The 288,358-nt window shown below is 43.4% G+C and overlaps 7 protein-coding genes across 13 annotated transcripts; 4 read left to right on the forward strand and 3 right to left on the reverse strand.

Moving 5' to 3' along the window:
• Positions 1-55,215: 55,215 nt before the first annotated feature.
• LOC306793728 (MAM domain-containing glycosylphosphatidylinositol anchor protein 2) lies at positions 55,216-198,998 on the forward strand (the record flags this gene model as incomplete). Its single annotated transcript, XM_079291464.1, has 18 exons — positions 55,216-55,288; positions 104,971-105,110; positions 112,474-112,648; positions 127,347-127,543; positions 130,931-131,063; positions 131,326-131,595; positions 144,615-144,706; positions 144,816-145,053; positions 154,285-154,578; positions 165,497-165,769; positions 174,377-174,525; positions 180,536-180,713; positions 186,438-186,458; positions 188,593-188,748; positions 191,256-191,417; positions 197,048-197,178; positions 197,678-197,774; positions 198,863-198,998. 18 exons carry the CDS (start codon positions 55,216-55,218, stop codon positions 198,949-198,951), a joined length of 2,868 nt encoding a protein of 955 aa, XP_079147590.1. The 3' UTR covers positions 198,952-198,998.
• LOC306793455 (low choriolytic enzyme-like) lies at positions 86,135-88,616 on the reverse strand (the record flags this gene model as incomplete). The annotated part of the gene is made up of 6 exons (XM_079291102.1): positions 86,135-86,276; positions 86,392-86,473; positions 86,560-86,738; positions 88,097-88,214; positions 88,300-88,446; positions 88,607-88,616. 6 exons carry the CDS (start codon positions 88,614-88,616, stop codon positions 86,135-86,137), a joined length of 678 nt encoding a protein of 225 aa, XP_079147228.1.
• Positions 198,999-252,728: 53,730 nt separating the features above from the next.
• On the forward strand, positions 252,729-254,758 carry fkbp3 (FKBP prolyl isomerase 3). The gene is made up of 7 exons (XM_079291474.1): positions 252,729-252,860; positions 253,231-253,332; positions 253,424-253,522; positions 253,635-253,770; positions 253,884-253,951; positions 254,058-254,155; positions 254,409-254,758. The coding sequence occupies exons 1-7, from the start codon at positions 252,756-252,758 to the stop codon at positions 254,461-254,463; spliced, it is 663 nt and encodes a 220-aa protein (XP_079147600.1). The 5' UTR covers positions 252,729-252,755; the 3' UTR covers positions 254,464-254,758.
• Positions 254,759-255,759: 1,001 nt separating this feature from the next.
• On the reverse strand, positions 255,760-257,790 carry faua (FAU ubiquitin like and ribosomal protein S30 fusion a). The gene is made up of 5 exons (XM_079291476.1): positions 257,728-257,790; positions 257,205-257,286; positions 256,526-256,670; positions 256,168-256,223; positions 255,760-255,992 (listed from the first exon to the last, which is right to left on the reverse strand). Exons 2-5 carry the CDS (start codon positions 257,277-257,279, stop codon positions 255,867-255,869), a joined length of 402 nt encoding a protein of 133 aa, XP_079147602.1. The 5' UTR covers positions 257,280-257,286; positions 257,728-257,790; the 3' UTR covers positions 255,760-255,866.
• Positions 257,791-258,429: 639 nt separating this feature from the next.
• On the reverse strand, positions 258,430-265,522 carry prpf39 (PRP39 pre-mRNA processing factor 39 homolog (yeast)). Of its 4 annotated transcripts, none has more exons than XM_079291468.1 (15): positions 265,399-265,522; positions 264,205-264,654; positions 263,782-263,972; positions 263,537-263,662; positions 263,214-263,332; positions 262,838-263,005; positions 262,485-262,665; positions 261,962-262,069; positions 261,707-261,871; positions 261,147-261,273; positions 260,735-261,003; positions 260,200-260,384; positions 260,030-260,104; positions 259,106-259,217; positions 258,430-258,894 (listed from the first exon to the last, which is right to left on the reverse strand). In XM_079291468.1, exons 1-15 carry the CDS (start codon positions 265,409-265,411, stop codon positions 258,808-258,810), a joined length of 2,376 nt encoding a protein of 791 aa, XP_079147594.1. In that variant the 5' UTR covers positions 265,412-265,522; the 3' UTR covers positions 258,430-258,807. The 4 variants fall into 4 exon arrangements, with proteins under 4 accessions (XP_079147594.1, XP_079147593.1, XP_079147592.1 ...); XM_079291467.1 differs by having other exon boundaries at positions 258,430-258,897; XM_079291466.1 differs by having other exon boundaries at positions 260,021-260,104.
• Positions 265,523-267,663: 2,141 nt separating this feature from the next.
• Positions 267,664-270,309, forward strand: arf6a (ADP-ribosylation factor 6a). The gene is made up of 2 exons (XM_079291475.1): positions 267,664-267,807; positions 267,933-270,309. Exon 2 carries the CDS (start codon positions 268,633-268,635, stop codon positions 269,158-269,160), a length of 528 nt encoding a protein of 175 aa, XP_079147601.1. The 5' UTR covers positions 267,664-267,807; positions 267,933-268,632; the 3' UTR covers positions 269,161-270,309.
• Positions 270,310-279,184: 8,875 nt separating this feature from the next.
• On the forward strand, positions 279,185-287,795 carry LOC306793730 (E3 ubiquitin-protein ligase pellino homolog 2). Of its 4 annotated transcripts, none has more exons than XM_079291471.1 (7): positions 279,185-279,443; positions 283,769-283,898; positions 284,357-284,458; positions 284,910-285,107; positions 285,189-285,374; positions 285,460-285,671; positions 285,808-287,795. In XM_079291471.1, the coding sequence occupies exons 1-7, from the start codon at positions 279,364-279,366 to the stop codon at positions 286,190-286,192; spliced, it is 1,293 nt and encodes a 430-aa protein (XP_079147597.1). In that variant the 5' UTR covers positions 279,185-279,363; the 3' UTR covers positions 286,193-287,795. The 4 variants fall into 4 exon arrangements, with proteins under 4 accessions (XP_079147597.1, XP_079147598.1, XP_079147595.1 ...); XM_079291472.1 differs by having other exon boundaries at positions 285,460-285,665; XM_079291469.1 differs by having other exon boundaries at positions 284,910-285,374.
• Positions 287,796-288,358: the final 563 nt, after the last annotated feature.

Raw genomic sequence — 288,358 nt, forward strand, 5'->3', positions numbered from 1 at the left:
GAGTAGGCTGAACATGTACTTGGTATTCCTGATGGGACGGAGCTGGCTAACCGAGCTTTCCTGGCAGTCTGGCAGCTCTGTGGTGGCACAAAATAGAATAGCGGTACAAAAATCCAGCAGCAGCTATGCATAGGCTCTGAGTCAACTGAATGCGCTGTGTGTTCATGACAGCAGGAGAATAATTGGTCCAATTCATGCCGTGTGGATTTATGGCAAGCTGTCACACATTTGGTACATGTTTCTCTTTTTGTTTCTTCCTCGATTTGTCATTGATGTGTCAGAGTTGAAATAAATGGGAGCGCATTAACATGTGTGACGCTTTTAATGTTGGTAATGTTGCCTGAAGAAAAATAGAAAGATCTGCGTTTGTCTGCAAACAAACAAATTAAAGTAATACGAATATATATCAATTTTTTTTTTTTTTTTGCCAATAAACTCAGTTAAACAGCCCAAATGGAAAATTGGAAATGGGTTTCTGGCGGCTGCAACAGAAATCAGGAAATGTCATCACCATCACGGTGCATGCGCTCCCACTCACATCATTTCAACGTAACCCGAGACAGGTTCCACGTAGCTGTACTGTGATCTTGTCTCTTGGATATTTGTTGTTTCTTAGGTCTTTCTGTCCTGCAACGTTCTATGACTGTTACCCTGAGAGATCAATGAAATCCACTCTAGTGGAAGCAAGAGTGACACAGCAATCCATGTACCCATTACTGTCGGACATGAAGCATAATGTATTGTTCCTGCAGACTTAGGTGCACTGATACCAATCAACATATCTGTTCAGTTCCAGGCTGCTGATTTAAAGAACTGAAGTGAAGAATATTTATGTTGTTGTACGTTAGTCATGGAAATGCAGGAATACTGCAAGCCCGATAAGCTCTAGATCCCAACCAGGTACATCCATAGTTCGGCTTATGTTTACATTTCGGGTTGGTTTTTGCACTTCATAATGGGGATGTCCCATTCCAATCCAAATGGTCACAATTAGGGCCAATCCAGATATGCTTTGGTGGATCATGTATGTTTCCTCCACACATGTCACTTTTCAAAAATGCCCCATCTCGCTCTGTTATTGCACACTGGAACCATACAGCTCTCTGAAGGCGTGTATCGCACACAAGCGGCGCTGCCGGTTGAAAACTGTACTTGATGGAGATGAGAGAAGCAAACCTTTCTACCACAACTGATCCATATTGTTCAGTGATAAATCACCATGTTTTGGTGATTATTATTCCTTTTGATAAAATATTGCTCATGAAATGAAATGCATCATTTCACTTCAATCTAAATGTACAGCTGTTTCATTGCTGAAACTCTGGGAGCCGGTCAAAACAATCTTATAATCTTAAAGAGTGGCCTCAGCCTGTAGTTTGTTTGCCATCTGTATTTTTACTGTGACGCTGACCCGGGGCTGTACAGTCCGTGCACTTTTTGATGGTTTGTTTATCGGATCAACTCCAAAGTGGCAGAAATGAGGAGCCAGGAGACCACCAATGCCGAAAGGAGATCGGTCTGCACTCGGCAGCTCCGAAAGACGGACGCCCGGAAGCAAATGCATTCCAACCAGCAGAAACCCCCGGCGCCGAAGTCGAGGACGTCTCCCGAAACAGCTGCATGCTCTACTCCCGGCGAAGCAGAGGAAGAGGCGAGAGTGCCAGTCATTTTCTTGTTTCTGCCATTTTGGATTTAGTCTAAACAAACGGATCAAAACGCACAAGGACCGTGTGTAAGCCCTCTGTGCAGCTCTACTTCTTTATTCTCTAGACTAAAAGTAGCTGGGTGTTAAAGTCACTCTCTATCGCCTCTTTGGTAACAAGTGGTATTACAAGACAGGACGGCCCGGACCTTGCTGGTGGGCAGTAGATCTCTCTGCAGCACAATACATCAAAACTGTTACTACTTTACGCTGTTTTGATTCTCATAGTCTTCTAAATTAACTTTTTATTATGCACCTATGGCTACATTGCTGCTTGCAGCTGTAATTGTATTGCTTCTCATGTGGGCTCCAGTTCTGCTGCAGTGTCCTTAAGCAAGGCACTTGAAAATCAGCTCCAGAGACACTTATAATTTCCCAAATGGATTGTTTCATTACAATTACAAGAGAATTACAATTCTCTGTTGCAAAATAGATGAACTTAAATGTTTATAAAGCTAATAAAGTAATATCCTTTTTATTTCAAATATCATTAAGACTAAACTCTCAAAAATACTGAATGTATTTTACGCTATGCAAATGAAAGAGTTTAAAGAAATTACAGTGGCTTACATTTCTTGATGTCTGCATGTGTGCTCATTGACCTGGACACGCTTCAGTGTCACCTGACACACCTCACCATCCTGTGACAGCTGCAAGAAGATACAGCGGTGTGAGACAGCCTTGTGAGCTATTGATCGCTGCTCGTGTGGAACTTTCCCTCTGTTCTCTGCAGCCTGAACAGGATAAATTGTAGGATTCATACCGAGAGTCTCACCTTCGCCCACATCACCGGGGCCTGCTGCTGCTTCCTGTACAGAAGCTCCTCGCATCGATTGCTCTGATATCCCTGTGCACCCGGCGCTCAGTTGAAACAGATTTTTTTTTTTTTTCCCATGGAAGATTAATAAGAGGCACAGCGGTGAGTTGCTGGAAATGGCAGATGAAAAGAAATGCGGTTCAGAGAGGTCTGTAAAACCTGCACACCTTTTAACCTCTTTCACCCCCAATATTTGTAGGCTTCTGCTCGAAAATAGCATACCCATACTAAAGAGACCACAGTTCTGTACTACAAGGTCTATTTTAATAATTTGAGGATATAATCAGATCACAACACTGGTGATTGTTCAGTGGGTAATATTGTGTATATGTTGCTGGTTAATATAGTAAATGAAGACATTACACAGCTCAAATTGAAAATATTCAGGTTCGCCTGGGAAAAAAAAGCACTTTTATTGATATTGTGTTGTTGAAATACTGCAGCAGCCCCCTAAAACTCTCCCAAATCATTGCACAACTGATCAGTAGTTGCTGAATAAAGGTTAAAGTGGGATAAAGTGAAGAATAAGAGGTTTTAGTACAGAGGTCACGTGAGGTCATCATTTTCGAACCAGCTGTTGCAGCTCTTTTATATACTATAACTATATATTTCACTTTTTAGCACTCATATTATTCAATACATCCAAATACAGATGCTAGGAATCATTTTGAGATTCCTAACATCATCAGAGTATGTTTCTGGCTGTCATTTATAGGATTTTCTCAGTTCATGTGTGTATGGGGCTCCAGGTCAGCCTATGATTGGTCGATCTCAGTCATTGAACCCGCCTTCGAAGCGTCAGTCTCAGCAAGGCGGGTGCCGAATCGGGTGTTGTTTGACACATTTTTGGAGTGAAGTTGGAAGAAGTGCCGCGTCTCCCAGAGTGTAAATTTCTGCTTGCAGGAAGTCTGACCGCGCGCCCATGCTGGATTGACCGCTCTTATTCTGGAAACAGCGCTGAAGTAAACCGGATGCAGTTGGCATCAATGATTCGAGCTTTGAAACGGCTCATCTGCGACGATATTTTACAAATTTTTCATAAAACTGGACCAAAAACCCACGATTTTTTTCGCCGAAGGGCAGTGGTCCCACGGAGAGCAAAACCGGAGGTATGTACACGTTCGGCCACGGATGCTAGTGCTATTAAATGCATTGGTTAGCTCGGTAGCTGCTAGCATCAGGGTGCAAATCATGATTTGCGTACACATAACGCCGATTTCTGCCCATGATTTCATGCTGTTATGACAGGTTTTCTAGATGCTTATGTTTGTAGTCTATAGTTGTTTGGAGTGTGTAAGAAGTGACTTAGATGATAGTGTTGCCCATACGTTGCTGTTTAATCCGGTAAAAGAAATTTACAAATCCACAACATTTAGCAAACAATAAATCCATTTTCACCACAACATTTTCAGGGGGGCTGAACCCCACGAGGTCGCCGGCGGCCTCGCGGAGTGGAGGAGGATCGCTGCATCACATGGGCAAACTGCAATCTCTGTGTGGGGAGATACCAATACATCTGGTCTCCCTCTTCCCAAGACGCACTAACTTGATGGTTGCTGTTTTTCCATGAGTTTCTTTCTGGTCTCAGTAGGAAAGCATGTCTGCTCATTACCCAATGTAACGCACACAGCACTCTGACTTCCTTCCCTCGGCCCAACACGCCGCCCATTTCTCATGTCTGTCGGTGACCTTTCCTTCTCTGGGTGCATAATGGTTATTTTAGTAATAACTGCATCATCCAAAGCTACACTCTCCACAAACAGGTCGAGACTGCTTTCAAGTTGTTTGGTGTAGATTCAGGAATCTTTTGTTGTCACGCATGCAGTTTTGTTTTGCTGAAGTTCAAGAATGTTGCGATTTAAAGGCTGTGAGGTTGTTAGTGGGGTGTAGCAGATGGATAAGGACTGTGTATCGAGTGTCTCCAGGAAATGAAACTGTCTTTATTACCTCTCATCCTCTACCCCCCCCCCCCCCACACACACACACACACCCATGCACAACATTTTCACTATTACCACTACAATACAGCCAAGCGTGGAAGCTCCCAAAGCCCAGACACCGAGAGAGAGAGAGAGGAAATGTCAGAATTATATGAAAGCGTGAGCTGACGAGCTGACAGAAGGATGAACAGGCTTCTGGGACGTTGCTGTCAATAACCTGCTGAAGCTGATGAACTGGCATTACAGTCAATTAGCTCTTGAGTTTGCATGGATGCATCCTGTAGCATCTCATTCGGAAACGCAACACTTGAACCCCCACATATCAAAAGCTCGCAAATGCTCGTAGAGTCATGTTAGTTTTCTTTAATGAAAATCACCAACGCCTCCCGCTTCACTTTTACTCAGCTTTCAGACGTTACAATGCACAAACTGTTCTGGTTCCGACAATGCATACAGTAATGCATACAGACACCTTGAAGAGAAAAAGAAAAACGCTGGCTTAAAAAAAATAAGTCTCATATATTTTTTTTTTACCCAAAGTGTAGAGTCTGTTTCATCTTCGTAAACTCACCTCCACTCCTCTCTACTCCCCTTTCCCTTTCAGTGCGCCTCTCGCTCCCTCCATGCGCTCAAATCACCATCTGGGAAAGCCTGATAAGCTCAGAGGCAGACACCAGCATTTGTGCGTTGAGTTGAAGAGCTGCCTTGAGAAAGCCAGTAGGTTAACCCGACCAATGCACCGCCTTCCAAGTGTGCAGGTTACACAGTGGCACACAGTTCATTCTCTGTTTGTTTCTGTCCGTTTTGTTTATGTGTCCCTTTGTCTACATATATTTGTCCCCGTCTTTAATCCACCTTTATTTAGACCCTGGGAAACTGTGCGGCCTGCACCCTATTTAAAGGGAAGGGAAGAGTTTTAGGTTAGACATACTTGTTAAAGGGACTTAGAGTAGGTGTGGGATTATCCCCCTTCTGACAGTTTATGTCCTCGCAATCGAAGGAATTTGACCCTACTGAAGGCCATAATTAAACAAAGCTCATGTTTATTCATTTGATCCCTAAACCGAGAAATAATTAACACCGGTGCTCAGTTGTCACAAGCTGGAGTACATGTGTCCAAACTATTAGTCACAACCCTCTTCGTTGAAATCCGACGTGGAATGGATTTCGGTGTAGTTCCCTGTAGGTCTCCGAAAAGCTGCGTTTCTGACGTGCATAAATACACTTGCAAACTAGAAAGGTGCACTCATCATTAGAGTGCAGATCTCCCCCAGGTGTGTCGGCAACTTTCCTTGCTGTAATGTTTTGTTGAATGAATAGAAACCATGATTTCCCCCCGTCTATATCAGACGTGCTTTTCACTTGCACGTCTCTCGCAACAGATGCGCTCATTTGAATCCATGCAGCTCTCTGCACCGGCTCAGCCAAACACACTCTGCTGGCTATCGGATGCTAACAGCTAACTAGCTCTCCGCCCGTGGACATGAGACGTCGAGCTCTGTTGTAGTCGGTGCTCAGTTGAGTTTGTCATTTGATTGGCGGTATTCATACATGCATCCAATTGATTTTACCTTGGCCTGCAAATCAAGAGAGGAACAATTCCTGGTCTGTCGTGCAGACAGGAGTTCAAACTGGAGAAGTTGTTGAGCAGCAGTCAATGACACACTTCATTTTGTCAATGAAGTGTTTTTTCAGAAAGTTAGAATTGCTGCAACCACAAGAGGTCCTTGAGCGGTCAGATAAAATGAGAACAAACAAATATATATCAAAGTTTGGCTGGAATTTCTCTGTGGTGCTGTCCATGGTCCTGATGGCAATTACCATTAAACCCCATTAACTCAACATGCTCTTTCCATTACTCTCCACTGCTTTTGTTCTTTGGATCTCTGACTCTCTCATGCACATGTGTAAACACAAAGAACACATTCCAACAAATTAAAGAGATTTTAGTTGTGTCTAAATACAATTTTAAAGCTGCCATCTGAATGTGGCAGCTGGGGGAACAGTCAGGGAGGACCCCAGGGGCCAAGTGTGTCCATGGGTCACCTTAAAGGTGTTTTTCTGCTCCTCTAACTCCGTGCTGCTCCTTGGCCTCATACTGGACTACTTGCACTGTGATTTCATGACAAATAGTATTATTGTTTTAACCTCCCTCATAACTTTGCTGCATAGAACAAAAACATTAAATTCATCATTGAATTCATAAATAGGTGCCAGAAATTGAATTTAAATAAAACTACGATGACTATGTAACTTCTAGAAGAAAAATAGATACGTTTTCCACCTTTAAAAATTCAAAGTTGAATGCATAAAACGCCTAGTTCAGTACATTAAAGGGTTTCACCGCTGCAAGAGTTGGTCTATGAGCAGCAGCTTATGGTGGCTAATGTTAACAAACGTTGTATAGCTAGTGCTGTATGATGGGTATTACTGAGTAAGTTCAACAACTTAATTTCTTCCCTTGTTCCACTCTATTTCGAGGTTTTTGCACCTCGTACTATCCCATAATTGTAGTTTCTGGAGCTCTGTTCAATACATTTGGTCATAATTTAATGTTAGAATGATTAATCAGACAGAATCATGCATGTTCACCAGATATTCCTTCAGCTCACATCAAGCGAGGCTTCCTGCAGCAACCAGCCCGCCGTGGACGGACCCAAGTCCGCTGCCACCTTTTTAAAACTACTGTCAGAACTCCGGCGGGAGGTGAAGAGCTCCGCTCCTGGCAGCAGCGGCTTCTCCTGCGTCCAAGAGCGTCTCCTCACTGCCCGGCCGGTTCCTGCACAGGTTACTTATGCAGGATACTTTTTTATTTTTATTTGCCGGAACTTGTCATAATGACAAATGCCGGATCAGCCGGTATGTATAAAATAAAAGCGGTTTAAGCTTCTACACCGACCCAACTACTATTGTACAATTGTGTTTCCAGGCTGGTCAGGTGGGTTGCCGACATTGCCACAGACACTGAGGACAGTCCGCCCTGTCTAAAAGTTAACCGAAATCATGCAGGTTCACCAGAGAGTCCTTCAGCTCAGACTCCAGCGGGGCCTCCGGCAGTGACCAGATCCGGCTTCGCTCCACTGCACACTGTGCCTCCATGAGGACACATGTTTCCCAGTACTTGTCCTGTCAGCATGTTCCTTTCACTGCCCTCGGTCATCGTGCTAACAGCTGCTCAGTAATGGCAGCTCTTAATGCATCCAGGCCTTTTACATGATTGCTGCTACATAATGGGTTTGTCAATACATTTACGTGCTGCAGTACTGCCTCCCATTCAAAGTATTGGCTAAAAAGTCATATCTAGTGATCCATAACATCACCAATTGAGGCTGTGACCTTAATTTTGAAGAATATGAATGTTTTGAAGGATCTTAATGGCCGCTCTCCACAGAAGTATCTTTGTTGTCGGGCCTTTCATGGATGTCTTTGAAACGCCTGCCTTTGTGGTGCTAGCAGCATCAAAACCTGTCGAGGAGTTCCCCATGAGGACTTATTTTACATTTATTTTCTGTTTATTGACACACTGAAACCTCATCCACATTGCAGCCTGGCGTCCCTTGGCAGCAATAAACGCATCAGAAGCCATTTTATTCTGAACATTTTAAATCACCGTCCTTTGCTTCAACTCACAAATTCAAGCCCCTGTGCCTTTTAACTCCATTCCTGTGTTTCAGTGTCTCGGCATATTTCTTGAACCATAGACAAACTGATTAAATATGTTGTCGAATCTGCATGACGTTTTCCATACGAATCCATTGCAATGAGAATCTTGCCTTTGCTAGCATCCCTAAATGGACTGTTCCACAAGGCAAGAACAGGAATCCCGGAGGAAATCTAAAGAGATCTAGACAACCCTTCCTGGACACTCACTTATTCATGTGGGAGGAAGGAGGTAAGGAAGGTCCCCAGTAAGCCCAAGGCTATATGGTCTAATGCAATGCTGGATGAGTGTGCTGAAAGGCTTGCCGGACAGATAACGGATAAGGTCAGGGGAAAAAGAGATTTGCCATCCATTCCTGGGGATTTGATAAGGAGACCATTGCCAACATGTCCCCTGTAACACTGGCACCTCAGGCTTAGTATGAGGAAAGCAAAGATCCGATGGGCAGCAGAAATGAGTTTGGTGGACTCTGCAGCGGGGGATGATCTTGCGCACAGACGACTTCACTGATGGCTCATTTGAAAGACTTGTTCTGAATTCAAATGCTAGAAAGTTGTTAAAGAAATGCAATTTCAGAAAACAAAATGTCGTCCCTCACATTATTACACGGGGTCATGTGAGGGACATGGCCGAGATGATGCTGAATATCTTTCACAGTGTAAGCTACACAGTCGGGTGAAGACCCCCCCCCCCCCCCAAAAAAATTGTGTGGATATTGAAAATGAAAATCAGAATACCATGATCAAAGGTCTAATGTCCTCGCATTATAAACCAAGTTTCATTTGGACTCTTTCCATCAACTTAACAGCTGCTCTGGCAGCTGTTTCTGAAGTCCCATAACCTCTGATAATAATTATATAGAGAGGGGAATTTATTCAAATTACTCATGTCATTATCCCCAAGATCACTCCACTGAATATTACTTACTGATGTCTAGTCAGTGACAAAATGTCCTACTCTGCACCGCCTGACTGTGTCACTGCAAAGCCCGGGGAAAGTTAAGCTGAATGTAATATGCAAGCAGGAGGAAGATGCATCATTCAAAATATTGGCAGACATCACCAAATCTGCTCAATGTCTGCATCTTTTGTAGAAATGGCCATGAGAAAAAGTAAGGAAAGACGGCAAATCTGATGTATAATTTCCATTTTCTTCACCATCCACCACATGCCAAAGAAGCTAGAAGGGATCCTGCATCACACTGAAGCGGTGTTTAATGGCAGATGCCTTACAGGACTGTAAGAAGTACTGCAGTGTCCTTGTGCAACTGACTGGCACGGAGTGCGGGACTAGATAAGGGGGGTTACAGTGTGAATATAGAATAATGAACATAGACAAAAGGAAGATGGATCACATTCATCTGAGCAGCAGATCTCCCCCCCCAAGTTCTTTTAAAAAAAAATTTTTTTTTGTACTTTGGATACTGCAGTTGTGTAGCTGACACCGCAGCCTTACCATTTGATGAGCAATTAGCATACCCTTGCCCGAGTTTGTATCGTGATGATCCATTCATTTCCGTGGTGTAATTATGTGTATAAGGCTGCTCATTTGGAAAACATTGAACTCATCAATCTTTTTGCACCCATTTTCTAATTCGGCCCATTGAGAGAATCCTGGGGGACACCAAAACCACACTTAATTGTCCTCGTTCCAGACGGCTCCTAATTACACCCAGTGCTTTAGATCTCGTTAGAAAAAGTTCAAGATCCTCGCCTTTTTTTCCCATTTTTTTTCCCCTTAACTGATCTCAATGTGTAGGGAGCGGGAGACAGTCCCTCGTCACTTGCCCTCTGGCAGCTGCGCCCTGGATAAACAAACAAGCGTCGCTGCACATGAGTTTACTGAACTGCTGTCTGTAATCTGTATTGATTTTGACTGTGTTGTTATTGTTGGTGATTTTAATATCCATGTTGATAATCCCCAGGACAGATAGTCAATAGAACTATGTGGTGTCCTTGATAACTATGATCTGACTCAGCATGTGGCAGGACCCACCCACAACAGGGGGTACACTCTGGACCTAATCATCACCAAAGGTGTAAACATTTCCAAGGTCGCTGTGACTGATGTTGCACTCTCTGACCATTTCTGTGTTTTCTTTGAGAGTGCAATCTCCTTGCACACAAATGTCCAAACCAAGGTTGTGACAAAGCGTAACATCTCTGAAAACACCAGTGAACTATTTATTCAGACGTTCTCCTCCACACCAGCCCTCTCTTGCCTCTCAGTCAATGAGCTTGTAGATGGCTAAAGTAAAAAATATTATTGATGCCATTGCACCCACTAAAGTGAAGGTTGGCTCGGGTAAGCAAAGATCTCCTTGGAGAAATGCTACGTTGGTCAAAATGGAGAAACGAGAGTGTCTGAATGCTGAGCGCAGATGGCAAAAAACGAATCTCCAGGTTCACTGTGACATCTATAAAGAGAGACTTCGCAATTATAATTTGGAACTTAGAAATGCAAGGCAGCTGATCTGCTGCTACCTTATGAACCATCCCGACCCCTCAGGTCGTCTGGGACCGGTCTACTTTCTGTTCCCAGAGTCAGAACTAAACATGGAGAAGCAGCGTTCAGTTTTTCTGCTCCACATATCTGGAACAAAGTCCCAGAAAGCTGCAGGTCTGCTGAGACCCTCAGCTCATTTAAATCAAGAGTGAAGACTTTTCTGTTTGCTGCTGCCTTTAATTGAACCACGTTCAATTAATATATTAATCAATTTCCTGCATTTCTGCATTTTACTACTGCATTTTATTTCTTACACTGTTTTTTAATGTTTTAATGAATGTTCTTAATTGTTTTTAAATCTCCTTTTCTTTTGCCTTATGTTTTGATGCTTTTAATGTTTTTTTGTGAAGAACTTTGAATTACCTTGTTGTTGAAATGTGCTGTACAAATAAACTTGCCTTGCCACAGTACCAAGCATAATTAGTGAAATGTCTGCTGTGAGCATCCATTTCGTCCATGTTCATCTAAATCATGCTTCAGAAGCACACGACAAACAAAACAAAAATAAATGAATGAATGAATGAATTATTTTCTGGTGCTATCGTGAACACATGAGCGCACTACTTCTGTCACTGAGCTGAAGAGCTCAGAGTCGCTGCTATGGCAACAGTGCAGAGCTCTGACAGGCAGGTGAGCCCTTGGATTTTAAGGTGGAATCACAATAAATGAAGATTCATGCATGGCAATTCTACTCTCAAACTGCCTTAGTGTTCCCTTTTTTAAATGTATTTTAACCCTTTATATAGCGTGTGTGAGTGTGCAATTGTACAAACATATTTAGTACTTCCTGCTCATTGCTTGGTTGTACACATCAGATGTGGAACAATGTTTGTTGGATATGTTCAGGCTGGACACATTTTGTTGCTCTCTCCTGTAGAGAACCAATCACAGACCTGTGAAACACGTAAACACACACACAGACTGGTGCCTGCTAAACATCGAGGTCAAACCCGATCCGTGCGTACCTGAGCCACATCACGCAGCTGGACCACTGTACACATTCACACGCTGACGTACGGGAGAGTGTAACAGTGCGCACACACAAACGCACACCAAATGCATTATTCAGGAGGCTACGCAGATGTTAACATCTGTCCAAGTCCAAGTCCAAGTGGTTTTTATTTTGAATGGGACACTGCGTAAACTTCAAGCTGTGTGCTGAGCCAGAAAACGGGTGACACGCCGCAGCACCGACATGGAAGTAAGACGTGGAAATGGCTTTTTAGAAAATGACCAGCTGCTGAGCGACCTGCACAGTGGGATGCATGTCCAGCTGTGGAAAGTCTCGGCAGAGCAGACTTCAGCAGCAGTCTGTGCCTGAGGGACAAGCCACTTCATCATTGTATTGATCCGTACCGGTGCTTAACTGACTGGATCGTAGCATGGAGTTTCATGATTGATTATTGATGTCGCAGAGTGTCATCAACCCGCAGCATTAATGAAGCCGTGTCTTCTGCGAGTGACTCAACACACACACTTCCCATTTGAATTGGAAACAAGGCTGGCAAGGCGTGCGTGTGTGTGTGTGTGTGTGTGTGGAGCAGAGAGAAGCACTTTAATCCTAATCACATTTGTTGTTGCAATGGAAAGCACACAAGCTGATTTCATAGAATATTTAACGACAAAACAACTGGCTGTAAAGAATAACTTTTCTGCAGAGAGGCGGGGGGGGCAAAAACAACTCTGCAACACATTCTCTTCTCTCCTAACAAATAACACAGGAAGGACAATCTTTCCCCAGCCTCAAAATAATAACCCGACTCGAAAATTGGGGCTGTTAATTGACCTTTTCCTGCTGTGAAACCGTTCATATGAAGGAAACCCCGGTGTGTTTCTGTGGGTGTTAGTGTGCACTTCTCACACTAAACGAAGAAGCTCTGAAACCAGAATGAAAAACAGTTATAACCAATGATATAACAAGCACGAAGGTCATGTGGGTTATACACCTCAGCTGTTTTTGATTCATATTTCATTCACTTTATTATTTATTATATCATCTAAACGGACCATGCTGGTTTATTTGTGCCAAATTGGTGTCCATGGAGGAAGTCTATACTTTGTTTTTCTTCCAAAGTAAGTTATATTTTAATTCTGTTGTTGGCAGAAAACCAGCAGCAGGTTTCTTCCTCGTGTGGCAGAGTGATAAGTAATAAACTCGGGATCAGAAGATGAATTGGGCTTTATCTGCCGGCTACAGTGGAGCCCAGGATCCTGGCTCCACTGTAGTGCGTGGTGCTAAAAGCAGAGTCGCTTTCCAAAATATTATACAGCAACTGAGTGGGTTTCTAATGCAGTTATTAACTCGCACTTCAATTATTCCAAGTCATTAATCTGCAGCTGTGTCTTTGAGAGGCCTTTCTATGATCTGTACCCACTAAAGACAATGTTAATGAACACTGATCTGTAACAATAAGGTTGTAACATCACATCCTCCTCAGTGGTTTTGTTTCTTCCTTTTGCTAATATTTGTTGTTGTCTATAAGAGGATGATTCGCAGCGAGTCTCTTACATCAAATATCTCAGCAAAACGGTTAACAGATATTTTTCAATGTTGGCCTTAAAAGGAGCTGGAATTAACACTAGCAGTAAACAACTATTTGCTACGTGACGATATAGCAAAGTAATGTCTACCTGAGCAGAGAATGAAGTCTCCCTCTGTTACAGCTGATGATGCTGCCGCTTTCCTCTTCCCCCTCAGGTAAACTACGTTCGCTCTGTCAATACTTTACCGTAGTTTGCTCTGTTTGCACCTTTATGCTGCTGTTGTTGCCTCAACATAAGGTCTTCAGTGAGCCAGTTGTTGTGTTTTGCTTTTTTTGTAGAGAGGTTTATGTGAAAATGTGTTGTTGTGGAATATAATTCGATGCTTTGGGGGATCAAGTCGCTGACATTTTCTCGATGTTTTCACCACTTGTTCATTAAGTTGAGCGTTATTGATTTCAATTCGCAGAGAGGTATACGTTTCTAGCGTTGAGGCCTTTTAGTCGTTGTGCGTCTCTATTCTTGCTGAAGGAATATCGATGTCATACAATCGATTTCCTCAAGGAGAAGCACAGCCTCGTACAAACCCAGTGGCAGAATACACACAGGCCACAATAACAGCTTCTTTCTACAGCCGACATACATTAATATGCTGTTGTCTTAAATTATATTGTATTTTTTTAATATTGAATACACTGTCACTATAGTAATGTAACGGTGATTAAATAAAGAATTCTGTATCCTGTGCTGACAGTTTCCCTATTAATAAAATGTCAAAATCAGGTTATCTAATCATATTAAAAGTCAGGAGGCTGCATCCTGGCTCACTGGCTCAATGCTCATCTCAGGTGGTAATTTGCGGCCTATTTTCCATATAAAAGAGACAGATTCTAGTGAAGTCATCCAGATGGAAAACCATGAGTGTCTCTCTTTCGGATGGAGTAGTTCACCACTGTACCCTGTAATAACTCGACTAGTTCTCAGTTTGTTCTTGTTTGGCTTGGTTCCTGTCAACTGTCTCTATTTCAGCATTGACCTCCCAACATCCACACAAACACTCACACTCACTTATTCTCCTCTAGTCACTTCCCGAGGGACAGGAAGCGCTGCCAGAGACAGCGTTGTATGTTGACGTGTGCACATAAGACTGTGGGGATTGCATCAGGCGGCATTCACAACACTGTGAACCTCAACCTGCCTTCTCTCTCTCCTCTCTCCTCTCTCCTCTTCTCTCTCTCCTCTCATATAAAGTTTGCAGTTGTATAAACGAAAGAAAAGTCTGATGGACTTGGAGTCTCCGGGAATATATACTCGTGGGTCTGCGCGTCATGACTCAGAGGTGATGATGATGGGCAAAATTACAGCAGCAGAACATTTTATAGGATTACAATATTAGATAGACGAAGCATTAAATTAATGCTAGTGGACTGGAGGGAGGGAGGGAGTGCAGGGGGGGGGGGCTTTGCCTGTCTCACATTTCCATTCAATCTCCATTACCAGACCACAAGAATGTGGAATTATATTATCAGAAAAAAAGAATTGCTGCCAGCTTGCAATTGTTTTTATGCTCTAGTCACTCTGTGGACTCAAAAATACAAATGTGTCTTTCCATTACACGCGCAAGAAAATACGCATGTGAACATGAACATTAGTATTATTGCTGGTGCAACACACAGTCATATAAACAGTGCATGAATGTGCTGATTATTTTTAGGCTGTTACTGGTGCGAAGTAGCTCATTATGAAGAGCTGTAAAGTTTTGCCTAAACAACTAATTCACCGCTTTAAATACAAAGGTTTCAAGGTAGGCATGATTGAGGGCGTGGCCTCTTTGAGTGACAGGTGGGTGTGGTGTCAGCGCTCTCTTCTGCTGCGTCACCTGGGCTCGCCACAGCTCCACCGACGATCCAACTCTTTACCCATTTTTGGATTAGCCGCGAGTTGGGTTCGCTGCATTCGACGTTCCCGATAGAACGGCTGTGAAGAATTGGAAAATAATAGAGGTCATTCGCTGCAGGGCCGAGTGATATAATCTGATATCAACATCATGATTGATTTCCTAATTTACCTCGTTAACGATTGATGAGCGATGTCTTATTGAAAACACGTGTTCACAAGATTGTCTTTCGTCACGGTGGACCTCTTATTAATCATTCCTACCGATCAATAAACACAAAATCATCATGAATTATGACTCTGAGTAACATTCATATTTAGTGATTAAGAGCACTTTTAGCCATGGCTCGTACACTCACTGCTGCTATCCGACTGCGCCTCCCTGGACATCTTTCTATCTCCCTCCAGCACACATGCCACACACACACACACACACACACACACAGCGCACTGCTTCTCCGCTTATCCGACAACCGCTCCACTATTTTCTGACAGTGTTTCCATTTGCTGTTGTGTCTGTATTGTGTGCCCACATGACAGACGAGTCATCTTTTTTTTGTGTTTTGTTTTGCACCTGTGCGTTCTCATCTGCACCTGCCCCCGGCTGCATTTCTCTTTGAGTGGCTTTGTGTATCCGTGTTAGCCTGGAACATGCATCATTTCATGGCTTGAAACAGCCGGGCAGAACAATACTGACTCAACTGATGAAATGAACCCAACCGGCTGAAGACCTGAGGGGTTGTGTTCTTCAACCCGGAGGATTTCATTGGTTAGAGAGTCTCGATCACAAAAAAATGAAAATAATCTTTAATGCAGTGTCAAACATTCTCAAACCGCGTGCGCACAGTAGTCCCGCCCACTTCGTTCACATGGCCAGGAGCTGCACATGTGGTTTCTTATGGGAGACTCAATGAAGCCGCTTACTGTAGCTTAGGCTACACAACAGTTTATCTCAGAGAGACTGTCAGACCTGCTCCGGTAGTTGGGCCTCTGCCTGCACAAATCTATTGGAACCTTTTCTTGAATATTGAATATTGGCAGTCGTTGTTTATTCTTCATGTTCAGGTCGAGGTTGAGTGTTCACTTCAGCCTGACTGTCAACCATTTAAATATCACAAAACCAGAACTGTAATATATTATTAATTCAAAGTTACTTTATTATTATTATCATTATGCCTTAATAACTACACAGACAGTTATTATGATGGCTTTTTCCCGACCAAATGCTTCTCACTCTACTTACTTTGTCATTACAGGTGAGCAATGATTTGCAAGAGATAATCAGCAGTAAATTAAAAATGCATGTGATAAACGACGTGTTTTTAACCACATTAAAAATGATTTGATTTAATTTAATTGAATCATCAGTCAACCAGCAAACAATTATCATGAAATGGAAAAACGGTATTATATTCTGTGTTAAACACGCACTTACTAATAACTCTTGATGCAGTTGGAGCACATTCAAAAAGATTTCACACGATTGTTAGCGGTTATTAGAAAGATTCCCTTTTATTATCGAACATAATGCAGAGTTCAGTCAACAGTCTCTACAAATGTGCCTGGAAGCACACGTGAACCTCTCCATAAGTCAGAGCAGCGAGCTTTAGAAACACAAGAGACAGCCTTCAGGTGCTTCTCATTTAGATGTCTCATTCTTTGTGGCAGGGAGATTTCACTGGTTCTGGAGTTTTACATGTGTAAGAATGGTTGCAATGAAGAAGACAAACATTCCATCCCAAAAGTGAGGAATTCAGGCTATAAAGCTCCTAAACCGGGAGCTTTATAGCAGTAACACTGAAAGCCATCATGAGTGGTCTGACTAACTGTACTTTCAGAAACGGTTCAGCACAATCACACTTTGGACAAATCAAAGACGGAGCCTATATCCAGAGCCGACGTGTGTTGAACCGCAGGCGGCTTACTGGAGAATGCCACTTTAAAGTCTGATAGGTATTTATAAATCGTGTCATAATCTCAGTGACTCGATTGCCATTTCACTCTAGTCTCTCATACTCTTATACTGTCCAGTAACCAAAACACGGAGACGGAAAGCTTGGATACTTTCAATGAGAACTCTCTGCCCAAAAGAGAAAATAGGAAGTGACTGGCCCAGCTAAGGCCAGTCCATGGAGCAAGCTTCTCATTTGTACCTAAGGCACATCGTAAGTGGCAGTCTTTACCCTGACGATCTGGCTCTTTGACTTCAAAGGGTGGCGTGAAGAAAGATCCTGTTATTCTGCAGCAGAAATCACAAGACTCCAAATCTCTGATGTGGCCGTTGAGGAAAGTAAGCGGTGAATTAATACTTAGCTACTGTGCTCTATATATATATATATATATAGCAATGGATTATATGATGTGTGTATATGTATAAGTATATGCATAAATCAAAGGGCTGGATGTGTACATGAAAGCTAATGCTTTTTATATATATATTTGCCACTCAAGTCCAGAGTGCTTTTGAAATCAACACTTTACAGGTTGTTTTTCTCCTGAATCGTTGTGGGCCCAGCACAAGCTTGTGTGTCGGGGAACTGAGCTGGTAAAGTGTCTGTCAAACAAGACACAAAATCTCTACCTGATGTAAGGATACTGTTGTCTTGCCGACTGTAACCTCAGACCGCCATGTTGGGGTGGGGGGGGGAAGGAATACAATTTAAATTTAAGACAACTTGAAACTAGCGATTGAGACGATAAACTCATGTTTACAATGTTTACTGAGGGACTCATGTGAGAGGTACGGACATTTTCTCATCGACTTCTATAGAGCTGACTTCTTTTTGCAACCGGAGGAGTTGCTCCCTCTTAAACCAGAAGCTGCAGATCCAAGGCACTTCAGCATTGGCTTCACTTTTCAGACCCAGGGGTTGCCGCCTGGGGATGATCCTCTCCTCGACACTGGCAGGCCCTCGCCGGACGCATTTACTCCACGTGCGTGATTTTGTACCTGCATATTAGTCAACCGTGTATCGGATGTCTTTCCTTTCCTCTTCTATATGTAATAAGTGACATATTGTTCTGCTCTGGGCATGAATAACTGAACATCAATGTATATTTCACTCGCACTCACGCTAAGACCAAAGCTGTACAGAACATCTTGTTGAAGGCAATGGCCTCATTTAAAAAATATATAAGAAAACTTAATATATATATATATGTGATCACTGCTCACATCCCTGCAGTGTAGCCAGTATAATTGGGAGCTCGTCATGATGCGTAGGGCTAGTTATTGCATCAAAAAATGACGATGCCAGTACCAATGCTACTCTTAAAGTGATAACGATGCCAAGAGAGTACTTCATTCGATACCCATCATATCAATGGAAGCCGTGTGTGTGTGTGTCCAAGTCTAGCTCATCCCTGCAGCACTGCACAGTGCTCATAGTGGTTACTGCTGATTATGCAGTCCGTCAACCCCCATAGCTGTTAAGGTAATCGGCCAATTAAACCCTGCATTAAACCAAAGACTGCTTGTGGTGATTATCTGCGAGCAAAACCGCATACAAATAGTTTTTAAAAAAAATAAAAAATTTAAGCTCTGTGCTCAAAAAGGGTCAATTACTGGTATTATTTTGATTCTTCAAGGTACTCGATACCTCTTAAAGGTATCGAGTACTGAAGCGATATCCAGCCCAGAATATGTGGTATGTGTAGTTTTGCATATATATTACATGGAAAATGTTATTCTCATGTTATAGCATTCCTTTATATGATTAAAAGATGAGGCTGGTAACATTCTTTACTTTTCTTCCGATCAACAAATCCCATGAAAACACCAAAACCAACAATGAATGTATTCTGTCGCTGAAGCTTAATACAGTTTATTTATCCCAGCCTTCAATTGTTGTCCAAAAACTTTTAAAGTGAGGAAGAAGATGGATGAAGAGTGCAGGTGCTTATTGCAGCTTCGAGCGGATGCCCTGAACTTACAACAGCATTTCGGAAGAATTGGATTTTCTGTTGTTGCTGCAGAGGAAGAGCAAATTAAAAGCAACACAATATTCACCTTTAGCCGAGCATATATAATCCATTTGTTCGTGAGCAGTCAGGACTTTGGGTTGAATCTAATTGTGTTGATTAACGTTGAAGAAGCAGCCACCCGCTGATTAAAACAGGCATTCGGAAACAAACTGGAGCGCTCCGGTCAAATGAATTTAGCTCCTTTGTCTTTTACTGGAGAGGATGCAAAACTATTCAGTGCCATTAAATGTACCCAGCCGCTGTGTAACAACGGCGTGTTGCATGATAATGTGCTAGTCATCAAGGTGACAGCAAGCAGAATTTCAGCATCTCATTCATATTTCAAAATATACTTCTAATTTCACTGCCAAACTACGTACGTACAAGCAGCATTCAGCTGCGACAACAAAACTGAAATCATAACTCCGCACTCTTACCTTTAAGTAATCCCGTGAGTTTTCTGTCTGAACTAGATGGCAGGCTTCACGTCATTAATATTCAGTGGTCAACACTCGAACGGTATCATTTTAGAAGATAAGGTACATTAATCGAATCGTGGAGACCATGTTTAGGGTGTAAATACCAAAATACTAGCATTAAGTGTGACACTGTAAGACATATTGTGGGCAGTATATATATATATATATATATATATATATATATATATATATATATATATATATATATATATATATATATATATATATATATATATATATATATATTCTGCTCTTTTCCTTCCTGAATCTGCTGTTGATATTCTTTCCAGGCAACAGCAAAACCACCAAGCACCTCCAAAGCCTTTTGAAAAATGTATGACTGAAACATCATTCGCTTCGATCCTCAATTCCCAGCCTACACTACATACCTCCTTTCTGGTAAGTGCACACATACATCATAAGACTGCATAAAACAGCCAAAGACCCATAAATCATGCAGTAGGACACATTTTCAATGCTGCAGTCAAAAGGCTTTTGGCCTCCATATATTTCAAGCCACTTTTCGTGAGCACCACTCTAATGTATGTGCAAAAGTAATATCCATAATATAGTCATATACTGTTTCTACATTTAGGGGTTTAATGTATTTATCAGAGCAGGAATGGCTGTGGGTCACTACTTTGACTTGTGAGCAGAGTTGTATGGTGTCATGGAGTGATCCTGCATGTATGACTGAAGCTTAGGATTGTTTCAGTTTCCACAGATGCGGCGTTAAATATTAAATTTGGCTGAATTTCAAAATGTTCAAATCAATCGGGATTGCCTCTCTATCGGAAGCAAGTTGACTGCAAACTGTTGTGCTCGATTCATTAGCGGAATGAAGACGGAGCAACTCTGCCGCAGTCTTTTTCAAAAGCAAATTCACGAGTATACATATTGGATGCAGGCGACTGAGAGATTGTTGGTAACTTGTTTTGCGGATGAAATGGGCAAGTGACGGGAAGAAACAGAGCGTATCACCGGCGTACATCTCATTCTCGGAGCACCTTCCTATTGCCCTTCTATCTGATAGGAGCTCTCTCCTTCCACTTCACTGACTGTCCCCGCAAGAGGAGAGCTCCCAGCTCCAGCTCCAACCACTTTCCCATTATGCAAATAATTTCCCTGCAGAAAAGCTCCACGCCTGGTGCCCATCAATTCAGCGAGACCTCCAGTTTCAATACATGTTTTTTTTCCCCCTCCTCCACTTCCTCCCTCCATACTTATGAATAGAAGGTCTATTTCTGATGCATAGCGTTGGTGTTCGTATTGCTATGGTGGGGGAATATAAAGAGCTCTTACCCAATCAATTTATACATCCGCCTTTGAAGAGTATGCCTTTTTATACGGCGAGTAGTGAAATTATCCAAATGTATACCATGCTGTAAAAAGTAAGTTGAACTCAAACAGCCATGGGTTGTTTCGAGTGACGGCATTGCCATTCCAAATGCATACATCACACCAGGACGCATAAATAAACTTCCCCAACACATTTGATTGACTTCGTAGAGGCCCCGGAGGTATATGGCCTGAAAGCCTCACCATCGTTTAATCCTCTCTTCCTCAGAAAATTCCTGGAGTAAGACCATCAAAAATATCTTAATTCTCTCCATTGCCACTGGCACCGAATCCGTCTGCAAACTCAATCCATAGTGAGCAGTATTGAGGTTATTTTGTCTATTTTCCCCCATACTAGTCTGAATATGTATGCAGTAGTAATTTAACCAATAGATGAAAGAAAGATGTCACATCATGTATCAATAAAAGTTGACCTATGAGGTAGAAATGCAATTCTATTGTTAAGCTCTTTATCCATTTGTTTTTTCTGTTGAGGATTTAGAATTAATAATAATACAAAAATCATACCAATTTTACATCACTGTCAAAATAACCTCCTCAAATTCCGATGTTAAAGGTGCAATATATACGGGATTCAGAGCATTTCTATTGTAGAAGCTAACAAAAATAAAGATATAGTGAAGTATTCAGTCTCCCGGAGCACAGAATCAAATCGAAGAAACTCGAGTGTCTGCAGGAAGGGGCAACGCTCGTCATTACAGGAGCTATTCATTGTTTTTTAATTGGCTGCTTCCCATATACATACTGGTTTGACGGCAGCGCGGTGTCAGTTATGTGTGACAATCAAAATACAAAGAACTTAAAACCTTCCTCATGAAACCCCACCAGACAATTACTAAAATGCACAACACCAAAAACTCCACACAATATATATAACAGTCAGGATTTCAGTGTGTTTTTCTCCAGCAAAACAGCTCGGTTCATCAAGGTAAGACGGAAATAATCCTCTCCTCTGGAGTTTTGACAAGGTTGTTAAGGTCAGGCCAGATAGCTGCTCCTGAGTCAGCAGTTAGGTGTCGGGCAGGAAGTAGCCACTCTGGCGTTTCTCCATCCAGATGGTGAGAATGGCGATGGTTGAGGATGTTCCCGAGGCTTCGGGCCGTGCGACGGCTCCATGGGGCGCGGTTTGATCGCAGACTGTTGTGACTTTGCCAGAGGCAGGCTCAGAGCCCGAGCCTCGGACACTCTGATGGACCACCTTCACGGGACGGACTCTTTCTGTGCCATACTTCTGAAGTAAAATGGCTTAAACCATGTCAATGTGGAAGTTGCTCAGTGGATTCATGAAAACACATGTATTGGAGGAAAACCCTCAAGCAGGAAATACTATTGGTGGTAGATTGTGACAAGGGACATGAAACAGGTGTGAGTTCTTTCTATCGGCTGGCCTTAACATGAGGCGTTTTGCATCAGTGCTCTGCATTGCTTTCACCTACTCTGGTTGATTGGAGCGCTATGCAGGGTCATACACATGATGTCCTACGTGCTAATAAATGTGACAGAAGAGTATCGCGAATAGAATAAGAGGTTAACGGACATTCCCATTCAAATCAACATAGCAGGATGGTTAGAGTTTTTGTTTATGTGCCGTCGCATCGATCCAACTTTGTCAGTCCCGATGCTGGTAGCGATATCTGGCCTTTGGGCGTCGGCCGATACAGAGCACCGATCCGATACCGGTGTTTATTCAATACGCTGTATGCCTCGAGGTGTGGAAGAGGCTGAGATCATTCTTTCATACGTTGGACAACATCAGGCTCGACTAACATAGCCTTTCTAACAAAATGCTACAAATGCATAGAAATAAATGGACTGAATATGTATTATAGGTACATTATTAAGATAATAAATCGTACACCGCCAACTTATAATATATGTAGTGTATATAAACATTAAATAGATGTCGGTGCATAACACCTTACAACAATCGCTATTTTCTTTTGAAGTAGTTAAATGACCACTACAAACTGATCAAAGTTTACTCTCCATCAATCCCTAAGGTGCCACCCTACCGTGCTCAAACGCAGGAACAGCAAAGTGAGATGTTTTCTGGGACAACAGTGCGTGCATACCAACAGTCCACAGAAGAGGTTGAATCAAGAAACATAACTGAAAACATCTGTGTGGGTGACTATGGGTGTGTGGTTGGGTTTTTTAAAGCCGTAATAATATTTTTCCAATTAATTTCATTCTGGGACATCAGACCGTTAGTGATCCGTCATTTTATACTGAAGCATATGACGGCAAACTTTCATTTTTTATAGCCTCTCCTTTGAACTTGTCACATCAGCTGGCATTTCATCAATGCGACTTGACAGCCCTCGCCTCTCATGCGAAGTCTCTCAGCCATCAAAAAGTGGACTCAGCCATCAAAAAGTGGGTTGAGCGCTAACTCAACCTGACCACAGGTTAATGCTGCAGATTAACAATCCCCAGCAGGACGTTTTGCACAGAACTGCTGATCCCGACGCGAACATTAGGTTTTGATCCATGGATGATCTCGCACAAGCTGTCACTGGCGGTGGTTGTTTACTTCTACGTCTTTGCAGATTGATACAGATTTATTTTCTTCTTTTTTTTTCCGTCCCATCGCAGACAAGCGGATGATCTCTCCAGGTTTATGAAAGCGACACATGGCCGATAAGGAGCAGACGTGCCTCTTAATGAGTGAGTGGCCCATGCTATTTGCCTGTGATTCAGCACAGATTAGTGTGATTACAGTGTGACAGCTGTGTAATTACATGCGAAGCGTCCAACAAGAGAGTAGATGACATGTTTGAACAGCTGCAAACTGTGACTTTGTCACGCCGTCACTTCCCTGTGCATCACTCGGTGGGTGTGCACATGAATCTGCGTTCACCATTTAGTGCACAGGGGATGTTTGACCTTGATGAGACCTTGTTCCATGAGAGGTACCGGTGTCGAAAGGGAGGGTAAATCGTGCACCTCCCATTACAGATGTTTTGTCAGATTACCGTTCACGACGTCTCCGAAAATCTCATCAGCTAACATCTCACGAACAACATTCGACTTGTGATAGTTTACATCTTCAGAAATGCTCACAGTTTAGGGTTTGCTGTTCTACAGATGTAGATTTTAAATACAGCTGCCCAAAAGTGAGTCAAAGAAGTGATGAAATGCAAAGCAATACAAGGTGAAAGCAGACCGTTCGCTTCAGCTCAGCCAGCAAAGTAACGCGGGGCCTCCCTCCATCTACCTCGCTCCTGTAGTTATGAATATGATTATTTCTGTTTGGGGGTTATTTTATCGATTATTTTCACATGAAACGAGGTGTCTCAATAAAAAAGAATTGAAATGGAAAGCCGACTCGACTGCGATATGATACATTAATGATTCACTGAATTTGCGATTCATTGGGATTGCTCGGTCTAAATTTCCCCCGTTTCTTCCCCCCGTCCTGCGCCTCCTGCATGTCAAGCAGGAGGCGCTGACAGCAGCCCACCTCTTTTCGTTTAATGCAGTCACGCTACGAGGGCATCCCTTTTGGATTCGCAGCGCTCGTGCTGAATGTAACAAACAGCGGCAATAAACAAGAACATGAAAATATGCGACTGGTTTTTCGAGGTGAAAGCGAGATGTGTAAACTTAATAATCACCTCCTGTGAACTCATTTTAAAAACGATCACAGCCCCACAGTCAGAATGATTTAGCAAGAGTTAATTAATTGAAGAAGAAAATGAGTTCCTTGCAGCATGTTTTAGGCTGGTAGGAATTCAGATGCTACCCGAGGAAACGGAGCTCGAACAGGCCTTAAACGGTTGAACCAATCTTCTGCTGCCTCTTCCATTTAAGGAGCCATTAAAACAGCATCTTAACCAAAGATGAAAATTATGTTGTACTTCCTGCAACAACTAGCAGGAAGCCACTTCGTTGGCGGCTCGGAACAGTTGTGGTGTCTGTGTTCACAGCATTTTGTGGCCAGCCTGTCTGATCCAGGTCAACAGGTCAACGCGTGTGTGTTCTGTGCTCTTTTTCTTCACTTTCATAGGCGGAAACAAACCATCCAACGCAACAAAAACTCTTTCTACTTGTAATTAGCTTGTCAGTTTCATTTTCACGATACATTGATCAGCCGGTAGACGCATGTAAATATACAGCAAAAATACAATTCCGTAGCGATTATGCCAATAATACCAGCAAGGCAGAGTAAATATTCCCGTCCGTTCTTATCAGCATCTCACATCCACGATCGTGTTCCGATGATGAAGTCCCGTTACAGCTTCCTGACGGTGACGAGCATGTTTCCATCTACGGTCTCTAATTTGAGTGGCGCACATTGTCACCGTCTAGTTATGAATGCCAGATCCACTGTGGTGGTTAAGTTGATTAAATCATGCACAAGCGCACCAGGCTGCTGCGGAAGAAAGACGCCAACACCTGTGCTCTTGCGTACGTCAAACCAGCCGTGATGTTTTCTGAGTTGTCTGTCCAACCGATCCATTCTCGTGATATCTCGCGAATTTCCTCAAATTTGGCACAAACAACCACTTGCAATCCAGGTTTATTTTTGATGGTCAACGGTCACTATTATCTCAAAAACATGTTTTTGACCATAACACAAGGATTGGTATGCTAATTATGAGAATTTCACACAAATATCGAATATGATGAAGTGGTGACATTTATTTTTTGGACAGACATGGATGTTTACCGCAACATGACTGCTAGTTTCTTGTAATGTTAAAATTGAAAAACTGTGGAAAACACAAATAAGCTCTCAGGTTAAAGAAGTTAAGCCAAACCGGGTGAATTTATAACGAGATTGTTTGTACAAGTTTGTTGTAGCGATTAAGTGTGTATTCAAGACCCTTTTGTCTTTTCAACTAACACTTGGCGCTAGTGTTTGCTTAATTAGCTGGCTAGCTAGCTATAGCTGATTAAATCGTAGATAAATTGTCATTTCTAACGGCAAAATGGACGGTTTACGTGCTAAAACATATCTACCCGTGTCTGAAATCAAGGACCCATTGCTTCAAAATGTACTGAGAACTTTGAGTGTGGAATCTTCCTGCTCCTGTCTTTGTAAACTGTAATGTGTTGACAGGCGTAGCAGCGGTAATTAAAAGTGACGGTGCTTAGCGGCGGTCGATCAAAAATCCTCTCTTGCCTTTGTGTCACTTAAAAACTCTCAACTCCATCATGACCGTTCAGGTGACTGTCAGTTAGTGTGACTGCGAACAGGAGTTTGTCGTGGGGGAAAATCATCAGTCAGCGGAATCATCACACATTTTAAAGTATTACAATCTGGAATGAAGCGGAAGACGAACCGACAGACATTGCCAAACATGCTCCTGGTAGAATATTGTGCTGTCATGTATATTCGGGAAGCTGTGACTCTGAATGTCCTCAAACCTCCAAGGAGATGCTGGTCCGGACTTTTTGTTCCAGTGAAAGATGTCAACGCTGTTTATTTCTCCCTTTTATCCACAGTTAACATTTTTCTCACTTGTTTTGAACCATCTGTCTTTATTTATCGCACAAATTGTGACCGACTTCTCCGCCTGGATGTGGCATCTTGCAGACTGTGATCATTTTATGCCCACAATCTGTCCGGCCAAGTTGTGACGCGCATGATGGCTGATGTCTACTGTCTGTTTGGTGTGGATAAGCATATGATAAATGCAAACACGGTTGTTCTTATTTGCCTCCATAATGGTGACGCATGGCTAGATGTGAAAATCTGTCAACACAACAGCAGAAAAAGATCCCTTCTTCGCTGCATACGGTCTTTGCCAATCCCCCTCTGCCACATCAGTGCTTTGTTGTCTCTTGTTAACCTCCTCACACGGCGCACATCCCCCGCTCTCGCTTCTCTTTGGCAATCATTTCCTTTATTTTGGGCAGGAGATGGGCAATTGCCATGATGAACCTGTTGTAATCCGGAGGGGTTTTTTTTCTCGCTCTGGGGCTTTCTATGATAAACATCCTGTTGTCCTCACACTGTCTTGGGTCACAGAAAGCAAACAAATTATCATTTCACAAAAAAATAAAAGGTGTTGATGTAAAACGGATGCAATCATACCCGGCTGTGTCTGGCTCCGTCTTTGTACTCAAACTTTGGAAGGAAAAAAAAAAGGTTTACTGAATTTGTTTTTATAAATTAATACACAGTGGCCATGTTGGTTGATACTTTGACAATATGTGGTTGATGGCCTTAAAGGGGACATATGCTTATTTCCAGGTGCATACTTGTATTTTGGGTTTAAACTATAACATAATTAGATGCTTTATGTTGACAAAAAACATAATTTTCCTCATATTGTCTGTCTGATTATACCTGTAATCACCCTCTGTCTGAACCGCTCCATTTTAGCGCCCGTCTCTTTAAACCCTCCTCCCAAAAAACGTCCGATCTGATTGGCTTGGGAGAAACATATGGTGCACCTTTCCAGGAGAGATTGAGAGGGGGCGGTATATTGTAATGAGCCTGCACGTGACATGCCCCTTGATACCCGGTTCTAAACGGGAACCGTAGTAAATACCCGGAGTATTGATAAGGAACCAAACCGATACGTATCGATAATGGTAGTGTTGATCAAATCCTAATGATACCCATCCCTAGTTTTCACAGAGTCAATCCGACATCAGTAAAAAGTGACAGCCAGCACGGCGGAACAGGTGTGATATTTGAATGACGTAGTGCGCCCAAACCTCGGGGAGATAAAAAAAACAAAACGACAGCAGCATTTAGCGGCTAACCTACAGCAACAGTGGATGGCAGCGCATTTGGGAGTCAAGTAGCGAGCAAAAGCACACACTCAAAAACCAACACTCATTATACGTCGCACTAGACGTCGATGTTGTTGTGTTAAACGTCATGCTTCTCTTGCTCCCATGACGCTATCCGAAATCGCACGCTGGGACAGCATCATGGTGTATGGGTCCATGTGGGAAAGCAAAGCCGGCATAACAGCGGGTCTTCGTTATGGCAGTATTGCAGAATCTCAGTGTGAGATGCGCTGTAGGAAGCTCGTTGATTCACATGTTCTTTGATCAAAACTGCCGGTGGGGAGCCACTCCAGAAACCACAATTCATGTGCACAGAAGAAGAGAGATTTTGATGATCCGTCTCCTTTTAAAGGGTCTCTAAAACACCACTTTTCAAACAAAAACATTTGTCTTCTTGCTTGTGGGAGAAATATTTTCCAAGTAGATGAAATAAAAAAATCTCCAAAAGAATGCTTTAAATACAAGTGAGGTGCTGCTGTCTGGTAGGTTGTTGTATGACGCAACTACAGTTCAATTCAGTGTTTCTGCTGAGGCAATGGATGGAACCAGAAGTGTGACTAGATGAGAAGCCATCACTAACCACTAGAGCAGGGCAGAACAACTTGAGAACACTGATATGCCCTAATATCAAGAAGCCATCGTTCCTGGGATGAATTTCAAATATCTCACGAACACAAAAGGTGTTTTTTTTGTGTGTTGTCCTCAGATGACCTAACTCTGTTCAGCCTCATTGAAAATGTGTTTTGATGTTTTCTGAAAACGGTGTAATTCCTTTTGTTGAGACCCAGGGTATCATCCACAGCTCTCAGCATCAAATATAAATCGTATGCGTGTTTGAAGTCAACATTGGGATGATGTTTGTGCGCTTTAGATCTTTTTTTTAGCGCCCATTTGTATCCGAGCGAATGGAATCCAGCTTTAGCGCTCCAGGAATCACGGTCCACTCATCTACATAAAGGTGTAATGTGCAGTTTTAATAATGAATAGGACAGGTGCTGCTTGTAAAAGGTGTGTGTGTGTGTGTGTGTGCCGAGCAGGACCGCTGCGCTGCAACAGTAGTAACGAGCTGCCTGGTGCCTCAGTCTTTCTGATGAAATCTTCCCTGTGATCACTTCTCTATCTAATCCCTGTCGGCCAGGTTCCTAGCAGCCGGCCTCCCATTAGTACAGCAGCTATCTAATGCATGCCGAGGAACTCTCACATTAACTCTCTCCTGACCGGATTAATAAAAGCTTCTCTCCCGCAGTGGGGCTTTGCATGCATTTCCATGCTAACAAACCTCTTGTAAAACACGATGCACATTTCTCGCTGCCTAATGAGGCCCAGACACAATACAGAGTGCAAACAAGAGGTTACAAAGGGAGATGTCATGGGTGTGTAAGGTCAGATCGTACGGCGATGTGGATTAACTTGTGCTCCTTCCTGCAGCGTTAAGTCTCTCGGGGTACGCCACCCCTTTTGCCTTGATATTATTGTCAAAGCCATGAATTTATATATATATATATATATATATATATATATATATATATATATATATATATATATATATATATATATATATATATATATATATATATATATATATATAAATTCATGGCTTTGACAATAATATCAAGGCAATAAAGTCTTCATTGTGATAAACAACCTGTCGCAAACTATTTCCTGTGACATGCTGAAAATAACAACTGGACAATTTATATTTACTGGACTAACGCATGTAAAGGGGACACATTTGTTACTGATTGGCCCAGACAGGCTTGTTATCATTCATAGGGACCAACATGTGAACTATTTCTCCTTTTTCCTACCAACTTGCGACTGATTCAAGCCATTACTTTATCGTAAATAAAATTTCATCAACTGTCTGTATTTTTAGCATTCAAAGCATCCTGTGTATATACAGCAAAACCCAAATGAAAATGCAGTGAAGAGGCGAAATCAAGTCATGCAATAGATTCATCGACGCATATTAGATATGAAAACTCTTGTATGAATAATAGAAGGGGGGAAAAACAATGCTCTCTTTTTTTGGGAGCTGAAAACAAATTGAGTTAAGTAGTTAAACTGGTTTGAGTTTCAAGCCACACCCCGAATTTTCATTCAGCAGTCGCTCCACCAAAACTCCAAAGTTACCTTAAAGGTCAGCCCACCTTAAATGAGCCTGGGCTGAAGTCGGCGCTAACACCCTTCACTTTAATCAGCAGGTGGCGAGCAACACACGGGAACTTGGCTTGGGCCATGAAGAGTTGAAGCATTTATTCACCGACAAATAGCCTAAACCTCTGAACTTGTTTTGAAGATGTAACCCAACAAATTGGGCATATTTCAAGCATATATCGAGAAATAAAATCACTGACCACTTATAAAGTGATCCGCACATACTCTAGTGTACGCCAAATTCCATTCCTTTATATCTCGAGAGATGCGTGACAGCCATTTCTCGCGACGTCGCTTGGATAGTTCCTTCGTGTCATTTCCTTGATGTGTAATGACCGCTGGCAAACGAAAGAATGATTTCTTGTCTATCAGCTCTGCTGCCACAACCAAAGACAGCACAAAAGTTCACCACCGATAGGTTATGCGACTCAGCCGTGCATGCCAGTGGCTTTGTGTGTACTCCAACATGGCCGACAGCTAAAACTGTGACGTCACACGAGACCACTCTATAGCTGCGAGGAATATGAAACCGCCTGTGATCGGTCTGCAGAGAACAGCCTCGTGGAAGAGATATTTGACTATTTTTCATTTGGACCACACACTCGATAACGTCGCTGGCTGCCGGGCTTGCAGTAGCTGGCAGAAACCCGTTTGTCTTGTCACCCCAATGGACACATGAACTTCCTAGTAAACAAACACAATGTGCGACTCTTCCCACTTCCCACCTCCACTGAAACCTGATCCGTCTCATGTCGCCGCCCTCGGCACGGCCTGCAGAGGCTCCGTTAGTCCGTCTGTGAACAAACACGGTATATTGTGTTCGTCACGTTGTCATATCACTGTATTATCAACGCCTGAATTAGAAATGATCATACACACATTTATCTCCTCTCGCATTGACTACTGCAACTCACTTTTCACATCACTCAGTGCATCTGCTCTTAACCGTCTGCAGGTCATCCAAAATGCTGCCGCCAGATTACTCACCAGGACAAACCGACGGTCTCACATCACCCCCGTACTCCGATCTCTCCACTGGCTTCCTGTAGCATCTCGGATACACTTCAAAATTCTCACCATCACTTACAGAGCACTTCACGGTCAGGCTCCGACTTATGTAGCTGATCTACTTCGCCCCTATTCACCCGCCCGCACTCTCAGGTCAAACGCTCTCGGTCTTCTGTCCCACGCACACGATGTAAGAGCCGTGGTGACCGAGCCTTTGAGGCAGTGGCCCCGAGGCTCTGGAATGCTCTGCCTGCAACTCTACGCCTCGCAGATACTGTGGATACTTTTAAAAGCCAGCTAAAACCCACCTGTTTAGGCTGGCGTTTGTGTAAAAGTAAACCCATGTCCTAGACCTGCTCTTAAAATTTGTTTTACATTTTTATTTTATTTTTATTTTATTCTTTAAAATTTTTTATTCACTCTGTGTAGATAATTTATTGACCCTAGGGTCACATTGTGTTTTTTATGCTTTTAAATGTCTGCTCTGTTAAGCACTTTGTGATAGTACTGTCTGTGAAAAGCGCTGTATGAATAAAATCCATTCATTCATTCATTCATATCACCCGTTACCAATGCAGTACAAGCTGGATTTAGCGGGACCAGATTCCCGCAGTTACAGCTTCCCAAAACAACCACAGTCCGCTGGCCACTGAGCAGCTCCACTGGAGCAGTTGAGGTTAAGGGCACCTCAGTGGTGGTAACGAGGGAGGAACCGGGGAACTGAACCGAAGACCCTCCGGTCACAAGCTCACGTCTCGAACCTTTGGACACCACTGCCACAACAGGCCTATGAAATAAAATACTAAATGCTCCTTTATGTCATGTTTTTATTAAGCCAATACAAAAGGATATGAATTGATATATAAGAGTACAGGGAGAAAATACTGGAAGATGTCTTCATTCCAGTGTTTGGGCCTTTAGCATTCCTGTGTAAGCTCTGCTGCCCGTCTATCTGTAGCTTGGTTTTAATGTGACTGTGTATTAGCTCTGTGGGCTTTCACAAGTCACAGAAATGTCTCCACTCCATTTCCCAAATTGTCACACACAGAGCAAGGGGTCCTCCAGAAACAATTAGTTTGTTACATGCTGTCAGGGGCAGTAATGCAAATCAAGGTCCGACATCTTGTTCTGTGATAATTTATCGATCCAGTCGGAGGAGATAACATCTAATTTACTAATGGAGGCTGATTGAACAGTACACCTCAGAGGAGAGAGAGAGACGGAGAGCAGGAGAAAGAGACTGGCGCTCCGCTCGCCCAGCTGGACGAGGTCTTTTTTGGTTTTTCTTTACGACGTTATCACAGCCTGCTTGTAGCATCCCGGCTGAATAATGGTCTGTAGTCTTCAATGAATCACTCCTTGAACACTCCTTGAACACACCGTAAGAACTTGTGCCTATATCGGCCAGGTGCTAAAACAATAAAACCGTATCCATCTTCCTTGTTAAATCACTTTTTCCGTCCCTTCAGTGACTTTTTTAACGGCTTTCTAACGGCTTCCTAGCGGCCTCTTACTTGCTTTTGAGACTGCTCAGAATCCTTTGTTTTCTTGTCTTTTTCCTTAAGAGCTTATAAAACAGAACTGCCTCAACGCTGACTATACGGTGTTCTCCATTTGTAGTAATAGTACTGCTAGCTGCTAGCTTTATTGTACCAGGACACAGTGTTATCAGGAGAAACCAGTTTATCGACGGCATGTGTTTCCATCACGATGAATTGAGTCTTAATCCTTCTGTAGTTGGGGAAGATGGTGGTTGTATGTTTGCATCTGAGTGAGAGCTGGTGCATCTTACTGGGTTCATAAAGAACATGCTAATTGGTAATTGCCTCCCATGTGGGTAAGGGGCGTAGCATTAGCATATTCTCGATAAGAATAGCGTGAACCAGGAGGGAGTTGCCTATCAGCTTTTAATCTGATAGGATAATAGAGGGAAGTAGGAACATGAAATGGAAAGGTTTGGCTTCAGCTTTCTTGAGCAAAAAATGACTGAAGAGGAACTAAGTATTCTTACAGATTTTTAGTTTCTAAATTCATTTTTATTGTTTTTGATTCCTTCATTTAACAGAGAAAACACTTGTATGCTATTTGTATGATTTTCCGTTTCTGCCCCACATGCTACACACTGTTCTTTTATTCAAACACAAATAATAATTCTGTTACGTTTCATTAGCTGATGTTAATTACTTATATGTAAAATGTTTATCTGCAAAGTAACTAACTTGTGGCTGTAAAAAGCACAATATTTACCTCTGAAATGTCGTGCAATGCTGTAGCAGATCTAATCACTGTCACTCACTGTTGGTGTAGATAACATCACAAACCTCTTGGTAAGTTTGACTTATTCATCCGTATCCAGTGATGTCTGGGCGTTATTCGTCCTCACAGCTGTAGTTTGACTGGGATATTTCAGATGCTATCTTCATTCCATCACAGCAGAAATTCATTTTCATCCTGAATTAAACTGTAAAAAGTTAAAAGACAAATTGCTTCTCTCACACAGTGTAACGAAATTAGACTTTCCTCACAAGAGACACAACGGTATTCGTGGTTCATTCAACTCTCTACTACGACACATTTGTTTACCTGAAAAGGACCTCTAGTGTCTGTGTGAATTATTACCGGTCTCTGTCAGCAGCAAAGGCATCTGCATTTTTTATTTTTATCAGTCTTGACGTGGATGATGGATGCTTTTTTTCCTGTGTCCTACAGAAAGTCAATGTTTTCTTTTCACCATATCCGGGAGTCTTCCATGTCTGTAACCTTAAGTCATTTTTTACATTCAAACCACATGTTTTCCTAAACAATAAACCTGACATAATAAATATTTTGATGTTAAAATGAGGAGTTATCTCTCAGATTCGTCCTAATTTTTCAACATAAAAAACCTGAATAAGGTGGCATCTGGCTGGAGGGAGATCGGCAGGGAGCTGAAAGTTTCTTACTTGCTGTTGGCTCTATTGTATGTCATATCCAGTGAATATTAAACGTGAGGCTGTTGCCTCCACAGGTGGCGTGTGAGCTACGAGCACGCACAAAGGCGTTTACGCTCAAAACACTGTTCAATGCAGTATTCTCCGAAACGCCAGAGGGCATCCAAACAATGTATTCTGTGAAGAAGCAAGAAGTCAAACAGTGTTTCTGGTAAAACGCCATAAAACAACGGAGGCAGAATTGTAATGAACTGTAAACGCATAGCTCATATTCATGGCCTACGTAATTGCCTTTTATACAATCTTTGTAAAGTAGATGTAAAGTAATAAATGTCTTATAATGAAACAAAGGTTGAATATCATGTCATGTCATCTCAATCTCATTTGGCTGGCAAAATATTTACTAAAACGTAATCGTTTAAGACCCGTTAATGTGTCGTGTTCATATCTTGTTGTGCTGGCTGAAAAATCAAATAGTGCATAAACCAACCAGACCGAATCTTGACCCCCCCCCCCCCCCCCCCCCCCCCCCCAACCATTGCATGCGACTTCTAGCTGCTTTAATCTGCGAACATTCTCCAACCAAAGCCCCCGAGTAACGCTCTTCCCTTTCATGTCCACCGGAGCTTCATCTTCTCTTCTCCTCGCTCCGTTTCTTCCTCTGTCTGTATCTGGCTTTGCAGGGGCGCCCTGACACCCTGACCCTCCTCACGACGACGCGGCACGGCTCTCCCCGTTGCCTCGTCGACAAAATGCCAGAATAGTTCTGTGCCTTGGGGGAGTATGCAGAGATCAAATGTCAAATCAAGTGATCAAATTCAGTCTCGTGAACCGCAAAAGAGGCGGTGTGTCACCAGAGGTCTCCCCAGGGCACACTGTGTGCCAGGATGAAGAGGCTCGCTCATCACTGACTGATGAAGGCCTCAAGGATGACACCTGTGCATGTCTCATTGACATCAGCTGTCCCACCGACAGCTTTGGTGGGAACGTGCTGTTTGTGATTTCCCCATCCTGTTCAGGCGTCTGTAAGAAGGATGCTGCAGTATGAAGTTGTTGCGGGGGTTGTGCGAATACAGGACCTTGAATTACCTCATATCCTTTGAAACAATGTCTGGCATGTTTGGGAATAATAGCAGAAAAGTTACTTCGTTGATGGAGGTTCATCCCAATGTTTTATACCGCTCTCACAAAAAAAAAAAGAAGATCATTCATGATGAGTCATGTGTAGTGTGCATGCATGGCGGGTAGTTGAAGAATGAATTTGCATTTAATTAGCCCTGGATACACATGAGCCAAGGAAGAACAAAGAGCCGCCACATATGTTTTGGAATCTAGCCCCTGATGGGTCGGTGCCTGTTTTGAAGCACTGGGAATGTAATCATTGCATAATAACACTTAGAGCGCCGCGCTCGCAGAGACGAATATTACCTCTCACTTCCAAATCATTGGCGTTGCCATGGGAATTGAAGCTTTTTGCACTCTTCAGTAAGAATGGCCGTGCTAAATGCTTACACAAGGTACTGCTGTTGTTACATGAGAAGCACAGCCACTTTGCTAGTCTGTTTTAGGAGTTGACATGCCATCGTGTGTGTGTGTGTGTGTGTGTGTGTGTGTGTGCGTGTGTGTGTGTGTGCATCGGTACGTGGGCGGCCTGCAAACCAATCCTGTGCAGGGGCCGCTCCAATCTGCACTGTCGGCAGAGATGGGACTTCCTGGACAGGCAGAGCTGCTTCCCTGATTGGCTGTCACTCTGCGTCAGTCACTCTGAGCCCGACTATCAGTCTTACAGAACACACACACACGCGTGCACATAGAAATAAATGAATTGGGCTTTGGAGAAGTCAAAATGATTTGCAGTTTAATTGCAAAACTTTCATTCAGAGAGTTACCCCAGAGAACGCATCGTGAACGGTTGCCTGAGCCCACAACTGTTCCGTAGCAGCAGTTTACTTGTTGAAATGTGAGAGGCTCATTAGGCCGAGGCTTCCCTGATGAGACAGTTTAATTACATGCCATTGGGACTTGTGCAAGTGGTAGAGCTGCCATTACAACTTGTATTAGCACTGTGACGCAGCAAAACACAACATAAGTTCTTCATAATGTAATTGTGTCCGTGGCCTTGCAATAGTCTGTTCAACACTATAGGTCTCTCTCTCACACACACGCGCACACACACACACACACACACACATATAGATATATGGGGGTTTTATTTTGTGAAGCTCGGGCTTTTATTTAAGTTGTATTTTTTTATTTAGGAAAGAAAGGGGAACAGATTCAATTCAACACCACAGGGCAGAGAGAAGGTGAGGATTTGTGGATATAAAGTGTACTATTCACTGTTTGTCAATTCAAAGAAATTTGCGAGCGGGCGTCTTCAGCAAAAAGAGGCAGTGTGGCGTGCCTCGCGTTTTCAATAGCCAATGACTCCAGTAGGCCCTTATCAGAGAAACACCTCACAAGTGTTTGCAAGCTGATCTCCGGTGCCACAGGCAGTTTGACAAGCAGCCTCCCAGACTGCTCTGTGCTGCCCCCATTTGTAGCAGATTGTCCCCCTGCCTTGTCTCTCACACCCTTCAGTGCAGACCTCGTGTGGTTGAACCGTGAGCCGTACCTCAGAGCCCGCTGGTTTCCCCCACAGATGAGCTCCTTGAGAAAAGCTTTCTCATTTCCTACCTCGGTGGAGCCTTTTGTTTCCCTGCGGCCTCTTTAGCATGCAGATGCAATTAGCTAATGTCACCGCGCAGGAGGGCTGATTCAGACCCCTTCCTCTCAGCTGGAGTCGCTTAGACATTGCAATCCCAAGAAAATCTAATTATAGAGCCATTAATTTGTCTAGGTAATCCCACCTGTCTGCTGCTCAGGAGAAGTAATCTCCCAGGACTGCGTTCATCAAGTGTGTGATGCCAGCACTAGTGAAGCATTATCTAATTAACACGAGAGGGCGGAGCGGCTATAGGGATTACATCTGGCCTCAATCACCTGCCAACTGTGGTGACATGTAGACAAAGTTGTGTATATTTGATTCTGAAATGTCATCTAAACAGATGAACCGCGAATGAAAGGTGCTGAAATTTAAATTTTGAATTAGCACTGACTTGATACTCTGCACAACTGATGTTTCCACTGAAGGACTTCACACACACATCCATGAATGTCTTTTATAAACACAATTGGTCAATAGTGCAGAGTCGGCAAGACGGGAAGAGAAGTTTTTTTGGGTGTGTCGTGTATATTCAAGACTTGTACCTATTGGAAATGACGCAAACCCTCACAATGTTACCGCCCAGTATTTGTCCATTTAGATCATCTGTACTGTTGTAAGTGCACCGACAGCAGTTCATGCATGTTCTTGTTCTGCTCTAGAGGGGAAATTGAAAGCTTGAACTACTTCATTCATTGTTTGAGTGAAATTGAACATAGTTCGTAGGTGGAATAAAGTCTGTGTTCCTCTTATTTAAAACAAAGTTAATTATATAAAAGCAGGTAAATTATAATCACTCTGAGCAACGATAATCAGATAAGATACTTTTTTTTGGCCGGGCTGTCGTCGAGGGCACATTCCAGTTGTATTTCTATGTGGCTATCATTGTTACCTGTCAATTATACATTTGTAATAACACGAGTTAATTGCTGAGATCTGGGAAGTTGGAGCAAGAAACACGAGCAGTCAGATACAGGTTCAAATAAACCCCCAGGTCAGCAAAAATAATTTAGAGAGAGAATGAAGGCAAACTGAAATGACGCAACAAACTGCGTGTTGTAGCCGACCATACTTTTGTAAATAAAAGTGCTTTAGATAATCTGAGTAAAACTCTGATCGTCCACACATTGTGTGCTTGTTTTTCACATAAATTAAAATAAAGTTTAGTATTTCACACAAAGCTAAATTGCAATGACTCGTCATGTTTGCATCTTGACACATCATCGGGTATACAGAAGCGTGTTTTGCCACCGTTAGCGAGCTAATGTCCCCTCCAATGCAGTGACACCAAAATGGATCGGTTCTGGAAAGGAAAAAGTGATGTGGGAGACAAGCCTGCACCCGTAAAAAGCTCCAAAGTGTGTGAAGAGGAAATATGATCCGGAATACATTACATTTGGATTCATCATGACAGGCTGTGACGGATGAGGGTGAGCAGGATATTTATTTCAGTCATTACGGCTGACAGTTGCATAACACATATTTACAGCCCTGTTCATGTTTTTTGTCATTTATTTTGGGAACGTTGTCCTCGGAAATTTTGTAACAATTAGAAGTGGGCCTTCAGTGACAGAAGGTTCAGAACTCCTGCTGTCATCTACAAAAATAAGAATTTCACATCGCAGCTCTGAAGCAGGGCACTCTCTGAATGCCAATGGTATTGTACACTGCAGGACTTAGTCTAGCGGCTAACGTTAGCGGACTTTAGTTCGTTCGTTACTCTTTCTTAGTCATAGCTCATCTACTCGTACTTGGTTTGAATCTGAATCTCCTGAGAGAACACCACGGTTGAATTCCAGCCTATGCTCCGCCCTCATACATATACTGTGTAAATATATAACTTACTATGTCTTTGAGCCTCATGTCCTGAGCCTATGTGTTAGCATCACTAAAGGATGATCAGAACCTTGATCTAACTGCGTAAACACATCTTGATTATATCCAACTTCCTAGTGATGCTACAGGCCTTCTGCCTTTTAACTGTACACATGCATTATTAACAACTCCCTGACACCACCTGACACAACAGGCTGCTTTTTTTTACTTCAGTATTAGATGCCAACATTTGATCCTTCTTTTCTTTCTCGTCTAGTTCAACCAGACAGTTTAGTATCAGATTTTTTTTGAGCAGCACATAATACACGCTTTGATTGGACTCTAATATAAAAAGAATATGGCCAAGGACATATGACAAAAAATACATATTATGGTCTCATCTAGTACTTGAGTGAAAACGGAAACGAACTGGGCATGTAAGAAATTTGAGCAAAAAACGGTATGTTCAGTAGATATAATAAAAGTGTTTAATAATTCATAATTAAGAATTCATAAGTAGTCATAAATATAAGGGTTTTGGGAATGCATAATTAAGATAAACATAAAGTGATGTAGGATTAGTAGCTAATAAGACATGAAGCTTCTGCCAAGGTTGCAGAAGTGTAACATTTATACTGAAGGATTATCATAGAAGGGATTAAATTTGAAGGATTTGAATGTGTTAGCTGCTCAGGGAGAGAGAGAGATGTGGAGATCGGCGGTTAGAGAAGTTAGCCAATAGAAATTGAGATAGACGGGAGGGGAGGAGTCGCGAACGAATATGTGGGCGGAGTTAGAAGTGTTTTTTCTGCCTCTTTTTAGCGTGCGTTGCCCTGCGACGGCTGTGTCTCATGGGACCAGAGGTAGTTTTTTTCCAAAGTGGGTTAATATTGTAATATTTCATAGGAGTATGTACTCCAATGTTTAACTGTAATCGTACTTGCATCAGTGGAATTAAATTCCTTTTAATTGTAAACCAGTCTTGGTAGATTTCTTATTGCAGCGTGTCGACTGTACAAAGCAGCCGGACACACGTGCTCTGGCCTCCTTCTCTGGGGGGTGAGTTTTAGCCTCCACAGGCACCATGCTGTGGTCAAGCAGAGAAATGACCATGAGTAATGTAGAGAGAAGCCAAAGAGGGGATAATTAAAGAGTGCATTGGCCTGTCTCCTGTATACGCCTCTCTCATTAGCAGATATGAATAGAGTTGAGAATTGCTCTGAAATATGATTTTGAAATATAAATTTTCTCCTTGATTAGATTTGGAACTGATGACTGAAAGTGTACGGTAATCAGGCATTGATAAGATCAGCCTTTACAGTAGGATTGCAGTGGGACTGGGATCAGAGAGAGGAAGAGGATCAGAGAGAGGAAGAGGATGAGAGAGAGAGGAAGAGATGTCTCTCCTATGATTACTTTGTCGGGGTTTTAAAGCAAGCGATGGCGTTAACAAATCACTCGGCACTGAAATCCGTTTGTTCTCACCCCGCTCTCAATTGTGGGTTTTTTTCGCCGTGTCAAAGCTTTTTGCCAAACATCATCCCACTTTGGAAAACAAAAATGAAAAAATCAAGAAACTCCTCGCTTTCTTCCTTTTGCCGTTCACGTCGAGCACTCTGTACTGTGTGTTACTCTGTAATCACATTAGCAGATCATTTGTGACGGCTCTTTCACCACATGCAAAGTGTTTAAAGGATCTTTCCTCTTCCAGCGATGTGCCGGGAGGAGTCTTGAAGCAGACATTTTGCCAAAATACAGGAGGAGGGAGGGATACAAATAGAATAGGCTTTTGTTATTGTGAATGTAATCATCGGCGGTGTTTGTTTGCATGCAGTCGAATGCAAACTGCGCGTTCCAGAGTGAACAAATAAAACGAGGCATCATTACCGCCAATCCGCTTCCTTTTGTGTGAAACGTGGCCCCGGTCCCGTGAGAGAGTATATTCCACCATCTTTAACACATGAGAGCTCCTGCTGAAGAAAAACAGCTCGCTGCACACTGAGGACGTAACCCAAACCTTTGCAAATGCCATCCTCCCTGTGACTAAGTTTGCTGCTGCTATTTGTGTCACAACAAACAACCCCTGGGTGTGGATGACTGACAGGCTGTGAGTGATAATTTGTCACATTCTGTCATTATTCCTTTATGCTGACTCACTGTGCATTCTGAAGGGCGCGGCGACACTGTCAACCAGAAGCGTGATAACACCTGACAGCGACAACATAAGAGAAGACGCCTTCAACGGGGTTTAAACTTCAGATTTAAGTGTTTCACACTGAGAGAAGTAAAAAAAAAACAATACTGTTGCTCTTGGGTTGATGTGGCTTTGATTCACAGTGTCAACTCATGTGCTTTTTTTTGCCAAACGCCACATGTCGGCTGAAGACGACACGTATGATGGGAGAAAAGCCCCTTGGAATGCTAACGGGCCAGAAAAGTGCCTCGCATCGACCACAGCCGCCGTCCCGGCAGTCAGCTCTGCGCGGAGCTGTTTAGCAACTCGCCCCATTGATCGCCTAAAGTGAGCACCCGCCACAATCGGCATCCTATGACACGGGGGGGGGGGGGGGGGGGGGAGTGCAAGAGGTGCAATTAGCTGCAGGAGTGACAGACAACATGGAGGGAGGGAAAGAAAGGAGTGAGGTGCAGGGGGGGGGGACAGAAATACAAAAGAGGGGAGGAGATGAAGGTGTATACAAGGAGAGGGAAAAGATGGTCATTACCCAAATGGGCCGTTATGCCCCATCTATCCATCCCTTGCTGCCATACCCCTTCGCCCACGCCACAGGAGTTTTAATTGGCCCAGTACACAGTGTTTGCTCAAGCACTCTGCAAGTTTGGAGAAGGGCTCTGTAGGGGAATGTGGTGAGCTCAGTCATGCTGGAAATATATAAGATGGAATAGAGTGGGTGGAGGAATGAGGTCTATCTGTGTGTATGCGCGTGTGTGCATTTCTGTGCCTGTTCCACCGCACCTAAAACTCATATCAACGTCGAGAATTTCATACCCAGCCACGTGGATAACGAGCAGCTAGAGTTTTGGTGATTTCCTGTGAGGGAAACATAAAGAGGAATCAGCAATCTTCAGGACTCATTATATCGCTGCTGTCACTGCATTAAAAGTACTGGTCACTAAACCTAAGCTCACCGCCAAGATGAAGCCTTGCTTATTGTAGAGCTCCATATGACTGGGATTTCGATACTATATCTGAGAGCTGATGAAATTTTCACAATAGTGTATAATGGCTCCTGCAGCGATAGCTTCACGGCGCGCTGTGTTAATCATAAACCCAGACTCGGATCCATACGGCTTGCACCTCACGCAGCAATGTTAATTTAGATCCCTTTAGAAGTTAAAAGTTAACTTAAAAGTTGAACAGACTTTTACGGCCCCCCCCCCCCCCCCCCAGCAGAGGGTAGAACTGAAGCTTCCAGTTCGAGATGCCGTGATGGGAAGACGGAGTGAAGTCTTGTCTTTTTCTATCAGATGAATACCCTCCATGGGATTATCTCACCTGGCAAAGATGGAGAGTTCTTGGCTACGGGGAAAGTCTTTGCTTGTGTCTGTGACACTATTATATCCTCAGGATGTGAATCGGAACACTTCCAGTTGCATGTGAATTTTCTTTTCTTTTTTAAATGCAACAAATGGGACAAAAGCACCATTATGTCATTTACAGAATTAATGAATTAAATTGATTCATTTAAACTCTCACTATCGTTTTATTTGATCAAAAGAACAGCAGCTCTAACATCTCCCCAGCACAGTGGACTACAGAGCTGCAGTACACTGCAACAAACATCTTCATATCTTAGTCAAGACTTGTAAAATATGTTGGAAATTAACCAAGAAAACCTTTGTATTTTTGGCAAAATACTTTTTTTTTTCTGATGAACTCTTGTATTTGCCCAAACACGTTTTCTTTATAATGCTTTATTGATATTACAAAGCACATCAAACGTGTAAGATCACACTTTCAATATGTATTTGATAAGGTCTTAGGATTCTTTAAGTTTTTATACATGAAGTAAAAACGTCGTTTTACTCCTCGATCGATTTGTGCTTTGACCCAGCGGATAAAAAGAAAAGGGCAGAACCTTAGTCGCTGAAAAACATTTGACTGAAGCGGTGCGATGGCAGAAACTAGGGAAATAACCCACAGAGTGAAAACACACCCTGAATGATGCTCATGTGACTGCGAGCATCCAAGTCAGTCACCCCGAGTGTGAGAACTCATCTGTCTGCCGCTCTACAGCACATTGCCTTTGATCGCTCTGAAATGTCTGCGTCTGGCGATACATTTTCATCGTATGAGTGCAACGTAAATGGCCGATCTAGATGTCTCAGTTGCACCGAAAAACACCATCAACATCGCTAATGTACCTTTACAAGGGTGAGACGACATTGTGCTAAGAGCAACTATGAAGTTAAATTATGCGAGCAGAATATCACCTCCTGGATGCTTTCTGCTCCAAGGCCGGTTATGAGCTGGTGTGATATGTGACCCTGCAGTGGAAGACGGGACGTTTGTGGTACTGATGTTAAGAATAAAGAAAATAACCGAACAGACACGACTTTTCCGAAGAGACTAAGGCTTATCTCATAACGGGTTCAGATGTACTGCAGAGGAACCATGTGCGGGTCGAAGTTGTTCATGGTCCGACTGTTTCTCTGTCCCTTCCTCTCCGTCCCGCCGTACACCTCCTCTCTCTCCGCCTGCCTCTCCCTAACTCTGTTCCGCTCCAGCGGACGCTCTCCTTTAATCCGATCTGATGAGGACCCCGGCTGTCCCCTTCTCACTACCGCATGGAGAAATGTATGCTAATGTGGCCCGACTGCAAGAAATGGAAATTGGACTCCTCAGCGCTCCTGCAGCAGCCTGAGACAATGCAGCCGCGAAAGAGAGGCGCCGTTGTTCCACGACAAACCCCAAACGGGGAGATAAGAACTTGTCAAATTTGATCAGCTATGAATTATGCATCACTGACCACTGAGTTGAAGCGTCGTGCTTTTTTTGATGAAGCCCCTTTGTCTCTTCATCTGTTTCAGCAGGTCTTCATGTATGCTTGTGTGCATATGCAGTGACTCCTGCATGTGTGTACAGTAAGTGTGTGTAGATGAGATAAAGCCTCCAACACTGATAAAGACACAGAGACAACAACTTATTTTTTGCTTTTCTGATCTTCAGAAAAAAAGAAGAAAGGAGTAGCACATTGTGAATTCAGATCCAGGATGAACAAAGGCAACTTGTAAAGGGCTCTACCGGGTAAACCTTAGATGTGAGCAGATAGAAGCCCTTATCACAGATACCCCTCCATCTGGGCGAGTGGTTGGGGAAAGAGCTGCTAACAGGATTATGTCTGCCGTGTTCGCCTTTACCAAGCAGACGGAGGGGCACGATCGATATGTGACTAATGTGATCGGGGAGGGCTATCACCCTTCGTCTCCTGCTTTCAATGAAACCCCATCAACCATGCGGCCGTGTAGCTCTCCGAGCCCTAGTACAGTAAGCTAACTCTGAGGGCAGAATATCTTCCTGAAATGGGATACGTCTGATATCATCCGATGTCTCTCAATTTGATCATTTGAATCCACAGTGGAGCAGATCGGCGAATCGGCCGCGTTGCTAACAGATCAAGGGTCTTGTTGGTGACAATTGAGCGTGCCATCCGAGTGCAATTTAATTTACGCACAGCCCAGGACTGCAGGTAGCATGAGCCGAGCATATCTCATTAAAATAGAGCAGAATGGCTCTGCCTGAGTCTATTGTGCTCAGTTATTCCTTGGTGATGTATTCCTCCCCCATCCTGCTAATGTAACCCAAACGTCTCAGATCCCGAAGCCCCATTCGCCCCTCTCCATTCTCTCCCCCGGGAAAGAGAGAGCGTGATCTCCCATAAGTTAATGCAATTGTCACAGCACCTGATGAAATCGCCACCGTGTAAGCAATAACATCTGGCAAATAGATGGCGCATGTAATGTCCGCTGAGCGTCACTGCACACAACCCTGTTAATGAGTGGAGAGACAGCCCGACGGAGACGCAGACAGTCGGGAGCCGATTGATGACGAACAGACAGGATGATGCCGAAGTGCGAACTAAAAGATGGAGAACAAAAAAGAAATGATGTGAAAATGATCAAGAATCTTTTTTTTATTATTTCAACATTGCGTGATAATTGATAAAAATGTAACAAAAGACAACCTTTAATCTGGAGCAACAGGTTAAAGGTTGAAGTGCCATCAAGGTTCGTGTGAGAAGGCCTTGCAATGAATCGATTTTATAGAATGATGTCTGACATTTTGTGCCTGTTTGTGTGTTTTGGGACGGCTGTGGCTCAGGTCATCCAGGAAGATCGGAAGTTGGAACCCCGGCTCTTCCGGACCTCGTGTCGACGTGTGTGAATGGGTAAATGTTGACATGTAGTGTAAATGCGATTTACCATGTTTATCTGTCAACTTGAGAAATTCATGTCTTCCTAAAATGAATAACTTTTGTGATTCCCTGGTAAAATAAATTGAGCGCCTTTTCTGTCATTTTTGTTTCTTTGCGTTCTCTGTGTGTATCCCTCCCCCAACGCTCCACACACACATTAATGTTCATTTTCCAAAAGAGAGAAAAAATTACATATTTTATCGATGTCATACTGATATTGTTATCATGAATTCTTTTGGCCAGAATACTCGTGTAGTGCAAATCTGATATTGTGACCGCCTTATTCATAACCACATTTATTTTGGTATTTACTAAACAAGCGATTCTACTGGTCATGGGAATTCAATTTAAATGGTTTTAGTCCAACTTCGTTTTTCCTGGTACTAGAGTGGGCACGTAGTGAAGAGGCTTATGCGAGAAGGTTATGCGACAGGGAATCACTGAAGATTCTCCAATCCACCGTATAATGATACAAATCTGCTGTGTGTGCATGTGTGCATGTGTTCCCAGTTAATGCATCATGCTGAGCAGAGCGGACAGCGCCTCAGCTTCCCTGGCAGGCCTCTGACAGTCGGTGCTGTCTTCCCAACCTGCCCTTCCAACGGGACGCCAGCTGTGCCCACCGCCGCCGCCGCCGCCGCTCCACCGTCATCACCAGGGAGGCCGGCTGAGTGAAGACAGGGCGTAGAAGGAGAGCCAGAGAAGATGGGAGCTGCCAGCTCACGCCATCCTCACCCGCTCACTGAGATGTTAAATCTGTCGTCGGCCTCGCTGTCTCCCGTCGCCGGTTTGCAGATTTGTATGCAGCCGGTGAGTGTAACTCATTGCCGACTGCCCCCTTTACCCATTCCCTCATCCGGGGGCGCACTCAGCCTGCCGAGGCATCTCCAGCACCACACTGTTTCGAGAATCATTTAAGACAACAACAAAACATTCGGCGAAAAACCTTGAAGGAGCACAAAACATTCAAGTGTCAACGCGGTCAGCTTCCTACAGCGAGAGTCACGCTGCTCCCGCTCTTTAATGAAGCCCCGTCTGAGCAGGCTTTAATCAGCCAGAGGAGGAGGAACTGTTGTGATTGTCTATTTATTAAGCAGCCCTCCTTGCGGTTCCCCATGTTCTCTGTCACCTGCGTGTCCCATTGGAAGTGTTCGGTCAGCAGTGCTGAGGGCAGCACATCGAACCTGCATCGCGGTGTAATTAGGCCCTCCACATATCACAGTTCTGCTTAGCTCTGCTCTCCTGAGACGTACTATCATGCCGACACACACATACTCCCGGAAACCCGACCCCCAGACCCTCTGAGACACACACACACAGACAAATACACTCCCAAACAAGCTCATGTGTCTGTGCACGCCTGAACACATATAGTATAATGTGTATATATTCATATATATATGAAGAAAGTTGGCTGGGATTACGTGGTACAGGCGTTCACTACAAGGCAATGATGCGCTGCTATTTCTGATTCATTTTCATGACCTCTGCCTCAGCTACGTCTCTTCTTACAGGTGGAGCAATGGCACACGCCGTCCTATTAGCAATCCTCGTGTCAAAAAAGTGATTTAAGGATGAAAGTCATCCGTTTTTGAACACACTTGATTATGGTACAGCCTGTCAGACTACCAAATCCTTTACTGTAGCAACTTTTGCATTTGTATTCCGTTTACGCAGCCACGGGTGTCTGCTCTCATTTTACATCTATTGGCAACATATAAGTCTACCGTGTTGGATGCCTGCCCAGCAATTAAATGACAGCTGGGAAATGTGATGAATGATGATCAGAAATAAGTACACACTAATAGAGAAAAGACAGATGAGTGAAATCTTCCACTTATCCGCCCACAGTTTCAGTTAATGTACTCTAAACATCCATGTTGTGTGGTACATCTGCATTCATACAACAACGTGCATCCAAATCGACTGATGTGAGAAACAACGCTACCTCGGATGCAATTCGCATTCGCGTCTCACAAAAGATTAAATCTAATTCCGTGATGAGCTGTGCATGATGATTTAGGGGTTTCAGAGCTCACCCACTGCTCACACAGACATCTATGAGCCTCAGCCATCATAAAAACCATGTCTCGGTTGCTTGGACACAGTAGCGAGACACACAAGAGTGTATCCGGGGAGTTAAAGCTGAGCGAACAGAGTTTGTTGCTGAATGAAACGCGACTCTCCCTTTTTTGTTCAGCTTTGCACCAAAAGCCGATCACATCCCAGGTGTTGCTTTGGGTGAGGATTAAAATGTTCAGACTGAGGTGTGATGAGGTTTCAACAACCTTGGTAAAATGCTTCTCTGACATACTCCGCCAACATTTCAAATATTCATGATGTTGTAAGCTCCACGGTAAAAAGAAAAGTCGGCTCATATCACTCACCCAAAAAACCCACTGAACTGACCGGTTGAATGAGACACAAACTCTACCGGGTATTCAGATGGTACATGAAAAAGCGTGAATATCTCTGTAATTGTTATCTATTACTGATGCATGAATTGTATCGGGTCTATACGTGGTATTTATGTGAATTTATCGTGATTCCTCATCTATTGGAAGTTACCCAAAGTCAAATTGATGTAACAACCGCATCATTGAGCTGCTGAGCGCTGTGATATTCCCGATGGCAGCTTGCGCAGTGAACAAAGGTTTAGCTCAACCATTGACTTCACAGCCAAAGTCCACCGACAGCGAGGCTTTTCATGCAGCAAAAAAAAAGAAGCAATCTGGTCGAATACATATCCGTCACCTGCCACGAAGTAAGCAGTAGCTCACTTCTAACATTTCCTGACACATCGCAACGAGATCATTCCCCCCCCCAGGCTCGGTCGTCCTGGATTTATTTTGGCTGCTGCTGTCACGCCATTCCTGCAGCAATGTTTGACGATGGGAAGTCCAGACAAGCTAAGTACGTTTAGTTTATATCAGTTCCTATTGATCCCAAACACTATCTCTTTGTTCAGAGTGACATAGGAGGAAAATAGCAGTTTAGTTTTTTTTTGTGATAAACCTTTACTTTCTGTTGCGAAATTTTAAAGATTAAAGCAAATTAATTAAAGAAATTTGTTGGAATATTGGACAAAACTGTCGCCATAGCACCTTTTAAAATGTGATTACTTCAGTGTTGTGTTCACAGCTTGTTGTGCTGCCCCTATAGCTAAGAAACAACGAATAATGTGGGTTTAAGAATTCATGAAATTAGTATTTCTGAACTACCCCGCAGAGCTAGAGCTACCAGGAGAAAATGTCCAATTGGATCTATAACTCTGTGCCTCCATCAAATGAGCATTAAATGATGGGATACTCGGTGGCCCTGACTTCAAACCTTTGTGGCATCTGTCACCAGGTCTCTGTGTGGGTTTTTTCTCTGTGCGCTCAATTTTCCTCCCACAGTTCTGACACATTCAGGTGAGGTGAAGTAGAAAATGTAATATTGTCTGAAGCTGTGAATGTGGTGGTGTTTCTATCTGTGACCGGTGACCTGTTCAGGATGGACCTTGCCTTTTGTCAAATATACGCTGCTGCCCCCCCCCCCTACACAACCCTGAACAAGAAACAGAAAGGGATGGATGGAGAGATAAACATGTCTGTAGTGCAGTACACACTGAATAAAAGAGTTTTATTTGCACGAAGAAAATTATTGCTAATTTGTAATTGTATTGAAAGTTGCATGTTATGGATGTATTTTTCATTTAAAAAAGATAAATGGTTTGAATCGGTATAACCTGCTCCTCTGAATGTTTACAAACAGGCAAATCAGCCTCTAAACCCTCAATGTTTTCTCATACTTTCATGATTATCTGTTGGCGGTGGTACTTTTCTTTTGGTGCCAGAATGAATGCGTGCCAGGCATAAACAGCAGTGCGCAGTCAGTTTTCTTTTTCTTTTTTAAGCCAATAGAAAAAGACAATTTAAAGGACAATCGGGTGAGCAGATGGCAGAGCCATTATTATCCCACACCTGAACCACGGTGCAAAATAGAAAAGCCAATGGTTACACAGCCGCTGTTTCCAGCTTTATTTGACCACTCGATTACGTTTTAAAGTGGGCAATGAGAAGGCGATGCTGGGTGGAAATAAGAGACACAACATGATGCGACGCTGCCGCCGGAACATTGTTTATCGGCCACGGAAACGTAAACATGACTGGGTTCAAGGTAAAAGCTCCTTTACAACGCAGGAACCATGTTCACGTTGGGTGTCAAGAAAATGAAATGCAAATTATTCAACTTGGGTAACTTTTTTAAAATTCTTTTAATATATGTATTCTACATTTTATTTTATGGTTCAGAGTCACAAATATCGACAGCATGCTGGTTGCTTCTCCCTCCTCCGTGTGCTGACTGAGAAAAAGTGATTAGAATTCAGCTTCCATAGAAGTGAATATCCAGCCCTGTAAATCAAATCTGCTGGCTTATGAAGGAGAGGCCACAACAATTTTGAGAGCAATATGCAATATTCATTGTTCATAAATAATGAATTAGTTTGCTCGCAACTCAGCCTAAAGTGATTGTGGCCCTTTTTCATTTGGGTGTATATCTATGGCAAATACGGTCCTGCTGAATGGAGTGGCATTTGTATTTCATTCACACGCACACCACTTTGCCCATACTTCATTGCTTTCTGCTGTTGCTCCTGGCCCTGCTATGTTTTCAGAAAGAGCTCTGATTCACAAAGAGGCTGTCATGCAGAATCGGGCACAGGATCTGCCGCAGATAAAGAAAATCATCACACTGTAATGGTTTCTTTCACGTAATTATCCGCATCTGTTTGTACACACGGGGATTACTAATAATGGCCTCTCGGTGGAGGTGGGACTAGTGTGCAGTTCAGCGCTGATCCGAGGCCTGCCGAGATACAAAACAATTCTCCAAGTTTTCTCTTCAACGAGGGGTTTCCTCCCTGTCTCTGTACCTGCAATTTTAAGTGGAGTTGGTAATGTAATTGACTGTCTGTCGAGTGCAGTGTAATGATTTAACTTCTGAAGATTTATTTTCCCGCCCCGGTGCAGCCGAGAACACGAAGGCTAACACGGGCCTCACTTTACCTTCTTTACAGAGAGATAATTACAATCTCAGACACTGAGCCAAGTAGCGCCGCACACGAAACCGGGAGTCACGTTTTCTATATGCAGCTGAAGGGGTTTAAATCGGGGAAACTGATTGCACTTGCTTGGATCACACTATTTGTGATTTGCACAGCACTGGGAGTACACAGCATTGTGCTGCAGACCGCCATGAGGAAAACAAATCGTCTCCGTTTCTCATTATCATGAGAATGTTTTTCTCTTTCAAGATATTTTTCTCATTACACAAAAATATCAAATGCAGTGTGTCTGTGTGTAACGTTGTTCTGGGTGTAAGCGCACTACTTCACTACTTATATACATGTTACATTTATGCAATGTATTCATGTATTCATTGTAATCACCACATTACATACATCTGTATATGTATGTAATGTATTACATGCAGCTAGAAAGAATTCTGTTTTACCATTGAATCACTGATTCCATACGTATAAATTAATAAATATGCTGTAAGGATTTGTTCATGTTTCATGTAAATATGATTACAGCGTGTTATGCTTTGTTATCAGTGATGTTACAGATGCTCAGGAGTTATAGTTGTTACATAAATACATTATTAACACTTTAATGTCCTTGTATTTCACGTAACTACAATAATCTTTCATAAACATTGATTTTTAATCAATGGTAAATAGGAGGGTTTAGATAGTGTTTCCAAAATACATTTTCAGAACAATGAACTGATATTATCATGACCTGAGCAGATTCTTCATTTGAGCGATTCGCTGCCATTTCAATGCAAAGAAAATGTGCAGCAAGTTACGTCACAAATCCTCTACAAGTTATCCTCGGATCATCTCCAGACTGTATTCATTTGATGTATTGCGTTCTACCCTTCTGCAGTGATACTGCTCTCAGTTGTCAGTGTATGATGCCAACGTAGAAGACCATCTAATTGTGAGGTTCATGCAGTTAACTCTTAAATCAATCGGAGTTGGGACGAATCACAGGGGGCGCGGCTGATCAATAGGCCAGGAGTTAGTTCTCCCATGCTGAAGTGGACAGCTGCAGTGTGGTTATCTTAGAGGAGACGTAAAAGGTTTCCTCAATCACAGTATAGACAGATGAATGGATTGGTTTGTGGAGATTAGTCAGATTGCATTGTTGAAGGGTGTCATGAAATATCCCCTTTTTGAGGAAAGCAAATTGAAAGAGTGAAACTTTTTTCTGTATTTGTAAATGTGTTTAGGATGCAGTTTGAGTGAGACCCTCTTCACACATTGGTGGCACGTTTTACAAAGCTTGAAATGTGCAGGTATGTGCAGGTCGGAGTGCTGCTAGCCGGGGAAAACGGGGGTGTCTGAGGGAACATTTGTAGAATAGAAACGCACGTCATGCCCGTCAGAACTGCCTTTTGTCTTTGTAGTCGGGCTAAGGCCTGCCTCTCGGCATGAGATCTTACACTAGTCTAGAGTGTACTGATGCTTTCCCCGACAGGAAACACTAAATCTAAATGGCGTCCGCTCTCTTCATGTGGAAGAGCGTGCAAGAGCATTAAGAACAGATGGGGTCTAATTCCCATTAACATAAAAGAAAGTTATTTGTTTCCTTCTTAGAGAATCGACAGAGCAAGTATGCATTAACTCATCAGTGCTTTATGAAGCCCAAAAGATTTTTTTATTGTAATGAGGTTTGCACTTTGGCATCTTTTTTTTTGATACCGCAGCCTGGAAGAGAGTCGCACGTGTTCTCGTCGAATGCACTTTTACTCGCCGCCTCCTTCCCTCCGGCCGGACTCGGAGGAGCCACATGCAAGTCATTATCCGCGCCGTAAACGAATTATGACACGGAAAAACTGAAAACATTTCGGCCCTTATAAAATAGTCCTGCCAGCTTGAATGTGACCTATTGTTTTTTTAGGGGAAACATTTGTCAGCAGTGGCAGAGGGGACGCTTGGTTGTGTCCTTCTGCGAGTGTACACACTGTAGCTACCATGCATGAAGTCAGGTATGGGCAATTTTTGAGTGACGGACAAAAATGTACATCCCATATCCCCCACGGGTACTTATCCCCAAGATGTTGGAGCATGCGCTTAACGGCGCTTCCGGTTGTTCAGAGGTGAAGGTAATTGCAGTTTGTTGGAACCGTTAAAAGTCTCTTTGAATCCAAATGCTCAGGGTCATGCATGGCTTTACTATCTCACTATTTCCTCAGGGTGTGCCAAATGACATCGCTCTTGTTCACCAGATAGGAATTTAAAGTAATCATTCGCTTCAAATGTCACATTGGAAAGGTGCCGCTGACAATGTAAATGAAGCAAAAGCAACCCGACAGCCAACTAGACGAGCCTTGAGCTACAGTTGTCAATGGAACCGTTTCCACAGGTGGCTACCGGCTGTTATATGACTTTTAAGGCAGCGAGATGGAAAAATACATGTTGTTCCATTTGAGATTTGCTCATGTGTGATGCCAACCAGAGCAGAATATTGTCAGGAGTACCAAAGCCATAACCCTCTCATGTTCTTTCTCACACACTCGCAGATACACACAAGCACAGATACACACTCTTCTGGCTGACCCTGGCTTCATGACATCACAGGTCTGCTGTGTTTGAAGATGAATGGGAAGCCCATAGACATAGAGGCTCCCTCAAATGCCAAATTGTCTTGTTTCATACCGTATCCAACACCTCATGCACTGCATTTAGTCAAATGATGTCATACAGCTCGAACTACAATACTAGTGAGGGCCTTTTATATTTATAGCCCCCCCCCATGATGCTGCACGGAGACACTGTACCCACAATGGGCTTCATAATCGCATTTCCTCCAATGCCAGTGTACTTTAGCAGCATCAGACATCTTGCTTGAAATAAGGTTGCATTATATTCCTCCAGGGAAGCAGAAGATGGAAAAAGAGAGAGCGCGAGAGAGAGAGAGAGGGGGGGGGCAGAGCAGCTTTATCCACAACAGACAGATGGAGGGTTGAAGTCCAAGCTTCCCCGGTGGTCTGCCGGTCTAGTCCATATTGGATGGGTGATGCAAACGTACAGTAATACACATGATTAGCAACAAGCAGGTGGGGGGGGGGGGGTTAAGCGACTACACGCACCACAACAGCAGACGACAAAACACACACTTGTCAAAATGCTATCCGTGGAGACTGGATGTTAAATGACTTGTTGTAAGCACTTTTCTAACACAAAAGCAGGCACGTACGTATGCTCAGAGAGAGCAAGAGATGGTTCAACATCCTGCATTAAAGCGACGGTAAAAGTGATGGAGCTCTCTGCTCCACACGCCATTTGAGATGAAAACAAAGCCAGTTATTGGCAGAAAATAAGATCTGAAATTTCTTTTCAAATTACGGTTTGCTATCGACACTGCTTCACCACCCCGACGGTCGAGGGCACTGCACTGATGACGGCATAAAACGGATGGGAAAGATCAATCATTTCGATTTCAAAAATGAAATCAGCCTATATCAAATATTAACTCCACTAAATGAATCTTACTCCTCGTGTCAGGATCAGATATTGTCAGCTCAGCTGAATTACAATGATGGAAGCCTCATGAGGCAATGAAATAATCAAATCATATTTATTTATATTTTAAATGGTGAGAATGTGCGATCACAACGATAGCTTGGTGAGAAATTGGGTATACAACCCCAATGACTGCATGATTATTGATTTATTTAATGGAGTCCTGTAGAGGGCGCCAAAACCACACACTGGTGCTCCACCAGTCACTTCCACAGTGTATCCCCAGCTGGGTGTAAAAATACCAATCTGGATTTATTGTTACTCGTACATTTTGATGCCTTTTAAACGCTACAAGGCCTTAAAAGACAATTATAGACATCACAGGGAAACCGAATCTAAAATGTATCAAACTGATCAGGAATCAACCTGTGGCTCTTGACGTTCATCCCTTGTCCCAAAAGTCTAACATTCGGGGAACTATTTAACGAATTAATACGATTCAATCAAAATTGTGTTGCTAGGAAACAGCTATCGTCAAACTTTTAGATCTGACCAGTGTTTCTATTACAGACCAATTCCAACAGGAAATACAAAGAAGTGGAAGCATTTACAGTGTACTGAAATGGTCAATATGACCATCAGTTCGCACTGAAGGACAATGGGGAGGTGAAACATGGAGTCAGAATGGGCCACATTTTAATTGGGATATTTCCAGCCATTAGATATGGCAAAATGTTCTATAATGAAACAGGTTTTGCAGGTGCCACTTGGTACCCTTTTTAAAACTTTAAAAGTTATGTTATTGCTAAAGTTGCCAAACACATTAGAGACCTGTAGCAGCAGCAGTGTGTGCTTGGATAGAGTAACCGACATCTCACTGTTTCAAGCCAAAATAGATCTTCTGGAGCAGATGAACGCTACATGGCAGACAGCATCGCATCCTCCCTGTCTGATAAAGGAGGCCTGGTGAAACACGAGCAGACAGGAGTATAGACTGGCTGCTTGGTGTTGATTGCAAAAGGTCTGTCAAAGCTAGATCTCCTGAATTCCAATGGCCTCTTCTCCCTCTCTCTCTCTCTCTCCCCCTCTCTCTCGCTCAGCTTCCAGCAGCTGCGCCTCTCATGCCTTTCCTGACGCTGAGCGAAGCCTCCCATACAGATGAGCGCTGGAAGCCACGTACCTCTTGACGTAGCCACAGACCGGCTGCGGTGCCACTCGGTCTCCGTAGCACGTATTGCGCAACGTGACTGATGCTCAACTGACTTCGCGACGGGCACATCCGGCTCCCCACCGTCGCGTGAATTCATTAAGAAAGTGGTCTCAAAACGCCGAGGCAACAGCGGGCATCGCCGAGGCGCTGTGGAGGAAGCCATCCGCCGCTCCTCGCCGTACTGGACCCTCCCCTTGCCATTGCCACCGGGAGAGATGGAGCAGAGCGCGCGGCGTCGGGGTGCAGTCGTGATGTGACTGTGTGAGCGCACGAGCCTCCAACTGTGGTATCGGCTGCCTGACGGCCGCCTTACTAGGTGGAAACTAAAATTTGACAGTGTGCGCGTGTGTGTTTTTTTTTGTGTGAATCATGAGGTGATGGCTTCGTTTGACAACACGCAGTCAACGCAGCAGCTGCATCCGCGGAGCGAGCCTTGACCACAGCTGGATTCTGAGGAGCTATGTCCGTGGGCACCGAGCCTCCGTCTGCCTGTAGTCGACAGCACCAGTGTGCCCCCTCGGTTTGGTGCCTCGGGGGTCTCCGCTAAAGTCCGGGGGAAACACAGCGCACCTGGAGACGCGGCTGTCTGTTTTAAGGCCGGGCTTTCTGCAGCCCACTCCCCCGCGAGTGCTCGCCTTTCCCCGCAGCCTCCGCGGCGTCTCTGCGCCGCGAGCGCTTCCGCGTCCCGACTACATGGCAGCGGACATCAAAACAATCACAGCCTGAGTGTGTTCGCCGCCTGCGGACCTTCGCAGCTAATACCGAGACTAAATTAATCGACGTGTGGGGATCGCAGCGGCGCCGTTGTCTACGCGCCTCAGTTACACCGCCCCGGAAAGGACTTCTTGCCATTTAGAGGAGGATATGCAGAGATTAACGTGAGAGGATGGATCTAATTATCTGTGTTTTGGGGCTGCTGGCGCTGGTCGTGGAGGGCATCCGTTGCCAAGGAGTGTACGGTGAGTGTATGCAATTTGCTTCTGCTGAAACCAAATACGACCATGACCTTGTAAAAGCAGTGGTCGCTCATACATCGCCACCCTTTAGACTCACCATGTCCCGTAATAGTAATGAACCCCCCCAAAACGCAGCATCACCTGGTGTAAGGGGCGCCAAACCAGGGCTGAATGTCATGATGGAGTGAGAGGCTCCAACTGTTTTCAGCAACCCTGAGGTTATACAGCAGATCGCGTGGGCAGCCAATCGTGCACAGCCCCCCTTTCCCCGTCCAACCCATCACTCATGATGGTAGGTGGGCTAAATTCAGTGGGCTGCATTCATACATTATGACAGTGGAACCTGGTCGACTTTTCTTCAAGCCTCTCAGACTGGTCACCATACACATACATGGGGTTTGGTAATCAGCACTCAATTGGTCTTCGTGGCACTTTTATATTTGAATGTCACCGTGAGCATCATCTGTTGAGCAGTGGCATTTAGTACGCTCAGTCATGAATTATTTCCATGTGAGTTGGCTCAGTCTGCCAACCTCTTCCTTATGTCTGAATGACTCTACCCCCCCCCCCCCACACACACACACACACACACTCAACAATGAGCACACATTTTGGTGTCTCTCCCTCTGTCTGCTTGTGCAACCGGTGACAGAGACGATGTGTCAAATGAATCATCATCCTCGCAGCAGCAGCAGCAGCAGCACTGTGAGGAAATAATGATTCCTGTGCAGTAACGTTGGGACGTGGAGGAAGCCTTGAGGTGCGCGGCGGCCCTGACCTGTCGGTGGAGACGGAAGGCTCTTTCCGAAGCCGAGGCTGTGCGGGGAGAGCGCGAGGTCAAGTAGAGACGTGGGGTGGTGCGTTTCAGAGGCCGTTGCCAAGCACTAAAAAAGATCTTTGTCTCCAGGGCTGTCTGTGTGCGCACAGATGAGGTAGCAATGAAAGGTTACCGTGAGCATGACAGGAGCAGTCATGCTGCTGCACCTGACCAATACTGCGCCAGGATTTGATCTCTTCTCTTGCTGGAGACAGAGGAGGGGAATGAGATAATAAATCACAGCACACGTCAGGGCAGCTGTTGCATGGCTGCTCATACATGTGCACTCATATTCCCACATTTCTTTGAACACCTGTTGCGGAGATATACATCTTTTTGACCTGATCTTTAAACCTCTAAGCACTCATTAGGCGGAGGAAGATTTCTACGTGGGTGTTGTTGTTTGGAGTTGGTGGATTCCTCCAGTTACCCATTTAAGCCCGAGGGCAATAACCTCATCAAACATTGATGTCTCAAGAAATCATTGCCTTTGCTGGATTCGATATCTGTATCTTCGAAATCTAAATTGATATACTCACATGGGGAGACAGGCATGACGCCAACCATCAAAACTGATCACATGAGTCTCAGATCAAAGCTGCAGGATTGTTGGTGTGAGCGAGCTGTCCACGCTGCAGCGTGTGCATGCAAGATGAAGATGCAAGCTCATTAAGGAATCATATCCCATAGTGCTCGATGTGGCGTTGCCATAGAGGTGTGTGTGTGTGGACCAGTGAGAAGAGACAGGGAGATGTAGCACATGGAGTTATCTGAGCATGCATCTGTTCCTGTGTGTTTTGCAGCCTGGAAATTCTTTTGAGCACAACCCCCCCCCCCTTTTCCCATCAGTCTGTGTTTCACTTCTTCTACAGTAAGTGTGCTTCAGTCAGGATTTCCATATGTTCTGGTGCCGCAAAAGGAAGAGGGCTTGTACAGAGAGGTAGATAGAGAAGCTTGGTACATCGCATTCCTTTGAATGGTGAGGAGCCAATGGCTAGGTCCTGTGTATGCCTCGTGTTTAAGGTGCACTGCACATCTTTAGGGAGGTTGTCAAAGGTCAGCGTTTGTTATTGATAGTGCCAAACATTAGCATGCACGCTGTGTTGGAGGTTTTGACACCTGAAGGTTTTGACACCTGAAGGAGCGGTGGAGGTGGGGGGTGTCAGTGAAATGGGAGTATTGTGCACCACAGGTGAAAGGCAGTGGGTGTGTGGTTGACTGAAACGAGGGCTGTGAGAAAATAATGCATAATGGTGCCAGTGACTTTGAAGTGGTAGAGTTCCAAATCAGGTCTTTATAGAGGGCAAGAGCTGAGTTCTTTGCTCTGATCATATCTTTGAAATCGAGGTATTTAAAGTGCTATATGTCTTTCTTTTTTTTCACAGTCAAATCTATTTCAATAATAGCTTTTTCAGACTTTTTTTTTCTTTCTACCACCCGATTCCATCTCTTACTTTTTGCATTCAAAGCCTCAGCTATCACTTTTCTCCCCAGATTGCCAAATTGACTCAAGGGCAGATGAATGGGACAGTTTTGCGGGGGAAATTTGTTTTCGCCGATTCATTTTTTTTATCCCCGAGCATCGACAAACGTCATCGCGGCCGACTAAATGGTGGAATCATGATGTGGTAATGAAGAAAACACATACTAATGCGTTAAGTGGTGCTGCCAGAGTCATTAAAGAGGATTGATGAAGGCTAGTCATCCCTCCATGACTCCAGGCCACAGAGTGGAAAAAGAGAGACACGACTAAAGTACATCTGCTCCACTCTTTATCTCCTTGTTTTTTTTTACCACCCTCCTTCCCTCTTTTCTCATCACTTTCACCAAACACACAAACAGCCTCCACCAGGAGATTGCTCTATTATCTCAATCTCCGTGTTGCTCTTTAGAGCTCCAATAAGCCAGTGGCTGCTCGTATCAAATGGAAGTACCTAACACTGCTAAATATCCTCAATTTGGCAATTATCTGTAATGTTGCTGACAGCCAAGCTGCCCTAAATAATAATACAATGGAGCATGACACTTCAGATAGCACGGACATGTTTTTTTCCCCCAGCCGGTTACCTAATCTGGAGATGTACCGCCTTCAGTATGTTCTCTTTGCATCAAAGTCAGTCGGCGAAAACCTCCACGGGAAGTGCACATGTTCCTGATCTCGTTTTGTGTTATTCCACTAAAGAGAAAAAGTTCAGACTCTTTCTCCCATCCCACTTCTCCCGCTCTGTCTCTCTCTTTCTGTCTCTCGCTCCCTCTCGTTTGCATTGAAGTCCAAGCAATTGCTGGGGTTTCTTTTCATGAGCCCCGGTTCAGTCGCTTTGGCTTCTAAGCTATGCAAATGCATTCTGCCAGTGAAACTAAAGCCGTCTTTGTTGCTTCTCAGAGGCCTCCTCCACAGAGTCCTTCATCATTCCCTTGGATCGGGACCCTCACACTTCCCACCGTAATGAGACCACGGATAACTCTATCTCTTCTCCTCCCTGCCCGTCTCTCTCTCCTCTGCCTGTCTCTCTCTCTCTGTCCCCCCCCCCCCCCCAAGGGTAGCGGAGGGATGTCTACAGTATATGTGCTTCTATCAGAGGCAAATAAGGACATACAGCTGGGTACGTCGTAGAGGAAGTCATTCGTTGCAGTAGAAGAAAAGAAGGGGCTTCAGACAGCACCAACTTAATATTCATGAATATACACTGCAGAGACAATGTTTTAACTTGAAGTCTGAAGCAGTCCTGCTGTGCTCAGTGTTCACTGGATAATCTGTCACACTTTTACTTTAACACTCTCAATACAATGCGATTAAGGTGAAACAGCTGTTTTTCACTGTGGTCAATTTTGGAAAGCGAACATCAGGTTGGCTCGAAGTTCAAATTTAAGGGTACTACACCAAATGAGGACAGGAATTTAAGTGGTGAAAATGAGGCAACAGAGGCTATCCTGATGTTTGGGCAACGGTTTGAGTCAAAAAACACTGGATCCTACATTACCCATAATGCAGCCAAGAGCATCATTTCATTTGACCCTCCCTGCCTGCAATCTCCAAGTCACTATGACAACCTCAGGGTTATTTTCTCAGGCTTTACAAAGCCACCGAAGAAATGACAGAACTACTTTCACGAGCTGAGTCATATTCTCATCTGTGTAACGTCAGTGAAGTGCCCTTTGAGTTTGAGCGCTGCGACTCCCTGTTTAGCTGCGAAGCAGAGGTTTATGCCAGGTTTGTGTCTTTGTTGCAAGGGGGACACTCTCCACTGAAGGATGCCGCTCGCAGTTCTGCCCTCTCTCTGCTCCCCTTTAGCTACTGTGGGAGATGGAGCTCTATTTTGGCAGTAGGCAAAATGGAGCAGTGGGCTTAATGGTTGAAGCAGGGATTTTAACAGCATTGTCAACTACTACGATGTCCTCTGCAAGGAAACGAAGCAATTTCATTCCTGTTTCCTTTTGCATAGTTCAAAGCAGAGATAGAGTCGTGCGCAGCTGTGATAAATGGAATACATTTGTCTTGATGGTTTGTGTTCCAAAAAAGAAAAAAAGGTATAATGTAGCTTTTGCTACTTTGCACACATCATGAACAGCTGTAGTACTTTTCCTCCTTCTGCTGTGAGGATTTGGATGATTTAAGGAACCCAATTTACCTCTGGATCATTCAAGGCCAAACCCCCACCGTGGACCAAAGAAGCTTATTGTAACCTGGCCGGCTGCTTCAACTGTTACGCCCACATCCCCAAACCCTGAGCTACTTGTCCCGCTCCGTACAGTGCTGCGGACAGAAAGCTGCTGCTAATGATCTCGTAATCATTCATTCATGAAATCCTGTCCTGGTGCACGACTAGGCCGCCCTTATGCCCCCGTTTATTTAGAATCAAAAGCAATTCTGTACTCGAAATTAAGTCTCGTAACCCGATATTTTCTCCTCTGTCTTCAGACATTCTGATGACGCGGCAATTCATCATCTGGGTCATTAGAAACATGATTTAAATCTTAAATGTCAACCGTGGTCCCGCTGATATTACCTCGTACAGCAGCAAGACTTTTATCTGTCGCGATTTCATTTCATGTGATAGTGTTAATTTCCTCAGGTTGCCAGACACGAGGTCCAACCTGAATGAATTAAAGCTACAACATCTTGCTTTAAAGGAACAGTGTGTAGCATTTAAGGGGATCTATTGGCTATAATATAATATTAATAAGTACTTTTAAATTTAGTGTAGAATGAGCTGACTGAGCCCGGCATGTTGCACCGCCATGTTTCTACAGTAGCCCAGAATGGTCAAACCAAGCATCTCACCCTCTCCATCACTTCCTGTCTGCTCTTGACTGCATAAATACGATCCTAATGAATAAAAGACAACCAAGAAAATATGTCTTTAAAAAGTGGCAGTAGCATAAGCTGCTCACAAAAGACTGTAATTCATAGCCAGAACACGCATAATGGCATGTAGCCTGTACTCAACAGGAGCTGATCTACATCCACTCAATCTGGACTCTTGACCTGCATGAATCATATTTTTCAAATTAGTTTCAGTTTGTAGTTTGGAACTGACAAAAAAGAGTTTGCTTAAGAGCAAAGGAGGAAGTGCTGCTGTTTAGTTTCATTAACAATAATGCATCTTATTTTATGAAGTCATGCATTATCTTAAAGCCTCCAGCCATGGTCCACCCACACAGGTGTGTTTGCTTATGTTCCCTAATTAGCACTCTGCCCAGGACAGAGAAGTGAGTTTGAGTGACACCTCCCTTACCCGGTAGTTGATTCTGTTGTGTTGTTTAGGGCGGAGCAAGTTACCCTGTTATGATCCCTGTTAGTGCACAGAGTTGGGTGGAATGATGTTGCTCCCGGCATAGCTCCACCCAAAGCACCTGCTGAGCTCTAATTAGTCTGAGCAGCCTAATTGAAAACACCTGTTTGAGTGTGCGGAGCCTTTAGATTGGCAGACTGACTTGTGGCTACAGCTGTCAGATAATTGTAGTGGCGTAACAAGTACAATATTTCCCTATTGTGAAGTAGATGGCAATACTGCAATGGAAATACTCAAGTAGTACCTGAAAACTGTACTTAAGTAGAGTACTTGATTAAATGTACAGGAAACAAAAACTAACCAGGAGAGAGACGGCAAAGAGGAAAGAACGGGTCAAAACAAAATGTAATACCTCATGATAGCGCCACCACATGGTCGATCAGTGCACATTTAGTTGCATAGATGGGCCTGTTTGGGGAGATCAAAAACCAACTCAGAGAGTTACAGTTTCAGAGGTAAAGACTTCGGTGAAACAATTAGAATTGTAATTAAAACAATAGAGTATAAACCGAGGCTTAAGTATTAATCCCTTAGCGGAGCCGGAGTTCTCCTTTTGTGTTTCAGTTTTACATTTTCTGCTCAATTTCGAACCATTAACCCGCAGTTAAGTCATAAATTCATTAAAATCTCATCATATATACGCTGTGTTGCAGAAATGCGACTACCTGGATGTTTTTTGGTTGATACCACCGCCCCATGACCCTCCATTTCTTCCAGCATTCATGCTTTCTTTATGTCACGCCTATTACATGCATGAAAGTCTGGCCCGCTGGTAAATACTGTATATGACTGTATGTGATTGGACGGACAAGACCTGGACGCAGAGAGCGAGGCATGCAGCTGTATGCTGTGTGCTGCATGCTGATAAGAGCAGCAGACCCAAATCCCTTCAGCCAGCTTTTTAATTTGTGCACAAAGAGAAGAAAGCGGTACATTGATGCTTTTAGAGGGCCTAGAGAGACTGAGGCTTACGTCCTTTTACCTGCTTTATAGCTGATTTAATGACACGTTAATTAATGTAAGACTTAACTGTGTGTTAAAATTCATTCTGTTCAGTGATTATTCATGAAGTGTTAAATCATGGCATAAACGTGATCATTTATTGATATTAAGCTACTCTCTCTTATTGATGAGTCATGCATACATTTTGCATTTAAAAAGCATCAATTGTATACCTCCATAGAGTGCTGCAGATTATTCTTAATGAACGGCAGGATTAGCGGCTAAAATAGATCCTTTTAAGTGTCTGTGGTGCGTTTCCGTACGTGGAGTTATCATTTCCATGATTGGCATCACTTCAAATCACAGAGAATTATACATGCTAGCCAGCTTCAAAGTGACGCAAGTGATGAAAGGCGGGCTCGTTGAATATGAATGTCTCCGCCTGTCTCCCTTACGCATTTCAGTCAATTGAATTGTCTTCGTTAAACCAAACTGGCAGGACCTGCATTTACACACATAAAGTACAAATTACACGGCGATCCCAATAGGTAGCTGACAAGAGCATCAGGGTGTGCCTTTCAGCGGAACTGTGGAGGGAATAAAGGGACAGGATTGGGACGTTTGGCACCCACAAGAGGCTAATGCCAACCTTCAACTATGTCACTTCAGCCCACACAGGCATCCTAAGTGCTGCTCCTGTGAAGTGATGTCTGTTGTCATGGTGACAGTATGTGAGCCTCGCATTGCACGTCCTCCGACTTCCCTGTTCCCTCCCTCGCCCCCTCCCTCCCTTCCCTTCACTGCCTACCCACTCGCTCATTCTCTCCTTCCCCTCACATGCCAGGAAATCAATCGCTGAAACAAATGTGAAGTGATTGCAGAAACAAAAGCTCCTCGCAGCCGCCTTACAATTGTGCACGAGAGCAGATGAGATTGCTGTGAAAGGGGGAGGAGGGAGGGGAGGGGATGCATGTAGAGCAGGGGAGTCAAACTCATCTCACTCTGGGCCACATCAGCATCACGGTCGCCCTCAAAGGGCCGGTTGTAACTGTAAGACTGTATAACTAACTTCTCCTAACATATTGTTAAATAACTGTCTCTGCATTTGATTATTGTTTGCTCAAGTGTAAACATATTGTACATGCAGTTATATAAATGAAAAATTATATTTAAACACATTTCTGTTATTATAACAAATCATTTTAATTGAGGGTTAAGAAACCCACATTACTCTGTCAAAGATCAAACTATTGAAGAAAATAACAAAGACAAATATCAAACACGAGTTATGACATTAACTTTGTTCAAAGCTGTTTGTGTCACCTCTCTGCATCACTAATGTTCCTCCCTGTCGTCGTCCTGCATGGCAGCTTCATCCAAGAGCTGCTCACTGAGAGTCAGGTCTGATGAACATGATAGATGATGTATCCGTGTTGTCTGTGCTTTCATCAGCAGTTCATTAGAAACACAAGTACCTGCTCGTCTCTTAGCTTGCTGTGTTGTTAGATTGCTGTGTAAATATATTCTGCTGTGATTGCACTCTGCCTTTTAATTCTTGGACAGTTTGATGTTTTTCTTGGAGGCTAAATTTAGCTCCATGTTTGGTGTCAAAATGCCGTCGTGAATTGTGTCCTTCATCACCGACACGCCTCATAAGACAGAAGACAGACCCGTTGTTCTCCTTGAAGCACAAACATATTCACTTTCACATCTTTCATTACATTTTCTTCCCTCTGCATCAATTTTTCTCTTCGTGGACATTTTGGGATTATTTGTCGATCTTTTCGGGCTGTTGCCTCTCTTGTCCACCTGTTGTGATAATTTTAATGTCGGTACACAGACAACATGCTATCACATTATTTCAACTTTCTATCTCATAATTTCGACCATGGGGATACTTTTATTTTCAAGTCTAACTTTTAATTATTTTTCCAAAAAAAATAAATATATATATCTTTTTTTATTTAAATTTTTTTTTTGCTGGCGGCGCGGGCCTTGAGTTTGACACATGTGATGTAGAGTGTTCGGGGGGGGGGGGGGGGGCTCTGAATGTGTCTCTTCACAAATCACCACCATTTCACTGCGATGAGGCAACTGCAGGAAGGAAGCCTACTTATCTTCGTAGCGAATAATGGTTGAGCTTCTCCGACAAGCAGGGACAGTGGCGAAGTAAGTGTGTTGACAGTGATGCCCTCAGTAGACCCCGGCTCCAAAACCCAATGCTGAACAGGCAGCCAGCAGGGGAGCCTCACATTGGCCCCTGGATAAGACTACCGTCACATCAACAACTTCCACCTTGGCAGTGACCCACACCAATGCTACTAAAAAAAACACACACACACACAAATCCATGCTGTATCCCCCCCCCCCCGCCCCCATCTCTCACATCTAGTCATTCATCCCCCTGCTGGCATAAGGAAAACCGAATCTCTTGAGTTGTGCTGTGGCTCTGCAGAGGCACTGACATTTCAACACAGTTGTACATGCAGTTTGTGTGTGTGTGTGTGTGTGTGCGCGCGCGTGTGTTTGGAAGCATGCTAACTCCTTTTTTGTGTGTGCGTCTGTGCTTTTTCATGTATCTAGGGCAATTCTTTGCTGAGATATTAATTTAGCAATGCGCATTCACACACCAGCCGGGCTGAATGAGACGCATCGTGCAGAACGCGCCTCAAAGTGCCTTTCGAACATGTGATGCAGTCATTACGTGCATCTTTACACTCACTAAACCTCCTACCCTTTCTAAAGGGTCCGTGTAGCCCTCAATAGTCTCTAAAAACCTTTCTTCTAACAGAAATTCACATTGTAATAGTTAATCTCTTTAGCGTCATGCTCTCTTCATCTCTCCGCCAGACACGGTATATCCCAGAGGCTGCTACACCCATGGGGATAACCTCAAGCCGTGTACTGTCAGTTAATGGCTTCCTTTGGCAAAGTAAGCAGTTATCTAGGCGAAGCACTTCTCCACTGAGAGTTCAGTAAGCGGGAAAGAAATCTAAGGGCGAGATTTAATGCAGATGTCGGCGTTCCCGCCTCGTTCTGATTGTCTGCCGTCTCCCTTGTTGTCTTCATTCAGGCTGCTGCAGCAAAAGCTTTGGAGTTCAGAGTACCTGGAGTTATATTTGCGCACTGTAGGTGTTCAGGAATGTCTTTACGGCACAGTCCAGAATCCGGCAAAAAGCTGTTCAGCAGTGATTGCTCAAGGGTGCAACGCCTTCGAAAATCAAGCTTTGGCCTTCAGTTATTAACAGTCCAATCTGACCCATGACCCCCGTCTGTATGTGTCTGCACAGCGTGAGGTTTGCTTCCTGTTGGAGGTCTTCTCCCTCGCCACAAGCAGCGGACGTCTCAACCCACGCTTTTTTTTTCTCTCTCACTTGATTTGCTTCAGTCTCCCCTCGCCTCAACAAAGGCTGCCGTCCACCACTCGTGGCACTCGTTGAGCAAACAGCCACTTTCATTTTATTTTCATTCAGACGTTTTATTTTTAAGAGACAAATGAAATCATTACAATGACACGCGTAACCTGAGCTTCACCAAATGAAGACTTTACATCTTGACACAAGTGCAATTGCTGATTGATTCAAAAATTGCTGTTGCGTAAGCAAATCGTATTATATGCAGCATGCGATCTGGTAGGAAATCTGATGCTTTTCCCGTAATGAATTTTTCATATCTTGTACTCTGTGAGATGCAGTGAGTTAACACATGAGTTAAGACCATTTATGTCAGCACAAGAAAGGTGTGATCATTATATATATATATATATATATATATATATATATATATATATATATATATATATATATATATATATATATATATATATATATATATCAAAAGCATTGATGCAACACTGTTTTTAAATGTTCCCAGACTGTAAGAACAACAAACTCATGCGCATATACACACATGTACAAACAGAGAGACACTTGGCATGTCCTTTTTTCCCGTCTTTCATGTCACTGAGATGTATTTCATCTGAAGATGAGTGAAGCCGAAAGCAGGCCTCCCGAAATGCCACGTTCTAAGCTCCAGATGACCTCCCGTCCCCTTTGCTCTTCATTTCCCTCCATTTTATTTCCATGAGCCCTTACATTGCCTTTACCCTTGCACGCAATATTATTATTCCTTCCGTTCTGGGTGTATACCAAATGCCTCTAAGAGTCTGCACAGTTAAGGCATCTTAATATGAAGGAATTGGCTGGTTTGGCCTTTTTGTTTACCTTTCATTGGCGTGATTACCTTAAAAAGATTGGTAAAATATTTGTTGCAGCAGAGTTTGTATACGTCCTCTCTTGGGTTGTAATCAAAGGTCTGTGCTGAACAGCCAGACTCCCTATTTTATCATCCAAGCTCATTTGGGGGAAAGGTTACAGACATATAGCGTCTATGTTTTAGGGCTGTATTCTGGTGTGACTCAGGAGAAAGAAGAAAATGATCTGTAAGCTTCCCAAATGATTTTGAACAAAGTGACTAAAACATTACCGGAGACCACCGTGGCGTTCCTCAAGATGCGAAATTGACCAAAAGCTTTGATCAAAATTCATTGAAATACCCACCTTGAGGTTTGAATTTGTCATATTGTGGGTGTGTTTACCAAATGTGGAGTAACTTCCTCTGCAGTGGCACAGGTGATTTACAGATACGCAGCTCTTTTCAATAAAAGAGAAGTGTTGCTCCGAGCCATTTCACCACGTTATTAAAAGAAATGACAAATCTCGTATCATTAAAAATATATCGCAAAATCGATTTCCTACTAGCGGCTGGTGAAGTATGATTTCCCATTGGCCTTCGGGCCGCCCGTTTTAAGGAGAGAGGAAATATTAAAGTTATTAACCTGTGTAGAAGTAAAAAAAAAAACGAATGCATTAATTCCAGGATGTTGTATTTTAAATGAGTTTGGTTTGGTGGGTCTACGTGTTCGGTGTGCTGATGTGGGACCATGTAGTTATTAAAGTTTGTTGGCGGGGATATTAAACAGCTAGAAACCCCAGCTTCTGCCACAGAACAGAGGACTTCAAAACAGCTTTGAAATGCACCAATAAACCTCAACATATTAGTGGATCCTCAGGTTCTCTGGGCTCATCAGAAGAGCCCATGCAAATCCAGTAATAGCTTCACTGAATGCATTAATAATCCTCCCCAAAGAGGTGGAACCTGGGTGGTGTTTCCATATTGCTGTCCATATTTATATCATAAGCCACCTATCAGCACATGCTGATAATATTCATGAATTCTGGAACAGCCGATCCAGCAGAAGCCGAGCAGTGACATTCGGCCGGGCCCCCTCTGCGGCGAGAGCATCCTGCGGTGGGTGTCTTACATGTTGTGTGTGTGTGTGTGCGTGGGCGCCCACGTGCGCATGTGTGACGGTGTGTATCTGTCCGTTTGTGTGCGCGTTCCCCCGCGGCTTTCTGTGATGCTACCGTGGTAATTGGATGTGTGGCGCCCACCAAAAAGCCCCTTTAGCCGTGGGCAAGCGCTCTTTCAATCCCAGCATGCCTCTGTGGAAAGCACAACCCAAAGTAAGGCGTATTCTTTCAACTGGCAAACATCAAATGGTTCCCTGTTCTCTCCATCACAGCCTCCGTCTCTCCCTCTCTGCACCGCTGTAGCATCAGAGGAAAGTCCATTAACATGTAATGACATGACCGTACACATGGCGCGGCAGTCGCAGGGAAAAACATCCAGCTGCTCGCCACAGTTTTCCCACTTAATAACTGTTGATTTTTCGGCCATAATTATTTTTGGGAGAACCACGAGAAACTGATTGTTGTCTGGCGGAGCAGATACAGCTCGAGGGCAGGTGCTCGAATGTGTCAAGAGTGTTAAATTACCCCCCGATGTGTGGAGATGTACCTAAAGCCTGGCACAGTGTTGAGTTTTCTGCACTCTGAATTTAATTAACGTTGGCTTGGCTCTTTGGGAATCACGAGCGGCTACAGCAAACTTTCATCACGGAAAAAAGAATGTCTGCAAGCTGACACGACAACATTAGCATGTACATTAACAGAAGAATCAGCAATTAACTGATTTGTATCGTGTCACATTACCATACCTAATATCCATTCTGGCAATGACCTCCTGTGATTGTGAAGTGGTGGCATGGCTCGTGAAGCCTTCATAGTTGCTATAGTCCAGGGGTCTTCAACTAAAATTCCAAAAGGTCCAGATTGAGAAAATCTCCACGAGGAAAAGGTCCGAAACATATAGTGCCATATATATATATATATATATATATATATATATATATATATATATATATATATATATATATATATATATATATATAACATGTTGTATCATGGTTCGCATCATAGCGGCTTTGTGAGCATGTTAGCTGTCTAATGTTACTGATGTGACTATTAGTCCTGTTACTTGAGAAAGGACTTAAATAATAAAACAATTCCCATAATTGTTTTTTGGATTAATTTCTCACTGAGCATTACAATAATCTTCTGCTCCAACAGTCATTTATTCCCTAAAAAGCACCACGGCTGCTTTTAAGTCACACGTCTTCTTTCTTCTTCGCTGCAGTTGCTATTGTTAATCCCCAGTGCGACGCAGGAGTAATGTGTGACATCTCTAGACATCGCGCGGGCTAGTTTTTATTTTATTTCAACTAGAAGCCTCATTAATAATGCATGATGCAAAGAGAGGGTCAGAATAAGGTTTCTTACTTAAGAGGATGCCTTCTGAGCTTAACCGTGGGTGAGTATTAAGTCTTCACAGTGATATACCTCAAAGCATGCAGCCGGAATATGAGCACAAACACAGGGACTCGCTGCGGACCACGTCTTCTTGAAACTATCATCTCTCTCATTCCAGTGGCCTTACCTCCCGCTGAATGCAACAGGCAGAAAGAGAGGCAGGAGGAAGAAGACTTTCCTTCCCTTCCTCTCCTGTTTATCTCCTTTGATTCCTCACTGGATATTTCCGTGACCTTGTTTTCTGAAGCTGCTGGAGGTCTGGGTGGAGGGCAACGGGGTGTGGAGGCAGCGGGGCTGGAGGCAGGACACTGATCTAAACTGTGATGACAGCTTCAGCTCTCTCCCTCTCACCTCCTCCGCGCTCTTGAGGCGAGGTGAGAGTGTGGAGACAGAGAGAGGAACCTGAAAGACAGCGGGGGATTTCGCCATCGCCACAAACACGGTTTACGGGGACGCGAGTGAATAAAAGAGCACTCTCTGAACCGTGCTGTTCATTCACACGTGGAAAGAACGGGTCACACTTGCATGGGTTTGCTTTCTGTTCCTGTATCTTTTACTCCCCTGCTTTCTCTCTCTCACACACACTCACACTCACACACACACACACACACACACACACACACATGCAGTGTGCACAAGAGGAAGAAGGCCTCTGACTCATTTATTTCACCATTAAGTGGCTTGTTGTGCATGTTACTAGGCTATTTTTGCTGCAGCGGAAGTGGGAGGCAGCCGTGATGATAACGTCATTAAAACGCCAAAAGGTGAACAGCAGTGGGAGTCACTCACTGCCTTGTCTGATGACATAATATGCTAACAATAGTAATCGTAATCAATTGCATGGTCACACAAAGCTCTGCTGCAATAGAGAGCGCTGTTGTAGGCTTGATATTGGATGCTTTATGGAAGCAATAGTAATAAAACTCTCTGTCAAGTAATTCGTAACACTTATTAGCATGCATATTAGTGGAATACTGGCTCTTTATTCGTCATTATAAAGCACTTATTAATGCCTTTTTCTGCATGACCAAATTCTACAACTACAAGGCCATTTAATAAAAGTTTTCCACTGAATAATATCCTAATTACTGCTTATTAATGGTAAGTAAAGACGCTCTCCGCAGTCAGACTAAGAATTGGTTTCCCTTGTCGATTTAAAGCATTTTCAACCCACTCTGCTCAGCCCGCCTTGTCCACTGGTGTCAGTTCATTCACACAACTGTCGTTGGTAAGACCCCTCCATACCTCTGATTACTGCTCAACAGCAACATTCCTCTGGTTCATTTTGTCTGATGTTGTTTCATTGCACCAGCCGTGTCTACCTCTTCACTGTCTTGTATCGACTTTCCTTCTGTCGCTGCCTCTTGGCCACGTCCTCACTGTAAATGAGAATTGGTTCTCAATTGACTTATCTAGTTAAAGTTAAATAGAGGTCAAATAAAATAGATGACGATCTATAAAAAATAACATGCTTTGCCCACTGTGGGCCTTATAAGTGGAAGTACCACAAGAATAGTCGTTCTCCATTAAAAACATTCAACGCATAGTATTTTCTTATGTGTAATTACAAGTGGTAATAGAGACCAAATAAGTCTAAATGAAGTATTTCTAACTCTGAGTATGTTCCCCATTCTAAAGTGGTCTTGCTCATAACAGGTTCTCCTTACTCAAGTTGATGTACAGTTTATATTCCCATTCAGTGGTAGAAGAACCGAATCAGCACGAGTAGAAGCCTTGAATATGCTTTAAAACGTCTTTCCATAGATGTGTTCTGAAGTGGTCCGTTAATAACCAAGTTATTTTTACTTGTTCTTCTACCGCTGAATTGGAATCGGACCTGTGCCTCTTAATAAACCTCCATCACTTGAGAAAAAAACCCCAAATGCTGTAAGAAAAGATAAAGAAGCAAATTGAACGGACCGTATTCTCAACTTGAAAAAGTAAGCAGCTGTTGGTACTCACTGGTACAAAAGGCTGTTGTTGCACATGTTGCCCTGCAAAGATTTTAAAGTGTATTTAAGTCAAACCAACACCCGTTGAGACCAAGAGATCAAGCTCTTGTGTTAATATGCCAAGTGACCTTTGCTACATTTGAATGGAATCAGCACACATGTGCATTCCCGATTGTGTGCCATGTTGTATATGGTGTTATGATGTGTTTTCTCTGGATGAACGCTCCCTAGATGACCCATTAATGGTTCTTTCACAGGTTTACGAGTCCTCTTCATGCACTCGCATCATCGGCTGACATGTCATCATGTGTCATCATGCGTGCTAATACGTGGCTGCTGTGGACTCTGCATGTTTTATTGGTATACAGGGAATACGTTGTTGGATCTATTCACATAATGGAAGGTCTTTGACGGCGGGTTTCATTGGAGGCAGCTCCCCTCGAACAGAGGTCAACCAGTTCTCTGCCTCCACCGCCTCGTCTACGACAATGAAACAGGAGGGCATTTAAGGTTATTACGTATCAACTTTGATTTTTACATCCAATCATTAGATCTCGTTTGTGTGTTAAAAGGGACACGTCGTTGTTGAGTTTTACCGAGCTTGGCAGCGTTTGGTGTGCTGTCACTGAGTAATGAGATTCGGCTCTCGCCCTGACGATGCTCGCCATGGCGTCCCATAAGCAAAGTCCAGGATCCAACAATGCTCTCCTCATTTGTTGGTTCCACCGCAGGGTGCCAGCTCTTTAAAGAGAATGAAATCTTTCTGCGAGATAAAGGGCACATGGAGCTCACTTAAGAGTATACCCTGCCTTGTTCTTTTGCTTGTTTGCAGGCGTACGGTGCAAACAAATAGGGACAGAAGGAGAAAGAGCACCACAGGATGGTCATTTTTAATGAGGGGATTTTTTTTCAGTGGCTGCACATGATTCTCAGCAGTGGATATATTACGCAGAAGGGTAAAAAGTCAATTTCCTCAACAACTAGCTCCTTGGTGACATTATATGACTGCTCAACATACGTAAAGAGAAGAAAGGAGATTCTCCATCAGCTCTGTGTTTATCTTCCTCAGCGGTGTGCTGAATCTGGGGCTTATTTCCTCCTCCTGGTTGGCTTTACTTCCTCTATCATTTCCTGTTTCTTCATTTTTTTTTTATCATCCTAAAGCCAAAGTGCTCAATGTAAGCAACGGCTCCTTTGACTGGGATTCTGATCGAAAGCATTAGCAAGCGTGGAGAGGAGAGGAGGCTCGGCAGGGAGAAGATTAAATTATCTCCTTTGAAGGTGTGCTGGTGCTTTCATGAGACAGAGGCCATTATTAATATGCAGTGACACATGCATACATCCAAAATGAGCCTGGGTGCTTCGTCATGGATCATAAAATTCCCCAAGGTGCCTTTCGCTCATCGCGTACTGAGACACGCCACCACATCTCGTATGAATCATAGCGGCTCCGCCAGGATATATGGAAAGATGGCAGGAGAGACAGACAAGAGGGGAAATGGCTCTTATGTCTTATTAGATTGCCCAGACAGAATTATATTAGTTTTCAGCGGTTTGACTCCGTCGCAGGCTGCTATGCCGTCCACGGGTGACAGGAGGGCCAACGAACAGATTGTGGGGTTTGCATGGCTGGCAAAAGGTTAAATGGGTCACGTAAGCTCCATGTCGGTCTGCAGCGCGGTGAGTTCATCGTTTGATTTGTTGCTGGCACTTAAAGGTGAACTTTTGTCTCAAGCACTGAGTGCTCAAATGGACTTCATACGATTCATTGCTTTCGACATGTGTACGACGGTATGGCATGCTGTTCTCTAGTTATTCTAATGAGCTACAGGCAGCCAGGTTCAACCAGCTCGATGGGATAATTTGCCTCTCGCAGCGTGACAGCCAGATAATACCTGTCTGGGTTCTCGACTCCTACCCTCATGATGGCTCCCTGGAAGCACCTTTACAATGCAGTGCTCGCTTCATTCGTCTGATGTTTAACTCCATTGAATAAGTTTCGCCCACCTCATGCTCATTATACGAATGGATGGAGGCGTCAACAACGGCAGGCAGAGGTTACACATATCTACGGAGCAAACGGTCATCGACTGTGTAATTGGAATATTTCTACCCTTTTATTCCCTCCCCTCTGGTAGATAGCGTTTCACATTTCAAGGAAAGCCTACTTTGACTAAGCGCTGGCTGTTGGAGGAGTTCTGTCATGCCTGTGGCATGGAGTGGGCCGTTAAGCACGGAGCAGGAAACAGTTCGGCGTGGGCGCTCTCAAGCATAACATGTAATGTACATGCAAATAGGAACACATTCCGTTTGGCGCATGGGCAATAAACTGTAATGCATAAGGCCGTAACAGCCTTTATGATCTGCAAACTTAGCTGACTGCAACATTCTCCTGCTGGTGTTATGATGGCAGCTTTGAATGGTTCACAGCTGTGTTGAAGACATCTTTACATGGTTGACTTTTATGTGTTCATGTCGCAGCGTGTAAGTCTGTGTGATGGCCCACTGCAGTGTAAGAAATAATAAGTAATCTGCTGACAACATATAGCTACAAGCCTCTAATTGTGTGGCAAAGTTACAAGTCCTTTGGCTTAGTGTTAGAGTTTGTTTGGAGCACATGAAATATATACCAACAGTGCATTAAACTTCATTTTGAAAGTCTCATTTGTCTGGTTTAGTTTCACTTCAGTTTCCTAATGATTTTAGCGGCATACAGAAGCTTTCTGGTACTTTACTTAGTTGGTCTTTCAGTTCCAAAAACTTCAAAACCATTTGTTATGCATGTGGCATTGTTGGCCACATGCCTAATTGGTGAAACAGAGGTTGCCTTTTGGGGTAGTAGGACTGTTTTGTAATTGGACTGGTTCACCTGTGAACTGGTGGCAAGCCATCGGCACTTGTGCAAAATGATTATTGTCTCTAATGAGAAGCTGGTCAGTGGGTTCGGGTGTGATGGCTTCCTCTTCATCTCATATCCTCTACTGTTCACCAGAGATCCTGAATGATAATTCCAAATTAGTCAATTTAACGCAATGATGGTTGGAGATAATCAAGAATTATGTGTATAAATTGCGTAATTCTTGAGTATTTTCTCTCTGCTGGGCTTGACCGAAGGCGGCAGATAATGCAGCCATCTCATTCACTGTTCAATTAATACATCTGTCTCGCCATCTGATGTGTCTGGTAGCAGCTATAGGTGCTTGGCCTTGCATGGAAATTCCAAACGTTGACCAGCACTGTACAACACCAGACCTCCCGTTCGACCCTTTAGGTCTCACGACTGGACATTGATTTGCTCCCTCTGTGTTTTCCGGCTGGACGATAAGGGCAAAGGCTCTTATTTCAATTACAGCGTGAAATGGAGTGAATCCAAAAATGTGATTCTCCACGGCGGATCCTCTCATGCCTTCACATACCGCCCACGCACGTGCCCAGGTATATGCACGTGCAGCAGACACAGATTTAGAGCCACGGGGTGGCACAGTCGGGCACAGTTTACTGTGCGTGAAATGAACAAAACGGACATATGCTCCTCCTGCAGCGGGTGTAGCGTGGTTTAGTTTGCTCAAGCCTATAACATGCGATGGCCTTTTCAATGCGAATGCTCTACAGCCCCACGCACAACATTCTTCGCAACAATTTTCTCCTCTCTCCGTCGAGGTTAACCATCTCCTTAGCTGGCACCTTCCCGGATCAGTCTGTCCACTGAACGGTGAGAGCCAAACTGAGATTGTCCCACCATCTAACTCCTGGTGAGACAATGAGGAAGCCGAACCCGGAATGTCAAAGAAACTCCCGTACACTTTTTGTTCCTGAAGAAGTCATCCATTACTGTAACGTGTTAGTACGTCATGCGCTACTGCCGAACACAGGGAATTTAAAAAAATGAGTGAGTGGATATCTAGTACTCCTAGTACATGTCCTTTTATACCTAAAGAGAGCGAGAGAGAAGTATTCATATCTTCCCTGCTCCAGGCTACTTGCTTCCAGAGGCCCTTTAGGTGTCTGTCATGCCCTGCGGGGCAAAGTCCTGCATTATAAATGCACGAGTGTGGAGGTCAGGGACAACGAATCAGAATGTTTTTTGCCAGCAGGAAACTGAGGGTCTGCTTTAATGACCCAGCACTGTTTATAAGTAGAGCGCGATACAATGGTGCAGAGATTAGTGGGTGAAAGAGTTTTGCATGTGGATGACATAAGACTTAATTGATTTAAAGACTCTGTATATCGATCAGTTGTATTATTAATGGTTTAGGATACAGGAGAAAAGCACATGATTTTTTTCCGCCTTTACTTAGAGCTGAAAATAACACCTTAGATAGAATGAGCATGAATCAAAGGCTCTAAATTGGCGCTCAAGTAATTCAGCTTCACCTCTTTGTTCTTATTTCAATGATTTAAGTGTCCCGGATGTTCTTTGCCAAAAATAAAATGTACCTGCTGAAATGAAATGTACCTGCTGAAGGATATCATTTCCTGGGTGTGATCTTATGTCCCAGCGAGGCCTGCTGTCATTTGTAATATAGAAAGTTGCAGACTTGCCAGGTGTTTTACACTTATCTCATCTGTAATACCGCCGTACCCACTGACAGACAGGAAAGCGAAGGGACAGGCAAAGCGCTGTAAACTGCTTTTTCTTCACGCGTCCCCCTGCTGATTTTAAGTGTTTATTGTGAATGCTCTGATTAATAAATGAAAACCGCTTCTTTTTTTTTTCAACCTTTTATTTTAGGATTTTCAAAATGATGCAAAGACTCCCATCATTACATAATCAGTACATAATTTCAACAAATCTGCCATGATTACCTTCACAGATACAGAGAGAAATAAAACAAAAACAAATCATAGGACTTCAACAGTACGTATACACAAATACACAGCAAGAGTACACACTACACTCCGGTACACTTGAGGTACACTAGTACAGGGCTCCAAATTCTGACAAATACATCGTTTTTATTAGGGAACCTCAAGCATCCTAAATTCACATTCACAACTCCCTTATCCACATATCATATGTTGGTAGAATAGGTTTTCTTGATACAGCCATACCAAAGGGCTTTGATATTAGTTGCCATATGTAACACACTCATGACACCTAAGACGGGGTCCAGTCCTTCCCAAGGGCTTGATATAAACTTTTAAATCCACTCTTCCAATCACTAAACACTTCCAGACTTGTCCAAAAAAGAACAATGTCCCATCTGTCTCGGGTTACAGAGGAAGGACCGCTCAGGGAAAATCTAATAATCTGTCTCTGGAGCAGCTAGTGTAGCCCATGCACCGTTTTGAATTGTGTTACATTGTGCCTGGAGTTAATTTAACATTTATGTACAATTCCAAGGCTTTCCTCTCAACTCTCCTCATCAATCCCTCACCCAGATCTGTCTCCTAGTTCTGCTTAAGTGCACTTGTGTTAACGTCAATACGTCGTAAGAGACTGCCCTCTTTTCCACGTGGATCAAAGTGGTCGATACTCTCAAAGGCGTCAAGGGAACACTTATTGTGAATATTTGACATATTTTTCCTTACATAGTCGAGGCTGGGATATTACATGCTAACTGTAGCTGCTCAAGTGACAAAAAGTGCCCACCGAGGTATAAAGCGCTTATTTCCTTGACACCCTTTGAGATTGTGAAGACTGAGTCATTCAAGGAGCGAATGCATGGGGTTCCACATATTTGATGATACATATTGGTTTTTGGTGCCTTCATGTGTAATTTGATTTCAAGAGTTATTGATACAACTGTTGTTGTAATGTAATTTGCCTGTTTTTGATGGGATGGTTGAGAAGGGCAAGAAGAAAGGTCTCATACGCTCTAATGATAGCCAGGCCAGGCGGTCACTTGATGCATCGACTGGGCCCTTTTCAGGCTGAAACCACCGATGTCTTTGGATTTAATGAGGTGTTTTTTGGTGATTTTGTGCAGTTTTGTAGCTCCGTATGAATGGCATAATGATTAAGTCTAGGTATTTAAAATGAGAAAGAGGGATGAGAGATGGAAAAGGTAAAGAGATCATGGAAGAATAACCATTGTGATAGCATTGGTTCTCCCAGCCGTATGGATATGAATAATGATATCTAGATTTCCATATTTAGCTTTACTTCTGCTTTTTTTTGATGTTGTAATTCCAAGACATGTGAAGCCGCTGTGTGTTTTCTTTTGAAAGGACTGGTCTGCAGAAATTGTTCATTGACATTTGTGGCGAAAGAAAATAAAATAAATGTCTTTTCCCAGTTAATTGAAAATCCTGAAACCTATGAAACTGTAAATGAGTGTGAACAGTGCAGGTATTGATGTCTCTGGGCTTGATGGATACAAGGAGGATATTTGTGGATTTCTGGTGCAACTTCTTCTCTCTCTCTGACTCAGCACCGTCTCTGTGTTCCAAGACCTCCTAATTTACAAATGAAGCACTAAATATCACACTCGAGAGCGACCAATCTCACACAGGAAGACCATTGCGTGTGAGAATTCACACATTCTAGTGGGACTGCTGGGCCTGCTTATTTAATCAAAGCAACGTTATTCTTGGTTTTATGATGGAGACACACGAAGATCCTCTTCAACTCTGCTGAGCCGTGATCTTTTTTTTTGTTCTTGATGAATAAATGTGCGGAAAAAAAGGCCTTTTCACGTTAATATGTAAATCCAAAAAGGAATAAATATTTGCATTGCAGCTTTCCCAAGTTCTGAGTATTCAGCAGCCACTGACAGACGTAATTCTTGCAGTTTGCAGTGGCTGCTGGGTAGATGAGGCTCTCAGCAGTGTGGGGCTTTTCACTTGAGCCACCAGATATGCCACTTCATATGAAGCTGCCAGGGCTTGAGCAGAGACTGTAGCGTGCACACTCGCCTCCTGGAAAATAACGTGACAAAGGGATGTGACAGGTGTGTTTCTTTTGCAAACGTCTCTGGAGTTTAACTGGTTTTACGCTTTCATGAGCAAGCGCTTCAGAACAAATAACACTGTGGAAATTCCACATTGTTTTTTGGCGACACATGTAAATCCGTGTTGCGGAATGTCAGGCCGTTGGCTCGAGACTTGAGCTGGAATACTTTTTTTTCTGAGAAGCCATCGCTCCATAGTCATCCCATGTGATAGCTAGCAAAATTGTCTGGAGCTGCTTGGCTAAGCACGACACTGTGAAACTCCAAAACAAATTGTTTTCAATCTGGAAGTCACGCAAGCACACCTTGACTCACAATCACAATCAATAACATCTACTCTAAGGCAAATAATATCAGTATTACAGGTGAAATATGTCATTTTATTTTATAGATGCCATTGAGTTTGAATTAAAGTGGGGGGTGCGGGGTGATCAATCATAGAAGTGCACTCCGGACACAGCTACTGCAGTGTGATGCATGGGCTTCCCTCCCCGGGCTTCACGACAATGCACTGCGATCAGAGCTGAATCACCCCAGCGACCGGCTCTCCCTCTCCCCCGCTGTCCTCCCTTTCTGCTCACTGCCAAACCCTCCCACTATACACTCAATGGAGCAACACTGTGTTTTTGTTACCTTGCTACAATACCCCTCACACAAGCACTTCCAAAATGTTGCACTTTTTACTCTGCAGTATGTTAAAGGTGCAGTAGACGTCCATGGAAGTCTATTGCTCCGCTCAGGTAGTATGCTGGTGTGTACCGAACACCCCCCCTCATGGTCAGATTGAAAGGGCTGCCAGTGTATCTGACACAAGCCTTGCATACTGTTGCTATGCTTGTGCGTGTAGCTGTTAGACTGGCAGAGTGGCGGTTATGAAATCAGTTTGAAGGCTGCCGATGAATGTGATTGACGGACAAGGCTAATGTTTTTTTTGCACATTAATCACATCCAATCACACATATTTTGCATTTTAACATTTTAACTACTTCTATACATAGTGCATTGGTTTTAATAGTTTGTTCTGATTGAGACAAACTCGACAGTTGTTTTACTGATGAGAGTGAAATAATGTTGCTGGTTGAGTATTTAATCCTTTACATCGTTTATTAAAGCTAAAGATTAAAAAATGGTGCAGTGAGGAGTAGTGATGGAGAAGTGCTGCTGGGAGTAAAAGTCCAAAACTGTTTTGCAAGAGGTAATGTTAGGTGATGAGTAGGTCATCGCAGTTGGTCATTAGCCAGTTCATCTGCATGACTGATGCATGTTCATGTTCAAGTGAAAAAGTAGGAATAAGGACTCTTGACCATGTTTTCATTTTGGGAAAAGCAAACAACACCTTTCTCTTTCCTCCTTTCTCTCCCTCAATTTTTTACAAGCCAAGGTAACATTGGTCAATTTCATGGTCTAATAAGCCTCTCATTGCATGGGCTATCATACGGGCACACATGTCATGCTAGTTATGTGAAGGGGGAACAAAACTTCAATTAGATTCTCGTACTAATGGGTGTGGAAGGCTGCCCACTCAAAACAACTACCTGAGAACAAGAGACACTGGAGCTTCTCAGAAAAACAGCTTTTTGTTGTGCTGCATGCTGGAAACTGAACCCAAACGTCAACCGCTAATGTGCTCATTATGGTCAGGTGTCAAAACTTTAAGCCCATTTTAACAGTGAGGCACAAGAAGCGTGACGGCCTAAACAACGAATTAGCACATATGCACAACTCTCACTGCAAACACACACACACACACACACACACTGGAAAAAATGATGAAAGAATTCATAATCAGAACTGGTGAACTGAAGAAAAGGCTAATGAGCCTCGGCACTGTTGTAATGCTCCAGCGCTATCGTCACCGTTTTTCAGCGGCCATGGAAAATGATCAACTGTATGCCCGAGTTATGTGTAGACTACAGGCCAACGCGCCTGCCTGCTTCCATCTACCGCATCATGATGGAAACACTAATGCAGCATCTGAATCCTGGTGTTAAGGGTTGCTGGCAGAACAATGGCATCCTTTGTTCCAGTTTGTGTCAGATGCGATGAACCAAGAGAGCATAGGGGCATTCCCCCAACACTGCACACTGTTGTCGTCTCCTTTGCTGCAGCAGAGAGGTTCTTCTTATTTGAGATGTATTGGTGGTTTGTCAACAACTCTTAGCCGTATTACTGCCAACCGCTTGGCAACTTCCCATTTGGAGTTTCAAAAAGCAGCTTAAATGGATTTTTTGCTTTTTGAGAAGTAGACCGTTTCTCCGGTTGCTATAACGGTACAATGAGGAGAGAGGAAGAGGCCAGGCATGAGAGGCGTACTTAGGTTTTCTCCTGAATCGGAACATGTTCAAGTGGAAGGAGAATTCAGGCTGGGGCCGTGTATGCAATGCAAACTAAAACAGGCGCACGCTGTTCACATGAAAGGAAACAATCTCATTTCTCCTGACTGTGAAAATGTTCTTGCTTCAATGGCCTGTAGTACCCTGAAGCACTGACTGGACACCCACAAAGGAACTGCTCAAACGTTCCGATAAAGTTCTCCCTCTCTACTGCAAACAGGTTGACCTTTCTGCTGATTTAGCATGTCCTTGTGGACAGTGTGTTTTGCAGAGACATACATCGCCTGAGCTCTGCAACCCATTCATTCAACGAGACGAAATTACATTTTCCAATTGTCTGCGGCAACATGATGGGTGTACATTGGGGGCCAGAGGATGTGTGGAGGAACACAATAAGCACATAGAGCCCACAAACATGCCATCACATTTCACAGAACAGCATTTTTCCAACACAATTGGAGACGTTTGACCTTTGATCCCAGCTGTTTGTTTGTCATACGCGTTACGTTTCACTTTGTCCTGGAAGCACAACGCTGCTGCATTAATTACGGCTTTAATTGGGCAATATACAAGTGTACTAAGTTAAAAATATCTTAAATGTGCAACACATCTCTGCAGGGATAGTATGTCCTCTAGGAACATTATGTTGTAAACAAAGAAAAAAGAAACATTTTTTAAAAGAACATAATTTCCCCTTATCGGCTATATCTGGGAGCGCTGGAATTCTAAAAGCACATTTGTTGTCGTTCAACACTTAAAACAAGTAAACATCTTGGCTTTGGGGATCGCTCACCAATATTCTCGGGATTTGCTTCATCGTTTTGTCATCTCATCAATGTCTGTTTGCCCATTTTGTTCGATTTTTCATCAACACTCACCACCGCACAGCGGTGCTATGATTAAACCACAGCTTGGTTGCAAATGGCGATCCAATTTATTGGCTTAAAAGTGATGAGGGAGCCATCAGCAAAAACTAAATTAATGAAGAGAAAAAAAACGGGGGATGAATGATAAGGTGAAAATCAGAAACAGCTGTCAACGACCACGATTCTCATGGCTTTTTGTGGCGAGTCTACAAGGACAAAGAGAGCGAGCTATAGCCAAATGCCACCATGATTAGCTGAAGCATTAAGAGTCGGCGTCCTGCCTGTGGAAGCAGGAGAGGCGCTATTAATATAACGTGGAATAAATGGCCTTGTGAGATTTCATGGAGATCGGAGGCTGTCATCCACTCTGCTGCTCATACAAGTCAGACTCATACAACCTGTGTAATTGCCACATATAATTGCTACATTTGAAGTTGTAATTATATTTCTATAGCAGTAATTATACAATCCCACGTTTCGTATGCACATTCGCCGTGATCCACTGCTCACAGCACGGCTTAATGCTCACGAGCGCGTGTGCACAGAAGCACTTGTTCAGTTGCTTTTAGCCTTCAATACTTAGAGAAGATGTGCATGACACGCAAACACACACACACGGCATGCTAGCGTCATCTCTGGTGATTCACAGAAAAGAGCTGAAATGAAGCATGCAAGCACTTCTGTGAAAGCATTATCGCTCTTTTATTCAGTTTATTTTTTTAGCTGCGTTTCCACCCTAGAACTGCTGTAAACGCGTTCTCTTCATCAATACTATCTAATGTTGTATTGGCCCTGTATGGATTCCCTGATGCTTGAATGAATAGGGATTTTATTGCAATTAACCAAAACAAAAGCAGCTGTTAGGGTTTCTTTTGTTTGTCTTTTTCTGTGTGAGAGAAGAGAAACTAGAGTTTGGTTTGTACTATGCCTAACCGAGGCACTTGAATCTATCGTAGAGGACAATTATGCACGACAACCATACTGTTGTGATAGACGCTCTGTGAACTAAATGTTGACCAGAACAAAGTGTTCACTGATTGGTTTAGAAATGTGGGCTGATTCATTACCGTGTGCGCTGTCCTTGGTGCTGAAGTGATTTCACTGGAATCAAAGTATTTCTTGTTTGACTGTGTGAATGCGATTGTGTTTCTGTTGTTATTTCCATCCTACCAGTGCTGTTTGGCAGAATAATCTGGGGATTATTTCCCTTGGGGTGGCAACGTGACTGAGAATAGATTTTTGACTTTTTCTCAATCTCAACTATCTTGAACGCCACAATATGGGCCTATTCCAACAGCTTACGCAGCAGTTTGAATCGGCAGAAAAAGGTGTTTAAGAGAGCTCTGCTCCCCTCTTTCAGTATACCTGTGAGGCAGCTTCCTGGTTCTATTAGGAAGGAATTGATTACTAACCAGACAAAGTGGGCAACTGACCCTCAACGGCCCCAAAGGCCCCAAGTTGTCTGTTGCAACATTGATGTAATTTATTAGGGTTATATTAACATTGACCTTTAAATTACATCGGGTATTCTATTATCACATTGCTATTTAATTAATGTCCTCGTGTTAGCACCTATATAGTAGTTTAGCTCCCTGCATTCGTTAGAGTGATTTCTTTGGTGCGAGGCTAACCGTCTGTAGAAATATACTTTTTAAACCTGTTGATTGTCAAGATGGCCAGCTAGCAGTAATGTAATGCTGCGGCCTCTTCTGTAGTGTGACGTCACAGACGGCTTTACTCAAATCTGTTGCATCGAGCGAAGCGGTCTTTACTTTGCGGCAGCTGTTGGGTTTCTGCATCGTCCTCCCGCGATCGTGCACACGGCTCAGCTCAGCGGTGAACCGATCCGCGGGATGAGAGATCAGCATCTCCCTGTGAGTAAACCTGCCAATTTGTCAGGGCTCCGGCGATTGGGCTCTCTCCGTCTCTCGTCGACACACTTGCCGCAGTCACCGCTTTGATTCATCTGTTTCAGTGTTGCCTTCCCCTGATTACTGTCCCACTCACTCCCTTTTACTCCCCAGTCTCATTGTCCCCCGCTCTATTTGTCTCGTCTTATCTCCACCATCCTTTTTTTTCTCCCTTAACCACTTCTCCTCTCTTTCTCATTCTCCACGCCGTCTCTCTCTGTCTTTATCTGAACCCCTCCTCCCCCCCATCTCTTCCCCTAACCCCCCTTCTCATCAGACGCACACAGAGAGTGATGCACAAACACCATCCCTCACATCTTCAATGAGTACCTTGTTATCATCTTGTCCCCACAGCGGCTTTCTGTCTGGCTTCGTCTCAGCTTGGATTCCGTCACTAATGGGGCCGCATCATTTCCGACAGCTGCAATTCCTCCGCGCTGACAAACAGAGATGTGGTGCAGTTCTTGCGAGCACCGCTCAGAGGGATTATAGAATAATGCCTCAGTCTGATTCACACATTTACAAAGGCCTTTTTAAAACATTATTTCTCTTTGACACAGACACACACACACTGGGGTTGTATAGAAATGCCACAGCATACAGTACGTATACACCAGACCTCAGTCGAACATATTTTCCTTTCGTCAGAATCTCCCAACTCACTGTCTTCTGAAATGTCTTTTTTTCTTAATTTAAGTAACATCAGCTTCAATCCAGTCTGGGAACACAATGCATGGATGTATGAGATTTGAGAATTCAGTGACAACAGACAGTAACTTGTCAGCATGCTATTCTAGGTTCAGACTTAGAACTCGTAGAAGTTCGTTGTATGACTCCCCAGGCTCCTCAGATCTGCAGCTCAGTGAAATCTTCGTGAAAGCTTCAACAACAGCACATGTTACAGTCTGCCTGCCTTCGATCTCTCAGCCTGCTAATCGTTTCCACTGGTTCCTGCAGGGCAACAACAAAGACTCCCAGATTTTTTATGCTAATCTGTTATTTCTTTTGATGGCGTCCTCAACTAAATTGACTTGTTGTTTTTTTGCAGCGCTGCTTTCATCTCCCTCAAAAGGGGGCACTTAGCAGCTGACTCGCGCGTGACCCAGGACAGGCTTTGAAAGCACACCACAGATTGCACAAATCAAATGTTCCGCGCAAACAACTGTTTCTGTTGTTTTTATGAATTCCCATTGTCATCGTGTTATGTTCAGGATGAAGCTACCGTATGTTATTTATGCAGCTTAATACCCATTCTGTAATCAGGCAGCTTGTCTGTCGTAAACAATACTCCCGTACTTTTAATTTACTGTTTGCGGTTATCCTTTCTTGAAGAGATCCCTTTTCTAATACGATAATAATGTATGAAAGTGTGGATAGAATCCACAGCTCTTGTTTTGTTGCTCAATTCAATTAATATCAGCAGTCTGAAGTCGACAAATCAAGTGTTTTCATTTTCCCCCTCAGTGTTTCTTTGCTGAGCTGATGCAAAAGGAACAGCAACAAAAATGGGGATTTCTTTTACGAAACACTGTAACTCCGCTAACTTTCCTTCTCTTTATTTCAAACAGCCCACCATGTTAACAGAAAACTATGACACTAGTGGACTAGTAGAGATGGTAGCACCGCTCACAGAGAACATTTTAAGCGAACCGAGGCGAGCTGTGTGTTAAAGCTTATCGTGTTTGAAGAGAGGCAGGTACCCTGATCTGTGTTCATAACATGCCAGCCAGCCAGGCGGTTATATGGCCCGCCAGCATATTACCAGTGACATCACAGATCAGAGTGTCTTTGGCCTGCGCTCGGCCTTCTCTCATTAGACCAGACAACCTACAGGAGACCCCGCTGGTCATATACACGTGCGGTCAAAAAGCATCCGCAAGAGCATTACGGACAGTGCTTTAAAGCTGTACTATCAAATAACAGTAAAGTCAGCTAATATACTGTAGATCAGGCTTTCATTTCATGTTTTCATGTTTTATAAGGCTTCAGTCAACGCAGAAACCAAGGACGGCGCACTAGCAATCAAAGCAAAGATATTCCATTCGATGTTTTTCAGTTTACATCAGCCTCACAGTCCAGAGAGATGACTCTCATTAGACTCCAGTTTCATTGACCGTACAGTGTGTTTTTGTTGTGGCCTGTTTGTAAGTCAATCAAGGGATCTCCGGCTCATTGGTAATCTTCTTTTAATCAGGATTTGAAGAAATACTCTTAAATTATAGCATGGCCGAAAGTCTCTCAGAGCTTCTTGGAGCGTGAACAGAGCCGGAGCGTTAAATATTTCAATAAACAAGTATATTTTAAACATTTCATGTGCAGAGCGATTGATAGGAACTGAAACTACTTTATGACACATTAAAGGCCCGGTGTCCATCTGAACCATACACATTCACTGGCTTTCTGCCATGGCCTCTTCAGCTGCATTCAAGCCGCAACACTGGAGGAATACATGCGATGCTGTCGTGGCTGTTCGTGCAGTCATGCATCATGGAAATTAGCGTAATAGGAATCTGTTCTCTCTCACTGGCGTTCTCCTCTCTTATCTCACGCTGACACTCCCCCGCCACTCCTTTCTCACCCGACGCTGCGATCTCTCACTGGGGTGGAGTACAGAAGGATAACATTACGTAGGATTTCAAAGGGAGAAGGAAAAAAAACAAAAACACATTCAAGAGTGTGGGATGTGGCCAAGTTGAAAACCCCCAGAAAGTCTCTGTAGGGAGCAGGAGCGGGGTTTATGTTGTGTCCTACCACATCCAATACTTCCTGCAAAGACTGGCTCGCTGAATATACTGCAGCACTGATTCTTCACTTGTGTACGAATCCAAAACTTAATTACCATGAGCCGAAATGGAAATGAACTCAATTATCACGATATTGCCACATATTTGCCCTCCGGTCTGTTTTTGTCTCTAATTGAATTAATCTCTGTGGTTTTGACATTTCCCAACTTTGTTTTCACAAAAAGTAATATGGACTAATTGGAAAAATGTAGCAATAATAAAAAGGATTTTTATTTGCAACAGGATTTTACTGCATACGAAGTTCAATCTAGTTAAATGGATTGTTTTGTAACTTCTTCATGTCATCCATCCTGTTTTTGTCGAATCAAAATGAATATTTTGGGGTTTTATTTGAGCATCACAACATGTAACTTGCAAATAAGTTCAAGAAATAAAATGAAACAAAGACTTCGCACTTCATGCAGCATGAAAGTGTCTTTCGTTGGTTGGGTGGGGGTCGATGAAGGAGAGGGTCGGTTCAAGGTTTGATTTTGGTTTATATATCCTGTCTGTCACGTCAGAGACCAGTTCTTTCAGACATTTTAGATTTGTCACTGTTCATTGTTCACAGTACTGGAATCAATAAGAAGACTTGAGAAGACCTGTTAAACTTCATACCTTCGGTGTGTAACGCTGCCTTCAATTTTACATTTCTTCTCTCCGCACTAGTTCATTTTCTTTGACACCTATAATTGGTAGACTGCCCCTTTAAATGTACACAGCATTTCTTCATATACTGTACTGGTGAGTAAATGCAAAAAGACAAGAGCTGAATTAAATCCTTTTATTGTTAAACTGTCACATGAATGTCAAGTATCATGTCAGAATGTAAACACACTGCAGTAACCGTCTACCACATGTGATCCCTGCAACTGTAGAGCCGGTTGATCCTCAGAATGTCGATTTTGGACATTTCGTCTCTCTGCCCGATGGCAACAGATGAGTCGGGGATGGGAGTTATGGTCTCTTTTCCGTTCTTTCCAAAAGCAGTTCTACAGATTTGGACAATGGGAATCATCAAAAAATATCATTCGAATCTTAGTTTCTATAGGTATATTGTAGAATTAGGTTCTCCATTGACACATTTGATTAAGTAACATGCTTTACCTCCCATAGTGCATCACAGAGTTGTAATCATACGGAGTGTTGAGATTGTTTGTGTTCTTCTTTTGGAAGTTCAATTTAAAATCTGGTCCCAAAAAAAAAGAGATGAGTAAATAACTACCAGACTCAGAGATGTATCAATCAATCATAAACAGCGCTAGAGATTCTTACATTCATGGAGGTTATCCCAGTTGATTCTGACATAACCGTCACGGTCACTGCGGGTTTGTTCGTGGTAGAACCCCAGCGAGTGCAGCAGTTCGTGCTGAATGATGCCACGTTTTATGCAGCCAAACCTCTGCAGTGACACGACCTGCTTGTCTCCAATATGACCCAGTAAAGAGAAACAACTAATGACAGAGATGGTTAATATGCAACTTGATATCTGATTAATTCATGTAATTTACATCATCAGCGCCCCTGTGTGTCCATGCTTAACTGATTCGCGTTAGAACAACAGACAGAAATAGCTCTTGTGACGCTAAACTTGTCGTTTACTGTTCTTGTGTTTCGTTTTTGCTTCTAAAGCTCTTGTTGCGCACAAATGACAAACATTTGGTAGAATTTAGAGTGCTGGATTAAATAAACACTTCCTGTCGTAGTTAAAAGCAAGAATGATGCTGCCAGATGACCATTGCGGCTCCAACTTGTGTCCATAGAATGATTACAGTCATAACCTAAGTTGATTATTTAAATTTTAGTTGCGGCCATTTTGTGTCTCTTTGTAGTTGTTTTGTATCTCTTTGTAGCTGTTTTGCATCTCTTTGTAGCTGTTTTGCATCTCTTTGTAGCTGTGTTGTGTCTCTTTGTAGCTGTTATGTGTCTCTTTGTAGCTGTTTTGCATCTCTTCATAGTTGTTTTGTGTATATTTGTAGCTGTTATGTGTCTCTTTGTAGCTGGTATGGATCTCTTTGTACCTGTTTTGCATCTCTTCGTAGTTGTTTTGTGTATCTTTGTAGCTGTTATGTGTCTCTTTGTAGCTGTTATGTGTCTCTTTGTAGCTGGTATGTGTCTCTTTGTAGCTGTTATGTGTCTCTTTGTAGCTGTTATGCGTCTCTTTGTAGCTGTTATGGATCTCTTTGTACCTGTTTTGCATCTCTTCGTAGTTGTTTTGTGTCTCTTTGTAGCTGTTATGTGTCTCTTTGTAGCTGTTATGTGTCTCTTTGTAGCTGTTATGTGTCTCTTTGTAGCTGTTATGGATCTCTTTGTACCTGTTTTGCATCTCTTCGTAGTTGTTTTGTGTCTCTTTGTAGCTGTTATGTGTCTCTTTGTAGCTGTTATGTGTCTCTTTGTAGCTGTTTTGCATCTCTTTGTGGTTGTTTTGTGTCTGCAGTTGTTTTGTGTTTTTAAGCAGTTTTGCATCTCTTTGTGGTTGTTTTGTGTCTTTTTGTAGTTGTTTTGCATCTCTTTGTAGCTGTAATGCATCTCTTACTGACACTTCTCTGCAAAGATATATTGAATACTAGAACGCGCTACACAAAGTATTATAGGAAACCACCAAAAAAAGCCTGAGATACCGCTGCCAAACTGGTTTAAATGACTTTACGAATGTTACTGTATTTTAATTAATTGTTGATGTAGCGTCAGTATGCTGTGCAGCTGGGATATGTGTAGATATGTATTCTTACTGTTCACCTTACCCGTAACGGATGTCTCGACTTTTGTATTTTTCCCTTCACATACAGGAGTGCTTTAGTCATTGACTCACCCAAATCTTGGTTCAATGCTTATGTACGCCTTCTGAGCGGCATGTGGAATGAAGCGAATGCAGGTTTTGTCTTCAAAGTCCTTTATGGCGCTTACAATCTCATTCCGCTCGGCCTTGTCTAAAATTGTGAATAAAAGTAGCTAATTAGATTCTGTGTGTGAAAGAAACACCGGTGTGCAAAATCCGTAATATCTTAAACTTACCATATTTGGTGCTTATGACGAACGGGATATCCACCATCCCGTTAGCAGACTTCTGCCACAGACAGCTATATACTTCATTAATGCACTTCATAGCATTCCTGGTTTTTGGAATCAACACGTCTCCTTCCAGCAGAGTATCCCTGGATCCTATTGGAAGAAAAATAAATGAATCATTTTTAAACTAACTGGCAGAAAAATCTGTAAAATCCAGTATGTATGTTTTCTATGACTGAATTTAGAAATTGTGCACCAATATTGGGAGAAACTAATGTTCCCACCCTTTCCTTGTAGTATCATGGAAACTCACCATTGTTCATCCTCAAAATAGTTTGGGTTAGGTCCTCCTCTAAGATCTCTAAATGGAAGCAAAACAGAAGTCATACAACTCATAACCCTCAGTGTTTTACCTGATCGATTTTGTCTTTTAGTGATGTTTGGTTACCATTATCAGGACCATGATCCTGTGGGAAAAAACACACCATTTTACTTAATTTCACAGTATTTAAACTCCGTCTAATGCATTGATATAGACAAAGATAGACACAGATGTTATGGGAAATATGTCACTATTACATACAGTGCATACAAGCTGCTCTAGATTTAGTGAGTTATATCTTACAATGCCCTGCTGAGCACAACAGAGGCCCGAAAGCAGCAGCAGAAAAAGAGAAAACGTTGCTTTGAGATCCATTTTTGTCTGAAGGTGCTGCTTAAGATGTCGCTTCGGAGAAATCGTCTCACCAGGGGCCCGATGCTGAAGCCCACTCAGGGCTGAGTTTATATGCAGGCTGTCAGCGAGTGTCTGTGTACAGAGATTAGTGGGTAGGTGTTCAATGGGCTCTGTCTTAAACACACAGCTGATGGGAGTGCCCTGCCCACTGTTGCCTCACAGGGATAATCTTATTCTGGGGGGGGGGGGGCGGGGGGGATTACAGTACAATGACCAAAGGCTGCTGTCGGCTCGCTCAGCATCAGATTTCAGATGGCCTTTTTAACCAGCGGGGAATCCGCGCATGAGATCTGGGCCTGTCCTTAAGTTTTATTCAAAAAATAACAGATACGCAGTTTGAAAAATTCCTACTAAGTATTTGCAGGCACTGAGGTGAAGTGGTAATGTAGCTAAATAAATAAATAGAAGACTTTTTCAGTCCTAAAAAATAGTTATTTTTCAAGGAAAAATAGTATTTGCTAGTTAGAACTTCTCAGTTGTGAGTGTTTGCTGCCTTGCTTTATCATAAAAGCTTGTGTGTTCAACATCTTTGGGCTTTGGACCGATTGTCGAACAAAACAAGCGATTCGATGACGTCATCTTGGGCCGTGGGACTATTTTATGACAGTTATTTTGGTTAATCGAGAAAGTTAGATCTAAAATAAAAGGAGGTTTTCACAAAGTTTTCAGAAGAATTGCAAAAACTCATGCTTAGCTTGACCAAAATATGCACCGAAAACTATGAATCCTCAATGAAATCACAGAAGGAATGATTATTACAGTAATGATAATAAGAAGCTGTAGAAAATGGAGTTTTTAAGCAGAGAAAGAGAGATAAAAAGATACGACACTGATAAACATCCTCTGCAGTGTAGTTTTTAATTTGTTGATTACATAATGATTAGCTGGCTCTGTAGTTTCTGTTTTACCCCAACACTGTTAATCACTCCATATTTCAATGTCAACATCTTTTTAATTAATTGTGTCAATTTTTAAAAGATGAAAAAAACACAAAAAAAACTTTGAATTGAAGGTTTTGAATATGTTTAAGTACTTCATTTCTGATTGCTGAAGGAGCCGCTCCACCATTCTGAGCGTCTCCTTTGTTGGGAGCTGCTGTGAAGCGACTCCCCACACTGCTGCTGTGTTTCTCATCCAGCCAGAACATTTTTATATTTCATTCTGCCAAAGAGCATATTTATTTCTCTATTGGTATCAGAACAAACTTTCTTTTTGATCCAAGTATATGAGCCCTTAAGAGCTTGATCACCAGTGCTGCAGAAACCATCCGTGCATCTCATCAACAAAAACATGATTTCCTATTAAACCAAATGGCCACTGTGGCCTTTACAACCCTTTAGATTGCACAAAGAGCTTTGCAGATTGCACAGGGTGTGCCCTACTGTTATGAGGCCCCATTTAAATTGTGTTGTTTAAATAATAAAAATAATGGCTCAATTAGTGGCCGGCGGTAAAGTCCTGGATTCATTATTAAAGTGCTTCTGCTGCTGCTGCTGCTGCAGCAGTGATGAGCTCAGCTGGAAAGGCCGGGCCACCTTGGCCACCAGACTGTGATCAACAAAAAAAACCTCCAAATCCAGACACGGGTTGTTTAGAAAGACGAGTATTCCGATTTATTGAAGGCCTCGCGAATAAATCATCCGCTTCCAGTGGACTGTCTCCTAGAGAAGAGGGATGCTGTCTGGTTTCATAGCGCCATAAACAGCTTTAGGATCTGATTCTGCATGTCAAGGCCAGCAGCTTCAAATGGAGATTCCATCACGGCAACCTTCATATGATGCGGCCCTCCACTGTACATCAGAGTAATGTGGCATTTATTATGTGTGTGTGTTCGTGTGTGTATCTTAAAGAGAGATGAACTGCAGGTGCTGCCTGTGTGAACTCCCTTCACTGCAAGCTCGAAAAGTCCTACGGATTTGTGAATTTAACAATGTTTGCATCATGCATTTTGCACATTCATGTGTGTGTGTGTGTGTGTGTGTCCAGTCTGCCTGTGTCTATCCACCTCGGGGTGATTCGTGTTAGTGCACAGGTAATCCAATTTGTGTTTTAGAGACACAAGCACAGCACGAGTAATGCTCAATGATGTATGACCCATCCTTTCAGTTGAGCTTCATTCCTAATGCCCCTCCAACTGCAGGGGGAAGTAGATCTCATTCAATTGGCTGTCAGTCTAATGCTATCATTTGTCTTCAAACATCTGCACTTTAAGCGGAGGATAAGCTCCAGAAGAAGGAAAGAAAACATCACTTGTCAGAGTAGTGTAAGACTTTTCCAGTTATGCTTTGTTTTAGTTTTCCCCTTTGGCTGCCAATATTTTTCATTTTGACAAGTTCAATGGACTTGAACCTCAACTATGATCCTGCTCGTTTCAACCACACTTCAAAGTCAACAGGGAGCTGCATGAGGGGAAGCACTGTTCACCTGGATTTGTAACCACAACTAACAGTAGAAATGTCTTTGTATGAAGCACAGCAAGTCTGGATTTTTTTAAAGTTTAACATTTGTCTCTTGTGGCAAACTGAACAGAGCTGAAAACAAATAGTCCATCATTGATTAGTCCATCAAAAATGCTTTCAGTCAAGCAGAGAAACAACATTCTCTGGTTCCAGCTTCTTTAATGTGTAAAATATTTTGGTTTTAGCTGCTTGGCTGGTTAAATGACAGTTAAATGACATCACATTGGGCTCTGCAAAATCCTAAAGGCCATTTCTCACTGTTCTATAGACATTAAAGGAAAGATGACTCTCACTTCTCATTTCACTGTGCCTTAGAGCATTAGCAGGTAGATCTGTGTGGTGGGGGGGAAGCATGACGTTGTGACGTTTTGGCTCTGTGTTCCCGATCACCAAACAACAGTGATGACGTATCCAATCACCCTCCATTGCGCTAGAGTACATCTCTGTCTTTTTCTCTGACTCTACGTGGGCAGCCAAGGACAACAGTCAATGAGCGATATCAATTTACGTAATGGACTATTAAACAATGTGCTTAACATTTAGAATGGCTGCACTGGTGTTCGGTGGGAGTGTGCGCCAGGAAAGCCCGCTGCCATGATAACCGCCCTGTGAAATGACACGCGTTATTGTGCTCCGCTGCCTCTCGCTCACTCTACCTCCTTCTCCTCCTACAGTTGGTTGGCTCGTCCGACACAGGTGTCCTACTTACTCTCCCTGCCCTCGCCTTCAACTCTGCATGTCAAAGTAACAATCGAGTTATAAGTCTTCAAATGAGCCATATAATTCCGCTGTCATTTCCTCTCTGGCTGGCTAATTTCTCATCTAATCTGCTTATTTCTTTTTTTTTACAGCGTTAGTAACTCGGAGTAATGACAAAATCTTTAGCGGCTTTCTAAAGAGTATCTCTTCGTCCCTCTTTGTCCCTCTCTCTCTCTCTCTCTCTCTCTCTCTCTCTCTCTCTCTCTCTCTCTCTCTCTCTCTCTCTCTTCTCCATGCTGAAGTCAATCAGTGAAGGTAAACAGCTTGTTCACACTGATTGACATTCAGACAAACCGGGACAAATATATTGAATATGAACACCGTCTTAATTGGTGTGAATTACCAGACTTGTAAGAGCCACGCAAATAGCTAATTAAATCAGGTGTGTTATTGTCGTAATGCAATTGATTAAAGCCACAATGCAGCTGAACAGTCCATTCAGGGAATGAATGTATTTGATGGAATAGGTGTCAAGTGCTTTAGAAGGCAGATTTGAAAATGATACCATAAAAGGTCTTTATGAGAGAAATGGCAGTTAAGAGAACTTCTGGTCCAGTTGAACAGATAGTATATTCGACATAATGATTCCAAAGAGTTGTTGTTTTTTAGATTTTTTTGTTTTTCAGATTTTAATTCACAGAACTCCATGTCATCACACTTAAGCATCCCGCCCAGGTCAGTCTTTAGATTGGTTGCCACGAACCCAATATATGACTTGCTCAAGAGCACCTCAGAAATGTTTCGTTATTTGAGGGCAGAGTGGGACTCATCACTTTGCCCTCTCGCGTTTCCTCAGCCCTGTATAGAAGTGATGATGTTAGAGAAGAGGTTGCACGGCCATTTCCCCACCTCCAGGCCACAGCCACCGACATACAACTCTTCTGTCTGCAGAACAATATCAATTATATCATTATTTCAATATGTAGAACACTTAAATAAATACAAAAGGCATCTGCAAACAGTGTTGATTTTAAAGTCAACTGCCTTTTGTGTTGTGAGGAATTTGGTATTGTAACTAATATAACATTACCATATATAAGCCCTCTGTTTCTATTTGCAAAGGCCTACAATAGGTTAACTGTGATTAGTGTGTTGCTGTTTATATGGCTTCTCTTTTCGCCGGTCACACCCAGGCTAATGGGTGGCTACTGTTAGCGCACAGCTTATTGTATCAGAATAGACAGCACTGGGCTCTTATCTGTCGAGTCAGGTTTAACCCGCTTCTGGTTTCGCTTTTTGACATTTTCCGCACGTTATGTGGCGAGTGAAGCACCGGAGGTAACGGGGAAACACCAGCACGGTATGAAAGACATTCTTTGAATATAAGATCAAGAGGTCTGTTCTAGTAAGAAGCACCACGGCACGCTTTAATGGATCGGCACTTCAAGTCATGAGTTGCTTTAAGTGAAACTGCACTTGATAGTGTCGTAGCGAAAATGACGAGGAGAGGCGACGAACTGGAGTTGCAAACCAGCGGGAATCGTTTAATGCACATTCGTTAACAACACACGAACTTGGCATATGGAAACAGATTCAAAATCTTACTGTCCGAGGACCACTTTTATAGTCTAAATGCACGCCTCTTCTGCTGTGTTGCATCACTCAAACCTGTCTGTTCAATCAAAACAGGACACATCTGGACTCCTAATTTGGGCAGGTTCCTATTTTGTTCTGGGCACACAGAACACAACTCCATGTACGGAGTTGTTTTGGTGCTCTTGAGAGATTAATCATTCTTTATCTGGCCCTGAGAATCATTTCCCAAAAACTCTGCTGCGAATCAGAATAACACGTTATGTAACTGTTTACGTGTGAGCCCAGATGCGTTCAGTTCAATTCAAGTTCAGTTCACAGTTATAATGCTGATTTTCTTCTACAATAGCAGCTTCAACTGATCATTCAAGACTGATTACAGTCATTTTGACCGAAATTATTATACCTAGTTTTGAACCTTGTGTAACATTTTTATTTGAATGTCTAAAATACGGGATGGGACAAAATAGCTGTAATGACAGGAACTCAATTCAATCTTCAATGCATACATGTCAGTAGTGGAAGAATAATTTCACACTGTCATTTTAATTTTTATATCTTTTTTTTTTCTTTCTCTTAATCTTCTTCTCCTTCTCTGCTTCCGTCACCTCCTTTTTTAATTCCCTAGTCAGTGCATACGAGCTAACTTACTTACATTTTTCACCCAAATGTAGAAAATCCCCGAATGAGGCTTTAGGCACTGCTGTTCTTCATCTTCGTCGTTCCGCTGAGCTGTATTCAACAGCACATGGAATATTCAATTTCATTAAATCTCAAAAACTCAGACCAAAATTTATTTGCACAAGACTACAACAGTTTGTATTTTTTTGTTTAAGTAACAGTACGTGCCCGGCCAATTGGTTTAGATTTTTGGTGAAGTGCTGCAGTGGAGCTAACTTCAATTAAACATTTCCGAGGTCTGTGCTGCTGATGTAGGAAGACCTGTAGCCCTCGCTTCCAAGAGCGCAGCGCGGCGAGAGATCTCTAAAAGAATAATGAGGTGTTAGAGCCTGCTGGCAGGACTTAGCCGCACACCTTCCCAATGGAGAAGTTATGGACTGTATACACACACACACACACACTCGCTCACTCCCTCGCTCACTCAAAGACATGGACATATGCCCCCTGGAGGTGTTACGGATAGCTGCATTTTGCAAAGCCAGCCAGCAGGCAGCAGTGTCAGCCACCCTGCACTGTGGGCTTTGATAGGACAATCAGTTCACTCTGGAGTTGCCGCAGCCAATCATCAGACAGTTTCTTGGCGCAAGCACCCAATCTTCAGAGGGTTGCCAGATACTCTATCCTCAGTGAGCTCTTGCTGGCTCGCTGCTAGCCAACCATAAAGAAAGCTGGTGCCTTGCATCAGCCAATCGTGAGTGTTGGCCAGAGTGAAGCCTATCGACAGAGAACTGCTGCATGTTCGCAGCCAACATGGACTTTATCCTTCCCTACAGATGTTCGATAAGTGTTGTTTCGGGAAATGGAACTGCCACAACAGGCCCACGATGCCAATGTGGCAGCATGAATGGGCAGACCGGTAGAACGGGATAGGAGAAACCCACAAAGGCTTACTTAACTGTAACACTGTGATACTCTGTCAGTGGGTGTTTTCTAGAGGGTTGCAGGAAGGTTGGGTAGGCAAAGTATAGATTCACACCTCTGCTTGACGACCTTTCTGAACAGTACCATGAGCTAGCAGGCACTGCTTAGCTGTGGAGGTCTTTCTTTAACGAGGTTCTAAATTTACCAGCATGTACTCGTAACGGCCTGCAGCTTTAGTCCTCATAAACCTGCACTGGCGAGGACGTGTTCAATGATCTCTGGTCACGGTCAGTTTCATGGGCTTACAACACATGTTTGCGCCTTAAATTGACATAAGCATTAGAGTACAGAGGCTTTAGCACTGCTCAAGCTTTCTGTTTCCACCGGAGAATGCAGTCAGCATTTTTATGTTGCAGCGCTCATCACTTGCAGCAGCAAAAAGTGCGAACTGCACCTGACATCTCTGCGCATTCCAGAGGTAAATAAGCAATTTCCAATTATGCAGACTTTACATTCCCTGCTCTTCCCTGCTTTTACGACACACTTTAAGGCAAACTTGGCAGATATTTTTTCCTGTAGCTCTTTGTAGCTGCATACATTTTTTTCCTGCACAGTATTCGATTGTATTATCTTTGATGTACAAAGCTGTGAAAATATGATGCTAGTTCAAGCCAGAGAATGTTTAAAATTATACTTGTTTTACTCCATGATATTATGGTGCAAAATCATAAGGATTAAAGCTAATACACACCATTTTCACAGGAGACACACATTATCCTTCTCTTTTTTGGCAGTGCTGGTGGTTGAAGTGAATAATATTCTATAAAATCATGATTATTCCTTTCTAGTGTTGGAGAAATAGTGTTTCAAACACTTGTTTGCTTCCTTGCAGTGCTGAGAAGTCGTACAGTATGCATGCCAGCAAACTCCATATGAAGATGACTGTACATAAGTGATAAGTAGGTGAATGACAGGTGGCTATACCCATAACTATTACTAAATAAAATCAAATACTTTTCTCTGATAGTAAATGCATTATTTAGTATTCAGAATGTAAGAAAAAGTGTGAACTGTCAAAACTGCCAAATTGCTTGTTTTGTCTGAGTAAAAGTTCAAGCTATTTAATATCTCAGGAGATCAAGAGAAACACCAAATATTCAAACTGAGACGCTGGAAACAGCAAATGTTTGGCATTTTTGCCTGATTATCAAATTTTCTTGCTGATTAATTTCCTGTTAATTGACAATCACTACTTTAAATCTTGAGTAGTACAACTAATGTCGTATAAAAAATGTTGGGAATTAAATCGTAAAAAGGTTACAAGCTCAAAGTCCTGGTCGCATTTGAAGTAACCCAGAAACAGTGAAACCAAGATGGTGGATTTAATACACTGCCTTACATGTATGCATTTGCTAAGGTGCAATAAGCCTTCAGTGTTACTTCAGGTAATGTATGCCTGTCTGGTTCTTGGTGGTGTGCTGCCTACACACAATGTTTTTTGCATTCTACTCCCCCTGCATGGCAACCGCTGTATGTTTCAGCACCATGGACAGCGACAGCACCGTCACAGCACTGGTGCGGAACCAAGCGATACATCAGATGAAACCGGGTGCTCGTTTGTGTCATTTCCTCAAGATGGTTTGCGTGACATGAAGCTTGCATGAACATAATGGATGCAGCTGTATGCAGTCAAGCTCCATAACCCCCTGCTGTAGAGCGCCGTAATGTGGGAGCTAAGATGAATCTGTCCTCTAAATCTCCCCACCTTCACCCACCACAGTCATCTCTCCTCTCTCTCCGTCTCAGCAGGGCTTTGGCAGTTTCACACTGGCCTACTTTTAGACGAACTGTGTGTGTGTGTGTGTGTGTGTGCAGGAGTATGTGTTTGTATGATTGTGTGTGCATGTCTGTTTCCTATAAATAGCCCCTCTGAGCACCACAGCTGTGCACGGTTTGTTGTTTTGTGCTCTTACAGTGTCCCGTGTCCGTCGAGTGATGGAACAAACGAGCTGGTCTGCTGTGTTATTGAGCTCTCAACCACCCAATTCACAGTAGGCTTCAGTGTGTCCCTTTGTGTCGCACCGAGACCACCTGATGTCTCTCTTGATTGTAATAGTGACCGTCTCTCTTTTCTGCTGTGCTGGACAGACATGTTGTGTTTTTCTGCGATGCTGCAGTCTCGTATGAACGTGTGTGTTTATTTTCCAGCCCGTGTATATCCGGCTTCGCACTATCAGCACTAGGGGTGTCACGGATCACAAACCTCACGGTTCGGTTCGGATCACGGTTCAGGAGTCACGGTTCGGATCATTTTTCGGATCAACAAAGAAAAGGGGAGGAGACAAATATAACTTTGCTTTCCATTTATTAATTAAAGAACCTCAAGAACACAAATATTGAATATATATATATTGAAAACAAAAATATTGAAGACGTCCAATTTGAAATGAAATAAATAAATGAAAAAAAAACATTCAAGACTACTCAATTCTGATATCCTCGTCCTTTCATCAATACTGAAAGAAGAAACAGCCAGTGAGCTAGCTTCCACTGTTTACACTGAACTGAACTGCTCGGCTTTAAATAACGCCTACATACCGTAACGGTTTGTCCACCACCCTCATCCGTCATTATACGTTACAGGGAAGACAAAATGTTCCCAAACTTGCGACTTAAATGACGCCGCGGCTTCTGACGTTCCTCCGCTCGCCATGACGTCACCGTTCAATGCTTCTAAGCTGCTCCGTTCACGTGAACACACTACTGCTTCATATCTGCTCACTGACACGCTGCATTGATATTCGGGGACTTGTTACTTGAAAAGGAACAGCAGCAGTAGAACTTTATTACACACTATGACGATTACACTGTAAAAAAAAAGAAAAAAATACTCTATTGATCCGCGTGATCCGAACCGTGAGGGCTGATCCGAACGGATCACGGATCGATCCGTGATCCGTGACACCACTAATCAGCACAGATGATCTATCGCACCGTGTGTACTGTGGTGGGCTGGAAAATAAACACACACACACACACACACACACACACACACACGGTGCGATAGATCATCTGTGCTGATAGTGCGAAGCCGGATATACACAGACTCTCATCTGCAACAACAGTGTAGGCCGAGGAGTGCATGCGAGTGCATTACAGCGTGTAATCAATACGCCCTGACAACCCCTGATGTAATAGTATGCATGCGCTGCTGGCACACCGTTTCTAGCTCTTCCACACGTGGATGACCCCGTGGATGAGTTGCTTCTCAATTATACAGCAGGATGTAAGCTTACGCTGTCCAAAGTGTAAGGAATGAGGAAAAGCATACAAATTAATTTATCGTGTGACAACTTTGCCAATGGACCATGTTTACGAAATCTCAAGGTTACAAAAATCCATTCACACTGATACAACCAATGCTCTTCATCAGCACCGAGAAGATACAGCCAATACTGTTTTTAACCATAAAATAGTGATTCAGTATAAGTGGGTCTGCTCAGCTGGGGTACAAAAGGGGGAAAAAAGATCGAAGCTCTCTGCCAACTATATGACAAGGACGCAACGAGCTGACTTTGCCAGTCACGATACAGATATCGATATCTGTGCCAATACCGAGTACCGATCCGATGCCAGTGTTTCGTTAATAAGCTCTATGCCTCACTGTGTGTGAGGGACTGAGATCATTCTTTTATGAGATCGGCAACATCAGGCTTGACATTGCTGTCTGAGCTTTGGAAAACAGAAAGTAACAAATAAAAACATAGATATGAATGTTTGAATTGTTATTTATTGAAATAATGGTATCAGATGACAGATTGGCCCGTAGTCACTGACCGCTGATCCAGCTATTTGAGTCGGTATCGGACTGATATCTGATATCAGTATCTGTATTGATGCATCGCTGCTATATGTTCTCTATAGATTTATCATAGGATCGACATAACGTGAGAGTACATTTTGGTTGGGTCGTGCGCTATGCTACTTTCTTAAAGCTGCACAAATCAATACTTTTACATAAGCTATGGATCAAATTATGTCTAATGTGAAAGGATCCCTTCAGGCGTTGGTGGAGACCAAAACGGAGCTTAAAGGACAGTTAACTACCAACTATATCCTAATATTACAATGGCGTGTTTAAAACGTGTTCCACTGCCTCAAGGTGGCCAAAAATACAAATATTGCTGATTTGAAGATAAAGAAATAACATGATATTTTTCTTACAATTAAAAAAACTGACATTGTTGAGTCAATCAGCTTCCTCTGTGCTCTGGCTACTGTTAACATTACGTTTCCGTACGTACAGTCTGAATATGAATAGAGAATAAGTCTTAGTGAGTCAGCTGTTATGTTTGTCATAATCCTTTGATTAAGCCGTGATGTGTATGCAAATGTCGTGTCTTGTGTTAACTGCGATGGCCTGAAACAGAAATATGAGTCGATGTGTGTTCATTATCGCTCATCAAAAAGAGAGCTTGTGACAGTGGCGTTTATTAACAACGGGTGACCAGTTAGACCAACATTTTTTTTCAAAACTCATCATTTTTTTGCAATATCTAATATGGCTGTGTTGTCCTTATTTAAGCAGCTCAATGAAGCTTGTTTTAGTGTTATCTCTAAGCGTTTTTATGTTGGCATTGTGCGGCTTTATCGTTCAGCTGAAATGAACTTTTCCCCCCCAGTCCCTTTATTCCAGAAGTTTATTTTCAGTGCTCCTGCTGAATCGATAATGAGTCTGGTTTGATAACGAAAACAATTATTTTTTAAATTGTAACGGTATGCATATTGCATGTCTTTTTCTCCTTCTGTTGCTCTCTCTCTGGCTCTCCCACTCTGAGAAGGTGATTACGGAGCCAGAGAACTAGCAGGCGATGGATAGTGGTCCTGAGGGGTTGGTCTGAGGACATTAAGCCCACAGCGACAACGAGCCCCAGCTGTTGGCATTTCTTTTTTCACATCCATTTGTTTGTCAAATTTAGAGTCTCTACTAATGCCAAGAACCTCCTCTGCCACTCGGGCACTCCAGAACCGTGGTGACAAGGCTGCTTTTAGCCAAATCCAATTTAATCTCCATTGGCGGTAGTGGATAAAGCTGTCTCAATTTCCCCCAACTGAGGCCAAGGAAGGCTAGTCACTCCAGTGGGAGCTGCACATTCAACACGCACAATGCCCACACACACACACACACACACACACACACACATGCAGACTGGAGATGAAGAGAGAGCACTAAAGTAACAATCTAAAATGCACAACTATATGTGCAGAGGCAGTCTCTTGTTCTCCTCCCCTCTCTTACCTTTTCTCTCCCCGTCGTGTGTTTCTGCAGAGGGGAGGGGGGGGGGGGGGGGATGATGTCACTGTTATGTAAATGAGATAATGAAATGAAAAAGAGAGGCACATCTGAGACTCCAGCTCCCAGCCTGCAGCTCTTCCTCGTTCCCTTAAAAAAAAGCTGTATAGTTATCAGGACACGTGTGTGTGTGTGTGTGTGTGTGTGTGTGTGTGTGTGTGTGTGTGTGTGTGTGTGTGTGTGCCTGCAGATTGTTGGGTGGGAGGGGTGCAGGCGGGGGGTGACACTACAGCCTGAAATGCACATTTATGCAAATGCCATAACTTAACCCACAGGTTTGTGGCAACATTTACTCGACATTTGCAACAACGCTGTTTAATCACAAGTGCTGCTTGTAGAGCAAACAAACGAGTGATTTCAGAATAACTCTGCATTCGTTTGACTGCGAGGATCCACTCAATATTTAGCATTGATTTTCCCCTGCACTGTGTTGCACTTCACACATCAGTGTGAGTGCAGATGTGCTTCGTATGCCGATGCCAATTCCCCAACTGGCAGAAAAAAAAAGAAAAAAAGTGTCTAATTAACATCCAAATGTGCAGAAATTCGCTCCCAAGTTACATTTGCTTTGCTTCTTAACACACATGACCACTCACTCTTTCAACATATTGTTTTGCTCCGGAGGGATATGAGGAGTAGAAGAAGCTGCTTCAGAAAAGTTTGTGATCGATTAAACATTTACTCGTAGCTCTTTAATGGAGTGTTGAAGGATGTCTGTGACTATCCAAACAGATGTTTTAGAGGACTGCTGGGAGTTGATGTACTTTTCACTCCTAACTTTAAGTACATTACGCTGATTATACTTCTGTGCTTTGGCTTAGAGGCACCCTGTGGAGGTCTGGAGCGACGTTTTGAAGTGTGGGTTTTGTTTGTGTCGTGTAAGTGCATTTTATAGCGCGTCGTATTGTTGATTGAACGTCGGTGAGCGGAAAAGCGCGAAGAAACGTCGAATAGAAGAACAATGCCAGCAAGCAAACATCGATGTTAACAATGTACAATTTCAAATGAATGTAAACGCAACCTTTGTTTGGTTTCAAGAAAACTCCACATGGTACCCATTGAGTATAATTGCAGGATGTTTGCTTGTAGCAGTTTGTGGAGTATTTCTACTTTCATGTATGTAAAAGATCTGAATGCCCTTCCACCACTGAGAAAACATTTGAAACCCAGTCTGGAGCATCATATCTATTATTACATGCAGTAAAAAATATGTTGCATTGGAAAAAAGGCTACTTGCATACAGTGAATAGGAGGTGTTTTTGCCTGTAATATGTTTTTAAAAAAGCTGCCAATGCAACAAGTGATAATTGGCTTGGTAAGAGTTCTTGAAATAAGATGTAATATGTCGGCCTTTAAAGATAAAAAGAGGTCTTGAAAGTAGCTGGGTAAACTTATTTTGAGCTATATTCCACTGGTATTAGGAAGTGTTAGTACGTTCTTATTGGCCCACACACAGACTGAACATTTAGAAGACGTCACACCGTCGCACCATAACGTTTCCAGCGAATAAGACTTCAGTGAATCAGCTTGTATGTGATGTAGTTCAGAGACTAAGGGCTATATGGCCGCTGTGTCGGGCCTGCTCTGACGCATTCAAAGCTCTCTCTGTCGCCCACATCTCCTCCACCAGGACATCTTTTATCTCAAACCTGTCAGCGCGTCGACGTCTCACTTTGTGCTACCCCAAGTCCCAGTGCGTTACTGTCTCATTATCCATCGTTAGATGTCCTTTCTGAAAGCACGATGAGTAGTTACTGCCAGTATATCAAGTGGCTTTCATGAAAAGTAAACCAACAGAAAATGATGTGGTAATGACAGTGATCGTGGCTCATGCTTTGGGCCAAGTGAGCTGAGGTCTTAGCCGATATGTGCGACTCTCCGAGAACATTATGGCGCTCATTATGTATGCTTAAAGAGACTGTTATTTGCTTTCGTCGCTGTGAGCTTAGTGTTGTCTGCATAAAGAACAAGTGTGTGTTTATGTGTGTGCAGCCGCGGCAGTAGCTGCTATATAGCAGTTAAAGATCATTAATTACGGGTGTTTCCCAGCTTTCCTCCAGGGCTGATGGTGTGCTGCGGAGATACTGGCTCATTGGAGTAAATGGCATGAGTACTTTGTTCGGTGCGTGCCCTGGGGCCTTGTTTCCGAGCCCTTTTTTTGTTTCAAGTGGCAGCCTTGCGTGAAGCTCCCTTCCACTGAGCCTATTTCCTCGAGCCCTTATCCGCCCCTATGGAGTTCACCACCAGTGTATTCATCTCTGAATGGAGTGAGGGAAGACAAGGAGGGGTGAGAGCAGGAGCGGTCCAACGCGGCTTTATGAGTAGCCAGTTAGCATTTCGTATCGGTGTTCATCACTCTGCCTGCAGCGGCGAGGCAATAAGCTGAGTGAGACAAACAGCGCGGTTGGTAACGGGGGAGGGATGGGTGGTTAGGACACACTCCGGCTGAGACTCCCAATGCAGCGGTAGGGAGGAGTGTCGCCGCGCTCATTAGCATCGCAGCCTGGATGGAGGTAGAAGTGAGTCTGCTGAGAGAGGCCCACACAGGAAGCTGCTCCTCCAACATGAAAGGCACACTGCAGTCAGTAACTCGTGATTTGTGATTTCAGCTTGATTTCTTTTTTTCTTTTTTCACCAATTTGTAGTCCTCCTCCTAATCATATCCCGTATCCGCTCTCTGAATCATCTCATCCCAAACCTCTTCACTAATCATGCGAGTTGAAGAGGACTAAATGCTTAACAGATGCTAATATTGTCAGGGGTCGGTTACATGCGACTGCGCTTCCACAGCTCATTGGAACTGAGTTTTTTTGGCGGCGCTTTACCTCAGATGCCTCGTTTCTCCGTTCTGTTTTAACCCCCGCCGCTTGTGCCCCGCTGCATGTCGGGCTGTGGAGGGATTGCAATGTCCTTACAGTCTCTCAAGGGTCAGCTATTAGGGAGAGAAACACCAGTGCAGTAACTACAGCTGGGGGTTCTTCTGCCCTGATCGTGTGCTGCAGTGTGTGCTGCTGGATACTGAGCTGTTATTGTCCACGTCACAGATTCTGACATTTTGATATCCTTGATTGTATTACAAAAGGAAATGATGTGCTCAAATAAACGTGCTAAATCACGAGTTCCGTTCCAAAATAAGCTTATTTAAACATAGACGCCTAACTCTCCAGATGTTCCAATGACAGTTGAGAATATAATATGTTGATATTGAAATCTTATATTGAAATGATATTAAAGTCACGTGAAGACATTTATATGAGATGATCAAGTTTTTGAGTCATGGCTGATTCATTTGAGAGAATGTTCTTCGTGTGTAAGGTTTTGTAATGAAACCTCTGGCGTGTAATTAGACGGAGTCCGTCCTGATACGTATCTCCCCACAGCGAGGGAGTGGGGAGGATGAAGAATGAGATAAATTCGTTGTTTTGCAGCCAACCATCAATCGTTCACAGTTGGTCATCAACTTGACACTGCATTTGAATCATTTCTGATTACGCGGGGTAATTTGGTTAAGATGCAAAGTGAGTGTCACTTTGCATCAGAGTGGAGTGATACTGATTGGTTCCTGCTTTTGTCATAACTACTGAATCTATTTCCTCCAAACTGTAATGGAGATGGCGGGGCTGGGGCCAAGGTGCTCCAGAGAAGGTCTGCAAGTATCGCAGAGGGTCACAAGGTCAAATATTGATTTTGAGATACTTTTCTGGTGTCGTTAAAAGTGCAACATTCGTCAGAAATGTAAAACCCAAAACGACTTAAAGACTTTCGATTACATGACAGTAAGTTGTGTGAGCAGCGCAGCGATCGAATGGCTTTGAAAGTGTAGTGGGAACTCAGTCCAACTGATCACACTTGACGGATGTAGGACTTGCTCAAGATTAAAAAAAAGAGAAATGGAACATCATTGTTAAAACATGTTTGAGAGCACGAGCGCCATCAGCACGTGTCTGTGAAAGTGCGACTCTCACAACTTACTTCAAATGAAAACTAAGCAGGCAGTGAATCATTTTCCCACAAGTAGCTTCCCTCGACTTTGTGTTTGACGTTCTAGCGATATTTGAAAAGCTAAACCAAACTGAATGCTATAAAACAAAAAAAATGGCAATTCTTTTCCTATTTTTTCTTGTGCAAACATCTCTGGTTTGTTGTTCGCTGTACAAACGTGGCCACGACGCTTTGAAGTCTTTTCCCCGAGTGGGACGACCTCTTCATCAATAGACAACCTGTTGTGCTAAACCGCTCATTCCTTCAGAGAGGCTCAGAACGCTAACACGCTTTGTTCTTTTTTCCCTCCACAGCGCCTCCGACCGTCCGCATCATACACTCGGGGCATGCCTGTAATGTTGAAGAGGAGAGGCACACGGAGAGGGTCTACACCATCAGAGAGGGAGAGACCCTGGAGCTCACCTGTCTGGTGACGGGGCATCCTCGACCACAGGTGAGGAGCAGGACTAAAGTAGCCACACGAGGGACTCATGGGACAAGACGCTGATTGTGCAGCCTGCCTATCCTTCCTGTCCGTTTCTCCTCTCCTCACTCACCTTCATCAGCGTTCTTTTCACTCTGTATTAGAGCCATTGCGTGGCACACCAGGTACCTCTGCGCGGAAACCAGCTGAGGAGTTCAATCCTTTAATTATTGATTGTTTGGGGTGCATTGTGCACCTGCGTGTTGATAATGAAAGCTTCCGAGTCTAATTAGAATGCAGAAACAAAACAGCCGGAACATCTGCCAAAACAAAAAGTCTAACGAGTGAAAGCAGGCCACAGTGAAAAGACGCTCGGTCATGCGAATGCACACGGGTCCTCGACATCTGAGAGAGCGCTTTTATCTTTCTTTTCAAGTTCTTTTATTTACTGTCGAGATCTGAACTAAATAAAAAAAAGTCTTCCACCTTTCTCTAAAGAAAATGGGCCGTTGATTTGCTCTTTTAGTTACTCCTTTCTCATCCACATCTTAGAAGCAAGTGCATGAAAAATATGTTGAGAAAAGTAAGACAAAGGCAGAAACAAGAGTTCATCTACTTGCTTCGACTAAATACCAACTAACGCAGGTATAAATGTCAGCTCTGCCACAAATGACCCCACCATCACATTTTGTTCTCGCATTAATCTGGACAGGATTTGCACACGCTAACCTTTCCAACATTTATCGAATGTTGTTTCCAATTTGCTCGATAAACAATGAACGCAGCCGGAATTCAGCGCTATCTCCGGGCCGAACTGAGCTCATTTACATTAATTACTATAATCCCCCTTTTGATCAATGGACGGGGCCTTTTGTTTGTACACTCCCCCCCCCCCCCCCCCCCCCCTCTGGATGCCAAAGCAGAAGAGCGTATTGATTTTTATATTTCACTTGAAAAGGTGAGGCCTCTTAAATTAGCGAGACGTTCAGGCACACCGTTCACCTCCCCTATACTCGTCAGTGGGGACGACAACTTTGCAACTCCTCATCTCTGTCTTTTCCTCTTAATTAGAATTTCTGAAAACCAGAGCAGGGGGAGGGGGGAGGGGGCGGGAGATCAAAAGCCCCGCACGGCTGTAGCAGGAGAGGCAGGATCTCCTTTGAAACGGAGTCATTATGAGACTCGCACAGTTCCCCTGGCACAGCGGGTCTCGGCTGTGTCTCCCCGGACTGTGGGATGTGTCAGCTTTCCCCCCCTCTGGTAGTGGCATGGGACCGGGGGGGAGGCGCACACTCATACTGAGTAGTTTCGGAAGCAGGCGAGGTTATCTGGGGTGGCGGTGGACCCACGGCTGGTTTTGTGACGTTGGTCGGAGAACACGAGGGCTTTGCGACCTCGTCGGAAACACACTGGCGAGTTAACAACGGCTCGTATTTTCATTCGAGTTAAGTATTAATTCTCAGACCTTGTTCTGAGGCTTTCTTTGCCCCACAGTTCCACATTTAATTGAGTTGAGTTTCCTCATCTTTCGAGAGCATATGTGGGGGGGGGGGGGGGAGTAATCAGTGCTCTTTGCAAAGGTTATTTCATGTCCTGTCTTGATTAATGACACGGGCACATGTTTGGTTTTGCCTTCGGCAGGGACTCTTTTGTCAGACTGTATAAACAATTGTGTGTGTCTCTCTATTTGTTGTTGTAAGTCATGTGCATGCATGAACAGACACATACTGTATGTACAGTCACATGGGCCTTGATAAAGCAAACTCTTTGCAAGATGTTTTTATTTGTAAACTTCCTCAAAGCAGGACTCGCATCATACTGTGCACATTTTAGTTTCTGATTCTCTTATGCCAACGATCATTCTTATTGGCTAAGATGTTACAGACACTTTTGTTCCTCTGAAAAAAACGACACATGATGTCCTCCATCTTTTGCTTTTGGCATAAAACTATAAGAATGAACATGAATTCTCTCATGCATACATTTTGGGCTCTGTTTATCAGCTTCGCTCTCACCACGCTCTTCAAAACACATTTGTTCCTACGCGGCCGTGATCTCGGTTGAGTAGAGAAAATGCCACGCGTGATGAACAGTAAGAGATTCTGGGCCCTAGAACCCCCCCCCCCCCCCCCAGAGACGCCTCAGATTGATGGGAAAGTATAGTTTCTCTGGTCTGTGAAATCATTTTCAATTTTGTTTTCTTAAAGAACTTCCATACCAACAATAACGTAAACCACTCTCTCCATCTGCACCACGATATCACAGGGGGCCAAGTCACACTACTCGATCACTGTAAGTGGCTTCAATTAGTTCTGCATTAGCAAATCAGAAAATTGCTTTCTCCATCATTACTGTCCAGTTTCCCGTCTCTTTCCCTGACTTAGACGGAGGGCTGTTGTGCCAAGTACAACATCAGCACCACAAAGGACCAACCACAGAGTAAATGGGGCCACACTTGGCAATTTCGCCACTGTTTAATTCTCCGCGTGTCTATCAATATGCACACTTCTTAAATTGCATAGACGCCCCTCAGGCCTTCCCGCTGATGGAGTCTCTGGATTGTGTCCAACCAGGCAGCAGCAGCAGCTTCCTCACAGTGGGCCTCGCTTGTCAGCCCCGTGCACATCTGCCCACTCACCTCGGAGGAAAAAAAACAACACAGAGGCTTTCTAATAATAAAAGCATACATGCATGCACACAATGGCAGACGCACACACTCGACGCTTGTCTGCCTTCCCATTTAATTGTCAAATAAATGTATGTTCCTGTCAGTCACCGGCACACCGTATAATGTGTGCTTTTCTTCCGCTGTGCCTCGTGGGTTTGGCATTTCAAGGTGTTACTGAAGGCTGTGCAGGAAGACTGGGACTGCTGGCATCTGGCAGGCTCAAGGGGCAATGAAGTTAAAGTGTCATGGATGTCTGGTGCAGAGGTCACTGGAAGGATTTGTGGAACTTGACTCTCTGAGGAGAATAATAAGACAGAAAATCGTAGATGTGGCCAGTGCTTTTCCTGCTCGCACTCGCACAGAGCAAGTCCATGTTCTTGATCTGCCGCTTCCTTCTGTGTGTAAAAAAAGAAGTACATCAACAGAGAATTAATCCACAACAGTATTGATAATCAATGAACTGTTTATCAAACCCGTCTGTTTCTCTACCATCGCCCTCCGTCTGGTGCTGTAACGATTCAGCGGTTAATCAATTGGTCGATGAACATGAAGTTAATCTCCTGCAATTTTGATATCCGAGTCGCTCACTGAGCAGAATTGCCGAGCTGTAGCCGACTACGGCTTCTCACATGTGAAGATCTGCCGTTTTTTCTCTGTTTCACATCAATAGAAATTGAATCAATGCAACTTGAAGATGTCCCCTGAGGTTTCTGCAAACATAATGAGGATGTTTCACTGTGTTCTTGACATTGAATGGATGTTAGGATTAAACAATTAATCAGACAATTAATGAATCATCAACACTGAAAATATGTATTACACTCAGCCCTGCCTCCATTGAACATACGTATGAAGATAAACCCTCTCCCCACGGAATGTCTTTATCACCATCTCACTCTCTTTGTCTCTGTATCAGAACACATACAGTATACAGCTTCATCTGTTCATACTTTCATGGTCACCGTCCTCCAGCTTCTTTCATTGTCTTCGATGGCGTCCCATGATGACGAAGCCATCTGCCCCCTCGCTCCCCCGGCCCTGACCTCCATCCATTGTGTCCACACTACTTTGTTTGAGTACCAGGCTCCCTCCAATAGCCAGCAACACCACACTGCAAACACCTTCTTTTTTCTTTTTTTTTCAATTGTTGGCTGGCCAGATTCACCTCGCAGCGCCACGGGTCAGCGATTGCAAATACGCTGACCTCGGGCCCTGGGACATTTCGCTGTACACAGACCAATTGGAGTGTGTGATCTGTTTTGGATGCTCCCATGACAGTTAGCCTACAGTGCCGGTGTCTTTAGCAGATGGTGCTTTTTTTTTTAACTTTCTATTTTTTGCCATGCAAACTGCAGTATCGTAGGGGGCACCGTAGAGCTTCCCCTTGAACTACACCCTGTCCAATGCACCCGCAGTCATACTCTGTTGTCTGTAAAGTGACGTGAACCGCAGCACTCAAACATACCGTAAGTAGTTCAACACCAAAGCAAACGTTGATGATTTTTATTTTGACGTCAAAGACCATTGCAGTTTGTTTCATATTGTTTTTTTTACAAGGTCCAGTACTTTCTAATTTAGACCTGCAGAGTCTTTGCACTCACAATATGTGATTTGGACCCCCTGTTGCTTCCACTGATCGCTTGATTGTCATGCTCAGCCACACTTGGCTTCACCACTGAGCGGCACAGTCCGCCATCAGCGCCGGAAAACAAAAGATGGCAACCAATTACAAAGCAGTCTGTTGTTAGGGAGAGGGAAGCGTCACAGCAGGCATTATGGGAGATTCACCGAATACGCGTGCTCCAGCATATGATCCCTGCATAACAACAGACACTGGGCGCATTTTAATTAGCTCTCGCCGTGACATCGCAGCATGTGTGGTCTCGAACACTGCTGGGATTTTCAGTTGGATACTGATCGAGACGAGCTTCTGCTTTCCTTGTAAGCAAATGTTGATCTTCTATTGGGATGTCTAGTTTAAGAGGGAATGACGTGATTAGTGCGTAGACTCTGCTGTTCCCCTGTGGAACTAAGTGCTGTCATGTATTTTATGCTTTCATTTTTTAAGAGAATATGCTAAATATGCACGACTCCTTTTTTCTAAACTATGTGAGGTGAACATGAATACCAGACACCATTTACATTTCATGGTAATAATATATGCACACAGTTGCAAGGGGCCGACAGGAATAACATATTACTTCTATAAAACAGTGGCTGGGCGGTACATCTTTGGCAGTTTGACTCACTCCCCAGTGTATACTAAAGAGCACCTTATTAGGTTCAGCTGAGGAAACTCAGCAAGGCAGTCGGCGGACCAGGAGCAGCAATTATCATATTGCTCAAATCCACCAGGTCCTCTCAGATCAAGAGTATTTGCATTGCACGGAGGAGAGTGAAGAGGGTCAAACTGTTCTCGCCAGGCATACTTCAGGACTCCCCCTGTGAGCAGACGTGCTCGGAAGAGAAAAGTCAAAGGGAGTGGAGGAATGAAAATAGCTGCAGGTTACAGGGGGAGTTTAAAGCTCACCAATAATGTGGTCTGCTGCCCTCGTCAAACAAACAGCAGCACTTTCCTTTTGAGAATACGGAGCGTCGTTTGAATACCCACTTCTTAGCGTCGCTCCAACAATGCACTTATTGATACCGCGCTTTCCTAAAACTCAAAGCTCTTTACACAAAAGGCAAAGGAAATGACTGGTGGTATAAGCTGGGAGAATACTGAATTCTGCTGAGGTCGCCATAAACCAGCTTGCTTTGTATTTACATGAGGGGATCCAGAGCACCGGGGGGAGAGTGACACAGAATTCAAAGACTTTTCTCCATCTAATTTATAATCATAACTTATTTAACTTTGGGGCTGGATTTGCTGAACTCACGATGTCCCTAACTGTTATAAAAGGGCTCCAGGTTTCCTAACAGTGGGGCTTTAGCATCGATCAATTGCTGAGTTTGGGCTTTTTCACGGAGTGTCTCTTGATGCATTCGAAACAGGCCAAGTGAAGCCATTTCAGTGAAGTGTATTCATTTACAGGCATTTATTTTTAATGACAATACATCCACTTAAAGGCAGTATAAATGGATGGCACAGAAGCTCACTCTGGCTACAGACTTGTTTCCAGCGAGAGAGGTCTGTGAAAGGGAGAACTACAGCACACACACACGCGGCCTTTGAGTTTCAGGGTAGCTCATTTATTTCTGCCACTCTGAACAGTAAACACTCCGAGCACGACAGAGAATCTGAAACTCCTCTGATAAACGTTTGCTGCATGTGAATTCCTCTCCTTGTCGTCCTCTAGCGCTGAGCGCTCGCACACACACAAAAGAAACAGCGTTTGAATAGGGCACCATTATCAGGGTTTGGGCCGGCCGTCCTTTCATTTCCTTTCTGTTGTCTGTTAGGAAAATTACCAAACTTCAAGCTGTCGTATCCTCGGGCTGGAGCCGCCATGGTTACAACCCCACAGCACCAGCAGCACAATCTCCCAAGAGAGCACCCTATCTTCATCCCTCCATGTAGCGATATCCCTGTTCCATCTGATGCCATCTCTGTAAAATGGGATGTTATCAGTATCCAAAATGATGCTATCGCCATACAGTGTGGAGATATTGGATTCTAATTCCTCCCCCCCTGCCAACGCAGAGATATGTAAGGTTCTGGAGGCAAAGCCAGTCCATCTGTGGCTTATAGGTTGAGGGATCAAATGGAGCTTTATGCTCCGTAGTTCTGGCTGCGTGGCCCCCAGGCCAGAGTTGTCACAGTACCTGTTCATGCTGTATGCTTTAATGAGGACAGGAGATGGAGATGATTGAGAGTCAATTACAACCCCATGTAGGAGACTGACACTATTTCACCTTTCATTACACCTCGATGCCATGGGCTAACTGGATCTCATCAGTTCGTGAAAGGTGCTCATGCTGAGAATGCCACGCTGGTGTCGCCTTGTGTGGAATGGAGGGAAAACGGAGGTTAGAGGAAGACTTTTAGCGCTCAAGTCCTCCTTTGTACGAAGGCATCTCACAGAAGAACATCTTTTAAACGGGCATCTGTGCATTTCATTAAATACAGAATCTAGTCAACAACACAAGAACATATAACAAACGTAAATGCAATGACTTCATTTGAATCTTCTGCAACTTCTCAAATAGTGGCCTTTATTTATCTCAACTACAGAGACAAACAAACCCTTATTTGGAACAGGCTCATATTGGAAATTCCTTTAGTTCCAATTTCCTTTGTTATATATCTCATTGCGTGTCCATAAGAAGCCTGTGTTCTGATCTGCTCCTGTTTTAAATGAATAGTTTGTTTTTTTGGGGACCACAAAGCGTATTAACTTTCTTGCTGAGGGTTTGATGTGAAGATTGATATCACTCTCGTATATGTTCGACAATAATAATAAGCTGGAAATAGCTACGCTGACTCTCGCCAAAGGTAACAAAATCCACCTCCTAACACCTCTAAAGCTCACTTATCAACACATTGTATCTTGTTTGTTTAATCCTTCGAAAAAAACTAATTTCATGAAGGCTTATGGCAAAATAAAAACAATATTTATTTTAAAAAGAAGTGAAACTGGCTGCACTGGAATACTGATGATATTAGTGCATCCTGTCTTGGTGCCAGCTTGATTTAACCTGTATATCTACTTTCTACCTGAAGCTGCGTTGGACCCCTCACTCTAAATCAGACCTGAAGTAATTCCCGGCCTTTGTTCTTCACAGATCCGATGGACCAAGACAGCAGGCAGCGTGTCGGACCGCTTCCAGGACTCCAGTGTGTTCAACGAGACGTTGCACATCACAAAGATCCTGAGGACCCAGGGAGGTCGCTACTACTGCAAGGCTGAGAACGGCCTCGGATCCCCGGCTATCAAGTCCATCAGGGTGGACGTCTACTGTAAGCGCAATGACATACATGACTGAACAAATGTTATCACGTGTTTCTTCCTGGTTTACAAAGACATCCAAGTGAGGCAGACTGAAGATGGTAAGTTGCCCAAAGGTGTGACTGTCAAGAGTCTGTGTCTTTACTATTGAAGGACCGGCCGCGGTGTCTCTTTGTCTACTTCCTAATTCACTACTAGGACACATTCCGGACAAACATGACCCTGAAAAGGTTTCTATTCACAGTTCTGATATGCAACAAAGTCAGTTAGCAGTGCAGCAAAACGTAGTGTATTGCAGCTTCTAGCACAGTTAGCTTTTAAACTGTAACCAGCGCGTATATGCTTTATTAAATCAATGCAAAGTGCCAGGAAATATATCATGATGTGAAATGAACTATTACTGCTGATCAGTGTGAAACAACATGAAAGCTTACGGCCCAATATAGCAGCGTTCCATACTTTTGCTTTGAATGAAAATGTACTTGTTATTCGGAGGTAGAGCATCCAAAGAGACCCCCCTGCGCTCTCCTGAGAATGGCAATTAAGCTAAAACGCTTTTGTTATCCTGACAAAGCCATCGACTGTAAGTGCAACCGCTCTGTTTTCAGAGTATCTGTACGACAAACGGTAAAAGGCTCATTAGCATTCATCAAAGAACACCGTGATTCATTATTATTGTTTTTCTTGACTGGGAATTGATCGTCGGATTTCACCTTGTGAGTTGTCGAAAGCGCGGCGAGAGACGAGGGAGTCGCTGCCGGACCCTCAGAAATGGAGGGAGGTGGGAGTTTACATCCAGTGAATAAAATGTAGTTGTATTGTAATCAGATGTATCAAGGGAGGAACTCTAGTCTTACTGTTTCAGCTTAAAAAACTGCCAAGATACATTTAAGATGTAGTGTTTGGTGCCTTTGAAAGATGTGTAAGCCGCCTCCTTAAATTTACACTTCTGCTGGAGTCTCCGCTCCCTCGGTAGCACTCAATCGCTGCTTTGTTTTTCATGCCACGCTGCAAAGTCAAAACATGCTTTGTCTCATCTAATATAAGTCTAATATATAATCGATGACCTCGCTCTTAATTCGTTGCCAAACATCCACTTTTCAGGCACAGAGGAAAGGAGGAGGTGGTGGAGCAGAGCATTCGCACTAAATAAGATGTACTTGATCTCCTTCCAGTCCGTGACTGGTTTCTAGCCTACGTTCATTTGAAGCATCGCAGAGTGGCAACGCTGGCCTCTCTGTCTGTTATGGGCCTCTCCTCTGCCCATGTTTTCTTTCCCGTCTCTGTCTTTTTCTTTCCTTCGCTGTGTGTGAGCCAACATCCTTGTATCTGTTTATGTGGACTGACACGGGCAAAGGTTGTGGAATTGAAAGTTGTTTAGAAAGCTGGTGGAAGGTCTTAGTGGAGCAGCAGAGGCGGGGCTGAGCGTATCTCAGGAGTCAGTGACCTCGTTCCCTCCGTGCACCATTTCACCTCGAATGCACTAAAGAGCCGGAGGAGCAGCAGACGTGGAAATGAAGCCAGATAGCACGTCAGGGAATAGAACTGAGGGCGAATCGGAGGGCGTGGATCCTCAACAAGCTTCATTTTGAGCTCAACCTTTCCGTACTGTTGATGCAAATTCATATTTGAGGTATCGTGAAGAAAATAAGAATTTATCAAAACAGAAAACCGATAAATAACGATTTAAATCGAACAAATTAAGATACAAATGAGAAGCTGAAGATAGATGCCCTTAAAAACAATTACAATATATACAGTAGAACATAAATATTTTGTGAAAGAAAGTCAGATAATTGTGCTGCTCCAGCAGCGATGATGTGTGGAGTATATGTATGTAGTAGTACATATAGAAGTACAAAACAATATAAAACACAATAACAACAATATATTTGTAATAAAGGCTATTATTATGCTGATATAAGTCCTACACATCAACAAAAGGGGAGTGATGAAAACATGAAGAAAAAAGCTTCATATGTTGAATAAAATGAAGGTTATCTTTACACGGTAGCGTTTTAAATTGCTATCCTGATAATGTCCTTGCATCTGGCCTTGTAACACAGTATGCGTGTACTTCATTAGCTGGCATTTTGTGCTATGTTGCACAACCAGCGGAACACATCATTGCTCTTGAGCAATGTTATAACTGTTCCCCGGGGCTGCATTTAAATGATGGGCCTCTGCAGTACATGCTATTTTTAGTGGTTTGCAGCTACGGTTTTTAATTAGTATTAAAATTGGTGTTTTTGGAGCTGGACCTCCCAACAACAACACCTTGAATTGAGTTTGCTGTCTCTTTCAGATTTATCCTGCATGTGTTTCTTTGTTCACATCACATGTTTGTGTCTGAGAAACAACACGGGCAGTTCTAATGGGCTGCACCATTACGGCAAAGGGAAAATACTCTCTGTAACCAGACACAGGGCCCCGTGTTTTACAATAAGAGGCGTAGAACTCGAATGATCTTTCTACAGTCGAATCCTTGGTTTTCTGTCGAGACCGTTTATTTGCTTCTGCTTCTTGGAATCAAAGGTTTTTTTTTTCAATTTTCAAAATATACACCAGAGTTTTTATTCACGTGTGCACCTTTTATTAGATCAAAGTGTGCTGAGCACCCCATTCTTCATGAAGGCAGCCGCAAACCTGCTTGACTCACTTTCAGGGAAATGAAATGAGGGAAATACGAGGCTAAATCTAGACAGACGGACAGCAGAGGTTTTCTGCTGAGTTGAGAGTCAGTAATAAGTGACCTCTGCAGCCCGGAGGAGCTGGTATTAGTTACACAGCCAGCTCAAAGCTAACATATTTACAGAGCTCTGAAGTCCATCTAAGCACATTTTATACCTGCTGACACTTCAGCTGTGTTTGTCTGCATTCAGGTCTGCAGGGAAAGTCCTTCGCAAGGTTCATAAAGAACCTTTCCCAACTCCTACACAAATCGATTTTAAGCTTAAGATGCTCACTTATTTTTCCTACAGGGGGGGGGGGGGTCTTTTCAATGTTTTCATTTAATTTCAGCATTCATTTTGCAGGAGCATCTACTGTGTCATTGAGTGACTGATTGTGGAGGGCTTAAGAGTTCTGCAGGGCCGGCTTATGGCAGGCTCAGAGTGTCCATTGACCATCGACAGCACAATAAACCGAAGAGAGATTTGGAGAGGACGTGGCCAGGAGGAAATGTCACAGAAGTGACTGACCACCCAAGTCCAGGGGCATGGAATATTGCTATTTACAGCATGTTGTAATTGAATTTACTCTGCTAATGTCTCATTTTAGTAATCACCAGTTTTCAAAATACATCCTACTGATATTAATATATTTAAATGGTGCTGAAATGGAAGTTGATTACTCAATTTGTAAAGCATTGATCAACAATTTAGATTGCGTGTTTTATATTGTTTGTTGGTCTAAACAAGCAATTTCAACACGCCTCTGTGGAGCTGTGATTTTTAAGTTAATATTGAATTTATTCAAACTATTTAATCCAAAAAAAATGTCATTGGTTGCAAAGCCTAACAGTAATCTGCTGAATGAATAACTCCACTTCCTACTGATGAACAACATGACCTTTAGGTCAATTATTTGTGGGCAAACACAGAGGTTGTGCAATTAACTTGTAGAGAGCGAAGCAGAATGATTTCACCTGATGGACAAATGGAGAACAAATTGCTTTGCCTTAAACCTGCTCAGTCCAGGTCAGCATTTACTGTGCAGGTTGTGATAAAGGACCACTTTAAAACTCACTTTAAAATGGTCGGAACAACGCTGGCAAAAACGGAATAAATTGGGAACACAGAGATGCATTGCGGAAAAAGTAAAAGAAAAAGAGAAAGTAAAAATGCTGCCAAGTCTTCCGGAGTTTACAGGAAAGGAGAAAAAAAAACCACGCTGTTGGTCCGTATGCTGATGTTGTGCAGATGATATTAATGTGGTCTGCCGAGTCAGCAAGTGGCAGTTTGTCAGTGGCTGTGAAACAGTAAGAATCAGGTGATGCATAATACTGTATTGTGAGAAACAACCCACCGAACTGTAGATATCAGTTTACTGAAGCTTTCACACTCATCCTCACTCCTCCCTGATATTTCTCACTACATTCCCTCAAAGGATTAGAATAAGACAATAGCCTGCTTTCTCTGTGCTATCTGTGGCAGGACTTACTCCACACTGCTGTTGCAGAAGCCAGAGCATTTGAATGAGGATACTGTGTGTTTGGCAGCGCAAGGGGGCTCCAGTCTGAGCTTGAATCATAAATTTGGCAACGGCAGCGTTCAGCTAGATTCGAGACGTGTGAATGTGTGTGTCCATTTCTTTGTCTGCTCATGCGTGCGAGAGGAAACAAAAATAGAGGTTGCCCAATGGGTTCAAGCACATGCTTATGCATGAACACACTCTCCACCAGTGAGGTCCTGAGTCACACACACATGTCAAAGGCTTAACTTGTCTTGGCATATACGCCTCCTCAGCTGTGCAGCAGCATGCGGTGTGCGGCCGACTTGGGGAAGTGTGTCCGCTTCATGTTTGCCTTCCATCGCTGGAGTTCATAGAGGAGCTCGGAGACCAAACAGCGGCTGATGGTGTTTGTTTAGCGGCCACGCTGGCTTTCTTTTATCCAGTCGGTCAGTATAACTGGCGCTTTCTATCTCATCAGGTGTCCAATTCGCGGCGCCCTGCTGCAAGGAGCCTGAGTAAATGTGTGTGCAGAGCAAGAGAGGACAGAGGGTTTTGGAGAAACACTGAGTCACAGAAACACGGAAAACATGCTGATGAAAATCGAGTTTTGACTGTGGCTGATGCAGTTAATGGTAACTCCTTTATCCCGTCATTCCTGGCATTTGCACCCTGTGCTTGAATTTATATAGCAAGGAGAGGCTCTTTTAAAGTGACTTAGTAATACATTTGGGTGTACGGTGTACAGAAGGTAGTGTGTGGGATGGTGATCTCAAGAGAGCCTATCGATTAGTGTGTTCAATTGGATGAAGCAGTCTGTGCTGCAGGCTCAATAGGATGAGTTATGACTCAGATTGAAGAAGGATATAATTGTTAACTGGTGGACTAGCTCCTAGTTATATACAATAAAGCTTGTATTTTGACAGTTTCATGGATAAAAGAATAGATCGATCCATCCCTCCAGTAGTCCACCCACTATACCTTCCTATCCTGTTCAGGGTCAGGGGGATTTAAAGCCTATCCCAACATGCGCTGGGTAAAAACCAGGTACACCCTGGGCAACACTATCATTCACAACCAAAGGTACTTTAGATTGAGTTCATCCCCGCTGCTACTCCGTTAAGCTGTCAGACTTGCCATGGAGCCCACACTGTCACTAACTGCACTCCCTGAAGAAATATTGAATTTATGGAAAAAAGAAATCAGAAAGAAGCAGACAGAAGGGTGTATACACCATGTCAAACTGATTCAGCAGTTTAAACAGGTTGGAAAGATAAAGATAGAAACTAAAGCCTGCAGATCACAGTGCAAAAGTGAAACGCCACATCATGATAATCGAGACATTAAGGAAACATTATTAAGGAGCAACACTGTTGATGTTTGGTATATATTCAATACCTAGCATAGCATAGAAGTGCTAATGCTAATTCATGATGTGCTAACGTACTCTGCTAATGTTAGCGTCACAGGTTTTTACGTAGAAACGTAATGTTTTAGAAACGTATCTCTTCTTCCAACCTTCCAGGGTGACGAGTATCACTTTAACCATGACTGTGACTCAAAATCAACACCGGCCTGAAAATGAAGAAAATCGTTCGCCCTGCTATGTTGCTGATGCTACTTCTGTCAAGAAAAACACACAGTTTAATCCATTTATTACGGTTAAGACCCTGTGTTTTTGGTTTTAGAAAGGCTGAAAAGAAACTCACTATGGCCCCTATTACTGCTGTGACATGTTGAGGAATTCAAAGCTTAACAGACCTCGGATCATTGTGGTTTGAGGGAGAGGTTAAGCAAACGATCAATTCCCCTAACTTGCCTGTTCTTGGACTATAAAAACATTCTTGAGAAGAAGAAATAAAACAAAATGGGTCTGAAATATTTCATAATTCTTATACCATCAATTTGGAGCGTATGTTTTGTGTATATAATACATTCGATGCTCTTCAAAATTCAACAAAACAAAACCACACATGACATCTTTATCCATTTTGGGATAAAAAAACGGGTATTGTGCGAGAAATGGCTGAGGAACTCAATCTTGATTCCTCAAAAATGATGTGATCTCATGATACGAGGTGATGTATTGTACAATCTTCTGAAAAGATCCCATAATGTATGTAGACAAAGATATATGTGCAGCAGCTCTTAAGTGCTTTTGGATGTAAATGACCTGCTGTGATGAATGGTGTGATACAGCCACGGTGAGTTATCTGAGCCTTGTTTGAATCAGGACAGAATGAATCAGCACATTATGTGTACATTATGTAAATGTTTGCAGGTTTGGTTAATGGAGGTAAAGCCAGCTCACGACTGCCCATTACTCTTTCAATGACTTGCTCTGGGGAGGGGCCCTTAATCAGAGTAGTGGAGTCAACCTCATCTCTTGCCTCAGTTTTTCTCCCCATCAGGAGCTGAAAACACACGAGTGTGTTTGTGTGGTGTCTGCTAATGTGATTATCTTGTGCAGGTTTTCATTCTTATCTGCTTTTTGTTTTTGAACGTTTTCTCTCCGGGAGATGAAAGGCCATGGATGACGCACTGACTGCGTTATTATTCATCTTTTGGCCAGTATGTTTGGATAAGGACCACAATATCCAAATTACAAGATCAGTCTATGCAGTGGGAATCATGGGAAATAATGATGATATTGATCTTGAGTTCTACTACTATTTATATCACAGAACTTTATTGAGCAAAATAAGTATTTCATGACTGCCTGTAAATTATAAGATGTTATTTGAATCCTCATAATAGTCTCATGAGGATAGAGGGCAAACATGTGTGAATAATATTGTTAAAACTAATTAAAATCATGCAGAGCTTTGGTTTTGTGTCAATACCAAAGAAGTCCAATGAGACAAGAAATGAAATACTTGTTTACTGAGTCGTGAGAATGACACGAGGTGATGGAAAAGATAAAGAGAATCAGTAATGATTGAATGAATTGTAACATCATACAGAACACTGCATTAAAGACACAATCAGAGTATCTTTATATGATGTAATGTCTGGACACAAACAGGACGTTGTGGCAGGAAATAACGCAGTAAGAGATCATCAAGATCAAGGAGTATCAGTTCAAGAAAGAAAGTATCTCGTTTGATGTCCAGAGAAGAGCAGGACTCTTTACATATGTAAAGTGTCACACCTGCTGCTATAGTACAAGGTCACTGTTGGAGATTCATTGTGTGCTAACGTTTTAATGCCAATTTTATTGTGTCTTTAAAGAATCACAGTGTGCCCTAGTACAACAGACATTACAGTTAGTAGTCAAACATGCCTCAGCGCCTTGGAAGCAGACCTGCTATCGAGAACAAATAACGGATGAAGTAGCTTGCTGTGTCCTTGCTGTTTCTTTTAAATCAGTACATTTTCACATTCTGCAATATACCTACACACATAGAAGACATGAACCTATCACGTGTCCAAAATTGCACCAAACATGGCACTCACCGTCCTTGGGTCCCCAGCAACCGCAAGTGTGAAGTAGATCGGATGGACGGTTCTCGAGATAGGCGTAGGACACGCACACATCCAGAGATTCCTGTAGTTGGAGTCGTTCACTGCCCTTTTGCGAAAGACATACCTCCATACAAACTGAGATTCCTTGCTTCATCGGTAGATGCTTTCACATCATCATTCAGGAAAGGTCTCCTATCCTCGGTTGGTCTTTGTCCAAACCAAACAAAGGAGAAGGTCATTAGGCCGAAACCAGAAAAGAAGTCCGTCATGTCGCTGGCGCTTTGCCTCCAACTCTGATGGTTGGTTTCTAGGTGGTTGTGTTTAGATCAGTGGTCTGTGGCTTGCTTGTTTTCTAGGGAGATGAATTAGAGAGGAGATGAGCTGAGGCAGACACCACTGTCTAAGGGCGAGGATGAAGAAGAGATTTCATTACTCCTCACCCTCTAATACACACACACACACACACACACACACACACACACACACAGAGACACAGAGTAGAACTGGGCCTCATTATTTCCTCATCTCCATCACCGGGAGGAAGTGAGGGGCTGCAAGCTCTGCTGTGAGGCTGCTGACGTCTGCCCCTCCATTTATCACATATATTGTCCATGTGTTCACACACACACACACACACACACATTGGTCTCGTACACACCCCCACAGACACCCAGTGTTCCTCCAAAGACAGCATAATTGGAAAATCACTGTCACTGAAGAAGATGGAGGTGAACCAGTCATAAGTGGGCTGTAGCTTCCTGAACACAGCTCCAGCTCTTAAAGCAACAGCTTCAACGGCACAGTAAAAGTGAAAGACGACTCCATCTGGTTGGAGAAACATGGTTAAACATCATCGATTTGCATAGTTTTGACTTTAAGGGAAAAAAGAGGATTGAAAAGTCTATATTCAAGCTCTGGAGGTTTGTTTATAGCCCAAATGAAATGTTTGTGTTTTTACATCCACACTGCACATTGTCTAAATCTGTTTTTTATCTACACATTAGCAGTCAGTAACTTGAGGGGACAAGCCCACTTTACTATACATTAGGAGTTTCCGATTCTAACAAGACCATTGTCCTCTATACAGTCTATCTGTTTAGGCTCCTCTGCCACCAACAGTGTATAGCAAGCTGCATCGTTGGCGATCGCTCCATTGACTCCATTGTGCATTGCCACTTTAATTGGCAGTAATTACACTTAGCCGGGCCTGATGACTGTAGCCCCCGAGAGGGAGTTAGTTACCATTACCTTTAATGCTCAACGCATATCCTGAGAGAGAGAGATAGAGAATCAAGAAAATGTGATTTGTTTTATAGTCCAAGTTAACGCTGGAATGAGGAAATACTTAATAAATAATTCAAGACGTGTTACACAGCACCACAGAGGCATGCCAAACAGCAGCCATAGCAGGGGTGGTCTGTTGCCCTTTACAAACCTTAACCCGAGTTGTACAAACTCCCCCTCACTGTGTTCCTGGCAGAGACAGAAGAGCCGCCTTTATAAACCCCCTTTACAGTGTATTAAAACAGTAGTTTCGACCCCTGGCAACCTGGCACTGATTCAATTTCAATACCAAACTTCAAATATTAAAGCGTGGATGGGGAGTTGTGTAACTCATTGCTCCCTAAGACACACACACACACACACACACACTCACAAACGCATACAGCCACCTAACCCTGTAAACCCCCAATGTCCTATTATTGTGCCACAAGGATTTGGGTATTCACTCTTGTTCTACTGATGCAGCCAGAACATTTGTTCTTTTCATTTAGAATTGTGTTCCATTACAGCAGCAGCTAATTGGGTATGTGAGCAATGTTTGCACATTGTTATCTCTCTTTCAATGCTTTCGCTTTAAGCGCTACATTTTAAATCATGCTAATTAAAATGACAAGGAGGGAGTGCCTTAGATGCATGTCACAATAGAAATCACAGGATTGAGTGCATAACCTCTGTAAACATGCTCTTAATGAAAAGAATACGTATTCACCGAAACATTTAAACAACTTTTTTTTTTTAAAATCCATAAAGAATAATGTTTATCTGAATTCCCTATGATGTGCGATGAGATGATTGCTACACTCATGACGGTACGGTTAATAGGAAGCTACATCCAGCAGCTGGTTAGCTTAGCTTAGCACAAAGACTGACAACAGGGGGAAATGGCTAGCCTGGCTCTGTTCCGCAACAAAACACGTTATGTGTTACTTGTTTAATCTGAATAAAAAACAAACTGTAGATTTGACAAGTTGTGTGAGACTATTTCTTGGCTGGAATTAAAGACTTTTTAGAATGTGTTGTCATCTCACAGAGGTCACCAGGAACCCAGCGATCACTCCGGGAAGTCACTGCTCCAGCCAAGAACTAGTGTTATTTATCTTTTGATGTATCTTTACCATGATGTCACTGTGTTCTGAAGCTTTGACGCACGTTTATGATCGCTCATAAAATATCATAATAATCATCATATACAAATTAACGCTGCACCATGTTGACATTACCATCAGACGGTACCATGGTAAGATGCACTCAGCTGTACAATGTGTCCGGTCACTGTGTGTCTTTCTCAACATACAAATGATACGCTGACAAATTCTGTTTTCACACACAGACTGAATCAGCCCCCCCTCCCACGCTCACACTCGTTTCTCATGTCTCGGAGAACGATATTCAGTTTACTGAGATATCTCTGCTACACAGGCGCCATGGTCAGAGTGGACTTATTGCAATAGCTGTATCACGCCCTCGCCCACCCTCCAAACACATCCATCCGCCGCCACAATCACACTTTAGTGTGAAGCAACAGCTGACGCCTGATAGATACTGCTAGCAGGAGCCGGTTATTGTGGAGTGTAGCCATGAGATGGAGGTCACTGTTTGCCACTGGGTTGAGAGATGGAGGGGAAGGAAATGTACCGACACTAAATTACATGCTGGATACACATATCCCATCAGAGGCCTCCACATGAGATGGATGTAATATATCACCACTGCGCCGTTTTAACCTTTCGACCCACATAAATGAAATTCATTAAAGCACACCATTCAGCAAACGGAAATTACACACCATCGAGATCATGTTCTAGTGCCGTCTTATTTGATGTAGTGTGTTTACACATAGTACACTGATGTCGCATATTACAAATTCAAGGTCTTCTTACAGTACGTTAAACCCACACATTTTCCATCAGCGGCGTGGAAATATCTCATGCTGAACCCTCACTGCCCATTATCTCAATCCCTCATTTATCAGAGGCTTCTGTTTCGCTACCGGTGATATTTTTAAAGATCACACACATACTCCGGTATTCGCAAGAGCAGACGCCTTTTAATGTGGTCGGAGAGCCAGAAAAGACATTCACCTATTCATGCTTCCTATTTATGTGGAGGTGTCTCCTTTTTTAGGATTTACTTTTAAACTCCAGCTTTAAAAAAAAAGAAGAAAAAAGAAGAAGAGGCTTGAAGGTGAGGTCAGTCACAGGGCGGGCTGCCAAGTAATAACTTCTCTAATCACTTATGCCTCATGCCCATATTTCTGAATAATAAAAAAAAACCTTTTACGAGAGAGAAAGAGAGCACGTCACCCTTATTTGGAGACAGCTGTTATCACCACCTCGTTAACTCCGCAACTCGATCACAGCAATTTAGAAGTTGACTCATGCTCTCGACCCTCCGTTTCCTCCTTTTGTCCGTCTCGCTGTTTCTCGCTGTCCCTTCGCACACAAATAAAAGCAAATTGCTCGTCTTTGACGTAACCTGGCTGTTGTTAACTCATGAAAGACGTCGCACAAATGTCTTTGAGGTCGGCGGCTCCCACTGGTAATCAAGCTGGCACGGTAGGAGAAAATGAATGGCGGGCCTCTGTCGCTCATGGCTGACAGCCCGGGAACCAGATAGGTGTTCTCTTCCCAGGTGACTTCCACAGATCAGGCAGAGAGAGTGAAAGACATCAAAGCAGAGAAAAAAATAGAAAGAAACTTGCATTAGATTAATACCTGCGAGATAGCCCAAAAGAGGTGTGTGTGTGTGTGTGTGTGTGTGAGTCCGTACAAGAATGTTGGTGTCTGTGTGGGTAGGTGGAGTGAGGTAATGTGTGTGAGTTTTTGTACAAGTGTGCTTTTTTTTGGCAGGGGGGCATGAAAGGAAGGAGCTATGGTTTGATGTGATAGTGAAGCACCTTCTTTAATCCTCATCCTCTCTTTTATCCGATCCACTCACTTGTGCCTATTTGTCCAACACATGTTTTGGTCGGCCTATAAAGCAGAAATCTCCATTCTGCTTTTGGAACAGGAATATCATCCTCAGCTTTTGTGCACTCTTTCTCACCGGAGGGGATTAAAAGATTGGAGATTCTGAATTTTACCTTTTTTCCTGCTTTTCTCCTGAGAGCCCCTCAGACACGCAATGCGTCTGGCGTCTGCACATTGGTGTGTCATGTTGCCCGCGGCCCCTGTGTCTTAATATCAAAGAAAACCCAGAGCTTTTAGACCTGTCATGCTTGGTGGGAGTGAGCAGGAGTGACGCTAGGGTTAGCTCGCTGGAGCGTTTAGATGTACATGGGCAGATTTACCGGCCTGTGAACCCATAAACCTGCAATTACAAACCCTAACAACTCTGGCGCAGGCGGCCTGTACACCGCAGTTTTCCTCTGGGCTCGAGGATTTAAGCTTCACGATCAGTCAAGCGTAACTTCAGAAGCTAATTGCAGAAGAGTGACACACACACACACACACACACACACTCACACAACATCCTTACGGGGGGAGAACTGATGGCGGAGGTGGAAGTTTGTTTGAAATTCATCAAATTTTAATCCAGCGCGTACATTTCCATATTTCCATATTTATTTATTTATGCTCCTAGCATCCACTTCTTCTCTGCATATCATTTCGGCCGTATTAATAGCTCAAACCGCTGCAAACATACAGAAACACACACAACCACTCTTGTCGCCACATGAAAAGAAATAAAAGACAACATCCTATCAGCTCCGGTGCTCAAAGACACGGGCAGATAGCGCTGTCATTGAATCACTCCGTTCCTGCCACAGTTGGTAAATTGACTGTTTGAAACGGATGAGGGGGGAGCTGGGAAGAGTCAGAGATAAGCTGCAGCATTCACACTCTCCTCCTCTCTATAATGAATCAGTGTATTTACTCAGCAATCTGCTTCTCTAAAATGGCACCGCAATCGCTTCGTCTTCTCCGGAGCGTTGTCACCCTCTCCCGTGTCCCCCCCCCCCCCCCCCCAAAGGTAATTGCTCTTACCTGAGACACAGTAATGGATCCTGGATGAAGTATTGACCGCTGCTAGATTTTGATTAAGGGGCTGTAGGGCAGAACATGTCTTTAATGAAACTGAGGAATCAGCATTCGGAGGCTGGAGGCCGTGCAGCGTGGCCCAGAGGCACCTTGATTAGGACCAAATCCAGAGGTGGGCCACAGCTACTGAATTAAAAGCGATGAATCCACCCATTAATAATACCTAAGGCGTGGAGGCTTATAATTGTTAAAGATTTTGGTATTCATTTACTGGAAGCGGTTTGCACTCGCGCTCACACATTTGCATACCGGCTCTCTCAATCACTCAGTCGTCCACCTTGTTGCCCACTCACTGACTCTCATTAATACAATCGCTTTCCCCTTCATATGCAAAAGTGCAGCCTTTATCATTTGGAATTTGAGCATGAGGGATAACTTGCATTAGCTTCTCTCATCCTCGCCCTTAAATTGCCTTTTTGCTTGCGTTAAAAACTGATTGCATCTATGACGGAGATGAAAGGGTAACAGCAGCTCCCCACGTTTCTTTGAGCTTGTAAATGGACATAATCTAAAAGGGGAGTATTAGCACGCTAAAAGACACCACAGCCATGATGAACACTATTTGCCGAGGCTTGATGTGATAGCCGGGTAAGATGATTAACTTTGAATCCATTTCATCAACCACAGGCGCTTTCTCAAATAAGCAACTGTCGAGCGTCGGGGTAAAACTTCCCTCAGATCTGTTGGGAAATGAGTCGAGTAACAGATGTGTCAGTGCCTGAATCAGAGAGGAGGCCAGCCAAGCATTACTCTTTGAAGTGACTGACATCAAATATCATTTTGTGCACGGTATTTGTCGTCCTCGCTCATGTTTGAAGCTCACGACGGGCCGAGACTTGGAACGCGTAGCAGCTCGCTCATTGACTGGGAAGTCAATGTGCCCTTGGGCTGCATCCTATTGACTTAAGTAGTTCAAGTCGTGGGCTTCTCACATCGACTCCTGTGTGCCCGCCGATAACTGGCTCTCATGATGCAATGAGAATTCTGACCTTTTCGCTCAGACCTTTAGCCACAATCAACACGGGAGATGATTGTGTTAACGGATCAAGGGAGTAGCTTTGCAAATGGACAGTATGGACATGTCACTACCTGTATTTTAGGAGGACAGAATTGTCCCAACCAATATCTGAGCAAACTTCTCATATCGCGTTTGCATTATCTTATGTCTCATGCGCGCACAGAGCGTCCGAGGAGCTTGTTGGAGAAATGGGATTTCTGGTTTCTGGTGGGATCATCGGTTGTGGAGGTCGCAGAGCTCCGGACCTCAGTAATTATTCCCTAAAAAAGCCCACTGTCAATTAGACAGCTATCTGTGGTGGTGAGGTGACTAAAGAACGCACCACGGCGTCTCCATTGCGCTCTGTGGCAGCACATCCATGGTCACAAAAATGCTTGGTTATATTTGCACAGTTTTATAAGATATTATCTGAAACTATTGGCGCTCCGTTGTGACCCAGCTGACGACCAGTGTCCATTGCAGACCGTCCTGGCCCTCTCCTCTGAGCTCCAGAATGTAATGGTGAGACTATAACGATGAAATGTCGAGCAGAATTTGAGACACAAAAGAGGGGAGAAGAGAAAACAAATACCGACGGATGTTTTGACTTGGCAAATATATGTTGATGCGTGAATCGTGGTCTGTGCCACAGATTGCTCCGAGGAGTCTTCTACTCATTTGAAAATTGAACGAAATCACAGAACTGTGTTTCTTGACAGCTTCCTGCCATCCGTTCGTGTGCTCCTCTCACAGACCTTGATGACCCGGTGGTGACGGTGCACCAGAGTATAGGAGAAGCTAAGGAGCAGTTCTACTACGAGAGGACCGTGTTTCTGCGCTGCGTCGCCAATTCCAACCCGCCCGTCCGCTACAGCTGGCATCGCGGGAGGGAGGTCCTGACGCAGGGCTCGGACAAGGGAGTGGAGATCTACGAGCCGTTTTTCACTCAGGTAAGACAGAGGCGACATAATGTGGATGAAAGTGTCAAATCAGGCAGAATATTAGACAGAAAACAAGATGTAAAGCTTGATTATAAAATTTAAGGACTTCGGCTATCCCCGAGTCTTTTAATGTGGCCACATGCACACTACAAAGGGAGGATAAATAGGCTGATACAGAAGAAAAGAGGATGCAACCATAATCCGCTTTTGAAGGCATCGCAAAAGATGTGTTCATCAGGAGCTGAATTTGCTGAAGCTGTTACAGACAGCGCTCTCTCTCATGCATTATTAGGAGATGCTCTCATGCAGTGGCCCCCTCCTGTGTGTTACCAAAAAAATGAATAAATAGGGAAAAGAAATACAACATTTTTGCTACGACTAGATTGAAGCAGCAGAGCAGGTTTAGAATTTGTTAACAAGATTAAATTCGTATGACACAATGCTCTCTCACAATGAGGGGCTGTTTGTATTCCCATGTTTGTTTGACTGGTTTCTTTATGTGTAAAAACTTTTGTTGCTGGTTCATGTTTCCGTCTCAATAGATGAAGTGAGCGAAGCATTTTTTGCTGAAACAAGACAATGCGTTTACAGCACACTTTAGAACTCTAAATGATGAAACCCTGCATGTTCAGGAAACATTTTGCTCGCGACGGTATTTTTATTATCACTAGCGATACAGTATATTGAGGAGTTGAGAAGTTCAGGGACTTAAACAGACACTAAGTATGTAAATGATGCCCTTCATCAACCAGAATAAGTAAGAAGTGCAACAATAGAACACACCCGATCCTGCATGTTGACAACAGAGATGAGGAAGCCGCAGTAGCTAACAACACCACATCTTGTTACAAAGGTGACATATTGCAACGTGAAATACTGTAATGATATTGCTGCTATGATATTGATCATTGCTATTCATTTGCCTGCAGGTATTGGGACTATGAGTTTGATTCAGCTTGTTTCACATCCTTTCCCTGAACCCTATCTCCGCCCCTTGCTGTGAAAGCTAAGCCGTACTCATTCACCATATGAACAGCAGTATCACTTTCACCAACCCGGTTTCACAAACTTTCATGCATGTTGAGTAATTGCCGACACAGAGAGATCGCGTTCTCTTCACAATCACTTCCCTCAATAGTTGGATTTTCTTCGCAATTTGGAAATTGCGAAACTTTTCCTCTCAAAGGATTCAAATGCGAACAATAAAAGAACTGATCGAGCTTACTCTGCCACTCGTAAGGGAATCGTAGCTTTTGAATTGATCGAGTTAAATGTGATTTCTATGTTGAACCGGGCAGCAGAGAGAATGGGAATCTTTAAGAAAGAGATGAAGACGTGCGAGAGAGGAAAAGAGGATTAAGAAACGGGGAGCGAGGAAAAGGGAAGTGAAATTGATGTTTGGCCAAATGGAGAAAGATGGCTGCGGACTAATGGAGTGGGTAAAGGAGGCTGAAGAAGCTGTGCAACTGGGCCTCATCAGACATTCTTCCCTTCTCCATCCTGCTCTCCATACCTCTTTGCTCCTTCATCCTGCCCTCCATTACAGTAAAGCTTTAATTGCTTCTGGAAATATGAGCGCAACCCAAACTCCAGAGATAAGCTTTGTGACGGTCCAACCCCAAATAAATCCTGACAAAACTCCTCGGAATTTGCTCATATGAATGGCTAATAGCATTATTTTTCACCAATATGTCTGAACTTGCCTGAAACATGCTCCGACAATAGAGTTACAGATTCATAGCTGACCAAAGCTGAGCCTGCGGGGCCAATTTGGAGTCCATTAGAGTGCCGCCAGGCTTCCATTTTGACCTGGCAGATTTGTGAATTAAGTTCACCTGAATACCTTCCTCCCTCCATTATTCTTCATTCCAGCTTCATTCTCTTGCACCTTTTTCAGTCTACCAAATCTTGTTTTATGTTCCCACTGATACTGTAGAAATGCCGAGGTGGCATTTTAAACCCTGTATGGAGAAAGGGCTCATAATTAGGTGAGGCCCAGAGCTCTGCTTTAATGTAGAAAACCGTCTGTTCCTTTCACCTCCATTTTCCTCACAAAGTGCCAGAGAATAGGACAATTATCCAACATATAATGGAGCCATTTCTCCTCCCTCGTCAGATTCCCACTTCTTTATAGCAGTCGATATCTTTTGATGTTTTCTTGTGGTGTGATGTTCTGCTTGAGCATTATGTCTAGCTGTCGAGGACGTAACCAGTTCGAAACATATTGCTCATCACCCAGCGGAGGCACACATCACATTTTTCTATCACTCTTTTGTTCAGCTTCCTCACCCAATTTATTGGCCCCTATGAAGCCAAGTTGGTAGTTTTCCTGCTGCTACCCTGAAAAACGCCCTCATTTGCATCTTTATTGCCGTGCATGTTTAAGTTCATCAAGCTGGTTTTGAGTCTATGTCCCCAAAGACGCCCATTTAATGCCTGAAATATGTAATTTAAAACATGAAAGCAAAACTGTGGATTTTCACCTTACAGTGACAAAGCACTCCTCCATCATTTCTTCGCCCTTTTTTCAGCCATAAGTCCCGTTCCCGCAGCTCCTGTGTACTTTGTGTAGCGTTCAATCTTTCAGTCGAAATCCCCCTCTCCAATTCGGTTCAATGTGTTCCTTTCTCTGCCCCTTACATTTTCCAAATAAATTTTCCGTCCAATTTGCCCCCCCCCCCCCCCCCCTACTGAGAGTAAAGCTTTGCACTCTGAATACCACGGACCTCATCTCCTGATATCTGCTCAGAAGCAGAGGAGGTGACAGAGTAAGAAAGGAAGAGCAGTGCGGGGTCCGTCGCTAATCTAACACAATTAATTTATCCAAGAGCCTCATTGGATAGACGTGAGGGACTGCCACGTTGTGTGGACTGCCACGTTGTGTGGACTGCAGCAGCGTGTGGCTGACTCGTGTTTTAATCAGTCGCCGACCCAACACCCACACATTGGAGTCAGCCAGATCAAAATGTTCACAGCCTCCTGGACGGAGCTCATGGTTGACAGGCCCAGCTGGAATCAAACACATCTTATAAGTGAGATAGCCCTTTCTATGGAGGGTCCCCTGCTGAGCCCATCCATATTACTGCAGCTGAATGGGGGAAATACTGCAGGGCCATTGACTGGAAAGTAATCCACACGTTGGTATTAAGCAAGTTGACACATTAATTTCCTTTAAAACCAACGCCATCATATATTTAGCTGTAACCTGCAACCTTCCCCTTTCATTTCGGGCGTCATTAAAACTGTATACATATTCATCTCTTTGACCTTTCTTTGGAGGTGTTTGGCCTTTGTCTTCCCCGTCCCAGAGCCTAGTTTTCTGCATTTCTTTAACTTGATTATGGTGATATTTTTGCACACATTTGCATACCAGTGTTGGTTTGGTCTGAGCTGCAGGGGGAAACGAAGATTTTGAAGCTGAAGAACCTGCGTCCTCAGGACTACGCCAACTACAGCTGCGTCGCGTCTGTCAGAAACGTGTGTGGGATCCCTGAACGCAGCGTTATCTTCAGACTCACCAATAAGACAGGTACTTAAGACCATTGTCTTTTCTACATCATGACTTTATAATCTTACACCAAATTACTGTTTTTGCACTTATTTTTATTAACTGTGTATTGCAAAATAAAAGCAGCTAAATCTACATACGTGTCTCGGATAAGTGTCCTGATAAATATAGCACAGGCATGGAAACAGACAGATGAAGTGAACTGAGATATTCTGTAACTGTCATAACTGCCAAAGTTGTCCATCTCCTGCCAATTAAGACTCCACACTGTCTTCCTCCACAGCCTCGCCGTCCATCAAGCTGCTGGTGGAGGATCCTATCATCGTTAATCCTGGCCAAACGGTGTCCTTGGTGTGCATCACCACAGGTGGAGAGCCGCCCCCCATTCTCGCCTGGATCAGCAGTAATGACAGCCTGCCACAAAGGAGCGTGGTGAAGGGGGGCACGCTCACCCTTCCAGCCATCAGCTCAGATGAGTCGGGGGTCTACAGCTGCGTTGCCAGCAACAACGTGGGAAACCCGGCCAAGAAGTCCACCACCATTGTGGTGCGAGGTGAGGAGTCCAAAAACCTTCAGTATGACATGAATACAGGATTCAAGGGTAAATTATTGGCATTATGCAACAATTTGCTGTGTTTATTAATATGATTATTCCACATTTTGTCTGAGAGTACTAAAGGATAGATGCTAAAGGATAGATGCTAAAGGATAGATGCTAAAGGATAGATGCTAAAGGATATATACTAAAGGATAGATACTAAAGGATAGATACTAAAGGATAGATGCTAAAGGATATATACTAAAGGATAGATACTAAAGGATAGATACTAAAGGATAGATGCTAAAGGATAGATACTAAAGGATAGATACTAAAGGATAGATACTAAAGGATATATACTAAAGGATAGATACTAAAGGATAGATACTAAAGGATATATACTAAAGGATAGATACTAAAGGATAGATGCTAAAGGATAGATGCTAAAGGATAGATACTAAAGGATAGGTGCTAAAGGATAGATACAAAAGGATATATACTAAAGGATAGATGCTAAAGGATAGATGCTAAAGGATAGATACTAAAGGATAGATACTAAAGGATAGATGCTAAAGGATAGATGCTAAAGGATAGATACTAAAGGATAGATACTAAAGGATAGATGCTAAAGGATAGATGCTAAAGGATAGATACTAAAGGATAGATACTAAAGGATAGATGCTAAAGGATAGATACTAAAGGATAGATGATAAAGGATAGATGCTAAAGGATAGATACTAAAGGATAGATACTAAAGGATATATACTAAAGGATAGATGCTAAAGGATAGATACTAAAGGATAGATACTAAAGGATAAGGTAGATCTTTATAATACGGGGCCTCAAATGTTGTGTAAGTCCCTTCTTTGCTGCCTGAGGATGGTGCACATCTTATATGACGGCACGATATTATTTCTTGTTCACTGTTTTACTTTTGAATAATAATTTAGTTAAATTTTGCGTGCGTAGCTTTATAATTAATGTATTCACAGAGTTGCTGAGTGTCCTTCAGATTATGCTCTTACAGTTTGACCTTACAAACATGCGGAGCATCAGATCTCACTGTTGGTTCTGCTCCGGCTATTTGAAGACCACCAAGGATAAACGCTGGAGGGGAAAGAGTGTGAAACCATGAATTAAAAAACACGGCTTCAAAGAGTCCATTGCTGCCTGTTTGCTCGTTAACAGGGTAGTATACAGCTGTAGCTCGTTACAGAAATGACCGTTATCAAAGTCCCTTTTTCCTGCATGTTGTCACATTGACTGCTCCCTGTCAACGCGGATACGCAGACGGCGAATCGTGCTTTTAGTTGTCAACAGACACAATGTTCAGTACAGTAATGCTAAAACAACTACACTGAAGGTTAATGCCCCCAGAAAGGATATTTTACCACCTGTAAAGAAAAGGCGTTTTGATATAAAACACGCGCAGATGCGACGTGACGCATGAGGAAATGAACTTTCTTAAATTGACTGCTGTTACTCAGCTGGAGGATTAAGGATGGTGCGTGACTAGGCTTTCATCTGTGACAGAGGATCCCAACGCCCTGAATGTGAAACTGCAGGAACCTCTTGCAGGTGAATAAAAAGATGTATTAATTAGTGAAAGCCTTACAAGCAATACAGCATTCAGGGGACAATCCAAAAGTGAATTTTAACTTTCAAGAGAACTTCCCACACACACACACACATTCACACACACAAATGGAATCACATATCAGAGTTTAGCAGATTGGCTCAGAAAGTTTCTCACGGAGTTTCTCTCCTTTCATCTAAGAGATTAAGCCACAGCTCCATCATCCGGTTCTGTGCTCAACCTGTTTGGAAGCATTTATTTATGCAGCCATATATTCCCTGGGATGAAAATCAAATCATCAACAAATCACTCCTGATGGCCCCCTCCTGACAGATAAAACCCCGTCTCTGCATTGTGAAAGTGCCCATATAGTTGAGGACTTATGAATTGAGAGGGTTACATCAAAGGGAAGGTGTCAGGTGTCACACGGCAGCAAATAAGTCAGAGCACACTCACCGTGGGCAATCGCTGCAATAAATATCACTCTCTCATTGATGTGTCAGGCATCTGGAGATGACAATGGTTCTCACATGGGATCTTGATCAAATATCATTAAAAGTAAACACGCGACCTTCCTTAAATATAGATGATGTTTGCATCCACACTCATTGATCACATTTAAGGCTGCAGAGCAAAGTCTGTACTTGTTAAAAGTTAAACAGGACAAATATGCATTATTCTGCTTGACTGAATGTTTTTGCAGCTGCAGATGTTTTCATGCAGTGCCAGGCTTTATGAATCATCAATCCAGATGCAAAAGCCTGATCATTAGCTCTTTAAAACAGTCACACGTGTAATGATGTATATGTTGGGTTACGTTTCTGATTCATAACCTTCATGCAAAAGTCAGACTTTGATGAACACTCATTGTGGAGACATGAACATTGACCAGTATATTCTCCTCAAGCCTAAAAGCCCTCACCAACGTGTGCGACTCAATCATTTACTGCAGATGTTTAAACAAAAGGCAATCAGACGGGAGGAGACTAAATAGATTAGAAACTGACACAAAATTCTGTCCAGAGTAAATCCATTTGGAGTGAAAACAAACTAAGCCAAAGAAATCTCGGCAGTCTAAAACGAAATGGAGAGATGCTTAAATGACACAATGAATCAATACGTGACAAAGCTAATTAAAGATCAATAAAAGAAGAACATAAATTGGGAACAGTCTCTCTTGTCAGTGCAGTTGTGGGATCAATAGTTCTAGAACTCCAGAGTGAGGGGGGTGCTGTATGAATGGCGTCTAATCAACACGAAAACTCTGTCCTGAGTCCGGCCAATCATCACTGAGAGCACAATTTGGATCAGCATACTGAAATGACACGTCGTTTAGATACATTGATTCTCGAAATGATTTGGAAAGACAAAGACGCACCGAAATGACAAGACCATTTGAGGGAGACACTCTGAAGTCCAACAAAACATCACATGTCAGAATGAATTTTGAACCAAGCTGAATAAGCTCGAACAGACAAAAGCAGTACTGATTTAATGCTGTTTCTGGGACAGACTGATGAACGATGAGAAACAGTCAGGATCGATGTCACATATCTCTCTGAGGCGTCCTGAGGCTGATCAGCTGTCGCTGACGCAAATGCAATTTTACGCTCAACATGCACCAGATGACGAAGGCTGCCGACGGTATATTAATAGACTACATTGTCTGTAGAAATATATCACAGATTTGATTTGTTTCTTAACAACATACAACCAGTTCAGCAGTGAAACAATGGAGACACACAGCTCTCTGTGTCAGACATACTCATGGTGAGAAAAAATGTGCAATATGTCATACTTTCTCACTGCTGTTACTGAGTGCATGAAAACAAGCTTGCAGCATCTTTTCATATTAAGGGGGCTGGTGGGCGGGATGGGGGGGTGTTTAATGTCCGCCTTTAGGAGGATATTTCCATCGCCATAGACACTGTTAGATGTTTGAATTTAGAAGAGAAGGGTGTTATTCTTCTTTTACATATAAACCCACCAACATAGACCAAACATAGACTTTCCCTGTCGTGTGTTTTTGTTAATGGACAGTGGGCACAACTAACACTGGATTTTCTAGGCAGATGTTGAAATTCCAATATTATTTTCTTTTAAACAATGAATAAATGAACAAACATATGAAACATTTTTTGAAAGCTACTCTGAGGAACTGCCTGCTTAGTCCTGGTTCTCATGTGCCTCTCCTTTGACTCCGCACTTTGACCATGCGGGGGACTTGAACATGCGACCCTCCGGTTCCAAAGCCAAGTCGCCACAGACTGAGCACCTACAACAGCGATAAGTACGAAGTTAGACATTTTACAGTTGAAGAATTAACTTGTCAGTCCTCTTTAGTTGACAGGCTATGTACCCCAAATTTATCCTTGCCATTTCTTTACTGTATAAATTGTTGTTACTTATCAGCTGACATACACGGTCGTACGAATATACCCGTAATAAGCTCATATCAGCCGATATATCACCGCGAGGGACAATAGTAGTGGACTTTGGTGAGTTAACACCGGTGCAGACAGTTTTACGGACCACTTCCAGTCCCCATTAACTGGTTGAGATGGCCCTTAAAATGACAAAGCCGACCAGTGAGAACACAAATGTAGGCGGAGTGGACAAAGACGTTGTAGTGCCAAGAATGGGTTTGAACCTGTCTACTTTTCTTTACCCACCTTCCTCTTAGCATGCAAATCAATCATGCATGATTGCAGTCAATCTCCATTGAAATTAGACAGGAAACACTTTGAAATAACCACCATGACTGTAATCGTGGCACAATTGACTGTACTCTCTTTCCCCCCTAATGCCATTCTATTGTGACTAAATTAATTCTAACCGGGTAGTAATTAAGAAATGATATCGTGCTTTGTTCTCCTCTAAATCTCCAAAGTTGCTTCTTCTCGATGGCTAATTTTTAAATGAAAATCGTGGTCATATTTGCACGTGTAAATTGTGTATTATTTTAATTGTGTTCGACAGGACATTCGGTGCAGTCGCTCCACTGGCAACTTATTGCTGTCGTGATACTTTGAAGTGAGGAGAAAAGGAAAATTGAAAGAGGATAAGCCAGGCTCGAGGCGAGAGCACAGGCAGACCTTTAGTTGCCCTTTGTTTGTGTATGAATGTGTGTATGTGCAGAAAAGAGAGGCAACAGAAAAAAGCCTGCTGTCTGTGTGCTTATAAAACATTTTCTTCAGAAAATCCAGACTGCAGCCTACAAAACCAGGAGAAATAACTGCTCTGCTAATTGCTTAAGTATGTATGTGTGTGTGGCCATGAAGGGCTGAAATGTTTGGAATTGCAAGCACATGGGAAGAATTGCTGCATCCGTCTGTGCATTTGTGAATATGTTTTGATATTCATGTTCTGCATGTGTACAGAAAATACAAATTTATTCGGTTTTTCTGCACTGAGTGAGTGTTCTGCAGGGTCATCCTGTGGCCTCATTGTTGCACAGCGTGTTCACGCTCCTCTCCAGTCCTTGAGAAGCCCTCTCAAACTGCTGTTGCCAAAGGGGGCTGTGTGTGTGTGTGTGTGTGTGTGTGAAAACACACATCTCTCCCCAGCAGATGGTAGTTTCTCTGGCCATACTGTCCCACCAGCCAGACTGCCTTCCAGGGCTTCGCCATCTCCACAGCCTGCCCAGCAGGCTACTGGCATCACATCACCCTGCTGACAAGATCCTTTTTATGGATTAAGGGTCCGCAACACATCTTCAAATGCAGGTCAATACTCTGCCTTCCCCGGGCCACTTCAGTCCACCCTGTCCTCCACACACACACACCAGTTTGTGATATATCCGCTGCGACAATGCAAAGATACTCTGCGCTGGTTGTTCCTTCCTTCCCTCTGTTGCTCAAATATGAGTCGGCAGCTCTCGCTTGGAGAGTTGGTGAATCGAGACAGGACTGTCTGTAGATGGTGTTGTTGAAATGGGCAGCTGGCCCCGCGTTTTGTTTTCATGTCTCCCTGCACACAGACGGAGACTCGGTGCATGTGTTTCCCCTCTTTGTGATGTCGAGAAATGAGCATTGCTGTAGCTATCAAAGATTCAAATCAAACCCAGCCATGTTTGTCGTCGGATTTTCTCGACAATTCCCCCAATGGTCCTGACAAATTCAGGTATGAAGCTTTCACACCCTAAGACATCCATCATTCCCGATCCGCTCACGTAGACACAACTTATTCCACGTACACACACTCAAGCGTAGACACAAAGTCAAACACACTCGCCACCATCCACACTTTGTAACTCTGATTGGAAGCTTGCTGTTATTTATAGAGAAGCAAATGCAATGCTTTTCAGTGTGAGCTCCCCGCCGCTTGTATTTGGACTGTTTGGAGGGGCGAAAACAATCATGACGTGCCTGGTAAAAACCCGGCTGTCAGCATGTGAATCAACATGTGAATGACTCTTATCAAATTTGCTTTGGAATAAATTGGACGAAAGCTGAATACATTTCCATTCATGAATGCCAGATTTAATGGCTGGATGGCCAGAACTGGCACAGGCGGGCCGGTGTCTTGGGCTGCGGCCCTGAGCACCGCCTGTGTGTATTTGTACGTGTCTGTGCCTGTACATGTGAACGTCTCTGTCTTGTTTGTGCAGTCGGTGCACGTGAATCCTTTTTGACATAAATTAAAGCCGGAGGTCCGCCTGAAGGTTGAGAGCAAGAATGTGTTGCTGCTAATGTGAGGATACATGCGATATGAGGAAAATGAAAGGTGTTTTGGATGGCGGTGCCAGTGTGTGTGTGTGTATGTGTGTGTTTGCAAGCGCATGTGAATGCCTTGTGTTTTGAGCCATGCTAATGCCCGTTGTCCTTTCTTTTTTTTTTTGTTTAACCTTGAGCGGATGAGAGGAGGCAGAGGAGAGTGGCAGTTAGAGAGGCATCCATCTGGCTCTGAGAGATGAGTTCAGCTCCACATGCTGATATTCGCTGCAAGAGTGAATGGAGAGCCCTGCTGAGAGACGGACGGACAGGAGCGACTGAAAAATGAGATGAACTGATGAGTCGAGAGGAGGATAATGATTCAGAGTGGGGACGGAGTGAGACACGTTTTTCTTCGCATCCCAGAGAGTGGCGGGGGAAGTGCTCTGGAAGGAGTGGGGGCACATTCAAACGTAATTTCTCCTGCAGTGTTGCAGCGTTTGTGTCTGTGCATGAGTGATGCCGTTGTGTCTTTGTCATTTTGTGCCTACATACGTGTATGTCATAACCAGTATGTCAGGGCTGTGTGTACTTCTGCCCTGCTAAGAAGCTCCCCCGAGGTGGTATTGTAATCCTGCTGTGTGACATGAGCCTTCTGTAGAAGGAGGCCTCAACCAGGGCTTTTTTCTTTGTGTGATTATCTGCGCTTTTCATGTTCAGGCCACCCGTTATTCTCACAGGCTATTAAACCTATGGAGAGTCATACAGGCTCGCTGCAGGGAAAAGCACTTTAGTTTGCGGTAGAAAAAAAAAAGAAAAAGAGGGACCACTGTAATTTGTTTGGTAATGATCCAAGAAAATGCCTTGAATATGAACTGTATCACCGATGAACCGCATGCAATCTCTGAGGCGAAATAGGATGCAGGAGACATGTAATGCAAATGTGAGCTCCATCTCTTCGCCTGATATTACCATGAAGAAAGTAGCTCCTGTAAGTGTCCCTAAAGTGGATGTTTTACTCCTTGGCATGTTGTCACAACCAGGGTTGAATGACAGAAGACTCTGATGACGATAAAAGGGAACCAGCTTCCTAAATTCATCAATAATTCATGGAGAGTTTGTTTGTGCGCAGGTTGACTTGTGTTTTGTGCTGCAGCGGCTGTGATACTGGCAATGTTTTTTTAAATCAGGCTTGATTTTCTACACCGGTGCCTGAGATAAGTGTTTACATTGTGCTTACTCTGCTGATGAGTTCTTGCTTTGGTGTGCAACTTATGAAGGAGCTACTGCTCGACCAGCTTTGCGAACAAGTCTTGGTATGTCGTTAAGATATCGTGCTGTGAGAGTTTTCTATTCAACAAACACTGAAGATGATCTTTATTTAGCCTATCATGTTTTTTTACGACAACAAAGATGCTTTTTTGCTGTTTTTGCCTAACCAACAGCTGACATCTTAACAACAATGTTACATAGTACTTCTTAAAGGTCAGAATCAAATCTCAGTCTTGACCTTTTCCAGAGCTACAACCATACATCTGCAGATGCCGTTTGCTCAGTTGTAGCAGTGTAAACACTGACCAATACCTATCAGAAACCGATGTAACTAGTAGTTACTATAGTAGTTACTAACTACTAAATATTAATTTCATCAACACGCCATCTAAAGCACACAATTGTACTATAAAATCTTCCTGTGGCACAACAAACCCTTCTGGGCGTGTAAAAAGTTGACTGAGGAGCAGTTGTCACAAAGCGAGTAAAGCTAGCATTAGCAGTATGCTACCACCTGAAATGTAAACGAGTCAAACCTCATTTTGTCAGTTCAAATGCTGCACTTTTTTAAATAGCAGTGTAACAGCAGCTTTAAAAACAACAAAACTAACTTTAAAGATGGGTAAACTATGTTTGAACATGTGCTATCTCCACTTCATTCAGCGTGATCAAGACTTCGAGCCAGGCCTCTGACTAGCTGCTAATGCTACTGTATCACTTCCTGTGCTGCACTGTATTCATTGTTGAAAACTCAAAGAAATAATTGATATATTTCAGTGTCACTTCAAATATCAAGTCTAAATTGCGAACTATCAACTTGCGACGAATCGACTTTGAGTCGCTTCATACGATATCGTATCATTACGAAGCTTTTGTTGGGGATTGTAGGCTGTGTATCTAGCTACATGTTGACTCATCTGAGAGAAAAATGCTCCAATAGTAGAGGAACCTTAGGCTGGGATTTGTTTTTGTCAAACTTCATAAACAAACGTTGGTGTTTATTGCAAATGTATTGTATTGTATCGAAGAGTGTGCCTCCCCTACAGTAGCCTACATACAGTGTCACATGTATATATAGACTCACTAACTTCAACCTTATACACACACACACACACTCTTGTGAGATATTAATGATGTTGTGGAAATTGTAAAACAATATTCAGAGACACAGTGTACCTCCAGAGCAAATTGGAAAGTTCTGTTTCTGAGCAGATCCTCGTTAAACATTTATAATACTTTTTTTAGAAATGGGGAAGGAAGAGTGACAGTGCATCATCACCCGACAATGTCTCTCAGCTCACTCCCCAGAATCCTTTTCAAAATACCTCTAGTTTCAGATTGACTCTCATGCATAAGGGAACAGGCACAGTTTTAGTCACTGCAGCTGTCCAGCAAAATGTGGTGCAACCAGGTGAAGTAATGCCCACTTATCTCTCGTGTACACAAATGTAGTCGATTTACAGAATACCTACCTGCTATTCAATATTTATGGTATGGAGGAGGTTTTGAATGTGGAGGAGGCAGGGAGGGTACCAATTCTGAAATATGCATGAGTGCACATGCAGCACCGGCCATTCTGACGTGCGCTGCAGCTCTGTGCGGAAACGAGGGGAGTCATCGCGAGGGGAAGTGTGGGGATAAGTAAGGAACGGAAAAACAGAGCACCGAGATTTAATCAGACTTACTCCCGGTTTAACTAGAATGAAGATCTGTGGTTGAGGAGCTTAAATGCACCTTTGCACCGACCCCGGTAGACTATTTTTTTTAGAAAAGTCGACTGAGAGTAAGTCTCACTTTGAGTTTGTCAAAACAACCTAAATACATTACACACAGTTTGAAAGAGTCGGTTGCAGATTTCAGACACTGTTTCTTTCTTTTTTAATGAAAATATATTTGATAGTATAGCTCTGATGCTTGCTGGAGCTGTTCTGATCAGTACAATAATATAGCGGGTCTCCTCTGTATTCTGGTATTATCATAGATATTAAAAAGTGGAGCATGGGCAGCCGGGTCAATGTGGACTATTATCTGCTCTTCCCTTATGACAGTGATGAGTCCAGAAGTTGTTAATCATGAGTAGATGGAGAATATGATAAGGGACTAGTTTACTGTGCATGGACCCTGACGTATGTCATAATATTAACTTCCTTTGTATATAACTTTTAAAAAAAACATTGTAATCAATGGTGGCTATCTTGGCCGAGCAGTGATTTACAGCTGCATCATTTTGAACAAGCCGGAGATGTGAGATTGATTTTTGACTGAGGCAGGTAATGTATAGAGACAGTTGCAATAGTCCAGATGAGATGAAATAAAAGTGTTATTTTCCTTTTAAATCTGAGAGAATTGAGCATGAAATAAATAGAACTGGGTTTTTTGAGACATTCCTTTGTACTGCACAACTTTCTTCACCTGCGCCTCCAAAGTGAACTCACTCTCAATATCACTCTTCTGTTTCTGGCCACTGGCCTTCTATTAATTGATAAGTCAATATATGGAAGTATGTCATTTCACTCTCCAAGCGGAGGTATCATTTTTGTGGACTCATTATGCGCTCATTGGCTGTGAGAAAAAAAATAAGCTTTTTTATGATTTAGTCTTCTGTTCAGTTTTATGTTTTATGTTTCAGCTCCATTTTGATTCGGATTCCAGATCAGTCAACACCATCACTTTATATAAAGCCAACCACGACCACAAATGCCAGCAGCAAGCTCCTTTATGTCACTTGGAGCTTGAAGCCCTGTAAGCTATTCAGCAATGTTTAGACTCTGAAGGTCCACGTATTCATTTATGTTCCTTCAATCTGAATAGTTAGCAGTAAAATAATGCAGTTACTCAGAAATGTGAGCAATGAAAGGCTGACTTTTCTCAGGTTAATTCGTACCAGCTGACATTTTCCTGCGTTAATATGAAAAAAAACCTGAAACACAACTTATAGGGAATGCTGCACCATAAGCCAATGACTGCGCCCTGTTTTCCTCATCCACCCTTTTCACTGAGGTACCAACCTGGCCAGCCAGCCATCAGTAAGAGTTCAGGGATGTGAAGCGGATCGTAAGAAAGGGAATTTAAAAAAAGGGCAAATGATGTAACACTTCTGAGTCCGGTTTCTCCTGTTTGAGAGACAATTTACGTTTCATGATTAAAGCCCCAATCAGTGATTTGTGAACAGCTCCTCATCACATCAAGTGCAGCCGGCCCTCGTGTTGTGATGGGCACTTTAGAGTCAGATTCATCACATCCTGCGGTCAGTGAAGTGTCTCTACACAGCAACAGAATTGAATTCGGCCCAAAGGTCCAAGTTTGCACAGCAGCCCATCTTCGTGCTTTCTGCTGAGAACATGGGAGTGTCGTTAAAAATATTGAAGGTTAATATTCACCGAAAGCAGTGACCTACCCAATGAGTAAATGTATGCCAATGGAAATATGTCAGTCATAGTGATTAATGACAGCTGACAAAACAAACATTAAATAGAGTAGGCGATAGTCTGAAGCTGCTGACCAGTTTTTTCTCAAGTGGGCCAACAATCACCGATATATGCAGTTAGTCTGACTCACTCCAGCACTCTGTAATGGGGGATGGTGTAAAGAGGCAATCACACCATTGCATACAGTGCATGTTGTCAAGGACGGACCATAAGTGATGTGGAAAAAAAAACATCTTACAGTATCTCCAGAGCTCTGACAGTTATTCCTTTGGCTGGTCGGCTATTCACAACAGAAATAACTAACTACAAGCAACTGTAGAGAACAGCCTGAGTTCAGTCGTCTGACGGACAACTTCTCGAACAAAGATTAAATCTGGCCTTCCAGGGTGATTGCTATATGCCCGGGTGTGTCGCAGTTATTGTAGCGGAGAGAATACACTTGAGACGAAGGAACGTAAAGAGAGAAAAGCAGTAAATTCAAATGTTTATCTGCTGTCACCTGTGACAGCACAATGGCTCAAGAGATGTGTGTGTGTGTGTGTTGTGTGGATGAGATAATGCTTTCTTATGTCACTGAGACGCAAAAGCCTTTTCAAACTGTCAGATATAAGTACATCTCTGTCTCCGGGTGTTTCCACTTTATGACGTGATTGACGGAAGATCTGCGTTTCCTTCCAGATCTGCTCACTTAATGGCTTCCACCTCTGAGTTGGTATCGACTCATTAATTATGTGCTGCGTAGGTCGGCTTTAAAGGAAATAGAGTCTCGCCGTGTGTGTAGGAGATGTACGCCGTGATGCAGAGACGAACGTGGGTTGTAGGTAATGTATTATATTCCATCCATAATCCATAAAGGTCACAGACATACGCTGTTTACCATATTATGCTAATTGCCACAGTATCCATGCTTGTGCTGTTGAATTATACACAGCACGATTGATAGCTAGGACTTCGGAGAATAAGAACATATGGGATACAAGAACGGATGCAAATGCAGAGGCTTTTGTGAGAATTTGTGTGTTGACACGATTTGTACTTTTTGTATCTGACACGTGTCAGAAATCAAATTGTCTGCCTGCCGACGCTGATTTCAAACGCGAGGAGGAAGATCGTGTCAAGGAAGCGCGTGTCACTCGTCTCTCCCCTCGATGTGCAGCTTGGCAGCCATCACAATGTTTTGCACATTCAATTTCCTGTTTTTAAATCTGACACGCAGGTTTTGTTTTCATTTTCCCTGAATATGATAATGTCACTCGAGAAATGGTAGATGAAAAGATTTCCATGGTGATTTCCATACATGTTTTTGTTTTTTTGGCTTAGGAGATGAATTGAACAGCGGGCGCAGGGTTTGGAACCAATACACCATGCATTATAATGAAATCATCTTTTTCTGTTCAGAGGAGCTATTTGCAAACCAAATTGGATTAGAAATGGTGGAGATTTTGTGAGGTATCTCTCCAATTTCACAGTGTGTGTGTGTGTGTGTGTTTACCTGCTTGAATGCTGCAGGATTCTTCAGTCCGCAGCTATCAATATTAATGTCGACTCAAAGCTTTGGTCCTCAAAACAAGTATGGGATTCTGATTTATCTGTTCTCTGTTCTCTGTTTGACTCTGCTGCGCCACCAAAAGTCAAACTTGCAGTTTTTGTTTTTAAGAACAGTTGCAGTTGTCACATCCGTGTGTACTCTTCCACTTGTTTTTGAATACCTCTTTTAATACTCCACAACTCTTTACTGAAGGGACGCATCTAAATGAGCGAATACATACGTGTTGCTCACAATGCCGTGCTGCCATCGGTTACATCGTAGCTGTAACACGATGCAGTCGTTCTGTGCGTTGAGACAATGTGTGAAGTGCTCAAAGGCTGAGCAGGTGAGTAACGCAGCCAGGTTTACGGTATATTCACTGGAGATGCATAACAACCCTTTACAGCCCAAGTGTGGACATTGAGCAAAGTAAAAAAAATCGATTTAAAAAAAATCCATGAAGTCCTGTCTTTGGGATTACAGCTCAGAAATCCCATCAATATGACAAGCAGAGCCATAACCTACAGAGTGTCGCAGATATGAATCTAGTTTTAATCAAATGGATTGTCTCTTCACAGCTCTGAAAAAGGGGCGATTCTGGATCACCCCTGACCCCTACCACAACGACGACAACATCCAGATCGGACGTGAAGTCAAGATATCTTGTCAGGTAGAGTTGCGCTGGCAGAGTAAACACACACACGTGGCTGCATAAAAGAGAAGCACAAGTAAGTTACTCATGAATGCAACACAAGTGACCACGTTACTGAATGTGCTAGGTGGAGGCGACCCCGCCAGAGGAGCTGACTTTTAGCTGGCTGAAAAATGGCCGTGGCCTGCGGAGCTCAGAGCGAATGGTCATCACCCAGACGGACCCCGACATCTCCCCCGGGACCACCAACCTGGACATCATAGACCTCAAGTTCACCGACTTCGGCACGTACACCTGCGTGGCCGCGCTGAAGGGAGGGGGCATCCCTGAGGTCAGCATTGACGTCAACATCTCTTCCACAACTGGTGAGCCTCACACCCCTTTGTGTCAGTGATGCATCTACACACCTCCCGCAACACAGTCGACACGCAGACGTCTCGTAGCGATGCTCGTCAAACACTCGTGCCTGAAGTTCACCAGAGACTGAGAATGTACCGTGACGAGGAAATAAAAAAACTGGGGCGGTGCTTCTTAGACTGTGGGACTTTTTAATGAATTAAAGGAAGCACAATCTAAGTCTTATTTTTGCAAATCAGAGATTTGTTTCTAAAAGGATTTTACATGTTAGAAAATAATTGCTAAAAATATATTTAAATATATTAAAATAATCATTCATATATATATATATCGTTAGATACATAGTATTCCAGCCAGTAAGTTGTTGTGTGTAACGGATAGGAATGAGTGTTCAATTGGATTCCTGTGAACCAAAGCTGACTCCATCAGTCCGACTAATCAGAGACTAAACATCCATCGTCTTCCCATCTAATTGGCTGCTTCCACCACTGTTCCGACTAACGTTTGTATACATGTGTGCAACATACCAGTCCACCTTGTCGACTGAGCTGCATCGTTCCAGTTTCAACCCTGGCATGTTGAGGAGTCTTGTTACAGCAGCTGTTCATCGTGTCTTTTAGATACATATGGGGCTTTTATACTGAAATCTTTCAAGCTTTAAAAGTGTAATCAAAAGACAAAATCTGCTGTCAAGCATCCATTTTCTATCTATTGTTTTAGATTTCAACATCAATCAACCATCTTCCTGTCAGACTTTAAAAGAAAGACTTCTGGAAGAGCTTCACAGTCAGCAAAAGCGAGCCTGACTTTTAGAAGATTGAGACATATCGCATTGTGCTTACTCACTTCCTGCAGGCTCTGCAATAATGGTGAAACGCAGTGGCAGAGACAAAGTTATGACAAGCGTAATGGGACAGGAGTGGTGGGTTTCTTTGTCTGTAATCTCCCGTGTGAGGTCAATCAGCGTGCAGCGACTGTGCGGTAATGCTCCGGTGTCACCGGGCATTACTTCATCGCTCATAGAGGGGTGTGAGGCGTCTCCTGCTTACCGCTCACTCACACTTTTTCAGATTTTCCACGTGGGGGACTCCCATGTGTTGGTGTTGCCGCTGGCTGAGGAGATATCTGTTCGCTTTGAATTTCCTGGCGTGTCTGTCGGTACTGATAAGTGACTTTAAAGTTGTGTGATATTTTGCGACTTGTGATTGGGTTCATGGCAGGCTTTATTTCCCCTTTTACTCACACACACACTAGTCCACAGGCACATTTTCACATTCCCGCTGCACCCTTACCTCCACTCAATGTCTATCGCACACACACACCTCGCTTCCACTCACAGCGTGAACATGAAAGCAGTGTGTCAACCTTGGGTGCATAATTATTGTTAGATAATCCTTTGATAATCCCTGTGCTATAAAACAGTGCGATCAATCGCACCTGCCAAGATTGTTTCCTCATTATCTTTTAAGTCGTGCGGTCTTTTCTTTTGAAGTGTCTGGGTGATGGCAATGCATTAACACAGACCCTTTAATGTGTAAAAAACAAAATGTGCTGCTGTCTGACTGAGGAAATAAGCCAGGAAATGACTCTATTGTGATCATATGGAATGAAAGGTTTCCTTCAGGCTTCGCCGTGATTACTTTTTAAGCTTTCATTGTTCCAGTCAGATGTGCGGGTATGAAATATTATGAAATGGTTGCATTGTCATAAAGCTGTTGCTGTCGTAGGAAATATTACATTGAATTTTGCTTCTGCCAGTAAGAATTCCTGCCGCATTAGCTGAATGTGACTGGGCTGTTTCCCTGGAGACTGCGTGTCATGAAGCCATGAACCAGAGAAGTGTCTTCAACCGAGGGGCACAGTGTTGTTTACTAAAGCCATAGCGTAAGGTGGTTACAACGGGGCCGATAGTTACTTACTGTTGCTTTTATTTTGAAGGGCTCATCTTGTCAGTCTTGACAGATTTTGCTGCTAAACTAGCTACAGTATATCATCTCGTCACGTTATGAAATAGAGACTTTGGACAACATCAACATACATGTTACCCAGCAATCATCATTGCATATCTGTATCAGGCGGCAACCTCCAGTTCTGAGAAGTGAAGCTAATGCATAAGTGCCTACAATTGCATTCTCTCTACTGGCCATCAGGGGGCGACTCTTGTGGTTGCAAAAATCAGTCAGTCATCCACTACGAGACACGTATACGGTGGCCCTACGTCAGTCCTCCTTAGTCCTAATATGGTCACTTCCGTTCACTGGTTGCCATGAATCAAGATGGCGCCACTCGATATATAATGTGTGCTTTTCTTTGAACACAGGCATATTTCTTTCGTATTTTCTGAATCAATCTCCACTCTTCTCATTGTTGTCGGGCCCATTCTCTCCATGAGCCCTCCACCCCACGGCCCCCCCCCCCCCCCCAGTGTCTTTATTCACACCCCTGACTAAAGCTCCTCATGCCGCTGCCTTGCCATTCCCCTGCAGCTTGTTTTGAGGTGTATAAGCCTAGTTTTTGTTCCTCTGCCTGTTCTCCTGAAGGAAGAAAGCCCGAGCCTCAATTAGAAGTCTTAATAAAGCGTTCAGAGGAGATTACACTGCAGGTCTGCCAGGGTGTCGTGCTGGTGAAGTGGTTGGAAGGAGATTGGGCCTAAAGTGTCTCTCGTCTGAACACTTTGGAGCTTGCTGACTGTTCAAGCATTGGCTCCAGTTCCAGATTCCAAACCCGGATTTAGCCCCAGCCCGCAGCACGTCTTTACAAAAGAGAATATTGTCTATGTTTCATTCTTTCAACTTTTGATGAATACAGATTTCAACAGCCTTCGTGATTTCTCCCTTTTGCAAAACAGCGCTAATATTTACTATGATGGCACACTCATAAAATAAGCATCTTCTTTTCTGGTCGGGGCTCCCAGAGACTGCAAGGCCAATACTTATTTAAGAGCGTGGTCTGGAAACGAGGACACGGACCTCCCCTTTGGATACCGTCAGGATTAAGAACCGCAAGACACAGGAACAGCTGAAAAGAGTTACGAGCATGAGTGTAAAACATAAACCATCCCATAAACTTCTAACTGGACCTAGCTGATTATTCCTCTCATTGGTCCGCATCTTAAATGTGTGTTTAGTTGTTGCGTCTTGCTGGATTATTGTTAGATGATGCAATTATTGCCATTCTATGGCCCTGACTCTGAAATGGAATTTGGCTTCAGATTGGAGCTACCATTGGGACCATCTTAGAGATGAATATTAATAGCATGAAGAGTTATTACGGATGGATTGTTGACCTTTAAAGCTGATATCTGCTGATTGCACTCTGTGTTATAATTACTACAAACACTGGATTCCACTGCCTTTATTCAAGAACACTACGTTACTGCGGCAAGAATAGTCTCTGTTTCTACATCAAAGCATCAGCACACGGCAGTAGTTCATCCTCAGTCTGGTTGATAATCACAAAGTAAGTATTAGGATTGAAAGTCACCTCTCTCTTCGTGATGAGTTCCTCAATTAGCATCCCGCTCACACCTGAAACTCTGGCACCACCCAGTGTTTCCATCAATCTGAAGAATCACTGCAGTTAACGAATTAAGCAAATCAATTAAGGGCTCAGTTGATTAAAAAATGAGCTGGTTTAATAAACACAAAGTACAGCGCTTTTTCTTTTTTTCTCCGGAATGAGTTTGACTCATCCAGAGGTTGCAGGCAGGCCCGCTCGTCTCAGTCTATCCTCCTTTCAACCGTCCTGTTGTCTGTTTGACTCTGATTCGTCATGAGATGCCATCATCTGAGTGACCGTGCCACATGTGGCTCTAAGGGGGGGCAGACCGCTGGCTAATGTGCTTATTTCAGCAGCAAATTCACTGACCCCGACAAAGAGACACCTGGTCTGCATCCTGACTCACCTACAGGGTGCAAAGGTTCAACTGCTGTTTGGGATCTGTGGGTGGAAACAACTTGTTTGCTGCTTTTGTTTGGACATGTGGAGTCTTCATAGAATGTCGGTCTTTTGTTGATGTTGGACAAATGTCCATTTTCTTTCATTGCATTGCCATTATTAGTCATTGGTTTTTATTGTTTGGACAGGAGGAAATGCAGCTGGTCCAACAATCGTCTGAAAAAACACTGAAGAATATGAAACAATATCCTGTAATATCCTGTAAAAATACTGTGAGCAGTGTATCTTACTTTTGCAATGTGTCTGCATTTTGCTTTGTTGAAAGTTATGTCAAGTAAAGATCCATTTTAAATTGAAATAATAACATCTGAGAGCAGTAAATCCCAGCATTGGACCAACAAGCCAACAGAGGTCCAGAAACCGGCCCAGTGAGCTGTGAACGGGGATGAAGGGGCCTAACAGCTGTCTCAAAGCTGGGCTGCTGTCCTGAGAAATCTGCCATATGACAACAGTAGATGCCATGGTCATGCCACTTCGACAAGGATGGACATATAACCACCTGGCAGCATATGTCAGCACATCTGTGATGTTGCTGGAGAACAGTGTAAAGAAAACTGTCGTCTATAAACGCATTTATGTGCATTCATGGCAGAAGTGAAGTGGTTACAACTGTAGGTAGATTATGCTGTCACCAGTTTTCACTTTAGTCCACAAAATATGTGAATGGGACGAGATAACTTGGCACGTTGTTTAGCCCCAACTGCACCACCTAAAGTCATGCTTTATGGAGGTGGCCATCTGGGAAATCACCTCCCTGTCCAGTTGGGAAAAACCTGAGGGAAACATGCATAGAAAACCCTCTCCCCTCCCCCTCCTCATAAACTACTGTCAATGCCCCTTGAGCAATGTACATAAACTCTGATCCTTCCTGGGAGTGGCTTGCTACTTAGCAGCAGGAAAAGTGCCGGTGCATTGGTTTTGAAAGCTAGAATTATACTGCTCTACAATCTCCACTTGAATTAATGTGGGGTTGTGTGATTGATCGCAAGGTAAGTTATCAGCGGGACGGCATAGAGCCCAAAAACACACACACACACACACTCGTGTGTTCGGTCAGCTGTGTGTCACTGCAGTCTATCAATCCACTTCGCCAATTTGAACACATCTGTGGGTATTTATTACACTTCAGCGACTCGATGCAGCTCCGCCACACACACGGATTCACAAACATGTGCACGGTGGTCCTTTGGGACTCCTCTCTCGGTCCCCAGAGGTCCGAGGACTCAGAGGGGCAGAGAGTCCTGTCACATTGTGACCAACTCATTGGCCCCAAGCTGTCCAAAGACACACTCTCACATGTACATACACACACTCTGCCGGACTTGCAGTTGTAGAGAGCGCTGTGTTGCCATGGTGATGGAGAGTTCTATCACCGCACTTACCCGAAGAAGAAAAAAAACGGGGAAACAGGAATGTCATTTGGTTGGCTTTGGCACAATGAGAGCGCAGTGAAGATCAGTAGCGGGCTCTCTGCCACACTGAGCATCTCAGCGGTCAGTCTCGCACACAGAGGCAGGGCGCCCATTTGAAACGAGAGAGCAGGAGGAAGAATGAGGTGCAGAGTGAGCAAGAGAGACAGGGATCAGCATGTGTGCATGTATGCCTGTTTGCGTTTCCACGATGGCGCGGGGAGAGACAATGGCAGCTGATGGCCAGTATTTGTGCTGCCAAACCCAAGAGGCAGAAAACTGTAATTGCCTGCCTAATCTGGGCTGTGGAGAGGCCAGGTGTAATGATGGCAACGCCGTGAATACAGCTCTCCTGCACTCGCTAATGGTTGCTTGCTGCTCCCTTCCTATTTCGCCGCTTGTCGGTTCAGCATTCTACTGTTTGGTTTCAAGGAAACATTCGGGAAAGTGCAGAAATTGTGCTGTAGAAAGAAATATGTCAGCTCTTGACACCTGGCTGCCTCGATCGAGACATTGTGTGAATACCAATCAGCAAATGTGAGTGAAATGAGTGTCTGCTGCCATTGTCTCTGCGGAGATCATTCTTGGGGCTCGTTGGTGCCAAACTGAATTGTCAAGACTGTGAATGACCAGTGTTCATTATCCCATGCTAATGTCACCAACATGTTTCAGTATTACTTCCCTGAAAAGTTATACATAAATGTTGAACAAGCTGATGGGTTACAATGGCTGAAAAGGCATTTTCATCAGTCACAATACAGTGATTAATCAGTGCAATATTTCCAATATGCAGTAGAATTGGTTCAGAGCTGCTATAATCAATATTTTCATATTAACAATCCATCAATGTGTGTTTTAGCGTGTTTCAGCTCATTGTTTTGGTTTCACTGTTATGGTACACTCTCATCGTTCTTTCCATTGTTAGCAGCAGGCAGCTGTTTCAGTGACAAGGCTTTGATAAACCCTTCTGCCCAGAATTTGCAGACCGACAAAGTTAGTGACTAGCAGTGAAAGGGGAGTGAATCTTGGACTGACATTCGTCAGATGGCCAGAAACACACCGATCCAAATGTTCTTTCTCTGCTGGATGTGGAAATATGCCATTGTTTGTTCACACCTTTCCCATATTAACTTGCAAGGTGTTGTGGTTACAGCTTGTTTCCACTTGCCTCCAAGTAGCCAACCAGTTATTCCAGGTTTTAAATTTAAAAAAAATAACAATTCAACACCTTTTCCAATTTTGGACATTCACATTCCTTGTGCAAAACCTGGGGTCATTAACGAGCCACATTTACAGTTGGTATCATGTTTTTACGTGAGGATGACATTTAGAATCAGGGCTGCATGTTGAGCTTTTCGTTGTTTCTACCGGTTTGATTCATCTACAATTCACACAATGTACCATTGACAAAATGAATAACCGACAGTTGCAGACTTGAGATGGCAGTGAGTCTGTTTCCCAAACAGAAATGCAGTCAAAGGAAATGAAGCTGGACTCTGCTTCATTTTCTGGAGATTACTAGCAATTTCATCACTCTGAAACTTCATTGTGACTTGACTTCATTCCAGCCGCAGCATTGTTTGGGCAGAATGACAGCGATTCGAAAATCATCAGGGAAGCATGACAACGGTTTCATCACTCGATGGCTGTAAACTATCTTTGGGAGCAGCGCTACAAAATAGTCTTGGAGTCTGGTTTGGACTCGCACAAAATACATGAACACACACACTCACACACACTCACACACACAGCACTCCAGGAGCCCGTGCAATTTGCCAGGTTTGGTAATTATACAAATTTACTTGGCCAGCACGCTTGATGAGGAACCAGACTGCATGATCCAACCTGGTAGTTTTCCTGCTTTCCAAACATAGAACACACACACACACACACACACACACACACACACACACACACACACACACACACACACACACACACACACACACACACACACACACACACACACACACACACACAAACACAAACACAAACACACACTCAAGGAAAGCTGCAAATGTGTCCAGCAATTTGGCACTTTGCACTTCTTTTGTTATTCATTGTTCACTTCCAGCCAAGGCTCTTAGTGTCCGTTAAACAAAGGCAAGATATTTATTGGGTCATATTTTGTTACATGGCCAGCAATAATGCTACATCACCGATGGGAGTGCTCTGTGTTAAATGCTCTGGAATATATACGACGCTGTGCTGAGATCGAGGAGCTGCACGAGGAGGCGGGCAGAAAAGTAAAATGCGTTTCTTAGACAGATGTAGAGGAGATGGAATGTGATTATAGTACGATTATTAGGTGGATTACGTTAGCTTCTTATTGAGTGATTTATAGCCCGTTTTCACTGCAAACAGGCGGCACTGGAACTATTTTTAAGAAAGCTTATTTCCATTTTGACTGCCATAGTTTCTGGTGGCAAAACAGTGCCTGCTGTGAGACCGGTCCAGGAACTATCAGGTTAGAGTTTGCAGTGCTGGACGCTGGTCGCTGGTCGCTGATTGGTCGGACATACAACTCCAGTCTACAGCTTCATTCACACACAGTAAGCAAGTGCTAGGTGCCACTTGGATCAATACTAGGGCGAGGGTCGTTTCTTGTATGGTTTATTGATGTTAAAGACAAAGTTAGGTTGCCAGGTTTCCAACAAAGAGCAAGATAAAGGGAGAAAGTGTGCGAACGAGCTGAGAGCACGAGCGATGAAGCGGCGACAAGTGAAGATGGCAAGTTAATCATGGAAGTAAAACAGGAGTCACAGCTAGACCGGCCCTGTTCAGAGGGAGAAAAGGATGATTAACATGTTATATATCTTTGGTTTAATCCGTAGTCCGCAGAAGAGATTGAGGAAATCACTGAGTTGGACCAAGATTACGAATTAGGGCAAGGCACCCTGGGAAAAAATACACTGTTCAATTTGAAGATTTTGAGCTCATCTCATACTATAAATCTACTCTTCAGTAGCATTGTTGTGCAAGCTTTGGGGTTTATTTATATATCATTCATAGCCTGATTTATAGAACATTTTATCCCTAAAAACATGGAGAAGATGGATTTTTTTTTATGGCTGTTGACAGTATTTTCTGATTTAGGAAGTAATAAAAAGTAAAAAGCTTTGACTCAAAAGTTGAGACAAGAATTTTTAACCCGGCTTTGACATTTCTGTTCTGGAAATGTACGCTAATTAGCTCATATTTAATAAAATAATGCCTCATTTGGATTTTCACACTTTCATACAAAAATGTATCGCTTTCATGTCAGTAATTGCTGGGGAAGTTTCACCCAATTTACCGTGGGTGTCCAAGGACCGATAACGTGTTAATTAGCTTTCTTGTGGATAAAGTCCAACGACTCAGCTCTGCTGTTATTGTGTGTCAATTATCGGACTCATTTGTTCACAGTTCTTCACATGCAGTGGAAAAGCAAACGGGGATGCTCACACTTTCAGATCCTCGTTTCAAACCTGAGTGTAGTTCCTGTGGCCTCCTTGTCGTTCATCCTTTTCTTTGACCGTCGGGGTCACAACGTGCCTTTGCTTGTCAGCTCGTCATTGCATTGTCCATTGTTTGACATTGCTTGATTGCATTTAACTTCCTCACTGCTGCCCTCCACGATGGGTCTGCTGAAGGTACATGCTCAGATCGTCCAGTCCCAGCCGTTAATATCCGCATGGTCCTTCCATTCCAGCTGTGTATGTGGCTGAGACTCAGCTTCATTGCCATTGCAACCTGGATGCTCATTCGCTCCCCCCCCCCTTCCCCCATACCTTCCACGCCACTCTTCCTCCCCCAGTCGCCATTTCCTCTGACCCCGCCTGCTGACTTTCTAGAGCCCCATATCAGTCCCTCCTCTGTTTTTCTCTTTCTTAGTTCCCCCCAACCTGACAGTCCCTCGGGGCAAGTCCCCCCTGGTGGCCCGCGAGGGTGACACAGTGGAGCTGGAGTGCCTTGTTTCAGGAAAGCCCAAGCCCATCATCCTGTGGTCGCGGACCGATAAGGAGGTGCCCATGCCGGACGGCAGCATGCAGATGGAGAGCTACGATGGTGTGCTGCGTATTGTTAATGTGTCCAGGGAGATGACGGGCTCCTACCGCTGCCAGACCAGCCAGTTTAATGGGTTCAACGTGAAGCCCCGGGAGGCCGTGGTGGAGCTGATCGTACAATGTAAGTAGACAGACTGTGGGTATTTTTGTCTATGTGGTTGTATTTTGTGCATGTGGCAGCGTCGTGGCAGTGATATAGGATGCGTTTATCTAAGTGTGGTGCATCAATTGTCTATGTGGTGTATTACTGTATGTACGCAGTGCAATTAGTCTTTGTGTTCTGGTCCAGTGTGACTACAATTGAACATTTCTTTGCTTCCACGCCCATCCAATTTCCTTCTGAAGGCTGCAAAAGTAGTCCGGTCCCCCGATGCTCTGTCAGGTCTGAGAGGAAACAGCTCTGACTCCACCTCTTACACTAAGGGGAGAACTTTATCTGAGTGTGAACTGTGCAGAACTAGTATTATCAGAGGCACAAAGCTAGTTACTGATGTCCACACTTATTACAGTGTGTGTGTGTGTGTGTGTGTGTGTGTGTGTGTGTGTGTGTGTGTGTGTGTGTGTGTGTGTGTGTGTGTGTGTGTGTGTGTGTGTGTGTGTGTGTGTGTGTGTGTGTGAATACAGCAGAGAAGATCCTAAAGACTGTGTGCCATGTCCCCAGGCCTGAGACCCCCCCCTCCCCTCCACTGCCGCTCATTGTGAAACCCCTCCCCTTCCTTAAGATGTCACATTCAAAGATGGCTTTTAATGGCAAATTAGCGAGCGGCTAATTCATTCCCGCTAGTTTTCATTTATGGAGATTTGAATGGGATATTTCGAAATGAACGTCAGGGATTCAACGCGCTTTCACTCATTCGAGGGCTGGGGATGTTCCTCTCCAATGAAAAAAAAAGAAAGAGAGAACAGAATAGGAATAGGAGGATAGGAAGTAAATTAAAGCAATCCATGTAGGGTGCTATCATTCTCTGCCAAGTGATTATAGGAAATAGAAAAACGGAGTCACAGCCACAGTCCCATTGTTTTCCTCATGGCCTACTTAGTTAATCCAAACAGTCTTCCATCTCAACTCACCCAGGAGGAACCTGTGCACCAGTATGTCACTCCGAAACGACTCTGATATGAACGGCACTTAACATGCTCTATGTTGATTGCCATGTTTTAAATGTCCTCCCCTATTGTACCAAACACAAGACTGCATACAAATATTCAACAGCTTTTTAAAGTCTGAGAAATAACACAGAATAATGGCTGCACTTGACACACCAACTACCAATATTTTGATTGAAGAGGAACAAGAGCAGCCCCCGTTCTGTTCTTCTTTTTCAACAAGGATGAGTGCATAATTCTGCCCTCGTTTTCTTTTTCAAGAGTTTTATTGCACTCTTTGCTCATTTCACATTTAAGCTCTTTGGAGAAGACTGTTATATTTTTGGCTGAATTGATTATGACCATGCAGTGACGACAGCCCGTATCAAAGGTCAGTGGCTTTGCTGCGCACCACTGCCGACACCAAAGAGTAAGCAGAGACTTCGGACTCTCAGGTGCCCTGCAGTAATTAGCAACACTCGGTGGATCAGCAAAGAGGGTGTGGCGTAATAGAGACAAATTGTTGATTGCAGAATGACAAGAAGATTGGTGTTCATTTGTTTTAAACAACAGTCACATTAAAAGCAATCTGTACATAAGTCGGTGTAAAACAACAACACACGTATGCCTACCGTGCCAACCCTGCCTCGGTTGTTTAAAAGGAGTGAAAGAATGGATGAAGATGCTTTTCCCCTCTGATCCCTCTCAGCAGAGAGAGCAGCTTACTGCCACAAGCGGCAATAGGTCACCGTGATCTTGGCTACCGCTTGGAAAGCAGCAGGGACAAGTACTGGATTCTGTGTGCCATTTTTTCTCAGAGCAAATATGCACAAACTGTCCAGAAGCAGTTGTAATTACTTAGTAATTACGACACTATACGTTGCTTTCTGTTTTTCCTCCTGCATTCGAAGCAACATCGCATGCTACAGCTTCATCTACAAATCAGTGAGAAACACACAAAAAAGATGAAACAACCCGAAAAAACAGAAGTTCTTCAGATTCAGTTGAATCAGTTCATTGAAGAATAAGATCGTATTAAATGTCTAATGAAAAATGAAAAGGTATTTTTTACATAAGAAAATATCATAGAGTACAAAAAACTATGCAAGAAATAAAAAAAAGCAATCTGTTATTGTTCTATGATGAAGTGGATTCATTGTTTATGGTTTTTAAGACTTGATGGTAAGAGCAGCTTGCATCTATAAAACATGGAATTAATTTCAATGTACAAAAAAATGCTGATTATTGACAGTGGACATGCGTTACATGATGAATTTCATTTGTCATTGGCATTTTTTCTCCTCTATTGACCTTACAGTATGTGGCCTGCCCATGTTTTTGTTTGTTCCCAGTTTTGTCTTTTAATGTCCGCTTATGGTTATAGCAAATACAAGTCAAACCTGTAACAGTCTTATTATACGTTTCTCAATGTCGGGAACAAACTTTTTTAGGTCACATGCTCAGAGAACACCACAGGTGTTGGATTGGAAAGATTGGAGAGACTATCTTTGGCACAGCAATGTTCTGGGTTCAGTAGCTCACGACTAGCTTTACGAGCTTACTGTGGGTTGCAGTAGTTGGTTGTATGGTGACGTGTTTTCTACATATCAGTATGACGATGCAGGTTATTCAAATATTGACATTATTTGCTCACTCAGACAAAACACAAATACCAACACATTATGACTCACGATGTCCATCACTGTTATAACGGAAACCAGACCAGCTGATCCCAGCGCTGTGTCGGAGGAGAACTGATCTGATTCGTGATGCTATGCAAATAGCAGTTTGTCAGGCTGCTGAAGAAGAAAGTCTCTTATTTTCTTTGAGCTCTGGCAGAGCTTCACGTTGTACATTATACTATTAAAGATATTTCATAAAATGGAGGCGCATTACATTTTCACTTCCAGTGTAGGAAGGAAGTTAAAAGACAAAATAACAGGATATAGTCAAGATCAAAACTATTTCTTCTTGTTTACATGGCACTTCTCCTTCAAAGTGTTCTGAAGGAGAGCGAACGCTACGGTTCTCCTTCGGCTAATATGCACTTCATGGAAGACAGACGCTGTGCTCCAGTACAGACATCGCAAACGAGTACAGCAACTAAGAATCTGTGAGCACAGTGATCATAAACGTGTATTCAGTGCTTGTTGAACACAAAACAATGTTGGCAAACAACAACACATGATTATTAATGGAGGATTGGAAATGTGACTGAGCCTTTGTGCAACTGGGGGAGACTGAGTAACATCCAGTGGACATCTGGGGTAAAAGATAAGGTGTAGAGGAGGAAGGAAGTGAAGATGTCCCATACAAAGTCCTCCTCAGTCTGAACAAACATCTCAAATTTGATCAAGAGTAATCATGAAGAAGACAAGACAGATATGATGTTACAAATAGGAATAGCAAGAACAAGTGAAAGAAATGTAGAACTACTACTACTGTCTGGTATAACAGGTTGTTTTAAAGATGGAGAGGAGGAAAAGGATATAAATCCAGGTGGCCTACCCACTGAATGTACAATGACTACTAACAGTATTCATGACATACCGAAAGCTTAAAAACAAACCTTTTTTATTCTCACGGGGTCTCTGGTCATGTATATACTGTATATATATATGTATATAGTATATCTACATTTGATGCTAAATGTAACAATTTGTAAGCACCTGAAACCCCGTCCAAAGCCCTCTCCAAAAACATGAGACACCACGGCCTTGAGGAACTCCATGCAGTGATTTTGCATCTAAAACTTTTTGACATGAAGAGATTCATGCAAGAATTGCATTTTTTACGATTGGATATTAAGCAAGTTTGTAGTTGTGAAAGTTCCATGAAGCTGTGATTATCACAGAACAGCCTCACCGCTGCTATTGGGACTGACATCATCCCATGTGTACAATCAAGCTCATTGAATGTGTCTCAGCTTTCCAGTCATACCCAATTTATGCAATCCCATGACTGTTCAGGGACCTCAGAATGCTGCTTGGGAACAAGCACCCAAAGAACTCATTTCCATTCATATATCTTGAGGTGAGATGTCAAGAGACCCCTTTGAAAACGGCCACACCAGTTTTTCCGTCTAGTAATTTCCGCCTAACTTTGCAGCGTTTTAAGCTCCCTTCCTGACAAGCTAGCGTGATATGGTACCAATGGATGCCACAGGCTGTCTATTTTCAAATGATACCGATATCGTCTCTCCAGCTTCAGAAGCGAGCTCGCTACAGCCTCTTAATGATCCGGCAATCCGCAGGTCTCCGAGTGTAGTCAAACTGTAGTTTCGAGAAGCAAAGGCGTAACTCCCACAAAAGGTCCACAACCTTTGAATGATCCCGTCACAGAGTGGAGGTCGATATCACGGGCGCTCTCCGGCAAGATGCTTCTCCTTTGACAACCAACCAGGGAAGGTTATCTCCGAACACACACTGCTGCTGCTTCCCCCCCATGTCTCAGTGACAGTGGCCAGGGGTCACATACAGGGATGACTGTTCACGGAGATGAAGAGGACAACCCTCAGAGTAGACGATCTGCTTCCTGTTCACACCGGCACGCGTGTGTCCAGTTGTACGTAAATGTTCACGTGATTTGCGTTTTTCAGGCGTCTTAGTATCGACAGAGATTATTTCGAAACGCTGCTAAAACGCTGAAGTGCACATAGGTTGTCCCTGTTTTAAATCAAAGGTGTATTATTGTGGATGCAGCCTGAGACTCCGTGACCTCATGTGAAAGACGCTTACCATTAGATCTATTCTCAGGCATACGTTGCATCATCAGATTACAACACACACACACACACACAAAGGCAAGCAAATCCATTCACTCCTAATATTTCTGCCTCTTCTTCAACACAATTTATTCTGAGAATGCAATTATTTCTCAACATGTAATATTTTAATCAAGCACCTCTCTTGCTCGCCATCTGTTCGTCATCTTCAAAGCAGGAACGCACAATGAGGGAAGTTATCACGGCATTGGTATTGATAAATCTATCATTCTGCCAAGTGTTCTCTTCGGAGGCAGCGCTGCTCCCTTATTAATAGTTGGCATCAAAGCGCAAGTTCAAAAAGCACAAACAATTCGTGCTGGAGGTGTTTGATGGCTTTGACACAATTTGAGTGTGTCGGGGAAAAACGTGTCCACCGCCTGTAAACATCAACGCGTCTGCCAAATACACAAACCTTTGCTCGTCTTTCTCAGCTCGAGAATGTACTTTATAAACACAATCCGGCCTGCTTTTGTTGCCTGCCTGTCGGTATGCCCCCCCCCCCCTTCTTTCTCTTGGACTGTCTCATGGTGTGTAAGCACAAGCCAATCCCTCTGAGATGCTTTTCTCGCCTGCGTTTCCAGGTCCCAGCGTGAGCCACCCGCCTTTGGTGGTGAGCCGTGCGCAAAGCCGCGTTCAGTAACTTGATCAAGGGACCGAGGTACAGTCCTCTGAAGCAAAGAGCATTAGAGGCGTGAAAGAACGACTCTGGCAAGTCAACAGCTTTGATATGTAAAAAAAAACCTGCATCTGTTGGCTGGCAGAGGCGACACCATGGAGGAGAGGTCGGGGGAATGGAAGACGTCTGCCTTTAGAGTCGTCACTCTAATAGAATTGCAAACGCCAAATCCCAAGCTGTGACACCCTAATGTTCTTAGACAGACTGAGTTGGCATGGTCCAGGGGCTTGAGAGAGGGAGTGAAGAAAGAGAGAGAAATGGAGGGAGAAAGGAGGTGTAGAGTGGTCTCCTGTCCTAGATACCACTTTCTGTCAGACTCTGAGTTATCGAGCTCTCCTTCCGCCCAGATGCACAGGTTTCTTTTATCCTTCCCTTCTGTTCCTCCTCACATCGTCCGTGACACCTGCCTGATGCAAACCGCACGATTGTCCCCCTGAGCGAGCGACTCGCTATCTGACATACATCAAAAAGACACACCGGGATAAAGAGCTACTGGCCGGGCAAAAGTAATGAGCGGAATTACAGGATTATTCTTTTTAATTAATTTTCCTTCCTGCATCAAGAAGGCCTGCAATGCTGGCCCCTGAGGGCCACTCTAAAGTGAATCACATCAGAGTGATTCACATTAGCCCAACGCCAGCAAATTAATCGTTTGCATTACAGCGGGGCTCACACACCGCATTTGGGGATGAAATTTTCATAACCTTTTTCTATGCAACAACATTGAATTGATCAGCCGCATCAAATCCACACCGGAAAAGGTCAGCGCGTATGTAGGTTGTAAACAGGAGCCTGCACACGGCTGAGACAGAATAATTCATAACTTGGTCAATGACTGAGCTAAACCTATTAGCGGCACACCAGGCCTCTCCTCGCACTGACGACTCTACATTGATTATCATTAATTGTATATTTATGTTCATAAATTATCCCTCAGTTTTAATAACAATATGGTAATGCAGATGGTGCTTAAGTTCATTGTTTGATTGCAGCGACTGTAGCGTGAGGGAAGGAGGGCCTACATTATTCAACACAGGGATTCATTATAAATCAGTTGAATCAGGGTTATCGTTTCATGTTCTGTATATATCAGTTTGACTTCCTAATGAATGCTATTTCCTCTCTCAAGACTTGATATTGCAGCATGTAGTTCTACAAAGTTTATTCTCCCACCAGAAGGCTTTCACACGGAAAACATGTTTCTAAATGGAGCGCAGGTTTATCACATGTTAATCCAGCATTTGACAGAAATACTTTGGATGTATCAAGGAGCGCCGATATAGTAATGTAACTAAGTACATGAACTCAAATTATCTTAAATTGTCTTAATTAATGTTTTCACGATACTGGAATTTCCAACTTTGAAACAATGCCTTGAAAAATATCAACATTCTTAGAGAACATAACACCACGAGGGCATAACATCTTAAATCCTCATTAAAAGAAAAATACAACACCTGCAGGTTATGTTGGTGTGAGGGCAGAATTAAGAAGGTATAACGATGAAGAACTTTCTGTTCTTGTACATAATGTAATCATAGACACACAATTGTATAGATATGAACGGTGATGACACAGCAAAAAAACACCAACATACAAGAAAATCTGATCAAACTCAGTTCAATCACAGACAATGTATGAAAAAGTACTTTTTCATTCAAGTATTTCATTTTTATTTACTCTGGAGCAGAGAAAATAGGCTTTACTAAGTGGTTATTTACTTACATATGGAAGACATGCTGCATCGTGACATCCACCGTTGGAGATGTGAAATGAGAAATGGCCCAGCTCTACTTCAAGTACATTTTGCAGATGATAGATCTGTAGATGTATTTGATTTGTAACGCAGGACTTTTACATGGACTATTTTGATAGAATCGTTGTATTGGTGCTTTTATGTAACTCAAAGGTGTGACGATGAGCCAGCAGGGAAAACGTTGTGTTGCTCTCAGGAGAAAAGGGATGAAAGACAAACCAAAAGAAGATGTAATCATATAGAAGGAAAGCAGTGCCACAAACAGACTTCATGTGCACATTCAGACTCTACAGTACAGTCCACTCTCGCCGGTTTGCCCACAGGAGTTGCGTGTCCTTCTCTTGACGCACTCACCCGAAGCACATGGAAGACAGATCGAACCAATTCTGACTGAAGGCGAAGTTCATTGAAAAGCAGTCAAGCGGTAATTCAGAAATGCAGGCGCACACATGCACACAAATTCACCTCAGCCTTGCACACATGCTCGAAAACACACATGCGTACATCCCCCACGCATATCTGTGTCTTTGTTCCGTCCGCCTCCCTGTTGATACATTGACCGTGAGGAAAAGGCCTCCGTGCTCCCCAATGTTGTTTTTCTCAACATTACTGTCAAAGTATCCACCGGTGACTGATGATGGATTCCATCTCAGCCAGTGCGCAGGGTTTTCCCTGTGACTTGCAGCAACTCCGAGCCCTCGCCGCCCTGGCCGCTACACTGAGCATGGCGAGCGCTGCTCGGGGAATATCACGCAGGACCTTTTCGCTCCCGTCTCCTCATGTTCGCTGAGCAGCTGTTTCACAGGAGAAACACAGGGGGAGATGAGGCGTGTGCCCTTGTTTTAAAGGATGTTTTGGTTATATAACAGATTATTTTTTTTTATTTTTTTTTGCTGCAGACCCAAACCTTGTCTTCATTTGTCTTTCTGTGTCAATGGAAATGCACTTCCTGCAATTTGTTGTAGTGCCACTCAGGGAGGCTGTGGAGCTGTGGCTGTGATTCAACGCCGCACACAGACCTACAATTTGAATGTGATGCGTAGAGATTCAGACCCCTCTTTTGGAGTCAGAAATAAGCCATTTGGGTAAAAGCCCAGGCAAGGCTCATTGCCGCTTCATTCAGCGGAGATGAAAGCCGCTTTACTCTCCACCTTGTGAACAGCGTCAGGTGAGGGAGGCCAACTGTGTTTGCGAACTTTCTTTTGTCCATTTCCTTTTCAGTCCAAACCTTTTGGAATATTTGTGTTTACTTTTTCTGTCATCCCGTGTGTTATGATTGATTATTGCTCACATTCCAGACAGTCATTATCCGATCTAAAGATTGGTGATTAATCACGGTCGCTGCTGTGTGAATTCCAAATTGGTGTGTGTGATAAAAAGCATAGAGGGCGAGAAAGTAAAATCCCACTTTGGATTGTAGATGTGTTGGTGTGTTATTTTGCTTACAGTATAATGTTTTACAGCCCACATTTCCCAGTGCATCTCTCTGGCCGGGAGGACCTGCCCTGCTCTACGGCCTGGGCTGAGTTCGGAGTTGCGCGACAGAACAAAAACTAAATAAAAGTTACTGCTCGAAAGCTACTCGAAAACAGAAAAAATAAGTTCTGGCAAAACAGACGATTGAGCTCGTGAGTCGTGTGGCCCCAGTGAAGCAATTTCCCCACATGTTAATAAACTTGTGATAACATCGATGTTGCGATTACGTCGGTCATCTTGCAAGAAAATATATTTGTGAATATCTGTAGAGCGCATAGGACCCTACTCTGCCTCTGATTGGCTGACCCTGCCTAAACCTAACCAATCCAACCGAGAAATGCAATAAGTACGAGCCAATAGCGGCCAAGTGTTGACATTTGGACAGCCACAACTTCGATGGCCACAATATATATATACATAAACAAACAAAACATAAACAAAAATAAATATCAATAAAGGAGGGCGAGAGAGTAGGAGGGAAGAGGAGAAAAAAGAAACTAAAAAGTGCATATATACAAAAGAAGGGGAAAAAAAGAAGAAGAAAAAAGATCGAACAGAATAATAACAACAATTCAAGTAGAAGTAATAATACATCAGTAGAAGTAATTATAAATTGGCCACAATATTCTGACGCATAAAAATGTCAGGTATGGCTGGAAGGCAGAGAAGGGCAGGTCATGCCTTCACTCGAGCATGATTTGTAATTAAGCGTATGGAGCAAACTATTTATTTTGATAACTTTTGCATTTGTCAACCGAAACAAAAACGGTGGGGGTGGTGGGCAAGTAAAGTACTCTGTGCGTGCCTGTTCATCGTGTAACACCAGTAACAGACTAGCACGGCTAGCCCACTTGTGACATTAAAGTATCTTGTAATTGTTTTTAAAAATGGCAGATTAATGGCTGATTAAAGTTGTAAATAATGCCATTAATGGTATTATCAAATGACACGATGTAAATCTTAATAAACTGTTCCTTTAATTGCATATCCTATCAAGTTCGGAAGGCTCAGTAATTCGATTATATTACCGTGTGTGAATAATGTCGGGAATTATGTTGCAGATTACAGTTTCAATCAGGTAATCAGTGATCTGTAACATATTACATTTAAAAAAAAGTACCATCCCCGGCCCTGGCTATAGCCTGCCTCTCCTTTAATGAGTCTGGGAATATGCAAATTTCAGGCAATTAAGGGGCTTTGTGTCATTCTGTCTCTTCCCCTCAGCATTCACTGTTGTTTTTCAAACCCCGCCGTGACTTTTGTCAAGCATCTGTATGGGCATATCAAGAGCAAAGATGCTTAAGATGGGGAAATTATTCATAACCATTTCGGTGCTGGCACACACAAGCACTTGCTACTGTTTTGTCCTCACAAACACACGCGTTTAACACACATTTAACGTGAGCCTAAATATAGAATCATGCATATTGTACCTTGCAGAGGAAGGGTCCGGGTTGCTTCGAGGTCATATTCAGCCCCTTCACTTTTCTCTGTGTCGCCATGGCTAAATAATTCACCACCCGGTTGTCTGTGTGGGGGACGAGGTGAAGCCTGTCAGATACTCAAATAAGTTATTAATTTTCAATTTTGAGAGCTGGAGGTGCACTTCATCATCCTGTTACCAATTTTCCGTGAAGCGTGACTGATTTCATTCAGAACATTGTTCTAGTTTTCATGCAAAATTGATCTCCCTGCACCCATTGCAGCTCCACCCACGATTGTTTGCACTTGCTGTTGCTCATTTATTGCGGAGGCATTTTGACTTTGCAGCGGTGATTGTTTCGAGTTTCAATCTCGCCTTTTTCCTCCTCCGGCTCACCGCTCCCATTCATGTCAAAATAGTCGACTGTCCTCGAAAGTATTTCTCTTCCTTTCTGTCAGTGCATGATTTGTTGGTTGCCGTTGAAAAAGCTTCTGTTTTCTCTCCAGTTATGTGCTTCTTAGGTCTTCGGCGAGCTTCGAGAAAATTCCTCAGAGCCATTTTCCTTTTTTCCACACTTCTGTAACATGTCCTTGTATTTGTGTTTGTTTTTCTACATCTCATACCTAACTATTCCGACTGTCTTTTCTGTCTTCCAGATATTTTTTCTCTCTAAATATCTCTGGAAGTCAGAGACAACCTATCTGACCAGGAGGTCCCTCACCCGAATAATTTCTCTTCTGTCTTTACCCTCTTTATCGTATTTCTTCATATTTCCCCTGTACTAACTTGCACTATCATTTTCAGTCCCTGTGAAACGTTGGCTGAACTCATCTGAGTCCTTCTGTCTCCCACTCAGACCCTCCGACGGTGGAGCCGGTTTACATGGAGATGCGTCAGGGCCTTGGGAGGCCTGTGGTGATGACCTGCAGGGTGCTGCGAGCGCACCCTTCCCGTGTGCTGCGATTCGAGTGGCTCCTATCAAACCGGCTGCTCCACGCCGGAGCCTTTGACGCCCAAAGAGACGAGACGGAGTACACCATCCGCGGCCTGAATCGAGACGGCTGGGGGGAGTACACCTGCAATGTCATCAACGAGGCGGGAGCAGGCAAATGCACCTTCCAGGTTACAGGTAAAGAGTGCTTGATTTAAACTTTGCTTTTTTTTAACAATGGGCCCCTGAATCCAGACAAAGGTAGACAAAAGCCGTTGATTTTACCGGCTGATTTTACCCACAGGCGTTGTCTGGGCTAGGTGTTGTTCGTGTTTTTGTCAGGCAAGAACCAAGCCGGCAACGTCCTAAAACCAAGATGGCGACGGCCAAAATGCCTAACTTGGGTGACGTCATGGCGACTTCATCCGCTTTTTATATACACTCTGTGTGACACTTTCTTGCATTACTTTCGTTTTTGGAATTTTGGAAAACACCACACTCCAAACTCTTTAAATGCAAAGTGCAGCTCTTACTACAGCACCACGTACACCGCTTGAACATGTGGCGAAATCCAAAGTTACCTGGTTACTTTGTGCCGAGGCACAGTCGCTAAGCTGCAATAGCACAGATGCTGTTCAATGATTTCATGTCACATGGACAAACACAAACCAATGTTACAGTAACTCCGTCAGTGTGCCCTCCAGCTGGTAGTTCAATTGTTCGTCTTGAACTTTTTGGACAGCTGAAATTGGCTCCTCAAACATAACAATCCTTGTCACGCTGTGTTTTAGTGGCACAGATGTGTCCGCGCGGGATAGACAATTCATTTAAGAGACGAGTGAAAGAAAAGATGATAATAGATTGTCAGTTTGAACAGGACATGTCAATCATGTCGGCTCGCTCTCTTTCCCGCGCAGTAAAGCTGTTCTTTCAGATAATACACACTTACTTTCTGCTATTTTTCATTAGATTGCCCATTGTTGTTATGACAGGACCAAATTAGTTTGGCCATGTTGAGTGACCGCAGGAACTCCGGCCAAGGTTTCAATCTCCCAGACCTCCCATTAGAGACCCGAGCTGCAGGGTCACAGGAGGAGTATTTGTCACTTTGATCCTCTGCCATTTAGGTTGCTCTCCTCTTAGGTTACTGTCTGTTTCTCTCCATCTATTGCCATCTTCTAGTCGTACCTTTCCTGCTGCATTTTTCTATCTCTTCTCTCGCTGTTTCTTTCTCTCTTTGTCCCCTCCCTTTCCTCCCCCACTGCATGTCATAAATCAGTCCTCCCTGGTAGAGAGGTGACACAGAAGCAGATAGTCCCCTCCAGCCAGTTGTTTTTCTCAACAGGGCTGGGGTTTCGCCTGTTATTGCTCATGTCCCCTCCCTCCCTCTTCTTACCTGCAATTCCCTTTCATCCTCCATCCCTCCTTCCCTTTCTCCCCCACCACCGCTCCATTCTTCCCGCCAATGCTCCAGATTCTCACCATCTGGATTCAGTGGTTGCCAAAGGTATGGAGGCTCTTTTAGTAACCCCCTGAGTGCGGGAGCATGGTGCAGAAAATCCACTTTTGTTCCTCCCATCATCCATGAAAGCTCTAATCCTTAAAGATTTGCTTTAAAATGTCATCCTGAAATTCAACAGCCACAAAATGAGATCAACGCTCTTCTGTAGTGTGGCTGGAATAAATAATCTACTGGAGAGAACATCGGCTCCTCTAAGACTTGTGAGCCCATCTCAAGATGAAGCTCATTAAATATTTGTTATGGCTCATGCAGTTAGGTAGTATCTTGGGTTGCTCACTTTACCGAGTGAAGAAAGGTACACCTCAGCGGATGTTCCCTCGCCGCTCTCTGCCTGGCTTCCTATTGCGCTGTGTTGATGTGAAACATACACATCAGTCAGGAGCTTTGGCCTGAGGATACTGTGGCTCGATTTTACATCACCGATCCAGTCGACATGCTTTGCACTACGCACACATTGCCTCGCCGACGGAAACATGCAAACTCACCAGACGTGAGGCCATTCTTTGGCTTATGTAAACGGTGTCGCCTCGAAAAGTGTATTGTGCCAGGGGAGCGTGTGTGCATGTGCATGGATGCCCATGTGCCAAGTCATTGGGACATCTGTGGAAACAGCGAGTCGGCTGTAATAGCCAAGTTGGCCATTAAATTGTGCCAGGGGAGAGACCCCTCAGAGGGATGTAATGTGTACCATTGAGCTTTGGCTCAGGCTCTCTGTCATGGGAACCCTGACTTTTCAGCAAATGCTGGAATCCTGCTCTTCTGAAGAGCTAGATTTAGAAGATAAAGAAAATAAGTATTTCACCGTTGAGACCTTCACGCTGCTTTTCTTTGACTCTGACTTCATTCTAGTCCGATGCAGCTGATGGTTTATGCACCAGTCTGCATTGACTGTACATCCGGCCCTCCGGCTACAAATGTGTACTGATGAAGCGGTAATGTGGTAAAACCCAAGTCACAGAATACACAGACCTAAAAATGTAAAGTTATATTCTGTCAATTTAGTACTGAGCTTCATAAAGTCGGGGGACTTGCAAGAAACAGATTTTTTAAAAAGGGGTTCTTTCAAAATGGAAGCGGCAGAGACTGAGATACTTTTAGCCCAAAGTATGAGCTACACTCTTAAAACCTTTGGTCCTACATCTCCCACAATGCAACTCAAAAGTGTCCTTCACTAGACCCGCTCTATCTTCTAACACTTCTTTCAAACCTCCGGTATACACCGCAGGTTTTCAAGCCCAAGCTGTGATAACATCATCATTCGGATCATCGAATTAAAAATGTATATTCATGAAAAGTTGTTGCTTCGGGGATGGAGCAAAACTCTGATGTCCGAGGGCAATCGAATGCAACACCCCTAGACTCCACAGTTTGGTACCAGGAGTCGCGAGAGGTGTAACACACCAATCAACTGCCGCTAGCTGTCCGTGCCATGCAGCCAGGCAACAACACCGGTAGCTTTCTATGCAGTCTCTCCTGGTCGCACACAACAACTGCTGATGGATTTGTTTTTCCCTGCTAAATGTGTGTGTAGGGTTGCCAACTCCCACTAGTAGAAAATACAGAATGGGCCCAGTTGGACAGCAGTGGCCGGTTGTTTTGTGGAAGCGTGTTTTGTTTAGTAGGCCTAATAGTAACTCCTGTTTGATTGCGTGAGGGACGGATTAAACCTGAATAAACACAAATATTGACTGGTGTCTGCAGCTGCCAACGTCTCTGAAACTGCTCATTTGCAGACAAACATCCACATTTTAGTCATCAGTCATCAGTGCGTCATACATAAGCACCCAGGCACAAAAACCACTTGCTCCAAGCCCCAAACAAAAGCCAAGTCAAGAATGAAGTTACAGGTCATTCAAAGCTCAGTACCAGAGTGTCAAATGTATTGCATTCGTTTAGATTTATTACAAAATGAATAAAATGTTATAAAGACCAATAAAAACACATGTAATGACTGAATATGTTCTGGCTACATTTAAAGCTAATGGAGTGAAGCCACTCATTAAGGTCTCCATACCACCCTCTTCCCACCCCTGAATATTTCTCTAGATCGACCACTGCAGCTGAGTAGGACCGACCATGAAGCATGGGTAAAATCAGTGACGTGTCCCTTTTAAGGCGGTGCATTTCTCGAATCAGTTCAAAACTAAAATGTATGGCGAGTCTACACTTCTCCCTCCTTTCGTTGAACAGTCTCCCAAACAATGTGTCCTGCAGTTTTGCTGGAAAATCACAAAGAAAGGTTCCTCATTTTTCCCACATTTAAGTCCTCTTTCTGGCATTCTGTCATGAATTACAAGAGAAGAGCGTGTCAATTCTCAGGGACGATGTTCAGAGAGTCATTGTTTGGATATTGCGAGTTTGCTCGTGAAATTAATTCAGATTGTGCTCTGTGATGTGCTCATCTGGTCCCAGTTTCCCTTTTTATTGCAGCCATTGTTCCTAATGATGCAGAAAACACATTGTGGAACATGGTGCCCAAAGTTGGCTGCAATGGGTTATCTGCATATGTTTCATGTTTTAGAATTGAATCTATTGTACTGTGACTAACACACACACACACACACACACACATACTCACTATCTTGTTTCTGTTCTACATTCGTCTATTTGATTATTTGATCCATCGTCTGTTAAGAGTAATGATTTTGTCATCTTGATTTATTTGTTGGCTCTTTGAGGTGTGTTTTAAATCGGCCTCTTGGGCTTTTTTGAGCTTCAATCTAGTAGTACGATCTGACCTTTTTTAGCGTCTGTGTGTGTGTGTGTGTGTGTATCATTTTTCATATCTTCAAGCAAAAGAAAAAAACTGAATTGATTTTACCTTCAAACCTGCAAGTTTCTTTATCTCAGGGGTTTATAAACCTTATCAGTGTTGGTCTCCGATGAACAATTGCGAGTTCCAGACGTGGTTTTTATTAACTCAGCTATCTGCCTTCATAGTCGGTGCCACGTTCACCTGAGGTGAACTTCACCCCGGCTGTAGATGGTGGATGATGTTGAATACTTTCCGCGGCTCACACAGACACACGGACATTGATCGATCCTGTGTGATGACCGACTTTACGAGGACGGACGGAATCTGTTCGGCCGTCTTTCTCTCTTTTTCTAACTATTTTTTTTTTCTGACCTATTTTTTTTTCTTTTATGTCGATACCACAAGGTTAGTCATTAGAGCAGCCTCCCATTGAAAGTCACCAAGAAGGATTGAATCAGAAGTCACAGTGGGTCACGACAAGCGAGATGTAATCCCAGTGAATACGATCAACGAATAGAAATCTTTCTGGCTGTTTTTTTTGTTCAAGTGGATTAGGAGAGGAGGGAGGAAGTTGAGGAAGAATAAGTCAGGGGGGGAAGTGACTCATTTCAAGTTCAATGCCATTTCCCTTAAAAAAAAACAATAGCCACAGAGAGATTTCACTTTCTATCCCAGAAGGACACAAGCAGGCAATTACCACCAAGTCTTTTAATGTCTCTAATGTCTTTTCCCTACAGTCAGTTAGCTATTCATGCGGTGGTGTTGGGTTGGTCTCGGCCAGCTGTTCATCCATATGTAAGCGTCATTTCTGCCACAAAAGCCTACATCGCACATCAGCCCTGCACCGTATAGCACCGCTTAGCATATGGTGGTGTTTTCATGTTCATATACCCTTAAAAAATGAAAAGGAAGTCTGCAAACAAGGTCAACGTCTTGCCTGAAGGCTTTCTACTGAGCTGTTATGAATAATCGCATTGGTCTGCTGCTATGAACAGGATTCTAAAGTAAATCAATTAAGCCGTCCGTACTTAGTGTTTGATGCCTCCCACCCAGGCATATCGGTTTCAAGTGGTGTAAGAGGGTTCGGTCATGTGCTTCGCCACTAGTAATGTATGATTAATGATTGAGGGCCTTCATCACATTAGATTGTCTGTTTTGAGTAAAAGGCCACAATTGGTTAAAGTTTGTGACAATGTCTCTGCTATTGTTGTCCGAGAACATTACTTTTAAAAGGTTTCTCCTCAAAAGCCAATTGATGTTGTAGATTAGTACAAAGCCCTTTGGCTAAATGAATAAAGGGAATGAATGCAATCCTTTCAGTCATGTGTTCCTGAAGCAGAGTCTGCCTGAATCTTTAAAGAGATATGATGAAAACATACAATAATATGAGTCAGTTTAATTAACCTTTTGTGCCTTTGCTCCGCTGCGAAGAGCAGCCTTTCACTATCAGCCTTATTATACAGAATGAACTGCATGAAGAACACTGACGGTACTTGCCTGGCTGGCTTATGGAACATATACTGTACAGTGTGCTGTAAACACAGCTGGCTCAATCCAGTGAAACGCTGCCAAGCGGAGAGCACTCAGTAATTATCCTTGTCTTTTCTTTTTTGTTGGAAAATATGTTTTTCTAGCATTTCAGTGAGCCATGTAGAGATAGTTTATTTTACAGCATCTATAGCTACAAAACAGAAAGCTTCAACTTGCAGTAGACGTCTCAACCTTGTGAGATGCATTTCTTATCTCAGACTATCTCTTATCTCTATAAAAACATTTAAAAAAATACATTACAGCGGTAATTTCTCTCTCATCTGGCTGATAAATCCTTTCCCTCGGATTGTGATATTGTATTTTTAACAGCTTTATCCATGTAAAGGCAAAGCGATCACCAGTGTGCTGCCCAAAGAATCATGAAACTGATTTATTTTCTAAAATGCAGAACAAAATGCCCTCGGAGTTGATTTTGACTTATTGTTATGAGAATTGATCAAACCAGTCAGAGCCTGACCGAAACTCTTACAAAGGCACCTCGCTGCTTTTGATTTGTTTAAACGTGAATGATTAAATATGTGCATGCGTTTGCTACTTAACTTGGGTAAAAGGCACTCAAAGAAATGATGAAATATGCCAGTGTGTTGTGGATTATGTGTTCTGCTACTTAACTATTCAGCATGTTTGCCCCATATTGTTTTCCTCGTCGTGGAATTCATCTCAAGAAGATGCATACTCTCGTCATTTTGCATCAGTTATTGCTAATGTTGCATGATTATACAGCTGAGTGAACACTTGTTTTTTTCTCAAGCAGCACTATTTAGGATTTGTTGGGAAAATATATCCAGCTGTAGATTAATACACTTCTGGTGTGTTGGTGAGTATTCATGACAGCAGGGTGGAAACAAACAACGCTCATGTTCATTGTAATGCAGTGTCTCATTGATGTGTTTTTCAGCAACAATGGAGACTGAGTAGCTATACAGATAGTTGGATCAGTTAATTGTTGGTTTTGGTCTTTTCATGGGATTTAGTTTGTTTATCACCAGGCTGGTCGCATCAGAGGCTCAGAGACCTCTCTGAGTTTGCGAGCTTAATAACTAGCTTGCTGACTCGGCTAACTCAGTCACGAACAGCACAAAAGGTCCACTCAGTTTATTCAAAGGGCACATTTGCACCATTGATGCATGTTCCATAACTGTTTGCAAACCTCGCCTTCGCTATGGAAATGCCGATGCTGCAGCGCAACTGCCACGATAAAATGTGCTTCCTCTATTTTGTCCGGCTCCGCGCTTAAACTTCAGCACCGTCAAGACGCTTTGCTATTAGTCAACAAAGGCACAAATTTCAGAATTCACCAAAGTTGAACTCCACAAGAAGCATTTGTAGGGATTTACTTTGCTCTTACAAGCAAATCCACTAATTGCGGTGACGGCCTCTTATCATTCTTATAATGTCTCCAGAAAGACAGATAATCCTTTGAACTCAGAACCTTCACAAACTCCAGAGTCACAGTTTATTTCCTCCCCTGAGTGTCATAAGTCAAATTTAAAATCAAAGAAAACGAAATGGCTCAAGGATCTCTTCACACAAAGGAGTCTACAGGCAGATCCTCAGGAGACCTCTAAAATGTTTAGGGAAATAATGCTATTATAATTCATCAATGACATAAACTAACTTGACAGGTTTATGCAATTGCCTGACATACATCAACTACTTGCTGCATCTCCACTCGGGGACATCAAATCCCAGTCCTGCTTTTGTTTGAGCTAACAATGGCTGCTCCACCGTCTTATCCGTGGCTGTTGAAAATCATCTGCCTTGGGTATTGTCATCCTTCAATAAACAAGCCCAAATAGCAGAGGGGCAAACACAACAAGCTGACATTCAGGTGAATTACTATTACGCCTGGAAGGTCATCCTGTAAGCTTGTTTCTAGATCTTGATTAAAGTACAATGTTCTGCCAGCTCCCATACTTCAGCTGTCAGAAAATCAGCTCGCAGGCTGTGACTGGAAAGCCGAAAATCTTGAAAGATGTATTCAGTCCGTGCCGCCGCGGCTGTCGCAAAATAAATCCTCCCAGATTCCAACCAAGCAAAGCGTGCTGTTGAAAGAGAAGCATCTCGAGGATCTCGAGGTAGTCCACTTCCAACTGGATGAAATGATTTTCCCTGAGGAGGTCATTTGAGTGTAATGTTGAATGGGACGGACACTTTGCTGCATCGAGGAGACGTACTCCAATCTGGTACACGCTTTGAGTCAACGCCGTGAAAGACCACGGCAGTATGTCACGTGACATGAGATGAAACTTGAATGATCCTTTGGGGAAAATTGGGTCACGGCAGCCTACGAGGAATATCCTATACTGTAGAGTAGAATAGAAATAGAACAAACAGAACATGATGAAAGATACTGTACATCTTTGTCATGCTAATTCAGACGTCCTTTTTTGGCTTGAAAGAAGTGTCTCTAGGTTAACAAATTAAACATTTACGAGTTTACATTTTGACATGAAAATAGGCATTAAAGAAAGCCTGCAGGGTGCAAAAGAAACCACCGCAGCAGGGCAGGGTTCAGTAACGGTACAAATGCAGGCTAAGAATTGAGATCTCATAATAATCATCATCATAATAATAAGAGCAATTATAACTTGACAACGTTCAAGGATTACAGTTAGAATTCTCACCAATTTCACAAAATAATAACACATGCTGTGATATCGTCCCGCTTCCGAAGGCCTTTTAATGTCCAGGACTTGCTTTCTCACATGGTGTCTGCACGTCCATGTAGACACACAACTGTAGAGATATCTCAGCCTCTGCTGCTTCTTTTATATACATATTTCTGTAACAGGTACCTTTATGGAAGGGCAATACTACTACTATTACTTGTACTATAATTTCAATAGCCCTTTAATTCAGTTCTGGGATGTTTATAGGTACGTGAATTGCAGGGGCCCTTAGATTCCACTCTATGATTTTTAGACATTTTGTTGCTCGTCCTAAGTGAGCTTATGAATCTGCTTTTTCTCTCCAGGCAAGGCCTACCCTCCAGAGTTCTACTACGATACCTACAGCCCTCTGTGGCAGAACAGGCCCAGAGTCTACGGCTTCAAGCTCCAGTGGACCCAGATGAACCCCAACGCTGTGGACCGCATCGTCGCCTACAGACTCGGCATCAGACAGGTAGGAACGCCGAGCGCTCAGCCTCCTGCCTGCCTGTTTCTTCTCTTTTTCTCAGTGTAACCTATGCATGCATCATTCAAATGCTGCTTGCACTGAAAGGTGTTATTCAGTCCCACAGAAATCGGTTCTCGGGAGCTTCTGTTACAGCCAGAACATGAGTTTCTAAAGCCAGAAATGTTGGCTCCTGGTACAATAATCGCTGAGTCATTGGTATTGGTCAGCCTCTTTTTGACCCTTCTCAGATGAATTCGAGTCGTTTTGTGCCACCTAAAAACCTCTCTTATAGCCAATATAAGATGGAAGTGTTTGCACAGCTTGCTTGTTGTCTTTCACTTGACAGCTCCACATCGTACGCCTCGATTCATTGACTGTCTTATTCTGCAGTTTTTGAGGACGTGAATGAGCCTCTGCGGGCCGGGCAGGACGACTAAGAATCTGTCAGTGGCGGTCGTTTGAACGAGTTCTGTGGTTTCCACGAATTGCTTCTGTTTTTGCTCTCCATCAGAGGCTCAGTCAGACGAGTGGAAGGGAACCCCGCAGAGAGAGAGCGAGAGAGAGCAGGCAGAGCTCCTCTTTGCCCTGCTTCTCAAGTAAACTCCACAGATGACAGGCTGGTAGCATTGATGGATGACATGGTGACGTTTTCTCTCGTTGGCAATCAATGTGTACCTTCCTCGCTCTCCTCATGGCAGAGTGGCGCACACTTTGTCTTTATAGATATTTTTTTTTTATCATTTACACCAGCAGGTGTGGCACCCTCTTCAGTTTACATTTGAAAACAGTGAACTAGCTCCATTAACACGACAGATGTTTGGGTTAACATGGCATCGCAGAGCTGAGCCGCCATGCAGGAGCCTGTTTGGAAAAAAATAGAAGATACATCAGAGAAAAGTAGTACATGCTGCAATGCAAAATCCATCTCAGTTCTGCTCTGAATTAGCGAGCATACCCTGACAGTTGTGTTTTCAATGAATAATATAATTTCATGTTTGTTTCACACGACACCCTCAAGGGATTGAAGCTTGAAAACACATTCTAAGCCAGTTATGTTTGCGTAGCGCAATGATTTTTCTGTCAACGATGGTAGTCGGTCTGTTTGGTAATAAATGATCTTCCGCGGAGCCCATGGTTGCGCTTGGCAGGCGTTTCTCTGAAAATTTGCCAGGAATATACATTTGCTTTTCCTATTTTCAACTGCAGTTTTCTTTTTTTAACTGATTATAATGTCTGCTTCTGTGCTTGAACATTTCGACCTCTCTGCACTTGTTTATTAAAAAAGGGAACATCATTACCACAATCTGTGTTAGCAGACAATCATTGTTTGGGCAAATTAATTTTTGTTCCACCTTCTTGCCTTGATATCTCAAGAGGGTACATTGTGTGACCATTATTTCCTTCCTCCGAGGCATAACAACCAATCTTCTGTTGTTTTAAATGAAAGGGATTATTTGCCTTCAGGAAAATTCACTGACTTAGTCCTGGGCTTTGCTACACAGTAGACCCTCTGTGATTGATTGAGTCCCAGCTTAGAGTATTGATTCAGACTGATAACAGGATTTTTGTTCTGCCTTTTGGTAATGAAGAGTTGCAGCATGAAAGAAGCAAACAAAAAGTAAACGCAGTGAGCAAGAGGGACTGAGTGAGAGGAAGAGAGAAATGAGTAGGAGGAGATGCTCCCTGTGTAAATACAGAGATACAGAGATACCCTCAGACTGAACGTGAAAGAGTGGTGCAGTAAGGAGAGCTTCGGCACGTGGACTACACCACTTCCATCGAGATAGAGAGATAGACAGACAGACAGACAGACAGACAGACAGACAGACAGACAGACAGACAGACAGACAGACAGACAGACAGACAGACAGACAGACAGACAGACAGACAGGTACTTTATTCATCCCCAGGGGGACATTTGTATGTTACAGCAGCAAGACACACCAAAAAGCAAAGTAACAGAGTAACCAAAATATTAAGTATTAAAAAATGCACAATATCTACAATAGAATAACAGAGTATGACAAATTAAATATCAGAATATAGAATATATAAGATAAAACAAAAATGCACAGTATATACAAAGAAATATAATCGTGTTAAATGATCTGCCTCGGTGAAAAACAGGAGTGCAAAAATAAAAAATTAACCCCAGCAAACAACAGTTTAGCGGTGTGTAGTTATGTGGATTTATAGATGGATTTATCTATTTATAGATCCAGCAGCAGCTCCCCTGCCATTCCCTGAGAATTGTTATCATTTTCTCGTTTGAATTAATGCTTCGAGCCGGTACACCGTATGTCTCTGAAAGGGATTGCTTTGTGTTATCGTCCGGCCCTCCCGTGAGAGAGAGAGTCTGGCTGAAGGGGAAATGGGAAAGAAGGTCTCGCTAAAAGGCATTGAAAGGGTGAGAATCACAAAACACAAATCACCGCACCTGTCAAGGATGCAATGGTGAAGGTTTGACATCCGGCCTTGTTTTGACGCTACAGTCGGCTACTTCAAAGCCTCCTCGGCTGTCCAGACGCTCGATTGCCCGTCTCCAACCCCGTCTTCGACCTACGTCTTGCCATCTTGGAACTGCTTCTTCCGTCTCTTCCTCCCCCTCTTCCTCCTCCTCCTTCGTCTTTTTCAATTGATCTGTCAAGTCAGGGTGTGCAGGCGGATCAATAGCAGCCATATATTTGACAGGCAGGCAATCTACAGTAGATCAGCCTTCTTCAAACAACACACCGCCACTGTGATTATTCCTGTCTTACTTTCGGCTCCTGTAATCGATCCTGCTGTGATTTTTCAAGTTGCAGCCGTCAAATTATTTTGAATCAATGTGGCACTCTGCCTCTGTGGGGAAACGTTTGGAGAATGAAAGGTAATGGGATGTAAACAGAAACCTTATTTCAGCGCAGACGCGGGGATTCAGTGATCCTCAATGGGAATCAGAACAAAGGTACAACAATCCATAACCCAGTGAGGACTACAGATGAAAAATAGCCTTTTGGCTAACTCTGGCACATTTGCAGAAATGTTTTCATGAATGTGCACTGTCCCGTTCAAATAAACCAATAAATACATAAAGTGAGCATGTGTATGATTCGAAACGTCTGAAAATGTAAATGTTTCTCTCAATCAACATCTCAAACTCGATTTGATTTGCATATTTAAATATATTTCACTTTTGATGTCAGAAGAATTTTTATATTTGCTTCCCTTTTTTGTTGTTTTTTGGAGTTTCAGTGAGTGTTTGCCAAGACTAGCATTTAAGGCCTCCATCTCCCTGGAGCTTTAGGACACACACACACACACACACTAGTCCCCCTAATTGACATTATTTTCCCAATTAAATGTTCTTGTTTTTTAAACACCACGCAAGCAATGTGATGTGGGAATTTGGGAACAACAATGAAGTAAGACACAAACCCCAAGACATTGTCAGAGTACATTGACAGGATGCTCTCATTATGAAGTGCCATTAAATCCATTTGAACTTAAATATATATTGTACTGAGACCTACACTATACCATTGTTTTTTTGAGTAGTAAGAGCATTGTGTTAATTTTGTAAAGTAACAAAACTAAGATACGCTGTATGTGAATAAATGATCCAGTAATTGTGAAATGGTGAATGGTGCAGCTGATATCAATCAGCTAATGCAAGCGCAACTTCAGCGCTCTGCCTGAACTAAAGCTTTGCTCTGGACCTAAGTAGATGTCATGATGTCGAGCATGAGCATTCAGTTATATGTGAGATTGAGTTTTGGAAACACATTCTTTAGGAAAGGTGCATGAAATGTTCTTTAAAAGGTTCTCCATGTGCGAAACACAGATTGATCAGTATTAGTTGTTTTAATATACACACGACTGCCTAACGCTGCAGACACACAAAGGTAGCCCGTCTTCAGCATCTGCAAACATTAGTCAGCAATCTGCAGACATTAGCTAGACTGCCAAATAATTAATGTATCTGTGTGTGTCTATTCGGAGACCACTGGGCAAAGAAGTTATTTTCAACTCTTCTATTTCAATATCAAATGTTCTTGAAATGATACATCCTCCTTTTAAAAGTGTTGAAACGCACCAAGACGTACAGGCCGACATTGTGTAATTTACGGCTGTTAGCTGCCGCGCCTTTTGTAATAAAATTTTACTTTAGTACTAAAACAAGGAGAAGGATAAGTGTTCCGTCTGCAATTACCAGTGGCAGACACAACACTCTATTTACCTGCAAACTGATGGTGGTGAGAACTTGCACCCCATAATTGTGGATCATCTCGGCTCTTAAGTAATTACTTAATTGGTATTGTTCTCACACACACACTGACTCTGCTCCACTGCTATCACACCTTCATTCACTTTATCTCTGTCTCTGTGCTCGTGAGAAGGACATGGAAAGTCACGAATTGTGATGCAGAAGCTGTAACTTGTCTTTGTGCAGCTCTTCCCCTTAAACTGATTCTCAAGGATAAAACGCACCCTACTTCTCATGTCTTTGCCCCCAGCGCATGCAGCAACAAGCCCTTGTTTTGTCTCTTTCAATTTCTAAGGGGGCTGTATTGTGTCACAAGACAAGAAAAGCACAAGCTAATTGTTTTTGTGTGATACCTGAGCTGAGTCACCTGAAGACAAGCGCGCTTGTGTGCTCAGCATTGTGCAAAGTCGAGATATGAAATAGCTGTCAGTTCAAGGTCCCTGTATAAAGGGATAGCAGAACATTGTAGAACATGATTAAAGACAACGTTTGAAAGAATGAGGCAATCGTGTACGGAGCACAAAGGTGTCGGCCGTACTGTACTCGCAAAAAGCCTGTATAGTGCCGACCGAAGCATATCTTTAATGGAGAAAATGAATCAGGATTTGTCTTGCTTGAGATATGAGAATATTCCTGCTGCTCGTTAATAGCAGTCGTTGGATTCAGAGGCTGGGAGGTGCCTTTTGAAAGTAAATGTGTTTAATGAGCAGCTAGCTGTCAACAGCTTACAGAGAAAAAGAGCTTTTTGTTGTGTTGCATTTGGTGTTGGTGGATCATACAAATACCTATAGACAAGGTCAATTGGCAGATGAGAGGGAACATCCTACTGCTGTGGTCATATTTCTACATATTTGCATATGTTCCCGGGAGCAAACTCAAGAATGTGCTCTCCTTTTGTGGCGATACGATAAAATCTATAGTGCCTTGTGTTGTGTGTGTTTTAGTTTACTTTAAATAAATATAAATGTGTAAGTATTGATCAGCAGCTTTAAATATACGCTGGTTATATTTCTTTTAGTGTAAAAAATGGAAGTTATTCTAATTTCTGCCAACACAGGACCTAAAGGAGCGAATACCATGTTGGTATTAAAACTCTACAAGCTTGAGTCTGGTGGGCTTGAGTTCCTCTAACCCTACAAAGTTGCCCAAATGTTGTGTACCTGCATGATTTGTAGTTGTACAAGTTTATCCTTCAAGCCTGACCAGCCTAGCTGTTGATAGTGCTTGCCAACGCGTGCCCCTGAGTCCAAACCCAGCACTGTCCAACTTGTGTTCTGTAATTAACTTGAAGTGTTTCGCGGACTTTCGAACCGTGAACAGAGTGACGAATGAAAGTAACTCAAAACAAGAGAATTAGCCAGCAGCAGCAGTTAGTCTTCCTTTATCATACATATATATCTATATATATATACATATATATAGATATATATATATATATATATATATACATATATATCTTCAAATAGCTGTACGTTGAATTTTACTTTTACTTCTCATGTATTGCAGTTTCAGCTGCGTCCTTAATATAACTAGTGAGGGCCTAAACCTCCGGTTATGCAGATGTGGTTGACCGTCTCGGTCGTGTACAAGCTGTCTCAGCACATCATCCTCAAACGACTCCTCCTGATGTGTAGCAGCATTTTTTTATGTCCCAAATGTTTTTCTCAGCCCAATTATGTATCAGAATATCTGTGTGGTTACGCACGTAAGTGCGGAACTTCTGAATGTTTGGTGATTTTTAGCAATTGTGTGGTTCCTCTCCCCATCCAGATGGGCTTGCAGCGCTGGTGGGAGCAGGAGATCCCTGTGGACGGAGCGATCAACAAAGGAGAGCTCATGACGCACAACCTGACGGAGCTCATAAAGCCCGAGTCCTACGAGGTGCGCCTCACTCCCATCACGCGTTTCGGAGAGGGTGACTCCACCATCCGGATTGTCACGTACAGCGGTGAGTGCTGTATACAAACTCTAAAGGTGTCTTTTTTTTAAGGGACCAGTCTGCTCCTGCTGCTGTATTTCAATGTTTCCACGTTCCGGCATTCACTTTAGCCTTCTGGCCACCCGTGTGGTTGCACATGTGGGTGAATTACAGCTACAGCTGGTACCGTTATCCTTCAGCTCACTCAGAAATACTCCTCAATTATCTCCATCTCAAGTGACACATATTCATCAACACTGGTGGAAATCAAAAGTTCTCTCTGCTAACACCAATCATTACGATGATCCCTATGATGGCGCATTGTGTTTATGTAGGAAGCACAACGTGAACTCATTAAAATGATTTGAATTGCGTCTAACACATGCAGTCATCAGAAGACAGCTTGACATCCGCTTGCTATACGCTTCTTTGCCACTTTGACTCAATGTGGATCAACTGACTAATCGTCTCGGCCTTGTGACCTTCATTGCCTGAGTCGGGTCTATTCTGGACTCGAGCAAAGTCTGACTTGCTTCTGTGCGCGAGAGATCATCGTGACATCGAAGCGTCAGATGACTTCTGTTGGACGACACGCTGGCGGAAACACAAACACGACATTAGTATCCGGCAGTGTCATTGAACACATGCACGTGTACTTGAGATGTGCATTTTCAGAATCAACTGGCTGTTTTCTGTCTATCGCTGGCTTCTTCGTCTTCCTGAGTTGTGCTGCTGCCTGCTGCAGTTGTGAATTATTCAGTTTCACTGCAGCTTATCGTGGCTGGTGAAAAGAGAATTGGAAAAGAGATGAAACCTTCTCTGCTGTTATTCCCGTTGTAGTTTGTGGTGTTGTGTTGCCTCTGCCAAACCTTGAATTGAATTCAGATGAATTCAAGTCATGACAATTGAGACTAATTAAGACAGAGAGAGGCACAGAAGGGAAGACGGAGGCAGTCAAGTCGGGGCTGAGGAAAAAGAAGAAGATACAGAGGAACAAAGTAGAGAAAAAAAGGAAGACAGCCAATGCTGATGTGCGAATCGGCTGCCCAACAAGAGACCGGACTAATTATCACCCTAGGGCTGCTCTGCTCTCCCACGCACAGCACAGCATCACTGAAGCAGCCTCATGCGGGTCTGAGCAGAATCCACTCTGCTCACAGAACGTGACCCGAAAGACATCCGTGACGTGAAACAGTCAGTACGGCATCATCTCCATTACCGCTTCCTTTTCACTCTCACTGGGGAACAGCAACCGGTGCGTCTCTGTACAAGTTCATGGTGAACTGAAAGGAATGTGTTGCATGCAGTTATGATGAATCAGTATGTTAGATTTGGGTTTTATTCTATCTTTGTTTACAGAAATGAATGTGGTATTTTCTTGGAAGAAATAGAAATCGAATTATGCTCGACGTCGACCGGAGACACCGGAGAGTTTTTACTACGCTACTTACATTTAGCACTTTCATTACTAACAGGCAGACTTTTGTTGGAGTCGGAGATACTTACGCCAAAGAACTGACCAGGAATTAGCTGGGATTAATAAATATATACATGTCAATGTTGGAATAAGTCCAGAGTACTGAGCAGAGGTTCAGTGAGAACTGTTGTGTGTGTGTGTGTGTGTGTGTTACGTGTGACTGGACCAATCAGCAACCTGTAAGTAGCCATTGGCAGCTACAGGCGTAGTTTAGGTGTGTTTGAGACGACACGGATAAACAACAATGGCAGCTTCTAAAGAGGTTATATATGCTGCAATAGCATCAGTTGTATCAGAGCTGGAGAGTATTTCTTCACTGAAAGAAGAGCAAAGAACAACATTAAACATCCAAGGCCTCTAAAATCCAAGTATGAGTGCGTTTCCTCGTCTATGCCCAACAGGCCCGGCGATCATTCTGATGCAGGTCGGGAGCAGCTTTTCTGTGCGTTGGCAAGAAAACACAAAAGCGGTTATAGTGTCCCCAGCTGTAGGATGAAGGATGGTTGTGTCACCAAACTCCAAAGACGCTCTTTTAAATTTTGCTGCAGTGACAAACTTGGCATCTGTTTGGTGTTCCTCATAACACTAGTCTCTCTCCCTCTCTCTCTCTCGCTCTCTCTCTCTCTCACTCTCTCTCCCTCTCTCTCTCTCGTTCCCCCAAAGTGCAGGATTTAATGTTTAAGCCTGCACTTTGGGGGAACGAGAGAGAGAGAGGGAAGTCAACCTGCACAGTGGCACGGTAAAACACTGCCGTTATGTCTTAATTTGCCATTTTTATGCAGCTCGAAAGTGACATAATACAGTAAGATGCCTGTCCTAAAGTCAAAATCCACTAAATCTTATATTAAATACAGTCCTCTGCTTCTGGTCATGTCTATCGCCTGCCATACCTGAGGTGTTGGGGTATTGTTATTATCCGGCCAGCGGTGGTTCACTGTAATCCCTGTCTGAGCTTTTGTTCAGTCCTGGGCTCAACTCTGTTTACCTCAGAACTCAATGAGTCACAGTCTTTGAAATTATATTTTATAATTCTTTCTTCTTTTTTTTTTTAAAAGACTTGGGCCTCAAGCCTGTAACAAAGGGTTTGTCATGGTGGGCAATATTTCCTTCAAATGTTGTGTGGTTTTGAGCACAACGAAAGAAGCAGCTGACTTCACAGCGCATCTTCCCAATGCATTTACATTAAAAGAAGACATACCAATATCATCATCAGTGATATGATACAGAGCGCCTCTCACTGTTTCTATCGGGTATATGTTTGCTTGTTGACTAGCAGTCTCTTCTCTTTGCTTTTTGCACAATCTACGCAGGGCCCTCTGCTTCCGTCATCCACGTAGAGGACCATTGAGGATTCACTTGCTTGGATCAATGTGTCACACGTAAACTGATGCAACAACAGGATAATTATATGAGAATTATAGGAGAAGCTGGGCTGCTGTTGTGTTTGAGGACACTTGGCCTCGGCCGTGGAATTGTCTGCTGCTTGGTAATACAGCCGCAGGCCGGTGGGCAGAGAATCCAGCCAAGATGAAGTCAGTGTTCGTATCCGGAACGGCCTCTACGGACCGCTGTCCTTTGGCGGTCAATGAGCTCACTTTGTGTTTCAATCAAAATTAGGCAATTTTGGATGGAAGGCGGTCATGCGTCAAGCAACAGTTTGTTTTGTCCTCTGAGGTGGAAAAGTAGAAACCAGAGGACACGACCTTTCATAAGAGAAGTCTTCAAAAGAACGTCAACGAAAACTCACTTTGCTCCACGAGTGTTAATCTTAAGAACTATCAAAATTACATTTCATCCTCGATCATTATTTGAGGCTTTTGTTGCTGGAAGGGAAAGCAGAGCGCTGCAGCGCTGAGATAGAAATAAGAGACGGCGTTTTTAAGCCCTTGCACCTTGAGGGCTTTTCACACCTAAGCTTTAACAACATTGTGCATTATTAGGCGAGTGCTTGAGCTTCACTCAAGTTTTCAGGAGCTACAGAAATATTTGAAGACTAGGCTGCAAAATAAAAATAAAAATGCTTTTTAGTGGATGAGCCAACAACAGTAAGCAATCTCCGTGTATTTTAATTCCTCGTTTGTTTCACCATATCCAATACATTCATCTAAATTGGAAGTTTGATTATTTGTCGGTGTGTGTGTGTGTGTGTGTGTGTGTGTGTGTGTGTGTGTGTGTGTGTGTGTGTGTGTGTGTGTGTGTGTGTGTGTGTGTGTGTGTGTGTGTGTGTGTGTGTGTGTGTGTGTGTGTGTGTGTGTGTGGTAAAGTAGCCTCTGGGCCTGTACTCCGCTCAGCTTGATTTCCTGGGTTGGGGGTAGAGACATTGCTCGAGCAGACACATTCATCTGGACTGAGGCACCGGGAGTCGGCCTGGGGAGGCTGCAGGTAAAAAGAAGAGAACAATCTGACAAGGAAAAATATTTTCACAACTACAATCTTGAAAGAAAGAAGGGGGCAGCAGTACGGATTGGGAGGGGGGGGGGCTGCAGGAAATGGGAGGTTGAGAGTGAAAGAACAGAGTTTTGTCAGAAAACTCAGCATCCGTTTTCACAGGCTGTAAGTTGTCATTGAAAACGTTTCCCCTGCAACAGCCCGGATGATTTCCTCCCTCTCTGCAGACTTTCATTGCAGCAGTGCCAGTGTGCAGCCCAGCATCGATTCAGTGGCATGCAGGTATTTTCAGTAACATAAGAGATTATTAAAGCTGTTACAGTGTACAGCCTGTTCTTCCCACACTCGCAGTGAGGCTGCAGTGTTGCAGGTCACTGAATGTTTTATATGATTCAATTGGAAATGCAACGGTTTGTTTTCTCTCTCTCTTCCCCCCGTCTCTGCGCGTGCCTTTGTGCTTATTTGTCTTTTCTCTCCACCCTGCAACTGAACGAGTGGACGCACATTTCTGTGCACCGCAGAGCAATAAACAGAAATCACTACCTCGTTCTGCTTTTAAAGAAGACCGATGCCACCATCCCCACACTTCCCCGCTCTTCAGTACATATTTTCCTTTTGTAGGAGTGATTTGTTATTACTCACTTTAATTGGTTGGATTAAAATCAATTCCCCCCCCCCCCCCCCCCCCCCCCATGAACAGCATGGGTTTCATAAATCACGCAGCAACATAGGTTTGTGGTAAAGCTGATGTATCGCATTTATTCCGCCGGTCAGCAATCGATATCATGAAAATGCTGATGAATCTTCTTGACAGGTTAAATGGTATTTACTCTGCAGATAAGTTGAAGTGCCGACTAACTGGCCCGTTGCAACTCTGTGTGATGCCCTTGACCTTTCTGCGTGTGCGGCGGCGGCGGCGGCGGCCTCTGAAATGATCAACGAGCTGAGGTGGACAGAATGCAGGATTTCACTGGACTCGCGTGATCCACGTGAAAGTGTCCATAATGGCGGACGTTGAAAACACAGAATCAAGGATGTTTACGGGAACGTGATTAGCACACACACACTTGTGATTATTGCTACTTGTGTTCTGATTCACTGGCTTCTAAATGGAAGTCTAAATTAGGCTTAGCGCTTTAAATGGAAGTCACCTTGAACAAGAACATCGGCAATCTCGGTAAATGGCAATAATGATAAGCAGTTGCGCCATCAGCTTATCAATGTGGTCCGGCTGGTCTTCCTAAGCCCTCTGTCTTTTACATTTGATAACCGGCAGAGAACGACTGCTGTCACCTTTTCAACTTTAAATCCCAGACATCTCTCTTTCTGCCGGCTCAATAATAATTGCATTGTGTGTGTGTGTGTGTGTGTGTGTGTGTGTGTGTGTGTGTGTGTGTGTGTGTGTGTGTGTGTGTGTGTGTGCGTGTGTGTGTGTGCCTGTGGATTGCTTCCTGTTTGCCGATGTTTGCGCTGTGAAAGCAACAGAGCTTGATGAAGATGGAGCGTGGACTCTCTAATATGCTTCCAGTGTTTTAATATCAGCGGACAGCATTTCCAGCCTTCCCATGAGCCTCGTTCATTTTCTTTCTTTATACAACACTGAGCATTGGGCTGAACGTGCTGTACATGCAGACTTTTATGAGCTAAACAGCAGATGACAGCAGGACAAAAGTTGAACAGCAACTACTGCTGTGTGCATGCTTGTGTTGTGTTCTGACCTGCGCTAGAGAACCTTGTGTCAGCCGAGCCTTTTTTAAAGCGCGACAACTCGAGTGCTTGTTCAGCCGCGTGCGCCTTCCGTTCCCTTTTAATAAGTATTTCACGTGTTGACAGACGGCTAACATATTCTGTACTAATGACTGTCCCTGGCCTGTCTCTCTCTTTCACAGCTCCCATCAACCCTCACCTGAGTAAGTAGCGTGCACCTCACTTAGCATGCCTCGGCAGAGGGCGAGCTCCTTCTGTCGCTGCTCAGTCTGTGGGAACAGTGGGGAGATTCAAAGTAACTGCACATCCTGTAGAGATCTGACTCACCACATGTCACACTGCACTGGAAGACCATTCCAAGTCTTCTTAAGTAGCACGAAATGAGGTATGAAGAAAGAAAAGCGAGACTTCTTTCAGGAACTGCGAGTAAACCTTCATCAGGCTATCTGACATGTTGAGAGCTTTTAATCTCCACAGGACAGTGTATTTGCATGAGATATTAGCTCGCTTGTGTGTGTGTGTGTGTGTGTGTGTGTGTGTGTGTGTGTGTGCTTTGTGAGCATTACTCCTGCATGCACCTGCGCCGTATGTTTATATCCGTTCATGTTTAGTCCCGTTTATGACACATTTCATTGTTGAAACTGTACAATTTCACACAGCGTTTGTGTATGCCGCTTTATTTCTTTGAATAGTTCTATGTTTTGGTGGGTGTTTACACAAACATTGCCAACATAATAGCAAACATCCGAATCACCAACATCATTATCCAAATCCCTGAAGGAAACTATCTTACCTGCACGCCTCCTCTTCCTCCCTCCTTCCTCTTGCCTCTCCTCCAAAATCCTCCTATCTCTCCCAGGCACAGAAGCTGAAAACATTTAGTTTAGCTCACAGTGGATGGGGGCGTTAGTGTCTGGCACCCGGGGCTAGACCTCCATTTAAATCTGCATGCCCATGAGGAGAAGAGGCAAGAGTGCCTGCAACCTGGCACCCTTCCTCTCCCTCTCCACCTCTCTTTTTATTCTCCTGCTCTCGCTGTCTATCGCCGTCTCTGCCTCGCAGCATCGCTGCCCTTCTTCCCTCCCTTGGTCCATCCGCCCACCCTCCACCCTCAGTCTATGTTACCTCCATCACCTGAGTAGAAGCAGCGCATTCTGCTCCTCTCAAGGTCACCACTCCAAACTGCTCCCGGCTACATTTTAATAAATCAATGAATATTTATCAGAACACATGCCTGCACCCAGAATCCAAATGCTCTTTTTTACTATCTCCTTAAGGACTCAGCAGCACCGTGTCCTCTAGTTATGGGTTTTGCTTTGTTTGTTACATGGATTAAATGGGGGGGGGGGGGGGGGGGGTTCTGACTCTGTTGATCTTACCCCTTCATTAAACTGAGTGGGTTAGTTCCCCACGCGTCTGACTATTCATTCTAACTGTTCGACGTTCCTCTACATATGACCCATCATTACATTGCGCGACACATTTACCTTTTTTTCTTAAAGGGTGATGAAACTTAGTGTCACTCCCTCTCTGCTCACTCCACGAGTTTAAAGATTGCAGTTGAAGGGGCGTGGAGAGCGACAGAGAAGGGGGGGGGGGGGCAATATCTCCATCTGCACACCCACTACAGAAAAGATGGAGAGTGATTGAGAAGGAGGGAGTGGGTGTCAAAGTCCTACTTGTGGGACACTACAAAACATCCAGCAATCGTTTATGCTTTCAAGTTACTCTAAAGTATTAGCAGTATATATATACACGTTGTACTTTTTCAGCGTCAGAAAACATGAAGAAAACCATCAATGCCTTTAGAAATCATGGGTTTTAGTGTTCCCGACCTCTTTCGCGTGATATTTGTATTTGGTTTTAATATTATTTCCTAAGTCAGGGTGCGTGGGTGTTTATTGAATACTATCCGCCATGCATAAGTAGTGGGCAGTCAAGTTCTAATAACCAGCTCCGAAACACACACACACACACACACACACACAAAAACACACACTGCCATTGGATGTTTTCAGGGTGCAGCACTCTCTGTGCAGAGACTTCTTTTCATTCAGTCAGGGAGGAACCAAACTCTCACTGACGTCTCCACCACAGTCAGCGAGAGGTCACGTCTTCATTTAGAAATTCTTCTCAGCAGATAGTATGGCATAATTAGGACTGTTCTGATGTATATATATATAAATATATATCCCCCTGTGACACACACAACGCTCATGAATCTCGTAAATATACAGTAGGTGTCACACTGCACACATACTGTACCTACAAGGCATAACTTCTCTCTTTCATAAGAATGTGAACGTAAGAGCCTGGTTCTGCTCTGTCACTCACCAGGAGAGTTCCACTGCAGCTTTGAGGAGGAGCCGATCTGCATGTTCACTCAGGACAAGAATGATGATTTTGATTGGACGCGACACAGCGCCGCTACCCGCGACACCAAGTACACGCCCAACACCGGGCCCAGTGGCGACCGCACTGATTCTAAGCAGGGTACGTATTTAAAAGTCTTTCTTCTTTTTCTGAAACTTTTTATTGATGACAATTTTTCCCAACTCGAAAAGTCCATTCTCAGCGTATGTGCTCTGAAGGCATCGCGTTTGCTCACCACACTGTGAACTGCAGAGATTTAAGGGGAGCGCAGAGAAACTCTCCTCCGTCAGCAAATGTGAAAACAAACTCTGCACATACATTATTCTGCACAGTGAAGGTCCAAGTGAAATAAGAGCAAAACCAAGTTGCATTACTGCAGGGGGGCTTTAACTAATCCATACAGCAAGTCAAAAAGATCCTTCCATTTCACTCTACTTCCAAAGTAAGTTGATCTCTGTGTATGATTCAATGATTCACCACTTCATTAGCAATTTGGGCATTTTCACAACAGCCACAGACATCTGTAATTGTCTGTAATTAAGACTGTAATGTAATGTAGCTGGAAGTGATTTGGAAACCCTAAATTGACAATGGTCAAAGTGTGAATGTGTGTCAGACCGTGTCAGTATTGTCCTGCTGTTGTATGACACACGCTCTCTGTTATTTCTTACATAATCCAAGGCTTCAGCTTCCTGTGACGCTAAACAGGAATGTGTGTGTGTGTGTGTGTGTGTGTGTAGAGAATAGATATATTTCCCGATACATGTAACATAACCGTAGATGCAAATCGCAAATAACGTCACCATCCACTAACCAGTGAGCAAGTCACTCAATTGAATTGCTCAGCTGGGGATTTTCTATATAGCTGAACAATCATATCGTAAACGTATGCACGAATAGAGAAGAAGAAAACACAGTTGGTGTGTGTGTGTCAGCGATTATTTTTGCCAGCTGTCAGCGGGGCTCTGAAAACACTGCAGCTGCTCATTGGATTGGAAAAATGTTGGTTGAATGCACACACTTTAAATGGACACCGCTCCGTATTTTCTTACGTAATCCGTGAATCCATGAATCCCCAGAGTGCAGTGGCAAACGGTCACGGTATTGCTGAATGATGGGGTAAATTAGCAGCATTGCGTCGCTACACATATGCTAACATTTGACTTTTTTGACGTGTGGAAATAAAGACAGATTAGTGTTCCCAGCTGAATAGTAGATGCTTTCAGCTGTACTCATTGTGTCATCGATTGCTTGACGCAGCACAATCTAACAGCCTTGATCACCTTGTAACTGAGTTGCTGTCTCCATGGGTACCTAAACCAGGGAATACTGCATAGAATGTAGCATTCAATATGTGAGTTGTATTCAACATTCAAGAACTTGATAAATAAAGAATTAATACAATTGGATTTGCAAGGATCTGTCTCAGGATTTTATATGATTTTATATGAATCTGCTGATGGAAAGTATCTGTGGTGGAATATAAGTGCCTATTATGGCGCTGTGGCACCAGCGCCAGCTGAAGCAGTAAATAATGCATCGTCTTTTATCACCTAATGGTTTCAAAATGTCCAGCATTTCATTACCATGCCCATTCCTCTTTGCGTGTAATTATCTGATATGAGATATTCCATTTGATTTTGGCTGGAGGGGCGTGGAGCGCCTCACCAGCTACTTCCCCGTGGCAGCGCAGAGTTTGGCTTCAGAGCGTGCGGCTCAGACGCAATCAGAGGTCTGTTAGACATGCACCGCCGCTGCTGAGCATAAATGTAACCCCATTGTTATCTCCTCGATTCGCCCCGGGTCATTGCTATAAGTAAAAGGAGAACTGTGCTTCGTAGAAAGCCCTGCCCCCTTATCTCTGACATGGAAGGTTTCATTCCCATCATGCTATCACTGACCGGCTGAAAAAGCAACTGAGAATGACCGCGGATGCCTCGCTTTTCCGCTGTTTACAGGGACAAATGACTTGCTGGTGTATCAGTAGGCATTCAGGAAGTCGTTGAGGGAGTCTGAACACTGCCTGAAAAAAAGCTCTCATGTTTTTCCAAAGGGTAAATCAACTGTTTGTGCAGTTTCTCAGTGAGGCACAATGACTTTGTCCTCAGGATATCCACAAGGCATATTCTCAGACACTCTTTCCACTCTACTACATAAAACAACTACATACTTTTGTCCTGTAGGTAATAATAAGACATCTGGTAACGTGACGACGGTACAAGAAACATGAGCAGCAATCAAACAGTTTGTTTCAAACAAACCAGATGTCTTTGGAAGAGCAAAGGCAATTGAAAAACCCAAAGTGTCTGTGTAACCTTCCTTTTAAACCGTGTGCACAGGGTTGTGTGTGTGCAATGATGGATTATTACCAATTCAGGATGTAGTCACCTTTGGTTTTACCTTCAAATAAAGTGGTTTAGTAAATCCGGCTCACGTGTTGGGTTGAGTATATGAAGTTAACCAAACTATAATAAATGATGACCAAAGCTACAAAATAACAGCTGCGTTGGAATGAACTAGAATTCTTCTTTAAATGTTCAAATGTTTAAATGTTCAATGAACAAAGTGCATTGCAGTTTGTTATATTTGAGGTGTTTATGTGTTTTTATGTGTCCCTGTGTTTCAAGGTTTCTACATGTACATTGAGACATCAAGGCCACGGAAGGATGGGGAGCAAGCGCGGCTCATAAGTCCATTTTTCAACGTAGCCCCTAAAAACCCTTACGGTATCACCAACCCACCTGCCTACTGCTTCGGCTTCTTCTACCACATGTATGGAAAACACATAGGTAAGGTACACTCCGACGCTTCGTTGTCCCCCGTCTGTTGTAACAAACGTCCGTGTTGCTCTTGGGTTTAATCTGCCATACGGTTTATCCACTGCTGAAAAGATCATCTCCATTTATATTCATTGCTCAATGGTTCATGGAGACTGATGAAGAAAAGGATAATTGCACTCATTCTTGAAAGAATATGTCACTTGTCTGTGCTTTTGGTTGCTTAAGCAGCAAAAGCAACTGAAAGTGGAACTTAAATTGCTTTGGCAATTCTCTGCTAAATGAAGGAGTTGCGTTCTCATCTATGCGGAACTAAATACCAGTCGATGAGGAAACAACACTTTTTATTTACCAAAGAAAGTCCATCGACAAGCATCTGTGGCACAACATCACACTGGCTTTGAGACATAACGAGAGAGAAGAGATTCTTAGAATTGCTGTCTGGGTTTTTACGAGGGAGGACGGCGGCACGTTTTCCTGCAAGCAACATCATTTCAGTCATTTCCTCAGAGGTTGTCCCCGTGGCAGGTGCAGCGGGGAGTTTTGTGCTTTCATGCTAACATTTTGCAAGTGCAGCTGTCAGATGTTTTGAGCAAAAGATATATCATTTTTGCAACAAACCCCTTCAAAGGTGTGTACACAAATCCTGGGCATTAGCTCATACATTCCTCTGTGACTGTAGATAACAACCTTGCATGGCCCATTTGAAGATGGCAGAGCGACTGAAGGAGCCATCTGTGGCTAACGTCTGACTCTCAGGCTTTCTTCACCGGGGACCCAATCAGCCGATTCGCAAGCGCTCCAGCTCTGAGTGCATGCTTTTTGTGTGTGTTTGTACATTTGGGAGTGGGGAGAAAGATTGGATCTCGAGCACACAAAAAACAGCAAGCTTGTACATTGTTGACAGCCTCCACTGGTGATTTCTCTGTCTGGGCTTCACCCACTATCATTCGCTCCTGCACAGGTTCTTAAGGCGGGTGAGGGGCACTGTTGGGTGCGGTTGCGGGATCATCTTGGTATCATGGAGGCTGGATGCTGTTTGGCATAAGAGCAGTTTGTTAGAAGGAACGGTGATGCTGTGCACTCGAACCACTGCAAAAAGCATTTACTATAACAGCAAAAATTAAAACTTGTGATTATGAAAAGGCTTCTGAGTTTTGTCTGGCTCGTCATTTCACAAATCACAGTGGAATTCTGAAATGATTGAAACCGTTACTATTAATGTGTTTCTTGTTAAAATAAAATGTCAATATGTCTCATGAACCTTCCACGAAGCACTCGGCACATTCGCGGTGTTCCCAAGGTTGAGGAGCTCTGGTCTGTTTGATGCTTCAATCCCCAAATAGATCATAAGCACAGGAGCCTTGAGGCACCGTCTGTGTGGTAATTAAAGGCCGACACCTACAGTGACGGGTATACAGTGTGTCTCTCTGTACATTAACACTAGGACTTGCCAAAGTCCGATATTTTCTAAATTTCTCTCAATCGCGATAGATGTTCATGACTAATTGAGAAAGTCAAAATTAAAGTAAAAAAAAAAAGATCCTTCAGTATTATTCATTGAGAGATAAACACTCAAAACTTCAGCTCATCTGCTCCAGCGTGGTTTGATCAGATTTGATTGACAGCGACCAGACAACCCCAATAACCGTCATCACATTCTGATTCAAATGCTGCCGAATCCTGGTTGGTGTTTGGAAGTACACGACATCGCCTTCTCACAACTTTGGCTCTCCAACAACAAACCGGTAAAAAACAACAACAATAAACACAGAACGTTGTCCGATTGTTTGTGTTCATGGGGGACCTCGTCACTCTTGGTAAGAAGCTGATTGAAAAATATGTTTTCAATGACAATGACACCAAGAGAGTGCACCACAAATATATCCAGTTAACTAAAAATACTATTTCCCTAAAAATATTTTCGAGTAAACAACAACAAACAGACAACAAACACAACAAAGCAATGATAGTGAATGAACCCAATGAGGGGAGAGGGACTTGCAGTTTTGTGCTCATCAAACTTGATGTTCAATAAACTGTGAAATCACTACAGGCTGGCAACTGCACTCAACTCTCTCTTGATAAGAAGTTTACGGCGAGCGTTTGGCTGCGTTTACCTCGGTATTCTACTGAGACATCGGTGGAATCGGCGCCATCTCCACCCTCCACCTGCTCCGCTCTGAGCTTCTGCTGGACCTGCTGCTCCAAGAGCAACCCACTCAGCTTCCTCTCCTTCTTTTCTCTCCCTCTTTGAGTAAACTGGCTTATATGTCTTCATAAGCCACGTCTTCTTTTGTGGATCTGATGTCATTCCAGCTATTTTATTTCCCTTTGAAGTTTGTTCAATGACTCGTATTTGCATGAATAATACAAACGCTGGCTCACAGATTGTTCTATTGAGTAAAATGCATTTTCGTTTCACAGCTGAAGGTGAACTGCGGTCTGAAACATGAAGTGTTTTTCGACAATTTGACCATTATGAGCTCTCGTGCTCTCGGCAGCGACCTGTCAATCACAGTAACAAGTAGTCAAGACTAGTGGAAGTGTCCAGGTGGGTGGGCCGGACCAAACATCTGGAGAGGTGGAAGCAAGGGGGGTGGAGAGAATATAAGGAGAGGGGTGTTGGAGGGCGACTCAGCGGGGAGGTGAGAGCTCCGAGGTTGAGTAGGCCGTGACATTTCCAATTTGCTCAAATTGATCGCCAGCCAGACCCTCTCTTCCCTGCCCTCCCCGTCTGTGGCCATGCCCAGACTGTGGCGCGTTATGATGAATGGGCTAAATGTCAAGGACTTGAAACCCAGCTCAGATCCTCCATGGCTACGCTCCATTTAGCATTCTGCCTCTCTGGCCGTGAGAGAAATTCACCCACTGGCTGGCGATCAATTTGAGAACTCAAGAATGTTAATTTGTGATATTTTCTACCCAGAGAAATGAGTGCTTATGACAAATGCACCAAATAATGTATGGTCACATATGCTGTGCATGTTCTCTTTTTGCAGAGGACTGTTGTTTTAAATAGCTCGTCGTTAGATTACATTTTATATTCACGCTTTAAAGCCTCTCGAATGCCTCTCCAACTAATGCAGCTCCCACACTGGCCTCTACATTCGTAATCACGCGTGGTGGTTCCTGTGTTGGTGCATTTGGAAGCGGACAACCTTTTCCATACTCGTCTGATGTGTGTTAGGTCACGGCACCATCGAATCCTATTTTTGAAGGCCCAAGCCACCAGATGTCACCATTGTTATCTACCATGGGCGCCTCGCTCAGCAAACATAGCTGTCTTGTGTTTTGGACCTACACCTCCGACAGAAGCCCAGTGGCTCTACAGTTTTTGGCAGTGGTAGAAAATGTCTGTGGCATCCATCGAGCCATCCTCGGTAATCCGTTCTAGCTGGCACAGCTCCGTCTTGAGAAGCTGGGAGTTTGATGCTCTGAGGGACTGTGCTGCAGAGGTGAGTCACAGTCAAGTTGTGGCACGGCAGCGCTGGAGGCCAGAATCGGTCGATAAGGAGTTTCGCCCACACGCTGACGAGAACAGTGGCACGGGCTCAAAGAAACTCCTCCGTAGTTAGCTAGCGGGGGAATACCTGAGACAAGGTCACACTTAATTACTGAAGCGCACATCAAAGTTTGCCTTTGGAGCCCGTGTCGCATTTGTTTATCGGATTAAGTCTCCAGCAAAGCACGCCAAGCATGTCTGTTTTAAGGCTGACCTTCTGAGAAGCAATGGAGTCATCCTTTCATTGGCAAGGAGGGTGGTACTGCACCTCAATCCCCCTCTCGCTCGTCCTCGCTACATAACTGAACATTTCCAGGAGCTACTTCTCACTTTTCACCAGACTCACGTCTTTCTCTTCTCAGATCTTTGTAAATTTCACAAGTGTCTGCCACAGGTATTTCCTTAAAAAAAAAGAAAAAAGAAGGTATTCTGAAGAATAGACAGCATATGCCTTTGCTCAGGATGTGATGACACTGACATTACCACCGACATGGCGATGAGTTCAAAGAGAAATGTAAGCGAGCCGGCTCAGCAAGAATCCTCCTACAGCCTAAACACTTCAACGGGAGATGAAACCGCAGGTCATGTTCTGTGCAAGAGCTCGTCTCTCACTGGAGATTGTGCTGTCGTCGGGGGGAAAGCGTACTGTACACTGCGCTGATGAAAGAATGTGAACAGTGACGTACAGCGAGGCACAGCTGCATCAAGAGAGAGGTTGAAGCCGTAGACGCTGCTGTTTCTCTGCTCACCAGTTATGTCACAGCGCAAAGGTTATGCTGAACATATTTGTAAAAGAGCAGTGGTCCTGCTGAGCTTCGATACGGTGTCAATGCTAACCTGATCTGGTCTTTGGATGCTGCTCTCTCTCTCTCTCTCTCTCTCTCTCTCTCTCTCTCTCTCTCTCTCTCTCTCTCTCTCTCTCTCTCTTGCTCTCTCCCTGGTGATTAAAAAACCAACAGGAGAGGAGGGAAAAGAGGTTGCACTCTGTGTCATCATCTGACAGTTTTATATCAAAGCCCAGGGCCAGACAAGAGGTCTCACTGAGGGGAGTCTTCAATTCAGACCTGGTACACAGCTTATTCTGTGACAAGGGGAGCCAGTACTTCTGTGTTATTATTTAACTGAATGCACTTAAAATGGATCCGTCAAATTGCATTTTCAAATGCAGAGTTTGTCTCGACAGCGACATCTTGAAGCTGGAAAGAAGCTGGACTGAGCATAAATAGTTTGAAGCTCATGAAACATTAGCAACCGTTCTCTACGGGGAATGTATTTATGCTCTCCGAAAGATTCTCATCACACATTGCCCATTAGTGATAATTAATTTGGATTAATACAAGCCAGAGAATAACTTATCTTCGCTTGCAGAATCACAACTTAATAGATGTGTCAATTCACGTGACCCGAGTTTAACCTTTGCTGCTGCTCGGCTCTGCTTCAAATGCAGACGAATACATACATTTGGAATGAAGGAGAAGCGTGTGAATACTAAGATGAACACTCTGCGTGGTTGTGTATCTCAAATGTGGGAGAAGGAATGCTTCGAAAAAAAGGACAGAAGCATCGCTGGAGTTTCAAACTTTTGGTTTTACAGTTCTTTAGAAGACTTTAGATGGATATGAAAGAGAACCATGAAGTCCCAGATTGTTGTGAACTAGACTTCCTTGTTCGTCTTTCTTTTTGACAGATCTTTTTAGGATTTCTTCTCTACTTTCTCTATTTTATTTAATTGAAGGGTCCATATTATGGAAGCACAACAGTCTGCCGAAACACAATTTTGTCACAAGCTTTTCTCTTAACTATTTAACGCCATAGTGTTCTTAATAGGGCAGAGTATTTGGGCTCCAGTTTTGGGGTTCGACACGTAATAATGTCTGTATTCATTTACTCAAAATACAAATAAAACATGACATTACTCGAAAAATAGCAAAGAGTGAGAGACTGAAAAATGTGCCTGTAGTGTACGCTTATGAACTTCTGAAGTTATATTGTTGTCACATGGCCCAGTAGCATAGAATCTGTGGCCCACTATGGGTCCACTGCCTGGAGGTTGGAAACCGCTGACGGTACAGCGGTGGAATCGTGTTTGTGCGCGAGTACGCTGACATTCATGTGCAACTGTCTCTCCCTCGTACAGGAACACTAAACGCCCTCCTGAAACAGAAGGGCCAAACGGCCTCCGAGGGTCCCGCGTGGTCGTTAAATGGGAACCAAGGTGACCGCTGGAAGCAGGCAAAAGTCAGCATCCATCCGACAGCATCCTTCCAGGTGAGACCGGGAAACGTAATCAATCCAATACTCAGCAGCATTCCTCTAGTTGCCCTCTATTCCCTTGCGTTGGTATGTTGAAGTATTGGTTTCCTTGAGGGCGGCATATTGATGCGGCGCTTCACAAGCTGTGATATTAAGCAGAGATGTGGCCATTGTTTGCTGTTGTGAAAGCAATATCGCTCACGCGTTGCCATCAGGATGCCTACTCTTTTGCGAGTAGAGAATATTGGACTCCAATATTCTCAATCATTTTTTTGACTGCAGTTGTGGAAAGTAATTATAGTTTCAGCTCTTTTTTTTGTTCCCACTCTTACTTTTAACTGTAACATCACAAGCATTCTTAACTTTAAATGTTGTGAGATTAAAGACTGAAACAAACACTTGCCACCTGCTGTCATTTTCCACAATCTTTCTGCGGTGCCAATTTTCTTGTTTTTTTTGTGGTCTTATCAAATCTGAACATCTAACATGACAAACATGTTTTTCCTCTCCGCAGGTGGTGCTCGAAGGCATCCGAGGACCAGGCATCGAGGGTGACATCGCCATCGATGATGTCACGCTGGAGGAAGGGGAGTGTCGAGACCCGCCGCCCAGTGAGTAGCGCCGCACTTGCGCCTCGTCCCCCCTTTCATCTGAGCTCCAGGTTCTGTCTCTCTCTACCCCACGTTGGACGAGGTCATTGATTTACGAGAGGGGATCCAATCTCAGACGGTTTGAACGGCGTTGAACCACAGTTGCCGTGGCAATAGTGTTGTAATCACATGAGCGACAGCCACGCCGGCTGAGTGGAGCGCTGTAATTGCGCTGCAGGAACAAACGGAACGTGAAACACAGAAAACAGGACAGAGCAAATGGTCTGCGATTGACAAAGTGATATTGGCAGGCGGACGAGCGCTGCTCATTTGATGTCGTGCATGTTATTTAGGGTTGGAGGAAATTTGTTTCCTTCTAACGTGTACCATACATGAATCAGGGTAATCTTATTTCAATTGTTCATGTCTTTGGAGGAAAATAAGCAGGCATCTCAAAGGTATTCTTTCTATAACGGCAAGATTGTTGCTCAAGGTACATTTCATATGGATCCATTTATGATTCAGAGCGACGAGATTTGATTCGTTTGGTGTTCTAGGATTGGTCGCCCAGGCTGAGGACAGAGTCATGCAGAGAATAATGCATTTCAATCTCAGATGATGAATAGACTTTATTTATTTCATGTAAGAGGGAAAACGATTAGAATTATCTCGTCTTGTTTTCGGATCTGATCGTGCAGGTTAGTTCTACATGAGGAATAGTTTCGGGAAATATATTCATTTGTTTCTTGCAGGGAGTTCATATGCATGAGCCGCGCTCATGTCTGTTTGTAGAATATGAATCTGGAGACTAGTTAGTTTAGAGACTGAAAGCAGAGCCAGGCTAGCTTTTTCCCCTGTTTTCAGTCTGTATGCTAAGCTAGGCTAACCAGCTGCTGGCTGTGGCTTCATATTTATCAAAGATACATACGTACATTAGAGTGCTATCCATCTTCTCAATCTTCTTCTTTTCTCGACAAGAAAGTGAATAGATGTATTTTCCAAAAATTGGAGAACTATGCCGTGAAACACAATTGGCTCATTACGTGTTCATGTGTTGTTTGGAGTGTATCAAATCAATTTCCACCATTATTTTCTGTTTGTGTTTGTAGATCTCAGCGCTCAGGCTCCGTCCACGTCCTCCCATATATGGCTGCTATGCATCACCTTGGTGATGACCCTCCTGGAAGGTCAGAGGTGACCCTTCTCTCTGTCACCTCAGAGGCGAATATTCAGACCCACCGTCTGTGAACTGTACCCTCGGCATCCAATCACCAAAGATTCATGCATCCTGAAAGCAGCAGGGGTCCCCTGCCAGACCTCGGAGGGACCGAAATGAATGAAAGAGAGAAAAAAATCGTGATAAAAAAGTTCCACAAAAAGTAATAAAGAAGATGCGCAATTTTTTTTAAAGAGACCACTTTTACCGAAACAACTCCTCGGTGCAGGACTCTGGACATCTTCACGAGCACAAAGACAGGCGGCCGGCGAATGCGCCTGGACTTTGCCGAAAGAGTTCACAAGCGTCGAAGGAGGACGGACAGTTTGTAAAGCACAAGAACAATTTTATGAAGTTATGAAAATATCGCTAGAAGGCGGCAGAATACAGACACTGCTGACTTTTTGAAGAGGAATTAGCATTTCCCTGCTTACAAATACATGGAATCAGACCTTTCTCTGTGTATCTTTATCTTCATTTTCTCGCACCAGATGCCAATCACCGACACTTGTTTTTCACTCTAGCCCGGCCTCAAGTCACACCTTGGCATTTCTTTATCTGCTTGGTGCTGAACTGTAGGAAAAACAAGGACTTTGGCAACATTTAGTTCCGTCTGCTTACCCCCCCCTGTAGCTGCCCATGTATCTATTAACACTGTGCTCATGAGTCCAAGTGGCCAACCGACGGTCGGGTGGCAGAACAATGACTGCAGGAGGAATCAGCGGAGGTGTTGACAGCTGGACTGGAGGGCAGAGAGAAGTTCAAGCTCAGGAGCTGACATGAGAGGGAGAGGTGGAAGGAGAGCAGAGTGGAGGGAGAGGAGGGACAGGCAGAGAGCAGACAAAGGTCCGATTAGTGAGGCCCGACTCGAATATTCAGTCGGCGGTCCGCCTGTGGAACAGAAGCCACTTTACTTTCTGCCATGAAACAAAGTGCCTTCAGATTACAAACCGAATCGTGAGCCTGGGTGTCAATCAACATCGAACACATCTCTGTTCATGTTTCCTCTGATGGGCTATTTTCTACATGTTTCTTTTGCCCCACAAGTGCTGATGGGAGAGGGCATGCGTGTTCAGAGGGAGCATGGGGTTGTGCTCCACCCGGATTTAACTCCTGAAGGGACAGTTGCCTGTGTGTTTGTGTGCGTGCAAGTGTGTATGTGTGTGTGTGTGGGTGTTTGTGTGTGTGTGCATGCGCCTAAGCCTTTGCCTATGCCTACGCGTAGTTCAATGTGAGGGCAGCTGACCAGGCAGTGCTGGCAGACCAGGTTTGGAAACAATTAGGATGAAAACAGCGGCGACAGTGGCAGTGAGGCTCTGGCTCTTTTTATTTTTATTTTTTTTTTTGCAGAAAGACGAGATCATACAGGAGGATGAAGACACTTCATCGAATGAATACCCCACTCTCTCTCTCTTCCCATAATTCTCCTTCCCCGCGGTCGAGCATTTTTTAAACAAAAGAACAACTGCTGAATAAAACGTTGCGTTGTACAGGGAGCAGAGCAGGAACTTTGGGGCCGCAGGCTCTTCATTAGGGTGACATGCCTCGCCCCTGTCCTCCACCATTTATATGGAACAATATGAGAATAAAAGATAATAATGACCATAATAATAGTCATGATATTTTATTACTCTAGCGAGAATGTTTCTCTGCTTTTACACAAACTGTGAAGATTGACTGTGGAAGATCTACCTGAGACCATAACCTTAACCAGCGGGGTTTTTGAAAAATGTATTGTAAAAAAGAGAAAATAAGAAAATGAAAAATTCCGTTTCATCGTTGGTTATGACAAATGTTTTGAGGACTTGTGTCTTGTTTCTTATTTTTTCCGTTGAAGATGAATTAACTTCCTTTCTCTTCTTGTTGTCTCCCTTTGCATTGCTCGAGTATCAAAGCTGATGGAAGCAGAAGAAGTAAACCAATTTGGTAAATGTATAACTTGTAAATGTTAAAGAAGCTCTATTCAAAGGTTTATGATAAATGTTTTATGTTGGAGTACAGGAAGCACAACATACAGTTCAAGGTCTCAACATATAAAATCCATTTTATATTTCTCTGCACATGCGTGACCTACTCCCACAGGATCTCCAACCCAAGTCCACATTTAACAGCAAACTGATCCTTTTTTTTTTTTTTACTTGATTCATTCATATTTATCTGTCTGAGTGGGTCATGTACATGTGTGAGCATCAATCTGTGTACAAAAGATGTGATAAAGAACTGACACGTGTAAAGAAGATTAAAAAAACAGAGCAGAATGATGAGCATGTCAGGGCATCCTTATAATACCATTATGATATTATATATAATATTAAATGATATTATTACAGAGACATCACAGCTATTTTCTGCTAGTCCTTTTTTTTTCCCCATAAGGCCCAGGTCATAATGAATGTAGATGGAGTTCTGGGGGGAGTTCTTTTCTAACAGTCTTACCAGATGTAATGTTTTACTAAAACACATGTTTGTTTGTGTGCTTTTGGGGGATGAGAACTTTCAGACTTTCATAGGTTGTTTTGGACACATCAAGAACATGAAGTTCGTCTGACTTTGACACAGACTTCGACACAATTTCCAAAAAAACACAAGCTCAGATGAAATATCCATCAGCGAGTTGCTGTAGCCTCCTGTGGTAGAGCAAGTAATGAAAAGTGCCAAAGTGCCCCGTGCAGTCGTCACTGTTGCTCAGTCTGGACACGAGTTCCTTCAGATATTTTGGTAACTGTTCCTTTTACTGCCACCCTCAGCACCTGTACTCATGTAGCAGCAGCTACACCTTAGTACAGTGATTCAAAGTTACAGCTGGATTTAAATGAAAGAACGCATTTGGTGTTGGTTCAATTTTTTTAAAGTAGTCGTTTGACTTTTTGGCGAATGAGCTTTTTCACTTTCTTGCTGAAAGCTGGTTAGCTTAGCTTAGCACAAAGACCGTGAACAAGGGGGAGCTGTCTCCGGAGGTAACGGAAATCAAATAACGCATACTGCTCCAAAAGTTCAGCTTCTAAATAACAGCCTGAGTTTGCAAAATCCCTTCTATTTGTCATACTTTGAAATTAGTTTTGTGTTTGTTGGAATTATATCAGCATGAGCCTTTCAAAAACAGACCTGAATGGAAAACCAGATTTGTATCCTGCTTTTGTGTTGTGTATTATTAAACTCTGGGTACCTCCATCTGCAAAACTTCCATCTGTGTGAAGGAAGTATTGTCAAATTTTCCCCATAACTGCTCAAATTGAACAGCAAAAGGAACCATTGTTTGTTTCCGTGGTGCCACAGCTCTCACCACATCCTTTATTTTTCATTTCTGTGCAATTCACGCACCCTGTGTGAGCCTCTGCCCTTTGTGTGTGCGTGAGTTGTGAGTCTGGTGAGTAGCTTACACTCAGCTCTGCTCTTTATATTGATAAAAGTCCTCTAAGCTACTTCAAAGTATTTGAACACGTAAACAGCGTCGTGTTTACTGCCTTTATTTTTGGACGATTAGAGGCGTCTGTAGGTGTGCTCATAAACTAACGAGGGGAAATGGGTTTGAGGTATTTGTAGCTTCTGATTAGTTTGGGGGTGCTGGAGCTGAATCTGTCTGTGTGCGCCAAGAGTTTCATCAAATCATGTTGTGTGTGTTGTTTGTCCCACCGGCACACACGGTATTAGATGTTTCTCACACCAGACACTTACGTTTGACACTTTGTGCGAGAGTTTTGCAGTGGTGATGATAGTGCCATGAATTTTAATAGAGGGTTACAAAAAATAAAGTGACCATCTTTTTCCCCTCTTTCCTTCTCGGTAGACCGCTCCAGGAATCTCAGGAATCTATTAAGTCCAGTACCTCAACACTCTTTTATGATAATATAAAATGTAACGGTCTCTATTTATGATATCGTATGGGTACTGCAATCTGATTGTCCAGTAATGACTACTGCGTTCTCAAATAGAGCATGGTGCGGACTAAAGCATTTGATTTAAATCTTCGATACAACCTCTGGAAAGAACAACGAGAAAAATGTACCATCAAAGTCAGTCAAGACAAGTAAAGCTCAAATACTAAAGCTGGCAGTTTTGACGAATACTAACATTATACATGAGGTGTTTGGGTCAGTAGCATTGGTTTGCATTACATAGTACCGGTCACAGTATACGCTTGGCTTTTCCTTTGTACCACCGCTAAAAACACAAGACAAGTCAATCGTTGTTGCATGGGGAAAGGCAACAACCATTTGGGAGGAGGGAAGTACATTTTACGGGGAGAAATCGTGTTTTTTTTAAATGCAGTTCCACCTTCCTTACTGAGAAAATGTCACGTTTGACTTCATGCCTTTGTGTAACGTTCATGATGCTGGTCTTGAACTGAGAAGGACCAAGGAAACAAACAAGGTCTTGACTCAATGCTGTTACATCCTTTGTGAAAATTGACAAACACACAAAGGAATTATGCAGTTGTGGATGGATGTACCCGGTGCTTTCATTAATACCGGTGAAACGGAGGCGCTGTAGCATTAAAGGATGTGGTCTGTCAGGGTTTGTGCAGGCTGTAGATTGAACATAATTGGTGCAACATGCAGCGTGCTGAACCTGTTTCCCAGGTTCTGTGGTGAATTTGATTAAACCTATCCATGTGAGTTGAACCAGTTGCTATGTGAGGAAATGTAATTTAAAACAAAGTATTGTCTTAATTCCTAGAAAGTGCACACTTTGTAATATTATCACCCACAAGTGGAGAAGTTGTGGCTTGAAGTCATTTCTCTTATGCTGCTGTAATGTAGTTTCTTGAAAGGTTTTTCAGCTGTAACTTTCACATTTTACCAACTTCGTTACAGCTATAATTACCTGGTAAAGTATTAGTCTTACCATGTATTTTAATTGTTTGATACCTAGTGCTTCAAGGGTCTCTAAAAGGAACAGTCCCAAGATTTCTTATTGAGTGGAAATGTTCTCATTTTCTGTTCAACCTAAGAAGGGCTTTGTCACATTGTGCCATTCATCGCGCTATTTTAGCACCCTGAATAACCATTCAGTTCCACTAGCGTGATATAATTCCAACCGGTAGCCCCAATTATCACTATACACACCCTGCTTTATTGATTCAGCAAAGAAAATTGGTGCCAAGAGTGGAGGGGGGGGGGGGGGGCTTTGTGGTTCGGTGCGACCAGAAACCTCAGAATTGGCAGTCGCATTGAATTTGGCAGTCCGAAAAGTGTTCTTACGAGGGACTCAAACAGGAACAAAATGTCATATTAAACCAGAAACATGACCACTGTGTTGAATGTGTTTTCGAGAGTAAAATAGCCGTCTTAATGCGGTGAGTTTCTCTCACTTTCACACAGTGGCTAGGCTGTAGTGAGGGACTTCTCGACAGGAGGCTGACTGCAGTCTCACTAAATAACTGGGAGAGGTAGACACATCTCAGAGATCTCATTTTACTCTGTCAGGGAAGGAGCAGTATGTCGCTATTTGATGGCATGGCTGCTCACTGTGACAACTCTACCAGTGGGAAAACTGCCACCTCTCTGTACTTCATTGTTTCCCGGGTTGGAGTGAACCTCACTGCTTCTCGATGGAATCACAGGCCAGGCAGGAGCAGCAGCATGACAGCTCGCACACAGACTCCATTTTTACTTGTCCAGTTATTTAGCGTCGGTGCAGTCGGTGCAGCACCCCCCCCCCCCCCCCACCCCCCCGCCTCACATTTTAAAAGACTCCTGGAAATAATGAGAGTTGATGCTATGACATCAAGGTTGTTGAGAAAGCTGTGTTTGAGTGATGTTATTTATCTTGTTGTGTGCCGACACCCTGTAATGATGACCTGTCACTCTTCTCTGTTTTGTGCTCTATATTTATATATGATCAGGCTTTTTTTTCACTGTATTTCTTTGGATTTATCACCCATTTTTTTTTGTGCCATACCTGCAACTAATGAAAAAATAAAGAAAAGGAATATTTTATGGGCTGTGTCAAATACATTTTTCATCGTACAGCATGCGACTGGAACATAGTACAGTGCAATAGAATAGAACACAATGTTCCATATTATAAGCTTAGTGCTTTCACACAAACCCTCTTGTTTCTGCGGCTTGCCTGTACTTGACACTTCTGTCCCCGCCGTTTTTTCAAAGGGAAAGCCAAGGTATTCCCACAGTGACCACCTGTCTCCCACTCAAAGGGCTGGAAACAGAAGATTTTGTGTTGTGCAAATTGTTCTTTTGACAGTACTCCCCAGTTTGTGCTCCTTCTGAGGAGCTAGCATGCTCGCTGTCCTCTCAGAGTTGAGAGCATGTGAGTGATTGTAGCAAGAAAAGGACATCTGCGGGAAAGACGGAGGAATAACAATGCTGTGCGGAGGGGCTTGGAAGTCATCCAAAGGTTAGCCAGCAGGGGCCTCCAGACTGAGGAAAGCTTACAGAGCTGCTGTTCACAGCCTGCTGTTCACAGCCTGAAATGACTTTTCTTCCTCTTTGGTGTGCTAAACATACAGGAAAACCCACAAACTTTTTATTATTATTTTGAATAATCACAAGTTCAAACATTTTATGTTAAAAAGCGTGGCATTTTAAGGTTGCCTGTGGAGTTTTTGAACACCAATGCAACGGCTTTATGCATTGATCCCGTCTGTGTTTGTGCCACTGATCCACAGGTGGCCCTATCGTGTCAAGAAACCCACCAATGTGCCGACAAATGCGGTGAAGATTGCACGTTAGTAAGCATGGATGTAAACAATGCAGGTTTCAATCTTGGAGAGAAAAGAACAGAAACTTTTTTTTACAAGAAACAGGGCACCTTAAGCTAAGCTAATGCTTCGTGCTAAGCTCAACCCAATTTGCCATCTGGCGATGGAGAAAGGCCAATCTTAAATCATGTAGGTAAGTCTATAGCTTCATATTTGCAGTACAGGATTGCGCGTCATCGGAGTCGTCCTCAAGCTGCCAGCTTCACAGCTGTGAGTACTGACAATAGTGTCATGTGTACATTCATTCTGACGTGTTTACATTCATAAGCATATGTTGGAGCTATTGTAGCTCCTTTTGTTGGAAAGCAATTGGCAACACTGGGCTGGATTGTTTTGGTATATTTTATTTTTAAAAATCTTGCGTTTCTCCAATGTAACCCAAGCTTTAACTGTAAAGATATTCTAACAATTTCCAAAGGTTATTAAAAGAGCAGGCTGCATTCTGCTGTTTATACAATACTGACAAATAAAGTCATGCATGTCAGGATGATCTCTTTTGGCTTTTGCACACAACAAGGCCTTGCTGTGGGGGCTAATAGGCAATCAGCCAGCTTTCCCCAGGGCCTACAGCTGCGTCCATACCCCTGATAGGCAAGTTCTTTACTGGAGGAATCTGCCAGTTGTGTTGTTTTTCAGCACTCTACCCTGAGGGAACAGGCAGAATGTTATTGTTTCATGCAGATTTTGTCATCAGTCTCTCTTTAGCCTCGGGGCTTTCCGAAGGCTGCCCACCAATTTAGAGAATGCTGTGACTGTGATGTGTGGGCGTGCACGTGTGTGACTGACTGCGTGCGACATGCTCACACGATAAAACATTTCATTGTCACATTTATTCAAAAGGGTGTCGAGTACACAATCCACACGTTGTTCCTGCACACAAGGTGCTGAAAGTAATCTTACAGTTCTTTAAAGGCTCCCTGAAGTTTGCTTGTGGCCTTTATGATCTTGTTTTATCCAGTGAGCCCCGTGTGAAGCGGCGCAAACCTCCTTTTTGTCCGGATAATCAGTCACTCCCATAAAAAATTCAGATTGTTTCTGCGGCTGATAACCCCTGGTCGCATTTGGCCTTTAAAATCCCAAGCACTTTCAATTACCCTGCTGCATGTCCCATTCGTCCACTCCCTTATCGTCCCCCTCCTTTGTTTCAGCCAGCCTGAGGTTGCCCTGTACATCCGCATTAGAATGCGCACCTGGTATCTCAAACCACTGAACAATGCCGTTTTACATTACGTTCCATTCCCTTTTCCCCTTGCCACGCAGCAACACAGCACTTTGTTTACAGGGCCGCCGCTGCTTTATCGGCGGATGAGAAAATGTCATGGAATGCTAATGGCCTGTTCATGCTCCCCATGTCAGTCAAACAATGTCTATTCAGTAATGCCACCGTCGTCAAAGTCAGACAGGCCAACAAAGAGGCGGTGCACTGTTGACAAATGATCAATTCAAAAATACTCCTTATTTATCAGCCATCAACACGTGTTTGTGCTTGAACTAATTTGTGTCCGCCGCGACGATTAAAGTTGATCGCCTTCAAGAACACATCAGCATTTTCTTTCCCTCAAGAACAGAACTAAGAGAGCCATGCATTTCATTTAGTTTATTAGCTGGGACACTCTTTGTTGCCTCAGACTTAATAAGCAGAGTTATTGTTTTTAAAGAGGATTCAAAAGTTTTCACACAAGATCAAAATAATCAGAAAACAACAAATCCAGTCAACATGCTAAGTAGAAGCAGTCAGTGAGACATTGTTTCGTTTTTTTCCTTCAACACCTGCATCACGAGTACAAATATGTCAGCATCTACATTAACTTAGCAATTAGCATTTCTTCTATTATAAGCAGTGATTTGCCTCTCCACATGCATATGAGCACCTCTCACTCAACCCATGGCTTGGAGACATCTCCTCGTCCCTCTCATGGATGTTGCATAAATTAATCCCTCTCATGTGATGCCATCTGAGCCGTGTTGATGCAAAACTTCAGGCTGAATAATTTATCCGTCTGCCCTTCGGAAGCCGGCGCTCGCACCGGGTGCCACCGCGCATAACTAGGAGTTCTCGTCACAGACCTGAGCCCGCTGGCACGCGCTCAGACAGCTCTGTCGTGTGATAAGAGTGCACGACATGGGAGGAAGGCATCAGCTCTTTGTTTTAATTGTGGCCGCTAGATACATATACAAAGGGGAGCCTGACCAGCAGAGTGGTCACCTCTTCCACCGCACGTGCACTGCGCTGTTGCTGCACTTCTGCTTCACCTCTGAGGGGATTACTTCTGCTGTACTGCAGTATTGAGTTCTGCATTGCTGATGCAGGACAGATCCAGAGCACTTTCACAAAGCGTACACCGCCTCATTGTTTTATCCTTGGATGAAGAGATTCTGAACATCTGCTGATATTCTGCCTAATTCAATTATGATGACAATGAGTGTCACCCTGTATCACAACTCGTATATTTCTGCATTGTAACACTGTCTCATCTATAAAATGGATTATCTCCGGAGGGTGATTCTACATGGAGTTCCCTCATGTGTAGAACAAGACCCACGTCTAACCAACACAGCGTTTTATCAGAGTTGGTGAACACTTTACTTCAGATGAGTCAAAAATAAAAAAAACGTTTCACTCGCATCTATTGTTGTTCATTTATCCTTAAATGCAAATTCGACGTCTGCCGGTAAATATTCCCCTCGGCGTTCTCTTTGTCATGTGCCTGTGCTCTCAATGTTTCGTTTCTTTGCTAAGTGATTCAGCAATAATTTGGTCAGGCACGAGGATAAAGACCATCGCTCCTCATCCAGCCACACTGTATTTTCTCTCTGGATCACTTCTCAAAGAGCTAATTGATTTCATGTGCTTTGTTTACTAGTAGGCTGTGAGCATAATGCTCATGAGCTGGCTAGATAATGATGACTGCTCCTGTGCATATCAATCAGGTCGTTCATTTGCTCAGTGTGAATTGTGTGTTTATCCAAGCAGCTACTCTTGTTGTGGGGCTTTTCATGACTGGTACCTCAGACATTGAGTTTACATTATGAGTAAGGTTGCATGCAAGGGTGTTCATCACGTGAGCGGGCGAGCCCCACCCAGGCCATTATCCGCCCACCAGATGAGCTGTTCGCTCTCTTGTTCTCTGATGGAGTACGGAGTGTGCAGAGCAGTCATCAGATCTGTTTTGCATCACCTCACAGGACAGAATGGGCGTGATGACACGGCTGACCTTTGGATCATCTGTCAGCGCTGACGTCTCTCTCGTGGAATAAAAAAATATTACATTAGCACAAGTGACCTTTTCTCATCACCACATCCTGATTACACGATGCCACGAGGATCCACACCCACTGCTCCCTTATCGCACTGCGCTTATGAGCGGTCACGCCATTTAATATCAGCCCGAGAATTATAATTCAGAGTGGCTTCAAATGCCCTGCTTGAAGCATCGCATCAAGTGGTCTCACATTTGATTTGGCCCAAAATATGGGGATTGCTTTTCTTTGAATGAGCTGTATTTAAAATCCTGAACATTGATATCGCAGACAACAGCTATTTGCTGTGTAAAGATGTAGTTGAGTGATGTCTACCTGAGCAGAGCATGAAGCCGCTCTCCCTCTGCGTTGTTATCTAGGCATCTCCTTGCTTTGTTGACTTATCCAGGCCGGCCGCATGTGCTTTCAGTGCGTGAGAGGAGCCGGTCGTACACTGTGGAGGTACAGAGGGGAATGACTCGTATTTAATCCATTGTTAATACAGGAATATTGATTAAAGCTGCTTTACAAAAATGCAATCTTACGCTGAATAAGATAGATATACCCACATGTTTTTTCCCCCAAGAAATCTAAAAAGCCTGTTAAAATGTCTGAAGTGTAACTGCTGAAAGTGGGCAAGTATCCGAAATTCCAATCCATAATTTTCATCTCCTCTTTTCATCGGTGCCCACCACTTGGTTGTTTTGATATCGCACAATTGTCCTTTGAAGAACAGGACACGGGCACAGAGTACCTCTCAGCATGAAGATGACAAGTTAGATTTAGATATTGCCTCTTGTTTTATTGATAGACAGACAGAAAGGTGGATGGATAGATAGATGGATAGATAGACAGATAGATAGATGGATGGATGAAAATCCTCCTGTTCACATATTTCACTGGGTGGCTGAGCCCTCATCTGTATGTGAGTTGACTGGAAATCATTTGAAAAATGTAAGTCTGACAAGTTCTTCTGATCCCTGGTTCCACTTAACAGGTTGTGGTTCTTCAATTCCTCGACAAAATCCGCCCCACAGCATCGTAAAGTAGTTTTCACCTTGACAAAAGCCTGACAGCTCAGGAAATTCAATTGGTTTTATTTTCTGTTTCTGTCATGGTTGCAGTGGAACTGTGCTGGAATGCTAACTCTGTGGCATATGCTTCATGTGAAATGATATTTATCAAGCTGGTCAAATGGATTTGCGATCTGCCTTCAAAAGCAGGGATTGTGTCACGCCGCGTGACATGGCATTCGTTGCGTTTTGTTTTGTTTTGGCCAGGAAGGCAGGACTTAGTTCACTGCAGCTGCAGCAGTTATATTTTGTCACGTCGTGTGGAGAACAAAGCGACCTGTGCCATCTTTTCTCCCAGAGCGCTAAACCTTCTGCTGGGGAAAGACAATCAACAAGGAAGACAGTGTCCCAGAATCCAAGCCTGTAGACCAAATTTCTTCAGTGGATACAACTTGGCAATATTTTTGTGAAGCCCAAGTTGTCATATTATATCAGTACTTATCTTTAGACATGCTAGAGGTGTGGCTCTATGATACATCTTGTCTGTCTGTTGGTTTGTCCACCACTTTGGATGGATGAACGTGAAGTTTTGTACATTGATGATCCTCAGAGAATGATGTCTGCTGAGTATTCCTCTAGTGCCACTATGAGGTTAACAGTTTCGTTTTTTTTAATAACACATATTGGATACGAGCACCACCAGTAGATCAAGGTTTTCACTTATCCTGTGAAATATCTCAACATCTACCAGATGGATTGACACCAAGTGTTGTACTGTACAGACATTCATGGCATGCACCCCAGACTATGAATCCCACTGATGTTCCCCTACTTTGATGATCCACTTGTCTGACTCACCGGATGTAGGCTGCGGGCATAAGCCTGCCATTGGCCGCATATTGCAGCCAGCATTCCCCCTATCTATATTGCAAGACGATTGTGATTGCAGGTTAGCATTGTCATTGTAGCATGTTAGCATGCTGAGCTTAGCATTTAGCTTTGTCACCTCTGTGCATAAGTACAGCCTCACAGAGCCGCTAACATCGCAGCAAACGCTTCCCTAATCACCTCTCTGTGTTATTCTTGTTCTTATATCAGTTACTTTTACACTTTTACAAGTTATTAGTCGCCTTTAACTTTGTGTTTTTTTTTCATTTTCCTAATATTGACAGTCTGTGGAGTTCAGTCAAGTGTGAAATTTTAATTGTGTGTTGAGATCCATCTCCAGGTCCCTGGGGTAAGAGGTGGAGATGTAGATCTGGTTCAGTGAGGCTTTCACTGCCTCAAGCGTCTCTATTGATCAGTTAAGAACTGTAAATAGTGGACACGTGGACACGTGGACACGTGGACAGACACTGCAACCCCTTCCTCTGCTGCTTAAGAACACACACGTTTTTAAAGGATAAAGTCTTTTTATTTTTCTTCCTCAACTGACAGTGCACCAATAAAGTTAGATTATTGAAAATCACGGTTCACTAAGGGGGGAAACCATGGATCATTTGAAACCAAGAATGGAGTAGGTCGGACAAAAGGGGTGAGGGAAAAACAAGTGTGTGGGCGGAAGGCAGCGTACCGTAGCTGGCTTTCTGACTTAAGAGAAAACTATTCTTCGTACAAAGGAATTAATCCTTGTATTGTACTGGAAATTCCTCCCGAATGAGCCGCACTAAACCAAATTCAGGGCAAGTAGTCTGGTCTGAGAGATTTGTGTCGACATTAGTGTGCGCTCCAGAATTTACAAAGACACAGAAAAGCACTTGAAATAGCATTTTGCTTTCAGGAACTTAGGGTGGATTTGTATTTCGGTGCTGCAGAGGGGCTGGGCAACCACACAACAGCAACGAAGCAGCCTGAGTGTAACAAAGAGGTACAGTGATACTCCGCACTGCTCTCCCTCCTCAGAGCTCTGGTGTAAACATGGAAAGCTATTTTTGGGGCTCCTTGGATGCAGGTGTCCAATTATATTTCACACTCTTGTGAAGGTGCACTGAGAGGCTGCATGGGGATTAAGTGGCCCCAACTGACTCTACTGGCCCCTCAGCGGGGCCAGGGGGCCGATGAAAAATAAGGACAGAAGAACATAAGAAATAATCAGAAAAGGAAAGAAAAGTCTGGCAAATTCTGTCATCATCTTTGCCGATTTCAGGTTCACAATCTCTCTCAGTCAAAGGAAAATATCATTTACTGTCTTTCGTCTTGCACAAATGCCACAGGACCCACAGGGGACGTAAACCCAACATCTCTGACTTTTATTAAGCAGCAAGCTATTCTCCATCAGCCATAACCTTTAACCTCTGAGGCCAACCTCGACACTTTGTTTGGATTGTGAACACCTGAGCTTCTCTTACAGTTCAAAAGGTCATCGCTGAGACACTTTGCTGTGTCCTGGACAACAGGGGAAGTATTTGTGAGTGCTGCAGAGTCAGGTTTTGAGGAGTCGGAGGTACCGAGTGAGGGCCAGGTCAACTCTGCAGTGTGAGGTGAATTCTTAAGTATTTGAAGCGAGCTCGCAGAGACCAGGAGGTTTGTTCCTTGGCTATTTGGTGACAGCTCGTACACATTTTCCGGTCCAGATGGTTTGGGATCCTTTGGGCTTTTTTTCAGTGGTGCTTCTTCACTTATTTGTGTGTGTGTGTGTGTGTGTGTGTGTTGCTGAGAAGGAAGATGTTGGTGGGTGAAGAGAGGATTGCAGAGGTTTTGTTCCTGTAGGTGCTTAAACGTTCTCCACATTCTGGAAGAAGAGTTTTCTTAAAATCAATATGGGCATCTGCTAAAGTAAAGCTCCTGTTGTTTCTGTGATTTTACTTTTTTATTTGTTTATCTGCTGAGCATATTAAGCACAGAGGAAAATGGAGACTTATTTTTGTTTTCTTTGTTCTCAATGCTGAATTCTGAGATGTCCTGTGGAGCACAAAATAATCTGAAGGGGCCAATCCTTGAGAGAAATTGGCACATATTGAGCAATGCTGGGAGTATATCACCAAAATAAATGCTTCTCCAACACCAGCACAGTGACGGGCCCAATCCCAACTGTGCTCTAAGGCTCCAGCAAAAGTGACAGGACTGGCAATCAAATACACCCCATCACCTGCACTGAATTTAAACAAGATTGTCCATTTCGGAAACCTAGAATGAAGCTTCTATCCAACATACAAAAAAATACAAACTGTGCAAGACGCAGGGGATTTTATTTATTTAAGAAAAAACACATCGTTCAAAGAAGTTAAATATTCTACATCTAAATATATTTACAATTTGAGTACCAAATACTTGCTTGTTCAGCTGGTAGAAGTGCAAACCTGCAGTATAACTGAATAATAAATGCCCTGAATACATTTCTAGAGTTCCTTTGCATTCTGTTTACACCCGTCCTGGCCGGCTCGATGGTTTCACTTGGAGTAAGAAAGAAATGACCCGAGACAAAGTACACTGATGATAGTTAATGGAGAAAATGCTGGTTGTTCAAATTGTGGAGAATTCATAATCAGCAGATGGCAGCTTCTTCTTGCACTTTGTTCGTCACTGTCTCACAGAGGCATCTTTTTTGGTGACAGCCTTGTTAACATACAGCATGTCCCAGAGCAAAACTCACACATTCATGCAAAGGTGCAAATCTCAATGATCACAACTGTCTCATTAGCCCACCCCAAAAAAATATATTTTAAAAGCTGTTGAAAGCAAGGGTGAGGCTTGATTTACTTGAATCACACATTCAGCATCACACAACCTACAGTCCCGATAAAGACACAGGCCAAAGCTGGATTATATGTTGACTGACACACAACCATTTCCCTGACTAAAGTAGACACTGATCTTGTTGATCATAACATATATAGCCTACATGACTTACGTGACTTGTATTTATTGTTTTTACAACATGTTAACCGCTGTAATGCGCATTACATTCCATTTCTAACGCTCTCAATTTGGCTCCAGGGGCAATAAGTCCAGGGCAATAAAGGGGACTGTGTTAGAACGGCCTGTGACTGCGTGCAATATATGCAGCTACAAAAGGCTGCATAAAATAACTGTTTAAAGGACTGTAATATCCTGTGATAGTGAAGCGTTACATTAGTGCACAATCCACGAACCATATATTCATATTTTCAGCCATTATTGCTCACTGTGTGATATTTACTTTGGCAATCGAAATGCTTCTTCCACCACTGAGCATAAACATCATTTCTACCATGGTGGTCACAGCCAACGTCCTAATACGATATAAATAACAATAATAAATCATCATCCTCTGTGGTGTCCCAGTCAGTGGCATTTGATTTGATGCTCTGCTCTATGGCAGCCCCTCTACAGTTGTCTTTGTACATAAAAATCTGCCAAGCGGAGCTTTAAAATTCAACTTTATTTGAGATTGTTTTCAGTGAACTTCAGTAAAACCCGACAGCTGTAAAAAAAAAAAGAAAAAAAAGGACTTTTGTGTGATAGCAACGGTTTTTACTGACCTTCCAGTTGATAGAAAAGCTTCTAAAATAGGACATTTAAAGTAATTCTTTCACCCAGTGACAGTGTGTCTTGGCTCTTATTTCCTCTCTGCCAATCAGTGTCTCAATGCTGCGCTCTAAAGCTGTCGGCGCAATTGGTTCGGCTCTCCTCTAACTTATTTGCCTGAGGGCCACCTTTTCCTGTCCTTTCACTCCATTTCCCTCTTTCATTAACCTAATCGCTCACAGTCTGATTTCCCTCCGCCTTTCCCCTTCGCTAGTCCTCTGGCCCGTCCCAGAGGGCAGCGTTGTGAAGGTGAGTCAGCCGATTAGCGTCCAGCTGATGTACTGTCCCCTTCCAGATACGACCTCCGTCGTGTCCCACCGGCCCGGCCCCGCGTACAGCAGGGCGGCCGGTTGGTCAGAGTGAGGCTGGGAGATGCTTTGGGAAGAGGTGGATGACATAATGGTTGTGGAGCAGACTGTACTGATGCAGCACGTGACGGGAAACCATTCAACAACCAGATCGATCTCACTTTCTTAATTCATTCTCCATCAATCAACAGTAACAATAGCAGCACAATAACACAGAAACTTGGAGAATGAGTAATAAATTCATGAAATACTAATTAATTGCTCATTTAATAATTTGAGGCTATCTTAATGACCGATTAGGCCACAATTAACTGAGTGAGCTGGTGAGTGGAACAAAACTGCTACATTTCCAATTACTTTATATTATACGGTAACATAATGTTTTGTGTCCCTTCAAGTAAAGTGATGCACTATTAAAGAGAGTATTTACTTGAATAGTCTTACTGACTAAATCATCACCTGAATCACCTTCTTTTTTTTTTGCATCTCCTCAAGTAAAATAAAGCATCATCCTCTCAAAATGATGTTTACTGTTGAGAGAGCAGTCAGACAGGGAACGCCGGGGACATGATGTGCAGGGAAAGTGGACTACGGGCACAAGGAGGAAAGCTGATAGTGCAAGCCACTACATTTCCAACACCTTCATGTTTTCGATTCATGTTCAACACATTCTTGTTAAAACCACAAAATAAGTGCATGTTGGTGCAACCGTTAACAGCACAGCTCGTCGCTGAACTTCGTACTCTTTTATCCAGCGTCAACGTTACGCTAACTTAGCCTGTTGAAGCTATCCGAGGCCACTTCTCCAGCTCGTCCTTGCGTTCCTCTGCAGCAGAAGGCAGAGATGTTTGACACTGTCCCATTTAAAGTTTGACATGTTGTGTAACCGCGTCATATATCATTTAAAGTTTCAATCCATTCGATTTCAGTTCTGATTGATTTGGACGCAACCCATTTACTGGTGGTAACAGCAAATGTGGTTTAATGCTGCAGGGACCTGTTGAAATGCAAAAGAGGGCTGCAAACACAAACTATTTCCATTTCAATACATATGTCATGCAATAACTGGCCTTTTTTCCATCATTCTGGGAGAGACCCGTGATCCGATTCATGCTGCACACGGCTAGAGTCTGCAAACAGCGAAAGTAGTTGCTTACCTGGCTTATAAGTTGTGTGTGCAGCCTGTCGCCTGCGGCTTTTCATCGAACAGCTCACTGTAGCTGCGGTTTCTTGTTCCATTACACTCTGCAATATTCAACATCCAACTGATCCGCTGTCAAAACAATCCCCAAAATGTTCTGTTCCTTGTTTGGTCGATGCATTTTTGATGAGCAAATGCTAACAAACATTGCATTTCTTGTGACTAGTTTTTATCTGATTTTTATCAGTTCAATACTTTTAGTGTAGAGCTGCAGCGGTAGGAAATGTCTGGTTTGCTTTCACAGTAACTTAATACAGAATTATTTTTTTTTTTACGGGAATGTAACCACGGATACCCAGTTCGTAACATGTAAATGTATAAATATTTCAATACTTTCATCAGTGGGCCATAGGCTTAATCAGCATTGTGTTACCTCCCGCAGCATTAGAGACTTACCAAATTAAAATCTTTGAGATTTCAACTCCGGGAAAATGGAACAAAACTGTCGCTAATTCTGCCAGGTTATTAAAGAAATAAACGGAAAAAACGTCCATAATTCATGCAAGAAATTATGGAGACTAGGAACACTGAATTGCGTAATTATCTTTGTCTTTATCAGCTTAAGATAACACTCTTCGATCTCCTTCTTACTATCTGGTTCTTGCAGTCACAACATCCCTCGGGCGTCAAGAGAAGTCGCACAGCAAAAACAAAGCTACCTCGAAACTATTTCTACCCACAATGCAGAGCAGAGGCCACTGAGCGGCTTAGCAGGCTCGACTACAATCCATCACAACAATAATCAAACCAACTCAGACTTAGTGCTTATTAAATTCAACTGGATATAAATGCAAGCAACTCATCTTATTTGTGCAGTGATTCTGCAACATTACATCTATTGACTGCCATTACATTTCTTTATAGACTTTTTGAATGTGTGATTGGAGCGAGTTTAAAAGTTTGAGATGGTTTTCTGCTGTATTATTTTTGAATTATTCATTCAACAGTGCTCATCAGGGAATGACTTTCCCTCCATTACATTATTGGTTTATACAAAGCAGGGAACAACTGGCTGGGTGTGTGTGTGTGTGTGTGTGTGTGTGTGTGTGTGTGTGTGTGTGTGTGTGTGTGTGTGTGTGTGTGTGTGTGTGTGTGTGTGTGTGTGTGTGTGTGTGTGTAGGTGTGTGTGTGTGTGTGTGTGTGTGTGTGTGTGTGTGTGTGTGTGTGTGTGTGTGTGTGTGTGTGTGTGTGTGTGTGTGTGTGAGGGTCAGAGTGCATGCATACTGTTAAGTGGTGAATGCTTTTCTTGGCTGTAGCTTTAAGTCTATTTGGTCGAGTCTATGTGTTATATTGTAAAATAAAGAAAAAGTGTCTCATGAGTTGTGAAGAACCTCGTCGCAGCAGCCATATTATCCATCATTCATCACTCCTGTTGTTTTTGTCACTTCTATTTGGATGAACTGGAACTACAGTTCCCATAATGTGTATGTGGTCCGTTATGGATCTGAGAATAAGGGGTGGGATTTATCTGGTCTACGGGGTGACAAATGTCAACCTTATCCGTAAAAGGACAAATTACAGGTGAAAAGAAAGATTCAAATAAAACGAATATGAACTTTCCAGGCACCATCATCACTCTACCTCCAGATAGCGTGCTCACAATTCAATGTGTGTCATAAGGTGTAATAAGGTGAGCATATGTCCTAACTGGTGTCCATTAGTGGGATTAAAATCCAAGCACTGTGCAGATTATAATACAATCATGATTATAGATTAAGAGCAAAATCGAATGAATACAATCAGAGAATGGTGTTGACATGGGCTCTGTCTCGCATGCTTTATTGACTTAATCAAATTATAATCTAATATCTGATGTGCATGTAAACGTGACTTGTGTGAGTGATGCCTGTTTATGGTTTGCATCTTCCTGTTTCCACCTGAGGGGGGATCCAAGGACTTAAGAGATCAAAACGTTGTCACACCCGACGCGTTTCAGCGTGTGGCTTTCAGGTTAAACGTGTATAAAACACGACAAATCACATGCATATCAAGCAACGGGGCAGCCGTTATCATCAGTGAGGGGTGGCATGGGGGCTCCACGGACAGAAGGGCAAATCCCCCCCCCCCCCCCCCCATATCCCCACCTATGCACACCACTATATTAAGTCTTTGGTTGTGCCTAGCTGCTGTTTGTTGTTTTCAACCCTTTAGGTGACAGTTTAGAGAAGCAAATGGAGTTCACAAACAACAAATGAAGAGTGGAATTTGCCAATTTGCACATTACATTCAGCGTAAACACATCGCAGCAGACAGCATTGCACTTAATATAGGCCACCACACACGCACACATATCCCTATCGACTGTGAGTGGCGAAAAGAGACGAGGCAGCACTGGCACTACTCAAACAAGGAGTTTGTCTCTCTTAGTGTCTGTTGTACGCAAGCGGAAAAAAACAACTATGTATAACAAATAGGCTGATCTGAGAACAGCATCAGGGGGATTTGGTGGGAGTTAAAGTTAGCCCACATTATTATCCCTCCAGAATGCATACACCCCCCCCCCCCTTCATCACTCAGTGTGTTATCGCTGTAACAATCAGGAGAGCAGGAGGAGGCAGAGGGGAGGCAGGTGGGAGAGAGGGGGGGGGGGGGTTGATGAAGGCTCTCAGAAGTCAGATAAGAGAGCCCAGACAATCCTCTCTGCTCATCCCACATTTTTTATATCAAGAGTGAATATATCATAAGCTGTGTTGTCTTGGCTACAGATGGTCTTTGAGGTAACAGAGTCTATTAGGAGGCATCTGTGTTCATTTGGGAGCTGGAAGGAAGGAGGGAGCGTAAGAAAAGAGGAGTGAGCGCTAGTTTAGTCTGACGCCGTTGTGTCGACATTGATTATTCTGTGTTTTCTGTGGACGTGCGAGGTTCATGTCCAGTATACATATTCCTATGTCGCGTCAGAGCAGAGAGTGAGGGGTAGAAAGAGAATCATATGGGTGTTATGAAACAAAACCAAGAGAATGCTCTTTGATATTCATGTCTCTGTGGGTCTGATGGTGATATAACGCGTGTTCTAAATTGTTCATGCCAGATGAAAAGAGATATGTCGGCTACATATCACAGTATTGAACCAGCGCTACTAAAACAGTAACGCTAGCTGCAAAGACAGAACATCAGCTTGTTTTTATGGCAAAAGCTGCTTTTCACCCTTTCTCACATGTCAGTGTTACATCAAGTATTTTTTGTAGGGCCCTTTAGATGGAGAGACATTTTAAGGCAGTGTAAGTCATTGAGTTCTGCTGTAAATGGCAGTAAATAATGCTGGCAGGTCACAGTGTAGCATGTGTTGACTTTATGGGGAAAGAAAAAAAACAGCCATAGAAGCAAGAAAGGTCGGCTGTTTCTGTGCTTGATGAAAACCGTGTAGTGGTTATTCAGTATTGAACTTGTATGCAGTTTTACGAGAGCATAATTACACACTGTATAGCCAAGGATGTGTGGACACATACGTTGATATGCTATTGATCTGGGGGTTGTTTCTCCACCCCTGTCATCAGATAAGAAAGTCGATATTAGAACAATGTCCAAAGCCAAGGTTTTTAAAATTCGCTTTCTATAAAATCTATGCATGGCAACGATTACTTTAGACAATAGTGTGCTTCCTACTTTTTGGCAGCAGTTTGGGGAACATGTCATTGTTCCCGTACAAAGTGAGGTCCATAAAAAAGGGTTTCCTTCATGACGTTTGGTGTGTAAAAACCTGACTCTTCTCTGTAAAATGTTAAGGATAATGATCAAGGATAATGTTGCCGTTGATTTATGTATTTCTAATTGAGTCCCATGTAAAGACCAAGACCAGTTAGTGTGTGCGTCTCTCTCAAGCCTATTAGTCCCTAGAGTGAAGACATTATTAGCAAGTGCATCACCACCTCCCAGCCGCTTCTCTGTTGCCGAGACAGTCGGGGAAAACCATCGACTGTATGTCTGGGGAAAAGAGTTTGATCACTTTTTTGTTTCAGGCGGCGTGTTTGGTTATCAGCTAACAGAACTACAAACAGCTCACTGCTCTGTGACCAGAGGCACGGTTATTAGGTGCCATCAACCTCACTTTCACACGCGTATTGTCAAAAAAAATTGACTAGAAGCCTAAATAAGTGCTTCAATTTGAGGTTACGCCCATGAGACGCAGCTGAGACACGTGCCTGCACAGAGCCGGTTCAGACATCTGCATAGATTCAAATGAATGCAAATCTGTTGTGTCAGATGTGCAAATGAACAACATGTCTGATACACTTACAAATGGAGGGTTAGCCAGTTGAATTGGGGTTTGTATTATATACTCTACTGAGTGCAGCTTTTCTACTTTAGTTTTGTATTCGGCTCTGGCCTGCAAGAACCCTGACCCTAACCCCATCCAGCACCTTTGGATTACATTGGAACGTCCGCTGCGAGCCAGTCGTTATCGCCCAACATCGGTGACCTCACTAATACTCTTGTCGCTAAATGGGTCTAAATCCCTGCAGCCAGGTTCCAAATTCGAGTAGAAAACCGTCCCCAGATGTGCAGAAGCTGTTATAGTAGAACAATAATGACTGTCGTTTTGGAATGATGGATGGATCAACAATCACATATATTTTTCGGGTATCTGCATATTTTTTCAAGCACCCACATACTTTTGGCCAGAGTATTATTTCAAATGAATGAATCTCAGACATGATGTTTTGTGTCCAGTTCTTTCAGTGAATTGGGTCAGAAGAAAATGTTGTTTTCAGGCAGCCAGAACAAGTAGTGTGAGATTCCAGAATGTGCCCAACAAATCACCCATCTGCACATCACATCACCTCTGGCTCTCTGTCGTCACCAGTGGCGGCTGGTGGAACATGTTCTAGGTAGGGCCATCCTATCAATTTCAGCAAACATCCCAGTATGATTTAATGCACAAAAAATGTAAGTATCAAACACGCATTATTACTTGGCAGTTAAATATTTAACATGTATTCCAACACGAAAACAATCAGTAAATAACACTTATATAATATAATATAACATGTTTATTTATTGAGATGCCCCTATGGACCTTGTTATAGGAGGTAAAGATCAGGAGAAGTAAACATGAAGTGTAATTATGAATACTGATGTTAAATTAAGCTATGATGAGTTTTCACTGTTAATTTAACATCTCTATTACATGTTGATGCCTCCATGACCAAGTTAAGCAGATGAGACTGAGGACAACTATGTAGCAGAAAAGATGTTCACTTTGTCTAATATGTAGCTTGACAGAGTGCTCATGTGTGTCCTGGTGTTCTCATGTTTCCTTACCTCCTCATCCCTCACTCCCTACCCTGGTGTTCTCATGTTTCCTTACCTCCTCATCCCTCACTCCCGTAACTGTCGGTGCTGGATTCGTCCCCGTTGTTTTAAAAAGCTAAATAAATGATTAGCATGACGTCATGCAGCTAGCCAAACCTGTCTGGTGTTCAGCTAGTACAGAAGCTTCATGTACTGCTTCCCTTTCCCGCGAGTCTGCTGTCTGATTGTGAGGTCAGGCTGATCTGATATCAGCTCTTTGGCTGCAGAATCTCCTCAAAGTTCTCCTCTCAAACGGGTCTTGGAGGAGGAGTGCTCGCCTGTAGAGACTTCTCCTGACGAGAACGCGCAGCGAGGGGGCCTGATCGTTCTGGCCCACAGCTGAATCTATTTGAGGACGCTGATTGGCTAAATTGTATGTCACTCATTTATATCTTGAATCAGCAATTGGCTAAACTGCTTCATAGACCCGTCTCTTTTGGGCCAAAACGATCAGGCCCCCCAAGCTGCTCTCACACAGGCAGAGAGGACGAGCAGGAAAAGCATATATTTTGCGCAGATATCATATTTTACACACATTACTGGGTACATTCCACAGTTCAAAAACACAAATATTATTATTGTTATAATTATTATTATTATTATTTTTTTTTGTGTGGCCCATGGTGGGGCCATGGCCCATGGCCCTCAGTTGACCAGCCGCCACTGGTCGTCACGCAATCTTTTCTTGCTTGTAGAGCTTGACATAATTCAAAAATTCAATGGGCCTCTAAATCTGGAGCAGATCCCGTGCACACGCTGTGTGCAGCATCACTCTCCAAAGCTTAAGGTCTGTCTCAGCTGTGAATATTCTCCAGCGGTGATGTTTGTATCCTGAGGGAAGCGGTTTTATTTAGATTTTTAAATGTTGAATGTGGATTTAAATATCACGCTATGTCTTCATTTGCACATGTTATTGAGAGCACTGCAACACAACATCTTAATATTGGTCTCATGCCTGTGGACATGTTTTTTTGAGCTAACCTATTTCTGTTTCCTCATGATTTTAGTGTCCTTCTGCTCCGCTGTTTTTTTTGTGCTGTTCTCTTCCTGATTACTATTATTTATTGCCTCATCTCTTTTCATTATTCCTTCTGCTTTCATTTGATTGTGCCGCCATTGCTGCCAGTCTGCACTTATTTTGATATTTATGTTCTTGTTTATCACTGTCTGATATTGCCCCTCAGTGAAGTGTGTTTTTGTTTGCCTCAACGTCATTTGTTTTATCTCCTCCCCCTCCCACTTAAGAGGAAAATTCCCTCCTCCAAGGTTATGCTTGTGAATAAGAACGTATTCTTTAGCGACCTACATGCATAAATAAAGGACTTTTGTGATTCTCTACGCTGCGAAATTCATCTTCCAATTGTCCTTGGGATCCTAAGCTGGCAAAGACAAGCGACCGTATCATCCTCTGAAGAAATAACAGCGACGCAAAACTGAAAACCGTACACAAAAAAAGTCTCAGTTTTATTATTCTGCAAATAATTCCGCACAACGCTCAAATAGCGGTGCAAAACATTCAAGCCATTGTGTTACTGTATCAGATAGACCCCGAGAGATGCGTTCCATTCGAAGCAGGCCATATGTTGCTTTCCGATGGCAGTTTGTTTTTCTCTGAATTCACAGGTGAAGATATACATCCCCAGAGACCAAGAGCTTCTGTCTGTGTGTGTGTGTGTGTGTGTGTGTGTGTGTGTGTGTATACGTGAGGAAAAGATCATCAGAGAGCGAGAAGGACTGAGTGAGAGTGTGTGGCAGAGGTTCACCACAGCTGCAGCGTTTACCCGGGCCGGCACAGGGGAGGTTCATCCAGAGCAGAACAAAGTGTACGCCAGTGTGCCACAGCTGTGGCCATCTGCACGGCAAACTGGGCTTCTCCCTGTGAGCGAGCCGCCGTGCTCTCCAGGCCGATGGGGGTTGTGGTGTATCATTGTCGGCTATGCGTGACCCAATCTTGTGTCTTGGGAAAGGTGCACGAGTAGGTCCCTCGGGTGCACGTTAGCGATCTGAAGTGATGATTATGCATCGCCTCATCTATTGACCCTCTTCCTCCAACCGTAGTCGACATTTTTCTTTTTGTTTTCTACAAATTTCGAGATAAGAAAACATCCGTCGATTTATTTACTCAGCCCAAAGAATACTGCTCATATTATGGTTTGTTTGATGATTGACTAAAATAGCTGCGCACCGTTCTGGAAGAAATGTTACCCGAACAGAAGTAAACAGAGTATTTGTTGGGGACTATTTTCAGCATCTGATTCACACACATTCAGAGGCAGCAGGACGGTGTGTGTGGGATTGACTCGGATAAACGACGAGTGCCCATGTTCATTATAATGAAGGAACATGTCACCCAGCGCAGCAGTGTGGCTAATTTGTGCGTTATTATTTTTGGAGAACAGTGGCATTCTATGGCACAGAGGATTACGCTATGAGGCTTTTGGGTACACCGAGAATACAATTAGGATTCGTTATTGAGCGTTCTTAGCTTTCCATGGGATTTGTTGACAGTAAGAAAACCCTATCCTTAAATGTTTTAGAGTCAAAAGGTAAAGACGGATGTAAAAGTTGTAGTAAAATATCTGGTGATGACGATTATGCGACCTGAAATTAGCATGAACAAAGAATCTGTAAAAAAGAACCGAGGTGATGTTTTTTTGAATGCTTGTCCACTTATTTTCAGTTTTAGAGAAAAGAAAATCACCTCAAACGGCTTCAGACTGGAGTAAAAAGAAGCCTTCAATTTGCATGTTGCACCCTACTTCACGGGCCACTTTCTCCACACGTGGATAGTAAGCCACCTCTCTCCCGCTGCGATTGCGACGTGTAATGAGGTCTGAGCTACAATCTAGAGCGAGAGAGTGAGAGATGTTGACTGGGAGAGGGGATATTGTGCTCGTCTCTGGAGGACGAGCATCCTGCTAAATTTCCTGTGCAAGCAAGAAAGAGAGCACTGGAAAGAAAGTGGGCATGAAATAGAAAGGAGAGGGAGACACAGAGTACATTTGCACTGACATTTCAGAGTTATCACAAGCGTGTGTCAGAACAATTCAGCCTGGTTGTGACTTTATAGGAGATGACCATTGCTATTCATGCACTAAATGTACTGTACACAAGTACAGTTTGCAGATTGCTGCATCGCTACTGTATGATTGCATAATTACAGTATGATTGCATATTTATGATGTTTCTGACATAAAAATGAGAGTTGACCTTGCCTGCAGTTGCGTTTGTGAAGATTACACATGACACGATCTTCAATGCAGCCCGCAAATTTTCCACACATACTTCACTGTATTTACTGTGAATATATATATACCCACGCATTCTTTGAATTGGAGCTGGGTGCGTATCGTAAGAGGCTGCCTGCTGAATAGGAACGCATTCAGCATGTGATCCTGGCAAGGCCAACGGCGTCTTTATCCCGTCTGCTGGCTGCCATGCGTACAGAGCCCCCTCCTGTCCCTCGGCTGAACCAGCTCCCTAAAGTCATTATCTGCTGGATTGAATAAAGGCTATACGTGGGTTTAACCCCTGAGAATGTAAAATGGGAGAGGGGCTTACTGTGGTGGGCGCAATGGGAGGAGTGACGAGATTAGGTCGAGGCGTAGTGGATGTGCTCGCACAGCTGAAGTGAAAGCTGGAATGAACCTCCAGCACCATCTCACCTTTGTTGGTGTGAGGAAAAGACACTCCGATATGGTTGTAATATCTTTTGATAATATCCTCGCTCCTTTTTCACCCAAAACCTGACATTCTTCCTTCATGTCCAGTTGGAACTAATAGGTGTTGGGCAGCTGCGTGTCTCCGTTCATTTTGTTTCACATGTGTTGTAAGCAGCGTTTCTTTCTTGGTGGTGCATTCAAGGATGCTCTGTTATCCAGGATTTGACAGATGGAAGCTGGGAAGCTTTCAAGGACATTGTTGGACAATCGGAGAAGACAATAGAGACATTGTAAAAGGCATCGTGACAATTCGATTTTGTTATTAAAAGGGTTGCTTTCAGAGCCAACTTCAGTCATCAGAGCACTGACACCTAATTTTACGTTGTTAAAGTTATTTAAATTACATATATTTTTACCGGTAGAATTAGCATCATGGTTTCATACTGCTACAAATCTGTTAGTGTAGACATACTCTCTGACTTTGGTAGTGGAGACCGCAGATTAGCCTGATTTCTTTTCATCCCTAACCTGTCTGCAAGTTACGCATTTTCATTCTACATTAAAGCTGCAGTGGTGCTTGCTATATCGCTTAACTAAATAGTTTCCAACTTGATAAAAGATCAATAACTATTTCTCGTTTTTGTTTGTGTAAATCAACTTTCAACATTTTGCTTACTAGCCAGCTGTAGGAAGATGATGTCCCCGTCTAAAAGCTGCCTCCTTTGCTCTGATTGGCTGATTGTTTCTAACCAGGAGAAGTACCCAACAATTGGCACAACAACATACCTGAATCCCTGAATCTAAAATGGGATTCAGAGCTGTGGAACCAGGCAAGGTTAGTATCCAGGAGACAACAAACGTTGGTTTCTTTAAAGAATGACGACAATCCTGACCTGACTTTAACCATAGATTTAGTTGTCAAAATGTAACGAACCACTAACTATGAAACGGATGTAAAAACACTCATGGTAGGTTTTTGTAGCTGTCTTGCTGGTCCTTTTTGAAGGCAATGATGGACAGGGAACACAAGGATATGGAACCCAGCGGTCAGTTCCAGTTGAAGGTGTTTATATGCATTCCCATCAAAAACCACTCTAAGGTACATGCTGTGCTGAAACACACACACGTACACACACATTTACCCACAGTCTCCTCACACACGTCATCCTAGCGAATTCATTTCTTATCCCTGCCATTGTTCCACACCACAATTAGCTGAGCTTTGTTTGTGCTGAATGCATTTTCCTGACTCGTTCAATCAGAAAAAATTACAGCACAAAAAATAACTAATTAGGGGACGAAGATGAAGAGCACCTAGCTCTATCGCAGCAAACTAATTGGTGTAATTTAGTCTGGTTTGTATCACGTAGCTTCGGGGTGATACAGGTAACAAATAGATTAATTGTATGATTACTCCATCTGGTTCCAGTCATCTGAGTTGGCAGCAATTCTTTGGTCTACGTTTCTTATCCGAATACTGCATGTAGATGGTGACTTCAGGCTGCAGCTTCTTATCTGTGTTTTTAGAGCATTTTCTAAAGCGTCAGTCTGTTTTTCTCATACTGAAAATGTTCTAATTTATCACAAGGCGTCCCCAAGTCCCAGCCATCTGTGTACTCTGACATCGCAATCGTGCACTCGTTTCATTGATAAACGACATAAATATTCACGTGAGACATATGTACATTTGAATATTCACAACTCGCCTAATTATACAATTCTCCTCCTCAAAGCAACGTTGCGTTCGCAAACGAAATGAATGATGGGTATAGGCACTGCATATTGTTGGGGCTTCACCAAACAAAATGTCAGGCAGGAGAATAGCAGCAGGAAAAATTAAAACATGCCAGCGTGAAAAAAGATGCCCCGTGCTCATGTCTGTGTGAAATTGCAGTGAAAAAAAAGCAAAGGGTGATTAAGTGAATGCAAAAAAAAAAGGTGGAAAAATCCAGATTCATGCTGTGTGAGAGAGTAGGATTACTAATGGATCTTCCTCATCGAGAGCCAGCTACTAATGAGGAAGCAGGTAGAGCGAGGGTAAGTGGCGGGTCGGCAGAGTAGGTCAGAGGGAGGGATGATTGCTATGCAGGTTGCAGCAGTAGGGCCAGGATCACCGCACTGGATTTGATGGTGTGGAGGCAATCTAATAATATGCTCTGTACATAACTTCGCTTAAATCCGTTGTGGCAATGCACCCCTGCTAATGGTCATAGTAGGGTACACTTAATAACTGGTGTTAAGACCAAGACATAGCAAGAAACTGAAAAGAGGATTTAAAGTAGGATTATCTTAGACACAGGGGGTTTAACAGCGGTCCCCCATAGATGGCTACAGCGTAAGTTTTGGTTTTTAGTTCAGTTTCGTTGGCTGTCACTGCAGCGAAAGATGAATGTGTTGTTTGTAATCGGGTCATGTCTTGATTTATTATATTTCTAACAGCAACTGTGTTGGCATTCTTCATATACATGGTGTTACAGAGCAACAGTGGGCTTTGCCAAATTTGTGTCTCATAAAAGTCCGGGGTTGGATTGGTGGATCAAACCAAGCCCCCAGGAAGAGCGCCGGGCTTTGAAGCTAATTTTACAGAGGGGCCAAACGATCGGATTACAATTTCCGGGTATGTCACGTGATGCCATTGGACCTAAAAAGATTTTCCCGTAGACTTACATTTGGAAAAATGTCTGTAACTTGGCCGATAACTATATACTTACATGGTGAATCAACTTCCCTGTACTGAATAGCACTTATTTAATAGCTGCCTCCAGAGTTATTCTATGTCCTCCATTCATGTGAATGAGCTGGACCAAGGAGTGGGAAGAGGGGTTAAAGAAAACGCTCGTGCACTTGCTCTATTGGTCCCATCGATGTGAAAGATCGCCGGAAGATACGAGTCATTTTATCTGAATGTTGGAAGATTTTTTGTCTCATGCATCACTGAGTAAATCAGGGCGCCACTGTATCCACTTCTCTTTATTCATCAACGGGTCAAATTAACAGAGGACTTTCACCCAGGAGACCGCTGTTTGTGTCCTGTGTGAAACCAAAAGTCAATGTTGACTTCTTTAAATTCACATCTGTAACTTAAATAATGTAACAAACATACTTATTTCAAGCCAAACCATGCTGTTCTAGTGTTCCTGCAAGTGGTTGTGTTGCATTTCAGCAGTTAGCTTTGTGAGTATATTATCATAACCAATAGAAAAGATAACTATAACTGCAAAAATGAGACCCAAGCTGCCATATACCTTAATTTCCCTTGAAGGAGATGTAGATCCTGGATGGTCCGTCTCGTGTGAGACGGCATTCAAGCTCGGCTCAGATTGAGCAGCAGCAGCAGGTTTCCAACAGCAGGCAGAGGCATGTAGCCTGGAGACCTTGTTAGCCTCTCCCCTCTGATCAATGAAGAATGACAATGCCAGGGGCTAGGCACAGTCCCATGGGTGCTGCAGTCAGCCAACGCATGCCAGAAGCACTACCCACCCAAAAACGGATATTGTGTCAAAGACCAACAGAAACATAAAGTCCCGCTCAGACTTTCATGTTAAATCTTTAAGATGTCATGTTTTATCTCACTGGGGCTTTACATGAAAGTGCATTTCTGTGAATCTAAACCGCAGAGAACAGACGTGGGGATGAGTGGTTGAATCTGAAGGGTGCACACCTCTCATCACAGCATTCTCTGCTCTCCGCATTGAGGTAATGCCAGAAAGACTGATGTAGAGTGCGTTAGCTCTCTCCAAATCTGTTGGACATCCTTCATTTATATCGTATGAAGATGATGTGTACATACAAAGTTTAACCCTCATCCCTCTGAGACATACAGCAGCAATGTTTTCTATGCTAGCTTGCCCTCTAGCTGCAGTGTTAGGAAAAAGAGGCAAATAAAGCAAGTAAAACCATTTCATGCTTTTACCAAAGACAAATGAGAATGAAGGAAATCCTCGAATGACTTTCAAGTGTTTTTCTGTCTGACGGGATGTAGATGAGGGTTCACAAGGTGATGAGCCACAAGATGTTATTCCTGCAATCAAGCTCAGCTTTCATTTGGAGTTCAGATTTATTTTTATACTCCTCATCTCAATGACTTTGCTTGAGCTTTTGGGCACGGTTGCGAGTCAAGTATTCGAAACTGGTTCAGAGGAATAACGGCTGCTTGATCCACAGGCGACTTCAATAAATACAAAAATATATTGTGCATCTATTCTGCATGACAGTAAGTGTCTAAGGTTGTGCACGTTGCAGAAAATGAGGAGAAATTCGTTGAACAAACATCAATCAAAGTCCATGATTATTTGTGCCCGTTGCACCAAGCTCAGATGTCATTTTAAACCTCAGATGAAAAATGTGTAAAGTTGAAGAAATGCTGTGGATTCAGGATTAGCATGATGGCAAAAATGATCCCGCTACGCCTGCGATCATTCACGTGAAGTCATCATGCTTTAACCGTTTACATCTTGCACTCCTCAAGCATCCAGCGAGTCGAACAAAACAAGAGGATGTTGCACGTTTTGCATGTTTGCGCTAATGAACTCTGCCAATTTTCCAACTAGATGAGAATTTAAGTGTTTTAGACAAGGTAGGGACATTTGGGTCATCGCAGCATCAGGCCTTCACCGTAATGACAAGCCAGGCTGCAACAGTCTAAGAGACACAGGTTAATTAGTGGGATTCCTTGCCCCTGTTGCCCTGCACCAGTGACTAATTGAATGGCTTTATTACTGCGGCTCTCTGCCTAATTAAATTGCTCTAATCTTATTTGCAAAGTATTGTGAGGTGTAAGTTCAAGGTGCTCCCGTGAACTGGTTTGTCGCAGCGGAAAGACATGCAAAGCTACACGAACATGGACATGTCTATACAAACGGGATTTAACCTGTGGATTAGATCATGTCTTTATGATGGACTCAGCACTACATGGCATCTGACAGGTGTGCCAGGAAATCAACACAAAAGCCCTCACAGTTAGATAACAGGAAGTGAATACTTGTCAAATGTTGGACCAAAATGCGATCGAGACCACAATCAAGTGGTTCAACTGACAAATGCTCAGAGCAAAATTAAAACCAACCAGTGGCTGTTTATCCCTCTGGCAACGAGCAGAGCTCCTCAGTCGCTGAGAGACTGTTCAGTCCATTGACTCCTCCTGCAAGTGGTGACAGAAGCCCCTGTTCGACAGACCATCATTCACTGTAACGGTGTCACCAGCTGAACAGTGCTGCCGGTTGCAGCTCTCAGGAAGCGTATAGCTGCATTACATGCCCAAGAGATCTGAACGCACACAGGAAACAAGCGCCACAGACGCAGGCTGTCACACCGACCAGCTTTTATACTCAGCGCAGTCAATTAGCACGGCTGCTGTCGGATGTTCAGCTTTCTTTTACACCATTTCAATTGAACAGGGAAGGTGAACACCTGACTGAAAACACTTTCGCAGTGCTGTTCTCCGTGACTGGCTGTAATACGTCTGAGGTTATGTTCCTTGATTTAAAGGTAGACTGATATGAACTGGTTTGTTTGTTTTTTGTAAATGTGGCACAAATTAATTTCCTTTTACTAAAATTGCTCGGTCTGCATTTGAGCTAATCTTCCCAATGACCTGAAGCATTAGTCATCCAGTTTTGATTGCTAAAACCACACACCTACGCAATGTATGTGAACTAGTGAAGATGCTGACAAATATGTGTTTAAAAAGAACAAGACAAACTCATAAATATCCATATCTGCCTGAACGGAATAGCTCAATATTTCTTGAAATTGAGCTTATTTTCTTATCTTTTTAAACTTTTCTTATCTTTCTTCTGACAGTTAGATGAGCGGATTGATACCGCGCTCATATCTGTGAGTATTGAACTAAAGCCAGGAGGCATTTAGCTTAGTTTAGCACAAAGAGTGGAAGCAGGGGGAAACAGCTCACTTCAGTCTGTCCGCAGTTTAAATATATAACCTTCAGCAAGTTGTTTTTTGTTTTAGCTGTTACACAAACTAAACACCTGTGGGTTGTTGCGTGGATCACTCCAGTTGTTCTACAACCTTCACTCACAGTTTCTTTCTTTACGTCCTTCAATGCAGATGGCTTCACCACAAAGCCTGATTTGGCTTGAACGTAGACCGATGTTAGCTTGGCAGCAGAGATGGTGTCAGCTGGACAATGATAAAATAGCAAGCGATTTGTCGGGAACAGCATTCGTTGTTGTTATCGGGGTAATTTATTGTTCGGATGTACTGAGGCTTCGCCATGTCCTTCTGGGGACATTGCCATTCACGCTGATGGGATTGGCAACAAACTGCGACAGGTCTCATTGCCGACAGACACGGAGTGAAACACTTGAGACAGCCGAAACCGCCTCAAGTCACCTGGATCTTATTTACTTTGAAGCTGTCTCCTCTTTCATGTGAATAAATAACATGCACATAGCTACTCAGCCACACAGCGACTCACAAGAAACACAAACACACCAGTTTATGTGCATCTTCAATCACAAACTCTGCTACTGCCGCCTGTAAATCTGATAATGCCAGTCGATAACAATGCACTTTTGTCATTTGGCAAATCACTTTCTGTTTGCATAACCCCAAATTGGTAAATAAAAAAGCCTGCTTCAACCAAGACGATGAAATATCTCATGATTCCGCTTATAAATGAAAAGTTCAAAGCAAATAAACACGCGCAGTAGTTAATATAATGTTGCTAAAGTAAGCAAACGTTAGCTAGACATTGCTGTGTGACGGATGTTGCAGAACAAGCTTGTCGGCTTGATGACCTTTCTCTACCTGCTGTTACACAACGTTTTAGCGTTATGCTTGTGGCTAAAATGAGAAATGCAACAATCTGTGATTTGAGAAGCCACGATGACATCTATTTTGGGGACTCATCTTCAGGTTCTGTTCATTGCATTTTCATCCACAGCTATTGTTTGCTCCGACAGTAAGCAATTACCCTTCCCAGGGATCATTGAAGTTAATCGTGCTTCAACACTCCAGCTTCTCCCTCTCGTCCCTGCCACGACCCATAATGTTCTTGACATGGTCTAGATGGAGAAACAACATGGCCAATTAGGATTTGTCTGCTGTCTCGCGCTGGTAAAACAAAAGGTTACCAGTCCCATTTTCACATTCAAATTCAGATCCATTGCTGTATAACGGACTTTGTGACCTTTCTCCACTTGTGCTACTCTGACACAATGTTTTAGCTTTTAGCAGTATGCTTTTTTCACTTGTGGCCACAGAGACTGTAAAAGTTACGCAGTCTAACTTTATGTTCATTTGAGTTCGCCTTTGGTGATCGGGGGGGGGGGGGGGGGATGGTGACATGTTGTGGTGGAAAACTGCACATAAATTTGTGCCATTCTGAGAAATACAAGAGTATGTGATACGAGAATTAATTTAAGCCGAGAAAAGATCTATTTTGGTACGATGGCACACATCCTCAGGTTCTGGTTATTGCATTTATATCCATATCCTAATGTTTGCTCCTACAGTAACCAATTATCCCTTCATGGAATCAATAAAGTTAATCTTACTTTAACACTCCGGCTTCTCCCTCTCCTCCACCACCGCCCTACACCTCAGCCACACATACACACACACACACACACACACACACACACACACACACACTTGCATACTAGTTATTGATGCCCACATCAATACTAGACAGAAGGACATGAGCACACATGCACAAAAACACAAACATCCCACAGCCAAGCATGTCTCATCCTGCCAAGCAAACCTGCACACACACACACACACACTCACACACACAAACACACTCTCCAGCCTTTTGAACAGAAAATAAGTGAGAGCGAGACAGAGAAGAGAAGCGTCTTAAGTTCCAGCACATTGCATTTGCGATGAGACCAGCGGGCAATCATCGCCCAGCTCCGCCAGTGAAATGAGCCCAAAATTGTGAAGAAAAGAAGGCAGTTTTGACAGGCGGGGTACAAATACAAGGCGATAGAATCTCAATGAGGCCTGAAAGAGGGAATGCATAAATAGATTAGATTGAAGGGACTGCCGCCACACAGAAAGCAAATCTAATTATGAGGCGGCTGTGTCTCCTGATTTCCGAATAGGGGAAGCTCATCTCTACCCAGCGGAACCTGCTGGATCCATGCGGACAACAGAAGCCATCGATGGAGGGAGAGAGGTGCATTTACAGTATTTTATATTCTAATCGGCAGGATTTCATAGTGAGCAGCACAGACCCATGGTGTCATTTGAAAACAGAAAGAGGCAGCCAACTGTAATAAATATGGCCAATGTTCGGCGACGAAAAGTCACCTCTCTGCAGGGAACATATATGCCATTTTATTTTAGGACTGGATATAACAATTAAGATTAATTTCACAGTAATTATAAGGAATCAAATTAAACACAGAGCTGTTCCTCCAAGGAAAGTATAATGCATGCATGTACTCGAGATATTGCAGCATCATAATGGCTCACACGATTAAATATGAATTAGTGGAGCAATGTCCCTATCTGTCAAGAATAGTGGATTTCACTGTCGAGAGCCACAGCCGATCCACATGAGCTTTAGGAGGAGCTTGTAACGGGTTAACTGTTAAAGGCCACTGCTTTTACATATTGTCCCTCGTGGTGCTTTTCCTAATTATAGATGCTCATGCAATAAACGGATATCAAACATTTAAATGCCACTGTAAGTGCAGGGGGAAACTCTAGTGGTCATTACTATGATCTGTATTAATAATTGCTCAGCGAATCACAGCGGGGAGCAGAATGAGCCAAAATACAAAAGGAGGCATCTTCTTTTCACGCTCTCCCTTTCTCGTATAGAAGTGCACATGCAGCTGCATATAAAGCCGGTGTTACAAACTCAATCAAAGACCGAATGGAATTAAAATGCAGGTGAACTCAATTTGTTTAGAAGAACACTGTTCAAGGTGCTCATTAACTTGTGCGTGTCCTCGCAAGCTGGGAACCAGATTCTCCTGGTGTGGTGTTGCATTACACCAACAGTTATCTTCAGAAAACGCTCAATGTGTCACGTCTCCACCATGTTACATCTGTTTTGTCGCCGCAGAGTCCCATCTCGCCGGTCAGTCAGTCAAACAAAATGTCCACGTGACCCTTGGCCTCTCCTCTCCCCCCACGCCCGTCCCCCGATGAAACAGTTGGGCCGTGCACCCGACTACAACCTCCAACATGCCCTCTGCCCACGCTCCCACGAGCGCTGTCTCCAGTGATCGAGTGGCTAGCTAGGAGGTGTAGTCCAGTCACCCAGGGTGCGGCCGTTGGCCGGGCCGGTGAGCGATAGGTAGCCCAGAGGTCTGCCAGGCAGCAGGTGGAGTCAGCGACTCTGTTGCTCGGTCAGCGCCGCAGCTCTCACCTTCAAACCAGCGCTATCATTCAATTTAGCCTCCAAACGCTCGTAAACACTTTTCCTGACGTCATTCGCGTTTCAAGGCCAGTTAGATGCCAAAATTCAGTCAAGAGTTTATTGCCAGAACAGTTCCACAGACTGCATCTTGATGAATTATGCATTAAAAGATCAGAAAAAAATGTCTTTGTTGTTCAGATTTTTCACGATTTCTGTTCATCTGCACCATTACGGCACAGCGTGGGCTATGAGTTCCAAATTCACATCAGGCCCCAACACTTTAGTGGATCCAATAAACTCCACTGAAACTCGATCAGCTATCCCACTGATATTGGCAGTATTAATGTATATTCATCATTGAGTCCATGCAGGCTCCATGCTGCTGCTTTTGTTTACACAAATAGCTTGCATGTTTCTGTCTGTCGTAATGACTTTGACAGCCGGCTCTCCCTATTTAAGAGTTGTTTGACGCCTCGCTGGAAAAATATTTTACCTCGGAATTGGTTGCTGTAAACACTGATTTGACACACGCTGTGTCTCAGTGTGAGTCCAAGCAGTTTCATAAAAAACTTTTCTACGCGTCTCTTTTTATCTGTAACCTCAATGCAGCCCGATTTTTAGAGTAGATGTGAATGAAAATGCTGTAGTGCGAATCCTGCAACTGGAGGAGAAATTCAGGGTGGGGTAAGTGATTAAGCAGCGCTCTCTCCTCGCTCATCTCAACAATTAATTATGATAAGCCCTCAAGCAAGGCACTTAAACCTGTTTATGTTTAGGTTTGAGACTCTGGTTATCCTATTATCCTGCCAGATGTTAATATGTGTGCCGCAGCTATACGAATCCGAAGCCGTACATTTCTGGAAAAGAGCATGCATGGTCAGCAAACCATCCCTAAACAAATAAGAAAAAAAACAGAAAGAACGTTATCCTGGATCAAGGATAAGTCAAACCACCTGTCCCCCTCCTCCACAGCCTGATGCTTAAATCCAACACCAAATAAGCCTTGAGCCGGCGCGCTATTTCCCTGAGCCGTAGACCTTGACCCTCCGCGCCACCGGCCCAGACACGCTCGCTCTGCCCGGGTGTCACGACTGCTGCCGTGGAGGCCCAGGCAGATAAGAAATGATGAATGCAGATTGTCTGCGGTGTGACAGACTCATTCGTTTACAGTGGGATGGTGCCTTCACAAGGGGCAATGCCATGCAACCCTTAGTCTGAGAGAGAGAGTGGGGGAGGAAGGGAGGGGGGGAAAAGGAGCGTGAGGATAACAGAAGAGGAAGAAAATGAGAATCTAAAAAAAAAAGTTCCAATGTAATAGAGGAGATGAGAGACAGGAAAAGACAAGTGTGTTGAAGTAATGCTCATACCGGAGGACACGATGACACAGAAAAAGTGGCGGTCCGATTCCAGAATGGCAGTGAGAAGAGTCCATTTCCCCTCCAGGCAGGTAGCAAAGAAAGACACATTGGAATGAGAGGAGTGAGAAAAGGACATAACAACAAAGTGAGTCGAGAACAATTCGAGATAGAAAAGATGCATTCAGCACATTCCCCTGTTTCTAATCGAGGGGCTTTTATCGCAGGGCTGTGGGATTTATGCTTCTCCCTGACACACGGACAAAGCCCTGTCTGGTACTCTCCATGGCAACTGAACGTGGTGACTAATTTTAGGCTTGCGGTTTGGATAACACTTCAGTTATTAAATACCCGTCCGACAGCTTCCATGCTGTGCCGTCCCTGAAGAGAAGAAGGGTTGTTTACTTGGCCTGGAACTTGTGTGTCATACTTCCTCTGCCTTACATATAGTGAGTTCACTCAGACATCTCAGGTTGTTGCGGGAGGTCCGTGCTGGTATGCAGCGCCTGGTGTCAGATTGGGCAAATTCTTCACATCCAGCAGAACAAAACACTTCACATCCAGCTGTGACACAACAGCAAGTTCACTGAAGATGAGCAGCGAGATTCAATAATACATGTTGATGCTCTGCTGTGTTTGTGGCTCAGTGAAAACACAACTGATCCACAGCTGACCTCATACACACACATTAGGGTCAACACACATCCACACACACACAGAAATGAGCACTCTCTTTACTCACGTCCAAATATGTGTCGACTTAATGCAGCACAGTGTCGTACTGTTATAGGAATGAGTTTGATCCATCGCTGTGGACTCCAGCCTTTTTGAGTGTGAGTGAGTGCACTGCTGCGTATCAGGGTAGCGCAAAGTGTGGGAATAATTGTAAGTTTGACTCTATTACAAAGAAATTAAAGTGATTTCTCACAGTCCTGAGGGGTTTTCTTGCTTTATTAACTGAGCTGACTGAGCCAAAATGTATGATTATTCAGCTGTTGCTTTTTCTTTCTGTCTGTTTTTGTCAACCCTGTAATCTTTTTGTCAATATTCTATCTTGAACGTGGTCATTTAGCGTATTACTCAACCTGCAATGCAGCTCTAATTATTTCCGCCAGGAGACTCATACGATCACTCCTGTGTGTGTGTGTGTGTGTGTGTGTGTGTGTGTGTGTGTGTGTGTGTGTGTGTGTGTGTGTGTGTGTGTGTGTGTGTGTGTGTGTGTGTGTGTGTGTGTGTGCGCGCTCGGGATCGAGTGTGCGCCTCTGTGTCCGTCCACGGCTTATCTCACATTCTGCTGCAGCAAACTGCATAACATGTTGGGTGGCCGTGCAGTTTTATGACACACACTTTATCAGAACACCTTTTATTGCTTGTTTAATACCGCCATCGGCTGCGTGCTGACTCCTCACTCACGACTCTTCACTGACCTTTAACGGGTAGGGGCCGTGAGTGATAACACAGCTGAGAGCATCATCCATGAGGGGAAACCCAAAGACTGTGTGTCTGTGGGGGAAAACAGTTTGCTCACTTTTGTTATTTTGGACGTTGTGTTAACTAACAGCGAAAGGAAGTACACACACACAAGTGTCTGCATCTCCGCTGACAAAGACACAGTTGTTCCGCACCTTTTCATTCGACATCAACCTAACTTTTACACGCGTGTAACGGGGGTTAGCCAATTGGGGGTTTCTATTCATTCAATCAAACATTACAGCAGTGGTCTGTTGCAGCCACATAGAGGTATTCACTCTACTCAGTGCACTTTTCTAGTTTACATCTTAAATCACAGCTTTTCCTTGAGCTTTCTGCACTGCATCTAAGAAATATGGCTGCTCGCATAATCATTGTAACAAATCTTTCTATTTGCATACCTTTTTAAATGATGTTTCCTGCCACAGCTTCTTCAAGGCCTTATACATAATGTCATACATCTCAGTCCTATGGAGATTGTATACCCACATTGCACTTTTCGTAATGCCCAACGTACTGCAAAACACCTTCAACTAATGAAGAATCGCAGCACTCTGACTGCTTAATTGATACTCACCTTTGCCCGTATGTGGGCTGCTAGCCCAGCAGCCCACAACTATTGATGAATTACCATATCATCAATATTTAAGTAATCTCTCACTGGGTAACCAAAAAAAGAAAGATTATAATGGTCTGCAATTTGTAAAATATTCAGAGAAGGGATTTTTTAGACCAGTTTTATGTCCGTGATGAGAGAGTAAGTGTTCCAGAGCCGTGGCGTCTTCCTCTCCCATTACCAGGAGGGCAGTCGTCCCCACTGGCTCCAGATCGACAGGGAGTCAGACGTTGTGAAGGACAATTGGCAACGTGCTAAAATTTAATCAGGGCCATAAATTAATCAATAAAGGGGGAGGATAAATGACGCAGGCGCATGCACCTAAATGATGGCAGGGGAGGCCCCGTGGCCCGCTGGTCCACTCACTTCCTGAATAAATCATGTCCTGTGAAGGCCTGGAGTGAGCAACTGCTCCGACACTCAAAATCGTTTCCCTCCTGAATCTCGCCTGTGTGGATCTCAAGGCCTCGACAGACAGCAGGGGGAGCTGAGTCTGTATATTCACCACACCAAAATAGACTCAACTCAGAATATTTATCACAGCACCAGATAATTTCTTATGGGAGCCAATTTGAGAAAGGCTTTGCATGTCAATGTCATGTAATTAAGCCTTATAACACAGTGTACCTGATTGCTATGTACTGTGGCATGTTAGGACTTAATTGCTACGGTCTTAACTCACAGGGGAGCTAGCTTAATGTTTCCCTCTGTCCATAGGCACTTCACTTTGTACTCTATGTGTCTTGATTATAATTAAAGGGTATACCATACCACAGGAGGCTGATGGGTTTAAACAGTTGGCTGTTCGTGTAGTTATTCAGTTTGAGGGACTCGATTACCAGCTTGCACTGCAGAGATTGTAACAGTTTTCGAGGCCATAGCCACTGTAGTAAAATGAAACATCATCACACACAACAAACCATATACAGCTTGTTTAGAATATAAGCTGCACAGCTGGTCTGTCCAAAAACAAGTGGGCTTTTCCTACGAACTGTTCCCGGTGTTTGAGGTCGACTGATTCCCTGATGGGCTGCACGCGAAGGCTTCACACGGCAACATCCCGCTGTTCATCTGCAATATGCATTCACACATATTTGGCTTTGCTTTTCGAGCCAAGTGATTGTGAAATCGAAAATGTGAGGGCACCTGCCGTGGTAATTGGTAACACGAGCCCAAGCAAGGATAAATCTGCAGGAACTAAGTCCACAACGAATTGAAAATGCATGCTTGTGGAAAGAGTGTGGAAGAGAAAGACGGAGAGAGATATTTTATTTGAGGTATAGGATCTATATGATGGATGAAGAGAGTCAAAAGCAGGGAGAGAGAAAATGAGAGCCAGACGGGGGAAGAAGAAGAAGCTGCCACAAGTGAGCGAGTCAAGAGTGAAAGAGAGAGAGAACATGAGAGAGCAAAGCAAAGACGGAGAGACTTAAACTGGCAAAGCCAACCTCGGCTACCCGTTGGCGCTGTAGTGCGCTTGGAGCTCGGTGTGAGTCTAGGTAACCAGCAGCATGGACTCTCCTGGGCACTGTTCTCTTGTATCTCATCCACAGCACTCAGTGGAGCACAGCAATCGCTCCTCTCCACACCCTGCCACAGATCTGCACCCGCAATTACACCCCAAATCAAATGAGTCTGGGCCTGAGAGATGGGGCTGTAGAACAGGGAGGGGGGGAGAGGGGGAGAGGAGACAGGGATGGTTTGGCAGATGTGCATACAGATCTATCATGCCAGCTCTGGATCCGAGTGGTCTGAGACTGTGGAGAGTGAAGCACACCGAGTGATTTAGAATTCATCTAAAGCCCGTTGGTTTAGAAAGGCCTTTCATGCAGAGAAATGACTTGAGCTTTTTTGTAGAGATTTGCTGTGAACAATAGTGCATGTACGAAAGATATGTCCCTTGAAGCCGAAGCAACAATTTTTTACTTTTTTTATGCAAATAGAACCTGAGATCTACATTTCAGCTGCACAAAAAAGGGAACGAGGTTGATACCCTGTGAAGACAGACGGAACAGAAAAGTTAGGAATTGAAATAGGATCAGATGTGATCTCATTGATGATGCCAGAATAGAGTCTGGCTGTAAAATCGGTGACTGCAAGAACAGAACAGAAGGAGCTGGAGGAAAAATACTGAAACCATTTACCATCGCTACAGATCCACAATCAGTATATGTTTCAATTTTGAAATGTGTAGTCTTCAGCTCCCACCGACTCTGCCTCAAGTTACATCATTTGATCCCTTGAGGCAATTTATCAGACTATCACTGAGCTCCCTCTGGAGCCACAAAAGGCTTTATGAAAAGTAAGAACTCCCCAAGACCTGTAAATGGACTACTTGGGTACAATTGGTGGAAGTCCACTTTAAAAGTGAGCGTCTCCCCCGTGCATTGGCAATTGCAGTCCTTAAAGCTGCACTAATAAAAACGTTTTTATAACAATGGATGAAATGACTGTGTGTGATGTGAAAAGAATCCCTCGTAGTGACAAACCCACAGAAAAATAGGTTTAGCCATTTAGCATTTTGCAGCTCATTGTTTACGGCGGACAGTTTTACGGTTTTCTCAACGCTTCTCATCACCACCATTTCTTGGCATAGCAGGCGGTTGTTTTCAGCTTCTTTTCCCAGGTAGACCCACTGTACGTTACCTGCCCAGCACCAAACAGCAGACAGACCAGCTGGTGAACATGAGCCATCAAGATTCATCAGGTAAACCACATCAACTCAAATCGACTCCTGTTGAACGAAACGATTTTTCAATAAACATTTTCCACAAAAATACTTCATATGTTTTGTTGCACAAACAAAACAGCAACACACGATGTCCACATTTAAATTTGCTCCTCAGTGATTATTTGATGTTACCAAATTGTATTTACCTACAAGGGTCTTCTACTATAGAAGGATTGGCCGAGATGAGTAGCTCAGTGTTTCTGGCCGCCCGGCAGTCATCTTGGTGTTTTAGGTATTTGTTTTGCACTTACAACGGCTGGCCAATGGGCGGTAACATATGGCATGATGCTGTAGGGTCCACTGTGGTGGCTGATGTGCAATTATGCTGTCAAACACATGCATATACAAGAAAACTGCTTTTAAATAGCTGTCCACTGCAGTGACTACTATGCATGAAAGGGTTACAAACACTATATAGAAAGAAATATCTGTTCTGGCATTTTCCCAGTTCCTCCTCTCTTTGTTGCTTCAACATTTTATTCACGTCACACCAGATGTTGTCGCTTGTCATGCATGGCCCTGCAGTTATTCCCTAAAATCAGCAACCACTGCATTCGGTAAAGAGTCAACATGAATGTGGTGTGGAGACTGATGAGGTGAATTCCTCAGTTGAATGGCGAAACACAATGAACACATTGGGATGGAACTCTTGGAAGGGAAACCATTGCCTTTGAAGAGCACACAGGTGAAAGCTAAAATTGTCCCAAACTGCCTCATCATTCATTGAGTTGGCCCTCAGCAGCGCTCTCATTTTGAGAAATAAGAAGGTTGTACAAAGCCTCCGAAAAGGCGAGAAAATGTTTTTTAACTGTTGAGCCCAATGATAGAAATTTGGGGACATTACAACACGCTCTAATATTTGAGCACGCTGTAAAAATACCCTTCTTACGTCTCTTGTGATCGAAGAAATGTGTTGAATGGCCTTTTGAAAGTGTGCTTGTCACAGCCATACATAAATAAATCACTGGAGCATCACACACTGTGGTCTTTCAAAAGGGGACATACTTCATCTCCAATCTTGAATCTTTTTCCAATCTAAAAAAGGTTAAATTGACGGCACAAAACATGAGCAAATTCTTTTTTTTCCTTTAGGTGTTTGCTGTGTAATTTTCGATAATGTCTGCAGTAATTTAGTCCACAAATTGGTTTGTTGCTTTGCGTATGAGACAGATAGCATTGAACTCACAACAGCATCTTTAAATTAGTCCGATTAAATTGATTTTCTCTCCAGTGCGGACATTAGTGTCTGTACTGGTTTGTTGAAATGAATTTGACTTTTGCTCTTAGGATGAAAGCAGTAAGTAATTCATAAGCATTATGAGCAGATGAGTCCATGGTCAGGGATTTTCACACATTGTTTGGATGTTGGAGAGGAATGCCTCTCAGCAGTGGGGAAGCGTAAATGCTTCAATGTGAATGACTGAAAGTGGAAATGAAGGAGACAACAGGGTGACTGGCCCATTGCACTTCAAAAAAGACAGAAAACAAAGAGCGTTTCTCTGTTTTCCTCCAGAGAGGGGAAGAAGGGGTGCAGGAGGTGTGTTATTCTGTGTGAACGAAACCGAATGAAGAGATTGGTAGTGAGGGGAGATAAGGTTCATTAGAGGAGGTGAGCAGGAACAAAGCGTAATCTCCATTTTAACCTTACCTTTAGAGGAGGCCGCAGTTGCTGCCGTGATAAAGGACGAGTGCAGCCCTGAGCTATGCATGGAATACTGATTTATCCCGTAACATTGTTATCAGGAGACGTCAGCTCAGGCCGCGATGGTGAATCGCACTCAGCCGCTGTGGCTCAGCTCAGGCCGCGATGGTGAATCGCACTCAGCCGCTGTGGCTCAGGACATTTTTTCCCTCCATCTGTCCCTTTCTCTTTCTCTCGCTCTCGCTCTTGTCCATTCTCTGGGTCCATTTGTCTCTCTCTTCATGAGGGGAGAATAGGCGCCTAGGGCCTTTGATGGGGTAAGGGGGCGTTAGTGTTTTGATAAGTATTGATATCAATCTTATAAATCTAAATTGAATGACCCAATGTGCCTGGACTATGGACATTTGTCATGGAATCCTCATATGAGGAATAAAGCTAAATAGGTTCTCTGAACGCTTGCTTGTGCATCATAAACTATGGTGATGACCTCATGTGCTTGTGTTATCGACTCACCCTGCACCTTTCCATATATGCCGTACAGTAACACAAAAGAGGGGATGTTTTCTCGTGGCGAGCACAAGGCGACTGTTGGAAAGTGAGAAAGCAATAAGAAATGTTAAAGGGGAATGATTAAAAAAAGAAGCAAGAGGAATAAAAACACAGAAAGGAGAGAGGAAGAGCGGTTGAGCCTCAGCATGAGTTCTTACCGTCCTTCCCTGTTTCCCTCCACCTACTCCTCCTCCTCCCTTCCCTCGTTCAGACTGTCTCTCTTGATGGATTGTCCCATCAGTTCGAAATAATTAGGATGAGCTGTAGTCTTGTCTTGCTGAATGCAGTATCACTAGGGAGCAGGTTCAAGCCTTAGAAGCAGAACTTCATCCTGCCTTCACTTTATATTCCTTCAGGGGAGGTTTGCACATAAAATTGCATCATTCCACTTTATTACTCTGATACCTCTGTACAGGACCATGCAAAGACAAGCAGTTAAAATCAAATAGCTGATGATTTCACCTGCTACTTTGTGGAAACTCTACGTGTGCAGCATGTTGTAAGCTGTTATTGTCACCTGCAAAAGTGCCAGCCTCAGCGTGATCCAACGGACAGTTAATGCACACAATATATAACTCCTGTCAGTGTGTAAATGATATCCTGGCCTGAGCCTGAAGGCACTACCACATACACGTTTTCCCCCTGTCTCTGTTTGTATCTTCATTCATTTTTATGTAGAGAATCACTCACTCCTCAGCAGATGCTCTTGTCCACTGGAGGCCACCACTCGATTCTACAGATTGCTGATTAAACCATTTTCATACTTAGGCCCCTTAAGTGTATGCTGTTTATTAAACTCCAACATACTGTTGTGATGAATAGTTAAGTGAGATGCATCGTGGGACCTTAATGACTCATAGATGTCCCAGTGTTGAATCTAGAGTAGAGATTGAAGGTGATGAAAAGATTACCATCTTCACTGAGTGGCTGTATGACTTTAAAGCTGCTTTAACCCATATTTCTACATTAACAATGAATAAAAGGACTTCCTGTAATGTGAAAGGTGTCACTCTTTGTGACAAACCCAAAGAAAACTATCATCAAATTCTTCAGTTCTCCTCATTTCTATGAAGCTTCAGTCTATTTTGGCTTTTTCGGCGTTAATGTTTTCATTTGTCTTTTTTCTCGGGCCCTCGGCCCAAACTCGAGCGCATGCTCGTGTGCACCCACACGCACGGATACACACAACCACTCCAGACAATTGCAAAGGAGACAATTACACTGCCACCATGGACAGGCTCACCATGCAACTCCTATCCTGCAAACCAGCCTTTGATCAGCACCACGGACAGCAGCCAAAGCGCCACATTTATCAATGTTAATTCGACAGCCTGCCCTGGTCTCAGCGGCCAAAAGTTATCACAGACACAGTAGACACTACAGTATAGGCGCACATGTTTCAACATATATGAGGTAACAGTTACATTGCTTTAAATCCTTGCTCATACTTGTGCAAGGACTTGTGCTCATACTAAGTGCAAAACAGATTCAGTGTGGACAGAGAGTGTCCAATGTTGTTCTTCGACCCTCGCTCGCTGTTAGGACACAGTCGGAAGGCAACTTATGGGCCCCTGTGCAGCTGCACCAGTTGCACCGTCGATATTTACGCTCTCGCTGCTCTCAACCTCATTTCCAGACGCAGCACGTGGCTGCAGTGCAGTGGTTTGCAGCTCTGACAAACAAACCGTACGCTACATGCCCAGACTTACAAAGTCAACGAGCATTTCACTGCTTAAGAACCACACGTTCTTTCTCAGGAGTTGGTGGAGACCAGTCCAAAGCTAAAAGGACATTGAATATTAAAATTGCATTTGCCAGGTGACCAAAAACAATTCCAATTGAAAGCTAATAATTATTATGGGCCTGGTGGATGTATATAGAGCCAACTGTCTGCTAACATGCTCGCCATATTAACTTATTAAGGTGATAATATGAGCAAAAATGACAGTAACGATATTTTGGGCTGCACATATGGCTGTGCATTCATAGAAATACGATTTCTCAACCCACTGCAGCTTTAACACAAGCTGTCGAGGAACAATCTACAACAGCGCACTAAATGAATCATATTGTTTCGGTCTGTGAGAGAAAAGAGGATGCCAGATAGTTCTGCCCATTCCTAATGGCACCTATCTCCACCTGTATTGGTTGTTGTTGCCATCTTGGGACACCTCGGCCTGCCTACTGTATCTGTCGTCTGCCGCCTCTCTGTCCTTTACTCTGATGAGCCCCCGTGGACCATCTCACCCTTCCAGATAATGGCTTTTTTTCTTTTGCCAGGACAGAGTGTGACCTTCAACTAATGCCAGTGAACAATGCCATAATATCACAGTCATCCTCCTCATCATCATCATAGTCATTACCCTCTATTCGCTCTCTACTCTCTATTTTAATGTTTGGGGTTTGGCATGTAGCCTTGACGAGGCATAAATAATACATGTCTTAAAGCTAGCGAAGTGCTTCTTCATCCATTCATACTCTCTCTCCCTTGTCACTTGGTTGAGCAATTTATTCTCTTCGATGGAAGGTTTAACTCGTCTCTCCTCGAGTGTCTCGAACGCACATTGAACCTGTGGTCACTGCCTTGCCCACCTGAAGAATATTTGGAACGACTCAGACACACCCCGGGGCTGGAGTTCATTCCCCGCACCGATTCATTGTTCAAACATGACCTTTCTTCCTCCTCCTCTTTAAAAGTAGAACCTTCATGAATTTCGTCAGAGAGACAGATTGGTTGGCACCTTCAGAAACGCAAGGCGGTAGAAGTGCCAGAGAGAATCTGGGACTGGCACTTTTCTCTTCTCCATTATTGAGATGAATGGGATTGTGAGAGCGAATGAAGTGCAGAGCAGCGGGGGGCTGAATCGTTGGTTGTGTTTTTGAGCCTTTTCGAACATAACGAAGGAATGAGAGAGTGCGAAAGAGGCAGACGCATAAATGAAAAAGTGTGTGTGGATAAGTGCGTATGTTTGCCTGAGTGAATAAGTGTGTGTGTGTGTGTGTGTGTGTGTGTCATTGCCTGGGTGTTTGTTGAGCCTTTCATGTTCATTGCATGGTGCCTTGTCCGTGTCAGGCTTCACATCAAACTCTGAGCCTGAGTGGCTCAGCTGGCTGGAGAGGACAAGGCAGGAAAGCAGCACATTAAAAAAAAAGAAATGACTGGTCACCTTTTTGGCTGTTGTGCTTTAATGTCCCGTGGTTTGGCACCAGGTGTGCACCCTGAGCATGCACAGGATTTAACACACAGCACTCCAACCTCTCAATGCCCTCTCTCCCCCAGCCATCCCTCTCCAAAGTGTATTCAAGCACATGCATGTGCACTCAGGGGGAAAAAACAGAAATCTGCAAACAACATAATGCTTCATGGCTTCCATGACACCATCTGTCACAAGTTCACCCATATTTCCTGTTATGCTTCACCTCTAAGAGGAGAGATGCTGCCTTAGAAATCCCCTTCAGGCGGTGTTTCATAAATACTAAGTATAAGAAACATGTTCTGTTGTCAAGTCTTCTCTCCGCAGTCATGATGTTTTTTAAATGGCAGCCACAGTGAAACCTGCTCCACCCCGGTGATGGAACTGAAGGAAGAAAGATGGAATTCCATCCACTGAACGCAAACCCATTTTCAATTACACAAAAGAAACCTCACGCACGGTGCGTACGCCTGTGCGTGTTTGTGTTCTCTTTAAAAGAAAGGGATCGCTCTAAAATGCAATTCAATCTTCGAACAAATTGGACAAAAAGTTGCTACATCCCAAGTTTTAAAACACAGTGTAAGTAAAGCGAACTGGCTCTGTGTTTTATTTGACATCCTGAAAAGCTAAGGACATCCTTTTTCATAACATTTTGCTTGAATGTTTGACTGTTTTCGAGTGCAACAGGAGGTTAGTGCCAGGCCACGTTGGGCATCCTGGCATGGATCTCATGGAGGCTGATGCAGGCAGTGAATCCCTTTTGGACGCACACCGCTAGATGAAACTGGGTATTGCCAACATGTCAGTCTGTATCACCGTGGAATATATTCAGCCACCGAAATTATTATATTTTCAAATGATGAACAAAAAATATTAAAAACAATTTTTTCCCTTGACTGAGAGAAATAAACTATCTTGGTTTTGAAATAGAACTCTGCTGTCTGAGTCTGCATTCGGGTCCATGAACACACCACATCATAACAAATACAAGCTGGTGATGGATCCTCGAGTCGGCGATGTGTGCGTCTGGGTGAGATGGGGAAGATCGCTGGATGGAGGAGTGAGACAACATCTCTTCAGGGGCCGGTGTGTGTGTTTAATACTTACGTGTGAGGTGTGAATGGGATTCGTACAGTGTATCTTTTGTGGTTGTAACATGAGCTGTGCATGTTAAAGTTGACACACAAGTGCTTTTTGTTGGAAAATGTAAGTGCAGGCAACCTCTTTCCAGTGAATGAAGCGCTATGTTTTTTTTAACCGCACACAGGTGATAGGGATTGTGGGTGTGCAAAGAGCAAGACATGCACCCTATTCACATCAGACAGCTGCTGAGGCTGACAACTGAGGCTGCTGGGAATGTAGGTTTGCAGTAATTTGGGCATTAACCAAAGTTTTTAAAGAAAATTTGAATTTTTGACCTGATGATTGTGTTAGAGGAATAGTCAGAGGATCACTTAGGTTATTACAGTTGATCAATTCATCCCGAGGGGGAGGATAATCCATCCATAAGCTGTTGTGGTATAAATCGATCACTGAAGTCCTTTGGATTTATCATCTAAGAACCATGAATATCTGTCTCACATTTCATGGCTATTCATTCAATAATTGCTGAAATATTCCACTCTCGACCAAAGTGGACTGACCGACTGACTGATAGACAGACATTGCCGTCCCTAGAGAGCCCGCTACCAACTCAGATAAAAAAAACATTATTCAGGCGATATTACGAAATAACCTTTTACTGCTGCATTTACAACAAACTGTCATTTTAAAGGTGTAAGAACAAGTAAATCGTGAGCTGTGGTTGTCCTCGACAGAGCCATGAAGTTATTATCCGGTGTTTTACATGTATAAGTTGCACTGAGGTTGCAGCCTTGAATCTCATTGTTTAAATGCAAACAGACAGTGTGAGAGTAATGCAAGGAGACAAGAGTTTTGGGAGCATGTGGCTCAGAAGTCTGTCCCTTAAGTCCTGCGAGATATCACACTGGGACCAGTTCCAATAGAAACTTCAAATCCATCTTATCTCTTTGGTTTCTAATTAGCAGTTAACAGATGAAGCATCTCGGAGACAGAAGGGAGAGCGCACGTAGTGGTGTACAGCAAAGCCTCTGGTGACTGATACCAACCCCTTATGCCACCCAGCTCTTCTGATTTTGAGTGATTTCCCTTTTCCGTCGCATGGCTGTGATCGGGGTTGGGCTGATCTCAGTTAAACTCTTAATAAGCCCCATTTCACGGCATGCAGCCAAGAGATTAGATCTGACAGGGCAGGCGTGGGCTAGTTCTGAAACTACAGATCTGCAGGCTAAGCTCTGGATTGGAAGTGTTCAAAAGCCTGGTGCAGCTTGTTCGATGGAGAGCTCCTCGTGCATGATGATACCAGAAGCATGATCGTGTGAAACTCCACGCTCCCTATTGATCAGCCCACCTGCTATATCACACTTTAATCCAACCTTTTGCTGCCCTCCCAAGAGACATTATTATTATTAGTGGACGTTTTATGCAACGAGGTAACGGTTTCAACTTGCTCGCTGCCAGATGTTGGTGGAACTGCTGACCTGTGATCTACTCTGACAGAGCAACCCAGAGGTGCTTTGCCTGCATCTCATGAAATGTGAGCTGCAGCAGCATATGAATCATATATGAAGCTAAAGACGTGTTCTCACAGCCCGGTGTACAGGCAGGTGAACTCAGCTTGCCATATGGCTTAGGGGGGTCTTATTAGACTCTGAGCAGAAAACACATTATCCACAGTAGACCAAGGCCACCGAGGGATGATTTCTATTATGAAAGCCTTTAATTACACTGGTGTGAGTAGGAGGGGGGAGTGGAAATGTGGAAAAACACTCCAGGAGAAGAGCTGCTCCCTGGCTGCTTGGCTAATGTATGGGTGGATGATATCTTCAAGGTCTACTCCTGACTGGCATTGAAGGGGGAATGTTACTTCTCTGGTTTGTTCCCTGAACACAGCTTTGTTAGTTATTGATAAAACAAATGACCCATCAACCGATGATCCTCTTTCACTTTCCCCTTGTTGCTCTCCTTCCTTTAAACTTTTAATATTAATCAAATCAACCCTCAGGGTGTTTGTTGTAAATAGATGTGAGAGTTTATGAGGAAACTCAAGGCCTGCAAATGAATGGATTTGAAAAGCTTTGTTGAATTTCCTCCTGTACTTACAATGGTTTCACTGATAAACAACAAAACAAAAGCTTACTCTAATTCATGCTAGAGCTAGCTACAGTACATCCACAGTACATGTGTTGTTCAGACAGCGACACAATAAGATGCTTCATATGGGTGCAGTTACAAGGTATATATCGAAGTTATCTTTGACAGAATTTCTGAAAGGAAACCGACAAATGAATGGCTACAAACATAGAATGACTCCGACTGTTTTCTTCCTTTTTGCACATACATAAAAACAGATGCATACTTTGTGTTTTAACCATAAACACTAATGTACCACCATCCAGTGATTTGTAGGCTCTGTAGCATCATTGCAAACCTTTTGTTCCCCTCACCATGCACCTGTTATTTATTTACACTGTTTATGGTATTTACTATTGTTGTGCTCTTCAACTGGGTGAATCATTGCCATTTTCCCTCCTACCGAGCCTTATAGTAAACATCACATATTGAAAATATCAATCTTTTGTCAGTGCGTCACCCACATCAACAATGTGTGCATACTACCCCCTTGAGGTCAAAGGCTGTAACTGCAATCAGAGTGGACTTCTGTAGTGACTGCGGTGATCTCTCTGCAGAACAAATAATGTATCACTTGATAGAATCGTCAGCACAATATATTCCTGTAAATATGGGGATTCCACGCTACAAATCATACAAGCAAACTCATTAAATACCTTCTGATCTGAACATCTGTAAACATAATGTACATGATGTCAAGTTATATGTTAATAGGTAGAGTTATGGAAAATGTGTTCACATAGTTAAGCATGTAGACTTTCCTCTTCGCATCAAAGACATTTCAATATCTTCTTGACGGAGCTGATCATATCTTTGTTCCCTGAGAGGAGATATTCAGTCTGCTCAGTGTTTCAGACATTCATCCTTATTTGGCATGCACACAAAAACTGAATTGATCCGGTATCAATAGGATGACAATATGTCAAATAATATGACTTTATTTATGGTAAATTAGAGAGCTTACCAATTCATAGAATCATAAAGACAGAGATTTAGATCCTTGGTGGAGCACCATGACATCTACAACTGTAATATAAGGTAAACATCAGCTCTCCCCCGGAAAATGTCAACCTATTATTAACCTCAGGAATAAATATGTCTTACCGAAAAGCTGCCAATATTAGGCTTAAATCGTGAGAGTAGTATCAACGCAACATCAAATATACAGTATCTTATTCTCTATTGGTGCCAAAAAATACAGTTTTTCCATTATGCGTCGAAATCTGCTTTTCAAAATGCCTTTTAGGGATTAAAATCAAGCTTTTTATTTGATGGGATATCTTACTTATATACCTTGACTGAGAGTAAGCCACAAAACGCTGAATTAAAGGCTGCTCACAAACATCTGACCGATGTTTGTGCAGGTGCTTGAGTTGAGTGTAACTCAGGACATTTTATTTTACGTGAGGATGACATTGTTTGCAATTTCTTTCCTCAGAGGCGCATCTTTGAGAATGTGTGCCGCCTGTTTATGTAACCTGTAGATGTGAAGAGCTCTCAGGAGCTGCATCAAATTAGATTTCTTCCTGCCTTGATATGTGAGCTCGTTTAAACTCCACCGCCTTGCATTCCTAACAAATAGGCTACTTCATCACAACACGATGCAACAGACGTGATCCTCGGTCGCCTTGTCTTTCCTCCTGAAACTTCCTGTGTTGCGCAAGTTTCATCCAGACACTCGAAAACAAAGACGGACACACTCATCACTCCAAAATGCAGAAGCAAACATGATGCTGCCGACATAAGACTCAAAGAAAGACAGAGATAGAGAGATTTTAAATTGGTGTCGTGAGTGATGACAAAAAAACTCACAGATAAATGTGAAGTGTGCAAGAAGTCAACATCAAGAAAACAGCACGTCTCTATATCAAAAGGCAGTGGAGGCCCATTTATTCCCTTTTTTCTTGTTTCATAAAGTACAGAGTTGTAAAACAATTTAAATTCTTCTAAATTCAATTCACTTCAACAGTCTGTGCTGTTGGTACTATCTATCTTTCACAGGCATCAAAGGAGATGAGTTGAGATGAGACCATGGGAGGTTTTCCTCTAAGGAATAAATAGCCCTCCTCCCACTGTAACTGCTGCTGCCCCGTCAAGACAAGGGTAAGAACTCTGCACGAGCCCGTGCTACAGGTACAGGGGTGGCAAATCATCATCTCACTGTTTTTTAAAGGTTACTGGTGAATCGAGGCAAGATCTTCAGTTGAACGGTAGGCGCACATGAAAGGCTGCTGATGCAAAGATGAGACTGATATGATGGCTCTGAGAAAGGCTGCAAACAAATTAGTGATAAAACTGCTTTATGTAACCCGTCTGTACTTTCTTTTTTTCCTTAGGATCAACATTACCATGAGCATAAGCATTGGCTATAATATGTATTGTTGGGAAGCATACAGCAAGTCTGTAAGTAACACCTGTACAATGCTTTAAGGGATTTTGTAACAAGACAAAATACAGCAAGAGAGTACTTATGTGAAATGGTACTTTAACTTTAAAAGTACAAAAATAGTCATAGTATACTATGTCGAAAAAAAGTCACAGACTAGAATGTTAAACAAATCATAAAAAAGTCAAAGTATACCATGTCGAAAAAAGCCATAGCATGTCAATATAGTGATACCAACTACAGTAGGTCGAAAAGTCTTAAATAGTCATCGTATAGTTTGTCGATAAATTCATAGTATGTATGTCAAAAAAATGTTTGGTTGAAAAGAGTAATAGTATAGTATGTCAAATAAAGTGATACTGCAGTATGACGAAAAAAGTCTTATAACAGTCATAGTATATAGTACGTGAAAAAAGTCACGATAGCACAGCGGTGCTCGACCAGAGAGTTCCTTAAGGGAGAAGAATATTTTTACTGTGCTGCTGAACAGAGAGGAGCGGACAAGGGAGGTTATAACTGGAAGTTGTAAAAATGTAAAAAGTTAAATATGTGCAGGACATGGAGCCTCGATTTTGTTCCACTATTGGGAACAATGTTGTATTTGTAGAATACATTATTTCCCTTTTTTTGTAAAATAAACTATCAAAGCAATTCAACTAAAGCTTTTTTTTATGATTTGAGAGGTGCGGGACTTGTATATTGCAGTGAAAAAGAGGTCCCATTGAATAAAGTTCAGAGGGTTAACCTCCAGTCATAAAAGACAGAAACGTTGTTTAACTTTTTAGTAAGGAACTATTTCATTTCTGATTTTTCATTTGGATTTGATAGAACTATAATTCAAAATGCTAGGAAAGACCTTGATTCTTTGTAACTCATCATTGGTAGTTTAAAACAAATGTAAAGTTTTGTAAAATATGACCATTTATTTCCCTCTTTTTTCAGTTCATTGAAACGTGTATTTATGTATTTATGTATTTGTCCACTAGGTGGCAGACACACAGGCTGTGGAGAGACGTATGTTGCTCAAATACTGATTTAAATCCTTAATTCTAAGGGCTACAGGCTCTTTTACAGTTACGTTTTATACTGTCTGCATATCTTATGCATTTAATACTTGACTGATTAAGCGTTCATTTGTCCCGTAATGAGCTCTCCACTGTTGGTTTTAGTTTAGTTGGTTTTAGTTAAATACTGAAGAATATCACCTGATAGTACGAGGTAAATTTAATTGAATTGTAATACAAATACCACTGCAGTCAGGTTCATAATAAAGCAAAGAACTTTTTTTCCGGGTTTGAGCACAGGTTTTATGATGCGTCAGGAGGGACAAATTTAAGTAGTTCGCCTCTCAAAATGGCGGATGAACCAACACGGGAGTGGAGCGACGAGGAGCTCAAAAGTGATGATTTGCCCAAAAAAGACCTTATAAAGTTCATCCAGGACAATGGAGCACACTCGGTATGTTTATCTTGTTAGTCCGGTTGTGATTCGAGATTGAATATCTGCAGGTTTAAATATTACCGCTCACTGGAGCTGCGGCATGCTGCGTGGTTAGCTAAGCGTAGCCACATCAGGACGGCTGTTTTAGCATCGTGGAGGGAAAATAGTACAACAATGCGGTCATATTTCTACCGAACAGTCCTGCGCATCTCATCACATAATTAATTCATGGCGTCTGGAGCAGAACGGTCGCGTTTACTGTTGAACATGATTTTTGTGTAAATTGGCCGTAATTAATTTGAGTCGGAGCAGCACGCGGATGACGTTAAAAACAGTGACTGTTACCGTCTGCTAACTTTCTCCCTTCTTATTGCATTTTCGCTTCCAGTTCCTCAACGAGCACAAGCTGCTGGGAAACATAAAAAGTGTCGCCAAAACGGCAAAGAAAGAACAACTGATAATTGCCTACAATCAGCTCTTCGAGGGCAAAGTAAGTGTGATATTAATGAGACTTTACATCAACCACACAGATTGCAGTGAACTCATTCAACAATGAATGTGTTTGTGTGTTTCATCTGCAGAGGTTTAAAGGATCAGAACCAGTCGAGGAAGTGACGGAGCAGGTCAGAGCTGTGAAAATTGAAGAGAAGCCCAAAGAAGCCGCAGAGGTTGTGGACGAGGTACTGGTCCAGGATGTTGAGTTTTATGGGGATAATTGTTGACAGGATGTTGATTTTTTTTTTTCGTCCGTTTTGCTCTGCACGTATACTTACATATAACTACTTCTCTTAGGGTCCGCCCAAGTACTTCAAGTCGGTGCTGAAGAAAGGGGACAAGAGCAACTTTCCAAAGAAAGGTGACAATGTGAGCTGCTGGTACACCGGGTCCTTGGAGGATGGAACCGTCTTCGACACCAATATTCCCACAAGTATGACAGACATGCACCTACACCCAAAATATTGTCAATCGGACCTGTTATAGATTAAATGAATATCCTATAAAGGTTCTGTCTTCAGGTTTAACCCAGTTTTCTCTCTGCAGCGGCAAGAAAGAAGAAGCAAACCAAACCCCTGACCTTTAAAGCCGGCCTGGGCAGAGTCATCAGAGGGGTGAGTCGTTATGTTTTGCTCTGCATCCAAAATTTCTTTTTAAGTCTTCGAGTATGACACTTCTTCTCCACTGCATGTAGTCATCAGTAACCCTTTACTTTCACAGTGGGATGAGGCCATTCTGACGATGAGCAAGGGTGAAACAGCTCGGGTGGAGATTGAACCAGAGTGGGCCTACGGGAGGAAGGGTCTCCCCGACTCAAAGTATCCTTTTCTCTGGCTGGTTTTATGCTTCACTGTGTAAATATTTATTTTAAACAATAAGGTTATGCGCAGTTCATTTTAGTTTAATTGTCCCTCCTACACCCGTGATCGGGTTTTTCCGGTATTTTTTGGGCGAGCCTCCTTTTGGGAGTGTCGGCAAACTATTGTTTCCTGTTCTGCAGTTATTGTTTGGATGAAAACTTTTTTAATTTAGCATTGACTGCTGTCTATTCCTTAACCTCAACTCTACCAGAATCCCCCCCAATGCAAAGCTGATCTTCGAGGTTGAGCTGGTGGCTGTGGATTAACTGATCACCGCTGACCAGCATGCACCGCAGTTTAAGACGGGACGAGAAAATGTTGAATTGCCTTGCTGTAAAGATTGACGTTAGAATGGCTTTTTTTTAATTGTAATGTTCTGGTTCTACTTTGTCTCATTCACCACGTTTAAAAGAAACGGGCAGTTATTAGTGTTTTAGGTTCTGGCCAAAATGTGATGGCTTGTCAATAATGTACATATGAGACACCCTGAAACCTTATTCTCTGCATTTTCTTTTGCATATACAATGTAAATGATTAATAAAACCTGTTTCAGAGACTAAATGTATGCAGCAGTTTCATTTATGGTTTTCATTTGATCTTTAGTGACCAATTTTAAAACTTTAGTTTGGTTGTGAAAATTGTGCAGCTTAACATGCATGTCACTAGTAGAGCAAAACTAGATTTGGCAGTTTCTCTGGTTTGGTATAAAGCTACAACTACATTCATCGTCACTGGTTTCAGATTTACTTTCACTAGTTCATCAAATGTTTACAGCAGATGCCAATTTAGATATGAGGGCAGAACTGCACATTAAGTTCAGACTTGATCTGCTCAGATATATTAACCTATGGAGATCATTACTGATTATCAATGAGGCAAATGTGAAAACAGTGAGATCTGCCATTTCCAAGGGATACCATAACTTGTGACTGGTATTTGATTAATTTGCAGTTTTGGTATTCACATCAAACCATGCGAGCTAGATGGGGTGAGTGTATCTGCACCCTTCCTAGTGACCAATGGCATCCAACAAGGTGGAATACTGTCACCTGCTCTTTTTAATCTATATATGGATGATCTTTCTAAAAAGTTAAGTGTAAGACAGGATGTATGGTGGTGGGGAAAAGTCTTGTGAACCATCTGATGTACACTGATGACTTAGTGGTCCTGGCTCCTTATAGCGCTGGTTTACAGCAGTTGCGCAGTCTGCTCACGGTATGGCGTGCAGTAAGACATCAAATTCAACTCTAAAAAGAGTGTTATCATAATTGCTAAAACCAAGGAGGACCAGAAGCTACATTTGCCCTCATTTTTTATGGGACGCCAAGAGCTGAATAGTGCATAAAATGAAATATTTGGGTCACATCAGGAATGACCTCAGTGATGATGACGATGTGCAGCGGCAGTGTTGCAAATTGTATGCTCAAGCTAATATGCTGGCATGTAAATTTCATGTGTACAGATGACGTTAAAACGGCTCTCTTCAGAGCCTACTGTACTCTACTGTATACAGCTTACCTGTAAGAACACTACTTTAATTGCAAGATAAACCACAAAATCTGTTATATTTTGTCCAAGCCAAATTTTTATTCTGTACAGCAGGATAACATTAAACCTGGTAAAAACAGATGGGTGGTGATCATGTTTCTCCTTCAGGGCATTGGGGCACTTAGGAGTTGGCGTTGGGTCCCTTCTTCTTTCCGAAGGTGGGCACCACGTTCACAAAGCGCCTGTTGTACTGGATGCGACGCTTGGCGCGGCCAGTCTTCTTTTTCTTCTTCTCCTGCTTTTCCACCTGGACAACATGACAGGAAGAGGAAACTGTTATTTCTCTCACATCATAATGTATGCTTCTTAAAGACTAGCTCATCCAAAACAGAAGAATGTAAAAGCCATTTCATAAATACACAACTAACTTGTGTAAAAGGGAGATTGTTTTTATTATTCTGTAACAAATCATAAGACCGTACCTTGGGAGTCTGTCCCCTCACTTTTCCGGCACGGGCCAGAGAGCCGTGAACCTTACCTTGAGGGAAGAAGGAAATTGTTAATTGTGATATTTCCCAGACAAACTAAAACTTCTGCCATTGTTCACAACACTAACATGGGGGCCATTTGTGTGCTCATCCATGATTATCTTAAATATCATGGCTCGTGCCACAGTGGTGCTTGTTTGGTTTAACATGACTGGTCCTAAACAAACAGCAGTATTGCCAGATAAAACAAAAAATTGTCAAATGCTCTTTCACAATTGAAATGTACGTGATAAACTGGAAACACTGGCATCTGTCCTCGCTGTAAATGCACAATGCAGATGTGTGTACTGACCTCCCAGCAGCCTGCCAGCTACCTCCAGGGTGCAGAGATCTGAGACACCACAGGATGCAAGGGAGGCCTCATCCTCTAGTGGGCATCCAGCGAGCAACAGGACCTGGTCCTCAACCAGGAGACCCTCCAGACCCTGGACATGGGCCTGAGAGACAAAGCGAAGAATAAACGTTTAATCATCATAACCAAAGAGTGTGTGTGTGTGTGTGTAGAGGGGTTTTGATGGTCTTCGCTGAGTGACTCACAGCAGGAAAAGAGAAGGAAGGTTAAGAAAACAACTTATAAGTTATGGTATATAGTATTTACAATACATGTATTTAATGTAAGCTACTAAGAGTATTCATCATGCAGAATGGCCCAGTCCAGAAGAATACACATTAGACCGTTTGATTACGATCATTGATGCATTAATGGGCTCTTCGCTTTTAATCTATAAAAACAAGTAACTACGTAACTTAAGCACAGTACTTGAATAATAAATGTACTTTGTGACATTCCACCATTGTTAAATAAATTTAATACGTTTTTCCAACTCTATTCAAAGTTGTTAAGCATTCTGTCTACTCAACACTAAATTCAAAATTAAGCTGGAAGGTAAGCAGCAACAGTTTTTAGTTGTTTTCTGCGCTGGCTTATCAAAAATAAATCTCAGGTTCTCTCCAGCTTGTAGTCACATTACCTTGATTTGTCCAACAGTCTCCTGTCCGGTCACCTCAAGGGTGTGAGTGTTCTGGGCACGCAAGAAGAGCTGCATCTTGATGCTGGAAGAAAAAGAAAAGAGACGTTGGTCATCATCAGTGTTGCTATACTGCGGAAATCAGCTTGTGGCATTAGCGTTATTTGTGAATGCAAACATTGGCCACCGAGCCCCGCCACGAACGAACTATAACGTGGGAATACATTAAGAAAGTATATCCTGTCACAAAACGGGTAGGTAGTAAAAAATAACAGTAGAAATCAACATGCCGGGAGGTGGAATAGACATGCCTCTCTCGTTAGCTTGCTAATGCTATGTTAGCTTCACTAGCCGCATGGGGCACGCGCTTCATAAAGTCGCTTAAAAACACATGAAATATGGGTTACATTGTTCAAATAAAGTACAATGTAAGATTAATGTTTATATAGGAGCTACATTCACGCACTCAAAACATACCTGTGTTTCACAATACTAGCGTTTTTCACTTAAATTGCACAGGCCTTACCTCGTTTGATGCTAGTCGTTCAACGCTAGGCATAGAAAGGGCTGTTTAAGGGTCGACACTGCGCATGTGTGGATTTTACGTAAACCAAATCGGAAGCAGTGGCCACGCCCACCACGTTTTGGAGGCCGCTTCAATTACTTAAGTATCAATTGTCTTTTACGTTGTTTTTATGCATTAAAACAGCACACAGCTCCTTAATCCGTAAGGTTAGGACACAATCATTTAATATTATGCCACACGAGGTCATTATGAGCAGTTAGGTTTATTTAGATAGTTTTAAACTATGGATTAGTTCCTTCACGTGGTTCATAAATAGAAAAATAAGCTGTCAGCTCGTTACTTTTAAAACGTCACTTTTCAGCGCAGGTGAAATATGTCACAACTATTAGGTTTATAGGATAAAAAAATATATTCTTGAAATATATTAAGTTGTGTTATGACTGTAAATAACTGATCTACATACATTCTATTTGAGTCATTAAGGAACCAAAACAAGACACTTCAGGATATCAATCTCTTTATTATGAAATCAAGACAAAATAAAAAAGGAGGAACTCTTCATTTTCTTTATGGAAGCATTACCATGAAATATTAAAAATCTTTCAGTTTTTGGGGGGTGTACACAACTCAGAAGTACATCAATGAATATCTCCTTTACCAGTTTAAATCTTACAACACAAAGAAAGAGACCAAACCAAGTCATCCAATCTAAGAATTTAAACGCTTTAATCACACAAGAAAAAATAGATCTGCCTTCAGTCACAAATAACATGCATTGAAGAACCAAAAAAGCAACCAGTGTTGGAGATGAATGTAGCAATCAATGTGTTTCTATTCTTTTATTAAACATGACTGATCAAGACGACTGTCAGAGGCCTGTGTGTTGTATTCCAACCAATTGGCTACACAGTGTAACTAATTAGAAGCACACTTTAAAGCAGAAAGAAGGAACAAATCAGCTTCAGTGGTTGGTTTGGAAGCTCCATGACACCATGTTAAGTAGCCCCGTTTAGACATGTAGGCAGGGCACAAAGGATGCTTTCCTCTGAGTCTCCATCTTAAATGTCAGGATTTAGTCCATCATGTAGGGGGAGGGGGGTAGTACTGGTTATACTGGGCATATTGGTTGTACTGTCCCCAGGAGTTTTGTCCCCAACCGCCGTACTGCTGCTGAAAAGGGAAAGAGACCAAAAAAAGATAAATTTACCACGAATCACTGCCATCTTCAACAGGCAAACAAAACATGAGCCTAACTAGTGTACTTTTGTCTGCTCAAAATAAATATAACTGTAAATGGCCATACATGACTGGTTAGACACAAACTAAATGTAGAGAAACCTTTTTTTAGTGCCATCAACTGCTCAGATAAGAAACCCACCTGGTACCAGTTGTTGTATGCAGAGTTGTTTGCCTGAGCGTCGGTCGCTGCGTTGACATCACCCGAGGAACCGTCCTCCACACGCTGTCTCTTGGAATCAGGCTCCTGAGAGCTGGAGACGAACAGTTTCAAGTTAATAAAACCCCCTTTTTAAATAGTTCACCAAGAAATAAAAGATGATTAGGTGCCATTCACTGTGATTTAATGACCAACGACAGAACACATACAGACATACATGTCTCGAATATGGGACAATTTGGACACGAGACACATGATCAATAATATTAAACTTTGCAAACAGCGCTCTGTGCAGAAGAGGGGCGGGGCTTCAGGCCTCAGTGGACCGAGTCCAGCATGTCCTCTTGCTGCCGCATGCTGGACAAAGCCTGTTAATGTCACATGGATGCTGGATATACTGAGGTTACACAAATGATTGATAAAACATTACAGCTGGAACCTTCTTCAGTGACCGAGTCAACCCGAGCAGGGAGCCTACTGGAAGGAGGATCGAACCAGAGTGTATATCACAGATGTCTGGGCTGTATTTCCTCACAGTATATGGACTTGATACTACTAACTTATAATGTTCTCACCAGCCAAAGGTGTGGTTTTTCAGGAGTGGCTTCATTGAAGTAAGGCAAACAGTCTCTTTACTTTTCACCCTCTAACTGGAATGTTGGTATTGGCAGTGGTAGAAAAAGACGGCAACTCAAAAGCTTTTTTTTGAAGTCTGGCGTACAAACTCATCAGGGGTGAAAAAGGTGACAAAGATGCAAAGTGTGAAATGTATGAGTGTTGAGAAAGCTGCAAGCAGCAAAACCACAGGCCGAGCATTTGGCCCGTTCTGAGAAAAGGAAGTGAACAAGTGAAAATAACAATGTGTTGATGCGACCCGAGCCCTGTTCCATTATCCACCTGTCATACCCGTTCTCGGCCTTCCTCTTTGAGGGTTCGCTTTCTTTCTGTAGCTTCTGGTGCTCCTCATATGCGGCCACAAGCCTGAAAAGACGTAAAATAAATAAAAAATTACTCAATGTCAAACATGATAAAAGGAATAAAAGCACATCGTCTCTAGAAGTAACAATAAAACTCACACATTGATGTCGCTGCCAAAGTCCTCGAGGAACTCAACCTTGCGCTGGCAGAAGACGAGGCGGGACTCAAGGGGCATCTGGCTCTTCAGGGCCCGGTCGAAACAAGCCAAGATCTCAGCCTCGTTCTGCAGGACATCCCCGCTGTACTCCAGCTCGAGCAGGTTAAGAAAGAGCTTTGGACTCGTCTGTAAAGACACAAAAATATTAGTGTGTAAAACAGCCATTGTGGAAAGTTGTACAAATCACAATAACTGTAATCCGGTAGACATAAATATAAAACTATACATGCAAGTTACACAAATGCAACACCGACAAGTGTTAACCAATCAGATGTCCCGTTTAGGGAAGACAACGTGTTCACTGATGTGAGGACGTCTAGTTCCTGCAGCAGTTCAGAGAAGAAGTGATCGAATGATGTTGTTAGTGTGTTGGTCTGTAGACACTGTTGAACATTGTACTGGCATCTAAAGAGGGCTACATCACCCAAGAGTGTGAAAATTAATAAATAGAACCTTTAATAAGCATGGCTTTTCACCTGGTCTTTCTCAATGGCATCCAGCAGCACTTTCCTGGCCTTGCTCAGACTTCTCTGCACCTTCATCATCTGCCTGGCCAGCTTCACAGCATAGAACGATGTCTCGGTGACATTCTTCGCGGACTCCATGGCCTCTCTCAACAGGGCCTCCGCCTCCTCCAAGTTACCGTGGCGGCGCTCAAGACTGACCCTCCGAAGGCGCACCATGGCCAGACCCGGGACCGCTTCCTCCAGGGACTTCAGGATGCTACGAGCCTCCTCTACATTACCTGGTTACAGAAAAGAAGCACAATACTGTCAGCATGGCATAACATAAGAAATTATATTAGTCCGTTAGAGACGTCCCATCAAAATCTCCATGGTAATTTGACTGAGTTCAAGTTGCATGCTGGTTTTAAAGAGGAACGCTCACCTTGCTGCTCCTCAAAAGCAGCCCACAGCAGATGGATGGCAGGTTTCTTGGGCATATGAATGGTAGACGCCTTCTTGTAGACATGTCTCACACCATCAATGCTGTAGCCCTCTAGATATTTTGCATACTTCAGAGTGAAAAACAGAGCGAGTTGGAAGAGATGTAGGAGAAAAAGGAGAGGAGAAGAACAGAGGAGAAAGGCAAAAGCGACAACACATTTTAAACCTAAATTTTCAGGTTAACAGAAACTGAATTTCTTCATTGACAAGATCGTTTTTAGAAATTTTCTGTGTAAACCCATCAGCACCTTCATGGAACCAATTAGATAAGTTTCTGTAAGGTAGTGGGAGACGAAGAAGATGCAACGTAGTAGTTGGCAAATGCTGCAGTCAAATCTTGTGTGGCAAGCTGGCCATCCCCTAATACAACAGATACAGTCAAATATCAACGTTACACGCAAAGAGAGTGCAGGACGATTTACTGTGTCGATGTGATATCATCGTTGGTGGGGAAGTGCAGGGAGGTAGCGGGAGTGAGAGAGAGGTTGAAGGCCACATTACCTTGGTCCAGAAGTCCTCGTAGAGTGCACAAGCGATGAGGCATCGTTCAAAAAGAACAACCACGCGCTCAGGGATCCCATTCTCAATTTCAAAGTCCAGGTACTCCTTCCAGTTGTTCAGCTGGGTCTTCTCTAAGGCTTTGACGTGGAAGTATGGTCTTTTAATCTAAAAATAAATAAATAAATTGTTTAACATTGTCGAAAAATAAAATATTTTCAACCATTAACATCGTGGCGGAGAAAACGAGACGCGTACCCCTTCTTCAAAGGTCCAGCGCTTGCTGACTTCATGTTCGTTGTGGTTGAACACCTCCTGCCGAACCTCGATCACCTTGTGGCGCATATTCTCGATCTCGGTCACTCTCTACATAAAGACACACAAAAACCACATGGTCAACACCAACATGCATTCTTCACAGACTACATTCTCCACTTGATGTAGAAACTGCTAGTCCTGCAGCCAAGGATTTACATCACCATGAGCTTGCCACAGACAAGAAGCCTGGGGAGGGGGGGAGGAATGTATGCACCCTGCATATCAGTCACTGGGTGCAGGGGCCGGGCCTCAGTTGATCCTGTTAGTTTTAGGGCGATTCCCTGACTGGATGCCAACTTGAATCCACCCAGGACATTCAATGGCTTGGCTGCTGACATAAAGACACCTCTTCACACCTGAACAAAGCTTTCCATCTCATGGAGAACAGGCAAGCTCCTGCTAAACCCTGCAAACAGTGCTTTGGTAAATGTGTCTCCCTTGCAGGAGGCAAGTGGATGTTCACCTTTGCAGGATCCACAAGATCATCTGTACCAGGTGGCAACTCCTCCTGAGCAATAGGCGTCTCCTCGACATCGCCAATCATCGCCAACAGGCTGGCTTTAGAGAGCTCGAGCCTCAGCTGAACGAACTCCTCTTCTGACAAGTAGTGTTTGGGGTTGTTGTCCTGCACGTGATCTTTGAACCTGCAAAGATTAAAAACAGGAAAATAAGATTCAACTCAAAGACCGGTCAAAGACATGTAGGTGTAAAACTAAGACGACTGTACATAAAAGTAGATCCATTTCTAACTACAGAGGACCGGATAGAAAAGGACAACATTGCTGCAACCAGAGCTTTATACAGTCTTTCCCCTACCTCTGGAAGTGCTGGGAATACAGCTGGGTTGGGATGCCCAAGATGCGGTCATAGATGGCGGTGACATTAGCTAGTTTCTCCTGCTCCGTCTCCCAGTTGATGAAGGACTCCCACAGACGGTCTGAGCGAAAGTCTGTGCCTGCTGCAAGCACTGCATGTTCAAAGGCACTGAGAGGAGAACATAACAGGAAAGATTGTGAATATTGTGCAACTTTGTGCTGTCTCCTCAAACATCTGGTTAAAAATCATTTGAAGAAAAATAGGGACATTAAGACTTAATATCTTTAAATGTAGGACGCTTCCGCTGTCATATGAGAAAGCGTCACATAACAAGGAGGAAAAAAAACAATCTATTAAGTAAGAGTCCTTTACTTACGCTCGAATGCGTCCCTCGGTCTCTGGGTCACTCAGGTCTGAGTTATCTTTGATGTAGGTCAGGTAATGCAGCCACAGATCCACACTGAGAGGGATGGCCTGCAAGCCTCTTCTATATACCTTGAGAGAGACCAAACGAGCCCGTCAATGGCTGGACTCTTTACTGTATTCATTAAAGTCACTCTCATTAGCCCGCTGGTTTCATGCCTGATTAATAACAGTTGCTGTTTGCTACATGGTCTTGAGTCATGTAGCTTCACCAAAGACTAAACTATAGAAAAGTAGAAAATAACGCATGTGTGTCCATACGATATTTATATTTACCTCTTCTGCAATCTGTATATTCTCGTGCTTTTTCTCAATATCAGCATACTTCTTCCAGTAGCCATAGCAGTAGGGATAATGGAGGAAGAACGCATCAAATGCACTTCTCACAGCTGGAAGGGCATTCTGCAAGGGAGAGAGGCAACACAAATAATATTTACTCTTTCCCGTTTCGTATAATAATCCTACTGTTCGATTTTGGTAATATACAAACATATCTGAATAACCTGCATGTCTTCTCTTACCTCTTGCTCCACAAACTGCAGCAAGTAGACCCAGCCATTGAAGTCTTCTGGGTTGTCCTCGCATCCTTTGAAGAGTTTTTCAAACTCACTTGGCAGCTCTGGCTCAGGAAAAGTTGATTCTTCCGTTGTCTCTTTGAGTGGTTCTTCCAGCTCCATGCCATCCTCTGTCACCTGCGGGACCTCAGTCCCATCTGGAGACGGTAACAAGAAATTATGACGTTCACCTCGTAGAGGAGCAAGCAAGGCGTTGGCAGTAAATTAGTTTTAGTTCGTCGGCTTGCATTGTAGTTAAGATGTTACAAAAAAGTGCATTGTGATGCTGAACCATCCTAAATCGTAACACGTTTTCACTTAAGTTATAGATCTATTGTTGTAATGTAAGGGGACCAATTTTGACAACAACTTATCAACTATTTTGATTACCTTGACTGCTATCCTGAACCACAGGTTCTGGCTCTACAGTCATCTCCTGGCCATCTTGCTCAGATTCTCCAGACTCTGGTTTGTGTTCTGCTGGCTGTTCTGGCTGTTCTTCCATTTCTGCAGGCTGAGGTGGAGGTGGTGGCTGCTCAACTTGGAAGAGCTGAGCACTAGCAATCTGAAACTGTTCCACAGCCTTCTCCACATATCCCAGCTCTGGGGAATTCATCTGCTCGTCTGGTGACTGCTGTTGCATCTGGGATGCATCCTGGGACGCATCCGAGTCCTCTGGCAAGATATTGGTGAGTGGTTCTGGAGTAATCTGGTCAGGGGACCAGTCTGCAGTTTGGCCTATAACAGGCAGGTCAGGAAGAAAGGCATCCCCGTTGCTCTCCATGGCAGGGGACTCAGTGTCCAGCATTCCAGTGATGGGGTCGTCTGAAAGTTGCAGTTCTGTTGAAAAGCAGGATGGATTATTACTAGAGCTGCAACATTAGTCAATTAACAACTAAAATATCAACTATTTTGATAATTAATTACATGGAAACCACAGTAGGCGCGGGGAGTTAGTTTCAATACGTGTTGAAACTAGAAGCCGCAGCTGTTGCTACACGATACTTCCTTGTTCACACATTAAATAGACCCTAACGTTAGCCAGCACCACTAAAAATAATGTCACGTTAACCCCGTGACGTTAATGTTGCGTGTCCCGTCGAAAGCTAATGCTAGGTTTAGCCGTGGTTGCTGTTTGAGGCCATGTTTGCAGTCAAAGTTCAATCAGAAGTTGGGCCCTGACTGCAGTCTATTTCCTGAGAAGCATCACAGCACTCGAGCGACCACAGGTTTTGACGTTGCACGTGAACTCGGATTACGGTAATTTAGTGACGTTAATGTTAACTAACGTTACTAATTCCATCGTACCTGTGCCACATGATTTGGTATTAGCAAAGTGTAACCAACAATGCATCGATTGCTTCACAATTTCGTTTCACCTTAAGCTAACTAACGTTAGATCAAATACAACGTGCTACGTATTTGCCTCAGTCTCCAGATATTAGTCGGCACCCAACGGCTTCTCCACGTTAGCTAGCATGCTAACGTTGGGCAATTTCCGTAGCTAACGTTAGCACTAGCAGCTAGCGTTAGCTGGCTTCTAAGTTACCACGATAGTAGTCAATATACGTTTTAGGATCTTACCTGTGTCTTCCATGAAATTTTGGTCAACCTTGTAAACTTGTGTGCAGCTTTAGAAGTCACTTAATTTAACCTAAAAATGGACAGGCGCGCTTCGCCCACCATACTTATCTTAAGAGGAAGAACCTAGAGAGGATGTGCGCACGCGCGAAGTAGCGCCCCACCCACATGTGTGTGGTGACGACGTTTGAAATAAAAGTTTTCAAATATGCTTCACGATATCATTAATAAACAAAAAATTGGGAAATAAACGTGGTTACGGGTGACCTACGGAATACGAGAGGTTGAGTCATGTAGCCTTTACTGTGGCGGAACTATTTTGACTCTTTGTGAGAATGACATGTATATATTATTATTATTCAACTTTATTTCCAGACACATTAATCCATTTAGCAACAAAAACTATAGTCAATGGTTGAGAGGGATTAGTAGACGGTGGGTGGCTCATCTATAAAGACTTGCCGACATAAACCTGCACAGGACAGCACGCAGAATGTAACATCTTCCACGTGGTTATAATTACACTGAAATTAAATTACTATAGTTTTTACAGAGGTGATGGGCAGCATATTACTCTTCTCTCTGCTAATGCTCTACAACACAACTTTCCTGTTTATCATAATTTATTATCTTACTAAATATCAGCATTTTATGGATTTTGTTATTGCTCCCATAACCTTACCTCTATGCGACGTACGGTTGTTTAGTAAGGCTAAATTGTGTTTTGAGTCAGTTTAAATAAGCATGTCTCATATAACAGGCTGCTTGCTGCAGTGTGTCACACTGTAGTTCCCCCTTTGCCTTTTTGCTCACAGCCGTAGACTCACAACCTCCACGTAATCACACTGGAACCGGTTTTGAATGAATGATCAGACATGTCGGAAAGACCCGGCTGTAAACCCCCCTTCTGAGATGACTAGGCCCACTAAATCCTGACATCTGTTTCATGTGTACAGCTCTATATCTAAATATTGTGCCAGACTCAATATTAGAGGCGATTTAATTCATAATGAACGCTCAAATGGCGTCAACGCTACAGTTACTGGACCGGTCTGCAGTTCAGTGGCTGTGAAGCGCGCATGCGAAATGGCGTATGGTGCTTTTAAGTGCAGTCGTAAATCTTGAAATTGAAGTGCCCACCCTTGACTTTAGATGTTTACTGTGTTTAATTATTGTAAATGATAAATGTATAATACATATCTATATTAATGATATTTAAATGGTGAATTATTAAGGTAAAAAAATGCCAAATAATAATTATTTCAGATTATTTGATTGTAAGACAACAATACTGTCAGTATTACTGCTGATGTTCTGTGAGTTTTATTTTTAGGTGGCACACTGTTTCTGAAACAAAGCAACTGCAGCTATTTATTTTGTTTATGCTGTGGTTTAACTCCTCCCGTTGTTGCATTTTCTGCCAGCTCGCCCTGGTTAAATAAAGGTAAAATAAATAAAACTTTTCATCTTGATGATGTAGAAGTGTACTCCAGGTTTTGTACTGAATGACACCCATGCAGGGTGTGGTCAAAGGTGCAACAGACTTGAAACTTTTAACCAGAAGGGGCAGTGCAACACTGCTTCAACTTTATATCAAAACCACTGGAACTGGAATCTTATTTATAACATTTCATGTTAATGATTCAGAACTCAAAATCTCAGCGAATCCTCTTCACCAGGACTGTTTGGATGGTGTTTGTTCTAGTTTGACTTGTAACTAAACAACCCACAAAGCGTCATCAGATTTCAATTAAAATATTGCTAAATCCTGATTTTGCACAGAACGTGGCATCACCTTTTTTTCGAAATGATGTTTTTTAAAACTAGTGAGAAGATCATCGGAAATTAAATTAATAAAGAAATCTCAAATGTGAAATAACCACGCGTTTTAAAAGTATTTTCGAATTGACCAGCGCCAAAACTTCAAAATCAACATACAAGCATTGCATCTGTGTAATCAAAACAGCAGTTACCTATAAAATAAATCAAATAAAAACTTTGAAATAATATAGTAATAAGCTCATCAATAAACGTGATTATTAATGTATTTGATACAGCCTACTATAATCACAATGATATAAAACAAAAAAATAAAACAGATCAACAATAACCGTATAAAAGCAGTGTATGCGCAGCTTATTGTGGGATGTTTTTTGTTTGTTTTGTTTGCGTCTTCAGATTTCGGAGCTCATGAGGAGCCCCTGAACGCAGCAGCAGTGTGTGTGAGAGCAGCGTAGAGGAAGTGGCGGCTGATCTGGGTCCGCACCTTTTCCGGTAACACAGCACCCGCCACCGCCGTGACTGAACGGCTGGGGAAGAGAGAGAGAGAGAGGGGAAGGAAGAGAGAGACAGAGAGCGGCAAGAGAGGGGAGAAACGGCCGGGGGACTGGGGGATGATTGCCGCAGACCTAGGTACGTATTCTTTGTTTTTCTGCAGCCTTTCCGTCCGCAGAGAGAACATTTTTTTCGGATCCAAAGTTGTCCTCTGTGCGCTACTAACACCCCTCCCTTCTTCTGAACCCGCTCTTGTGTCACAGGGGGTAGACGGAAGAAAGTCGGATGAATCAATGACCTTTTTTGAACACGCTCTTCCTCTGGATGTCCCGCTGCAGAGACGGACAAGGGAGCTTGTATTTGGGTGTGTTTTGATCACAAGAAAACCCACCACCGTGCTTCTGAAATCCACCGACTGGGATCTGCTAAAGGGCAAGTGTGGACAGCCGGCAGACAAGGAGGAAGTGGGAACCTCGGGCTTGGACAGGGCCTGATTTGATACACTGTTATTTTCAGTAGAAGAAGAAAAAAAATCGACTCTGTTTCAAGTCCAGCTGGACTGAGAGTAAGTGGATTTTTTTTACTTGAAATGTGGATTTTGAAGGTCTGCGTTTGAAACAAGGGGATGTCATATTTTCTTCCTACATCGGAGGGCAGTGGATCATAAAAATATATCCCCACCCAATACTACGAGGACACGCGCACACTGCTCCGATTGAGGGCTCGAAGTCACCAGCTCAGGTCAGATCATCATAGTCCAGTTATTGTAGTGGTCCGTTATCCAACTGTACCAACTTGAGAAGTCACCGCCTTTTGAGTATTGACACTCGTGTCAGCCCACCGCTGGTCACGTGGAGGGCTTTCACACACACTGAAACTAACTTTGTATTTTTTTCCATCATAAGAGAAGTCTTGTTTTTTTGTTTTTTTTTACTTACAAAGTATTTATGCACAGCAAACAAGATGGGCAAAATGATCTCAAAGATATTTGGCAACAAGGAGATGAGAATATTGATGCTTGGACTTGATGCTGCTGGTAAAACCACCGTCCTGTACAAGCTGAAACTGGGACAGTCGGTCACCACCATCCCCACCGTTGGCTTCAACGTGGAGACCGTCACCTATAAGAATGTGAAGTTCAACGTGTGGGATGTTGGGGGGCAGGACAAGATCAGGCCCCTTTGGAGACATTACTACACGGGCACCCAGGGCCTCATTTTCGTGGTGGACTGCGCCGACAGGGACCGGATCGACGAGGCGAAGCAGGAGCTCCACCGAATCATCAACGACCGGGAGATGAGGGACGCCATCATCCTGATCTTCGCCAACAAACAAGACCTCCCAGATGCCATGAAGCCCCACGAGATCCAGGAGAAGCTGGGCCTGACCCGGATCAGGGATAGAAATTGGTACGTTCAGCCCTCGTGTGCGACAACAGGGGATGGACTATACGAGGGCCTGACCTGGCTTACCTCAAATTACAAATCTTAATGTTTCTCCCCTCACCAGCCTGGACACTTGGATGCAAAAAAAAGAAAAAAATAGAAATAAGTAGCTGAGAATGAAAAAAAAAAAATGCAATCTGAAGCAATTAATACCACAACCTCTCTGCTGAGTGTATATCAAAGAGAGTAGCAATTATATTTTGTTTTATTTTTCTTTTTGATAATGATTACTTCAATATAACCCCAGATTTCATTTAAACAAAAGACAATTTATTTTTTTGGCTGTTTTTCTTTCTCTTTTTTTGTAGTTTGCTTTGGTTCACATTCTGTATAATCAGTTCTGTTTAAATATACATTACGCTTACTTTTGAACTCTTTCATTTGCCTCCTTTTTGTATAATTTCTTTTAGGGGTCTTTTGGGACACACATGTATAGGTTTTGCCCCCGCTTAGCTCTTATTCAGTATTCTCATGACCCAGCTGCATATCCAAAGGATGGGAAACTCCAGAAACCATCGCCTACATCAGCATATCACTTTCATGGCTGAAACTGCCGCTGTAATTTGAACGACTGTGTGTTATGGATGTGTTTCTAAATTGATTGTATTGGGATCGTTGAGGAAATGTGTTCGTACTTATTTCCTGTGCCGTGGTCGCATCCATCATGTCTACTGTCGCGGATTGTTGTGAAAGACACTATGTGGACGCTGGATATTCACACACACACACACTGTGATATGGATATATGTTTTTGTTGTTTCAGGGTCTGAATCTGTTACCACCAGTCTAATTGCCGCCTCTTTTGTTTCTCCCAGAGCTTCCATTACTGTTGAGTATTTGTAGTTTCAGCTGCCTGAGGAGGGGCCCGGGTTACAGGTGCCCCAGAATCCAGACAGTTCCTGCGGCAGAAGGTGTTCTCAACTGCTGAGTTTGCACTTTTACCAACTAGCTGGCTGTGCACATTTAGATTTTCTGTGACTGACTTTTGGACCTCAGCAAATGTTTACGAAGTTCCCAACCGTCTCCAATGTAGGTGCTTCAGTGACTGCAAGCCTTCTCCGTTAAGGTCCTGCAGACGCATATCAAATCTCTGTTCATACTTCATAGACACTGCTGTGTTTTTATTTTATTTTGTTCCCTTTTTTATTTTTTGCTATGCTGATGAAATAATAAAAAAAATATATCCAGATCAGAACGGAAGTAACGCCTTTTCAATACGCAGCTGCAACCGTGAAGAAGAGCATCAAAAGTAATACTTCACTTCTGAAAGAGTCGTGCTGGTGAAAGAAGGAAGTGAGAGTTTAGGATGTCGAAAGACGGACCAGTCGGAGCGAAGTGAGCTGAGCCTCGGCCTCTTTGCTCTCTGCACTTGCGTGTGTGAGTCACTAGCTGTGAATAAATGATGAGCTCTCTAGTTTCAGAGTACTGATTGTCAGGTAAACCGCGCTTTGCCGCTGGTCTCAGAGTATCGCTTTTGTCGACGAGGGAGCGGCTCCTCGGGTGGCTTTTGACATTTTCGAACAGAGGAAGCAAATTAAAGAGGTAACGTGGAGTTGGTCCAGATCTTGAACCACGGAAGGGTAAAAGTCAACAAGCTTAAACGTTTAAACAGGGAACACTAATGGAAGACTCAAGAACTTCTACTACAAGGGTGCCGTTAAAAGTTTAATGGAAATGACACATTTCTCACAAGATTCATGTCGCCATCAGGAAAAGAAATCTTACATTGTGTTGAGAATTTGTTCATAGGAAGAGCAAATGTGGGTCACTGAGAACCCGATAAGAGCCAAGTGTTACTTGTGTAACGACTGAGGTCAGGGTGACGGCCTCACTAAAGGTCCCTAAAGGTCGTCATGAGGGGCAGACTGGAGACCAGGTCGCAATTTTTGAAGCCATTCATGTTTCATTTGTTTTAACCGCCCCGCTGTGTACCGCTGCCCCGAGTTTCACGTGTCCCTGAGCCATGTGTGTCTACGGTCAGCTTCCCCTCGACATGAATCCAAAGAGGCGGATGTGAATTGCGGGCGGTGACATCACTGCGTAAGGTCAGGAAACTGCTTGAGAGAAGAACATTGTTGTCGTGGAAATCTGTGGTTTAGGACTGTGCTGCCTGTTGGTGAGCAGCAGTACAGTAAGTCGGGCTGAACTGTAAAGATAAACAGGTAGAGTACTAATTCTAGTGCAGGCTTGTGTCTATTTTTGCAGTAAAAATCACTCTCAAATATCCTGAAAATGTTACATTTTGAAGGCATGACATGCCCCCCCCCCCCCAGAATATGTTACTGTAGCAATGTTAAGGAGAGTCACAGTCCAGGAATGCTTGTTCTCCGTCTGTGTATTTGCTCAGTTTGCTGATCTGGTGTTTGTTCTGTTGCTGCTGCTGTGAAGTTTGACCTGTTGCTGTTTGAAAGCAGCAGCATGTGACGTGTCCAGCATGAAGGACGGGGACATGCAGTTCAACTGAGATAAACGCGTAAAGGCCAGAGGCCTCTTATCTCTCCTGAAACTGCTCACTTTGCACTGCATTTTTTGTAGAGGGGGGGAATTAGAAGCAGCACTTTCAAACAGCACTATTGCAACAAAACCACATTATTTGAACAGTTGAGGGCAGTGCCTCCGTTGTGACAAGTACGACCTTGTTTGCTTATGATTTCTCAGTTCATGACTTCCATTGTGGAGGTGGAAATTCCAAAGTGAAATCTACAAACACCTTTTTCTTCTCCCGGGGGGTAAACGGGGAAAGGGAGAGCAGCTTTGAAACGGCCCCCGGTGTTACGTCAGCGCAGAGTCGGTGAATCATGGCGCACATGTCGGAGGCCTTTTGTGCAGCTGTCACTGCACTCGGCAGCAGATGCACTGCGCACATTGGGCTGGTGTCAAATGCTGTCAGGCTCACCTGTGGCCCTCAGTTAAAAGACACGATTTAAGAGTTCTGTAGTGTCACTCCGGCTTCACCGCGTGGAATCTATGAACTCAACGGCGGCCTTCTTGCCATGAAGAACCTGCCTCCAGAGAGTCGGCTGCAGACGCGTATTGTGAAGTTTGTTCAATGACACATTTCTTTCAGTTCCTCTTCACACCAGGACTTCATGTGTGATTCACTTGCGGTGTGTTTTCTGTGACACGTCTCCCAGTCAAGTGTTTGATTTGAATGACCTGCACCGTTTTCTTTGGTGTCCAGCTTGAGCCCCGTGCGCCGCTATTGTATGTTGCTCGTGGGGGGGGTGAGGGCTGGACTATTGTACGCCTTTTTGAATGGGGTGGTTTCAAAGAATACTTTTAAATGGAGCTCATTGGCAGTTCCTCTGTCATGTGTTTACTCAGGCGTTCCTCTTTGATTTTAATCTCACTTCAGAGCAATACCAGGAAACTGTCACATACAGACATCGCACGTCTCAACAGGAAGGAGTCAGCTGCTCATGAACTCATTTAAAGACATAACACACACACACACACACACTCTAACTAACATGCTTCCAAGGAAATGTGAACCTGTCTGTTTGCTTCACTGCAGTACAGGCAGCACTGATTGTGTTTCTGTTAGCTACAACCACACCTACCCTAACTGTCACATACTGTACAGTGAGAGCTGGACTCACTGCTTTCCTCTCACCAGTCTCCACCCACAGTTGTTTCCATTGAGCTGGGGAATTCAGAGATGGTACTACTTTACATCCGACCGGCTCCGAGTCAGAGCCCCTCAGGCTTTTTCTGATCATCTTTGAACAAATGTGTATGTAAAGGGACAGGTCGACTGGCTGGTGTAGATGTGTACAGAATTGGGGGAATGAAAAGTGAACGTATAAGCGTTGGAATAACGTACTTACCATTATATTTACTATTTCATGATTTAGGATTAAAGGAACAGTTTATCATTTTGGTAAATCCGCTTGAGTGCAGACTGTGATGAAAAGATCTGCGAACTGTGATATGTAATTTTCAAACTTTGGTTTTTACACAAATTAAACGAGATATAACATCTTAAGGCGGTATATTATACGATTGTATATATTACCATTATATATAGAGAGGGATGTTAATTAGGGCATTTCAGAGGGGCTGGTTCAGGTCGGCAGATATTGTTACCTTTGGACAGAGCTAGGCTAGCTGTTCCCCCCCCCGTTTCCAGTCTTTATGCTAAGCTAACCGGTAGCTGGCTGTAGCTTCATACTCAACAGATAGACATGAGAGTTGTATCAAGCTTCTCATCTCACTTTTGTTTTGCCAGAAAGTGAAAAGTGCATTTCTAAAACTAAAAACTTTTCCTTTTAAAGGAGATTAATTCGAGACAATTATCACAATCTGAAGCCTTTGGGTGTATCAGTAACTGTTGGCATGAATATGATCTGTTATAGAAATAGCATATATAAACTACATAAAGACTGCGGCCATGACATGTGTCTCCCAAATTAGAAGCTCATAAGAAAAGTGGCCATTGAGGATTGGATTCATCATTGGACTGCTATTGTTTCCCATACTTTTGACTGAATGATTATCGTCACAGGCATTTCCGGTCGAACAACATCCACTGTTGACACACACAAAGGCACTTCGGGGCTGGCTGGATGGGCCGGAGCCACAGCTCAGAGAGTGTCTCAGTTGTCATGGAGCCCGTTTTAACAGTGTCGTAAAAGCAGCATGCGGAGCGACATTCAGCTCCCAGGCAGTTGTAAGCTCCTCAGAATCTGTCGCACAGTGCTTTCCCCTCCGCCGCGGACAATGTGCTAATAATTACAGGGAGCCCGAGGCCTGTGTTTGCATTTGGCGGAGAGGTTGTGCAGTGGGAGGGATGTGTGCTGCAGTAATGATGCAGTCTCACAGATGTAATTAATGGAGGCTCTGCATTGAAAGTGTTGTATTTTGTGTGTGAAAGAAGCAGCAGGTGGAGGGACCTTGTGTTTGCACATAACAGTGGAACAAAATACTGTCAGGCCTGGTGCTCAGATTTTCACTTCGTACAAAATTACATCTATTTATAAAGAGGAATTTCTACAACCGAAAAGCACGAAAGACAAACTTATACTTGTCGTACTCTCATCTGACTGTAAAAAATCAGTCTTGTGTGGGAGGCGACCCCAAACCTTTGAACTGCAGTGTAAATAACAGGAAGCGACAGGATTTTCGAATCACAAAAATACTTTTTTCTAAAGAGAAAAACCTAAACTGATGGGTAAGTTTTGAGTTGGGCTTTCATTTATGACAGGAAGTGACATATGCTGCAACCTTCCTGTCTAACACATGGCACACCACAGCAACAGATGGACTTATTGAGATAGAAAAGAGAGATTAGCAGGATAAGCAGAGAGAAGTACAATAGACGTGTCTGCTCAGGTCGAAATAAAAGAATGCAGGGTTGAAGTAAATTATGCGTCTGTTATACGGCACTGTAATTACCTGGACAGACGAAACGGAGACGTAATACAGTCTTGATGCAGAAAGTCTGACTGTTTTTAATATGAGTTTGGCCAAGAAGAGTGGAGTGAACTTTATCACTCCACTTGTGAATCAACAAGTGTCAGTGTGCCTTCACACATTCTTTAAAAGCTGCGGTAATAAGAATCTGTTGAACCCAGGTCAAAGGCTGCCCTTCACACGTTGTGTAATTATTAATGGGTCTGCTGTGGAATATTGTCAGACTGAACAGGGAGCCAATTACTCTAAATGTGTGTCTCTCTCTCTCTCTCTGGTGCCTGTTGGCTACCTCCCACTTACACAGAAATAGAGTCACCAACACAACTTTCATCTCTAAACAACACACAACACGATATCCAAAAATAACCCACCGCACACAGCCTCCTGCTTTCGTGCGAGGCACTCACACCAGCAGCTGTGTGTGCAGCCTATGTGCTCAGGTCATGTACATGTATGGCAGGTTGTTGGCGGGTGCTCCGTGGTGCTCAATGATTTGTGAAGGGACTCCGTGTGCGGAAAGCAATCGGAGAAGAACGTCCCAGCTCACTAGTCAGTGTTTAAGCCGAGCTGCGGTCGTCCTGCTCAAAGGCCAGTTAGATATCCCACGCTGGGACAATGTTTCCTGTTTCTCTGTAAATTACAGTTTGTGAGTGTTGGATTCATGACGGTTCGCCTTGCAAGTGCTGCATTTATTCCGTTATTTTTTGTATACTGCGATGGAACTTAATCAATGATTCATTCAAATTGAAATCCATAAAGTGTACTGTCTGACTACAACGGTTAATCTTTCACACATCCGACTGTGATTTGGCTCAAAAGCGGCTTCTACGAGGTCAATGAATGACGTCATTATCTCCTGCTTCTCACATGATCTTTCCTCTTCTTTCTAACAACAGCAAAGAGATCAAAAGAGAGTAGAAAACTGTAGTGTTTAAACTAAACTGCACATACTGTAAAGCTGGTATGTACACTGTATACAATCTGTTTATAATGCCATTCACTGTCAGTGTTTTGCAACAAACCTGCTTGTGTATGCAATTAGTCTTCCCTGTGGGGAGCCAAGTGGATCCTGTTGTGTCCAGGAATGGGAATATGCTGAGCCATCTGCAGTATCATGCCTGCCCTATGTCGGTGTCTGCCGCCTCCTCAAGTAGAGGGAGTATGGTGTCTATCACACACACACACACACGCGCGCACACACACACACACACACACACACACACACACACAGCAGGCATTTGTGCCCTCGTGCCTCACAGGTATGACACTGCCTTTTTGTTACATGCGCAGCCTCATGCACTGCGCATCACCCGGTGATGCTAACATATAAGAGATCATGTGATTTTATTCTTTGCATTAAGGTGATTTAACAGCTTGTGTTGCTCTGTTTGGTTTCCAAGAGTCTTAGCTTCCGCTTCACCAGTCCATCTGAGCACCAACTACAAACGGGAGACGGGGTTTCCAAATGAAATGAAAGAAATACCTTTTCTTTGTTTGCTCTTGTCTCTATGGAAACATTGACAAAGACTCAGCAGCAGATGGCTATGGCACATCTACGCGGGTCTAAGTCGAATGTCTTGACTGCCGTCTCTTACTTATCGTACCTCAAATATCTGTTTCCACCTTTTTAAAGCGGCGCCAACTAAATCCAGGACGAGGAAGTCGGCCCAGAGGCGTCTTTACGTCAAGGATGCACAGGCGTTCTGGGTATAAATCATGGAAACAATCCAGACGTCACATCCATCATGAACTCTGTCTGTTGGTGTAACATGCTCCGAAGCCAAAACACAAAAGCATCAGCGGCATCGTGCAGTTATATAGCGTGTTTAAGGAGAGAGCGTACTAAAGGTCTGCTTTTCATTCATTTTACGGTATGTGTTCAGTATTTTGTTGTTATAAGTGAACATATGGCTCTATTTGGGTATATCAGAGGATCCACTGTCATGAGGAACATTCGAGAGTAGAGTTTCTCCAGAAAGGTCCTTATTTGTGTACATTCTGCATGAACATGCACTTATAAATGATTTGCAGCTACCTCTACAATGTTTGGCTTGACTTGAAATGCAGCCTGCCGTAAGCTGCATAATGACAGCAGAAGTAATGCATTCCACATGTTCACAATTAGGCATACAATCGGATCTGGGATTTGCTCACCAAATATGGTTCCTAGATGACTTGTGTGATGCAACATGGTTGTTCGCTACTACAACAGCGAGGTACAAAGTGGACCACACATCAAATTTGGCTGTTTAGATCCCTCATTTGCATGCAAACTGCCATAAATGGAGATTTGAAATTGTAATGTACCGCAAATGTCAGAATTGTATCTTTTGTGAATATAAATAGGAACACACAGAGACGTGAAAGCCAGCCGAGACCTCGCTCTGTGATCAACTCAGGAGAATTTGTCTGGCTGATGAGGCCATCATCGAACAAAGTGGCTGTCAATCAAAACCGCCATGTCCTATTATTTTTGTATGAATTACATCTGCTTCTCTTTATCACTTTAACTACGCCAGGATCTAGATGACAGAGCTGATGACATCATGGACAGACGCCCTCTGTATAAACAGTTTCCTTGCCTATTTATGGCAGTGAGGTTGAGCATGAAAGATGAACAAAACGTCCAATCTGTAATTACAAACACCTTTCCTGCTAAGTCTCCTTCAGCAGGTTGAGGAATCCACTCTGTTTTATGACCTGCAGTGGAAAGCTAAATGTGGATTTGATTCATTCTGAGCATTTTTTACATTGTAGATTCCTGGTTAGACTGAGTAAATAATCCACGCAAATTAAGGGGAGCAGCGAAGATTCCTCCTGCATGATGGAGACCGAATATGTTCTACTTTAATGCTAAAATTCAGCCAGACAGGGACAGGCAGAAAGAAAAGAGAGAGACGGGGAACATGGGAAGGGAGAGAGAGAGAGAGAAGAGGGTGTGACCCAAATCCCAGAGTGGGAAAGAAACACACACACACACACATCTGGTCCATCCAGTTTCTACTTTGCATTTGAGATGAAAAGTATGTGAGAGGTTAAATGTCTGACTGGCGTACTATACCCTCATGAGGTGAGTCAGCACTCCAGTTAGTTCATGAGTTACTCAGTGGGCTGTCGTTCATGTGTCGAGGGTGTGGTTGTTCGGTTTATGCTGAAGATCATTCATGAGTCATCGCCTCTTTCAGTGTCCTCAATGGCCTCTCTGTAGCTGCACCAGGGTGTGAGGGAGGGCTCCACTGTTACCATTTTGAATCTGATATCATATCACTCAGGTAACATCTGTGAATTTGCCCAGGCAAATGTTTCATGTTTCAATGACACCGACGTACCCGATAGCGAGGGGCCAGCACGCCCCCCCCCCCCCCCCCCGCAGAGTCATGTAGAACACTGCGTGTGCTTTACCCTGCATGCAAGCCATTACATGTTACTCCACCCGCCAAGATCACAAGGTAGGCTACCCACTGTTCCAGTTGAACGAGGCCATGCCACTTTGCAGACTGTGAACAGACTCGGTTACTGACACCCCAGATCTGTGTTCTGTCCCAAAGGACCTGCAGTGAAGGCTTTGCTTTCTGTCTCATTAAATAACAATGAACAGCAAACCAGGTTGTTGGAGGAAAATGTGTGTCAGATATGTGACATGGGCATGCAGGTCTTCATCCCATTCATTCATATTAATCTAAACATTTGAATACCAAAGCGTTACCCCCAACAAATAAAGAAAACAGTGGGTGTTAATGGTTCGGTGAACAGGTGTAACTGATGTTTAGACATACAAATTACCTCAAGTAGTTACAGTTGGCTAACTTCATAGGAGAAAGTTGTACTTTGCAACTGAGATGCACTGCCCTCATGTGGTCACGGTATGAGTAAGTAACACAGTGTGTGTGTGTGTGTGTGTGTGTGTGTGTGTGTGTATGTGTATGTGTATGTGTATATGTATGTGTATATGTATGTGTGTGTGTGAGAGAGAAAGGGAGGGAGGGAGAGAGAGAGACAGCGCGAGAGATGAAAGTGTGGGATCCAGCCGGCCTATATCTGTCTCCCCACTCCCACATGAAATGCAGATAAGGAGATAAGAAGGTAGATTGTCTGGGGCGCAATGGTGACCCACATCCCAGCTACACTACCCCCCCCCCCCCCCCCCCCCCCCCCCCTAAAGCATCTCAACACGTCAGACTCCATAATGACCCACGCGATCTGAGCTTATGACTGCCATACATACCACCGAATCGCCTGGTATTTAACTTTAAATGTGCCAGTAACACCTCCGCATGCCACGGGATGTACGTGGGCACTTCCTCTGGATTTCGAAATGCCTCATTTTATTCTATCAGTGGGAGCCAGACTCGTCAGGGCTGCGTCCATTTCTTGTTCCACAGGAGGGTCCGTGCTGAAAGTGAATTTTTGTAAATTGAATCATGAATCACTTTTATTCTCATAATCACTAACACGGTATTCTTGAACTTTGAAACATGTCTCCTCGCATACGTCATTTTTGTCGACTATTTTTTAAAATCCATTTTTGAACGACCACCCCTACAAAACATGGTACGCCCCACTCCCTGCCGTTAGCCGTTGTTATATCCAAATGCTAGTGAACAGATATGTTGCTACACGCTGGCATTAAAGCCACGAAAAGATGCGCCTTCACGGGATTAAAACAATAAAACAAACAACAAGAAGTCTGGAAAAACTTTGCCCAACTGTGCCCAAACTTTGGTAGACTACAACCCAAAGCACTTCCCTTCAGTTTCGAGTGTGTTAGCATTGTTTTATCTCTCGCCACTATTGCCGTCGGACGCGTTTTTATCTTCTTCTGGAGCAGTCCAGTCTGATGAATTCACCGAAAAAAGACGGAGATGATGATGTGCCCGTTAAAGACCCGGTAAAATACGGAGAATTGGTCATTTTGGGGTAAGTCTCTTAAAAAACCCAGACCGGTAGTAAAATAAATTGTGTGAGGACGGAGAAAACGCTCCAGCGGTGAATTAAGGTTTAATATGTAGCACAATGAACCACCAGATGACGAGTTTAGATGTAATCCACTGCTCTTATTAAAGACAGCAACATAGTAACACATTTATACCTCATTTATTGCACAATACCGCCGCACACCACCCGCCTGTGTAGTAATGTTACAAAGTAACTTCATGTCACGAATGGCTACATTTTCTCTAGAGACTATGTAGTCGTGTTGTTTTCCACATCAAGTAAGTAATGGTGCGTTTGAGTGTTTAAGGTGCACAAATCAAATGTGGTGTAGCCATAGCACAGGCTACTACGGATGTAGCCGCATTTTTTTCATTAATGGTTGTAGTGGGGGGCTGAAAATCCCAATGATGTCATACTATGCGGGATCTAAAAAGTAGGACCGGCGATGATTTCATTGTCTGGGAAAAAAATACATGAATCCTGCTCATGTTATTTAGTCATAAAGTCTCTTTTATTACTGTAATAAATAAATAAAAACGTCGCTGCCAGATGACCACCCATGCCATTTAAAAAAGAAGAAAAAAAAGGAGGAGGAGGAGAAAAGCCCTCTCTCTACATCACCAGCACACAGTGGGCAGGATGTGCTGATGACAGCCACCAGCTTCCACAGCATTTCCAGCCCGATACAGCTCCACACTGTGCAGGGTCTGCAGGGAGCAGAAATGCCACAACACACACACGCACACAGTCATATCCAGGCTTACACAGGCCTCCCTCTTGCCCCGCAGAGCTTCCTGTATATGCCAAAGATAACTGACCTAATGGCCTGTCTCTTCCCCTCCGGCTGAACATGGAGTGAGGAGGCCGTAGTCCGCCCGCATCAGAATACTGATTAGTCGCCCTCGCCGTCATCTGACTGAACAGAGCGGCCCTTTTACATCCTCCAGACCAGGGAGTGAGGAATTGGATCGTCTAATGCCCATTATGAGGTTTTTTCGGGGCAGGCAACTTGAACACACCAAGCGTGCTCTGCGGTGGGTGCCACGCCGCTTAATGCGCCTCATTGAGGGGGTTAAGAAAGCATTTGTATTAGCTCATTTCAAAACTGTAGCGATTGAGGTTTGCCACAAGCTGACAGGCTGTGATAGGTATCATCTCTGTGGTTTTAAATGAGCCCCAAGTGTTATGGGGAAATAGATTTAGCTGTAACTCGAAGAGCGTGTTCCATTGTCGCTGTTAGAAATGTCACATTCTCATTCGAGTAGTAGACGATTCACTATTAATGTCAACATTATTACATAGGTGATCCCATATACGGATCAGTTGGATGTATTAGGGTTCAGAACCGTGACCAGTTTGTTTGTCCCCGAACATACAACAGGTAACTTTGACAGCAGATAGAACAGGCTGTTCTTTCTACTGCTTCCTGTCACATATCCTATTTGCCTGACCTGCTTTGTGCGAGTGTGGGTTGACTTTGCATCTGTCAGGCTTGACGATCACATGCCCCGTGTGGTCGATGCCGGCCTCACTGCAGGCCGTGTGATCTTTGCAGTGGCTGCCTGCCATCGCTCATTACCTTAGTTAGCCTGGACACCGTGTACAGCGCCGCCCTGCCCAGCAGCCCGGCAAAGCTCCACTCCCTCATAACCCACTCCCATCACTATGCAAACACCTCCCTGTCCTCTCTGCATTCATCACCCCCGCACACCTTTTTTATCTCCCCCTTAACCCCTCTTAACGCCGTCTCTATCGCATTCCTCCGTCTCTCGCCCGGTCCCTTCCCTGGCAGCCTCCCAGTGTTTTGCTGAGTGCTGACTTTCTCAGAGGCAGGCCCCTCAACAAAAATAAACTCCGTGTCGAGGGGCAGAAGGAGTGAATATTTCATATTGTGCTTTATGGTCTGCGCACATGCGTGACGCAGGCCAGAACAGCCCGGGCAGATCTCGTGGAGCTACTCTTCCTCTGGCCTTTACCCTCTTATCTCCTAGCCTCCTCTCTACCTCTTGTCTCCTAGCCTCCTCTCTCCCTCTTGTCTCCCTGGACCCTGCCCTTCGTTTATCTTTCTCCACTGCTCATGATATAGCTTCAGACACATTTTCTGTCTCTGTTTCTGTCAAAAGCGCTGGCTACCTTTTCTCTTTTATAAGCTGATTCTCTCTCCTGTGCCCTCTTATCCTTGGTCCCATTTCATATCCTCTGCCTTTTAAACCAGACCCCTCAGAAGCCTGTCCTCGTGTGTCTTCTTTTCCTGACCCAGACCGTCTCTTGTCAGCCGGGGTCCAGTTCAAACTGCCGGGCAGGCTCATGGAGGGAGCAAGTACCACTGTGATTATCACAAGAGAATCTGGCCTGTTTGAAGTTTTTTTTTTAAAGCCAACACACCCGGTGCTCTTACCAACATGCCGCTGACTGCCTGCCCTGCTCTGGCCTCAGGGTTGTTCCCCACAGAAAATGATTTTTGCTTCCTTCATGGAAGTGTAGCCCATTAAAAATGCATAATGTCAACAAACTTCCCTTACACACACATGCAACCACCAAAAAACATTCATATATATTAAGATTACATTTATTACCTATTATAGTAATATAAGAGAGGTAAATATAGGCAACGGTTTTGTGCTCCGCTGGGATTTTCACTTTGTTACAACTCAGAAATGTTGATGATTGACTGGGTTTCTATCTTATTTCCTGCCATATGTTCAGATTCAGTCTTATCTGGTATTTGATTTGTAAACACATAACCTTTTTCTAAGTTTTGTCCGAGGGAAATTCCAAACTAACAAAAGATACCGAGTGGCATGCGGAGCTCTAACTCAGGTTTTGAATAGATAATAAAGGTGTTATATTTGATATTCAGAGCATTAAATAGATCTATTGGCGTAATGAGTAGAGAATGAAGTTGCTCTCCCTGTGTGGGCTGTAATCAGAGCCTCTCCTTTCTTTGTTGACACAGCCCGACGGTTACACTTGTTTTTAGTGCATGTTCGTACATGTGAGTGTCCCACTCTGCATTGCTCGCATATGGCGGTTACAGCTGACAACGCCTGTCCCGACCGACAGCGTTGTTGTGGAAGCGTAGCGCCCAAAGCTCCGGTTCCCCTTCATGTAAACACCATGAGATGTGTCGGCACCGTTCGCTGCAAGCCGCCGGATCAGCTGTTGCAATGTTGAGAGCACAATTATGCCAGTTTGTTATAATTTATCAAAACCACAGTTTTAAACAGTTGTCAATAGCTACATCTATGTATCTTCAGACCTACAACTTACTTTCACTGTGGATTTATCTGCCGGTTATTTGTGCAATTAACTGATTAACCAATCCTGTTATTGTCAGAAGAAAGTGAATGCACATTCAGAAATATCTTTTTTTATCTGATTAACAGTACAAAACCCAAAGATATTCAGTTTACATCATGAAAGACAAAGTAAACTGGCAAAACAATTATTTTGTTCTTGTATTTTGCATAAAAAATGACTTAAGAATCGTTGACAATTAATGAAAAGAAAAGTCTTCAATTTGTAATGATGTAAAATGAAGAAGGAAGCTGTGACGAGCCGCTTATTGGCATTTCCATTTTATGTATTAACAAGTAAATCACTTTTTTAAAATGATCATTGATTCATTTTCTTATGAGCGGCTGCTTGATGAATCAATCACAGTTTCAGCTTTTTTGATACTAAACACTGTGAAAGCAGGCAGTGGTTTCCTCAGCCCCCGCTGTGAGGCGGATCAGAACCCTCTGATCTGATCAAGGTTCAGAATATTCCTGCTCTCATGAGAATAATCAGAATTGTCTGTTTCTGTTGACGAATGCAAACCATTTTTCGTGTGTGCGAGGGTGTCATGAAAATGATTCTGTTCTGCTGAAAATGCTTTTTATTGTAAAAAAAAGAAAGCGATTCGATGAAGAGCGAGCTCCGCTTCGGTGAGTGTGAGCATCAAGTGGAAGCTGAGTGAGATCAAGTGGTAGTTCACCAGTGGCCCGAGTGCGCTGCTCTTCTCAAAGAATCTCTGATAATGTCGCCCTAAAGATGCGCCAGATCATTGGAGCTTGCACTCTAATTGCAGTTATTTCTTCAGATATCTCGGCACCATCGGTGGCGTTTTATTCATAGCTTCAGTTTCCCCAGAAGAAATGTCCGATCATAAATACAGCATGCAAACAACAGAACTGTGTTCGGCTCTCTCAGTGAAGCGAGATGAACTGGCATGAACACGTGTGAGCTTGAGCCGTATTCTAGTCCAGAGATTCTGGTCTCGATTGGTCGGGTCTGATGTGCTGACATTGGGTCCGTTTCTCCAGGTACAATGGCTCCCTTCCAAGCGGAGACCGCGGGCGCAGAAAAAGCCGCTTTGCTCTGTACCGAAGGGCCAAGGCCAACGGGGTCAAACCCAGCGCCGTGCACATCCTCAACACACCGCAGGACAGCAAGGTACCTACGTGTGCGTGTGTGTGTGCGTGTGCGTGTGCGTGCTGTTTTATCTGAGAACATTGGTTTCCTTCCTGTGACTCCCTGTTGTCTTTTATAAATGAGCTACAGGAAGAATGACGAAGCATGACAACTGCTATATGTAGGCTGTCTGTCCTATATACTTGTGTGTGTGTGTGTGTGTGTGTGTGTGTGTGTATGCGTGTGTGTGTGTGTGTGCGTGCATCTGCCTACATACGGATGCATGATTGTGTAATTGAAAGATGGTGATGAAGTAAAATAAAAGTTAGGATTTTTTATCACAATCAGGTTATTGTCTCATGCTGCTGTCACATGTAACGTTAAAAGAATCATTAATGGAGGAACATCTGATTGTCATTCGGTCTGATGTATGTTCTGTCAAAATGAAAGACTTTTCTAGAAGAGTGGATCCACTGAGCTCGTTGCCGTTGTTGTTGCAGGCTGTCCACAGCAGGGGGCAGCACAGCATCTCCTTCACTCTGTCTCGCAACCAGACGGTGGTGGTGGAGTACTGCCATGACAACAGCACAGACATGTTCCAGGTAACCACCGAGGAAACCAAGAAGAACAGGGTCAACAGTGGCTTGTTTCACGGGACAAATAATCCCAGATTTGTGATCACGTGCAAGCGTCTCCCAAAAATACGCTCTTATGTAACGCCATCACGGGGATCTGTGACCGTTGAGTATTACGAGTAAAGACTTCGCCAAGGAAGTCTATTTTTATACACAAAGTTCTTTTAATAGCATCACATATTTATTTAGTTTCCTGCTAATGATGACATATCTTTCACAGACGGTGATAAAAGCCACAATCACCGGGAAACAATGTTTAAGGTTGTGGAAAATCCCACAACCCGCTTTAAGCTAGTGTGCGTCTAAAACTATTAATAATGGTGTACGAACATCATTTAAAAAGCCATTTGTTTTGATGTAATGGACCCATGAATATCAATGAGTCGTAGTGAACACCTCTCTGTGCTGTGCCCTGCAGATCGGACGCTCCACAGAGAGTCCCATTGACTTTGTGGTGACGGACACATCCGGGGCGGGGAAGGAGGGGGAGGACCCCTCCATCGCTCCGAGCACCATCTCGCGTTTTGCCTGCAGAGTGGTGTGTGAACGCAACCCACCTTACACTGCGCGAATCTACGCCGCGGGGTTTGACTCCTCCAAAAACATCTTCTTAGGGGTGAGCGGACTGATGATCCAAGTAAAAATCGAGTTCTGGTATTCGTATTGTATGTCATTTGAATTGTCTCGGCCACCTCAGGAGAAAGCAACCAAATGGAAAAACCCTGATGGGTACATGGACGGCCTGACCACCAACGGGGTGCTGGTGATGCACCCGGAGGGGTTCCCAGAGGACCCCAAGCAGGGTCTGTGGCGGGAGATCTCCGTCTGTGGGGATGTTTACGCCCTGCGCGAGACTCGCTCTGGACCCAGCCGGGGAAAACTGGTCAGTCACCAGCGTCCACGTTGCTGCCCCATCAAGGTACTGAGGTTTTTCTTTTGATTGTAAAGTAACGTGTCAACGTTTTCAGGCGGAGGGTGAGAGCAGTGCACTGCGTGACGGTTCCCTGGTCGACCTGTGCGGCGCCACCCTGCTGTGGCGTACAGGTGAGGGGCTCATGCGCGCCCCCACCCTGCGTCACCTGGAAGCACTTCGCCAGGAGCTCAATGCGTCCCGGCCCCAGTGTCCCGTAGGCCTCAGCACCCTGGCCTTCCCCAGCATGCCACGCAGCCACAGGTGGGAGTATGTTTCCAAACTACTTATTTTCAGTCATGGCATTCATCTTGTTTCATCTCCAGTAGCCTGCCTTTTAAAGACGCCTCCACATTATTTTAAAAACATAAAATGAAATACTGATGCTGTTCATGTGTCGCTTCAGCCTTGAAGAGCGTCAGCCTTGGGTCTACCTCACTTGCGGCCATGTCCACGGACGCCACGACTGGGGCCAGAGATCCGAGGGAGTGGCGGAGCCGCGAGAGGGCGAGGGCTCCACAACCCGCCGAGAATGTCCCCTGTGCCGGAGCGTGGGTCCCTACGTGCCCCTGTGGCTGGGCTGTGAGCCGGCCGTGTACGTGGACGCCGGAGCTCCCACTCACGCTTTTGTGCCGTGCGGCCACGTCTGCTCAGAGAGGACAGCCAGGTACTGGGCCGAGACCCCGCTGCCCCACGGGACGCACGCCTTCAGAGCCGTCTGCCCCTTCTGCTCCGCCGCCCTCAGCACCCCCGGCTGGACGCGGCTCATCTTCCAGGGCCCCATCGACTAGGCGCTACTCAACACACAACCACTATCACAGTAACAGCCGGATGCCTGAGCTTCATCAGTGTTCAGTGTGGACAGGTAATTGGTGAGGAGTGCCTGTCGTTTTCACGTTCTAACAGCAGGTGTGCGCCACACATTCTGAGTGTACAACAAACACTGTCCAACGCTGGCACTGGATGTAGCCCAAAGCTGAATCCCTGCCCTCGTTCGTCCCTCAGTGCTTGTTGATTGGTATAAGATCTGGAGAATAGCTGGACAGCATTTACTCTAAATGGTCCTCTTGTCAGGGAAGATTCTGCTGTTTTTCATTCCAACAAAACGCCAGCTGATTTCGCTCAAGAGCAAGAGAGGGTCCTCACAAGTACAACAAGTCATACACAGGAGCTTAACCGATGCTGCGTGACCCTTTTGAAAACAATTATTTTCACCCCATTATCAAATGACAAACGGATCTTAACACGTTTATTTGTGTGTCTCAGAAGCCATGTCTGAAATGACGAGTAGCTTTTTGCACAAAAGAAAGGAACGGCCTTTTTTACTCAGTTCACCTGCAGCGCCTTACTCGCCTGCAGCGCCCGTGTGTCCTTAAACTCGGTGAAACGCCGCCTCTTGCACTTCTCGGCCTGATATCCGACCACTTCTTGATTTCTCAAACACGTCACCGTAAATTGTTGTGAAATGCTGCCACTCATCAAACAGTGTAACCCATCCGGTCTCAGCTTATGCAAAAAAAAAACCCCTTCACCTCTCACGCCTAGTCTCTTTATAGATTTGCACCCCGACGTCCCCGTCTTCCTCCCTCAATGACCGGCTGCTTTATATTCATAGCCGTGTTCTCAGCAGGCAGGTTTAACTCCCCATGGTCAACGTGTGGGAGGTTACAAGGTGAGATCAGAGGCTTGTGCTTCTCACTAGTGTTTCTTTACGTGAGTATAAGACGTTTTCATCTTTTGTCTTCATGTATCAGACGTCAATGAGCCTCCTTTTGTCCTATGAGGTTGGAATGAAAACCTGCAGACTCTTTGATCATCTCTGAGGCACGAGAGGGGCCGCTACACTACGCTGTGTCAAATAGTTCACCTCTTAAGGACAAATCTTATGCTGATTATCAAGCGGGCGGAGGATAAGCACGGGCTGGGAGTGAAACTGGGTAAAATCCACTTCATAACTGGATTTTATAACTCTACAGCAATAATAGCAGTCCCGTAGATAAGCTAGGTGTTGTGCTACGGTTAGCCACGCGTGAGGTCGGCGGTCGCTCTGAACATGGTTTCCAGGTTAAGGGCTCAACCAGAGGCGTGTTCAATATCACGATTTGTTTTATTTCCAAACGTGGTGTTCTGTGTGTGTGTGTGTGAGATGTAACCAAAGCACTAGAATTTAAAGATGAGCATCTGAATCAGCGAGGACGCACCTGACATTCATTTTAATACTCATTAAATACTCGTCAATAGCCTAAAGGTGCTGACAGAAATGAGCATGTTTACGCTGCCGAAGAACACAGCAGCTGTCGTAAAAGAAGAAATTGCATCGCTGCCGTTATTTTGAACACGCTTCTGGTTGCTGAATTCTGCTGAACAGGGTCCGTGTTAGAGTGGTATGCATAACCTCAAAAGATAACCTTTTTGTTGTTGTTTAAAGAAAACTATTTTGTTAGGAAAGGGGGAGGGGTTTATTTGGGGGAAGCGGGAGGAATTCTTTTAGATGTTCAGTGTTAAAAAAAACAAAACAGCAACTATTTTTCTAACTGATAATTGGTTTTAGTGAACTGTTGTTGCTCAGTGTAAGCAGGTTCCGTATGTTTCTGAATTGTTCTCGTGTGGTAGATCTAGGAGAGCTTGTGAGTGCGAAAACATTGCCAACACTGTGTCCAACAAACACACACTTAACACACTGCTACCGTAAAAACATTGCCCAGACAATGAATGTAGCCAAATACTCAGGCTATATTTAGCCTTCCCTGGTGCTCATAATGAATGGTCTATATTGTGATACTATTTTTGTAACTGAATATTATGGTGTTGCTTGGTGAACTAGCTTGAAAAAGTCAGATCATTTTCAATAATAGCCTCAAAAGTGTGGAAGACGTATAATTGATAATACACACTCACGTGGAAATTGTGTCTAGCTTGCATGTGCTGAACGTACACATACAGTATGTACACTACAC

This window comes from Melanostigma gelatinosum, assembly GCF_949748355.1.
Source record: "Melanostigma gelatinosum genome assembly, chromosome: 19".
In the NCBI taxonomy this organism is placed as follows: Eukaryota; Metazoa; Chordata; class Actinopteri; order Perciformes; family Zoarcidae; genus Melanostigma; species Melanostigma gelatinosum.

Excerpts from the sequence above, each read along its gene's own strand:
- LOC306793730 (XM_079291469.1), top strand. The coding sequence starts at position 279,364 with ATGAATTCACCGAAAAAAGACGGAGATGATGATGTGCCCGTTAAAGAC. Across the intron at positions 279,444-283,768 it reads GGAGAATTGGTCATTTTGGG|GTACAATGGCTCCCTTCCAA; the intron begins GTAAGTCTCTTA and ends CCGTTTCTCCAG. Across the intron at positions 283,899-284,356 it reads ACACACCGCAGGACAGCAAG|GCTGTCCACAGCAGGGGGCA; the intron begins GTACCTACGTGT and ends TTGTTGTTGCAG.
- arf6a (XM_079291475.1), top strand. The coding sequence starts at position 268,633 with ATGGGCAAAATGATCTCAAAGATATTTGGCAACAAGGAGATGAGAATA.
- fkbp3 (XM_079291474.1), top strand. The coding sequence starts at position 252,756 with ATGGCGGATGAACCAACACGGGAGTGGAGCGACGAGGAGCTCAAAAGT. Across the intron at positions 252,861-253,230 it reads AGGACAATGGAGCACACTCG|TTCCTCAACGAGCACAAGCT; the intron begins GTATGTTTATCT and ends TTTCGCTTCCAG. Across the intron at positions 253,771-253,883 it reads CGACACCAATATTCCCACAA|CGGCAAGAAAGAAGAAGCAA; the intron begins GTATGACAGACA and ends TTCTCTCTGCAG.
- faua (XM_079291476.1), bottom strand. The coding sequence starts at position 257,279 with ATGCAGCTCTTCTTGCGTGCCCAGAACACTCACACCCTTGAGGTGACC. Across the intron at positions 256,224-256,525 it reads AGCTGGCAGGCTGCTGGGAG|GTAAGGTTCACGGCTCTCTG; the intron begins GTCAGTACACAC and ends TCTTCCCTCAAG. Across the intron at positions 255,993-256,167 it reads TGAGGGGACAGACTCCCAAG|GTGGAAAAGCAGGAGAAGAA; the intron begins GTACGGTCTTAT and ends CATGTTGTCCAG.
- prpf39 (XM_079291465.1), bottom strand. Across the intron at positions 263,006-263,213 it reads ACCGAGGGACGCATTCGAGC|TGCCTTTGAACATGCAGTGC; the intron begins GTAAGTAAAGGA and ends TTCTCCTCTCAG. Across the intron at positions 262,070-262,484 it reads ATCTTGTGGATCCTGCAAAG|AGAGTGACCGAGATCGAGAA; the intron begins GTGAACATCCAC and ends GTCTTTATGTAG.